General features: G+C 40.0%; 2 protein-coding genes across 8 annotated transcripts; one reads left to right on the top strand and one right to left on the bottom strand.

Annotated features, from left to right (window-relative positions):
• The first annotated feature begins 8800 nt into the window (after positions 1–8800).
• COQ8A (coenzyme Q8A) lies at positions 8801–44211 on the top strand. Of its 2 annotated transcripts, none has more exons than XM_016201430.2 (15): positions 8801–8882; positions 25467–25652; positions 28938–29345; positions 29602–29668; positions 34441–34515; positions 36995–37120; positions 39379–39464; positions 39582–39722; positions 40068–40149; positions 40233–40326; positions 40589–40730; positions 40932–41039; positions 41156–41221; positions 41483–41569; positions 42355–44211. In XM_016201430.2, exons 2-15 carry the CDS (start codon positions 25476–25478, stop codon positions 42637–42639), a joined length of 1944 nt encoding a protein of 647 aa, XP_016056916.1. In that variant the 5' UTR covers positions 8801–8882; positions 25467–25475; the 3' UTR covers positions 42640–44211. The 2 variants fall into 2 exon arrangements, with proteins under 2 accessions (XP_016056916.1, XP_016056915.1); XM_016201429.2 differs by having other exon boundaries at positions 28932–29345.
• A 2648-nt stretch (positions 44212–46859) lies between these two features.
• CDC42BPA (CDC42 binding protein kinase alpha) lies at positions 46860–192120 on the bottom strand. Of its 6 annotated transcripts, XM_016201428.2 has the most exons (40): positions 191144–192120; positions 169085–169176; positions 152022–152105; positions 149040–149135; positions 144409–144557; positions 136257–136350; positions 129375–129575; positions 127500–127748; positions 125132–125211; positions 122502–122668; positions 114247–114369; positions 110563–110696; positions 107734–107976; positions 107372–107482; positions 106096–106343; positions 103003–103108; positions 100348–100472; positions 98426–98531; positions 97870–98018; positions 96320–96411; positions 93999–94075; positions 92888–92935; positions 87281–87319; positions 79891–79995; positions 76150–76233; positions 74884–74989; positions 73423–73559; positions 72605–72744; positions 71296–71377; positions 69375–69591; positions 68504–68566; positions 66987–67580; positions 65368–65465; positions 63358–63442; positions 62082–62205; positions 61255–61372; positions 56179–56364; positions 53424–53541; positions 51520–51677; positions 46860–51153 (listed from the first exon to the last, which is right to left on the bottom strand). In XM_016201428.2, the coding sequence occupies exons 1-40, from the start codon at positions 191319–191321 to the stop codon at positions 51022–51024; spliced, it is 5538 nt and encodes a 1845-aa protein (XP_016056914.2). In that variant the 5' UTR covers positions 191322–192120; the 3' UTR covers positions 46860–51021. The 6 variants fall into 6 exon arrangements, with proteins under 6 accessions (XP_016056914.2, XP_087685016.1, XP_016056907.2 ...); XM_087828890.1 differs by lacking the exon at positions 87281–87319; XM_016201421.2 differs by lacking the exons at positions 56179–56364; positions 87281–87319.
• Positions 192121–260669: the final 68549 nt, after the last annotated feature.

The following is a 260669-nucleotide window of genomic DNA, read 5'->3' as shown; positions in this document are numbered from 1 at the left end:
TAAAAAACCTTAAAGCAACCTGGCATGTATAACTAGCTTGAACCCTTGTCAGTAGAAAGGGCATGAGATCTAAATTCGCAAGACAAGGCTTCAGGTCCCAAGTCTCCTGGATCCTGGTCTGTGCTCTTTCCCTCTTGTTGGTTCCCCCCCACAAATATTCATCATCATGTTAAGTCAGTCCGATCATACACAAAATATTAGCAGTCTATGCTAAAGTATGGCCTAGTAGTTAAGAGCAGGGCTTTGAAGGAGCAGGCAAGGTTACATTCCTGGTTCCGCCATGTGTTAGCTGTGTAACCTTGAGTAAGTTGCTTAATCTGTGTCTCAGTTTTCTCAACTGTAAAAAGGTGATGATGATAATGTCATAGGGTTGCTGTGAGAATCCTTTAACATTAGGTATTTAAAGTGCTCAGTTAAGTGCTAGCTTATGGTAAATGCTCAATAAACAGTAGCTGTAAACATCACCACATTTAAAATTCACAACTTTTTCAGATGTCAGAGTCAAGAAGAATCTCCGAAGTATTCAATGTTTTCTAAAACGTATTCCGAGTAGTCCCTTGCCTCAAGATAGATCCGGTCCTTCAATTATCCCAGCATTTTTCAAACAGATTTGATGGCAGAACCCTTTTCTCACATCACCTTTTAACTTCCAGGTTGCTAGTGTTGGCACAACACATCCTTTCTATAGTCCAGTGCAGAAATCTGATCTCTGGTTCCTGCCATAAATGATCATGCAGCCTCAGCTAGAACATCAGGTGATCACCGTGGACAATCGTCTCTAAGAGATAACATTGATGGAGAGTTTGCCATGTGCCAGGTGCTATGATAAGCACTCGGCATCATTATCGTATTTAATTCTTGTAAAAGCACTAAGAGTTGTTATCTCCTTTCACAGGTGTAGAAACAGCCTTAGAAGAACTAAGTAACTTGCTGCAGGTCACATGGCTAGAAAGCACCAGAATGCAAGCTCAGGTTGGCCTGCCTCTGGAATCCAGCCTTCCCCGCCACCCTGTGCTGCTTCCTGCAGCTACTATGTCACGTCTAACTACTGGAAAGCCCTTCCTGGTACTGAGCTGGAATCCGTTTCTAGTCACTCACCTTCCTCCCTGGTGCACACACATTAGTCATTAGTTTCCGTTCTAATGTCCTCTGCCATTGTTTCTAGCTAGAACTTGCTCCATTGGACTTCTTTTTCTCTTGACTTGCTCAAGTACTTCAGCATCCCCTTGGGCTGAAATACTCAAAGCTGAACACAATTTTGTCTACTCTGCTGTAGTACAGTAATTGTACATTATCAAAAACAACTTTTTTAAAAAGAGTTCTTTTCTAATATAAGAATTTTTTTTAGACGAGGTTAGGGAAAAGAAAGTTTTAGATGTGCAATAACAAAGTTATTTGTTTCTGCAGGAATTTTATAACAAAGCTGTTTTTCAAAGCTCTAGTAGTATTGCTATAACACCTTAAACATCACGCGCTTACCTCTGGCTTTTGCTCAAGGGTGATAGTCAATCTCTCTCTCCCCTCCCTCCCCCCTCCCTCCCTCTCTCTGACTCCTCCCTCCCTCTCCACAGGAGCACCATGTTAACACAATTTCTCACCAGTCTCACCACCTTTGTTACCCGTATGACTCATTGTTTAGTAGCTGGGCTGTTCATAACAGTTTTTCTTCCACACTCCGTGCTAGTTTCCAGTTGAGATAATCTCATAACCAATAGCAGTTGCTGGTGATAAAAATTGTTTTCTTTCTAGTTAATCAATTTCATTATAGTGAATTCTAGTTCTGAAAACACCGCAGAATTGAAATCACATGAACTGTCAGTGTGGTTTGACCAGTGTAGCTTGGAACTATCACTTTCTTGTTCTGAACTGTATACTTCATTAACCCAGCTCAGGATCTCTTTATTTTGGGCAGCTGCATTACCCTATAGACAAGCACAGGGAGCTTGTCTTCAAGCAAAATCAATTTCCCCCACAATTTTGCTCTACTTCTGCAGTTGTATTTTGGAGCCCCCGTGGAGGATATTATATACTTACCTCTGTTCAAGCTCATCTGGTTAGACCTGGCTCATCGTGTCAGTCCATAGGATCACCTGGGAGGCTGACGCTCCTTCAGCCTCTGAGAAACTGGTAAGCATGACCAGGCTTTTCCAACAGATCACTGTGGTGATAGAAATGCTCTGTGCTGTGCAACATGGTAGCTACTAGCCGTGTGTTTCTACTGAGCACTTAAAATGAGGCTAGTGCAACCAAGGAGCTGAATTTTAAATTGTATTGTTAAATGATGGTTATCATTTTAAATTGTATTTCATTTAATTCCTTTGGCTGTTGCTTGTCTGGAAACTTCTCTTTCTCCTTCAAATCTAAGGATGTAGGACCCAAACCAATAAGAAGGAACCAGCCCGACCGGTGTGGCTCAGTGATTGAGCGTTGACCTATGAACCAGGAGGTCACGGTTCGATTCCCGTGGGTTGTGGGTTCGATCCCCAGTAGGGGGCGTGCAGGAGGCAGCCGATCAGTGACTCTCTCATCATTGATGTTTCTCTCTCTCTCCCTCTTCCTCTCTCTGAAATCAATAAAAATTTAAAAATAAATAATAATAATAATAATAATAATAATGAATCAAAGGTGGGGAGACATTGGGGCCATCCAGGCAACCATGAAAGAAGAGAGTTTATCTGACTCACTGTTCTCCTTTTCTCCAGCTAAGGACGTGTGTGTTGACTGGTGAGGAGGGGAGAAGGTTTCCTGAGTGCAAAGTGCCAAGGCACAAGCCCTGAGATAAAAAGTCATAAATAGACCTAGGGCCTGACCCAGAGCCAGGCTCAGTGTCCTTGGGCTGGTAGAACTTGGAGGCCAGATCCCAGATTGGGGGGCTGGGGCTGAGCAGCTGCTGTGGAAATTTCCATGGGCTGTCTACCAGCTCTTGAGAAGTTCTGGGATTCCACATGGCATGAGGAGGGCACGGGTTATGAAAGAGGCACAAGATATGGTCCCAGCGCACAAGGAGCTAGGCCCCTAGAGAGGAGACTCAGGGACACTTGCCAAGAAAGCCAGTAAACAAGCAGGTTGGAAAAATGAAAACAAAGTTGTAAAGAAGGTCAAGGCATGGAACCAGCCAAGAAAAAATCGATATCACCTTCCATTTATTAAAACCCCATTTCACCTTCTAAGGAAAATGTTGGAAATACAAACCTCAGATTAAGGTAAAAGTTGGTTCTATTACTTGAGGTCCTATTAAAAGGGACACAAACAATATGTTAATTTTTAAATTAAATTTATTGGGATAACATTGGTTAATAACAAATTTTAGGTGTACAACTAACTGTATAATGCAACATCTGTATACTCTATTGTATGCTCACCACCTGAAGTCTAGTCTTATCTTAATTTCTTAAAAGGAAAACAAAATTATGATTTATTATAGTTGCTAGCGTGTGAGATATTCTTAAGAATTCAGGTTAAAATCGCAAAATCACTTTTAATACAGAAATCAATGAAAAATTACCAAAAGACATCAGTTCCATGTCTTGGCAATTGTTACAAAAAGCTTTAAAGTGTGTAATTTTTAAAATAGATGTTACAACCACCCCAGGAATTGGAGATGTGAGTGTATTTTCCCCTCTCCCTAGTAAGATTCAAGTCGTGTGTGTGTGTGCGTTGCACATACCTGCACATGTGTGAAGCCGTAATGCTCATCACAATGCCACATTCCCAATGCACTGGTTAGGATTCTTTGGGTTGCAAGGAAGAGAAACCATGAAGAGAATTTATTGGTTCACGTGGCTGAAAAGTTCAGTGTTAGGGCAGACTTCCAATATGGTTTAATCAGGGCTCCATCTCCATTCCTCTGATCCTCTCTGCCTGTCCTCACTTGTGGGCCAGATTCCTTTTTAGGCTGGATTCTTCAAGATGCCTGCCCGGCAACTCAGCTGGAACTGAACGACTCAGCCCGAACTTCTTGACAATGACAATTAGTCCGGGGAGAGAGGGGCTATTGCTTCTCATAACCATGGGAAGTATCAAGATACGCAGTTTACAACTTGTTAGATATAAAAAGGAAAGTTGATAAGTAGTTACAGTACACAATCAGGTGTAATGTGACAGAGAGGCATCCAAATGCAACAACAAAGTCCTATAAAAGTAAAAGAGACGGACTACTTCTGGTTGATCAGAAAGGTGATCAGAGAGGCGTCATGTAGCAGGCAAGCTGGAACTGGGTCTTAAAGAATGAGTGGGACTTGAATGATTACAGGTGGGAAGGGAGGACATTGGAGGCAACGGGGCAGTTAGAGCAAAGTCCCAGAGGCAGAAAGCCAAAGGGAGCTGGAGAGAGGTGGGAGCCCAGGTTAGCTGGAGCACACGTTCTAGAGGTCGTTGCTAAAGCAGGAAATGTTACCCCAGTGCAAAGATATCTTGGGGTTCAGATAACACCCTAGCAAGTAGGATGAACTGTTCCACAAAGTTAGGGTGCAAAGGTGATCCTGTCTTTTAAATTTTTCTCCCATGAAGAAAACGGACTTAATTCCCCATTGGCCTGAATAACAGGACGTTCAGTATCTCTGTCCTAGGGCTTTACTTGTCCCCAAACTCAGAGGCTTATACAGTCCAATGTAGGGGTGGCGTCGGTCTTTCACATGAAAACAGGAACCATTGGTCACTAGTCAGTCCAGTGGCTACACAAGTCCCCAGGTCTTTGTGGCTCTTCAGAAGGCACAAGCCCACTCAGGTCACTTTGAGCTTGGAGCAGTTCCTCACTGGTGGCCCAGGACCATGACCTCAGAGCTCTGCCCAGGGACTCTGGGTAAGAGGCAGTTTGGAGTATCCTTGGGAATGTAGACCTCGTGTTCTTTTTCCTTCCCTGGGGGCAACAGCACCAGGAGGCAGGGAGCTTTTCCTTCTGGGCTACACCTGCCCTATAATAATACAGCCATCTTCCCCCCCTCCTATGACTGCCTCCCTGAGCACCCTTTTCCTCACCACACACACACTCCTGGGGTCCTTGGGTGGGAAAATGACGTGAAGTATCTTACCATAACCAGAGTGACTTTCTGACACCTTTCTTGGCACAAAGAAAATAAAACCCAAAGTTCAGTCACCAGTGGGCCATTCTGCCCTTCCCAGACTTGTAGGTCTGCGCCTCTTAGTTTCTTCCAGAAATTGCTTATTTCACCCAAGGGAGCCAGGCCCTCCTGTACTCTTTTATTGAAAGTTCACATTGACTTTTAACTTCCTTGGTCACTGGCAAAATAGAGTCTTGTGTGTGCCCTTGGTCCATCCTTACCAATAAGTAAACTTCTTTTCCTTGCAGCTCTCCTACCTGCCTTGATGTCTGCAGAGGGCTCTTTTATTGGGCACGCAGCCCCTTGGTTTTCTCAAGTCCCCTTCACAACCTCATTCCCTTAACCCCGTTTCTGGATATCTCAGAAGGAATTGGTGTAAGAGATTGACATACAAATAGGCTCAACTCAGGGTTTCCAACTTCCAGTGTGTTTGTTGCTTCTCTCGTTTACAGGCTTGGGGCCCAAACCTGGAAATTACTCGTAAATGTAAGTGAATATTAAAAAAAAAAAGTTTTTAAAAAGTATACAGTGACTGTCTTAGGGAGAACAAAGTAAAATATGTATTCCGTAACTGGGATGACTTTCCACACACACTTGAGAATTTAAGGACAAGAGAATGAATTATGTACTAATATTCGACTTAGAGAGTGCTACTTCCCAATTTGTGTCATGTAATCAGTTATTCCTCCTTAACAAAATCAATTTAGAACCATTGCCTGGGGCAAGGTAGGGGGTGATTGGAAAGAGGGGCATGAAGGAACTTTTGGAGGGAAAGAATTGTTCTATATTTTAATTGGGGTGTTGGTTACATGATCTATTCATTTGTAAAAATGTATAGACTTAAGATCTATGCCTTTAACTGAATATAAATTAAATCTCAATAGAGAAATAGAAAAATTAAGCCAATGATTTGGCATAGTTGGCTAATTCTATTTGCTATAGTGTGTTGAAAAGAAATCAACCTAAAAACTAACACCCTATTGAGAAGGCAGACATATGCTGTAAGCATAGGCTAAGGAAAATGGAGAGCAAAGAAGCGGATATTGTTAATGGGCTGAGCAGGGATGTTTCCAGTGGTGGGGAGCTGAGCCTGTTTTGTATTGTGCTTAATCACTTCTAATTGTGCAGTCAGCTAATTACAGTAATTAGTCTTGCCTTAGTTGAACAGGCTTGGAAATTCCTTGAAGTCATTCTCTTAGCAGAACTGGGTTGGATTTTCCCTACATCTGGTGACCTCCTCAAATTGTGTCCTGCGATGGTGCATCCCTGGTGCTCTAGAAATGATCTGTTTTCCCCATTGGTTGGTGATGAGTATGTGATCAGTCTTGGAGCCAGTAAGGCCTCTGAGCACAATGAGGACAGTTGTGGGCTCTGCACTGCACTGTTCTTTCTGGGCACCAACCCAGCCTTGCCTAGGTCCAAATTAATCACATTTTGAAAACAAACAGGATTATTCACCATGACACTGTTTGAAATAGCCAAAGAATTGAGACAGCCCTCATGACCATCAATAGAAGACTGGCTGAATAAATTATGGTTTGTCCACATGATGTAACACTGAAAAAAATGAGGACTCTCTGTGCAAATTTGGAAAGGAGCTCCAAGCTGTGTCATTAAATGAAAAAACAGAACAGAGTATATGGAATGATCGTTTCTATAAAATATGAGCACGTGCTTGCATTTGCTTATATGTGTATAAAGAAACTTGGAAAAGAGACAAGAAACTTAACAGTGGTTACATTTGTGTGGGAGGGTGTGGGGGCACTGGGGTTGGGAAGTGGGTAAGAGAGAGATGATGTGGGGGAAGACTCACTGCAAACCTTTTAAAATTGTTTTTAATTTTTTTTTTTTATTGATTTCAAAGAGAGGGAGAGAGAGAAACATCAATGACGAGTCATTGATCGGCTGCCTCCTGCACGCCTCGTACAGGGGATCAAGTCCAAAACTCGGGCATGTGCCCTGACCAAGAATTGATCCATGACCCCCTGGATCATAGATTGATGCTCAACCACTGAGCCACGCCAGCCAGGCTAAAATTGTTTTGTTTTTTAAAAAACGTAAATATATTATCTAAAGAAAGATTAAAATCAATTAAAATGTTCAAACATTTTTAAAAATAGGAAAAAGTTTTATGGGGAGAGGGAACCCTAGTGATTACCTAATCCAGAATTTTGCACGCAGTGGTTTGTGAAGGTGTCATGGGAAACTCATGCACTTAAAGCGATACAGGCATACTCGTCTTTTACCCTCACCAACCTGTGGAGATATATAGATATAGATATGTGTGTGTGTGTGTGTGTGTGTGTGTATATATATATATTTAAATCCTCAGCCAAGGATGTTTTTTCCATTGCTTTTCAGAGAGTGTGGGAGAGACAGAAACATCCATGTGAAAGAGACACATCCATTGGTTGCCTCCCACTGGTGGGCGGCCCAGGGCTGGGGATGGAGCCTGCAATCAAGGCATGTGTCCTAATAATATTAAAATAGACGAATTTCCAAAAAGTTAAACGTTAATTCCAAAAAACAGCCTCAGAAGCAAGGACAATCCTTTGGCTTGAATCGTGTTATGATGAAAAACTCACTAAATTCTCCCCTTTCCACCCCCAAGCTCCACTAACCACCTTGGACAGAGCTGCGGGTGGACCAGCCTTTGGGAATCCCCCGAAGGGAAGCTGTCAGGCGGGTCTGGGCTCGGGTCTCAACTCTCTGGTTAAAGAGGGGAGCGGGGTGTGGAGGGACCGACACCGACAATAGTTCGGTGAAGGCCAGGGAGGCGGAGGAGGGGGTGGGTGGGAGGACACCTGCAATTATGTCAACATTAACATTTTTTTTACTGAAGAAGAAACGAGAGGACCGGTTTGGGGCCGATCTGCTGGCGGAGGGAGGCGGTTCCCGCAGGGCAGTTCTGCGATCAGCGGGCTTCTCCCTGCGGAGGCCGCCCCCGCGAGGCCCGGCCGGGGCTGAGTGGGCTGCGCGGGGTTCGGGTCCCCCCGGCCCCCCCCGCGAGAAGACTTAGCAGGCAAGGACGACGACTCGGTTCTCCGGATCTCCGAGTACGCTTTGTGGGCCACCTCCTCGGACCCCCGACCTGGGGGCACGGCCCGCAGGCTTCCTGATTTGGGGATGCCACCCGCAAAAAGCCAACGCGCTTAGCCTGAGGATAAAGGACAAGTAGGCGGGGCCGGGGGCGCCGAAGCGCTTTCTCCTTCCTCCAGCGCTCGGGGGAGGACTGGGAGGGGTCTGGTGACACTTCATGGCGGGCACGGGGCAGGCCGCGCGCGGTCCTCAAAGCCTCGCCTGCCGCAGTCCCATCCCCTCCTTCCACCGCCTCCCTTCCAGGCCCGCTCCGAGGCCGGCGAGCAGCCGCGAGGAGGTGACGGCAAAAGGCGGGCCACCGCAGCCTCGTCCGCTCTGCGCCATGATCTCGGGCGCACGAGCCCGGGCCCAGCAACCGCACAGCCGGGCCTTCCACCCGGGCTTTCCTAACTAGGGTAAAGGGCAGCGGAGAGAAGAAAGAGAGGGCCGCGCGTGCTGGGGGGGCCTCCCATTGGCTGCTCTCGTTCCGCCCTCGATTCTGATTGGCCACGGGTCCAGCGCACGGATCGAGCACGTTCCGCCGCACCGCGCGGCGTTCGGCCGGCGACGGTGGCGCAGCCAATGGGAGCAGCCCTCGGGGCGGAGCTGCCCGGGGCTGCCGGCGCTTGTCTCCCAGCGCGCGCGAGTTAGTAAACAGATCCCGGGCGCGCGTGAGGCGCTTGCAGTGCGACGACAAAGCGGAGGCTGCGCGAAGGTGACCGCGGCCCAGCTTCCAGCCCCGGGGTAAGGCTGCCGCCCGCCGCGTGCTCCAGCGCCGTGTGCCTGCGGCCAGAGCTGGGCCGTGACCCGCCTGGGCCGTTCTTGCATCTACCTCAAGTGACCGCGCGGCTTTTCCTTTAGCGGCTTTCACGGGCCGCGAGCTCCGGTTCGCGCCTCGGGATGCAGGGTAGGGGCCCTGTAGATGTCGCCTACCCCGCCGCCTGCCTCAGGGAGGGGACGAGAGCGGCGGCCGGAACCTTGGGCTCCTGGATCGCGCCGTGCAGTCTCCGTGACGGACTGTCGGACGCCGCGTCTCCTCGGCAGCTTTCCTGCCTCGCTTTTCTTGATAAAATTTCTCTTCGCTCCCGGGCCCAGACCCCTTTGTACTGTTCCAGCGGCTCTAACCGGCCCTGGTTGCAGATTTTTGTCAGAATTTTGACTCTCTTGACCCGAGCCAGCTGTTGGGTGTCACAGGTGGGGATTTTGGGGTGACTTTAGGAAAGTGGGCCCTTTGTGGTCCTTTCCTCCGTTCGCTTTTCTTTGGCCCTTCCTCCAGCTTCTCGAAACATTAAGGGTCTTGTGAGTGGTTTGGGTTTAATTGCCTAAACGCGTGCCTTTCCCTAGCCTTTCCGCCCCCTCCGCCATAGCCAGGCCAGTTCTCCCATCTGCTTTGGGAGACGGGCAATGCTGAGGGGCAGGACGGGGGGCAGGGTGAGAGAGGTCAGCTTCCAGAAGGGCGAGAGACGTATGCGCAGCCCCTTGGGAAACTTGTCCACCCTCCCTGCTCACTTGGGCCATGGGTGTGCGTGACAGAAGGCCGAAGAGCTGGGCGTGCCAGGCCTACCTTGTGCCAAAGGATTTGAGTATGCATTGATACCAGCCTGCCAGTTGTCATGCTGTTGGATGGGTGGGTCATGCTCGTAGGAGGGACCTTCTGAGAAGAGATGAAGTGGGGAGGGGGGCTGGTGGTTCAAGGGAGCAGCATCTTTAAGACTCTGGCGATGACTCTGGGCATTTTGTTCAGCCTTGCAAATAGTGCAGACGAGGCAGGGTTGTTATAATTTTTGGTGTGACCTCAGGCAACTCAGAGGAAAAGTGAACCAGGTGCTATGAGCACTTGCCTGTGTGTCACCTCCAGATTATCGACAGTTTGGACCAGATCATTCTTTGTTATGCGGAGGGTGAGCTGTGCATTGTAGGGTGTGTAGCAGCATCCCTGGCCGGTATCTATTAGATACTGGTAGTCCCCCCTCACACACACACTAGTTGTAACCAAAATATCTCCTGGAGGACAGAATTGCCCTTAGTTGAGAACCACTGAGGTAAGACTCTAAAAGAGTATCCCCAGGCGTTCCAGAGGCCTCCTGGGACCTGCCCATGAGTAGTTGAGAGGTTTAGAAACAGGGAAATGTTGTGCCCTCTGCCCTAAACTTATGTAGATTGGGTTTTAAAGAAGACCCCGCCTCTGCACCTGGGGGGATAGGTGAGAGTTGGGTGGTAGAAACCCATGGGCTTTTACTGTGCCTGCTGCATGCATGGCAGTGACTGGCTGGGTCAGGAGTGCAAAAGAAGTGGAAGACTGGTGGTTTTATCTTTCAGGATTTTGCAAGATTGTGGGGATATGCATATGAAATAACCAGGGGACAGTTTTTAAATATTGAACAAACAAATTTAAGCTGTCCAAATGCTGGCAGAAAGGCCAACTCAGTTTTCCACAGGTGGTTTTTCCAAGGTGATGCTTTACTCATCTTCACTTTTTAGGGAGACATTCCTTGTGTCTTGTGATATGGGAGGGGGTCAAGCCTGCATCTGCAGGGAAGAAGTGTCTGGCTGTATTTCAAACATACGTGTGAGTCTATTTACATGTACCATGTTCCTCTCCATGTGACAGGCCACACTGGAGGCAGTGGTGCAGTATGGACACGTATATAATTTATGCAGTTCTTTTGTAGTTGATTGAAGCATCAGTGTCAAAGACAGTGAGCCATTTGTTTTCATGCAGAGGAAGATGCTTTAATTCTGAGTCTAGATTTTGCCTTCAGTATAACCCAGAATTTATGCCCTAAACTGAGTCCTAAATGGATGGAATGCAGAAAAGGTGAAAAACAGTGATTATTGTACAGGGCAGGGAAAAACATCCTAAGTGCCTAACATGAATTTCCCTTTCTTCTTAATTGATCCTGTGGGGATGTATCAGGAGTTTCCCATAACATTCCTTGGTTAGTTAGGGGGTCTTTTGGGTGCCCTGGGTTGCTTGTAGAAAAGAATCTGGACAGGGAGGTCACATCTCCTTTCTCAAAAATAAGTTTAGAGAAGTCTATTATTGGGACGCTCCAAGCTCAGCGGGATAATTTTCCGTCAAGAGCCATGGACACTGAGTCATTATCTTTGTTAGTTGAAACAAGAGCTGTGTGCAAAATTAGACAGGACTATTTAGATAGAGAGTTGTCTTGATCTGACAGTGGCATCTGGAAATAGTTCCAGCATTCCTGCTAAATAGCAGCCAGGAAACTTGGGAGAGCCAATGGGAGTGGGGAGTTTGAGATCCTGCTCCTTCTAGAGTTGCACCTAGAGGAGGGGTGGGCTCTGCTGATGCTGAGTGAGATGTATCTGGGTGGGATCTCTCCACACTTTGCAAACCTGAGTGGGTATCCATTGGTCTGTCCTTGAGCATATCGTTTGTTGTGTGAGTACACGCTCCTGAGCCCTTGACCCTTAATTTTGAGGTCAGGATCTCATAGAGTATTGAAGGTTGGAAATGACACTGAAAATCTCTCTCTATTCTTCATACTTGGGTGTGACTTATTTTTAGTGTGTGCATGTGGTGTTTTCACTCAAATTACCATTTCAGGGTATTGTAGACTCTGTTGTAGTTGAATAGTGACTGAGTTCTTTTTGTCTTGAGAGCCATCGACTTGCTTTTTAAAAAAATTATTTATTTATACCCTCCTATTCCCACCTGGGCTGGAGGAGAGGGGCAATAGCTAGTCCAAACCTGAAAAATCCCTGTGTGCCCTCAGGGTTGGTGCTCCTCCACATGCTGTCTCTGAAGAAAAGCCCACTCTGAAATTGTGGGTGGATCTGGTTATTTACTCCTCATTGAACAAATATCGATTGATTATCTGCCTAAACATAGCAATGGAATATAAAAGTGAATAATACTTGGGTCCCTGACCTCAGGCAGTTGTAGTAAGTGGTATGCAGATACCACCTGACTGCTCGAAGTGTGGTTTGGACAAGGGACTCTGGGTCGGACCACTTCTAGCTGATGGAAACTGCGAATGCTTCTTGGAGGAGAAGGCTTTTTAGCGGGGCCCCTGAGAATGAACAGGATTTCAGCAGGAAGAGACAGGAGTTTGGGGGATGGGCCAATTTTCCGAGACTCTGTGGTGAAGGAGCAGGTTTTATTTTTCCCCCAATTTGTTGCAGACCAATGCTTTTGCAAGACAGGAAGAACTTCATGGCAATGCTAAATGGCTATAAAAGTTTCTAAGTGCTTGTTCCTGTTATCAAGGATGACAGTACCAGTCCAAGGAGCAATCTGAGTAGCACTGGTCCAGGCAGCAGGATCTTTGAACAGAGGCGGTGGGGTAGGTGAGTACAGTCTAGCTGGAGGGTAGGGAGTGTGAGGGGAGTAGTTGGGGGCTGGGCTAGGGAGCACATTGGGGTGAAGCAGCCTGTGCGATATGCCCTTAGGAGTTTAGGTCAGACTAAGCAGCATTGCTGCCAGCTGTGCTTCTGTGACATTTTATCTCAGCAGTGGGGTAGAGGGTCAGGAGGGCTTGGTGTAGCGCTCCTGGTAATTTGCAGCTGTCAGTTCAGTTCAGGCCAGAAAATGTTTCCTGAGCACCCACGACTCACTGGACTCACTTGATTCGCTCATCAGTCTAGCTGCAGGCTGAAGGGCCCTGGGAGAGAGAGGGAGTCAGCTCCCTGCCTTGGTATGTGCACTGTTGGCCTGGGAGACAGTGTGGTTGTAGGGCGGATTGCACAGGATCCTTTAGGTTCTCAGCTGTGGGAACCCAGGTGCAGTGAGTGCTGATTCTGATGGAAAAGGGCTGGGAAAGCAGCTTCCTGTACTGGGAGGCCTGGGAGCTGATGCCTGGAGGAAGAGAGAGGTTTCTGTTGGAGAGAAAAGCTCTAGCCGAGGCAAAAGCCTGGCCTGCCAGGTAGGCATTGCTGTGGGGAGGTCACTGGGGCCAGCAGGTGTGTGCAAAGGGTCGAGAGCAGGTCAGAGTGGACATGGAGGGAGCCCAGGGAGGTGCTTTGTGGGAAATGAGGTGCCCTGAGTCCCAGGTGGTGGGTGCAGGGGAGGTGGACCGCGAAGCACAGATCCAAGAGAATAAAATGTGTGCAGATAAAATTTCCAGACTGTGACTGGTTGGCCAGCCAACTGAGATTTCTAGTTGTGGGGAAGCGCTTTTTGATGTGTGTGTATGGGGAGACATGTAGGGGTTGAGGTGGCTGTGGGACTTTTCTCCATTTTTTTTACTAAGAGATAATTTCATACAGTAAATTCACCCTTTCTAGTGTGAGGTTGTGCAGTTTGACAAATGCTTATAGGCATCACTACAGTCAAGGTATAGAACATTCCCTAACCCCCCCCCCCCATATTCCCCTGGGCTCCTTCATGGGTGCCTGTGGGACTTCAAGGGGTGATATGGTGTGTGCATAAACTGGGTGTGTACCAGAATTAATTGGTTCAGTGGTCGAGATGGCCTGTTTGGCCTGAGAACAGGGATGCACAGACTTGGGGAAGTTGTCTGCCCACGGAGAGGCTGAAGCAGCCCAGGGAACAGTGTAGATAAGCAGGGAGAATGGGGACCAGGTTTGGGGACTCTGTTGTGCAGTAGGTGGGAGAAGAGAAGCTGATGAAGGAGCCCCGGATGAGGGAGAGTGAATCATAGGAACCAAAGAGAGGGTTTTAGGGGAATGTGTGGGGCCAGCAGGAAATGCTGAGGAGGGTAGTGTTTAGTGTTGGCTCAGGTATATTGAGCCATCAGGGGGCTGTTGTGTTACAGAGGGCTTGGGGTGGGGCCAGGCACCGTGTGCTGGGGGAGAAGGAAAGATGGGAAGTGCACTCTGTCCTTGGGAGATGTCAGCCAGCCAGAATGAGGCTGAAGGAGAAGCCTATTTGGTGTGTGAAAACAGAGTAGGTTTGTGGGCTTGACACAGAAGATGTTGTGGAAGGAGAGATTGGGGGCAAAAGAAAAAACAGGTGAGGGGGCAAGGTCCTGGTGGAGGAGGGAGAAGGGTATGGTAAGTGTGGGGCAGAGATAGGATAGGGGAGGGGAGGTTTGGGGTGGTCTGAGGTGTGGGCCAAGGGTTTGAAGATGCTCACATCTGATTGCCTCTGTTTTGGAGGGAAACAAAGAGGTCAACTTTAGAGTGAGTGAGAGGCCCTCTGATTGATGTGAGTGGGGCAGGATGGGCTGGTGGTAGTGCTTGAAGAGAAAGCCAGGCTGGTATCCTACCTTAGGTGCCCTAGAGGTTCTGCTCCTGCCAGCCTCTGAAGAGCTGATTGTTCCCAGTAGGTAAGTGAGTATGTGAGTGTGAGTGTGGAAGAGAAGGAGGGACATATTTCCTGGTTGTATGAGAAGGGACCAGCTCCTTCCTTGCTTACTACCTCTGTGCCATCCCACTGGATTTCCCCAGAGGTGTGTTTTCTGAGAGAGATGCTGTATGATTTCCACCTCTCCACCTAAGAGAAGCAGGGTCTGCCCTCCCCACTTGCTATTTTTATAGAATATCTAGAAGGGTCAGTACTTGAATTCTTTTGAACATTATTCTTTTTAGACCCCCTTTAAGTCCCAGTTTTCAGAACAGCCCTGTGCTATGCTCTTTGTCAACCTTCTGCACTTAAGGGGTAATCTCGGAACTGATGATCATCTAGGTCAGTCACCTCATTTCACACTTGAGGAAAGGAGGAAATGCAGGCCCAAAGAAGAGAACTGGTGTGCCCGAGGGCACACGTGGCTGTTGCCCAGCATCGGCTTGGAACCCAAGCTTTGCTGTCCATCCATCAGCCTTCGTCACACTACTCATGCTGTCTGGGAACTAGAGTGCTGGTGGCAACATTTCTGTCATCTGGTGGGCTGGATGAGAGGTCTTGTGGATTGTTCACACACAAAACTTTTAAGTTAAAGTCCAGAGTCTGAGGTCAAGCCTGGTGTTTGTTTTCTGCCTGGCACATTTTCTCTTTGGCGCCGATCCTGGCTCACAGGAGGGTGAGGTAAGAATAGATTGCCCTATGACCGTAGGTGGTTACTGTTTGACAGGTGCTGGAGCAAATATCTTATATCTTTGTGAGATTGACAAAAAAGTGTGTGGCTCTTGCTCTCTAACATGTTTACAACCAACATTTGGTAAAGCAAAGGGCTGGGCACCATTTTACCGTGGGCCAGATCTGCTGTGTTTCCTGTTCAAGCCTGCATGGAGTTCACTGTTAGCGTGCCAGGCCTGCTATCTTTTTCCCCTCTTTTCCCTCTCCGTTCTCTTATAAGCAGGGAGTGCAGAGAAATAGAGGAAGCAATGGAGGTGCCTCATCCTGTATGCCCCCCCTAACTCCTAGTGTCTGAGTGTATACCTCCAGCAGGCTCGAAACTGACCTGGCCCTGCTCCTGTGCAAGTTCCTCTTCCTCCATTCTCTGTTCTGCCTCCACCTCATAAAAACAGCTGGCTATTGCTGCTATCTATGGCTGTACATGGAGAGGCAGGGTGTCTCATGGTGGTTGTAGACAGAAAGAACATTTCCTTGATGCTTGGCACCCCTGGTTGTCTCTTTGGTTCTGGGTTCTAGATGAGAGAGCTTGATAAGCTAGGGAGCACCCTGGATGCATATGGGTATTAAACTCTTGGTGTGGACAAGGCACAGTGCCAGATACCATGGGGAATATAGAACTAGGTAAGAGAGTTCTGCTCTCTCTAGGAGCCCTGGTAGCCAAGGAGCTTTCTGGAACGGGGTGTTTGGCCAGATGGCCTTTGAGAACCCAGCCAGCTCCAGGACTTTTATGACTCATAATTTTCTGCAACCAGGTTTCAGGGCATAGACCTTGCTGTGCCTCAGGGAGAGTGACTGTTGATTTTGAAAAATATTATTGACCTGGGGGCAGGCTTCTTATCTCTTAGCTTCCTAGGCAGCAAGAGGAAAGGACTTGAGCCTGGCATTAGACAGGCAGGGATAGGCCAGCACCTGACAGCTTTGGGACTTACAGGAGATTTTTTTACCTGGCTGAGTTTTATCTCATCAGCAAATGGGGACAGTAATACCTAACAGGGTTGTTGTAGGATTAGGAGTAATATAAAGTAATAGACACACAGAGGGGAATAATACATGGTAACTGTTCTTGTTATTAATACTATTTCATTCAACTATTAAATCTAAATTGAACTTTCGAGGGAAAATGAAGTCGTTAGCCTAGAAGACAATTTGAGGCCCAGAAACGAATTTTTTTACTTACAAGGCAGGACTCTACTGGGTCATCCAAAAGCTACAGTGTCAGATCCATGTGAGGTCCATGTGTTTACCAGGGCAAACAGGCCAGCCTGGTGTGGTTCACCAGGAGGCATTCATGCCCCACAGTAGGGGGCCCTGTGTGGGTCTTATGGTGGAAGCAGCAACGTACATCCCTGTCTGCCTGTGTCTCTCCCTCTAACCCAAACTTCAGTTCCCTGTGCACACACCTGGTGCTTGCCTGGCAGGGGGGCTCTTGTTAGGGATGCAGTGAAAGTGCTAGAATGAAGGACTGGTTAGAAGAATGGTAGATGGTTTTATACCTACTCAAACTCAACCTATGGACTGACAGTGGGATTTGTCAGTTTAGGGTGAGGCAGGGGTATGGCTGTGATCCTCCTAAAACGGCAGAAGGAGGGAGTAGAGATGTAAAGGAAGTCTGCTTCTGACACCCGTTACACCCACCAGACCTGACTCCTTCATGAGCACCATTTAGGGGCTGCCCTGAACTGGGTGATCCAGTAAAAGGTAGGCACCACAGAGCCCCCCTCCGCTTGTCAGGCTGTAGCCCCAGGGCTCTCTGGGAGTGGGCAGCTCTGTGTCTGGTGAGGTGAGCCCATCTGGGGGAGGCAGTCAGGGATCTCAGCCTTGTTGGGCTGTTCTGATACAACTCTAAGTGACCTTTCCAGATTTCCCGGGACAGTTCTGGTTATATTTTTCTCTGTTGTGCAAGAATAGGGGTCAACAAAGTTTCTTCAAAGGGCCAAATAGTAATATTTTAGGCTGTGAGGATTTCTTAGCTCTCTCTTGTAACTACTCAACTCTGCTGTTATAACTAAAAAACAACAACAACAAAAACCAAACCAAAAATACACCAGAAACCCAAAATAGCCATAGACAATACATATGTAAATGAATGAGATGTAGACAATACATAAATGAATGAGCAGGTTTGTGTTCCAGTAAATACTGATTTACAATATTTCACTCAACTGAGGGTTGTGGTTTGCTGACCCTGACCTGGGAGAACACTAGTCATACTACATGTCTTAACTTTTGGTGCAGAAAAGTGTGGTCACTGACTTATTACATTATTCTAAATTAGGACCTTATTTTTTTGGCAGGGTGGGGGGAGTACCCTTTATTTCTGTCTTTTAACACAGGGGCTAGCATTAGACCTGCTGCCTGCCTGTGCCAGGTGATTTTCTCATCACTTTCTGAGAAGGGCAGTTGAGCCTCTTTCCCCAAAGTGGAATGGCCATGTTCCATCTTCCTGGCGGCCTGTTAGGAGCAGTTGTCTTCTGATGAAGTTCGGTGGCTAAACAAGGGTGTGGAGAGGCATTATTTATAGCATTCTGATCTGCTGTCTAACCCTCTCTCCATTTCTCCTGGGACCGATACTTAGGACACAGAACAGTTTCTTAAAATTACACATTTGTGTGTCTGCTTGTGTTTTTTATTTTAACAAATATTTAAGATTATTTTGTATATTTTCTATTATAAAAGTAGTGCGTGCTCACTGTAGAAAATTTTAGAAAATATAAATAAAGAAAATGAAGAAAGTAAAAAGGATCTATCATGACCACCACCCAGAGAAAAACACTGAGTGTTTTGCACGTGCTCTCTCCACCATCTATGTTCGTTCCTTCTTCCCTCCCTTTTTTCCTCCCTCCTTTACTTACTTTCTTTCTCCCTGTCCACTCCAAAAGGAAGGATAATACTGTTTTGTAATCTGCTTCTTTTTCATTTAGGAAATATAATAAACTTTCTTATTTGTTAGTAAACACCTTTCACAGTGTCATCTTAAATGGCTGCATAACATTCTATCCTATGGGTGTACCAGCATCATTCGAGGGCCATACAAAATTATCAACCTAAAAATTAGCTATGAAAATAGTTCCTAGATTTATTGAATTTTGAATGCTGCCTGTGGTTGCCTCGGCAGAGCCAGACCAAATGATTTCCAAGGGCAGGCCATAAGGCCCTCGGGCTGGATGTTCCCCACCCCTGATTTACATAATCTTAGTGTTGTGATTTACATTCTTATAGCTGAATTATCATGCATGCTTTTTTAAAGGAAATGCAGTTTGACAGATTTTGGTCAGGATTCTTGGATAATTATCAGGCAGAACAGCCTGGGGAGGAGAAGGGGAAAGAGGACTTTCTGTAGACAGTCAGGTTTGGGACATTCTGGAGGTGACTTGCAGTTGTGGGGAATGAATGACTCTGGTGGGCTGTCTCCCATTATGAAGGCTTGGCTCACCAGGCCTGGGCTGGGGCCAACTGATGGGAAGGACAGAGGATATTTCTTTCTCTCCTCCCCTGGGTTATTTGTCATGTCCCCAGTTGCCTTTGAAAATTGATAGCATATTAGGATATTTCTGAACTTGCTGACAGAGACCCTGAGGTCAGACCTCACTCACTAGGTAGAAGCCTGGAGTTGCCTGAGATATTTGAGTGATGGTCTCTGGTGTGTGATTTTAAAGGCCTAGGTGAAGAGCACATCTATAGAGATTTATAGATTTGTTCAGAAGTTTAAGTCTTTTCCTTAACACATACATTCTTGAGTCCTTGGAGGAAACTGTCAACTGGTGTTTCCTTTTTTCTTAGAGTTAAAGAAAAATTTCAACCATGTGAAGGAGCTTTTCAGTGCCCATGCAGGCTAGAAATTGATTGTTCGTGCCCAAAGTAAAAAAGATTGTTCTTGGCTGGGAGGGGGCAGAAGGCCACTTGGGAACCCCTACCCCAGGGCCACCTGAAGATCATTAAACAGTCCTTTCTGAAGAATGCTGACAGTGACAGTCTTTAGAGTCCCGTAGTGGCTGGCTGTGTGGGTCACTGTCTTTAAGCTCATTCGTTTTTGATGTCTGTTTTCAGTTTCTTGAAGGAAAAATGGGAAAGGAAGGAGCAGGTGGAAGGTTTGCACTAAAGGACAAAGCCAGACTTCCGGGGAGGGGGTAGCAGGGAGAAACTCTTCATAAAGGATTTCTGTTCAGATGTCCCGCCTGGTCTTGAGTGTGGGCCCCCTGTGCTCCTTTTCCCCCTCTTCCTCCAGAACAGGGTTCTCAAGGGAAGTTCCCAGACCATCAGCTGCAGCAGCACCTGGGAACTTGTTAGCAATGCAGATTTTCAAGCTCGGTCCCAGACCTACAGAATCAGAAACTGGGGGTGGGGCTCAGCAGTCTGTGCTTTAACAAGTCCTCTGGGTGATTCTGATGCCCACTAAAGCGTGAGAACCCTGCCTCAGACCAGACTTTTAATGAGGCTTTTGATTTCGTGTGTAGATTAAAAACTGCAAGCAGGTGGAGCCAGTCCCAGAAATGGCAGGCTTTCTTGTACCTTAGAGAGACCAGCTGAGTTCATTTCATTTAATAAGTATTTGTTACCTGCCTGCTCTGTGTCGAGCATAGTACTAGGTGCTGGAGATACAGAGTGGGGAAGACTGGTGTGGTCCTTGCTCTTCTTTGGTTGACAGCCCAGTCCGAGAGAAGGACAGTTAAACAGGCAGATTTTGAGCATGGTCAGTGCTAGGATGGGGTAGGAACAGGGTGCCATGAGGGGATGTGGATGAAGTTTAGGGATGGGACATGTTGGGGAGGGCTTCCCAGAAGAGGTTGATGTTTGAGTTGAGACTCGGTAAGGAGGAAAGCTAGTGTGTGTTCCTGTGCAGAGGCCTGCAGGAGAATTGGGTTGACCCAACTGGAGCACATTTAGTGGAGTGAACATGGCAAGATAAGGCTGGGGAGGCAGGGGTGGGCTAGTCATGAAGGTTTTTTCAGCCCCTTAGGAATCCCGGAGAGGTCAAGAAGCCTGGGGGTGGTTTGATAGTATTTTCCTTTTATAGTGATTGCTGTAGCAGTAGCATGGGGAGTGGATAGGAGGGGGCAGGGCTGGGGCAGAGAGACCACTTAAGGGCTGTTGCAGTTGCCCAGGTGAGAACATTCAGGTAGACTAGGGGAGGTGAGGAGGGTTGTAGAGAAGTGGGTGGTGGTCTCATTGCTCAGGGTTGGAAGCCTGGGGAGGGAGAGGGAGGGGTGGTGAGGTCAGCTTTGGACAGCTGAGCTTCATGCTCATGGGACATTGTGGTGACTTATATGCTGCAGACGGCTGGACAAAGCCTGCTTAGGAGAAAGCTTTTCAGTGAGCTTTACACATTCCCCAAGACAAAGGGCTTTCTGTGCAGCTTGCTTTTGGGTTCTTATACCAGCCACCCCAAGGAGCAGCTCAGAGTGGGAAGAGACCAGAGGAGGATGTACTGGCGTTAGAGGTACAAATGCCATGGCTTTGCTTGGATGGCAGTTGGTCTGCAATGCTACGCTTTATGGTCGCAGAGGAGATTGAACAATGGCTTAGTAAATTCACATACCATCATTCCTGGCTTGCTGTCACCTGTGAGGAGAGACAAGTGGCAGATGGTGAGTTCTGGCTGTGAAGGGGGGATTTGGGGTGTGTATGGGAATCCTCCCCCCAAAATAAATTTCCCTCATGTAAGTACTGAGTGGAAAAGTATACTCTGCCTTCCTCTGCTTTATGCTTGTCAGGATTGCCTGTTATATTTATTTTGTAAAAAGCACACAGCTCATTTCCCTATTGTTGCATGTTATTGTATCTGGCCAGGTAGACAGCACTTTGTGAGTCTGTTCTCCAACATGAATGAGGTAGTATCTGGGGAAGAAAGAGAAAGTTCAACAGGAAAATTTCCTCTGAGTTTGAGGAACTCCCCTGCCAGGGGATGCTGCTTGTTCGTCTTTCTCAGTCTCTGTCCCTGGGGAGTGGTGAGCTGTGTGTATTCTAGTTTGTTCTCTCTCTAGACAACATCTTTATTTACTTCCTTTATAGCACTTTAGCATGTTAGGACCAGAAACAGGGCCTGGCTAGCCAACCGAAGTGCTCTCCTACTGAAAGAGATAAAGAGACAAGTAACATGCTTAGTGTCAGCAGCGGTGGTGGAGCTGGGACCCTTGTCCTGGCTCCTGGGGCAGTCTTTTCCACTGGTCAGCCACCTTCTCATACTGGCACGGGAGCCTCAGTTGGCCTCTGGCCATCTCCCTGGTGTCTGTGCCCATTTTAAATGTGCCTGTATGCCACCACAGCTGTGAGCACCCCAGGGCCAAGGGCAGGTTCATCCTGGACCTGCACAGACTGGCCCAGAGCACCAGGAGGAGACGCTAGTGAACATGTGTTCAAGGAATGACTATATGACTGTATTTTGGTGCTGGTACCTTGTGGGCACTCCCAAATGTGAGTACCCATCCTCCACTCCCACCACTTTATTTGTTTGTGCTCACCTTGCACTTTGGGCTTTCCTCTCCTCAAGAAGAGCAGATGGGCACCAAGGCCTCTGGGGCACATGATGCTGCCAAGTAGGCAGAGCCTGCATACTCCATGCCTATGTTACTCCCAGGCCAGGTCCTGAAAACCCATTTAAGGACCAGCAGGATGAAGTCGGGTGGGGTGAGGGCCCTGATACTTGTAGATGAAATTGTGGTGAGGGTAAGATTTTTAATTCGTGTATTAAATGTATTTGGGGAGCTTTCAATTTTGTTTAAGATCATGATGAAAGGTCCTGGTGCAGCTGGGTGCCTGGTTCTTGTGCATTCCTGGATGGGGTTTCCACCCAAATTCTGGATAGCTGAATTCTGAGTCACATTGGGATTCTGGTGTGAGAGCTAGAATTTGTGAGACCCAATCTTTGAAAACCAGAAGGTGAGAAAAGTTATGGAAAGATATTTTCTTCTGGCAGTTGTTCCCCTTCCCTCTGCTTTTTTGAGGGTAGACACTCCTTTGCAAAAGAAAACCAAACCACCTGGTATTGATTAGAGTGAGAACGGTTCACTTTGAGCAGAACAGCACGTGGGAGGTTTGGGTACAGCCCCAGCACATTAGATAAATAATTTTGTCAAAGGGGTACGGGCACAGGCTGTGGTTTTGAAATATACATCCACATGTGAATCTCCTCACGAATGATAGGCTGTTTATTAGCAACATCTGTTGATTTGAGAAAAGCAGGGTTTGCATCACAATAAGCTGGAAGGTATATTTCTGTGATGTTATTTCTACCTGAGTGGGTCTTCCTTCCAGAGGAGATGGTCTAGTTATATTTCTCCAAATGGTGCCCACTGTCTAGGGTGAGACTTGTGCCCTCTGTGAGTTCATTGGGTGTGAGGACACAACCATTTAGGCAGGAAGAAAGGCATAACATTACTTTATAATGTGTACTTTTAAAAAGATAACTTATTTATTTGCCATTTTGAAAGTAGGATATATGAGCTAGAAAGTTAGGAAAATACAGTTAGGAAGAGACTGAAAGAGACCATTATTACTCATATTTCCCACATGCAGGACTTTAAAGAAGTTTTGGTCATTAACATTTTAATAGCATCAGTGTAAACTAGGTGCTATTCCGTCTGGCCTGTCATGGAGCTGTGCTTAGTGCTGACATACTTAAAAAACGAGAAGAGTGCAGGACCAGAAATGGATCTTTCAAATTGAACTGCCATTGGTACAGTGGGCCATTCAAGCTAGAGTAGGGGGAGTGGGCAAAAAAACCAACACACACACACACACACACACACACACACACACCCACACACACACCACCCCCACCTCCACCCCCCTTAGCACCTTTGCTCTAGTGAGATTTTAGTGTGTGGTTTTGATAAATAGGATGAGAAATTCAGGAAGAATTAGTTTTAAGCCTGAAAATAAACTCTGAATTAATAGGTCTTAGGAAGTTTTAGGGAAGATTTGACATGAGTTAGACATGGTAAGGTTTTGGAATTGTTGGGGTCTGTGGCCAATGGGAGACTTCTGCCTTATTTATCTGGATTGGATTCAGAGGTGAGCAAGGGAAGGCCTGTTTTGGGGTACCCCTGGGGCAGTGGGGTATGGTGTGTGGTCCTGGGGCTACTAGCAAGGGTCCTTCTGATATGTGGCTGGGGCCCTGCCACCGCCATTGCATGTCTCTGATATCTCTTTTGAAAACCTCCTTCCTCACGGGTCTATGGGCCTTGGTGGGTACTTTTTTCCCTGGACTTGACGGTGTGCCTTCATATCGGGATTGGGGCCAGGGGCTGGGGAGTTGTTGAGGGCTGGCACCAGCTGCATTTGATCTCTGATTATGTAATCTCTTGCTAGTCCTAGACGTTAGAGAATGTCTGTGGGGCTTGTTTATTTTAGTCATCAAGTACAGGAGCCCAGAGGAAGCCTGAAGTATGAAATGGCACCAGGTGATGGGCTGGGCTAGCCCTCCTACCTTACTCTCCTGTCTCTTTCAAGGGTATGGTCGGTCACCTTCTAAAAACCTCCTTGGTTTTAGTTAGGATGCAGGTGGTCCATTTGTTCCTGAGCAGTGCCCTCTTCCTGTGAGGGTGCCTCACAGTCATAGGCCAAGCATTTGGGGAAGCAGCATAGAGTGGTGGGCACAGAGCAGACAAGGGCCAGGATCAGGCCCCAAGGCCACCATTCAGAAGTTGAATGACCTCGACCAGTTAGTTAAGCTCTCTGGCTTTGGCTTTCTCTTTTTAAAATGGGGGAATAATATCCATGCCATTCAGTTGTTTATAAAGATTAAAAGGAGATGAAGTATGGAAAGCATCCAGCCCAGTACCTGGTAGCTAGCTATTCTCATATGAAGGTGAAGTGTTCCCAAGGGCAGGTTATGGTAGGTCAGCTCAGCTCTCCAAGACTCCTGTGCATTAGTGGGTTTCTCTGGCTCTCACTACAATTCTCCTTTTAAATAAAAACAACTGTGTACCCTGCTCAGGAGCAGAGATCCCTGCAGAAATCCTGGGCTGACTGGGGCTGCTCCCCTGTGAAGGGCAGGCAGGAGTGATCCTGCCTGCCATCTTCAGAAGTCCCTGGAGTTCTGGTTGAGGTCTTAGTGCTCTTACCCTATCTTCTAGTATGTGCTTCTATTAATTAGTGTAATAAGAGGGAATCCACAAGGTGTCTCTGTGACCATCCTCTCCCTCCTGCTGGCCCGTACCCTGCATCCAGGGAATATCTTGCCCTTCTCAGCCTCTACATGTTTGTTGATGCAGGTCCCCCGCCTGCAGGGCCTGCCGCCCAAACCCCTTTCCTCTCGTTTCTGCCCTATCTCTGAGACGTAGCAGATCCTAGGTCTTCCATGCCCTGTCTAGAGTGCACCTTCATTGGGGTGTCCTGCTGTTCCTTTCCTTTTTGTGGTTTTTCTTCAGCCCCAGTTTGTTAATAGGACCTTATCTTACCCCTCCTAGCGCACAGCACCCTAGCAGGCCTCAAGAAATGCTTGGGTGATTGACAGCACCCCCTCCCCCCATGAGGCACCACTGTGTACGGCGAATTTCAACCTCTTTGACTCTGACCTACATTAAGAAACACATTTTAGACTGTGAACTCAGTAGAGAAAAAAGAGACAGAAGCTCATGTGTACACACAAGGGAAACAAGCTTCACAAGACAATCCTACCTATAGTACCCCTGACACTTCCTTTTCACATCATGTCATTGCATTTTAATGCAGGTTAGGATTTTCCAAATGGATTCACTGTGGTCTGGACTGCGGTTTGAAAACACTGGCTTGGTGAATAGTTGAGTCTGAGGGAGGGGATGGGCTCTGGTTTTCCCTCGGTGTGTGGGTGTCTGTCAGAGGCTTCACTGGGCAGAGCGAGAGCAGCTGGGCAGGGACAGGCAGTCCCTGAGGAGTTTGGGATGGAGCCCCAGGCCTGCAGGGAACTGCTTTGGGAATAGGTGCTCCCTCCCCAGCCTACAGTTTGTTCCAGAGGAGAGAGCCCTGGACTAAGTCAGTACACCTGATTCAAGTCCTGGTTCTACCACTTGGTGGCTGGGAGACTTGAGGCAAATCACTTTACCTTTCTCTGTCTCATAGGGTGTTTCACAGGGTGTTTCATAGGGTAGCTGTGAGGCCTAGGTAAGGAAATGCCTGGAGCACAGCCCTGACCCCTTGGAACCTTGCATTCTGCTTAGTGCCCTGCAGTACAGGGAGCTGACCTTGAGCCCTGGGCCCTTCCCCTCTCTTTTCTCTGTCAGCCTGGATCAAAAGGGAGGTCAGGAGAAACCAGTCACCTGCCCAGAGTTTGGGGTAGAGTTCATCAGTGTGTGACCCTGTCTGAGGTGTGGTGCACCCCTGCCCTGACTTGGCCTGCTCTCTTCCAGCTCTGAAGGATGGCTGCCATGTTGGGGGACGCCATCATGGTGCTCAAAGGCCTTGCCAAGCTGACTGAGGCGGCTGTGGAAACCCACCTGCAGCACTTGGGCCTCGGAGGGGAGCTCATCATGGCGGCCAGGGCCCTACAATCCACAGCTGCAGAGCAGATTGGCATGTTCTTGGGGACGGTGCAGGTAAGGAGGCTGGTTCAGGATGGGTGCCAGTGGGAGGGGAGCTGGACTTGGAGCTCTTGGTGAGATCAGGACACAGCCAGGGTCTCTAGTCTCCTTGTGGCCAGGGCCAGAGAGCCCACTGGTTAGTGTAACCCGCTGTCCTTCTGGGTGGGGCAGGGTCCCTGTGTGAGACTGCTAGGTGACTCAAGTTTTAGTTAAAGGATGCTTCACAGAGCTGAGAAGAGGCCCAGCACACTTGTTAGATTAGTAATTCACTGGCACTCATTGACTGATGCAAGCATGGGATGCAGAGCTCAAGGGTGAGACCAGGCCCTTTTCTGCCAGGGGGATCTCAGGTAACTGGCCATGCTCCCTCTTCCTGGTCTATGTCCATTTTCTGGGCCTGTGTTGAGGTACTGAAGAGAGGTCTTTTTAATTTGGGAAATTTAAAAAATCACAGAAAAAAGTAATTCTTGCCTGTGTTCTGTGGGAGACAGCTGAAAGGAACCCTACATGCTTCCTTCGCTGAAGCAATTTTTTAATAAGACAAAGCACTTTCTTCCTGTTTATCTGATGTATATTAGTGTTTTTTGTTGGATTGATTTCTGTAAAGAAGTGATGGAAGCCATCCACTGTCTGGGCTCAGTGGGGTCATGGCCAGGTTGGGAAACATGTTTCATTGGATATCACACGTTAGAATGGAGCTGTCGCAGGAGCCTTTGTGTCAGTTGGGTCTCCTCAGGTTTCGAAGGCTTTTCCCGCTATGTCTGCTTCATTTTTCTGCGGGTCGCTGGGTCCTGCTTGTGAGGCTGTGCTCCTTTCCTGGGTGAAAGCTGAGGACAGCTTCACCTCCCGTCTTCCTCTTGTCTCTCATGCTCTTTTGTACCATGGTCCATAGAGCCTCTGTGTTTTACCATCCAAGAGGAAAGTTTTAAGTAAAAGTGAGTGCTGGAGAGGTGATTACAAACAGAGCTTGATATATGGTGTAACACTGCACAGTCCCCAATAACTGTTCCTGAAAGTCCAAGGGGATGGGAAGGCTATGTGCATGGGCACATGTGTATTGGGAGTTATACTGCAGAGGGTGCCCTGCCACCTCTCTCCTTCCATTTCTCTCTCTGGTTGGCTGACCCTTTGGACAGAGGATACTCGAGCTCCTCCAGGCTGAGGCGATCACAGACTTCAGGCTTCTGGTTAGTCTTAGTTTTTGGATTCCCAGCAGGGGAGGCCCTGCTGTTCTCTAAGGGTTCAATGGCAATATGTGACTTTTCTCTCACTCTACACAAATGCCTTTGACTTCTGGAAGTCTTCGTACCCGTGACCTCATCCGAGCCTCACTGCTGTCCTGGAAGAGGGGGCAGGCCTAGATGCCTACCGCATTCTCACATGGGAAACTGAGACTAAGAAGCTTTATGAGAGGCCTGTGATTATTAAGTGGCAGGATCAGAGTCGTGCACCCTCTTCCCAGTGTAAGACGCTCTGTTCTTGCCCTCCCTCTGTTGAGGTGGGGCTGTGACTCCGGCCATCTTACTTGGTGCCTTTTCTAGTGAGGAGCCATTGTCTTCCTGTTGGATGTTTTTGCCTGTGGAACACTCAGGAGGTATAGTTGCCCAGCTCACTTGGGCCTCCCAGGAGTGAGACAGAGTGGGGAGACCTGGGCAGATCTCCCTGAGAGGTGAGAGGGGCCCCCTGCCTAGTCTCCCACATGCTGTTTCCACAGACAGGCATGGCAATCTTGAGGTGAGTCACTTAGAGGAAGGAGGGAGAGACTGTCCCCCACCATGAAGACGACACTCAGTGGGGCGATGTTCTCCATTGTGTTCCCATTGTCTCCCTCAACACTCAGATTCCTGTGCCTCCCTTCTCTCTGAGGGGATGGAGGGTCAGCTAGATATTGCAGAAACCTCTCCCTCCAGCTCCTCCAGGGATTTGTTCACATCTTCATTCACTAGATACCAAGACTGGTCCCATTGAGACACTGAGTCCCCTTTGCTGCCCATGGGGCCTCACAGCCACCTAAACAGGTTATGGTAGTGCAGGGCCAGGTGGCCATCACAGGAGTCAGGGGGCAGAAGGAGGAGCCTCTGCTGTGGCTCTCAGGGACCCTGCCTTAGTCCTCTCACCCCAGTGCTTCCCGGCCATCTTGAGAGGTACACAGAGAACCCAATACAATTTATTTCTGCTCTGAGAAAAGAGCTATTGGTTGGCCAGCACGGCAGACCTTGGCTTGGGACCCCTGCTCTGTCACTGGCCTGCTGGCGGGCCTTTACCAGATTACTTCAGTTCTCTCAGCCTAAGTTTCCCATTTGTGCAATGAGAGCCATAGCCAAGTCTCTTACCTTGCAATGGAGGCAAGTGCAACATCTTATAAAGCTGAGAGTGAGAAGGCTGTGGATCTACTGCCGTGTCTGCAGAGCTGCAGGCGGCACGCTGTGCATTGAATCCACTTCAGTGGAACGGAATCCAGGCCACTGACCTCCCTTCAGGAGTCAGTGCTGTTCCAATTATAGCCTACTCGGCACTATTCCCCTGGTCATGTCTGTGGCCCCCATGTAACTTTGACTGTAGGGAGTCCTATTTTTAGATGAGGAAGTAGCAGAGAAAGGTCAGGAACTCATTCAAGGTCACTCAGCGTTCTAAAGTAGAAAGAACATGGGCCCAAAGGCCAGGTCTTGATAGTTGTTGAAAGAAAAACGTACCCCCAACTCCCAAGGACAGCCAGGCCAGAGCTGGTTATGGCAAGTCATCCCGTGAGAGCCTCTTAAAGGCATGCCATGGCTGACTGATGCAGCTGTGTTTGTGGTGAGGAACTCGCCTGGAGTGGTGGGGTGTCTACATCTGCATGTTGCCCTTGCCTGTCTGTGGTTAGGCTTTGACTTCTCAAAGGTCTCCTGTCTCTTGCCCTGGTTCACCCTCCCCAAAGCCTTGGAGGCCTGTCCTTAGCCCCGATTAATAGGTGAGGAACTTGCTAGGAGTGGTAGTAACTGGCCTGGTCCTGGCCGGACACCCAGCAGGTCTCAGTGACTGTGTGGCTTGTCTGGGATCATACAGTGGAGCCCTGGCAGAAGCAGGACTGGAATCCGGGGCTCCTGGCTCCAGGGCTGGGAAGGTACTGCTCACCTCCAGAACTGACCACAGGCCTCAGGAGTAATGTGGTATTACCCTCTGGAGGACTGGAGGGCAGGACAGTGGTGGCATGCTGTCTTGTGCAGAGAAGGATGTACAACGGGGGTGGTGGTGGTGGTGGTGGTGGTGGGGATTGCCTCTTGTTCCTCTCATACCGGCTTTTGTTCCCCGCAGGAGCAGGAGAAGCATGAAGAACCTTACATTTCTGAGAGTTTTGATGACCCAGAATCAGAGTTCCACTTCTCAGGGCCAGGGGCCGAGGGAGCCTCTCCAGACTTCTCTGCAGCCTCTTCCCAGGACCAGTCATCATCTCCACCCCAGGATCACGCTGGCAGAAAGGGTCCAGCTACTGCCTACGTTGACAGTGGACCCTTTAGGGAAGCTGGGCTCCCAGGCCAGGCTGCCTCTCCTCTGGGCAGGGCGAATGGGAGGCTCTTTGTAGACAGCAGAGCCCCCTTCTCTCCCACTGGCCTTCAGCAAAGGTTTTACCACCAGGACCAGTCCTCTGTGGGGGGCCTTACGGCCGAGGACATTGAGAAGGCCCGGCAGGCCAAGGCTCGCCCTGAGAGCAAGCCGCACAAGCAGATGGTGCGTCTGGGAGGGCCCCCCTGGAGTGGGCCCTGAGCGGTGGTTCCCACAGTGGTGCTGGTGTCAGGCCCCCTCCAAAGATGGTATGGTCTGGAGGTTTGGGGAACATGAAGGCCTCTTCTTGGTGGTGGAGTATGCTGTCAGGCAGAGCTGCTTTGGTGGAGGAGAGGGGGTGTGAGAGGCAGCATGAACCCCTGAAGGCTGGTCCTGTCCCCATTCGCTGATTTCCTGAGGTCTCTCTCTGTTCTCCCTCTAGCTCAGTGAGCGGGCTCGGGAGAGGAAGGTGCCAGTTACACGGATTGGGCGGCTGGCCAACTTTGGAGGTAAGGTGGCTGTGTGCCCCTGTGCCGCCTCATCTTGCCTGGCGTGCCAGTCATGGCTTAGTGGAGATGGGGCTACCGTGGGGCCAGCGTGGATGTAGAAGAGGGTGGGGCCCATGGGTGTCCTGGGGAGTGTGGTACTAGTTTCTGGGTATTTCCCACAGGTGGATGATCCAGTTATTGGATTCCACTGTGCCTTAGCTTACCCCTAGGGGTTGGTGTGGCTGATGCCACACTGTGAGTTGCAGCTTTGCTTCTCAGGCCACGCTTGGGGGGCAGTGTCTGCAGCATCAGCTTTCCTACTACTTCAGCCTCCCTTCACTCAACCCCTATGGAGAGTCTGCAGAGGCTCCCTTGGCCCCTGGCCCTGAGAAGTGGGACCCTGGGGTGGGGGGTATGAGCAGCCAGAAGGAGTCTGGGGAGGGGGAGGGGGAGCCTTGGCCTTGGTAGGTGCTTTGCACCATCAGTAGCCTCTTGAACCCTTGCTGACAGCTGCCTGATGCCTGGAGCCATCCTCTGGTGTCTGTGTGCTGGAGGTTTGCCCATAGCCATGATTCAGAGCTGCCCACATTGTTGCCTAAGCAGTTAGCTAATTTCAAGCTTGGAGGTGGCAAGGTGGGAGTAAAGAGGTGCCAGGTCCAGGAAGAATGTGCTATTCTGGCCCCAGAAGTGAGTTCTGGGCTTTCTACCTCTCCCAGAGGTTTTCAAACTGTGGGTTTAATGAGTGTGAAATTAATTTAGTGGGTCAGGACCAGCATTTAAAAAAAACCCTCAAACTAAGTAGAACGGAATTGAATAGAAAAAGATCAGAATTGATATCATAGATGCTTAGAAAGAATTGCAAAAATATTTTTGTTTCAGGGGTAGAAACATACTATTTATGTATGTTCTTCATTGTATTGTGAATATGTGACTTATTGGTGGGTCATTGCCTAAGCAGTTAGAGGTAACACTGCCGGACTTTGTTCTCCTAGGAAACACTTCTAGCCTTTCTTCCTCTCATGAGGGTAAGATGCTTTTGAGGTGTAGACCAACAGGCTTTAGGCTGGTCATTTTTTCAAATACTGCTTCTACCCTGTTCTCTCCCCTCCTCCTGTGACTCCAGTTACACGTGTTAGATCTTTTCCTTTTCCTCTGTGTCTCCTCTGCTCTTTTCTCTGTTTTCCATCCTTTTCTCTGTGCATCAGTCTTACCTCCTCTGCACTGTAAGGTGAGGGAAACTGGATGTTATGGAAGTGAGCCTTTAACAGATACAGTAGGCACTGTAGAAAACTTACCGAAGGCAGCTGAGCATACTTTGTGCATAGCACTGTGGCGGTTACTGCGACCTTCACCCAGGAATTTCCAGTCCAGAACATTAAGGCAGAAGGAAGGGGAATACTGAGTAAGGGGAATAGGAAGACAGAGCGGAAACAACAGGTGAAGACTAGGAAGACGTGAGGATATTTAGATTCTATTTAGAAAGAATTTTGAAATATAATACTTAAATCAGAGGCTAATGAGAAAACAGTGGGTCAGGAATGAAGAGTAGAGGGACTGGACTCTTGGGAATCTTACTATTTTTAAAAGATAAAAAGTTAAGAGATCCTCACTCCCCGAAAAATACTTTTTTTTTACAGAATAGTTTATGAGACTCCATAAGAGAGTCAGTAAATGAGAGACAGTAAAATGAGTAGTGTTTTTTGTTAGAAGACAGGCATTGGTTAGGTTGAAATGCAAAGCTGCTGGCTGTTGTTGCGTAATTTCCTGAAGATTCTGATACAACTGGGTGTGCTATTGATATATGAAGAACAGAGCTCTCTCTGGGATCATTATGCCCCTTCTCCTGTGCTTTTGTGTCTTCCCCATATCAGTGGTAAAATTAAAAACAAAGAAACATTGGGTGAATGGGCATAGTTTGGCTATTATTTAATTTTGCCAAGTAAGGACATTTAATACAAAACAAAACCCACCATCAATTATCATTTTATTAATCTTTCTAAAAGGATATTTTAGCAATGCAAAAGTACAAAGGATATGATCCCAAGATAAAGGTTAGTAAATTGAGTAACTGAGTTTTGTGATAGACTCAACTCCATCGTCTTTGTGTCTAGACACTGATAGAGACCCCACTGTGGCTTCCCGGGGGCCTTGCAGAGTCATCCTGCAGCGGTGATGCCATTGGACCCTTTGGCTGGGGCAGGGGTGTCAGGACAGTAGGGGTGAGAGTGTTTATACCTCCTGTAGCAGCAGTATATGCTTTGACCTCCTGGCCTGATGCCCTTTGTTGACTTGTCTAAAGTCAGGTTTCCCCCCTACCAACATTGACCAATAGGGCAGTTGATTTTTATTGAGGTTGTAAAGACTAGAGTTCCTGGGGTTGACAGGGACTGTGTCCAAGGCCTATTTTGCTCTGGCTTCCCCTCGGAGGGTGGCACATAGTCACACTAGTTTCAGTGCCTGACTTCTTGAGGGCACATGCTGTACATGCTTTTTTTCCAGTACCCAGAGTTCCTCCAGGTGCTCGCTCAGGCAGCCAGAAAGGTACCCTGTAGGGCCAAGAGAAGTTCCGTGCCCTTGGCAGGGGTGTGGGAGCAAGGTTTCTGCTTTATCAGGAGCAAACTTAAAAAGGGGGTTCTTTGTTTTTCTCTCTTAGAAGCTCTGAGGGCGATTAGGGCAGTTGTTATTTCCAGTTACAGATGAGGAAGCTGAGCCATAGTCACCAATTGCCCAGGTCCAAATGCTTATTTGTCACAGCACTGGGACTAGAGCCAGGAGGCCTCTCTCACAAATGGCAGTGTGAACCTACTGCCTGTAATTAGTCCCGTCCCCTGCAGCCAGCAGAGGGCCTGTGTTAGGTCTTCCCCTACCCCAGTGGCCCAGTTTTGGGCATGGAGGGCCAGCTCCAGAGAACCTGTGGGAACACACTACAGGGAGCTTCCCCCATCACTCCTTCCTGGTCCCTCGCCTCCTGTGCTGAGGAATGCAGCCCCCTCCCCAGGGCCTCTCTTCTCTAGTGTCTGGGAGTGGTGTGGAGGATGCAAGTGATGGCAGAGGACAGTATCCTTGCCCAGTGCCTTCTTGTCAGACTTCCTTGTGTGCGGACTTTCTCATCAGCTCAGGATTGTTAGATGTGCTAATAGAGAGAGGGCTTAGGTGTCTTGTGCACAGCGAATGCTGTGTGAGTGCCCTGGTGGTCGTCCCACCTGTAGCTGTTTATTTGCCCCCGGCTATCGCACAGAAACTCCCTGAGCTAACTTGCCTGGGGATCCGCAGGCACGCGTCCTTACTTATTCCTGCCGAGGCACCTTTCCCCACGCCTCCTCCCTGAAGGTGCTGTTTGTTAGAAGGTGTTTTATTTTTTCCTTTTCTTAATCCCTGGTGCCTATCTGGGCAGAAGCCCAGTGGCTGCTCCAGGAAGGGCCATATTTGGCTCTGATGACCTCCAGAGGGACTTCAGGGAGACAGGGTCCAGCCTAGGCTCCCAGATCACATGAGCAGCCCCCAGCCTGGGAAGCCGGCCCAGTGTGCTCCTGCCTGGGGGAGAGCCCTGTTCCCTCCCCTCCCCCCCACGGCTCCCCCTCTCCATTTCTTGACTGTAAAACCTCTGTTTGTGGGAAATGGGAGATGTCTGGAACTTTCTTGGAAGGTGCTGGCACCTTCTCACAGGCTAGGATGGAGGCCAGGCTGTGGGGGCCGCAGAGCAGGTTCCATGACTGGTTCTCCCCACTGACTGTAGCTAGGCTGGGCGTGAGTATGGATCAGAAAATGGAGAGGTGTGCCATTCTGAGGGCTTCAGGGTGCTGATGTGGGGCCGATGGGCCACAGGCTACAGAGCGAGCGAGTGAGCGTGGGCTCTGGGGTATGCTCACCAGGACCTGGTGAATCTGAGGCAGAGGCACGATCTTCCAATAATTGCCTTCAGGTGTCACCCAGTTCTGAGAGAAGAAAGAGTCCAGCTGGGTTCTGGCCTTCCCTCAACAAAGTTCTGGGAATTTCTTCAAGCTTGGCTGGGTCTAGGTCGGAGGAAGAGCGAGTTTTTTCTCAGTAGAAGCTCTTGAAGCCAAGGTCAGGGCTGCCCAGCTGGCTGGGCCTGCTTTCACTGCCTGAGCTGTCCTAGGAAGCCTGTCCGTTAACAGCACACACGCACCAGTGTCTTCCCAATGGTCAGGCTGGATAACCTCTTAACGCCATCTGTCTCTTTTGTAGGTTTTCTTTAGATTTGATCTAGGCAGAGAAAAATCTAGATGCAGACATTGGTGCAACTTGCTAGAGTTTGAAGGTTAATATTATTTATTTTCCTAAGTCAGATAGTGTGATGGGTGGGGTGGAGGTGGGCAGGAGAGTTAAAGTTTAATTGGAGATGTGGCTTCCAGATCTCTGAAAACAACAGGTGTATACCCCCTACTTTTTTGTCTTTTCAATATGTCTGGAGTGTCCTGGAGTGGCTCAGTTGGTTGAGCGTCATCCTGTGCACAGAAGGGTTGCTGGTTCGATTCCTGGTCAGGGCATACACCTAGGTTGCAGGCTTGGTCTCCAGTTGGGGTGCATACAGAAGGCAACTGATCGATATTTTCTCACATCGATGTTCCCGTTTCTCTCTCCCTCTCTGTCCCTACCCCACCCCCACCCCCCCTTCCTCTCTCTCAGCATGTCCTCAGGTGAGGATTAAAAAAAAATGTCTGGAATGTCCTCGAGGGTCCCTGGGAAGCTGAGGTTGGGGGGGGAGACGGCTCACGTAGGAGGCCAGTAGGCAGCAGCCCTGCTCCCATGCTAATGACTCTGCCGCCTCCTAGGTCTGGCTGTGGGTCTGGGCTTTGGAGCACTGGCTGAAGTTGCCAAGAAGACCCTCCGCCCTGAGGACACCTCAGGTGAGCTGGACCCTTGACCCTGGGAGGTGGGCCTTTCAGCCCCCATCTTCCACCTGTGTTCTGGGGCCACCTCATGTCCCACCTCTAGGGACACATTCACCTTGTGAGCTGAGATTTGGGCCCAGCCTCTGCCCATGCTCTCTGGAGCTGCTGGGACAGATCCCACATGGCTCTTCATCTCTGAGGCAAAGGTCATGATACCTCTGTCCCATCTCCCAGAGTCAGCCAGAGGTCAGGTCAGAACACTAGGTCCCCCCAGGAGATATGTCAGCTCATTCCAGTATCTGACACCTCTCCCTTCCATGAGGACTCCCCAGTGACACCCCACTGTCCTGTCCCTGTCGTCCTGGCGGCCAGTTCAGGGCCTGCCAGTCAATGGATGGCCCTTCTTCACCTGCAAGACTGTCTTGTGGGGTTGAGGAACCTCCCAGAGAGAAAGCAATAGCCTGTCCCCACAGGCCCCTGAGCACAGGGGACCCACTATGTGTGTCCTTGGAAGGGGCTAGAGGACAGAGGATTTAGTGAGGGTATTTTTAGTGTTGGTGTGGAGACACTTTGAAAATGAAACCTGGCTTTCTCTGGAATGAGAAGCCAGCCTTCCCTACCCCCCTCAACCCCCCCTGCTGTTCTCTGTGCCACCACATCCAAGCAGGGAAGAGTATAGGACTAGCTCCAGCCTTACAGCTTTGTCAGGGAAGTAGTGCCCCTAGTGGAGGTCAAGAGGCCCAGGAACCACAGGACCTGGGGCTCAGGCCAGGGTGGGATGGTCCTGGGCAGCCCCCAAACTCTTCTCCAGCTTTCAGAGCAGACTCTGGGATTCTGTGGCCTGGAGAACCCTGGAAGAGTCTCCTGAGTGGGGGGCATGTCCTTGGTTATTTTTAGAACCAGTCATGCCCAAGCTGGTGACTTAGCTGAGGGTGTGATCTGGGGACCCTTCTTGGCCCAGCCATCCTGGAGTGGCTCTGCCCATGGGCCAAAGCTCCCCTGACGCCCAAGCAGCTTGGTCTCTTCCTGTGGAGCTAGTATCTTTCACCCTCCCAGGATCCCCTGCTGTCTGGCATCCTGGGAATGAGCCTGACCCCTAAGTAAGCCTAACAGGGCTGCCCTGAGATGTTGGCTGATTCGCATGTTGTCTCTGGGGCTTCTCTTGTGCAAACTAAATGGCCCCAGGGCCTCACAGCCCCAGCCTGTGCACCCCACTCTGTCAGAGGCTGGCTGAAGACAGTCCCTGGGGCAGTGGGCAGTGGCCTGCAAGCCACCTCTCCTCCTCCCTCCTTGGGGACCTCCCTCAGTCTTCCAAGTGCTGGACCAGGCTGTTGGTGATGCAGGCTAAAGAAAGTGCCAGGCACCTAACTGGGCTCACAGGACAGTAGGCAGGAAAAGCACCGAATGTCACAGGCTAGAGGACAGTGAAGAGGTTGCTGCGGAGCTTGGGGAGGTCAGAGGGAGCACCAAGCAGGCCTCTCCCCACCTAGGACAAGGGAAGACTTAGTATTTAGGTAGGGCACTGAGCAGAGAGGGTGGTCCTGACCTCTGCCTGGGCCGCAGCACTGGTTGGCAGCAGGACTCAGCCAGCCTCCCTGCAACCCTGTGGAGTCATCACCACGACCCCTCCCACTCCAAGTGTACTGGACAAAGGTCATCTGCATCTCTGAGGTCACTGAGCACTGGTCCCAGGGCCAGTCGGCTGCAGGGAGCTACAGGGGCCTCTGGGCAGAGAGGAGAGGCAGGCACAGTAGGCAAGTGCTGTCCTTGACCCTGAGCTCCCCTCCGTGAGGACGATGCTCTCACTGCAGCCAGCTGGCCCTAGAGTGAATGTGTAGTGACTTCAGGGGTGCTGGTGACCTTTGTCCAGTACATTGGAGTGGGAGGTGGCAAGGGACAATGACTTGGCAGTCCTCCTCACCTGGGGCGCTGTGGATTGGGTTCCTCCAGGTCCCTCCCTCCTAGTGTCTGTCCCCCACCTCCAGCTGACTGACCTTCAGAGTGCCCTCTCCAGGCCCTAGAGACTGTGTGTATATGTGGTGGTGCGGTGCTGGGGTCAAGCCTGGGGAGACCTAGTTGTTCCTGAAGGGCCTCTGAGGCATCAGGGAGGTGGGTGTGGAACACAAAGTTAAAATAGCACTTTGGGTTTTATGGACTATCAGATTCCGTATTGGACTTTTTCGAATCACACTTAACCCCCCCCCCCCCCCCCCATTACTGTCCCCGTATTTACCAAGGAGGATCAGAGAGCATTATGGTTGGCCCAAGACAGCCAGTTGACTGTGAGCTGGGTTGTACTCAGGCTTCTTGACTCTCAGCAGGAAAGGAACTGGGTGCCCACAGGGGTCCTTAGGCCCTGTACCCACCCAACTGACCAGCCTTTCTGGGGCTGCTTGGGAGCCCTGCTGGCCTCTTCCTCCTGCCACTTGAGTGAGGCCACCAGGCACCCCAAGAAGGGGGGTGGGTGCCGTGGTGACCTGGCTTCTGTCTACAGGGGGGAAGAAGGCTGTGCTGGACTCTAGCCCCTTCCTGTCCGAGGCCAACGCAGAGCGCATTGTGAGCACCCTCTGCAAGGTGCGGGGGGCGGCGCTCAAGCTGGGCCAGATGCTGAGCATCCAGGGTGAGTGGGGCCCCTGCCTGGTTCCTGGGCCTGGGGGGGGGGGCAGCACAACTTGGGAGGGGCTGGGGGGGTTCTTTCTGCCCACTGGCTCCTCTTCCTTGAATCCTGGCTGGTGATCAGCCTGAGATGTTTAAGTGTCTTAAACAGGAGCCCACAGTCATTTTTCTTTTTTCTGGTTGTTTTGAGATACCTAGAGGTGGTCCTGGCATCTCAAAAGTTGATGAGTCTGGCTGCTGCCACCCACACACCCCTCCCTGTGTTGGTTGAAAGGCGCTAGAAGGGGGGCTCACAGTCCTGCCACAGTGTGATGTTGGGGGCAAGGGGCATGTGGCCGAACAGGAGGCTGGCTCTGTGACCCCAAGAGCAGAGCCAAGGTTGGGGGAGCCTCAGGGCTTCTAATGGTGCCCCCCCCACCAGCAGGAGTGCTCCAGAGGCTGGCACTCCAAGTGGGAGCATTTGAAAGCAAGGTCCTCTCACTAGCAGTTAGATGGACTCATTGAGTTGGCCAAGTGTAAGACAGAGGTAATGGGCAGGCAGGCCGGGGCGTAGGCACTGCCTGTGGTTGTGATACCCTGTGGCAGTTCCTATCTGAAGTCTTTTGATGCACAGACCCCAACTCCAGGAGTTCCACATCTCGTGACTTACCTTAAGGAAAGCCTTAGAGATGCGGTCAAGGCTCTGTGCAGGAGCTTCATCATGGGGTTCCTCGTGAGTGCAAATTCAGTTGTATACCTAACAGGGATATGTTCTGAGAAATGCATCGTCAGGTGATGTCATTGTGCAAACGTCAGAGTGTCTTAAACACACCTGGATGGTATAGCCCATTGCTTCTGGGCTCCAGGCCTGTTCAGCACATTACTGCACAAAACATGATATTAAGTCAGCACAAGAGAAAATGATGCAATCAGGAGATGCAAACACGAGATGTGTGAGGCTGCCGTAACGCTGCGTACTGTTCTAAGTTTTATGTATTGATTTCAGAGAGAGAGACATTGATTGTTGTTGCACTTATTTATGCATCATTGGTTGATTCTTATATGTGCCCTGACCAGGGATCAAACCCACAACCTTGGTGATCAGGACAGTGCTGAGCTACCCAGTGAGGGCCAGTGTTTTAGTAGATAGAGTATGCTCTAAAGTAGCATGGAAAGTACAGTAAATACATAAGCCAGTAACAGTCGTTTATTATGAAGTATGACATACCGTACATAACTGTACGAGCTGTGCTTCTATACAACTGGTTTGTTTACACCAGCATCGGCACAAACATGTGAATAACACATTGTGCTACCAGGTTATAGTGGCTATGATGTCATTAGGTGATGGGAATTTTTTAGCTCCATTATGATCTTATGGTGCCATGGGGTCATTGACTGAAACATTATTCGGGGCATGACTCTTAAACACCTTGCTGACCGGCCACAAGTACATGTGTTTCCATGTCCGAACATTGCTGACCGGTCATGAGATAAATTAATGTAAGTGCAGACACAAGTCATTTTAAACACCTTGCTGGCCGCACGGGCAAGTTCTGGCTCGAAATAGCTGGTCAGCAAGGTTACCAGAAGCTGAAGCAAGCAGTAGTGGGGCTAGCGGGCTGCATGACTGAACTTCTGTGGGGGATGTTAGACTCCCGCTGACAGTGCCACTGCAGAATATTTAAGACTGCTGCCCGAGGAAAGCAGGCTAGAACAGTATCCATGCAGTAGGACTACTATTAGGAAAAAACACGGAAAAAGGGGCAGAAAGAAAAATCGTAGTTCTCTGCAGGTGGTCAGATTATGGGTATTTTTAATGTTTTACTATACTTTTTGTTCTTTTAATGATAAAAAGCTATGCCTGTTATTTCTAAGAAGCCTACCTTCTCAGGTCATTGGGTGAGTTGAGAGAACCACGCTGCCTAACATCAGGGCCCGGGCTGCATAGGCTCACCTACTGCCCTGGTGGGAGAGGGTGCGATGGGCTGGGGTGCGGCTCTCTCCAGATATGGTGGCTGGCCTTGGTGCCCCAGGAGTGTGCACATCCTGGTCTGTGTCCTTTGTTCCTTTGAAGCTTTTGTCCACCTGTGCGCCAGGCGGGAAAATGCTGCCAGGGTGCGAGGGGGAATCTGAGGCTGGCTGTGCGCCTTGTCTCTGAACCTGGGGTTCCAGTGTGTGGGAGGGTAGAGCAGCCTCTCCCAGGTGACCACACTGTGGCAGAGATTGAGGTGGCTGCTCTATTCCTGGCCTCTGCTCTCTGATGTCTCTGGTGCCTTCCAGATGATGCTTTCATCAACCCCCATCTGGCCAAGATCTTTGAGCGGGTGAGGCAGAGCGCGGACTTCATGCCACTGAAACAGATGACGGTGAGGCAGGCGGTACACCAGAAGCACCTGGGTCCTCCCAGCACCTCCTCTCCCTGCAGGGGAGCTTTTCAAGGTGCTGGGCTGTACTTATGCCCCGTTTCTGGCCTCTCCCTCTAGAAAACTCTCAACAGTGACCTGGGCCCCAACTGGAGGGACAAGCTGGAGTACTTTGAGGAACGACCCTTTGCAGCCGCCTCCATCGGGCAGGTGCACCTGGCCCGAATGAAGGGCGGCCGTGAGGTGGCCATGAAGATCCAGGTAGGTGCCCAGTGTGTGCACTCATCCCTACAGGCTCTGTAGTGTGGGGGCCTCTTGCAGGGCGGAGCCCCTGTCGCCATTTCTTGTCCCAACACCGGATCAGCACTGGGTACTGAGAAGTATTTGCCGAGTGAGTGGCTGTGGGAGGTGGAACAGCCTCCCAGCAAGCTTGGTTTGGGTGGGGCGAGGACAGGAAAAGTTAATTGTCTGCTTTGGGCCTGAGCTAGAGGGCTGGGGCCGAGTGGGTGGCTGTTCTGGGGGTGGGAGATGTAGACAGCTGTGACTCGCCCAAGGTGTGGGGTCCTGCCCTGTCTACCTGGAACACCCCCTCCGCTCCCCCTGCAGTACCCTGGCGTGGCCCAGAGCATCAACAGTGACGTCAACAATCTCATGACTGTGCTGAACATGAGCAACGTGCTTCCAGAAGGTCTGAGTGCTGGGCTCTGGGCATCTGAGGGGGCCTCCCTGAGGAGCCCTCAGCGCATTCTGACACCCTCCTCCCTGGTCCAGGCCTGTTCCCTGAGCACCTGATCGACGTGCTGAGGCGGGAGCTGGCACTTGAGTGCGACTACAAGCGGGAGGCTGCCTGTGCCAAGAAGTTCAGGTGCAGCTCCTGGCTGGGCTTCGGGCCCCTTGCCTGTTGCTTCCCCCAGTGGGAGACCAGGGACCATCTTTAGGAAGTCCATGGGGGAGGCGAGGACGGGTGGATGGCTGTGGGCAGGGTCTGGAGCTGTAGCCACATCCTACCCATTACAAAGCAGGGCCCTCCACTTCGATCGGCTCAGTCCCTTGTTGCCCTTCATGTCAATCCCAGGGTGGGTGTGGGGAGGATCTGGGCCCTGGGTGTAACTTCCCACCTCTGCCAGGGAGCTACTGAAGGACCACCCCTTCTTCTACGTGCCCGAGATCGTGGATGAGCTCTGCAGCCCCCACGTGCTGACCACAGAGCTTGTGTCTGGCTTCCCCCTGGACCAGGCTGAGGGGCTGAGCCAGGAGATCCGGAATGAGGTGTGTCTTCAGCTGGCCCTAGAGCCTCCAGGTGATCTCTGTGTGGCTGAGGGGGACGGGGCTGGTATGTCCTCCCCCTCCCCCAGGTGGTACCCTTGGAATCAAATGTCAGCTGGAAGAAGGCAGGGCTGGGTGGGAGGTAGGAGTCAGGCTTCCCCAGCCCCAGACTCTTGGGTCACCAGGCCATCCCACCTACCCCAGATCTGCCATCACATCCTGGTCCTGTGCCTGAGGGAGCTGTTCGAGTTCCACTTCATGCAAACAGACCCCAACTGGTCCAACTTCTTTTACGATCCTGAGCAGCACAAGGTGAGCCCCTGAGTGGGGGTGGGGGACACACACAAGGGGCCTGAGAGGTCCGCTGGAGTGGGGGCTCTGAGATCTGAGCCTCCATTTGCAAACCTTCTGCTATCACCCATTCCCAGGTGGCTCTTCTGGACTTTGGGGCAACTCGGGAATATGACAAGTCCTTTACTGACCTCTACATCCAGGTAGGGGCAGGGCCTTGGCCCATGCTGTCCTGAGGCTGGGGCTGGATGTATCAGTATTGGGAGGGAGGGAGGCTGACCAGGCTCTTGTCTAGTTTGGTGACAGTGGGTGAGGTCATGTCATGGCCCTGTCAGGCTCACAGCACTGGCTGGGGCCTCCAAGGCAGGGGTCAGCATTTGGGGGAGAGGGGCAGGTGGTAGCTTCTGGCCCGCAGGAGCTCCTCTTTATGTGCTGCCCGTGGTGCTCTCCTGTGCCTCCACCAGATCATCAGGGCTGCTGCCGACAGGGACAGGGAGACTGTGCTGAAGAAATCCATAGAGATGAAGTTCCTCACCGGCTACGAGGTCAAGGTGAGCTCCATGGACTCTGGAGTCCCACAGGCCTGCTGCTCCAGGCACAGCTACCTCTTGTGGGGGGAGGGTGGGCAGTGAATTCCTTTTTCCTTTGAAATCATAAACAGAACCTCAATTTATAAATGGGCGGGATCAGAGGTGATAGTCACCCTCGAGGGGTCTCTACAGAGCCCTGGGCTACCTCAGCAATCCGAAAGCCGGGTCCTGCCCCAGCCTCTGTGCTTGAGGCTCTCAGAGTGGCGGGGCTTAGGGACTTGTCATGAAACTCGTTTTTCCTTCTAACTCTAGCAACTTAGAGATTTGCGTCATTTGGTCAGTCATGCTGGAAGTTTCAGGGCTTGGGTGAGGGGAGCGTTGGAAGAAATCTTAGCAGTCCCTTTAAGGGACTGCTGTCAGTGTTCCTGTCACCCAGAAGCCACTCAGAAAGCACATTCCTGGAGAGCAGGGAAGGGATGAAGGAGAGCCAGGTTGCCCTGCGTCTACCACCCATTCGGAGGCAACTGGAGCGCTTGAGACTATAAAACAGACCTTTCAGGCCAAAAACAAACTTTGAATCCGAGTGCTTCAGGTGAGGCTCACATCCTGCGTTCTGCTGTAGGCCCTGTTACTCCCTTTTGGAGTCCAGTTCACATTAATGTCGTTTTCCAGGCCCCTATAGGTTTATGCTCGTTACCACTGTTCAATCTAATTAAAAAATGAAACTCACCTCCCCACACTTCCCAACTTCAAAACCTAGTTTTGAGGGAGCGCTCAAGGCTGGCCCTGCCCCCCCCTTCCTCTAGGCCATGGAAGATGCCCACCTGGACGCCATCCTCATCCTGGGGGAGGCCTTTGCCTCGGAGGAGCCCTTTGACTTTGGCACCCAGAGCACCACCGAGAAGATCCACAGCCTGATTCCCATCATGCTGAAGCACCGGCTCATCCCGCCCCCTGAGGAGACCTACTCATTGCACAGGAAGATGGGGGGCTCCTTCCTCATCTGCTCCAAGCTCAAGGCCAAGATCCCCTGTAAGGCCATGTTCGAGGAGGCCTACAGCAACTACTGCAAGAGGCGGGCGGAGCAGTAGCCGCACAGTGGGAACTCAGCCCTGTGCAGCCGAAACTAGTAGGAAGCTGGTGGTGGTAATGCTCCGTTTAAACTCCTTTGCCCAAGGAGGGGTGGCAGGCTCCGGCGGGGAGGGGTGCTGCTTGGAGCCCCGGTGCCAGCGCTTATCCTGGTTTTTACTGCTAAGACGGTGCGGGGCGCGGGCGCAGGAATGAAAATGAAACAGCAGCTGTCAGAATCTGCCAGCTGTTTCTTCAGAGGCTGAATACTCTGGATAGAGATCCGGCAGTTTTCTTCCCTGTTCCTTTTAGTAACAGGGCTTTACCTAAAGTGAATGTTAACCCAAAGGCGTGAGACTCCTCCTGTCAAGTCCCTGCCACCAAGAAAAATAGAGAACCCTTTTTGGATGTTATTGGACACGTGCATAAGGTTTGTGTATGTGTTTCTAGAATGAGATTTGTGTTTCCTGCCCTTTTCCTCTCTGGCTTGTGATCTGCAGCTGGGAGAAGTCAGATCTGAGCAGTGCCAACAGGTACTGTTTAACCAAGTGAGGCTGCTTTCTGGTTGGTTGCTGTACTTTTTGAGAACTGGAAGTTTCCAGAGAATTGCTGCCTCCCATGGGTAGAAAAGTGACAGCTCGTCTTCTAGCACGTGCTAGAAGATGGTGTGTGTGTAGGGGAACCTCTTTTCCCCTCCAGGCCCAGAAGCCTTCGCGGAAGGATATGAATGTGCAGATGTTACCTGGTTAGACCTGAGGGGTCCTCACAGGCTCTGTTAATTTTTTTAAAATTCATATAATTGTCTGATTTACTTGTTTCAATAAAAGCAAAACATCCTACCACTGCGGCATTAATTCTTTCACTCCTAAAGAGCTCTGAGCCGGTGGGGAGGAGCCCAAGGTCAGTGTCACACCCCATCCTGCCTCCAGATGCTCCTGCAAGGTTTGTACATGTTCCCAGCATGAGGCTCTTGGTGCCTGAACCTGGCAGGCTTATTAGCCCACATTCATCATCAGAGGAAGGGGAAAGGGACACTCTGCATACCCCCAGGGCCCGTGCTCCTGAGCTTCAGTGAAACCACCGTAAGAGATCAGCTGCAATGGAGGAACACTTCCTGAAAAGTGGCTTTTCCAGGGTGGGCGAAATTTCTAGGTAACGGGGACATTTTGAACATTCAGGTGAAGGCTCTTCAAACCGACTGTGAACACCTTGAAAAGTTCATTGCGGGGTGAAATAACTTGGAGAGGCTGCACTGGTCCCAAACAGGCTCTCAGATTTCTATGTGCAGTCTTGGATTGATAAGTAACGGACAGGCTGGCGTGGTCTGGGAAGTCTCCGTGACAGCTGCTGCCCCTTGAGGGTTAGCCCTGGTACCCAGCACTACCTGCCAATCCCTTGTCAGAACAGTTCATCCAGATTTCTTCACTTGCACATGGAACATTCTCCAGAAAACACACACTAGGCCACAAAACAAGTTTCAACGAATTCAACAAGACAAACCACATCAAGCATCTTTTCCAACCACAGTGGCATGACACCAGCAATCAACTACAGGAAGAAAACTGGAAACAAACAAGCATGTGGAGATTAAACAACATGATCCTGAAGAACCAATGAGGATCAAGAGGAAGTCAAGAACTATCTTGAAACTAATGAAAATGAAAACATCACTTTTCACATGTATAGGTTGCAACAAAAGCAGTTCTACAAGGGCATTTCAGTTCTACAGGCCCACCTCAAGAAACAAGAAAAATCACAATCTAATTCTACATAAAGGAACTAGGGAGATAAAACCTCAGGTAAACAGAAGGAAGGCAATAGTTAAGATCAGGGCAAAAATAAAATAGAAATTTAAAAAACTAGAAAAAAAATCAATAAAACAAAATTGACAAACTTTTAGCCAAACATAAAAGAAGGCCCAAATAAAAACAAATTACAACTGATACCACAGAAGTACAAAAAATCATTAACAGTACTATGAACAATTATATGCCAACAAATTTGACAATCTAGAAGAAATGGATACATTTCTAGAAAATGTAGGCCTTACAACACTGAACCAGGAAATACAAAATCTAAACAGACAGATTACTAGCAGTCAAGCTGAAGCCGTAATCAACACTCCCGCCCTGGCCAGGTGGCTCGGTCCAAACATCATCCAATACACCAAAAGGCTGCAGGTTCGATCCCTGGTTGGGGTGCGTAAGGGAGGCAACCAGTCAATGTTTCTCTCCTCCTTCCTTTCTCTAAAATCAATTTACAAAACATATCCTTGGGGGAGGATTAAAAAAACCCCCCAAAACTCCCAATAAATGAATTCTACCAAAGAAGCACGGATACTGCTCCTTCCTAAACTATTTCAAAAAAATTGAAGAGGAAGGAATGCTTCCAAACTTACTTCATGAAGCAGCATTACCCTGATACCAAAACCAAAGACATTAAAGAAAATAAAATTACAAGCCAATATCCTTGATGAACATAGATACAAAAAAGTTCCGGAACCCTAAAGATTTCACTAAAAAACTGATAAAGGATTCAAAATTAATACAGAAATTGGTTGCAATTAACAATCAGAGAAATTAAGAAAATCCTATTTACAATTGTATCAAAAAGTATAAAAAATACTTAGGAAGAAATTTAACCAAAGTGTTGAAAGGTTTGTACTCTGAAAACTATCAGACACCGAAGGAAGAAACTGAAGGATACACAAATAAGTGGAAGGAGATACTGTGCTCATGGGCTGGAAGAATTAATATTGTTAAAATGTCCCTACTACCTAAAGCAATCTACAGATGGGGTGCAACCCTATTAAAATACCAATGGCATTCTCAGAACACTAAACCTAAAATTTATATGGAACCACAAAAGACTCTGAATAGTCCCAAAAAATTTGAGAAAAAACAAAATGGGAGCACCATGCTCCCTGAGATCAAACAATAATATAAAGCTACATTTTTCAAAACAGTATAAATAGTACTGGCATAAAAACAGATACAGTTCAATGGAACAGAATAGCACAGAAATAAATCCTTGCTTATAGGGTCAAGCTATGAAAAAGAAGGCAAGGATATACAGTGGGGAAGGGACAGTCTTCAATAAGTGGTGCTGGAAAATAGGACAGATCCATGCAAAAAATGAAATCGGACCGCTCAGCACATTGTTTGCGGGTAGTTTTTATCGCGCGCTCTACCACCAGTCAACGTAAAACGTATAAATACGTTTCCCGCATACAATGTGTTAACATCCAAACATAAACTGGAAATGGATTAAAGAGTGTGGTATTTAAGTCCTGAAACCATAAAACCACTAGAAGGAAACAGGCAGTGAACTCTCTGACATCACTCTTAGCAGTATCTTGAATGTTTCCTCAGACAAGGGAAACAGAAGAAAAAAACAAATGGTACTCCAGTACATCAAACTAAAAAGTTTTTGTACAGCAAAGGAAACCATTAACAAAATGAAAAGAAAACCTACTAACTGGGAAGGTATTCACCAATGATACATTTGATGGGTTAATATCCAAAATATATAAGGAACTCATACAAATTACCACCAAACAACCTGATTAAAAAAATGTGCCAAGGACCTGACAGACACTTCTCCAAAAAGGACATACAGGTGGCCAACAGACATGAAAAGATGCTCAACATTACTAATCATCAGGAAAATGCAAATTAAAACCACAATGCAGTATCAATGCACACCTGTCAGAATGTGTCTCATCAATAAATCAACAGTGTTGTGAGGGTGTGGAGAAAAGGGAAGCCTTGTAAACCGTTAGTGGGATTGTAAATTGGTGCAGCCACTATGGAAAACAGTACGAAGATTGCTCAAAAAATTAAAAATAGAGCTGCCATACTATCCAGCAGTCCCACTTCCAGGTATTCGAAGAAATCCAAAACACTAATTTGAAAAGGTGTCTACATCTCTATGGTCATTGCAGCTTTACTAGCAGAGCCAAGATGTGGAAGCAACCTGGCCGTGCAGACTGACAGGTCCTAGGAAGTCTGACCAGAAGCGAGGAGTTGAAAGCTTCAAGAGAACTGAACACAATTCTTACCTGAGCTATGGAAGGAACTAAGGAAGTCCTGGGTTAAACTAACCCCACGTCCTTCCGCAGTGTATGGAGGAAGCCTGGGCGAGGAGGGGGACTGGCAGGAAGTAGGACCCTATAAGACGGAAGAGTCAGTCGCCTTTCCTCCATTCCTCAGACTTTATAATCAGGGAAAAAAAGACAAAATCCTCAGTTCTAACAGTTCCCTGTTTTATTGCAATACATCAAAGTCTGGTTAATATTAAGTGATACCAACATAAAATATTGGCTAGGAGTCTTTTGTTACATTTTTTTACTATTCCACCTTAAATATTTCTGTGCAAATTGAATCCAAGCCGTTGTTTGGTAGCAGAGAATCTCTTATAAAGTTCCCTAAGACATTGAGGACATAAAACCAAACTAAATGAAATGAGGAGTGATAAAAGGCCAGAGCAATGTATTTTCCCCTTCCACACACATATTTGTCAGCTTTATACTCTAAACAAAAAAATGATTACACCTAGGCCATGCAAACCTGTACAATAATATTACAATGAGAAAAAAAAACCTAAAAATTTTTATAAAACAACTGTTATTACACTATCAAATAAAAAGGCAGATCATTTGTTTTCATGAAATCCAGGGCTGATTGGTTTTGTCAGTTTCCCCCCCAAAATGAAAAGGTCTCCTGTGTGCAATGGCTGTGCCTGGGAAGGACGAGAAGCCCGGCCTGCTGGCGGCTGCTGGGCTGGGAGGTGGAGCTCAGTGAAGGAAGGACTCGCAGAACGCTCTGGACTAGAGTAATAAAGTCGTAACAAGGAAAGAGGTTTAGCGAGAGGCTCAAGGAAGTGTCCTGAGGCTCATTGAATGCAGGGGCTGGGCCGGGGAGGGGGCAGCGATGTGCCCGTTATCTTCCACTGTGCCCAGCAGAGTTCGCCGAGTCTGACCTCTGCTGAGAGTGCCGCTCTATCCAGAAGGTGGGTGGGGAGCTGTCCGAGGCCCCACCCGCTGAGACCACAGTGTGTGGTCACTGTCAAAGGCCAGCAAAGGGCCCTGCTGTACGTGAGGGTTAAGGATGTCCACCTATCCCTGCTCTGGCTTTTCTCTAACGATACCTGAGAGTCCATGTAAATGCAACTGGTCTTGCACAGAAGTAGATGTGGCCGCTAGGTAACAAAATGACATGACTCTAACCATATGGAAGGCAGAGAAAGGCCGAGAGCCAGCCAAGGAATGACAGATTGTTGCTGTAAACATAATAGAAATTTCAGATTCTTCCCTGAAGGTTGGGTACAAGGACTGCTTGGAAAACTAGAGCTGGACCCTTTTTAACTGTATCTCAGCCTTAAAACTGTGCTCCCTGGGGAAGAACAAAAATCACTAACTGTAGGGGTGTGTGTGTGTGTGTACACACACATAATTAAAGAAGTGAAATCGACTTTAGTAATCATTTGATAAGAAGGCTTCTGTTTTTGGCAAAAAGAAATATATATGTATATATATAATTTCATACACCCAAAGCACATGACAAGATTAGTCAGAGTTCAAGGGTAGATAACAACATTGGCTGGACATAGATAGCACCAAATACCAACACGGAGACTATGCCAGAAACGCTTCATTTATTTTTCCTTTCTACTGAGAAGAGAACTGAGTTCCTGCTGCCATATATGTTTTTAAAATGTCCTCCACAAAAACAAGGGGTGACCCCAGACACCATGGAACACCTTACCGTGATCTGTTACTGATCACTGCTTTCCGTTTCCCTGGCTCTCCTGCCCCATCAAACCGTTCCTCTCAAAGCTTCTGCAGGTACCTGCTTCACATTGGGGATAAGACCAGGCGGATGGTCATTATCTTGGGAACTCCTCAGAACTATCACCCCTGGCAGAGTTTCTCCCCAAGTCCTGCTGTCAGAATCTAATCATATTTGGGACTGCTCTATTACGACTGATAAGACCACTTACAACTGCTATGGAAAAACCAAAAAGTGCCGTGTTATCTCCTGGGTTAACATTAACATGCTGCCCTGTGAGCCCAGCAGCCCGAACAAGCTCTCTCCTCCCCTGTTGGGAGGCCAAAGGGTATGACTCACTGTGGTGGAGTCCAGACTTCAGGTAGGGTTATATTTTCATCCTAAAAACATCCTTTAAAAAGTAAGCACCTACAGGCAACAAAAATTCACTTAGTCGTCAAAGAGATAAACTAATGGCTTAGAGTCGAGTCCCTGGGAAGAGGAGGGGGTGAGGGTAGGTGAAGGAATGAAGGGGAAAGGGAGGGTCAGGAGGAGGGGGGTTGCTGGCCACAGGCACTTAGCCACTGGCTGGCTGGCTGCTCCTCTCCTGGGAAATGCCAAGTTTAAGGAGCTGCCAGAGTCATATGGCAATAACCAAACTGAAGGTCCAACCCTTGATAACAGAGGTACACAGTATTTTTACATGACACTTCTTTTCCAAAAGCAGAAAGATGTAGGAGATTAGAACTATGCCCATCCGAAGTGAAACAGTCAAACCTGAGCAAGTACCCAGTCCAGAATGTCCAATGTCAAAGCTTAGCGTCATTTTTAACTTCTCTACTGTAACCTTTTGCAATCTAATCCCCAAACAGGATCCTCTCTTCTGTCACTGAACCTCAGTGACCTTCTCTAAAGAGGAGCATCAACTTGGAAATAGTCTCAGCTCCCTGTGGCCCTGGTGGGAAGGCAGGTGCGGCTGCTGCTAAGAGGGCGTGAACCCAGGGTGGCAGACAGGGCTCCAACCCTGAAGTTCAGACCAGCAGCTGCAGGAAAATGCTTCCACTTTAGCTAAGGTTCACAGAAGAGAAGAAAAGAATCCTGTTTCTTCTCAAGTTTAAGATAAGCAGAAAAAGAGATTTCTCTCTGCTTCCATGAGGGATGTTTATTTCTACCTTTCTCCACTCATGTGCTTAATTGGTGAAATGGCTGGAAAATAAAGTTCTTCTGGTTCTGCATCTCATTTCCTTGTGGTAATTAAAACAGCAGGAATCAAATGGAAATGTGGCTAACAACACACTGTAGCAAATGAGGGAGGAAAAGCTTGTGGAGGAGGCTCGCTGCCCTCCTGGGCGCACTTCCTGCCTGCCCACTGGGTGAGCGTTCATTTCCCACTGGGCATGGGAAAGAATATTTGGTTAAGGCTGTTCAAGTCCTTGCATCTGAGGTTTTTATATTATTTGGTAATTAAACCCCTTTCCCAGGCTTATCTGAGGAAGCTGGCACCACACTAAAAACAGGCCCCTCCTAGGAAGCCGGCTCAGCCAGGGGAGACACCGCACTGTAACTCTGGAGGGATGGGGTCAGCTCAGCAAAAAAAAAACTTCTCTGAGCCTCTGACAGCCCTTCAGAAGCCAGGGCATTCCTGTGTCAGATGCAGTCAGAAGGCGACAAAACTGCATTTCTACATTCATCTGCAAAGGTACCACGGTATCAAAAATGAGACGTGTGGCTCAAATTCTAGCAGAAAAGGAAATGTCTTGGATAGAAGAAAAGTTGGCTTTTGATGCTGCTGCTGCTGAAGAGGCTTCAAATGTTTCGTCTGGTGCCCGGGTCATACCCCAAACCATGAAACCAAAGTGACTGTTCTCCTAAAGCCCCCAGGGGACCGGGACCTGTACCAGTCTGAGGACGCGGCACTAAAGGGAACCCTCTCGCTCTCCCTCTGTAACGTCAGCCTGAGGCTTTCTACACCCTTTAAATTACTTAGCTGGAGAACAGACAAGAAACAACACACTTCTTTAAATTAAATGATCTCTCTCTTATATATGCATCCATCTTCCATTGAATACAAGATGCTTCTTTTTACTATATACATTCAGTATTTACCCTCTACATTTGTGTATTTATTTAAACTCTGTATTGTAGTAAAATATGCATTGTTTTAGTTAATAAGGATTTACTGGCAACGATCAGGTCGACATTCACTGGGTGCTGGAGGAGAGCTTGGCTGCGGCTCCAGGACCCACTGGGGAACCATGTGCTATCTCGGGACTACACTGAACTCTACTGTGAAATTGTCTGTCTAATCTTACTCTTAGCGCTTACATTTGTGTCATCTGTCTACTTAAGCTACCGTTTTGGGGGAGGGGTAAAATATTATGGAAAGCAATCTAAGTGTATGAAATGAAATCATATTAATCTAGGCTGTTCCATGAACATCTGCCTTTATGGTTGTTGCAGCCAATGGAGGGGCGAGGGTCTGGGAGTCATGTCGTCAGAATCCCTGGGTCCCCATCCTGCTGCCGCCAGGCCTACGTGTTCAGGCAGACGTGGAGGGAAGAGAGGGAAGTGAGAGAAGGGGGAGGAGAGCTAAGAGAGAGAGCAGCAGCTCTGGTCTGGCCTGAGGGCCGAAGCAGTTCATGGGTCCCAGGTCCCGCGGTCAGTGCTCTCTAGAGAGAGGCTCTTGGTCTTCCGTGGTGACACTGGGCTGGGAGGGCTGCTCAGGTTGGAACTGTTGGAAGCTGTGGAATGCCTCGGAGAATCAGAGTCCTGTAAGGCCCAAAGGAAGACATTAATGACAAGCCGAGGGGCAGGAGGGACTCAAGTGCCCACCAGTCCCTACAAAGCCACCCTAACCGCATGACCTGATGTGACTTTTCTGACAGGACAAAGCCCCCTTTCTGAGCTAAGAAGCACACAGTGTAACAAACACTCACAGTCCTTTCTGCAAGCCCTTAGAGACATAGGTCATGTTCACACAAAAGCTATGAGAAGTCTCAACACCTCCAGGAAACTTGAGTCTGCAACCCCAGTAATTGGCTTTGCCACCCCCCACTGACAGTGAACACACTAGTCCATGGACCACAGGAGTTCTCCTAACCATCTCCAGACAGTTGCCACACACACTCCACTCACCTCTCCATCAAAGTCCCTGACCGGGGCATCGCTTCCTTGGTCCATGCCTCCAGAGGACAGTGAGCCCTCTGATGGGGAGGGCAGGGGTTGCCGCTTTGCACTGTAGCTTCCTCCAGAGAGCTCTCTCTTTAATGCACTGCCATTCTGTGCCGATGACCCTACAGTAGTACATCATTCAGGTAAAACTTGACACATGCCCAAGGGGATGACAAGCCATCCTTCCCACTGCCCCAGGTCATCCTCCCGGCTGAGTCCTTCAATGATGGACAGTGAGTCCAGTTGCATGACCCTGGCTCCCAAGCTCACTCCAGAGCCCAGCTACCTCACATGGCTGCTCCTGCTCCAGGGCAGCCACTGGGGACGCCTGGTGAGTGGGCAGCACCCTTAAGGCTACCTGCCTCTGCACTCATTGGCCATGCCTGATTGCCCAGCTTGCTGGACACTTCCCACAGAATCAGTCCTCAGGTCTCCACTCTGACGCTACTGCCTCGGTGAGTCCTTCCCGCTGCCGGAGCTCCTACAGCATCTCGCCATCTCGTTCACAGCACCTATGCTGCTATGTTATAATTACGCGCCTGCCATTCTCCTAACGGTGCATGGTCTCTGCCCCACCAGGGCCAGCACAGGACCTAGCACAGAGCAGGTACTCAAACACATGCTGAATGACCAAGAGCAGGACATTTCCCCGAAATAATACCATCCTCCCTGATGCACAACTGTCACTGTACTCTTAGAGAATTCTCAGGAAACACTAAGGCACATAACCAATTTCATTATACAGGGCAAAGAGCCCAGGATAAAAAAATGAGGTGAGTGCCTTTAAAATCACTCTGTTTGGTCTTAGAGTTTGGATACATAAGAGGGAGACTAGAAGCATTCAGAGGAACAAAAGGGGGGGGGAACCTTTGGAAACATTGGGCCACTGTTAGTATTTAAAGCTCTTAGCATTCCCTATTTAAATTTTTGCTTAAGAAAAGTTTTAATCTTGCTGAGCTTCAATATTAAGATCATTGGTCAAAAAAGATTGTTGCAGTTTTTGTACAAAGATAGATGGTGATTTTTCAACTTTTCGCTGGTTGAACAAATCCCAACTTAGGTTTTTTTTACATTAAGAATTCAATAAAAATGTCCAAAGATGACAAAGAGCTGTTTCTAAGAATGCAAATTCCCTACTTACAACTCTTCAAAGGCTTTCCATTCAGTTTTTTGTTTTTTAAATAATAAAAGACTTACCACCCTGGTCGGGTGGCTCAGTTGGTTCTAGTGTCATCCTGTGCACCAAAATGTTGCAGGTTCAATTCCTGGTCAGGTCACATGCCTAGGTTGTGGGTTTGATCCCTGGTCGGGGCACCTATGGGAGGCAACTGATAGATGTTTCTCTCTCACATCGATGTTTCCCTCTTTCCCCCTTACCCTATTAAATTAATAAAAAAAAAAAAAAGTCTCACCTTGTTTCCAAATCCCTGCTTGATCTGACCCTTGCCTACCTCTTGCACTTGTATCCATTACTCCTGACCACCACCAGGGAGCCACACTGGCCTCCTGTCAATTAATCCAACATGACTCAAATGTGACCACACCCCTAGGAGGGCATGTGATTTTCCTAACTGTCCTCAGTACATTTCATCCCAGCAGCTGCCCCAGTTCCATTGCTGCACCATTTATTTCCTCCAGATCGTCCATTGTCACACTCTGGCATTACTTACTGATCTGTCTACAAGGTGACCTGTAGCTCTAAAAGGGCCCTAGGACTATCTGCTTAACACCTGCACTCTGCTTACTAAGCACACCCACAGGCCTGAGACCTGGAGCCTTGGTAATGCACGGGTCCTGCGCGTCAGCCCACGGGACAGGCCGGGCAGCTCGCGGGTGCGACCATGCCTTCCTGCAGCTGTGCCACTTACTTGCGGACAGGCCGCTGCTGGCGCTCATGGAGCGACCAGGTTCAGGGCGGGATTTGGTGATCGATGGAATACTGACTGAGCCACTGAACACTGTCCGACTTTCCTGAGGCCGAGGGTTCTAAAAACAAGAAAGAGAAAAATCCTTCAGTCAGAGAGCAACTGGTTTTCTGCACAGGTGTCTATTTTCACCATAACTTCGAGAACTAAAAGGATCTTGACTACAGCGACACAGAACAAGGAACAGGTAACATAATCCCTCCTGCCCACAAAAGTACTAAAGCCCTAATGAGCAGAAGTAGCCCTCAGCCCACATAAGTAGTACTTGTCCTTAGCTTACTGGAATACTTATCCACAAATAAGAAATTTCCTGTTGTGAGAACAGTAAGTTACATGGTTAGAAGGACAGTGAAGGGTAGAATTACATGGACACTTGCAGATAAGTGAAACAAAGCTTTTACCATGTATGAGATTCTTAGTTGCTTATGATAACTCAATAGCTGGATAAACCCATGGGGAGGAAAAGTCAATTAAGAGCACATTCTTTCAAGTAAAGGTTTCACTGGCATGATGCAAACATGCCATTCACATGTTCCTGTCCCCAGTCACCAGGCATCCTCAGCCCCGCGTCAACAGAGCAGCACTGAGTCATAAGCAGGACGTCTGCAACAATCACAGTCCACGTGAAGTGATTTAACTTGGCATTATTGGTATGAGAAGTTTTCCATCTAATTAGTGAATGACTTTGGTGTCTAGGGTAGAAAAATGGGCTAGAGTGATTGGTGAGTTACACGCACTAGGGAGGTGGCGTGCAGGACGAGTTGTCTGAACATGGCCGAGAACACAACCAGTGGCCTCCCTGGTGACTCCAACCTTTCAGACCAGAAGGGATGTCAGAGGTGACGCCTAGAGAAGTTTATCACAAAACAAGAAACGCAGGGCCAAAGCAGCCCTGCAAAGCATGCACTGCCGTCGCCTGAAAACTCCGACTCCTACACTTTGCAGAATCACACACACTGGCCCCAAATTCCACCACTGCCATTTTGGTTCCTATATCAAATTTGCAAAGTCCATGTAATTCTCAGTGTTATTTGTTTAAAGCAAATTTTTTACTTTTTTTCTCTAAGAAATTAAAGAATTTTGAATGGAAACAGTCAATGTTAACATTTCAACATTCGCACATCCAGGGGCAACCCTTTCAGATGCCAACGAGGTGCATGGGATGGGGCAAAGGAAGAGCAAAAGGGGTGGGACTATTGGCTTCACCCTTACATTCTATTGCTTTTCTATCAACCTCAGGCTACCTCAGTGTTGCCCTTTTCTATAAACAAACCTACCCTGGAATTAATGGCAAAAATTAAGCCTATAAAAATATATCAGTTCTTTAGTAACACTGAATGCTAAAGTAATAAAAGAATGACACACAGAAGATATGTTTTGTTTAAAAAAAACCCCAACCCAACGGTTTATAATTCATTCAGCTGAAGTTCAACTTCATTATAAAGTGATATGAAACCTAATCCGCTGGTCCTCATGTACAAATATGCTTAAGATCAGGACGAGAGTTCCACTGACAGTAATGTTTGTATTTACAAATGATTAACTTAAGCAACATTACCACCATCTTTTTATACGAAAAGCCTTGACTGATTTACACAACTTCTAGAATCCACGCCCTGCAATCTATTTCCACAGTGAGGTTTACTTTATGATAAGTAATCTTATTTTGTTAAATAAGATACTTAAGTGATAGTTTATGGTCAATTACAATGACATTTAAAACATTATAATTTAGAATAATTTTATACAAACGAAAGTATGAAAATGAACTTCTCAGCCTGTAGCTAGTTTTCTTCTTGGAAAATTAATTTACTGTATATACAAATAAAAAGTTGATGCTACCATTTTTCTAAGCCAGAGGGCACTATGGGAAATGGGTTTGCATTATACCATCCAAGTATTTTATCTGTAAAACTAACTTGAGAAAATGTTCCCTTGAAGTTATAAGTATAGGCATGTATTTCTTGATGGAAAATGGATATTCAGTGTTAATGCCACCCGCTCTCCACTGCGAAGCCACCAGTTACAAAGACTAGAGGCTGGACGGATGGATGGACTGATGGCAGGCGTCATGGCCGGGCCTCTGAATGCAGCACAGTTGACGTTTCTTCTTTGATTTGGTTATCTTGGATCCCGGTTGGAATTAAAGGCACATCAGCAACTCAAATATTAGTAAGACTACTTTCTTTTTGTAATTTTTCCTGTTATTCATGAATACTATTATATTTTTTATTTTGGAGCTTTTTAAGCTTTTCCAGAGGGGCTTATTGTAGAGAGGAGGCCTACGACAGGCCCTACCGCAGACTTTAATGTCACTAAATATCAAACAGTTCTCTGAATGAGCTATGAAAAATTCAGAAATTCTGGGACCTCCTCTTTGTTGCTAACAGAATAAAGACCACCTTGGGGACTATTTCTTACCATGGTATCTGTAATGGAAAATACCATGATGGGAAATATTTTATTAAACACACAAAAACCTCCAATAGTTTCAAAAATAAAACTGACATCCTCCCTGTCTTCATCTTTTCCTTCAAAAGAAGAACCAACATAGAACCTGAAGAGGAGGGGGAGGACCAGAAGGGAACGTTTGCAGAATGGACCACTTTGGGGGTTGCTCGAGGGTTACTTGGGGGGCCAGGCAGAGGACAGCCACGCAGCATTAGTCAAAGTTAACACCCGACTCAGTTGTTCATACCCTCAGAGTCATAAAGCTGGGTGTACCGGGGACAGAGCGCAGAGACGGGGAATGTTCAGGGTTTACGGAATCAGGAGAAAGAAATTTTTCAGCAGAATTGACAGTCATGTGATAGATGTGCTCAAAGTTGATCGGAGAGGAGATCAGACTGGAGTGATGATGAGGGGATGGGTAAGGGAAGCCTGGCTACGAAAACAACAGAGAAAACAGTGATGAGGCAATGAAAGGGACTCACTGGTCACATGTGACATTTCAGACAACATGCACAGAGCAAAATGAAGCAAGCACCTCACATCAGATACGAATCCCTAATGAAACACTTCTAGGCCTTAGAGAGTTCAATTTTGTAATCCTCTCACACCAGGTACTGACATAGCTGATTTGCAAGGAAACATTCACCTTATAAAATTATTTTCTTCTATTACTATGATCAAGCGAGTGGAAACTGGACTTTCAGAGTCACAAGGACACTGTCAGAGTTCACGTCAGTATTTTCTTAAGTGAGAGAATCAAAACATGGCAAAAATCTACCAAAAACATTAGGATAGGAAAAGCAAGAAATAAGAACAAGGGAACCGACAACCAGCCTCTCACCAGAAGTGTTATGAAACTGTGTCTTTCTTAAATTGAATTTATTGGGGGTGACAATGGTTTGCAAAACCATACAGGTTTCAAGTGTACAACTCAATAAAACAAACATCATTCCACAGTTACTATTTTATTATAGGAAAATAAGATCAATAAAAGCAAATTCATATCACAAACCTATAAAGACCAGGAAACATTTCTTTAGAAACCTAAAACCATTTCCTGGTCATTATAGATTTGTGGTATGAATTTGCTTTTACTGATCCTGTCCTATAATAAAAATGGTGACTATGGAATATATTAATTATTGGTTTACCTTTAAGCAGCCTAAGCTTATCTCTATTTAGACACCCAAAAGAATAGGTTTGTTTTTAACAAGGGAAAAACCTTCCCTTAAATGTTCGGGCATATTTTTTAAAAATACTGTAAAGCTAAAGCTAAAGCTACAGAAAAAAGCTTTTGAAGCCAAGGACTCTAGTTTTCAGATAAAAACTTCTGAATATTTGGGAAATGTCACTCAGTACCTAGTCACCTTCTCTACTGGGAGTTTTCAAGATTCAGTTCTTGAACAACTGTTTCCAGGAAACATCCTGATTCCTTACTTGAAGGCAGAGGGGTGAATGGTTTGCTGCAGAGAACACTGACTGAATTTATATTCTTATGAGTTGAGTTAAGCTTGCTTTGTTTAAAAAAAAAAGTGGTGAATTACATAGGCTTAAAAGAAAGGCTCCTATATAGGATATTGTTTTAAATTTAAAGTGAAATCAGTACTTTTGAAGGTTATTTCCAAAAAGAAAAAAAACTATTGATGTAAATGTAACTTTGATTTTAAGAGACAAAATTACTTCTTAAAGCTCTAAGAGGTCATTGAGCTAGAAATTGTATTAGAACTTTAGAAATGGATAAAAGGCTAAGAAAAAGAAATCTTCTAGAGGTAAAATATTCTTCTTGCATTCAATTGGAGACAAATTTGTCATCTGTTACCAGTATCCACTGATGAAAAAATGCAATGGACAAAAAGGATTCAAGAAACTAATACAGCACGTACTTCTTAGATACAATGCTACTTTATTTTAATTGCTTATATACTCTTGGCTCACTCAGACACATGTGAGAGCTCATCTGATAAAGGAGATTCCCTTGTTATCTCTTCACATCCATAAGGCAAACAACCCCATTTCAGAACCATTTTGGTACAAAACAAACAGAATTAAGCTTCCAAAGACATCCAATAAACTCTCCAAGCTTGTAAGTATTTCATAGGGAAGCGATACTGATGTAAGTATAACATAAAATGTCTGAGGTGCATGCTCTTTGCTCTGATGACAATGCATGGCTTTGGTATTTGAAAATTCTTTATATATGTTAATGTTAGCTTAATTTAATTCATCTTTATTTTTAGAATCCCATTTCAGTAGAAAGAACATCCTCAATTCTGAGAATCTATTAGAGTATACAAGCTTTTCAATAAATACAGGTACAGACATGCATCGTGTTATTTTTTCCAGACATGCACTGTTATTGTTTTGTTTACCAATCTCTACCCCAAGACAAGCATGGCTCTGTGTAGACAGTATACCAAGAAATATTTGCTAGGTGATTAAACGGATGCCTATGAAAAGCCCCAGTTTGTATGTCCTTTGCTAGTGAAAGGTGAAAAGAAATTAAGACATTACTGTGAAAAACAGGAATTCACACACAATCTTTGATGCAATACATGTATAGGTGAGGTTTCAAAAATTTACACTAACTTCTTTTCTTAGAAATACAACAGTGCTTACATGATAAGAAAACATGAAAAGAATGGGAGGAACATTAAAAACTGCCAGGGCAAAAAGTCACTCGTGTTTACAACAAAAGGAATCAACAAGGCGGTCACGGGTTATAAGCTCAGTGACCACAAATACTAGATATCAAGTGGTCCTGACGGGAATGAGGAGCCAGCACAGAAGGCCATGGCGTCAGGTGGGTGACAAACCTTTGGGAAATGCTACTTGAACTTGATTTGCTTAGTAATAAAGCCTGGAATTTACTTGGAACAAAAACACAAGAGACAGATTTCTTTTCAGTGGAAAAAGAGTAAGGAGTGATGCTCTGATATAAAAGTTCTTACAGTGCTTGAAATCTGACATTTAGCTTCTGCATATGAAGCTTATTCAGGTGTATGAAGATCACGTCTAACTGTGTATGAAGGTCCAGAGAATTCTGGAACATTAGCAAATTGATTTTTTACCTGATGGCAGAAAAATACCAAGCAGAGAAACATTTTATTAAACCCTAAAACTATTTCACCTTAAGGAAGATACTGTAATATATGTGATATAATAGAATTAATTTAAAATTCTTCTTCTTGCTATGTTGTTGGGATACATGAGATGAAAACTATATTCTTTTTTGTGCACCAAAATGAAGTAAATGAAAGAAATTTTAATTTTAAAAGGACAATACCCATTAAATAACTACTGAAATAATTCTGTATTTGCTGATGTGTTGCTTTGTGACACATGTTTGAAATGTGTATCCTTCAATCCCTCCATAATGCTAACTATGTCAGGTGTGGAAAAACTACTCACTAAATTTCAAAAAGTTTCATTAAAAGAGTACGTAATACTCCATCTATCACATAGAAGCTACAAATATATTCACATTTCAACTGTTTATCATAATTAGAAAAGTCTCTCTTAAGGTACTTTGTACGTGGCATGGTAACTTCCATAAGGCAAAGGGACAGAGGCTTTGTGCTGTGTGGCCGTTATGTTTCCTTCTGAGAAAAAGGGAAAACGGACTAAGGACTTTACGCACATGTTCAGGATGGGAAAAGAAAGGAGAGAAATCTGAAGTCTCAGCCCCAGGGAAAAGCTGAAAAAATAGTATAGCTTTTAATATAACAGTTTAATATTTAGACTCAGCCTTTACTTATGCCCAATATTTCAAGGCTGATATTTATTCTCAAGCTTAATTTTTTTAGTTTTAATCACTATATCAAGATTAGCTGTGCCCGGCCACGTGTGGCTCAGAGGTTGAGCATCGGCCTAGGATCCAGGTGATCGGGGTTCGATTCCTGGTCAGGGCACATGCCCGGGTTGTGGGCTTGATCAATGACTCTCTCATCATTGATGTTTCTATCTCTCTCCCTTTCCTTTCCTCTCTCTGAAATCAATAAAGATATATTTAAAAAAAAAAAATTAGCTGTACTCTTTTTGTACATTTACATTTACCCAGCACAGATAATAAAAATCCCATTCCAAAAGGATAAATGACTATTATGAATGATTTGAACTCAAAGGAAGGAACATTCCTTGAACCATATAACAATGTCTGAATGATAATTAAACAGTGACAGTAAGAATGTCACATTCACTCATAAGCAGGGCCAACTGGTTAGTTGGGATATTTACAATGAGGAACTTGGACTCAAATGCACCCACTTTTTTTTTTTCCTCCCATGAAATAAATGCTAAACTATCTGTAACGGCTTTAATTTTTTATTTAAAAAAAAACTTGACCACACATCAAACTATATTACCTATCATTTTTCCTGTCAGTGACGTTTACACCTTCTATGACCATAGAGTTAAGAATGTGGATAATTAACACAAGCTTCCTCAGAAAGAGCGTGGGTCAAAACTCACAAATCATCTCCCAAACTGCCACAATATATAAATTATGCTTACAATTCTGTGCAAAAACTAGATGTTATCGCCACTGAGCAACAGAGTCATGCCAAAGATTCAATAGCTTGCTGAGAACACTCTGATACTAAATGTTAAGCATAAACAGAGCCCACTAATATTCTTAATCTCAATATGGTAGGTCCAAGAATCCAATGTTTATGTTGTTAAAAACAATAGTTTTCCTACGTTCCAGTTTTTTATGTAAGACTGACCAGGCAAAGAAAAAAGATTTCACAGATGACAGGTGTGACCCATTGACAACCAAGCCAACGTGGTTCTCTGGGAAGGAGGGGTGCGCCAAATATCTGTACTGAATTGTTAAAACGTAGTGAAGTTTGAGTGGTTTGGTAACCAAGTTCTGAATCTTGGTATAAATCCTGTTCCAATCTGGAAGTTTATTTTACCAATAGTAAATCTAGGTATGGGACAAGTCCATAGGGTATACAACTAAACAAAAAGGATATGTTTGATGTCTAAATTTTCTTTTTCTCATCAAGTATGTCATCATACCTCTTACATACATTGTGATTCACTGAGACACACATTTCCTCACTATCCTAATATAGCCTTTTAAGTCATATATATATCGAGCACATATACAGGGGTGGGAAAAAGCAGGTTTACAGTTGTTTGTATGGAAAAAGACATGCAGGTTATGATTATCACAGTAGCTTTATTAACTCAAAATAATGTCACAATGCAACTGTAAACCTACTTTTGCCCACCCCGCATGCGCATGTGCACGTATTCCCGCCCCCGCCCCCTTTACTCTTAACCCCAATTCGTATCCACATTCACTCTTTATTTCTCTTACCATGGGTAGGTCTTTTAGGATCTGTATTCCATCACCTGGACCCATGTGTGCTATGTGGTTAAAATTAGTTGGGTTAGAAATCAATTTATTTCTCATTTCAGGATCTCGTAGCATCTCTCTGTAAGAGAAAACACCTGTTTAGACACTTTTTCTATGATCAATCTAGATAACTCTAGAAACAAATGAAGGATACTTTATTTTTTCATAAAAATAAATGTGAAATCATGTTCATATGGATAGAATTAAAATAATAGAATATATTCAATTAAAATTTTACTTAGATTTGTTTTACATTTTAAATAAAAGATTTTACAATTTTTGGTGGGAAGAGAGGGCTCTTTTAGTATAGAGACATCAAAGAAGCAGCTCTATTTCACAGGTAATTCTGATCATTATGTATGTCTTAAAATAGCTGATAACACTTAGAAATGTTTTTATATGTAATTGGAAATACTACAAGCCTACTTCTGTTTGCTCATAAAGAGAATAGTTAATCTGAAGTTCTTAAATATATGTAGGTTTACTATTATGCACAGATAGGTGCTATGTTTATATTATAACAAGGTTCATATTCTAAAAATTCTAAGTACTCCATGTACACAGAGAAAGGAATCAAAATATGGTACTTTAATCTAGTTCGTACACCTTGGAGACCGTTACTTACAATTACACTGAGAAGTACATTCATTATTGCAGTTTTTAACGCTACAGATGAATGACATTTTCAGAGACCAACCTTCCCTCTCAAATCAAATACAGTGTTATCAAAAAACAGCCCTTCCCATGCTACAAGCATGTGTGGATGATTCGAGAGAAGAATCATCTACCTCCTCTGTTGCATCCTTTCCTCTTCTGGGACTCGGAAGGAGTAACGCCGCTTGTTGTTAATATTTCTAACCATTTGTTTCCGACTATTATCTGTGGTTTCAGGAACTACCAGTTCATCCCCTTCTGTTTAAAAAATACAGAGAACAAGGGTGTTCTTTAAAGTACTAGAATGCTTTTTATCCATTCACCTCTAAGACAGTATAAACGTTAACCAACTGTGCAAAGTACATGCAATTCTGATTTTTAAAAGTTGTGTTGATCATCACAGTAAATAAGCAATAGTTTTCAAAAGAACATATATAAACAAATATATGCTGAAATTAAACAACTTTCAAAGAATATTTTCACTTTTATTTGATTATAAACATAAAATAAAAAAAGAAAAATGTAGGCGTCTGGTCACTCTGGCCACCCTACCCCCCAGTGACTCTACACTATCTTCTCTCTCCTTCTAGGTGTTGGTTTCAATGGCTCAGGGTGTTAAAAAGCTATTGCTAACCTGCACAGGAATAAATGGTAAATTATTCATGTAAATGAGAACAATTACAAATATTTTTACATATTAAAACATTCCCTTTGCAAGATCCCATCTGCGGGGTGTAGGGAAGGAAAAGGAATCGTGTTTTTACTAGCAACCTTTACTGAAGGCAAGAATGTGTCACCGTTTCTACTCTTCTGATTTTGGGGCATGCCAGTGCCCATCTCATTCTATTTCAACTTTAATACGCAGAAGTAAACAAAGCTGTCAGCCATGGGCTCCCCAAAACAGGCTAGGATATTTGAACATACTGTAAAGTAGACAACTGTATCCACACAACACAGCAGATGCCATTCTCTAAGTAAGGTAAGGAAAAAGAGAAATGCCCTGACCCGATGCATTGAACGGTAGATGTATCTGACAGCCCCGAATGGGAACTCTGGATGAATTTTCATAATTTTTGTGCTACAAATCTTAGTTAAGTTCTACAGTAGTAAAAGCACAGAAAATATATTCAGCCATACTGTATCTACTCACCTTGGTATTCTACAGAAAACCAACAAGGTTAAGTCAGAAACAGATGTTTTGCTTATACAGCTATGCAAGCTTAAACAGAATGGCCTTTTGTCCAGTAGTGTATCTCAAATCTATTGAGAGTATGACAGTGACTAAGATCACAGGCTTTGGAGTAAGATATAACTGAGTTTAAATCTGGGCTCTCCACTTATTATCTTTGGGCAGTCAGCTTAGAGAGAATATTTCCATTGAAGCTATCCTATTAATGTGCATTTTCTTACCTGCCATCTTATTTTTGAAATATATTAATCTAATTGTCTCCAAGCCTAAAAGATTTAATGATCCTTCACTGTTTAAGGGTCGAACCTAAAATAATAAAAAATAAAATTAGTATTTCAACAAAACCTTCAAAAATTAAATCATAAAATGTTTGACCTATTTATAAACCACACACATATTAAGACCTTTACTTTATACTTCCTCTCCAAAATATAGCTCTCTCAGAAAACCAACAAAAAAATAAACATTAATTCTGACTGGAAAGGTATAAAATTATCTAACTTAAAGTTATAACGATATTTTAAAGGAAGACTATTCTGGACCCCTCCCCCCCCCCCCAAAAAAGGGTAGAAATACATTTAAGCCTTAAATTTAACTTTTTAAAGTCATTAGTGACCAAATGATTATACTAAGATATCAACGAAGACACTTTATGACTCTTGTTTGAACTAAATGGACAAACAACGTAGCTAATTGGGGACATGCAAATTAATACTTCAATGAGATACCACTTTATAACCATTTATAATGGCTATAAAACTATGAATTCCAACAATGGCAAGTGTTAGAGAGGATGTGTCAGCAAAAACTCTTATATACTGCTGGTGGGAGTGTCAACTGGTACAATTACTTTGGAAAATAATTTGACACCAGCCTATAAGGCTGAACACTTGCATTCCCCATGTACCATCAATTCTGTTCCCAGGTACATGACTTAAAGAAACTCCTGCACACATGCACCCACCAGAAGACCAAGGCAGCAATGTTCATAAACAGCAAAAAGCTGAGAAATAAGTCAAATGTGCTAATCAGAGAACAGACAAGTTATGATCTATTCACTCAAAAGAATATTTTATCTAGTGAAAGCAAAGAACAATATGTAACAACATGGTGGTTGGTTCATAACAACATGGATGAATCTTAGAAACACAGTAAATGCATGAAGAAAGCACGGCAGAAGGTGACATACAACATAACATTTATAACCTCAAATGCAAGCAAAACTGAAAAATATATTGTTTAGAAATATGAAAACATACAAAAAATTCTGGATTTTATGAAAAGCAAGAAATGATAAATGGCATTCAGGATAGTGATTTCCCTGGAGAGAGACAGGAGTTTGGGATAAAAGTAAGGAGGTGGGCTCACAAGTGATCAGTTTATTATTAAGCTTCTTAAAGGTCATATATTCTTTCACATATATTGTAAATTTAAATAATAAAAATAAAATGGATAATTGTAACCAACCCAAATGTACAAACTAGTGGGCTGTATTTAGTAGCTATAGTGCAGCGGTATTTACAAAAGCTTTATTCACTGATGATGTGGTTTAAAATTGAGGAAGATCTTGAAATACGGCTTTGGCCACTGTCTTTTACCTGGTCTTCTAAACCCTGCCTGATAACTAATGATACATGCTACATATATCGATATCGATATGAAACTACCACTCTTCCCTTTTGCAAAATAACTGCTCTATGCTACTTACTTGTAAAAATTTCTCTTTATGTTATCACAGGGACATGTTAAAGGAAAATATTATGTTTTACTATGAACATGTTAAATCTTTATTTTTTAATTATGAGATGCTTAACCACAGTTTTGGTTCTAATTTTAATTACTTTTCAAGCCTGTAAATCTGTCCTCACAGGATTTCAAAATGCATACCGATGTGTGAAAAACAGTTATAATTAAGAATGTGCACCCTCAGAGTACCTCAAACTATAGTGGAAGGTAATGCTGACATTTTAGGTTGTAGGATATATTCTAGCTGTTCATTATAATAATCACAGTTTATACAGCAAAGCTAAATGTAATAAAAATAGTATGGAGTTGAGCTACTTATAAAATTAACCAGCTTGATTTTTATTTTTTTACTCTTAGCTAAATCCCAAATTACCAATTACATATGCCAGAAATTGCTGAATTAGTGAAAAATAATTAAATAGTCATGTTAGTGTTTCACTTACACTCATTAGTTCTCTTAAGTCGATATTTTAATGTTAAATTACCTTTTTGAGTGGGAGAGTCTGAATCCATTCCATGGAGTTCACATCAAAGATGTCAACCGCATTTTCACTATACACGGAGAGATAGGGTGCATTGTAACCTGGGAGAAGAAAGAGGTAACAGCTGGCTGGTTACTTTCAACTATTAAACCCAAAACATTTTGAAAGATCTATGCTAAGCAATTATATAGAGGAATCTCACCCAAATCCTACTGTTATCATATAACAATATCAAAACCTTTTTGAAGTAAACAGAATGTAAATCATAAATGAAGAGATTTTATAGTCATAACAATACAAAAGGAGTCTGTTAACACCAAGGGTATAACATTCCCTTGCCCAATACTAGTTCTATAAAGGAATTTGATTCCTGAAGTAGTTAAACTATTGATAGTGAAACAAACCTATAAAGTAAAGAAATCTTTAGGTAAGAGTCCTTTCTAGTCACAGTTATGAATGTTTGATAAAGCATCCGGGAGAGTCACATGAACAGGGTAGATGCTCAATATATACTTAATGAAGGAATGAATAAATGGCGACACAAGCAAAGAGAGATTAAATGATTTATCTACACTAAGGTCACAAATTAAATTTTTGGCAGAGCTATTCATAAAAGCCAGGTATTCCAATTCTTACTCTAAACTCTGAATTATTATCTGACTAGGTTATAAAACACCATCCATTCTAAACATGATGCCATAAATAAAAGTATATATTTCAGAAGAAACGAAACTAAGTATAGTTAAGTATGGGTTTGTAAGATTAGAAGTATTTTTCTCTTCTTTTTATCTAGATTTTCTAATTTTTCTGTACTAAGCATATATAGCTCTCCAAAACTTTCTACTGAACCCTTAAACCCTACTGTACTCATTCCATCATCCTGTCCTGCTATGGCAGAAGAGGCTTTACCCCTCCAGCCACGTCCTTCCCCCGTTCTCAATTCCAGCCCCTCTGGCCTCCTTGGGGATCTTGCTCCAGTTCCTGCAGAGCAAGAAAAGTTACTAGAGATCAGCTTTTCCTAGTTCCCTAGTGGCTACTTCCCTTCAGAATTTAAACATATTCATATACCTTCTACTAAAAAACATTTTGGGTTGGATACTCCTCCTACTTGTTATATCTTACACAGTGAAAATAGTGAGTATTCCAAAACTTATTAAGGTCTTAGTATTTCTTAAAAGAGTGAAATAAGCAATTTTAAACATCTAGATAAAAATATAAAACTGAATCTTACAAATGCTACACTATACCTTTACATAACTAACAATTCACTTAGTAACTACTCCAGAAGAAATCTTATCAGCTATTAATAATCACACTGTATTTTTGACCAGGAAGATAGCTACTTAGGGTTATTTCAAAATACAATAATATGGGTTAAAAAAAATCTATGTAAGTAAAATATTCCATAGAAAGATTAGCTTTAATTACTTGTATGTTAATGTTGACACTGTTGGCCTAGACTAACTACACATGGTTATTTTACATAAATAACATAATTAATACTTAGGAAAACCTTAAGAATGACTTAAAAATAACCTGTTATTAACAGTAAATATATCTAGGAGATGAAGGAAAAAGAAAGAGGCAGAAAGATACGACAGCCAAAAGAAAGAGACTCTTACAACAAGAGGAAGGGTTTGCTGGCCACATCAATTCCTGTTGTCTAGATCTTCGGCCCTGGCAGTCGGTATATATCCCAATGCTGTTAAAACACAGCAGGTATTCTTTGCTGGAGATCTCAACTGCGCAGATGGCATCCATTGGTTGATGGGCAATAAATGACAGTGTGTGGTCGTTTGAATGGAGCATACTGTACGAAGTTCCTTCTCCATTCAAGGGGTATCTTTGAAAACCCGACTGGAACCCCACACAGAGGTGTTCGCTGAAGATTGCCATCCACTGGACGTTATATGGGACTTGAATTTCCTTAAATTTTCTGTGACGGGTCTTGCTCTGAAAAAGTTCGTAACAGAGGACCTGCCTTTTCATAGCTACACACAGGCAGGTAAGGGCTCCATGACGCACTTTCCCAGAAGTTATGGTTTGACACCCTTTAGTTTCTGCCAGCTTGTAAAAATCAGTTTCTCGTCCGTCCAAAGCTGACATAGGAAAAAGTCGCACATGACGATTTCGTCCTGAGATCACAGCAACAAGCTGATCATTTGGAATGAGCTCAATCTGATGAATCTTCTTATTGTCACCAACTCTAATAATTTCTATGCAAAGAAATAATAATAAATCAGATGCAAAATAATATTTTATTAATCACATCCAATTATACTTAAAAAAATATAAGCCAACTTATAATCAAGACAGATCCATACTCAGAGAAGAATAAGAGCTCAGAAATCACGTAGGGAGAGGGAGACAATTACACCCGTTAGAAGATAATTTAGCTCACCTACAGTAAAGTATTAAATTTAGCACTGAGATTTCTGGCAGCCAAGGCAAAGAGCTGCTATGTGATAAGTCATGCCAGGTCTTCAAAAAAACAAAAACAAAAACAAAACAAAAATACAAACCCCGCCTTTTTACTGGTATTAAGTTCTAGGGAACTTTTTATTATGGGTTCATATTTTTTAAAAACTGTGTAACTCATATTTCACTAAAAGTATCTGTATGGGTAACAAACTTAGGAAGTTTAAATGCATTGTTTTCCCATGATCCTACTTGATATAAACATAAAACTTAGAGCTAAATTAAATTGGTTTCTTTTTATTTCACCTAGTATTTATGTTTAGAAAAAGATCTTTTGTAATAAACTATGGGGGAAAAACCCCAACAACAAATATATCTTAATGACTTACCTCTTCTAATACTATTAGAACAATGGAAAAATCAAGATGTATTTTCTTTCATGTACTTTCTTTAGAAATGCAACCCGAGTTTCTTCAGCAGAACCATTAAATCAAGTTACACAAGACAGACAATACATACATGGAAGTTTTAGAACTCATGATGATTACAGAAGTTAAAAAGTTATCTTTTGATTTATAAACACATCAAATTAGATGTGAGAAATTTCAATTATAGAATAAACAAAAGTAAATCCTGCCATTTTTAGAATTTAGAAACTAGAGTTTAGAATTTTCTAACATACGGTTTAAAGTTACCCCACAATAATTAAGTTTTCACTTACCATCTTTGGTGACATGCACAACAAATAAGCCTTCTTCATTTCCCAAAGCTATCCTTTCATGATCTATGTAAGATATAAATAAATATGAAACATTTTTATTAGGTAAAAACTATGTAAAACTAATAGCTAATAAAGATATTTGGTACAAAAATCTGAAATAAACAATTTTAAAATAGCAATAACAATTTTTACTATTAAATTTCCTTTCATGTCTTTTTTAATAGATCACTAGAAAATAACCTATATCAACATTTACAAAAATAAGTAAATGTTTATTCAATAAAAGATGAAAAAAATTAAAAACCTAGTTTGTTAGTGGCCTGAGTATAGTTCTATTTCTTGTTTTGGGGGGGAAAATTGTGAAAGGCATTTGAACCCTACTTGTTAAACTTTTTATTATTTAGTAGGAAGTAATAAAAGAGTTAGATGTGTACACAGGAATACGGTGAAAAATTAAACCCCCAGACACAAAAGCTGCCTTTTTTTAGGGCAACTTAGGTACAAGGGCACTCTGACATATTGCATCTCATTTAAACTTCCCAATAACCTTTGCAAGGTAATCAGCATCTACACTACACCGAACGTTATGCTTTAAGACACTAAACTACTTGTTCTCAGCCACACAAGCAGAGAACACATATGTCAAAAGTTAAACATTAGCACTGTTGTTTTTTAAGAAAACACATTTGAAAAGTGTACTTATTCTTGTTTCCTGAGTAACAAAGCTTAATATAGTCTTATTCATTCAATAAATACTGAGTACCTGCCTGTGATGTCACACTTACCAGGCTGGACGCTGGTGATTCCTGGATGAAAGCCAGGTAGATTAGTAAACAATTATGACAACATGATCAATGTTATAAATTCATACCTATGATTGCAGCGGCCTGGGTAGTTTTAATGAGGGGTAATGTGCTGTCATAAGCCTCTTTGGGAACATAGACTGAGCGGTCTCTGAATTTGTTTTTCTTCAAAATCTTCTGCAATTCACTCAGCACTCCCACCCACTTGCTCTTCTCATTCTCACTATCTGCCAGCATCAGGATTGAACATTTGTTATTCGGGGCTGAGAGCTGGGAAGTTGTGACCTAGAAAAATTGAATCAAAATTCATGATATGACAAAACACACCCTTTAAGTCAGTTTTATGCTTAGATGAGTTTGCTTAGCACTAGCCAACAAAATGAGCATTCATTAAGTGTTACCTGTAGCAGAGGTCAGCTATTCCTAATCAGAATACCTAGTTTCAGCGTTAGAATTCATGGCAAAGCAAAGGTAGCAGATACCATTCTAAATGTTAGTATCATTTTCTTTGCTATAACATACCAGAATACTATCACTAAAAAAATGCATTAAGCACATTCATATAACAGCAACTGATATTTTTGAGTAATTACTGAGCCCTGAGCACTGATCAAAGCACTTTACAAGTATTAAACTCACATAACCTCTCAACATCTTCTTAAGACAGGTATTATTACATCATGATTTCATACATGAAAAAACTGTGGTGCAGAGACATTTAATTTCCCCAAAAAACAAGAGTGGGATCTCATGTCCATGCTCGTAAGCACAATACCGTACTGATTTTCAACTTGCTTTAAGAAGTCAGAAATGCTCAGATATACTTATATTCTCTGTTATTTCATAACAATAACTCACATTATCTTAGAGAAGATCAGATCACTATAGTTACTATTTAAATGAAGCTTATCATTATGCAAACAGAATTTATAACTGAGCAGATTTAAATTATATATATATGGATCCTTTATTAAAAGTAATACAAGCAGAATGACAATAAAATCCCACGAAGTTTAACAGTTACAGATAAGGGGGCCTCTATAGGCTCTGTAGGAGGCTGGAGAAAGCATAGTTGTTGGTCTAGGAACTGAGACAAAGTACAGTCTTTGTCCAACCTTCCTCAGGATACAAGACTCATAAACAAATACTACAAATACTACAACATACAAGCATAAGGTTGGGGCAGTAGTTCTTTCTTTTTACCTCTATTATCTTAATTCACCAATTCAAGACTGCACTGTGGGCAGCCTCCAAAGAAGGCTACCAACAATTCTTCCCATGGAATTTCATTCTTCTTATCAAAAAGTGGAATCTATTCCCCTCCCATTAAATCCAGGCTGACCTCATGACTTGTTTTGACTAATAGACTACAAAAGGGTTATTATGCCTTTTTGGGGTCTAGTCTTTAGAAGGCCTGGCAGCTTCTTTTGCTCTTTTGGAAGCCATCCATGGAGAGCTCAGCCAGTCTACTGAACGATTAGAGACCACATGGATCAAGTTCACAGGGAGAACTGAGGCCACCCAGCCAACAACTAGCACCAAGACCCCAGATGTGAAGAGTAGGTTGTTTTGGATATTCCAGTCCCAAATGAGCTGAATGCAGGCCACATGAGGTACCCCAGTCAACACCAAAAGAACTATATGGCTGACCCACAGAATGCTGAAAAATAAATCACAGTTAGTTTAAGCCACTAACTTTTGGAATGGTTACTGCAAAGCACTAAAACTGAAAAATATGTTAATTTCTTAAATGAAATTAAAAACTTCCATTTTTAAAAAACTTGAGAAACCTCACAATCAATTTTCCATGTGACAGTATTTATTTGAAAATTCAATTGTGACTCAAAAATATTACCCAAGAGGAAACCTAATTAAAAATTAACTATTTACTTAGCACTAACTGTCTATTCATTCAAGTTTTGAAGAGGCAAAACAAATACTCATTAAAAACAAATAATTCAGTGATCAAATTACAGCACACATACTTACTCTAAATATACAAGGTATATCTTTTCGACTTGCATGAATAACATCAGAAGCCAAGACTGAACTCACAGAAAATTCTTCATCCCTGAAGGAAAAGTGAAACATTAAAAGTGAGTTTACGTGGGTAAGTGTGTGGTCTTGGGTGTGTATCCAAGTAATACATATGAAGCAATCCTTAAAAATGAATTGCACAAAACATCCAAATTGAATTCTTTAAAAAACTGGATTCTCCCCCCTCCCCCCCCCCACATTGTAACTGATAGTGCCCATAGTAATTTATCAATAGCTTTACAGTGGCACATTATACAAGACTAGAAGTAATTCCTGGCTCACCCAAAGTCCCAAGGCCAGTAGATACAAGTGTACTGGAATTTGAATGCTGGTAGGTCTCCAGAGTCTCCAGCAGACTGGACCCTCTTGCCTCCCATAATACACCTGAAGTACCCTGAACACAGCTCATCTGTCAGTTTACTGCTCCTTCAACACCTAAGAGAGATTTGCTCCACATAACTTAGTCCTTAATTTAGTTATTGGTATCATCCTCTTGGTCTTGGAGACTTAACACCTTAGTCTTACCTTGGATCTTTCTCCCTATTTTTCTGTATTTAGGCCCTTAGCAGACACTGTCAGATTTTCCTTGCTAATATGGCTTGTATTTATCCCTCCATATTCCATATTTACGGGAAAGATGATGTTAGAGATGCTGGTATGAAATGCTGGAACTCTGAGTTTTGAGTGACAGAGGAAGACTGTGTTTGGGAGTCATTCATCAATGCAGAGGAGATGGCTGAAGCTATGGGAGTTAATAAGGTGACTCCAGGAGAAATGGCTGGAGTTATGAGAAGAGGTAAAGGAGAGCACTGCAAGGGGCAAGGGAAGATCTGAAAAATGAAACTAGAAATATTCGAGATGTATTTACTTAAATGCTTACCAATGCATTATATATTCCAAGAACTTGTCTGACTTTGAGATTTTTTATTTCCTTTCCTCACATGGAAGTTATACTCTGTGCCTTTAGGTGATATAAATACTACATATTAGGCCTCCAATACTCCAGCAACCTTTAAACTGGTCCTTTGTATTCAGACATTAGCTTCTTTTCTCCAACCCTAGTCCCACACACACACACCAGCAGGTCCTATAACTACACCTTACTTCCTATTTTTAATTACGTTACTATAGCAATATTAGTAAATTAGAAAATTAACATGGAATGAGATTTAAATAAAAACATGGCAATATAATTAGAAGACAAATCACTTTTTATTCCCATGTTGCAAAGATACAAATACGTTCACCTTGGAAAGCTTACCTCATGTCAATCACCTGACTGACTACAACACTGGGCTGGGATGCTTTTCCTTCAGCAACATCGTACAGAAAAAGTTTGAAGTCACAAACTACAGCCAATGCTCTTTGCCATCCTTTCTTCACTCCAGCTGGTTTAGGGATCTTTGGCAGGCAAAGAAACAAACAAAAACAACTCAAACTAAAATGTCAACCAGAGCCCATTTAATTACATATGTACCTACATGGTGAAAACCTGAAGGTAATGTACATATGCTAGAAGTCGGCCACTTTGGTTGGTAAAGTAGCAGATGGAACACATATATCATTAATAAAATGTAAGAATAAATTTTTTAATCACTGAATGACTATTCTGAAAAAATTTTAAATGATACCATTTAACTTTCACTAGTAATTCATTAAAATAACATTCATGGATTTCTTTCTAAGTAGCATAAAAGTCAAATTTGGTAGTAAGACGACATGCAGCTTACACTTTAAATATCATTCAAGATTACAAGTAAGATTGTGTCTTGATAATATCTCATATTTCAGAAGCATATGCCACCTCTCCAGCAAGACCAAATGCTGAAGACTCTTCAAGGAGATTTCAACATTTGTTCATTATAAGATAGAGAGCACAGAAATTTTTGAAACATTTTAGAACTGATTTCCAAGCAAAGACTACATTTTTGTTTTCAAATCATTGCTTTGGGTGAAATAAATTAGGTAAATGTTACTCATCTAATTTTCTGTTAAGGACTTTGTTTGTAAGGTGACTGGACTATATGTTAATTCATTAATGAACCTTAAAAGATTAATCTAAACCCAAAAATTACTTACCCTGACATGACCTTCATATGCTGTTCCTATTCCTTTTTGAGGATCTATACCCAGGGGACCTTTTGTCTGTTCAGGAGGAACTGGGCATGCAGTGGGAGCTTTGTTTACGCAAGTTATATGACATGAGAATCCACACACTTTTGGAGGGACAAAAAAGAAAAAATGTTCAATAAAAATTCATTTTACAAAAAGAAAATCCACTGAGAATTCATTATATGCAAGGTACATGAATGCTTTTCTCAGATTTTATTTTTAAAAACTGTTTTGTTATTTGGGGAACTGATTCTTTGCTTAACAAAAAGAATTTCAATAATGTCAGTCATTATCCATCACTTCATTCACTCAAAACCGTCAAATTTCCACTTTCCAACCTGACCATTTTCTTTGGCTCTAAACCCATGTAAATAACAAACTAGTTAAGATAATGCAAATAGAGATTTGCAACTTAGGTTGGGAGAACTAATCAAACACAGAACGCATTGCCGTGGATGCTATTAATTTCCCCCTTATTCAAAGTATTCAGCTTCAGGCTAACTACAAGCGTACTCTACAAGCATCTGCGAGAGCCTGACTTCCTTCCCTTCAAGGTCCCTTCCAACCCCAACAGCAAGAAATAGAAACTAGTATCAGAATTTGAATCAGCAACTATTTCCTTATCTTTTTCACAAGATATAGTGGTAAATTATATATGAGGCACTGTTGTAGTTGCAAGTCTCATGTGATTTTAAAAAATCATATTTCTAAAATACACACAAATACTATGTCCAATTATAATTTAAATAATTTTCATTTCCAAAGTCAAAGGAAAAATAAAGTGATGCCAAAACAAACTGTTTTCTTTTCAAATGATCTCTGTTCTCTCATCTCTCAAAATGTGCGTTCCATGAGGGCAGGGTCTTTGCCCTCCATCCCCCTTCTACCACTGTATCCCCAGTGCCCAGAAGCACAGAATGGCTATTCCATAAACATGTGATGGATGAATCAATGAATGGTAGGGGGAACTTCTGCTATTAATACTAGGACCAAAATATCTTTTGAGACTTAGTGACAGACATTTAATATTTCTGAAAAGACAGTGCATTATCTACTTTCCAAATGACAATTTCTCTGGCAAATTAAACAAGATTAAAATTAAATAAATAGATTCAAGGATAACTTTCATGTCTTTTGCTACATACATTAATGGCTTTGCAAAACCACAAAATCATCTGAGTAATAAAGATGAATAAAACATTTAAATTTATCTCCCCTGAAAAAGGTTTCTGGGGACTGTCTAGTTTCTCTAATATTCAACAGACTTTAGCAAGGTGCTCATTTTATTGTCTCATTCCTGTTATCCAATGAAAAACAAATGATTAAAACAAACACATACCTTATAAAAAGAATAAAGTTATTTGATTATGATTTAGGTAGTAAATGTTAGGACTCTAAAGTCACATTTTCTTACCATTTTATTCTTACCTTCACAGGAACAGCCCTGTCTTATCAAACCCACCATCAAAGAGGTACACTGATGACATTTGGTAGGAGTAGTAAAAGATTTGACAAAAAACTGATGAGTCTTGCGCTGCAAAACAAATGGATAAAAACATACACATTGGTTAAAGGATTTTCATATTGTGAATCTCTGCCCCACACCAGCTACCAGAATGTTTCTCATAGGAGTAGAATGAATTCTTTTCTTTTCTCACCACATAGTTCTATAATCTATGCTTTTTAAATATTTTTATTAGGACTGTTGGTAAGTTTCAAAGTGGCACTGGGATTCGACTCCATTCTAAACAGAACAGGTTATCTTCATGCTAACTCTGTAATTGCTTTTATGCTGACCAAGTACCAACCAAGGTGTAGACATTGTGCCAATACTTAACATACATCATCTCATGTGATGGACACAATGCTTAGAAATACAGGTATTATTTCCTTATATAGATGAAGCAACTCAAACTCAGAGAGAGTAAATAAGTTTCTGTCTGACTCTGTCATCTCTTAAAGTTTCATAATATAAAACCAGGTAGAATATGATCCTAAAAGAACCAAGGACTACAGAAAGTTAGGTCAAGACTAGGGGCTTTCATGCCTGTGGATAAAATACAAGTACCTAATTTGTTAATATCATATAAAATTTTGCTCAACATTTCTCCTGCATACTAATTTTTACTCGTAATTTTCTGCTCTGTAAGGAGCCACCAAGAGTAAATTTTCTACTGCTAACATTTTCAATCATTTCAGTTTTCCAATTTCTAGAATTTCTTTGTAGGAGTTTGAGATAAGCAATTAAATCTTCATGTTCTACCACATACAATACTTCAGTCATAGTCAACGTTAAATAGAATGAAAAGATGAAAATTCGCCTGAATTTTTCACTAAGTATTTCTTTTTTGGTGGTTTATTAACCTCAATGTTAGAGTCTTCCACAAGTGGCCTCAACTTAATACCCTCCTTACAATGCATTCCCCAATACATCCTACTCCTCACTCTAACAGACTTCAAAATATTGAATTTAAGAACATGGAGGAAAAACAAAACAAAAAAACTTGGGACAACTCCTCCTACCTTTCTCAGTGGTGATTATTTCCACTCACACTGAATTTATTTTCTTTCTAAGCTTTCATGTTTGTAATTTTAAGGAAACCAAAAGCAAAAATCACAGGAAGTATATAAAGCAGAAGAAATCCATTCTCGTTTCTGTTTCAGAACATACCAGGCTACAACTAGATTGAGTACCTTAGGAGGAAAGCCAGTTGAACCAGGGCATGCCTTTTTCCTTAAGGTTGGTGTGTGAACTGGAAGTGGAGTACTGTCTACAGTCTGAATCCATGGGCAAAAAAAGAAATAAATGTTATGAAAAACTCCATCCATTTCTAACATCCTTAGAAATAAATCAAGGTAAATAAAGTCAAAGAAAACATCAATAAGGCAAAATATATCTTAATGAAGCTAAAATTCTCATAGTGTTGATACTTTAAATTTCTGTCTGCAAGTCTATAAGTGAAGTATTTGTTCAATTAGTAAAATTATTTCAGTCTGGAAATATAAAAATAAAAAATTGGAAAAGAGAATCCACAGAATACAAAAAATGTCATAGCATGTAACCTACATAAAAATGGATATTAATTTTCAAGTTCATGTGAAAATGCCACATTAATTCTAAAAGCATCTAATAGTTTTCAGCAAGATTTACAATAAAAATATTTAGAAGATTTTTTAACTCCTTTACTTCTATATACAGAATGCATTTTACATATATGTAACACAATTCTGTGGATTTTTGTGTATGTATATATACTGATTGATTAGTGGAACTTTTGTGCAGAAATTAACTTCCAAAGAAGTTAGATTTTATTATTATTGGGATTCTGAATTTACACACAAATTTAGTTATAAGCCATATCTTTATTTTATAGGGAATTATTGTAAGGTATTTCTTTGAATAGAAGGAACCAGTGATTTTACTGGATGTTACTATGGAAAAAAGAGATATCACTTGATTAGCAAAGTGTAAAAAAAGATGTGAAGAATGGCTTCCTATTAGGATGCTAAGCAGCAAATGAGAGGAAAAGCTAGCTTTGTATAAAGGTATAGAACATTCTAAAATATTAAAAGGAAAATGGGTGAGCTCTCTTTACTTTTGTTAATGTATAACCTCCCAAATCAGAATATTTGATATATAATATAGCCTTAAAACACAATACAGTTGAGTTTCTCAGAGTTTTCTACTTAATTGTAAATTTCATTCTAATTTAATTTAAATATCTTGAGAAAGTGTTGAATCCAATTTATAATTTAACATTTAAAAAGATAAATATGAAAAAGAACACCGAAAACCTTTATAGAAGTTAATTAAAAACAACTCACACTAAACAAAATTGTCATTAGAATTTACATAAAAAGTCCAAGAGGAGTTTTAGAATTAAAAGGAGTGAAGCAAGAGTGCTGGATACAAGATGAACAGAGTTCATAAAGACCAGCAATACCTAATCAAGAAAATATCTGTTACCAAAGACCCAATTCACCATAGCAACAAAGGCTCACTGATGGTACCTAAGAACAAACCTACCAAGCAATATGGTGTACACTCATGAAGAAAATAATATAACTTACTGAAGAAAAGAATATCTAAATATGTATACCATGTTCATAGATGGAAAGACCCAATATCACAAAGACGTCAATTCTCCTCAGATAAATCTATAAATTCAATTAAAGTTCCCACCTAGCATCTGACAAGCTGATCCTAAACGTCATACATAAAATTACAGGGTCAAAAAGAAAAGGAAGAAGACTAAGGTGGGTGAAAGTGGGTATGGCTGACCATACTAGGTATCAGGAATTATTTTAGGGCTATAGTAATTAAGACAATCTGATGCTGGTGCAGACCTAGACTAAGAGAACAATGGAAGAGAATAGAGAAACCCCAGACAGGCCCATTTATATAAAGCAGAGATAGCTTTACACATCAATGGGGGAAATATAGGACAGTTGGTTGCTCATATGAGAAAAATAGATTAGAAACTTATTTCCCATAATACATAACAATAAATTTCAGTTTGATTAAAGTCCTAAACATTTAAGATTTTTGTTTTAACTTTTAGAAGAAAATATAGAGGAAAATCTTTATAATCGCTGCAAAGGGAAGAAATGCTTAAAAAAGACACAAAAAGCAGAAGTCATAAAGAAAAAGATTGATAAATGGCTACTTTAAAATAAAAACTGTTGCAAGACAAAAAGATATCACAAATAACATTTAAAAATAAGCCACACACTAGAAGAAAATATCTGCCATGAATATAGCCAGCTAAAGACTAATGTCCAGACTATATAAGGAGCACTTATGAAATAGGAAAAATAGTTCAACAGAACAATGGACAAAAGACATGAACAAGCAAATCACCATAGGCCAATAAACATAAACAGATGCTCAGTAACATGTGAAATCAGAAAATGCAAATTAAAGCAAAAATGCCACTCCATACCCATCAAATTGGCAAAAGTAAATACAAGGGTTGGCAAGGATGTGGGAAAATGGGAAACTCACATACACTGCTTGTGGAAATGAAAACTGGTCCAACATTGTGGAAAATAATTTGGCAAGACCTAGTAAGTTGAAAATGCATATAGTACACAACCCAGTAATTTCACTTCCAGGTATATATGCTAAACAAACTGCACTTTTGCAAAAGCAGATACCTATGATGATGTTCACTTCAGCACTGACTGTAGTAATAAAAAATTGGGAAAAACCTACGTATCAAATAGGTGAATGAATAAGTAGTTGTGGTATATTCATACAATAAAATATTATGCAATAGTTATAATGAATGAACTAAATGGACATGTATCTGTCTGAATAAACCTCAAAAGCATGCTGAATGAAAAAAGTTACATGTAAAACCAAGGAAGAGAGGATGCAATTCAATTTCAGGGTATTTAGATATGTCTGGGAAAAGAGACGGGGGAATGGTATAGGGAAGGGTGTTTTAATTCAGTTGTCTGGACTATTTTCTTTTTTTGAATACAAGTTTGAAAAAAATAAGACAAAATGTTCATTTCTGTTAAATCAGAGGATGGTGGTTACATGGGTGTTTATTATTCTCTATGTGATGGAAATATTTCAACATTAAAATAAAAATATATAAACTATTAAAACAATAAAAATTAAAAAAAGCAGAGGGTCTCATCAACCAGTCTGAGATAGTCTATCATAGGGCTGGAGAAAAACCAAGTCAGAATCTGAGTACAACTCACGCTTTCCTTTAGGCATCTTTCTTTTGGACTGTTGGACACAGCTCTGGAGATAGAGCAGAAGCAAAGGAGCTGTGTCAGCACCGTGATGCCGAGTCTGAACCAGAACCGCATCTGGAGCAGGATGGCACTAACTGAGGCATAACACATCCTTCTAACTTGTTGAGAAATGATCTTGAGAAAACTGGTCACCTGGTCGTTTAAAACCACTGATTGACATGAGGCGCAAATACAACAGTTTTTGCACTATTAAAAAGCATGATTTAGTTAAATGACTATCACTAATTTAGCAGTTAGAATAAACTGTTCAGCTGCCAGGAGTGGCGATTTGAATTTTAAGCTCTGTTTATGAAGTAGCAGTTTTGTCATGCCTTATTAGAATAAAGCGTGATAATGGCCCCTGACACTGCTATGTGCCTGCAGTGGATGTCTAATAATTCCAAATTTACATAGTTCAGTTCTACATCATTCTCTGCTTAAAATAAAGACCACCTTCCTGATTAAACAAATGTTCTGGCTATTTTAAGTTGAATTTTGGGGGACAACTTTCTACTTTAGTTTCATACTATCTACATTATCAGTCCAATGTAATGATCTCCAATATATTGTGACTTATTACACAATATATTTGATTAACAGAAGAGAGATTTCACTTGTTTTTGCAATTCCCTCTTTTCTAACACAAGTGAAAAGTTGGGGAGCAATACTGCTCCAATGAGGCACCTTAACTGGCTCAGCTTCACTAGATGTGGAAGGAGATGTGGACCTTGACTGGATGTAAAACTTGACGTTCGGATTCCGTACATGTGTGTTCTCAACGGGATCAGTCTAGGAAAATAAGTCAGGAAAAACAAAAACCCAAGAAATCACTTTCAACAATGTGCAGCTCTTAGCATTTCTGTAAGGCACGATCACAACATTTCTTGAGAAAGGAGGACAACAAATTTTAGTTTGAAATATTCGCATTAGGGATGTGTTATTATACAAAGTATAACCACTAGGTTTAATGAAAACCAAGGTTAAGATAACAATAGTTAACAAAATGTTCCAATTTTCACTGTTGATCTCTTACTTTGAGCACTGATCTCTGCTGTATATTCTTGTATTCCACATGAAACTTGCATTTTACAAAATAAATCATGCATGTGAAATAAATACAAGGTAGTTAACAGAGATATGCAAACAGATCAGAGATAATTTTGTCCCTGATAAGCCTGAAATTTGGTCCTTTACCAAGCACTGAGTGAAAGTAAAAGAAACTGACCGATTAGCTGTGGGCTTGTCGCTAAAGTAAATCCCCTTTTTATTTTGCAGCAGTAGAAATACCATCACTTATATTCAGCTGCACACTTTCAACCAAGTAGTTTTAGAAACTGAAAATGCTTTGGGTTAAAGTTTAGCATAAGAGATCTTAAGCACAATGACTGGTGACATAGTCAGTTTGGCAATTTTCAAAGTTACTAGGACTGGGTTTTTAAAATGAAAGGCAAGGATGGTAATTTGAAAAGGTTAGGGAATTTGTTTCAAATATGTTGTACAGCAAGAACAATGCCTTAGATCAGAAGCTACAGATCAATGAAAAGAGCATCAGCTTAAGCATTTTAGATATGTACTTAAAATGACTTTTTCTTTCTTATGATCATGGTTACTATTTTAGGGACTGGCTAGAGGGCTGGCAAAAACTGTAGTAGCCCTTGGCTGGTGCCCATCTATGGCCTCCCAGGGTGTGGGCATGGGCAGGTATTCTGGCAACCAGCAAGGCAAGACTTTGGTGGGGCTGATTAACATGGCCACCAACCAGGCCATAAACTTGCAATTACTGGAGTTGGCAGAAGTGGGAAGAAAGAAGGGTCTCGGTGAGGACATCTAGGGGACATGGAGCAGCAGCTACTTACCAACAGCTAGGAAGTATTTTGGTATTTTAAAAACGAGACCTACCGAACTGCAGCATCCCAGCTGTGTACCAGCTCTACTTGTGCGATGTGGCTAATTTCATCAAACTTGTATGTCTTATGATGTGGGACAGCCAGGCCTGAACCCCACCTCTTGACTCCAAATGCAGTACCCTTCCTGTTGGACCAGAGGCATCTCCACAGGAAAGGTACTCAGAGCAACTCAGTGACCATGGAGGCCGAGTTGTATTATTTCCTTTCCTGATAATGAACTCTGACCAGGGAGAGGAGAGTAAAAGAAAGAACAAAATGGGACTTAAGACAGATTTTACCCAGTTCACAACTGTACACAGGGACGGTCATGGAGAAGCTCATCAGTTTAAATTATTCTTCTGAAATATGACCCTGATTTGGGAATAAGGCAGAAATATCTTTTATTTCTAAAAACCACCTTCCTTCTAGTTTCCATAGATTATATAAATTGTAAACTATGGGGAAGGAGGTTCAATCGAAATGGAATTGATAAGCAAAGCAGTACTGATACATTTTACACTAATAAGAAAAAAATGGATTTAACTGTCTCAAAGTTTTAAAGGAATATGCAAGCAGGAGATTTGTTATGTGCAAAAAACTGGGTCATCTTAAGAAAATTTAAGTTTCTGATTGGCTACACAAAAGCCTTTAGCCCACAGCTTGACTGAAAGACAAAAATCAGATGTTCCTATGTGAAGCAAAATGCTGTGAACAGAACTGAATAGCTCTGTATCTCTGGGTTCAATTACTTTAAAAATTTCAAAATGATAAAGGGAAGAGCTTACTGCTCCCAATAGTCCTGGCTGAAATTTTAAACCAGGTCTGTTCTCTGAGCCACTTAAGCACATGGTGACAGAAAGTGAGCATACCGTTCTACATACATTCTTGTGCTGAAATTAGAACACACTGCCTTAAGACACTTAGTTGGTATGTGCTCTAATGGAAGGTTTACATCACAAAAATCATCACCTAAAACCAGCCTGCCCCCCTACCCTGCCCCATAGTTGGTTGTTAAAATCAGCAGTTTCATGATCTATGAAAATGTGACATTATGAGAGTGGGTTACTGAGCAAAGGGAAAAAATACATGAACACAGTTTAATCTGTAATTACACAAATTAGTGACTCTTAAAGAATTCTTGAGGCTTTTAATACGTATCTCTTGGCCCCTCCGAAGAATTATTGTCATTTATGAAAGACTCTTTCTCCTAACAAGTTTTTACTTATCAATGAGAATAAAATAAAAATGAGAATAGATTTTAAATTCATTTCTTAGCTGAATGAAGTAAAATAAAAACTAGTTATTCAGAAATGAAAAAACATTTAAATTAAAAAAATAACATTGTAATAAAACAGAACAGCGATTTTAAACCAGTATGCCACAAGAATTTTTATAACATGTGGTACCTGAATCTTTAGTCAAGGGCACTGACTTCTTTTCCCAAAGATTGTCAAATTAAAAAAATGACAATAGTTGACACAATAATAGTCGACCAGTGTGATTAAATCAAAATTATATCTACTTTTTTTTGTCAGATTGGTAAAAAATATAATATCTATTTTTTGGTGTGCCGCAAAATTTAATGGTTATTTATGTGTGCCAGGAGATGCAAATAGCTAAAACAGAATAATGAAAGTTACCACACTAGCTCTATGGAGCTGTATGCTCTTAAAGTAAAAATAAATTCCAGATGTTCAACAAAATCAAGTTAGTTAGGTAAATAAAAATATTCAAAATAAGTAAAAACATTGCAATAATATTTTGAGATGGCATTAATTGAGCATATTAAAAAGTCAAACTATGTCATTTACAATGATACTCTGATTTTTAAAAACAAACATGAATACATAAGTGAAGTTAAGAAACTACCACTTTATTTTCCAAAAGTATGTTTCTTATAAGACAAGAAACAAAGTTTGGTAAATATGAATAAACTCATGGCAAAAAAGTTTTGAATATCAAACTTTAAAAGAAATTTCTTTTTAAAAGATTCTACTAGAAGCTAATAGCAAATCAGGTTAATAAATTATAATATTTCCTTTCCTTTCTGGATAACTATCATTATAAATAATATCTCAAAAGAGGTTTCACAGTAAGGATAAGAAAAATACAATACTATTTATGTATTTTCTTTTTCAACCCTGTTAATTATCACCAACAGGACTGTGATTTTCAAGACGCTGTTAATTTTGTCTATAATTAAATGTTTACCAGTGCATTTCTAATGACTGGTTCTACCTACTAAAAAGCACGTAATTTTACTAAACTTTCATAATACTCAATGTCTATATGACAGAATTTACAGATAGCCTAAAGTTAATTTTAATGATTAATTGGCAATGACTGAGATATAATATAGCAGCAAAGCAATTAATAGCACATAAGTTATTTTTACCTTCAAAACAAATATAATCATTAATATAGTTAAACCATGGAAGTTAAAAAAATGCTTTGTTATAAAAAATGTTAATGTAAGCAATTAAATTAATGTAAGCATTAAATGTAAGCAATGACTTGAATTAATACAGGAAAAGCTCATAAATATACATCAACAGCATAGATGTCTTAATTCAATAATTGAGTTTATAATTATACAAAGTATGATTAAAAAGGGGATAATACTAAAAAGCAATAAAATGCTAGTATTAGTTGAACAGTGTATTTTTATATTATCCAAAGATAGATCTTGAAAAAAAATCTTAACTGAATAGTATAAGCAACTCACTCAATATTTCTAAATTGTAATCTATTGAGAAAAATAAATGAGAAGTATCTTTACATAAATGATTTTTTTCTATTTTTTTGTTAACTAATTCTTTTTTCTTTTTTTAAATATATCTTTATTGATTTAGAGAGAGGAAGGAAGAGGGAGAGAGAGAGATAGAAACATCAATGATGAAGAGTCATTGATCGGCTGTCTCCTGCACGCCCCTGACTGGGGATCGAGCCCACAACCCGGGCATATGCCCTGACCGAGAATCGAACCACGATCGCCTGGATCCTAGGTCTATGCTCAACCGCTGAGGCATGCCCAGCCGGGCTAATTCTTTTTTCTAATTAAACATACTTTAAGTAGTTATTCTGATGAACTGGCATTAAAAACATCTACTATACTCCAATAATTTCTAATTAATGGCTGGTTCTGTTCACTAAAAAGCAAGTAATTTTACTAAACTTTCATAATACTCAGTATTTTTACTTACTGCTTTATGTTTGGGGTGGGGGGAGCAGAAAAACTGAGTATCAGCAGTACTGGCCATAATGCACAACACTGTCGTGTAAAAAGTCCAAATGTTTCCTGAATCTATTAGGATTTCTCTGAAGAATAATCTATAATATGTATTTTTAGAGTAGTGCAGTAAAATGGAAAAATTCCCCCCTCCCCCCTGGAACAGATCTGATTTTTAGATGACCCACTAAGCAAGAATTCCTCAAATGATGCAGTATGGTCTTCTTATAAATAATAAGAACTAAAACTACTCACCTTGACTATATACCAATGGGTCTTTTTTACTCTAAAAATAATTTTCGATTTGAACAAATACAAATAGCAAACCATTCTCACAAGAAAACTGGTTTTAAAGTAAGACATCAAGTTTGATATGGATCTGATATAAATTTAAAAATAGCTTAAATCTAACATTTGTTGTATTTTGGCTTATATTAGATATATTGTTTTATATTAAAACTAAAAGAAAAAAAAATCCAGTTGTATCAATTTTCTTTATCCTTTAGCTAGAAGTATTTTGAAAACAAAGTGGCAAGCAATCTTTTTTTTTTTTTGTATTCAGAAACACTATAACCTCGAAGTTTCAGTGATATAATTAAGCTTATATAAAAACAGTATTATAGAAATACTAACTATATCATTTGGGCATCAGTAAATATTTTATCATTCCAAAACAAATCATAAATTACTAAAGGTTATAGCTAAGTAAGTACAATCTTATTAATTACAAATAATGTATAACTTGTTTCTCTCTTTATGAAAGCTTCCCAAGTTATTTTCAATACATTGGTTTGAATATCTATCTACTCTAGAGAATTTACAAATGTTCTAAGAAAACATAAAAGAAGTTAAGCCACATGTTGGCGATTTATAATCTCGGCTTCAAACTCTAAAGGAATAATCTAAAATGAAGCACTCAGTAGTTCTATTAATGAAAACAATACGGACTGTTCCATAACCACTTGGACTCATACATTAATAATATTAATAACAAATCTTTCTGATACTATGCTTAAATAACACCACTTACAAAGAACATAAGGCCACTGTTATGTAATACACTGATGTTCTTCAGGACTACAAGGTTCCTCACTATTCTATTAAGATGTTTCTACTATTATCTACTGAGAAACTGATAATTCTTCAAACATCTTCCTCACGGATATTTCCACTTTTCAGTAGCTGACTTTTTATCTGTCAGATACTGAAGCACGGAAAAATTGGAGAAAGCCTGGAAAGAAAATTAGCAAGCCTATCACATCTGCATTTAAAAAAATCCCATGTAATTTTACGTCAATAGGTTCTGGTTAAGTGTGACTTATTATCACCCTACAGAATAAAGATAAAGGCTAAGTAGCAGGGACCTTAAACAGCTATTTCCCTCAAAATATTTTCCTTATTTCAACATTCACAGACATTTTTTGGGTGGTCAAGGCCCCTAAAAGCCTGAAAGGCAAGTAGACATAACTGATCTATAATAAATTTAACCAGAAAAACAAAACCTCTCTGAATTATGACCTTATTCAAAAATGAATAGTTAAATGTTTAACTGTTCACAGGCTGTGATCTGAACCTAATATAATTCAGCACACAACACTTTGGTATTCCCTTCTAGGGGTGATATGATATAATTAACATATAGTCAGATTAATTTGATAAATTCAAACACCCAAAGGTTTTAACTCTATAAGTGTCAAAATAATCAAGTCATCAATTGAACCAGCAATCTTTTCATAAACTTCATTAACTAATGAGCTATCAGTTGAACTGACAGCTCTGGCCATACCCCTGTACCAGACACCGATAAGCATTATCTGAACTGCTAACCCATTATTAAACAGTAGTTTAAAAAAAAAAAAAGTGCTATATTAGGGCCAATCATATTTATTTGACAATTAACTCTTCATCACAGCAGAAAGATAAGAGTACAGGAAGCAGTGGGCCACCCTACTACTTCCCTGATCTGAACTTTCTAAGTCCAGGAATTCCGCATTTAAGGTGTTAATCAATACCAGTGATCATGAAGCTGACAGGTAAAGGGAAAAACTTGTATTTATCACAGATGCTCCATTTTAAAGTTACTCTTTTATAAGGTATACGAAAATCAGAGCCAAAAACGTCAGCTAGCCCGCTGCTTGTCAACTGAGGAGTGTGTATATGTGTATACTGGCATTGGGGTGGGGGCAGGTTTAGAAAAATTTGAGACCTTTCTATAAATAGGTTCCCCACTCTGGGCATCAGAGATCTTGCAGGACAGAGGTAGTGGCTGGCCCATTTCAGATGGACAAACACCGAGCTAGCCTTAGCACAGGAAAACTTTTATCATTTGTTACCAATACATATATAAAGAATGTTTCAAATGTTTTTTATCTTAGAATATAAATGATTTATTAACATTGCTCCAAATCTATATATAAAATATTTAAGGATATTCCTCTGAAACACATAAAAATATCTATCAAAAATTCTCCAGAACTTATTTACATAAAATTATAGTAAATAAGATCTACAACTTGTCCCAAATCATTTTTGAAATTTGCATATTATCATTTTCTTTCCATATAATGAAAATCTCTAAGAAATGTATACATATTTGCTTTTATCAGATTCTTATTTAGGAACTCATTTAATCTGTATGTGATCAATTTAGAAAACATACTTTAGGATCACTTTCCCCCCCCGCAATCAAAATAAGATACCTTATAATTTTAGTAGTTTGGTTACAGAAATTTATATGAACATTCCTGAAGCTTTGCGGCCAAAGCCAAAAAAAAAAAAAAAAAAACCACGAAAGAAAGAAAATACAGAAAAGCAGGTAGCGACAGCAGGAGCAGCAGCACAAAGCATGCAATAAATGTATAATACATCACAAAAACGTAAGCACATTGTGCAACCACAGGCAAAGGGGTGAGAGGGTGGAGGGCACCGGGAGGGGACACAAAGGGCGGGAGTCTCTTACACGTCTGCCTTTGCTAGCTGGAGTACAGGATGGAGAGCGCTTCAACAAAGAAAGGAGAATACTACACGTTACACATATTTACACACGTGACTCTACGACTACCACTGTCTTAACAGACAAAGTATATAAACATACATATAAAGACATTTTTTGATAGTTGAAAGGATGTGTATTTTTCAGGAAAAACTGGAGGACAGGACAGTAAAGAAACAGCTGCTCAGACCAGGTCTAAGAGTGATACTAAGTTTTCACTGGACCTCGCACAAAGAGTGACTCACGAAATAACCCTTTATCAAGTGGCGGACAACTTCCCTTCTGGAAAGGTTGGTAGTAGCAACTTGAAACATTAGCACTGGTAAGCATTTAATAAAATATTTAATTAATCTTGCTTCAGACATTTACCTACCAAATTCTTACTCTTTTCAAAGACGATTCTTTTAAATAAAAGCTAAATAAGGCCTTCAGAATGATTAATAATGGATTAAAACAATAGCAGTTGCTTCAACATTATTGTCCATGCTGACTAGGTATTCGGCTTAGTCAAAAGAGGGACCTTCTAAGAATTAAGTAACAATAAGTATGTAACAATTATATAAAAATACTTTTAAAGGTTTTGAAACTGCAATATTGAGCTTCACAAATATGAACCATATCTACTCAGGCAATTTACTATATTCTCTTCAGCCTAACATGTTGCGGGTTTACAATATGTCAGGTATTTAGAAGAGAAGGCGTGGCGAGTGAGGCTGGTGGAAGACACAGGGCCATCGACAGATACTATGATAAACGCTGTTGTAACAGAGGTACGTACGAAGTCTGCAAGGGGACCTGGAGGAGGGATGTCCAGGTTTTTATGGGGACCCGAGGAAGGACTTTATAAACTGAGTTGACAGGAGTCACAGAGGAGTTCAGAGAAAACTACAAGGACCAGAAGCATAACTCAGGATGATCAGTTCTATTTGTGCAATAGCTCTGGCAGACTGGTGACTGGGAACTGGTATTTCTCCCTACAGGAAACTGGAAAGGAAGGTGACTTCCCTGTGTCCCAAAGAGTTAGAAGCAAACCAGAATTAGAAGGCCTGCAGGTTCTAAACAAGTGTTTTGTTTATTAGTCCAGTCAGTCTTAGGTCTAAAGTCTCAGATTTAAACCTGGTTTCATTCCCTCACTTACTGCTGGAGGTACCCGTCTCACCCTCCCTCCCCGAAGCAAACACTGAGCAGCTCAAGCCCCACCTCTCCCTCTAGCTAATATTTAATCTCTCCCCTCTCTTCCTTAATAATTCTAAGAGCTAATGTCTATCCTGTGTAATACATAGAGGTGCTTTACCAAGTATTTTACATATGTGAATTTAAAATTCTCACAGAATTAAGGTAGGTAATACAATCCCCATTTTAAACACAAAGAGAATAGAGTAACTTGTCAAGGTCACAAAACTGGTTGGTGGCGGGGCTGGGATTCAAGCTTTCTCAGACTTCTCAGAAATGGCACACGATCAATGTTCATCCACTTCTCAGTACGGTGTGGCTTCTGCTTTGCCCATTCTAATGAAATGCTGATAAGGTCAGCAGTAGCCATCTGTACCAAGGGGGTTGACCATTCCCTCCTTAAAACTCCGTACTCCCTTGGTTTTTGTGACATGCCACTTTCCTGCGTAAGCTCATCCCCTCTGACCACTGCTCCTTCTCTTCTGTGGAACCTGGTTCCTCTGCTCCTTTCTCGATGCCAGATATCCCAGGTTTCAGTTCTGGCTCACTACTGCTCTCACAGAACTTCTCTTCCTGGGAGATCATCTCCTTTCAACAATGCAGACCATTTCCAAACCTCTCCGATTCATGTAGAAAACTATCTGCTGGACATCTCTACCTGGATGTCCCTCAGGCACCTCAAGCCTGACTTGTCCAAAATGAAGCTGGTTAGCTTCACCTCTGTTAAACCTTGTAATAACTATTACATACGGAACTGATAAAATCTAAGTCCCATAATACGCAATGTCAAGTCATCCCGATTCTGGCCTGGCCTGTTTTCAACGCACTTACCAATCCCTGCTTCATCCCTTTTGCTTTCAGCAAACTGAACTGCAGTCTCCCTCTGGCCTCTCCCTCCCTCCCTCCCCTCCAACAAGCTCCACCTGCCTATAATGTACACCTCCTGTACAGCTTTCTCTTCCATTTTGCTCACCATAAACCTCTACGAAGGCCCAGCTCAGGCATTATTTCTTTTAGAAAGCTTTTCTGAACCCTCTTGGTTCAACTGGATCTCTCCTATGATATGCAGTCCATATCTTTTATCATTGTACTTCAGTCCCAATGGTTTTAAAATTATCTATTTAGATGTCTCTTTTCCACCAGACTCAGATCCTTCAGGGCAGGAAATATCGTACTACGTTTAGTAAAGCCTGTAAGTTAAAAAATTCTTAATAAATACTGAATAATATCTGAAATTCCACAGTACTTAAATGCTATTAAGAAATATTTATGTTATCCCTTTCTACATTGTACAGTAGGCAACTATGAGAACACTCTAACATAGAAAGAGTTGTCTAAACAGTGTAACTTTAAAAAAAAGGGCATCTTGCTCCAAAGGTCTGCTCATATTGCCCAAATCCTAGTGACCATTCGAATTTTGAATTAAAGGCAAAACATACTGAGGAAAAAGTAGAGGTGGGAGTGCGACTGTGTGTACTGTTTTAAGTAAAGGAATTATAATTTTAGTAGACTTGTGTGGGAGGGTTAAGGGAAAAATAGAGTGGATTTTGGAGGCACACCATGAAGCCCTGAAGAATCAGAGGATGGTATGAGGGCACGAGGCTCCTGGGGGCAGATGGAGAAAGTCAATGTGTGGCCACCAAAGAAAACTTGATTTCTGCAATCTTGCTTAATACTAGCCTCATTCCCTCCTATACCCACAATTCCAGCTGTAATTAAAATTTCAGGTCTCCAATGTCATTTTTTTTTTTTTTTTAAATATATCTTTATTGATTTCAGAGAGAGGAAAGGAGAGGGAGAGAGATAGAAAATCAAAGATGAGTCATTGATCGAGCCCACAATCCGGGCATGTGCCCTGACCGGGAATCGAACCCCGATCGCCTGGATCCTAGGTCAACACTCAACCGCTGAGCCACGCCTGGCCGGGCATTATTTTTTCCTTTTCTATAGCAAGGACATAAAAAACAAAAAAGAATGAACAGAGGATGTGTTCTATGGGTTAGTTAAGAGTTAGAGGCTACTTTCTTTAGAGGGCAGTCACACATTATTAGCATCACGCACAACCACCTAACTAGTTTGGGCACCAAGAACAATCAACATTCATTTTATTCCTTAAGAATTCAAACGCCTGAGAAAGGAAGCTACAGAATTGAATGTTATACTAAATATCTTGGAAGCTGAACCCAAGCATGCCAAAGACAGAATACCATTATTCAAAGCACCCCTGTACTATGACTTTGAGGACAAACTGGATAATTCTAGAAAGGGTGGTCACACTTCTAAACTATAAAGAGAAGCAAGAGGTTCATGCCATAAAATACAAATTAAGACTACACAGTATTTTTGTAAATGGGAGCTTACTGCTGGCCTCTGCCCTGACAGGTAAAAATCATTTTCCTGCAGTAATGTGATTTGACAATTCTGAAGGAAGGTTTATTGATTCATATTGGCTGGGGTGGAAGGCTGAGTTGTGAAGAGCTAAGAATGCACTGAAATGAAACAACTGATGGACAAGAAAGGAAGCTAAAGATAACACAGGAAGGTATGGGGAAGAGGCCTACGAAGAGTAGGAAATAACCAATATTGCGGAGCATATGACATACATTTTTAAAAAAAATTCTCAAAAACCCATGAGATTATTACTATTGTTATCCCTACTTGTCCAATGAGCAAAGGAACGTTACATAACTTGCTCCAAATTATATACCTAGAAAAAGTAGCAGAGACAGAATTTGAGTCTACTTATGTGCTTAATCAATAATAAATTGGGAGAAGAGAGCTTAGGGAGTAAATGAAGGAAAAACCATGTCTTTTAAGAGTTGGAGCCTGAATCATAAAGATTCAGCAGCCTTTGAAAACTCAACTCCTTTTTACTTTGTAATTGTTCCTCTGTACTGCTTTAAAATTTAGTTGTATGTTTGAATGAAATTTTTGCTGAGTAACAGTAGGTAAAGGATAAGAAAGAGTACTCCTGGAAGAAACACGGAAGCAGGAAACAGTGACTACAACTGGGTGGTGGTGGCAGCAGCACTGAGAGCAGAGACAAGAGGGGAGCCAGCTGAGGTGTGCACCCTACAGGCTCTTCTGCTGGGAAAAGCTCCCTATTTGCCAAAACACACAACTCCTGTGTTTTACATTAGAAAATGTTTGCAGAACAAAGGGAATGTAGAGAAGAGTTTGTCAAGAAAAATGAAAATAATTTTCTAGTGGAAAGAACAATTTAAATAATTTATTCAATCTTCCAATTCTTTTGAAGGTGAATGATATCTGTATGGAAATACCGTATTGAGTAGTTCATATAGTAAAATATATAACAGATTATAACATCAAATACTACTGTACATCAGGAAAGTTAGTTCTCTTTTTATCACACTGTAGAATTAAACAGAATAATTATTTGTTTAAGAATAAAAGAGTTTCCATTTAGAGTGCAAAGGTGCAAAAACTGATATAAATATTTCAAAGATAAAAAATCAATTTAAAAATAATTTTAAAAAATCTAGATCAAGAGTTTCCTTTAGTGGAAAATTATGCTTAATATTCTTCTGAATATAATAATTATATTTAGCAAAATGCAAAAATAAAACATTTAAAGACTTTCCCCTGGTTTAAAAACTAGTTCTATGTACAACTTTAAATTTGAACCAATTTTCTTTCCCAATTTCTAGAAAGAGTGAATGTTTAACATAATAATAAAATGGTTTATGACAGGATAACTGTGCCACTTAATGTTGAATAAAGAGAATACATATGTCAGGTATTTCTGTAAAGAGAATGAATGACATACATTAAGAACTTCTAAATTATTAAGTGTATAGAATTTAGGAGAGAAAATAATGCAATTTATAGTGCATATAGAACAAACTGAATTAAAATCATTTTCCACATTAGAAGAGAAATTCTGTCAGTATTAAAAATTGACTTGTACTCAATTATTGTGTTACTATAAAACCTACAGAAAGATTTAATCAAACTTGTCACTTTTTCTGATTATACCACCAGAGGTTTACTTTTAAGTATCAGAGAAATTAAATAAAGTGCTAAAAAGAGATGGGAAATGTAAAATAGAAATCACCATGAAAAACAAAAATGAGCAGCCGTTTATCTCTCTATATATTGTGACAATAATTAAATAAGCATTCCGTTTTTCAGAACTGATGCAAAGGATGAAAATATACAGATTCTTTGATGGCCAAAGAATTTTTCAAAGTACATTTTAATTTTATTACATTTAATAATGATAAACTCTTCATTACATTTAAGATAAGAAAGAGGCAAATTATGGCTCACAAATTATCAAGTGTGGTATTTCTAAAACTGACTGCACTAGGCAAATTCTTTACATCAATTCACTGATCTCTTTTACTGAAGGATTCATTGGTTTGAAAATCAAAGACTTACGTCATCCAAAAAATCAATCAGTGAAGATGAGGAAGAAGAAAAGGAATCCTATTTAACGAATACAGCAATAAAAAAATAGAAAATATGGATGAAGCAATTTAGTAAGAACAAATAATAAATCAAAAATTTTGTAAAACAATTGAAAGGCAAATGACATTAATTCAAATAAATAAATGAGAAAAGCAGTCACTGTCATTGTTTCCCAAGAAACTTAGAAATTCATTATTTACTTTTTAGAGAGTGGTTCGTTACCCCTTTCCCAAAGGAATGAAATATAGTTCATATACTGTGCCCAAAATGTAATAAAATGAAGCTCACGGCAAATCAATAATCAAATTCAGTGTAAACACTTTAGAAGGCAACAACTAAAGAAAACCAATTTCTGCCTCTAATTGTTCCCGGTAGAATGTAAACTCTTTGAGGGCGGACTTTTTCTAATTCGTCACTACTCTATCTCCAGCACCTAGAATGCTGACTTCCACAGAGACCTATGATTACTTGTTGAATAAAGATATAATCACTCACGTAAAATTTCTGGGGCAAAAAACACTTTATATAGTAAAGGGTTATTTTTTAGCAAAGAATTTAAGTACCAAAGAATGGTAAAGAGTCACAGAATCACTATTTCGTTAACATGGAATCTGCCTAATACACTCTACGTAATACCTTTTTAAAAAAGCATTCCTGGTATAAACTCCTAAAAACTGAAATAATTTGGAACTAGAAACAGCAATGCCCTATTGTGAACTCGGACGTTTTCAACTGCTTTTTACCATGGCTCTATGCTTTGGAGAAAAAAGAAGAGTCAAAATTACTTCAAAAATCAGGATTTGTTCTGCATTTACTGTTTCTCAGGGGAAGAGGTGAAATTGCTTTTAAATCTTATGACTCTCATATGTTGACCTTTCTTATATGTTTTCTTAAATACAAAAGTGATTGCAGTTTCCATAGAATGCAGAACATATTCCTTTCCTATTATGTTTTTAAATATGTAAGAGTGTAGGTCCTCTTATGTGGGATACAATGAAACAATTTTATTGCAAATGAATTTTAAATCACCAAGTGATTTTTAAACTGACCCCAAAGGATAGTTGAAAAGCTTAATACTTACTTCAAATTGATCCAGAGCATCGGTAGGCGTATTCAAAAATGCCAAGAAAGAATGCTGTGAGTCTTGGTGCTCTATACCTAGAAGACAGCAGCGACTTTTCTTAAAACTAGAACAATAAACTAATTTTCATGGATACCTTTTCCTGTCTGAATCTATTAAAAGCTGTTCCCAAACTACTGTATTTTAAAGCTGGTCGATATTAACTCTACATATTAAAAAACCAAATTACAGTTTCTTGGAATATCGCTTAATAGTTTAATTGTATTATTCTTCACAAAACACTTGTTTTCGTGACTTACTTGAGTTCTTAAATTTCTTTCTTTTCCTGTATAGTACATTATAAACAACACATTAAATCTTTTGGTAGACTATTTAAAAATAGAGGCCTGATTATGTCTAATTTTTCTAAGATAACTGATCACTACACAAGGTTTCTGTTTTGAAATATACTATCAAGCATACAGAATGCACTAACATAAATAATCTTTTATAAAAAAACAATGTAGTGATAAAACAAGTGTATTTAGTTATGAAAAAAACTTTTGTCAAAGCCTCAATCTGATTTCAGGTACGGTTTTATTGACAGAATGAATGCCTATCTCTTGACTATGCTATTAACTTTAAATACATAATTCCCAAAATAATTCTTAAAATATACATATAATGATAAATACTAGCGACAAAAATGCAGAAATAACCAAGTATACATTTTTTATTTCCATATCCTCAGGAAATGGCATCAACTGATTTGTGTGCTTTTCTTATTACTCTCTAATAACATATCACAGTTACCAGATAAGGCAGTATGTTCAGAAATTCACTCAGTCAATAAATATTTACTGAGAGCCTATTATGTGCTGTACGTCTAGATAATGGGAATAGTAAATAAAGCAGAAAAAAAAGAATCTTGCCCTCACTATGTGAATATTACATTATATTGTTTAAGCAGTATAGTACATTATGTTACAACATATAGTAAAATTTCATTATTCTACAACGTTCAAATCCAAATAAAAAGTTATAGGTTAATACGTTTTCAAAACAGAGCAATGTGATAAACTTTGAGATTTTTCTTTCACAAGTTTAGGTCTATTCTAAAAATGATGCAGTCAGTGTCATGTTAGAGTAAGTCATCCTCTGCACTGGTCTCTTTTCTACATAAATTGTCTTAGGGCCACAAGCTTCCACATCTTACATTCTTTTTCTTTTACTCTCTCTATAATACAGTTCCCTTCTATTTTCATGTATAACAAGCTCTGTTTGACTCTCACTTCAGCACTGCCATGTGCTCCTAATCTGAGTTCCTAATTCACTTTTTCTGGGTTGCTTCTTTTCTTGTCCACTAGGAAATTCAATCAACAAGCATTTATTGCATGTCTACTACATTCCATGTTAACTCCTTTATGTGATTACCTTCTTTCTTCCACAATTTTAAAGCAGATGCAGAGGCCCAACTGGTTTTACACCACTGTGTGTCACAGGGCTGGGAAATGGCAGGGAAGCACGCAAGCATAGCACAAAGCCCATTAACTAGGTCAGTTTTCAGTCAGGAATACTGACTTTGTCAAGAAAATTAATTTCTCACAACTGCATATAACAGATCCCTTCATTAAGAAAACATTCTGAATTTGTTTTTATTAAATTTTACCTTCTTAATGCCCATATTATGGAAAGAAAGTTTAAGAAGTTCATGTAATAGAGCTACCAAGTACTCTGAGATACTTTTCACAATAAAGGAAAAAATGCTTAAGTAATGTTTTCAAGAAGATGGGAATAAAACTTGGGAAATTCTACAGGGCAAGCAATTTAAGAACCAAACATGGAAAAAGACACTGAAATGCCAAAATAATTCTTTATCTTTGAATTTCTCTTTTAATACTGGATTAGATTAAGCTTTAGTTATTTCATACATTGTTTCTTCAACTACCCTGGGAGTGAATCCCCTATGTGAGAATAATATAAAGTATATTATAATTTTTTTCCAATCACAAAAATATTATTCATGAAATAGTCCATGGCACTGAAAAAACAGGTAAATTTATGACAAGGTGAGTTCTTCTATTACAATCAAATCTTTATAAACAACATTTATTAAGTAAAACAGAGGGACTCAAAGACCAGTCTACCACATATGTGTATCTCTCTCTCTCTCTCTCTCTCTCTCTCACACACACACACACACACACACACACACACAAATGGATGCCAGGACTGCTCAGGTGAAAAATTCTTCCACCTACACAGGAAGCTGATTTTTGTGTAATAAAATGTATTCGTAACAGAATATTAAGTCCTGATTGATGCAAAAAACATTCTCATACCCTTTTCAGATCTAAGCTCTTCGGTGTCCTTTATCAGTTGCTCGATTTCTGATAGTAGTTCCAAGTTCTTCTTCTCTGAATCTTTTAGTTTACTTAAATAAGGGAAAAAAGAAAAAATGTCATTATTTTTATTGCTGGTTAGCGAGCCATCATTTATTTGGTTGTCCTTATTTGGTTTAAATGTCAGTCATGCTAAATTAGGGAAATGCAAACTACCAGAGAACAAATCTAGGCTGTCATCTACTCCTGTGTAAATAAAGTTTTACTGGAACACAACCAGGCTTGTTCAGTTATATAGTCTATGGTTATATACTGTCTATGACAGCTCTGTCACGACAGCAGAGTTGAGTAGATGGCAACTATATGATCCCAAAATATTTACTATCAGAAGTTAATTTTAGAATTCTGTTAGACTTCTTTCATAGAGAACCATTAAAGTAAAGCAGATATATAATTTTCGGCTTGACTCATATCCCTGATTTACGAAAAAACTCATGTCCTAGGAACAAGAAGAAAATCAGTTATGCCAAATTACAACACAGAGAATGACACTCAGTAGCTTTTTTTTTTTTAACTGCTTAAATCTTTATCAGGGCTCAGTATAAATTTCATCTGAGAATGGGTGTGTGCATGCGTGCATCTCTTAGATACAGTCCTACTGGCCAAACTCAGCCTTCTCTCCTCACTTTTCTCAACCTAAGAGGCTAGCTCAGTCTATTATTTCCCAGGGAAGAAGGAATAGCTTTCCACACTGTTTATACATCACTACTGTGCTACTGGGTTTTTTCCTATTCTCTTTGCTTGCCTTTGTCTGAGTTTTGGGAGCTGTTTCTTTGGTTCTTTCTAATCTGTGTTTCCAGGCTTTTGTCCTCTCTTGGCAATATTCTCAAGGTGCACCCACAAGGCTGTTAGATTTCTCCCATAGTCTCTACCTTCCCAAGTGGCAGTGCCACTGTTCCCACTGGTGCAGGTTGTAAGTAGCACACACTGGAGCTGTAATGTGGTTCCCATTCAACAGTGATTGCTGATCTCATTGTATATTTTCTCTGTCAAAGCTCCCCGACCCACCCGGCCGGCCGTGGCTCAGCGGTTGAGCGTCGGCCTAGGATCCAGGAGACTGTGGTTCAAGTCCCGGTCACGGCACATGCCTAGGTTGCGGGCTTGATCCCCAGTCGGGGGCTTGCAGGAGGCAGCCCATCAATGACTCTCTCATCATTGATGTTTCTCTCTCTCTCTCTCCCTCTCCTTTCTTCTCTCTGAAATCAATAAAGATATATTAAAAAACAAAAACAAAAAAAGCTCCCTGAGCCAATACTAAAGGCTTCCAAGAATATTTTTGGATTTTCTTCATTTAAAAAGTGGGTTATTTACAGTTTACTGCAGGGAATTAAAGAGAATGTTTATTTAGGTAATGACCTTAGTGATTCATCCTAAATGTGGAAGGGGAAGATGTGTAAAAGATTTATGGAAACCAGTCATGTACCTTCTCTCCAAATACTTTTGGACGAACGTAGAAGTTATTCTAGTAGGACTATATAATTCAGTCTTACCATTCTGTTACGATGTTAGATGCTTTAACTTTATTCAGCTCTTCTTGGATGGCCTGTTTGGCTCTTATTTCTGCATCTAGAGCTGACTGTAACTCCAGTCTAGCTGACATATCCAGTTTTGCAAATCGACGCATTTTCCAGGGCATATCCTATGAAATAATATGACTGTTTTTAGCTCTATTTTTTACACTTAAATTTAGTAAGCCAAGTGAAGTTGGAAACTACTTAAAAGCAATATCTTTCCCTAATAACAAAACAGAATAAAAACACTGGTTGTGAAAAAATATTTTTCATTAAACTTAGAAAAAACTGTATACTCAAATGTAAGAGTTTATTTTTTTATAGTTATTATCAATAATGACTAGCCACACAAATTATAGTTAAGCAGCTATGTTATAATTTCCTAAACTGAAAAGATTTGGACTAACTGATTTCTCATGAAAACTTTACAGTAGACTAAAGCCTAGACAAACTGATGTACTCAGATTTACTATAGTGTTTCTGAGCCTTCCCCGCCCCCATTATGATGAGTCTCTGTGCAGAAATGGCAGCTTACTGTTGCTCGTGTACCCAAGCTGGAATTTCTCAATGCTTCTAACTCTTCAGTCATTTTAGAAGCTAAGGCCTGAAGATATCCTCGTGCATCCTTTTCATCGCTGACCCTAAAATATGTACATATAAAAACAGAGATAAAGCACAAAAGTATAACAAAAACTTCAGCGAGATATATATTATTTTAAAGCATTACAAAGAAATAAGTGAAAAGTTATAGAAATTTAAAGATGTCCTCAAATACCTTCTTTCAAAAGTTCTACTCATACATGATAAATCAGTAAAACTTCACCCAAGAACCACAGAAGTAATACTCTTTTAATCTAACATTAAACTCACCCCTCGTGATTTCCAAAAAATATTAAGATTTCTCATTAATTGGATTCTGTTTTGTTATAAAAACGTAACATGCCCTTCTTAAAATTGAAGTACACTATATTTAGAAAGTTTAGCTTAAAAAAGCATATTCTGCAAAAATCAAAGTTGTATTGTAACAAAGCTCTTCTGTTTTCTAAAATGGTAAATAAAATAATCAAAGAGAAAAGATTAAAGTTTACTGAAACTCAGTTCCTATTTACTGTTTTAAAGACTATCTTGCTGATGCAACTATTAAGATTTTAGGTAGAAATGTTTTCAAATTATATTTAATAAAACAAATTCCACATATTATAATTTCTCAAGAGAAAGTCTGCTTTTTGTTACATCCCCTCTAAACAAGGGAAGAACAGGGTCAGGGAGCGCTACCATATGAAAATCTACAAAAGGTACTATTCTTAAGAATGAAAATCATTTGTATACAGAAAGCTATAATTCCACAAAGAAAAAAGTTGAAATGTGCAACGCTCAGAAGTATATTCTAATACACTCTGGGGAAGACTACTTTGTGCAGGCTGGTTGTTTTCAAAAATAATATTTAGGCCACTGAATAGCTATGAGCAAAGTATAATATTTCAGGAAAATTAATATGTATCTGTGATGCATACAGCATACAAATTTAAATCTTGAGCCTTATTTTAGCATCTTTAGAATATAGACTTCTGAGTAGTCAAGGGATGGTTCATGTCCCGGACAGGATGGGGTGGGAAAGTGCAAGATTTCGTTATATTACTCAGAACAGTGCCTGATTTAAATCTTATGAATTGTTTATTTCTAGAATTTTCAATTTAATATTTTCAGACTGCAATTCACTAGAGGTAACTGAAATAATGGAAAGCAAAACTGCAGATAAGTGGAGACTACTGTGTATTTCAAGTTTCCAAACATTTGCTTTGGCATTACTTCATTTTTTAATATACCACACTAAACTGTAAATAGCCTGAGACTCTTGACCTTATAAGCTTGGATAGAATATCTGAGTTAATTTTGAAGTAGGTGAGAACTCTCAGAACAAGGAATATATCTTTTTCTTTTAGCCTATTAAGTATTTAATAACTTGTTATCTAATACAAGGCCATTTCTATAACAGCTTTTAAGCAAACGAATTCCTGATTTCTTTTGCATATTTCACTTGAATATGAAACATATAAAATGAGTATTTTGTGGAATTATATAAAAACTTTCATTCTCATCCTATCTACCAATCTTTTCCAGAGAGTTCACATTTAAAGCTTCCTTCCTTCATCAGGAAGGTAAATGACTTTCTTCTGTTCTTTAAGGACCAACTGTTTTAGGAGAGAAAGCAATACCAGATTTCAATAATGCTGTGTAAAAGCTGACATGGGGTATCCGTTGGAGCTGGGGAAGGTAATGGAAAACATAGAACACAGATTAGTAATAAATAATATCAGTAATAAAACTATGCTTTTAGAGTAACTTATTTTTTCATAGCAAAAAATAAGGTACTTTGTTAGTTGCCTCCTAGAATTCATACCAACTTGACCCTGTGTCCAGAATCATCCACAAAAACACATTTAAAAGACTACTCACCACTGGATTATTTCTGTGATTTGGGCTTCCCAATGTGCAACTGATTCTTTCTTGTCTGCTAGATCTTTTATTTCTTCTTCTAACTGCTGGTTGCGCACACTCAAGTTCTCGTACAGAGTGGTAAGCTGAAAGGCAGTTTCAAGACACATGTGACTTTTAGGAACAGGAACTCAAGGCGCTCAGATGCCTCTTGTTAAATCGTAAATTCACCATATTCCACTCAAAAATGCTTGTCTTGCTGATACCTTATTACCCTTCTGGTCACGGATTTGGAAACATCACTCTGAATTCTCCTGCCTTTGCTTTTTCCTTTTGCTCCCTACACTGAATCAGTCCCATTTGTGAACATTCTCCATTTGCCTAAAGAACTCTCCAATTCTGCCAGTAGTACTCTCTCACTTTTTGTCTGAAAATGCCTCTATGTCATCCTTTTTTAAAATATTTATGAAGAATTTCAAGCATATATAAAAATGGACATATAGTTTAAGTAACTTCCCACGAGCCTATCACCCAGCCTCAACAACTATGACCACAATGTCAATGTTAATTCATTTGTACTCGTTTTCTTACCAGTCCTCCTGTATTACTCTGAAGCAAATACCAGACATCATATAATTTCACCTATGTAAATTTATGTGTATAAGTATCTCTAGAAAACAGGATCTCTTTAAATACAACCACAATATTATCATACTTAAAACAAATTTAACAAGTTTCTTGATATCATCACATTCACATAGGTAGTAACTGTTCAAATTTCCAGTTCTCAAAATATCAAAAAACTTAAATCTGTTAAATTGAATCATAATACCAACAGTAAACATAGCTTAAATAGGTTGTTGCATCTTTCAAGTCTTTTATAGGTTCCTAGCTTAGTTCATTCAGGCTGCTATAACAGAATACCATAGCCCTGGCTGGTGTGGCTCAGTGGCTAGAGCTTCAGCCTGCACACAGAAGGGTCGTGGGTTCGATTCCCAGTCAAGGGCATGTACCTGGGTTTCGGGTTTGCTCCCTGCCCCCGCTGGGGAATGTCAGGAGGCAATTGGTTGATGTGTCTCTGTCATGTCAGTGTTTCTTTTTCTTTTTCTTTCTCTCTCCCTCTCTCTCCCTCCCTCCCTGAAGAGCAATGGAAAAAATACCCTCAGGTGAGGATTAATATACAAATAAAAGAGAATACCAGAGACTGGATTAAACATTTTTTTCATATAGGAATGCTTCCTACAGTACTCATCTGCAGAAAGGCACGGGGAGATGAGGAGGCAGCCAAGGCTCTACTGACCAAGATGCTATAGAGATTAGGGCAGAGATGAGCTCAACCCGTTAACATGGTATCTCTCTCCAATGGTTTGGACATTCCTTAATTTATCTCAGCAATGTTTTGTAGTTGTCATCCTCTGGTTAATTCCAAGAGCTCTGAAATGATTGTTTTTGATGTGTCCACTTAAAAACTTTTTTTTTTTTTGAGAGCCTTCAAAAAAAGGCTCTTAGCATAGCCAGAAATCTACCAGCTGTTTTTGAGAACGTTTTCTGCAGATGCAGTGTCTTCACCAATTCCTGCAACATATCCTTTTTTTTGATCATCACTGCTTTCGACAGTCCTTCCAACTAATCTGTGGTTGGGGTTTCAGCTGGAGATTTGCAAGAGAAGGAACTGCAAATTTTGCACTGCCATGTTACAATAATTACAAGTAGTTTTAAATAGATTTGTTCAGGAAAAAAAGTTAACCTTTTCATTATTACTGAATAAAAAATATGAACTCTACCTGTGTTCATAGCATATCCTGCCATTTCCTAGTCTGTGATTAGAAAACTAAATAATCCTGGGAAAAATACTGAGAAAAATGGAAATATATATGGAACACAATGGAAAAGAGATACAATGGTCTCCCTTTTATGATTAGTCATGGTCTTTCAGTCTATTATTGGAATTACTAATAATTGAACATAATACTTTCATTAGAGGAAAATCCTAAAAATCATTATAAAACACAATTATCCAAACCCTATTTAAATGTAAATAAAATCATCAAAACTTCCGGTTAATAGGATTTTTACAACTGTTTGTTAACAGCTGGCAAAAGAAATGCAGAATGATGACCACTTGTGAAACCTGATACACTAAAGTATTTGAAATTTTGTTCATTAATCCGGCTATTTACAAGTTTAATCTATGGTTCTGCTCTTTACTCAAGCTACACAGTGTAGGCAGAGTTGGTTTCTTTGGATTCTTACAGATCAATGCTATTATCAGGTCCCCAGCATGAATATGATATTCCAGTTGTCAAAACTTCTCTAGTTTGGCCTAATTGTTCCAGTTCCTGTCAAGCGCCAGCCTTAACTTAGCCATGACCGAATTAAGTGATGAATATGAGATAGAGAATAAAAAAGAGAATAGATGGGAAGTGAAATAAAGAACAAAGGCTCAAAAAAATAAATGGGACAAAGTATAAGAAGAGATAAGCGAAATCCCCTCTCCAAAACGCTCCTGTACGGATTGGTATGAGAAATTGCCTGTTCCAAAAAGCAATCCTGGTATACAAGGAGGAATATTAAACAAAAAATATACACCAAATATAAAGTATATCCATGGTTTCTATCACAATGCTGAACATCTAGCACATGCTCAACAAGTATAACTGAGATTTGATCACTCACCTTATCAAGTTCACTTGTCAGCTTTTTATTTTCTTCAGTTAGCAACACCTTTTCTCGTTCATACTGTTGTTTGAACTCATTTTCAAATTCTTCCCTTTCACTTTGACTAACACAATTCAAAACATAAAAGAAAAAAAAGAAATTGAATTAAAAGTAAAATTATGATGTCCCAGGTTTGGCTATTGTACCATATGCTTTATCCTGAAAAGTCACTGAGATCTTGACTACTCCAAATCCCAATCTTTTGCCTTAAAGTTAAAAATCACAACCATTTCCTTTTAAATAATAAATAGATTCCTCTGCTTAGTAACATCTTCTTTGTTTTTCAATTGAAAATCTGAGGAAGACATCTGTGATTTGTATACTTCCGGATCGTGTTCACTTCTTTGATTATATATATACACACGTACTAGGAAGTGTAGGAAAAACAGGCGGCTAGGGAAAGAGGGCACATGAACAACAATTGGAGTCCTTATACTCTGCTCTTGACAGCATAGAAAATTCACAATTAAATTTCCAACCATTCTCTCAACACTCTCAACCCTTCCTTTGCTACTTCTTTCCTTCCTACCTAAGTACCTACCTACATACCCATTTATACATACATACACAACAAATTTAATATTATAAAGTTTATTTAAAATGATAGTTCTGGGGGCAGAAATGATTTCCATTAGAGGTAAACACAGTTCTAACAGACTTTTAGAAAACCCCCTAAGGGAGAAAGGGAATCAGTTTTTACTGATTGATAGAGAAATGAAGATAAAGAGGCTTACATAGCAGTTTGATGGATGATGTTAGTTAGCAGCAAATGAAATTCAATGTAATTTTACACAATTCAACAAAGAACATAATTTTGATTTTAAAAATGTAATCTTAAAAATCCCTTGCACCACTAAATTGTTGAATATAAATTAAATAATAATTTAAATGATAAATTACAGGAAAATAAACCGTCCTGTGTCCAAGCGCAATATGCCACTTTCCTTAATTTACGTGGTCACAATGTGCACTTAGTTATGTTTAAGAATCTTTCTTGATTCAGCAACTCCAAACAGCAAATGACAAAAACATGAAAAATTACAAAAAAGTCTCTTCAGAAAAATATTCAAATAAATTGAGTACAATTACTATGTAAAAAAAAAATTTGTTTTTCCTATTAGCATGAAACAAAACTTAAGTCTCTTCCATATTAAAACAAAATAAACAAACTCTCCCCTAAGCCCTATATCGCATTTCATTTTCCACTTTCCTCATCTTCGCGTTCTCTGGTAACCATCCAGAAACCTTCAAAGGGTTGGCTGTATCCACTTTCTTGTCGCCTAACTGTTCCTCATCCACCAAAATTCGGATTCTGTCGCCACCACCTCAAAGAACTGCTCTCAAAACCCACCCATCTAATTGCCATTACATCCAACCTACTGGCTACCTTTGCCGGTACTGTCCATTCCCCTCCCCCTGAAATGTTCTCTTCTCTTGGCTTCAGTGATACCACAAGCTCCTGGCTTTCAGCTGCCTTTACCAACTTCCCTTGTATCCTTCCCATAGGTGCCAGTGCTCCTCAGTATTCTGTCTCGGGTGCTGGAATCCTCCCCTCCCCCACTTTCCCTGAGCTATCCTCTCTCATCTACTACACTACTGATTTCAATGACTATTATGCTCACAAACTCTGAATTTACATCTGAAGCTTTTCTGGGCTTCAAACTGCTGACTTGCTATCTCCACAAAGATGTCTCCCAGGCACCTGAAGTTCAACATGCCCAATTCAAGAGAGCTCAGCACATCACATGTTCCCACCACCCTCTCGGCCTTCCTCTGTGCCCATACACTCTACTTGCTCTTCCACGTTCCGAAGTTCACACCAGGGTTCACTACTGGCATCGTATATTCTTATGGTCTGAACAAATGTACAATGACATTTCCACTATGATGGCATCATGCAAAGTAGTTTCACTGCCCTAAAATTCCTCTGTACTCTGCCCATTCATCCCACCCTCCCCACACCCCTCTCATACGTCTGTAGATGCCCCCCGCACTGTCTTCAGTCCTCACTGAGAAAGCACGTTCTCAGTATCCTTTTCCCTGGGCATCCTACATATGTAATTATATCCTTCCCTGAAATGCTTCACAGCCCTGTCCTCTGCCTTACTTTTTGTTCTTGACATGTATCATTATCTATTATGTTTGGTATGTTACTTATTGTTTACAATCTTCCACCATAACTAAAGGAAAGCCCCATAAGAATAATTTTTTTTTTCTCTGTTCACTGCCATGTTCCCAGTGCCTCTGCACATAGTACGTACTAAAACTTTTGTTGAATCAATGTACCAAACTGAATAAACTTAGGTTTCTAATATAAGTTGCGAATATTACCATAGATTTAGTTGCCTAAAATCTAGAAATCCGAGTATCACTGATAATTTCTCCTGTTCCTCATTTCTCACATCTGGTCATTATGTCCCCCAAGTCCTGTCTACTTCTCTCAGTTTCATTATTATTACCTAAGGTCCAGCTACGTCCTCTTTCATAGCAAATTCCTATCTGCTGTCTGCTCCTTCCAATCCATTCTCCATCCAGTTGCAAAAGTGATATTTTAAGAATATAAATATAATCATGTCATTTTCCTGCAATGGCCTGTGAATAGTCAGAATTGCTTACTCTCCTCCATAAGCGTGCCTCTATTTTCCCTTTCAGCCTCATTCCTCACCTCTCTCGCCTTTCTGTTTGTTTTCACCACAATGAACAGCTTTCATTTTCTGAACATGCTATGCTCCCCTTATCCTCTAGATCCTGACACATTCCGCTGCCTCTGCCTGGATACTCTTCCAGTTATATATTTCTCTGGTCTTAACTTAGAAATCATTTTGTCCAAAAAACCCCGATGTACTGAAGTCACCTTTCATGCCTCTTCTATGGGTGCTCCTCTATACATCCCATATGCTTTCCTATAGTGCTGTATTCTAATTTTCTATTTACCAATCTTGACTTAGTCTTCTTGAGGATGGGAACATGTTTATTGCCTGTGTAGCTCTAGTCCCTGGCACATACCAGGCATTCAACAAATATCAGGGGAGTAAATAACTTGATTCTTACCTTTCTCTCCTGTTTTTCTCCAGTTTGTCTTTCAAAATCATAATTTCTTTGTTCAGAGCAAGTTGCTGGCCTTCTGAGTCATGTAGTTCTTTCTTCAAATTTTTAATTTCATTTGCATGTATGCCTTCTCTTTTGGATAATTCCTCTTCATAAAAGATACTTTTCTTCTCCAAATCTGTCTTTAGTTTACTTATCTCTTGCTGATGTTCTATGCTATATACTCCTGGTGAGTAACTAATTTGTTTTTGCTATAAAATAATAAAAGATTAGTTCATCGATAAGAATAAAAAATATTAAATAACTTCTTTCTATACTATAAAGGACTATTCATATAGCTAAATATAATTTCTGCATACTATCACATAAAAATAATTCTTTATTAAAGGCTATTAATCTTTTGTCTGCCACATGTTGCAATTTTTTCTCAGTGTACATTCCTTTATTATTGTGTATTTTACAATCCTCTTCACAAGATTATGTATTTGTATTTTCTGCTGATACTTACATAATTATTTGTTTTACACTTAAAATTTTAGGTTTATATACAATTACTGTTGGTGTATGGGATGAGGGGGGAAAATCTACCTGCATCTTTTTTCTGATATGGAACCGATAAAAGGTAATAAATACATTTGTTTTTAAAAGATTAAATTGGAGTAGGGGATGGTAGAGCTATAATATACAAAAATAAAAAAGATGGGGCTTCTGCAATATCCAGGAACAAGTGACAAAGGTCTAATCTAACATCTTCATATTCACTCTAGAAAAAAATGATAGGTCTCTTTGCATTTAGGTAGGGCATTAAGGAGAAGAAATTTGGTTGAAAGCCACCTTTTTAGAAATTAGATTGATATACTCTCAGTAATAAGAAGATGTGTTAGCCCATGCCCCTTATGATCTCATCTCACCTAACAGACATATCTACAAAGCTTCCTCTGAGCCTCAACTAAGTCATTTACAAGATAGAGGGTTGGATATCTAATCAAGCCTCCCATGTAAATTACCAGTAGAGCTTATCTAGGGATGCATCTCTGCATAAATATTTTAACTTTTTCCTGACAGATTATTTCTTCCCACTAAACAGTCTTCCCTTCCTTCCACCATGATTAGAAAGTTGATATCAGCTTCCTACTGGTAAAAATGAGAATTAAGAATACTAGGTTGGAAGGATAGCTAATTTTTACTCTACACCAAAGAAAGCACATAACTAATACTCCTTTGAAGCCTAAAGAGGAAAAAATTAATTGAGCTTCATAAATGTGAAATCAAATGATACCTTCAGTCCCTCCAATTCATTTTCCAGTTGCTTGGAATAGTGTTCACTCTGTTCACGCAGTTTCCTGTCTTTAGATGCTTCAGCAGCTACAGCTTCTGTATGAACTTCCAGCTTTAAAATAAAATGAAAACAGTAGATTCCTGATTATAACTGTATTTCCAAGAAAATGTTTTCCCCATGGGAATTTACCTTGTAACAGGAAGATAACGCAAATGTTGAAATTCATATTAAATCACATTACCAAACTAAAAAAATAACCTTTTTGAAAAGTTAAAGAACGAAATATTTTTTATTTCACTAGTCTGAAAAGGCAGCTTTAAGCACTACCACACGGACACTACAAACTTTGCCTGACTACTAACCTCTTTTTTGGCTCTTTCTGTTCTGCGCAGTTCTTGCCTTAAGCTTTCAACTTTTTGCATCACCAGGTCCACCTCTTCTTCCTTATCTCGGACATGGCGAGCAAGTTTCTGTTTTTGGGTGTGCAATTCTGTTAGCCGCTCATTGATCTCCATGAATTCCTGCATGGCCAGTTTCCTCTGACAGTGTGCGTCTTTCAGCTCTTTGGATTGGTTTTTTAATCGCTCACTAGCCTGGACTAGTTCCTACAGTTTTGTAAAAAGAATATAAGTTACCAATTCTGCAACCTAGGGACCAAATCTGGCCATCAAAGTTGCTATAATGAAGTCAAGAAGAGCCAAAATTATTCACCTTAGGATAAAATTAAAATAAATGAACTACTTTTGAACAGATATTAAGAGCATGGTACTCTGTTCAAATTCTCAGTTCCTTATGCTAACATGCTAACTGCAAAGGAACTGCAGGCTTAACCTTCTAGTACCTTGGTTTCTACAAATAAAAAGTGTAGGAATACAAGATGTAATGGTCAAAATAAAAACTTTGTGATATGTAATGGGTATCTGTGCATATAAAAAAAGACTTAAAAAGCTCAATTAACAAGCCTCACATATAGAAGCTGGCACCCAATCCTGGGAACACACATTCTTCTCAAGCATATATTGCACATTTAAAAATGGAACAGCCTAAGCCATAAAGCAAGTCTTAGTAGATTTCAAAGAACAGATATCATACAGATCAAGTTTTTAAAATAATATTATCATTAAAATAGAAATCACAAAGTAAAAGGCTAGCCCTGGCTGGGTGGCCCAGTTAGTTGGAGCACTGTCCCATACACCAAAAGGATGCAGATTTGACTGCAGGTCAGGGCGCACCGGAGGCAACCAACTGATGCTTCTCTCTCGCTCTCACTCTCTTCTCCGCTCTCTAAAATCAATAAGCATTTCCTTGGAAGAGGAAAACAAAAGGCGAAGTTCCACAAAAATTCATTAGTGAACAAGAAAAATCATAAAAATACTAAATTATTTAGAATTGAAAATGCAAAACACTAAAAATATTTAGTATATACTGAAACTTGAAGCAGTAAAAGCTGTATTTAGCAAAAAATTTATAGTCCTGAAATACTTACACTGAAACTTAAAAAAAAGGCTTGAAATGCAATGAAATTCCACATAAAAAGAAAACACATTAACCCCTGCCCCAAAATATGAGAAGATAAAGGGTATAAATTAGTGAAAAAGAAATGTGAGAATGAGGGTCGACAAAACCAAAAGCTGGTTGTTTGAAATAAGTAAATAAATAAAACAAGAAAACATCTGATGAAATCAAATAAGGGAATAAGAATGCACAAAAAAATAATATTAAGAGTTTGTAACTATAGATCTAGAAGAGTTAAAAAAAGGTAATAAAAGAAGTACTGAAAAACTGTACCAATACATTTGTTACCTTATGAAATGAACAAATGCCTACAAAATTACAATTTATCAACAGGTTTTAAGAAGAAATAAAATGCCTGAATAGTCCTATAACAATTAAAGTAACTAAACCAATAAACTTTCTCCCATCCCCCTAACAGGAGAGACTCTCCAAGTTCAGATGGTTTTACAGTTGATTCCTCCAGTGTTTCAAGGTACAAAATGTTCCTCTTACACAAACTTTTTTGGCAAATACAAAAAGAGGTAATGCTACTTAACTCATTCTATGAGATCAGTATAATCTTGATATCAAGAAAAGATCAGAAAGGTAAGGAAAAAAATTGCAAGATAATCTTACTGATGAAAACAAATTTTAAAAATCCTAAAAAAGGGAGGGGGCAGGTGCAGGGTGAAGGGGTCAATGGGGGAAATAAAGAGGACATGTGTAATACTTTCAACAATAAAGATAATTTTTTAAAAAATCCTAAAAAAAAAAGACATTAGCAAATCAGTTCTAGTGATATATAAAGTGAGAAGCATGAACTCTGGAATTACACTTCTTGTGTTGAAATTCCAGCTCTACCACTTTCTAGCTCTATCATGATCTTGAACAAATGTACTTAACTTTCATGTCTTTTTTATTAGCTTCATCAGCAAAAGGTTATTTGTTTAAAAGCAAGACTTACAAATCTTCCCCAGCAGGATTTCACTCTGTATTATCAATGTATTATACACTATATCATAGGATACGATTTTTACTATACCATAAGCCACTCGTTTCTTTTTTGCATTGGCTAGTATTAATTCCAACATTTAAAAAAATATGCCAATTAAGTACAGTATTTTTCTCTAGTGCTTCAATATCATTTACCTATTGGACTATATTACGGTGTCCTAGTATTAATATATTTTGCTGATGTCTATGACACTGTTTAAGTGTTACACAAAGTTCTTATGAAAATAACTTTAGTTTGTTCACCTATGCTTTGAAAGACAAACTGACATTTTTTAAAAAATCATTAAAGCATTAAAGAAATTTTCTATTATAATCTTTTAAGAATGTTGATATCAGCAAGTCACAATGAAAATGTGCCTATATTTTTAATTTTTCCACAGATGCTACACTGATTTTACTATTCTCTTATTTCTCCATATTTCTTTTTCAGTAACATTCACTTTTAAACAAGTCATTTTATTAGTAACTTTCCAAAACAAAAGGTTATGAACTTTTAAGCCTGAAGAATGTAAGTTTTTCATTACTAGCTATTAATCAAATGACATACACCAAAATAATTCTTAACTTTTTAAACCAACTTTTTACAGATAAAATACACTATGTATAATTCATTATGAACGCTTTCAAGATACAAATTAAACAAGAATTCAGAAAGCCTTTAACGAGCTATCTGTATTTCTTACCTTATTTAATTCTTCTCTTTCTTGTTGTAACGTTCTGATTTGTTTTTCATAAGCCTTGATTTGTCTAAAAGCATCATCTAGTTCTCGCCTCACTGAATTAGCTTCTTCAAGTTGTTGCTCCAAGTGACTCGATTCTAAAAGAGAAAATAGTGTTTCTTTTACTATTTGTATAAAAGCAAATTCTTGAAACCAAAGTTTAAAGCAATTAAATTTTTTTAAAAAGTATTTTGAATTTGGTATTAGGCTTACTGAGTCCACATACCCCTCTGGCTTATGACAACTACATGCTTATCACTGTAAAGATGGAGAAGAGTTAATGCCGGTGTGAAAATGTCCATAATGCCTTACATGTCTATTAAAATAAAAAGACTATACTTCTAGAAAACAGTACCTTTAGAACCAATCAAAAACTTACAAGGAACAAAAAAGAACAAAACCAGCCAAACAAACAAAACAGAAAAGTTTTCTTCCACTGGTGACTGGCATTTGTGTGGTAGTGGTAGTCATTGTAAGATGGTTTCGCTTCTAATATTGTGGTTTCAGATCACCCAGCCTGGTTTTACTAGTGATTACTGAAGAATAAACTCTGACTTCTAAAAGTATTTAAAAAAACCTCTGAGATCCATTCCTCTATTTTTCAGATAAAAAACCGAGACCCAAAGGAGTTGAATAACATGCCAAAGGGCACATTGCTAAATGAGTATCCAAGCTAAGACCTGAGCCCAGGAATTCTTGCATCAGTCTCTCCAATTTAGAAAGTAATGTTATTATAATGTTTAACATTACCACTTAAAAAAGATTTATTATGAAGCAAAATAAATTATATTTAGTATATGTTTAAAAAATTGATATAAAATGTTCCTGGCAATATTTAAAGAACCGAAGCCATTGAAAACAGAAAAATCAAAACACATTCATTGTTAATTCTGTTCAGGATATTTTCTATTCTTTACAACCTCGTTACTCTGAGTGATATCCTCAGACAAGTAGCATTAGCATCCTCTGGTGGCTTGTTAGAAATGCAGAGTCTCAGGCCCCACTCCAAACCTACTGAATCAGAATTACTGAATCAGAATCTGTATTTTAACAAGATTCTTGGCGATTCGTTTGCAAATTAAAAGTATGAGAACAAATGCACAAATAATTGTGCGTTGTTGAGTTTGGTGCTTTCAATAAATGAAGTAGTATTTATACTATGTTAGTCCAACTGAAGAGTAAATATTTCATTTATATAGATAAGTCCTATAGTCAAAAAGTCACATAAATGTATCAGTGTATCACATGCTAACTGGTTCAAGATTTCTTAAATTCAATAATTTACTAATATTTAGTACCCTAAAGTTATAGATTAAAATCTTATTCATCTTAGGTATTTTGAAAGCCTAAATACTTTTATGGATAGCATAGTTTTTTTAGAATTTTTGAAAATATTTGCAAAGTTGCATTTGATAAATTGCAAAGGGGCTAAGACTGGAGTCAGAAGGAGAGTGGAACAACAAGGAAAGCATCTCTCTCTGATCCACAGAGCATAATGTCATAGCTTTTCCATTATGCTCTTATTTCTAAAGTAATTCAGAACTCATGTGAGATGAGATTTTACCTCTAATCATGAGTACAACATCTATTATTGTCCCTATCCACTCACTATACTTTTCCTTTACTTACATAATTTAGAGGAGAGAGGTGGGGAGAGAGAGGGAGTGGGAAAGAGAGGGAGAGGAGGAGAGGGAGAGGAGGAGAGGGAGAGGAGGAGAGGAAAAGAGAGAGAAAGAGAGGGAGAGAGGGAGAGAGAGAGGGAGAGGGAAAGAGGGAAAGAAAGGGAGAGGGAAAGAGGGAAAGAAAGGGAGCGGGAAAGAGTTTAGGGTTGGAGAGAGACAGTTCATGGAGGCACAAACCACCAACCTCAAGGCAATAAAAGAGTGGGTGTTATAAAGCGCATTATGGGTTACAAAAATGTTTTATTTTTTTTAAAAATCCTCATTTTCTCATAAAAATATTAAATGAGTGTATGAATTTTATTTTGGTCTGCAGATGGTAAAAAAATATACATTAAGTGACTATTATATGGTAGGAAACTTTGTCCCACCTTCTTGAAGTCAGAGTGTAATGAGGAAAGCAGATACTAAAATGAAATTGTAAATAATTATAAATTTACTAAATTTTTCTAAGAGTTTTAAAATATTGGAAAACGTTACTATAGGGAAAGAAAAGATATAAAAACCTCAATAGTGGGTAATTTGTTTAAACAAAGATTTTGCTTAAGAAGCATCAAGAAGAACATTAGATCCTATGTCCAGCAAAAATATTCCCTAGGAATGAAGGGGAAATTTTAGACATTCTCAGATGAAACAAAACTAAGAATCTGTTGGTAGCAGGCCCATCTTTTAAAAAATGGCTAAAAGTAGTTCTCTAAACAGAAAGCAAGCAAGAAACTCAGCAATTTCAGGAAGGAAGGAAGAGCATGCTATATAAAAATATGGGTATATGCAATTGGATTTTTTTCTCCAGTTTTCTAAATTATATTTCATGACTGAAGGAAACATTATAGGCTTGCCTGATGTTCTTCTAAAATATATGGAGAGGAAATACTTAAAACAATTATATAATGAACAGGGAGAATAAATAGCTGTTATCAATATAAAATAGACTGCTCTCTCTTTAAACTTACTCAGATTGCAGGATGACTCTAAACCCTGAAAAAGGTTCACATTTCACTTCCAGAAAAAACCCAAAGCCCTGTAAACACTCAGTAAGACTACTGATCAGACAAAAGGGCTCTCCACCCCTCTAGCTCCCCAGCCTCATCTGCTTCCATTCTCCCTGCTTGCTCCTCCTACTCCAGCCATGCTGTCCTGTTTCATTTGAACTAAGAGGCCCCTTCTGACTCTGGGCCCTTGCACTTGCTGGTCCTTCTACTTGCAACATGAGTTCCCAATTCAACTGATGGCTAAGCCCCGTAACCGTCTTCAAGTTTTTGTTCAAATCACCTTTTCAATGAGGCTTATACCTGGACCACCTTACTTAAAATTATGAAACTCCGCATCACGCACTTGTGATCCTTTCCTCTTATCCTGCTCTATTTTGAAGTTCTTGTCCCTTCTAGCATCCCAAGAGCCTAAAACAACACCTGGTACACACAGTAGGTGCTCAATAAATATTTGTTGAATGAATGAACTAATGAATGCATATAATAGGTACATCAAGCGTTGTCAAAATTAATTATAATCTCAGCAATACACTGAAAATGAATTTCACATGCCATAATGCCTGCATACAGGTAATTCCCTTGTCAGTTCTTCCTCACTCCCAATACTCTTTCCCCTGCTCATAGGTATATTTTGCCAGATAAATTCCAATTAAATATCCCAAACTAATAGGTCTTCCAACAAAGTCATCTTTGCTAACTTAAATCTGGGTTAGGTGCGCCTCCTATGTACTCTCCATGTACCTATGTTCATTTTTTTGTAGCCTTCATGTATGTATTGCAAAAACTATTTGTTTATCTTTTTCCCAGGCCAAAACGTCAGCTCCTTGAGAGCAGGAACCATTCTCATTTGCTCCTTCACTAGCATACAGCCCAGACCACATGACACATGACAAGTACTCAATAAATGTTGTGTGTGTGGAATAAAACATTTTTAAAGATCTACTAAACTCCATTTATAGTGAATCACAGAAATTTACCTCTTACTTGTTTCCTTAGTTTTTCAATTTCTTCTTTTAAATTTTTTATTTCTAAATCTTTGCTTGCTGTTAGTGGACCATCAACAGTTGAATACTGCAGAGCTTGGACAGTCTGTGTGGACTCTTTAAAAAGAAGAATAAAAGAAAAAAAATAAGAAATCTATCCATACATTAAATTTTTAAAACTAATGGCAATATATATTTCTTTCTAGAGAAATCCTTATATAATTCCACTAGTCAACACATCTTATCCATTAAAAAAAAAAGCATGTAAACACATTAAAATTAAATCACAAAACTCCACTGTATGTCTTTAAAATTACAATATACAGGGTGGGACAAAAGTAGGTTTACACTTGTTAATATGGAAAATAATACAGTAATTAATAAATAATACACAAATAAATTCTGTGTTTTGAGTACTCAAAACTCTAAACCTACTTTTGCCCCACCCTGTATGAAGAAAAGTGTCATCATGTGACAAACGTTCTGTCAGATGATGTATGAAAAACTGACCTGGCTATGAAGGAAGGTTTGGGGGTTGTTAATATACAATATGTAGAAGCGCTGGCCTTCCAATTTTTATGCATGAAAGAGGAGGCCCACTCACAGATGACTTTGGCTCATCAGTTTAAAGAGATTATTTATCTTGTGGTTCTAATGAGAAGATGCAAGGTATTAAAGAAACATTAACTATTGAGGCTATTCCCAGATAGTATCAAAAGGTATGGAGAAAACTTTAAAACCATTTATGTCAGAAAGGACGCTACCCTTGTTCTAAAATAATAATTATGGAGGGTTCCTAAATAGTCTCTACCTCACCATACTTTTTGTTAGTACAAATCATTACTAATTGTTCTATATTAGTCGTGCACCACTTAACAACACTATTTTCTGAGAAATGCATTCTTAGGCAATTTGGTTGTACAAACGTCATAGAGTACACTTACACAAACCTAGACGGTATGTCCTACTAATGTTATGAACCTGAGGCAAGTCAATAGAAGATATTCAAATTAAACACAAAGAAAACTAAGAATGGGAGGAACAGGATCAGAAATGTGGGACACAGTCTAAGATACATACAACTAGAGTCCCAGAAGGAGAGGAGTGAAAGGGGGAAAAATCCACAGAGATTATAGTTTAGAATTTTCCAAAATTGATAAAAGATATCAATCAAGATTCCAGAAGCTCACTGCATCCACACAGGACTTTATATTAATACAAAGTAAACTACACGTAGGCAGGTAAAACTGCTTGAAACTCAAGTTAAGGAGAAAACCTTAAAAGCACGGAGAGGGAAAAGAGTGTACATTCAAGAGGCCAAGATTAATAGTTGGATTTTCAAATACAATGGATGTAGGAAAACAGTGGAATAATATTTGTACAGCAATGAAAGAAAAAAAAAGCCAAGCTAGATTTCCACCCCAGCCAAGTATCCTTCCCGGGGAGGGGATGGGAGTGGGGAGGAGGGAATCAATGGGAAGGGGGGGGGTAAAAAGGGACATCTAATACTTTCAACAATAAAGATAATTTTTTTAAAAAATGAAGGCAAACGCATCTAAGACAAAATCTGAGAGATTTTTGTCAGATATCAAAAGAAACACTTAAGGAAGTTCTTCAGATTAAAGAAAAATGATTCCAGATGGAAATATAAATCACTAGGGAGAAATAAAGAGCACTTAAAGGGTAACTATGTGGGTAAATAAAAATATATTTTTAAAATTAATGAGTAATAAATATTGAAGGTAACAATAAATGTGTTGAAAGGTTTACAACACTGAGGTAAAATATATAACAATCACACAAAGGACTGTTGCAAGGTTTTTATACTGTTTGTGAAATGGTAAAGTAACAGTTATTTTTCAAAAAAGGGCATATAAAGACCTAACTGAAAAAAATGGGCAAGAACCTTAAATTAGGGACTTCACAAGACTAAATATTTAAATGGATAGTAAATATATGAAAAGACACTCAACCTCATTACTTACTAGGGAAGCACAAATTAAAATTATAGCATAATGCCACCATAGAGACACTAGAATAGCTAAAAGCACACTATTCCATGACCCAGAAATCCTACGCCTAGATAGATGTCCAAGAGAAATAAGTACATATGAGAGAGAAGGGGGGGGGAGAGGGAGAGAGGGAGGAGGGAGAGGGGGGGGATATGTTCAGAGAAACTAGGGTTGCAATAGTCAATATCTGGAAATAACCAAAATGATCAACAGCAACGGATTGGGTGCTATGTTCTGAATGTTTGTGTCACTCAATTTAATATGCTGAAATTGTAACCACCTAAAGACGGTATCAGAAGATATGGCCTTTGAGAGGTGCTTAAGTTATGAGGGTGGAGTCTTCATGAATGAAATTAGGGCCTTATAAAAGAGAGTTGTTGAAGATCCCTAGCTCCTTCCACCAGGTGAGGACACAGCAAGAAGACACTGGTTATGAACTCTCACTTGACCATAATGGATGCTGATCTTGTACTTCCGGTCTCCAGAACTATGAGAAATAAATTTCTGTTGTTTTTAAGCCACCCAATCTGTTGTATTTAGTTATATGAGCCAAAACTTTGGATAAACAAAATTTTTGGAATAATGTACAATGTAATACTAAACAGCAATATAAAAAAAGAGCAAACTATTAATATATACATAACAGATGAATCTAAAAAACAACATGTTGAGTGAAAGAAGCTAGATACAAATGAGATCATACTATATGATACTATTTATATGAAATTCAAGAACAGGTAAAAATAATGAAAATAAAATAGATTTATTTCAGAGCTGTGGGAAGCAAACAGGCAAGGGGCATGATGGAACTTCATGCTGTGCTACAAATGTTCTACACATTGACTGGGGTAGAGGTTATATGAATGTACACATGTAAACATTTACGGGGCTTTCACTTAAAAACAGAGCACTTGCACGCTTTACTGCTTGTCTAGCACCATTTAAAAATGAAAACAGAGTGACATTAGAATCACAGTGACATAGGTCATTCTTTTTTTCTATCTCCTCCAATTTACAACTAATTGGACATCCATAACTAAACAAAGTGCCTCTGCACAGCACTCTAGTATATCCAAGAGATCCATCCAAATGTGTATCCAAAAGTGGGTGGATTTGACCTAGGAGGCGGCTACAGAGCCATGGGAGTTATAGCAGCAGGGGTGGCAGCAGAGACCTTTCTAGCAGAGGAGGTAGAAAGTGAAAGGGGTGAGTAAAAGTCAGCCTGATCAAAAGGGCTGCAGCTGGAGGGAACCCTATGCTCTTCAGAACACCTGGCTTACTGAGGAGACCCCTCAGTGATTGGGGGAGGGAAAGGAAAGGGAAGAAGGCAGACAAAGAGAACTAAATTTCCTGCTGTCTGCCCACAGACCTCTGGGGCTCCCCTCACCAGTCCATGAGCACACCCAAAGCCCCAGGTGCTAAGCACAGCTCCCCCTCCCTTGCCACCAGCCTTTTTAAGCCTATTCAAAACTTTAGAAGTGAGTCAGAGCCCTTAAGAGAAACAAGACACTTGTACTATATCGCCACCTTCTGGAAAACAAAAGAAAGGCTTCTGGTTGCCAAGTTGTTGAAGTGTTAGAATCAAAGGAAACCATGTTTTACCTAAGAAAGATATTTGCCTCTTCAAATGTGATGACAGAGGCACATTTCATGAAACACTAGAAGACTGCAGTAATACAGTATCACAAAAAGAAAATGACAATTCTCCAGCAACCAAATTCAAATACATGGTATACTGAAATCTGATAAAGAATTCAAAATACCCGTTATGAAGAAATTCAACAAACAAAGGAAACTCAGAAAGGCAATTCAGTGAACTCAGGAATAAAACTAATGAACAGAGTAAGTAATTTCCCCAAAAGGTTGAAATTATAAAAGAACCAAGCAAAAATTCTGGAGCTGAAGAACTCAGTAAAGGAGATAAAGAATGTATGAGAGCACTGGAAACAGAGCAGTCCATATGGGAGAGAGAATAGCAATCTGTATGACAGTTTTAGAAACTATTAAGGTGAAAGAAAAGAGAGAATTAATATTGTAAAAAGTGAAGGAAACTACAAGAGTTATCCAAAGTCCATTAGAGAAGCCAACATATGAATATTGGGTATGCCAGAAGGATTGGGGGAGGGGTGCAGAAAGTTTATTTAAAGGAATAATAGCTGAGAATTTCCCAAACCTGGTGAAAGAACTAGACATACAAGTCCACGAAGCTGATATAACACTTTACTATCTCAATACAAAAAGATCTGCTAATAAACTGATGAACAGAATAGATTCAATGACATGGAAGCATAGATCAGACTGACGAATGTCAGAGGGATGGAGGAGGGCAGGGAGGAGGAGGGGGACAGAGTAACCAAAGAATTTATATGCATACATGTACAACCCAAGGACACAAACAATGGTGGGGAGAGGGACTGGGGAGGGGGTGGAATGGGTCATTGGGGAGAAAAAGGAACATCTGTAATATTTTAAACAAAAATAAAATTTAAAAATAAAAAAGGCCTGCAACACCCATTAAATTAAAATGATCAAAAGTCAATTATCAAAGAACCAATTTTAAGGAAATCCAGAAAAAGAGAGAAGTAAACAACAAAGGAATCCCCATTAGACTATCAGCAGATTTCTCAGCGGAAACTACAGTCCAGGAGAGGGCAGAATCACAAACTCGAAGTACTGAGAAAGAAAAATTGCCAGCCAAGAATACTCGATCTAGCAAAGTTATCCTTCTGATATCGAGAAATAAAGGCTTTCCCAGATAAACAAAAGCTGAGGAGTTCACTACTAGACCTGCCTTATAAGAAATGTTGAAATTAACTCTTCCAGCTAAAATGAAAAGATTAAGGTGACAGAATTAGAAAACTGTAACTCTAATTTAGATTGGTGTTAAACAATTATAGCATAAGTGTTAAGGGAAAAAAGCATTGAAAATAATTATAGCTACTACAATTTGATAACAAATTCACACCAAAAAATGAGATAATTTGTGACATCAAAAATATAAAAGGGAAGGAGTAAAAGGATAGAATCTTTACAGGTGAATGAAGATAAAGGACTAGGAACAGAAAAAAGGGGCTATTTTATCTATGAGATCTTTTATATAAACCTCATGGTAACCACAAAGCAAAAATCTAGAGCATATAGACACAAAACAAAAGGCAAGGGGGAAATGAATATATAACCATGGAAAACTATAAACTTACAAAGGTAAACAGAAACAGAAGGAAAAAGAAAAAAATGGAAATTCAAAATAACAAGAAAGAAAAAGATAATAGTATTAAGTCCTTCCATATCAATAACTACCCCGAATGTAAATGAATTGAACTCACCAATCAACAGGCACAGAGTGGCTGGCTGGATTAGAAAATAAGACCCAACAGATGCTGCCTGCAGGGGATTCATTTCAACTTTAAGTACTCAAAGTGCAAGCACAGAAGATGAAGCATTCACAACAGCCAAGATGTAGAAACAACCTAAATTCGGCCAATGAGTACATGGATAAAGAGGTGGTACACACATGACGGAACGTTCTTCAGTCATGAGGAAGGACAAGATCCTGCCATTTGCAATAGCATGGACAGATCTTGGGACATTATGGTACATTGAGATAAGTCAGAATGAGAAAGAAAAGTACTGTATGATATCACTTACATGTGAAATTCAAAAAAGTCAAACTCATAAAAAATAGAGTAAAATAGCGGTTACTAGGGTGTGGGGATGTGGGTGATAAGATTGATGTTGTTTAATGATAGAAACGTAATGAGTAGTAAATAAACCATAGAGAGAACTAACGCACAATATAATGAATATAGACAAAATTATAAGTATGTAACGTGATAGAGGTGCTACTTTATCACTACAACAGCAATCATATTACAATATATAAGTGTTTCAAGTAAACACTATATACCTTAAATTTATACAATGTTATAGGTCAAATATATTTAATTTAAAAAATCAACTGTCCTAGCCATTTTGGCTCAGTAGACTGAAGGGTCCCGGGTTCGATTCCAAACAAGGGCACATACTTTGGTTGCAGGCTCAGCCCCGGTTGGGGCTGTGTAGGAGGCACCAGTCGATGTGTCTCTCTCACACATCGATGTTTCTCTATCTCTCTCCCTTCTACTCTCTATGAGAAGTAGGAAAAAATATCCTCGATGAGGATTAAAAAATAAAATAAAATAATCAAAAAATCAAAACTAACTTGCATGAAAATGAGGAATTAATTCACATGCAGAGATCTTAGCAACATATTGGGGGAAAAACACAGAAAACAGTCTGTTTTACTGATGTCTACAGAGCCTTTTTCTCTTCTGGACCTCTAAAGCATAATAGCAAAATTTTATTATTGTAACACTTTCCCTCTTAATAGTTACAAGTTTCTTGACTATTTATGTACACACTCATTCACAAAATGAATTAAGTAAAATACATTGCATGACACATCCTTTATTTTGAAGAAAATACAGCAGGAAAGGGGTAGAGTGAGTGCTGGGAATGAAGGAAGATTAAATTTTAAATAGAGTGGTCAGGAAAGAACTCACTGAAAGGTAACATTCAAGTAGAGACCTGAAGCAGGTAAAGGAATGAGTCACGTGTATTCATGTGAATTCCAAAGGAAGAACTTTTAAGGCAGGACTACAGCTATGGCAAAGGCCCTGAGGGTGGGGTGTGCCTAGTTTGTGGAAAGAACAGCCAAGGAGCCCAGGATGGCTAGAATAGAAAGAACAAAGGAGACAGTAGTAGGGCATGAAGCAAGAAAGGTAATAATCTGGATCATACATTAAATGAGTTTGGCTGTTAATGTGAGATGGAAAGCCATTAGGGCTGGGGATGAGCCAGTGAAATAAAATGATCTAACCTGTATTTTTAACAGGATTACTTGGCTCTTATGTTGAAGACAGATGTAGGAAAGGAGGGGAGGGGAGGTAAGGCAGGGAAATCAGTTCAGAAGCTATTGCAATAACACAGGTGAGCGGAAGATCATTTGAAACAGCGTGGTAGCACCCCAGTGAGTGATAATCAGATTCTGGGCCCACTGTGGTGGCAGAGCTGACCTGATTTGCTGACAGATCAGATGTGAGGTGTGAGAGAATGAGAGGGTTTAAAGATAACTCTAAGGTTTAGTTTTGAATAACTAAAATCATGGAGCATTCTAACATTTAGTTGTCAAAGAGTTAAGGAGTAATCAGCAAATGAGACTAAGAATAACTGGTTTGTGAGGAAAAAGAAAACCCGAAGATTAAAGTGCTCCAGAAGCCAAAAGCAGAAAGAGCTATTAGGAGGGGGAAGTGGTCAAGTGGATCAAAGGCTGATGGGTTAAAAGATAAGCACTGGGAAATGATCACTGGATTTTGCAACAGAGGGTAGGGAAATGGGCTAAGGAAAAGGTGGGACTGCCGGGCAGATTAAGACTCAATGTGATATTAGTTTTCATGAACTTGAAGTGGGATTCGTCAGCACGTTGTGTATTTTAAGTAAGCCACCTTCAGCTGCAGTTAGAGAAGCGATGTTGTATTTAAGCAGGGTTGGGGTTCTGCCAAAGGCATCAGACAAACAGAAAGAGGAGCACTATATGATTATCACTGACACAGCATGAGAACTGAGGGTAAAGAGGAACCGTGACAGAACTGTAGATGATGGTGGAATTAAAGGGATATTGGAGTTAAGGCACCAGAGAGTTAAACAGAAAATTACAAGCAAGAGATTATGTCAGGTTTTCTTAAAATAGAAATTAATAAAGAATTTTAGATACTGTAATCTCAAGGAAGATACTCTTACTGCCACGAGAAGGACTGGATGAGATACGGTGGAAGATAAGATCATCAAAGGTGAATGGCAGTTTGCTACGAGCTAGAACTTTTAAGGTCTGAGGAAATATAATAGGAAAAGTAATATAAAGTGTTTTACTAGGCTGAAAAGAGTTCCTTCTTCCTACTAGTCCCAGTTTCCTCTCCCCAGAGGTACTTATTCCTACATATTTTTATAGTGTGTGTGTATACACACACATATATATTTATACACATACACACATACACCTGTGGAAAACAAATACCATTTTGTTTACTGTTAGTTTTGTGACTTTACATAAATATTACACTGTATTCTGCATAGATTTCTACAGCTTGATTTTTTCCTACTTAAAAAAGTTTTTCAGATAGAACGACCACGTATAATAATCAGTTCCTAACACTGAGTTCAACTAAAAAAGGAAAAATATTATATTTAAAATATATATACCTTGAAGCTTTCTACTAAGTTCAAGCTTCTCCTGTTCAAGGCGTTTAATTCTTCTTTCATAAGCTTCAGTTGCTAAGTTGTTATCTAGAGTCCTCTGAACATTAACATCAAGATCCAGTGACGTGGGAGCTGCTGTAACTCTTAAACAGCTCCGATCAGAAAGAACACTGAAGAGAAGAGAAAAAAAGTGGTTTTACACGGAAACAAAGTTTTGAAGAACAATGATAACCCTTTGAAACTGTCCATTTAAAACATGGATTTGAACATCTAGTTACAGTTAGCCATCTAGAATGATTGTAAAACACTTTTGCAAGATTGGCATAAACGACATTTTTAGCAGCATTTTAAAAAATGAAAACTTAAATTGCCCAAATTACCCTGCATTTATTTTAATAACCAAAAATTATAAAATGAAATTTGCTGCAGGGTTACTGGTAGTTTAAAACAATGTAACCATCTAAGTGAATTAGTAGTCAAAAGCACCAACCATGATCCTCTTTACTGGAATTTGTAATTTGAAAGTGAAATGCTTGCTTTAATGCAATCCTCTAAATAAAAATATTTGAAGTACTGGACACTCAGCAGTGAGCAAAACAACTTACCCAAGGTGGAGTTTATATTCCAGTGACAGAGACAAAAATAAACAAGATAAATAAGTAAAATATTCAGTACATTAGATGTTAAATGCTAAGGAGAAAACAAAAGCAGGAAAGGGGAAATGAAGTACTAAGAAGCAGGAAATAAAAATTTAGATAAAGAGGTCAGGGAAAGTGATCACTCAGAAAGTAACTTGGAATGAAGTTCAGAGGGGGGAACTCTGGGAATATGGGGAGAAGCATTCCAGGCAGATGGAACAGAAGTGCAAAAGCCCTGAAACAAGAGTATGACTGGCATGTTCATGGGCCAGAAAGGACACCTGTGTGCTAGAGCAGAGTGAGCAACGGGAATAGTAGTAGTAGAAGCAAACAAAGCGAACCAGGCATGTAGGGCCTTATAAGAACTTTGGTTTAAAGTTAAGATACAAAGTAACCAGAGGTGGGGGCAGTGGGGCTTGGTCCTGAACAGGGAATGACATGTTCTGACTTATCTGTTAGCAGATCACTCAGACAGGTTCAGAGAAAGTAAGAGTGAAAGTTATGAACATCTGAAGTAGATGGTTAAGAGAGACTTTAAGTAGATGATCAGGGAGGTCTCCACTGGGATACACATTAGGAGTCCTCAGTAAGTATCTGAGGGAGCACCCAAGAGTATAAATGGAAAAGATCCAAAGACTAAGCCACGAGACAAGGGAGGTTAGAGGGCAGCAGATGTGGGACTGAGAAGGAATGGCCAGAAAGGTAAGGAGAAATCAGGCAAGTGCCCTGGAAGCTAAGAGAAGAGCCTGTTTTGATGGAAGGAATCATGACAAGATGAAACTGGGCAAATAAGTGAGACTAACCCAAGGAATGATCATTAAATTTAGCAACATGGGGTCAGTAGTGACACGGATAAAAGCAGTCTGTATGAAATGATGGGAGTACAGAGTGGAGTGGTGTCAGAAAGAATAGAATGAGCAAAAAATGACAAAATACAGACAATTGTTGGAAGTAATTTTGCTATAATGCGGAACAGAGAAATGGTTGGTAGCAGGTAAAGAAAGTAGGATTAAGAGAGATTTTATACTTTGCTTTAAGATGGGAGAAAAAACTACATGTCTGTGGGTTGACGTAAATGATCTTCTTATGCAAACGACACAGAAAAACTTATAACAGCAAGCAATGTACTGGAGCAGGCAAGAGGGGATGGAAAGGGCTCACGGTTCATAAAAGGATTATATGGGTCCAGAGGTATGTGGGTGGTAAATGTGGTAATGAGTTTTCTGCTGTTTGCTTCAACCTCACAGTGAAAAAGGAAGAGAGATTGTTAGGTGAGAATGAACATGACAGAGGTCTCAGAGGGAAGTATACAATATGAAATAGATGTCCAGGAGAGTGGAAGAGTGAATACACTGGGGTAATACGGCATATTTACCGGGCAGTAAAAGGGGCACCTGAGGTTGGTAATCATGGCCTTAAAGTGAGACCAGTAAGAATGGTAACAGATTTTTTTCTAGACACTGAACTGCACAGGTACAGGCAGAAAATGGAATTGTAATGATGTCAACTTAGCAAAACCAGTGCAACAAAATGAGATAGTCAAGGGATTGAGAGGGCACTTACAAGGAGTGATTATAATTATTATCATAGAAATTTAAACTAGGGAGGGAGTGAAGAGAAGATACGAATGGAGTAAGAGTCAGTGACGAGATGGTTAAAATTAATGGGTTGAAAATTCTGATTCCGAACACATAGCAAGGGAACTCTTCTAATGCTTGCCCCATTATTTATTCAATAGCAAGGGAACGCTAATTCTTGCCCCACTGTTAATAGTTAGATTCTGAGCTATTTGTCCTATTCTTTCTCCTCCAAAATGAGTTATAATTTTTTTATTTTTCTATTCATTTTGAAATGTCTAACTTATTCCAGTAGTAGCTCCAACCTATTTTAAAATTTTTGATTTACAAAGTTCTCTTATACCTTATATATTTTAAAATCACAATTCATTTTAATTTGCTTTAAAATGTCCAAATTATGTTACCTCTTCAAACTTACCAGCTACTAGTATAGGTAAAACCAACGAAAGGCAGATGGTGGCCAGAAAATGCAGTATGTGTTGGTGGGGGCATTGTTTCCTACAAGAGGTAAAAACATCTGGTAAGAAATAAATAACTATGACCTGTAGGTTGGGTAATAAATATTAACTGTCAATAGGAAATGTGTGACCGTTCAATTTATAAACACTGATAAGTTTGGCACAGATGTTTAGTAATATTTAGACCATAACCACTGTTATTGTAAACTTCTAATAAAATGAAGATAAAAGATGAAAAGTCTGACTGATACTGAGTACAGTCATTTTTCATGTAGTCCATATTTGCAAATTTGCCTGGTCACTAAAATTTATTTGTAACCCAAAATCAATATTCACAGCTCTTTAGCAGACATGTACAGAGCAAAGAAAAATCCAAGTTGCCCTACGTACACGTTTCCAGCTAGAATTGAACAAGGGGGCGCTCTGCCTTCTTGTTTCATTTCTCATGAAACAAGTGTTCTTTCAGAGTCTAAGTGCACCATGCTTTTCACATTTTCATGCTTTTTATGGGTGATTTTGCTGTTAAAGTGGCCTCCAAGTGCCATCTTTTGTTTCTAAGCAAGAAGGCTGTGATGTGTCTTACAAAAAAACTTGTCAGATAAGCTTCATTCAGGCATGAGTTACAGTGCTGTTGGCAGTGAGCTCCAATGTTAATCAATCAACAATATTTAAACAGAAACACACACAAAACAAAGTTAGGTATTGATGGGTTGATAAAAATGTCTTGACCATAGGCTCACAGGAACCTAACCCTACTTTGCCTTAAGGGGCAACCGTTCAACATTCACTAATACAGTGTTCACGGCAACTTTATTGAACATAACTACCATAAGTAATCAGAATTGACTGTACTATGTATTTAATTTGGAATGACTCACAATTTATGTTAGCAGTAAATATAATTCCTATAATAAAACACTGATGAGGAAAGTTTAATTAATTCTTTTTTGTGAGGTTCACAGAGGGAAATATAAGAGAGGTTTCTTTTTAAATTGAATTTATTGGAGTGACATTGGTTAATAAAATTATACAGGTTTCAGGTGTACAATCATATAATATATCACCTATATATTGTATTGTGTGTTCACTATCCCAAGTCAAATCTCCTTCCATCAACCACTGATCCCCCCTTTACCCTCTCCTACCTCCCCCACCCCCCTTTCCACCTCTGGCTAATCACCATACCATTGTCTGAGTTTGGGGTTTTTTTTTTTGCTTATTCCCTTCACCTTTTTCAGCCAGCCCCCCCAACCTCCTCCCTCCCTCCTTTTTGACAACTGTTAGTCTGTTCTCTTTATCTATGAGCCTGTTTCTATCTTGCTAGTTTATTTTGTTTATCAGATTCCATGTGTAAGTGAAATCATATGGTGCTTATCTTTCTCTTATCTACCTTGAATATGGCACTTACTAAACAATGAAAAGTGATATAAAATTAATATAAAAAGTCAGTGCAGAATTAAATCATAAGAAATAAAATAATTGATTTAAAATGACAAGTCAAATTAGGAAGACTAAAAGGCAAAAACCAAAAATTTTATGTTCTTATTTTTCTAAATTCCAATTTGACATAACCTAATGGTTTAGGGCAGAAGCTGACAAACTCTGCTGGCCTGTTTTAGTATTGCCTATGAGCCAAAAATGGTTGAACATTTGGCTAACCTGCTAGTCTGCCACTCACCTCAAACAGGGCTACAACTTCAGGCTAGTAAGCCTGCAGATTTTTTTTGCCCATTCATTTCCTACCAAGGTTGCTGTTTCTAGTGGCAATACCCGTGGGCATGGGTGTTTAGCTCTCCAAATCAAGGCAGCCCCTCTGGCTGCAAAGCTGCTGGGTTTATAAGCAGCTCCATGCTAGCAGTTCTACTGCCCCACCCAAACCTAAGGGAAATGGGAGGGAGCTGTTTTTAACCAAGTTCAGTGGTTTTTCATGAATAGATGCTTCTCAATTTATTTACCTTGGGTTAATTTGTCAAGCCTCAAAATGGTTGTTTCTAACAATTTTGTCTAGTTTCATGTGGTTTTTAAGGAGAGATGTGCCAGCCTCTTCACTCTGTCATCATGAAGTCCACTTTTTAAAGCACCTAATTTGTCCCTTTCTTAGGAAAACTAATGGCGTAACTAATCTAGGGAGTAATCCTTTGAATTTTAATTTTGCTCCCAGTCATGAGTAACTATGTTCACCTCAATCCTCTTAATTTCTTGAATTTGTGAGTCAATACTAGAAGCCACAACTGGCTGACTGATCACTGATAAGGTGGTCCAAAAAATTACTTTATAAGCATATTAAAAAGAAAAGGTGACAGAACTTCTTCACAATGTCATACTCACAGAATTCTTTAAACAATCATCATCCACATCAAAATTTGATGTATCTGTTGGGCTACTAACTTCTGGAATATAAGGTGCTTCACAGTTTCGAATATTATCCCAATCAATTCCACTGAAAAATGGGTGTTTCTTAAAGTCTTCTATTCCATTTTGACCAAGTCGATGTTCTCTGCTACAAATGAGCCTTCGAATAAGGTCCTTAGCATTTTCAGACACATCTGTCACTTGAGCTGGAAACTGAAACCTCTCCTAAACACAGAAAAAAAAAAATAAATCAGTCTTTAACTTAACAAGTAGATTGATTAACATTTATTTTCTTGAAGATACATTTTCCTTTAAATATACCTAATAAATGTATACTGATACAAAATACAGACACTGAAAGAAATACAGGAATGAGAAAAGAATGTCTTCCTAAAGAACTTTTAATTTCTTACGTGACTTAGTCATACATACACTGTAGTAAGAATTAAATGCTAAAGTAACTTAAACTGCTGTCAGAATCAAGAGAATTCATTAAAAATAGAATTTGCTTCTATATTTCAAGAGTAGATGGTTCATATATGCCACATACTAATAATTAAATAATAATAATAAACATTTTTAAAGAATGTAATATGTACTTGACACTACTGGAAGTGCTTTACTTATTTAATCCTCACAGCAATCATCTAAGGTAGGTACTACTATTATCCTAATTTTTCTAGAAGAGGAAACAAGGGCACAGAGCTCAAGCAATTCAGTCAAGGCCTCATACTAGTAAATGGTAGAGCTGGGACTTGGACTGAAGCTGTCCGATTCCAGCTTCTGTGCTCTTTAACAATCATGTTATAGTACAATGACTTCTCTCTGAAATGTTTTCATGCTTTCTACAACTTTGTAGCTATTTACTGTCTTTCAACTCTTCATCACTATTTACCAGATTATCTTTGCAATGAGGTAGAAGAACATAAATTCTATAAAAGTGATTTATATATGTGGGAAGGAAGTAATCATAAATGTGTCAGTAGAACAAATTAAAAAGAATAGATTGTCACTATGGGCTTCTAGTCACATTCCAGGTTTTTGCAATTGCTCACAATTTTCTGAGACTGATCAATCAAAACCTTTTCCTTTTCTCATTATGAACGAAACCTTCCTTTTCTTACTATGAACAATCTATTTCCATTTCACTTGGTACTGAGTGGATTAAAGTTTTATTAATTTGTTCCTGTTGTACATCTAGATAGTTCTTAATATTTTGTGATTGTAAACAATACTGGAACAGGTTTTCTGGTACATACATCTTTGTTCTACTGAAGATTTCCTTAGGGTAGATTCCTGCAGCTTAAGTTGCTCAATCAAAAGTTCCAACCATTTTTTAAGGACTCCAGATACATACTTATAATCTTCTTGACAGAAAGGTTACATCGATTTGTGTTCCTATCAGTAATGTCCATCTCACAGAATTATTTACAGTACCAAGAACTTTTTTTTTTTCATCTTTATCAATTTGACAGGAAAAAGTATCTCATTCTTTTTTTAATTTGAATCTCACTTATCACTACGAAGGCTGAGATTTTATAAGTTCATTCTAGTCATGATTATACTGTAATAGTAATGATTAAAAACTATCTGCTTATGACCTTTATTCTACCAGAAACCATATAATTTCCTACTTAATACCTTCTCCTCTAATAAAATATAGCCGGTTAGAAACAATAATTTTATTTATAATTAATGGACTTTTACTATTCATGTTTGTCATGTCCTCTATTAGCATAGAAATTAGATTGCATACTGTTTTTACAAAAAAATTTCTTTTCAAATATCACATTAAATTTATTATATGTATTATTTACCACATTAATTTGAAAAACAGTAAAGTATACTAACTTTGTGATTCATGATTTTTCCATAGGTCTCCACCAGAGATTCTGCATAAAATGGTGTTTCTCCATAAAGCATTTCATACATACAGACCCCCAAAGACCACCAGTCACACTCAGGTCCGTATCTGCCTTTTCCATCTTCCATGGCTTGAAGGATTTCAGGAGAGATATAATCCGGAGTTCCAACAGCCACTGAGGACTGGACCTGAGGAAGTTCAGAGTTTTAGTAATCTACTAAAATATACTAGAAACAAATAGTTTTAAATTTAAAATATTTACATGTACTTACACAATAGTATCTCCTAACTACAAATTTGTCATTATCTGAATTTAGCTTCCTTGTACATATAAATTAAATTTTACATAATCTCCACACTAACAGTTCTCCAGATATCGTAACACTATAGAACTTTTATTATAACTGTGACTTAATTGACACATTTAGGGTAACAATATGATTTAAATACCATGGCCAGAAAATCAAGTAGTTTCGAACATTCTTTTTTTTAACTGGTATTTTCTGCACTGAAAGTAATGCACAATTGATTCATATGTACCTATAGCTATCTGCCTTTGTTCCATCAGATACTGTTACAACCTTCTCATTGATAATCTGCCTAACATGTACGTATAAAAAACTCGAACTGTGAAAATTTTACAGTTATAGGGGGAAACCCCTGAAAGAACTTGGCAATCTGGAGATTATTTTTAAACACCTTAATGGAAACCTAATGAAATAAATGATAACAATGTCCTGAAAACTACTTATTAATTTAAAAAATTATAAAGGAGGAAAAATATATCCTTCAAAACATAAAGTCCCAATAGAGAAAAATAGTTGGTCATATAATTAGGGCAAGTTTGATGTAAATTAGAAAATGATAGCTAACAAAGATCCTGGAAACAAATTTTGTAAGACACTCTAAAGTAAAAGAAAATTGGTTCCTTATATGATTTAAATGAACATATCAAAAAATTAACATTCTCAAGGTAGAATAATAGTTATTTTGAATTTTCTGGACTAAATTACTATTCTTTTTTTTTTTTTTATTGTTCAAAATATTACAGATGTCCCTTTTTCTCCCCATTGACCCCTTCCACCCTGCCCCACCCTCCTCCCTAGTCTGTCTCCACACCACTGCCTGTGTCCTTGGGTTGTGCATATATGCACATAAATTCGTTGGTTAATCTCTCCCCACCAACCCCCTCCTTCCCTCTGAGATCCGTCAGTCTGATCCATGCTAAATTACTATTCTTAATCATCATTAGAGCATACTTCCTCTTTGGCAATACTGAGATTAAGTAATTTGAAAACTCATCCATTCCAAACTCTGAAAAATACTAGATAAAATACAACCATTTTTTATAAACATATAAATGAGCTTTTGAAAAAAAGCCACAACTCTCTGGGGCCAGTAATTAAGAAATGAATGAGAACCTGGGGTGGTAAGCATTAAAGCAGGGGTGAGGTTGGGGAATTTTTAGTTTTCATTTTCTAGGTACTTGGATTTTAACAGGAGGACAAAGGAAAGGCCTTGAGCTCACATGAGGTTTGAAGTGAGAGGCTGCCCCATATAACCTTTACCGTAGGGTCCACCGTAAACAAAAAGCTGAATTTCAAAAAATCTGCCATTCAGCAGAGAAAGCTGATATGTGAAGAAAACATCCTCCTCTAGAAATCCATAACTTTAGGTCACATAGTCCCACCATTTGGGATTTTAATTCACAGTGCTTATGTGGTCCAAAAGTTCTCAAGCCAAGAAACTGGCAAAAATATTGGCACCAGGTTAGGTGCCTCAGAAAGCCTGGCATAACAAATTCAAAACTATTCTGGAGGGCAGAAGTCAGGAAAAAAGTATTCTTTTCAACAAACATGTAACACATATAAAAATTGAGCTAACAGAAGAGCAAATCTTGACAAACGCCAGAAAACTGGTATCAAATAGACACATTTTCCATTAAAATAAAACTAGAAATAAGCAAATAAATAAGCAAATACAATATTTTGTATATTAAAAGGCATACATCTAAATAATTAATGGTCCACAGAAAAGTTCTAACTAAAATTGGAAAATACAAAAAAAAATAGTAAAATGCTCTATTATCAAAGCTTACGAAGGAAAAGCACAAGCATCAGGAATGAAACAGCATTAGGAACAAAAAAGGACAAAACTACACAAATAACAGATTTTAAAACTAGGAAGAGCGCAACCTAAACAACTTTATACCAATAAAACTGACAACTCACTGACATCAGACCATGTTGACAGAAAAAAAAATATAACTTACCAAAACTGACTCAGGAAGAAATAGAAAACCAAAGAGACCTATAACCCTTAAAAAATTTGAATCAATAGTATAAAATAAAAAAAATTAAAAAAAAAAAAAGTATAAAATCTACCTGGAAAACAAACAGAAGAAAACAAAACTTCACCAAGGCAAGGATGATTTAAATGTGAACTGTACCAATTATATAAGAAACAGATAAGCCCTGTATTATATAAACTATTCTAGAGTCAAAACAGGTAAGGGGAGGAGATATGGCTCTCCTGGTTCATTTGATAAGGCTCGAATAACCTAAAAATAAAAATCAGACAAAAAATAAACTTGAGAAGGAAAATTATACTGCAATATCAAATATTATGAATCTCAGGTATGAATCTCAGGTACCAATCTAATATAAAGTTTTAGCAGAGTTGATCTGAATAGATTCAGCAATTTGTTCAGATATATCAATACAACTTCAAGATAAAATTCTGTTGATCCAAAGAATGAATGATTTAATCTGGACAATCTATGTCATTCATCAGATTAACAGATTAAAGAAAAAACATCCTAATATCATGTCAGTGGATGTAGAAAACTCATTTGATTACAATAACAACCCTAACAACAAACAGTATTCAGAAATAGAAATTTCCTTGATCCAATACAGAATATATTCCAAAAGCTTTCAGCAAACATTATACTTAATTTGAAACTACAGAAAAAAAACCATTAAAATCAGGGATAAGGCAGAGAAGCTCCCTATTACCACTCCTATTTAATATTGTACTGAAGATCACTGACTGCATGGTAAGAGAAAAAAAATAGCATAAAGTTTGGAAAGAACAAAAACCAAAGCTGGTCATTATTTGTGGGTTATATAGTTGTCTATGTAGAAAATCTAGAAAAATCTACAAATTATTTAGAACTAATTAAAATATTTAGCAATCTTGATAGTTTCAAGATACATATACAAAAATCAGCTGTGGTCCTAAAGAACAGCAATAAGCTACCAAACTGCATTTTGAAAAGTTGTTTATAATAACCCCCTCCAAAAAAAATCCACAAGGTGCCTAAGAATAAATCTAATGTTATTTAAAGGTAACGAATTTATAGTGAATATTATTTTAAAACATCACTAACAGACATAAGAAGAAAATCTAAAGCAATGGAGACGCCATATTCATGGATGGCAAAATTCCATATTATAGACATAAATTTCCAGAAAATATCTGGAAATTTAAATCTCTAAATTCAGTGCAAGTCTACAAGCTTGTGTCTGTGAAAGTGTATTTGTATATGTGTATATGTATGTATACAAACCAATAATATAATCCTAACAATCATATGAAAAAACAAATGGCCAAGAATAGCCAAGACAATTTTAAAGGAAGAAAAAAAATTATAGAATCCCCGCCCCACCCCTGTCCCCGAAACTGACTTCTTACAAACATATAGTGATTAAGATGGTACAGTTTTAACTCAGATGTGAAAGCCAAAATGCAAGCTAAAACTTGATTTGGAAAGTCACAAAATTTGGAAAAGGTTAAAATGTGGTTGCTGTCCTGGTAATAATGACCCATACAAAGCCCTATAATCATAACATTTCAGAACTCTGAGGATAATGAGAACATCCTAAAAGCTTCCAGAGTAGGGGGGCGAAGGTTTTAACAGAAGGATCGGATATTAGAATAGCATCAGATATCTCAACAGTAAATCAGAAGACAATGCAATGCTTTCCAAATTCTACGAAAAAAAATAATTTCAAACCTATAATATCAGGTCCTGACAAATTATCAACCAAATATGAGGGTAGAAATGAAGCCATTTTCAGACATGTAAAATTATGAAATATTTACTTCCAATGGAACCTTTCTCAGGCAGCTACCACCTAATGAGGAGACGCGGGATCCAGGAAAGAGAATCCAGTATTAGAGAGCAACATGGTGAATTCCATGATGATGAGGAAAGTCCTAAGATAATATAGTTCTGCAGTCAGCCTGCAGAACACTCTAGATTAGAATGGGAGAATGCAAGACTCCAGTATGGATATTTCCAATGGATGAAAGGAACAACTAAGTTATTTCATGTGTCTGAGAGAGAGGAATTGCTGAATTACTTAATGTGTGATGGAGAGTTCTGGGATATACAGGTGGGAGTCAGAAAACTAAGCAAAATAAAGTAGTTACTACAAGGAGAATAAAAAGTTTTCAAGAAAAAAAGTGTAATTAAAATAAACTGCATGGCACAGCTATGAATAATATTTGTTTTATAAAAAACTGATGAGGATATAATGAAAGATTGTACGATAACTGCACCGGGACAACAGAGAGAAGTGAACGGGTTGGGTGAGATGGGGGTAAGAGACCTGAATCCTCACCTTCCATGGTAGAAACAGATAATATCTAAAACTAAATAACAAGAACTATGTAAGTAAATGAAACAACAGAAGAGCCAAAGGATTTTAAGTGTCTGCCTTTAGAAAAAGAGATTTGGAAGTAGGAAGAACTAGAACAAAGGAACACTGTCTTTTTGTGATGTCTTCCTAACATATGTATAGATCACTTTTGAAAAGAAAATGGAAATAAAACAAGTATAAATGTTTCTTCATTATAATTTCTAAACGGAAGACCAATATGCTATTATGCCCAGGAAACCTATTTTGAGATCAATGAAAAATGAATGACTAGGAAGACACACCAGGATTTCAGGCATAAATATGACCAGGGGAAACCCATGTAGACAGAAATAGTACTAACTGCATTGTGGAATGCACGGGGATTTGGAAGACTGGATATTAGACTCTAGGAGAGGAGCCTAGCTTTGAGTCCAAGGGGGTTATAACACGCAGGACTGGGGAAATACTAGCTTTTCCCCCTGGAGTTCATTTACAGTGTTATCTTCCTCTAAAGAATATTAATTCTTATTTAAGCAGATAAATAAAAATACTTATCTTCTTGAACATGAGTTGGATTACGGTTATACTCTGAGGGCGGATATACAAAAAGTCTATGATTTAAGGCCATTTTTTTGGAGGACCACTTTCAAACTCTTATAATGACTTGGATTTAGGCTGTTAAGACAGGTTTAGGGTAAATCTCACACGTTATGAGAAGTGTTAACTAGCTCTCCTGGGCCAAAATTCCAGTGTCTCCTTAGCACTTTTTCTCCCCTAGCACTGCTTGATTTCCAGTAATCAGTTCAATTTTCAAATGGATAGTATCTATTATTTGGTAAGTCTCATACGGTCTTATACTACATATGCAAAGCTCAACCTTCATGAGGTAACCTCCTATGGATACTTCAGGCCCTTTCTCTATTCAACTCCTTTCTCTCCAATGTAAAGTCCTACAGAATCCAAGCACCCTAGCTAAACTTAATTCTGACCTATTTCCCCTTAGCTCTGTAGGACTACTATACTCTGCTCTAACTCTAGCTTTCTGCATCAGAAATAACAAACTGTCCCAATCCTGGGAAACTGTGGCACACATCACAAATTAATTTCTCTCAGAAGTAACAGTCATGCTATCTGCTGTCCACTGCCTAAAACAGCTGTCTCCAATATTGTGTCCAGTTTTACTGCTGTTTATAAGTGAGAGGACAATTTGGTACCAATTACTCCCTTCCTCATGGCCAGAGGCAGAAATCATATAATCTTTTTTTAAAAGTTACCTCCTGCCTTTGCCAGGTGGCTCAGTTAGTTGGAGTGTCATCCTGTGCACCAAAAGGTTATGGGTTTGATTCCCAGTCAGGGCACATACCTAGGTTGCAGGTTCAATTCCTGGTCAGGGCCCACACAGGAGGCAATCTATCAATGTTTCTCTCTCTCTCTCTAATCATAAACATATCATTGGGTGAGAATTTTTTTAAAAAGTCACCTTCTTAGGATAAATTTTCAGAAGTCAAATTACTAGTCCAAAATAATACGACATTTTCATGGTCTTTAGAATCTATTTTACTAAACTGCTCTCTAAAAACGTTTCTGCCAATTAAAATGATATGTATTTGGACCTCTGCTATATAGTCAGGAAACTGAAGTAAAAACCAAAACCAAAACAAACCAGAGAATAAAATTGGGGCATATAAACTTTTAAGTAAGCGAAAGAAAACAATTGAGGGGCCCAGAGTTAGCAGAACTAAAGCAAACGGTAATATGAAACTAAATCAACCTAGAGGACTTCCTGATAAAAGCATTCATTTTTTAACATAGTCCCTTAGGAAAATCAACTAGAAAAGAAAGATAAAAAATAAATAAAAGCAAAGAAGCTGCATTTTCTTTTTCCATGTAGGATTTATTTTCTTTACCAATCTGGAAATATAAAAATATCTCGAGTACAATAATAAACAGTTCAGCTAAAAAAGGAAAAAAGAAGGGTCTCATAAAAGGCATACTGTAACCACCTTCAGGTCATTAATATAAATACTTAAAATAGCATATGATTTTATAAACAAGCTGTATTATGAATAAGTATGCCTAAATGCCTCTGTGGAAGAAGGTAAAGCATAGAAAGACGAATGGATGAATGGATGGATAATAAAGATGGTTTCTAAACAGATAAAGAAGACCAGTAGCAAGAAAAATGACTGTGGGTAAAATAATTTAAAATTTATCTTTACTTACTGTTCCATCTTCCATCAGTTTCAGACAAGAACCAAAATCTGCTAACCGAATATGTCCATTCATATCCATCAATATATTGTCAGGTTTGATGTCTCTGAAAAAAAAAAACACACAACATTCCGTTTTTAGTTTAGAAGGATAAACATAATCAGATACTTGGTAAGAACCTTTTTGTCTAAAATCTTAAATTATTTTAAAATTAATACTCTAAGAACATCTATTTGACTATTTTATGGGTTCAAATCCTGGCTCCGGTTCATATTAGAACTTTCTTTAACACAGGTCATTTCAGTGTTCTGGAGATAAAAAGTACTATGGTAATTTTCATTGGGGTTAAATAAATAAAAGATCTTATGATCCTACCTTTAAATTTGCACATATTCTAACATGACTGTGGTAGTCCTACTTTCTGCACACAGAGAAGACCATACTTATTTGATACCTACCAATAATACTAACTTCTAGGCCATGAAATTAAACAGGGAAAAATATACTTCCTAGACCCTGAATGTAAATGCAGATAAATTCTCAATTACTTTAGGTCATGACAAAACAAAGAAATTGCTGCATAAAACTGATTTTGGAAAATGACATGAAACAACTGCTTAATGGTGATCTATATTATATAAGCTATCTATTGATGTCAAGTCAGTAGCTTGTAAGACATCCAAATCTAACTAATAACAAAATAAATCATACCAGTTTTTGTATTTGTTTTTCCATTTGAACAATAAAACATATTACAAACCTTGGGAAAATCATACATAAAATGATTGTGTAAAGAAGACCCAGTAATGCAGTTTCTAAACATACTCTCAATATTTTAATTGTGAAAACCATGAGATTAGACCCTCACAGTTCACTCTGCTTTTATAGAAAGAAAAAGAACATTAAGTATTATATATGTAAAAAAATGCTATTGCCATGTGATTAATGGGAGTATGGTAAGGTTATTTTAATTAACCTAAATGATTCCACTTAAGGTCTCTAGACCTCAATTTTCCCACCTGTAATAGGGGGATAATATTAGTACCACTTTAACTATTCAAGTAATTTCTGTGAGTATGTCATAGATCACAGGTTGTCAAATTATGACCCATGGGCCAAATCCAGACCACTGTCCATTCATACATTTTATTATTAGTATATACAGATGCAACCATAAGACTGTATTTTTCTGAATGTCTTTAAGCTTTGTGACTGATACCAAACTGTGTGTAGTGTTTTGCAACTTGGTTTTATTCTACTATGTTTAAAATTTATTTATGTTGATACATTTTGCTCTAGTTCATTAATTTTAATTTTTATATGGAATACTTTCATACCCAAATTGCCTTTTACTGTAGCTGAACTAATTTACAGTCCCATGAGCATCATGTCTGAGTGCTCGGTACCCTTAAAGCTTCATATTAGAGTAGTTTGTCAAGTATTTTGACTTTGTGTCAATCTTATAAGTGAAAAATAGTAGTAAAAATATTTGATTTTTCTGTATTATCAGTGAGACCACCTTTTCATATATTTAGTAGCTTTTACATTAGTTTCTGTGGAATGCCCTTTGCCCATTTTTCTATTACACTGCGATATTTTTCCTGTAGAGTTTCAGGAATACTTTCTATATTAGGAAGACTGTCCCTCTGCCCATTATATGAGTTGCAAATCTTTTTATTCCAGTGAACATTTGGTTTTTTAGTTTGTTTATAGACTTTTCCTCCCATGCACTCTTTTGTGTGTGTACTGAATTTATCAATGTCTTCTTTTATGCTTTTGTGAATTTTAACTCAATTAGAAATACTATGTCCTCATTGAAATTGCAAAGGAATTCTCCCATGTTTCATTTCATGGGAACACTTTAAGTTTAATTTTTTTATGTATCAATGTTTAATACATCTGAAATTCTTCCTGGGATACCATGAAAGGTATGATCTAATTTTATTTTTCCCTCACACCATTTATTTAACCTGACTTGAGATATAACCTTAATCACATGTTAGTACTTACTTATAGGTATTTGGGTCTATTAAAAGACTTTCAATTCTGTTCCATTAGTTTATCTTTTCAGACAGTAGAAATAATTATTAAACACATATTTTAATATCTAATAGGGACAGTCTTCCTCACTGTATAGTTAGTTATACATTTCTTAATAAATATATCCCTAAGTAGTCCGTATTTTTAACATATTATGGAATCTTTTCTTCTGTATCTTTTTATAATTATTGATTGTTGCTAGATTAGAAACTACTTCAGAAAAACAGGATTTTTTGCCAGTTTTTTTCACTACTGGACTCTCAGCACCTGGAAAAGAGCCTGAGCCACAACCAGATGCAGTAAATATTTACTCCATGAATTAGACTACAAAAGCTATTGATATCCTTTTTGAACTATTTTACCATTTGTAGCTTTTAGGTTAATTCTCTTTGATTTTCCATGTATAATATTTCATCTATAAATGTGATAATTTTACTATTTTTATACTTCTAATGTGTGTTTTTTTGCCTGTTTGGCTAGTATCTTCAGTACAATGTAAAATATTATTGGTGACAATGGACATCTTTGTTGTGTCCTGACTTTAGTAATGTTACCAATTAAATAAGCATGTTTGACTTCTAAGGGATGAGATACACATACAGCATGTTAAGGAAGCACACATCTATTCCTGTTTTATTGAAAAACTATTTACTAAATTTGGCCTGGCCGGGCGTGGCTCAGCGGTTGAGCATTGACCTAGGATCCAGGAGATCCGGGTTCAGTTCCTGGTCAGGGCACATGCCTGGGTTGCGGGCTGCAGCCGATCAATGACTCTCTCATCACTGATGTTTCTGTCTGTCTGTCTCTCCCTCTCCTTTCCTCTCTCTGAAATCAATAAAGATATATTTTTTTAAAAAAAGAAAAACTATTTACTAAATTTAACAACTCTTCTTAATAAAAAATAATCAATTTTAAAATGCAAACATTATATGTCTAAAATTTATAGCAAGAAATATCAGCATTAAATATCAGGATATTAAAGATATTGGGCTAAATAACAGGAAAAAATAGCTTAAAGGAGATGTGCCTGCCTTTGGAAAGCAGGCATTAAGAGGTATGGAGGGGGACTATTTTTCAATATAATCTTTATACTAATTGAGTTTTAATTATATGCAGTATTGCTTGATTAAAATTAATTAAAAACCAAAAATACATGTGTATAATGTCTGAGTCATTTAATCCAAGAATATGAAAATATTTTGACTAAGCCACTATGATCATCTGCAGTAATATTTTTCAGTCAAAACAGTTAATTAATGGATATCAAGATCACAGATAAACACAACAATGTTATAATGATAACACTAATTGGTCTCTGCTTGTCCAACAGGAAATACAATTATACATTTCATACACGTAATATGTTGCCTTCTGACTCACTGCACATCTCACGCAGCCTATTCCATGGCTGAAAAAGAAGTCTCTCTGTTCCTAAAATGGTTAAGAGCAGATGAAAACTCTCCTGCTCTTCTGAATTAATAAGACCTCAGGAGGATATGAGTTAGCCCTCTAGTCACCTGTTGGGTCTGAAAATATTTTATTTCTGTTTTGGGAACAAAGTATAACACTGATATGAGGTAGAACTTAAAGTACTCATAGGGAGGAGGAAATGATGACTTTCCATCTAGCTGATGCTAAATATGACCTGAATTACTAGGCAAACGTAGGCCTAAAATTTATATAAGTCCATGCACTTTATCACCTCAAACAAAGAAAACACATCCCTTCCTTCTTTTCCAACCAAAGACTACAGCTTGACCTTTTGTAGCTTCCTTTTTCCTTCCAGATTATTATTTTCATCTAAATCTAATTCCATAGTGGCCAAAAGAAAAATGTCTGGGAGAAAGGATACAAAATATGACTTGAACTGGACCTAACCTATACAGAGATAGCTCTGGTTCTCTTTGCACTCCAGGTTTCTGAAGTGTGGGCAAAGTGAAACAGAGACTCCAGATTCAAATCCCCACAAATGTCAGGGGAGGTGTGGATGCTGACCAACATCCATCATCTGAGTAAAGAATGCTCTTCATTATAAGAATGTTCTCACTGTAGTACAGGATGGAAAGAGATCCCAAATATACACTAGGTAGAAAGATGTTTACACTTACATATTGTCAGTACACTTGCTCATGGAACCTAGTCAGCACTTTAAGAAACTCAAACAGCCCTGGAGAGGCCCATGTGAAAAGAACAAAGGCCCTAGGCCTATATCCCTGGCTGAACTCAAAGCTGATGAGCCATACTACCCATGTGAGTGAGTCATCTTGACAGTCCATCTTCCAACCTCAGGTGTCACTACAACACATGCCAAATAGCAGAGACACACCAGTCCCTGCCTATCCCTGCCCAAACTGCAGGCTCATGAGTAAAAAGTGACTGTTGTTTTATATTAGTCACTATATTTCAGGGTCTACAGAGATGTGCTGTCTTCTCCTTCAATGGAGGGCATTGCTCCCATTGTCAGCAGACAGCTCCCAACTGTCAGCTCATTCAAAGTTGCAAAGAGCCTCTTCACCAGAAGGCCTGCCTTTCTTGGGCAGCCCATATCGATTAAATGACATACAGAAATACAAAGACTTGGCCATTTTGACGAACTGACCTGATGGGCCACAAACTCTCCAGAACACCTAGTAGGGCTGGCTAAGGTTTGGCCTGCGGTGCAATCTGACTTCTCCCTCTGCCTAATCCTGCTTCTGCCAACACCCTTCCACAGGTATTAACGCATCTTGCATTACACAGTCTGTCTCTGTGCCTGCTTCTGGAAAACACGTTCCACAGCAATGGATAAACAGAACAACAGGCCAGCAGAACTGCACTTCCTGATATAAGAAGCAAAATAACATCTGGCATTCAGAACCACTCTGGGTCTCTGGGTCAGTGACATCTTGCAAATAAGGTAGCAGCCAGCCAACCAGATACCAAGTATTGTCAATAAAAGGAGTGGAAGGGAAATTCAGGCAAAACATTAATTCTAACCTTGACAATCAATGAAAACAGAGAAAGAAATGTTTAGAAGAGATAAAATCTCTACACTATCAATGTAAAAACATTATTCAAGTTTTTTCCTAACTTGAATATGAATCATACCAATTATCATTAAAGTTCCTAAAGTCAATAATTTTCCTTGTCCCCAAGCAAAAGTGAATTACATTTGGCTTAAGAGGAACAGTATTATTTTAAAACTCTCAGTCAAAATTAAAATTTATAATGATACATTTTTTATTTATAACATTAGGAATAAAAAAGCATTCCAAAACAATGAGCGTATTGAAAAGGGCAATATTCTGTGGGCCATTTTTACTTTAATACTGACTTCACCACACCATCAGTACCAAAGTATGATTATTATAAATATTATGCCTGGAATAGAAAATGTGGATATAACAAACTGGATTCTTCTGGAGTTTCTTCAAATAATTCTCAAATATATTTGAGAATTACTGTAGCAATATAAAATTACTTTAAAATGTATTCATGTACTGTTATGTCATCTAGGCATTCCTTCCTGTCTTCATTGAAATCAACTTGTTTCAAAAATTTATACTTATTCACTTGACTCTTCTCTGATAAATCCAATTTCATATTCCAAAAAGTTAACACAACTCTTCAAACACATAGTTCAAGCTGCCTCATCCAAGTAACAGGCATGTTTACACTGATATTATTGCTGTGTCCATCATATAAATTGCTATACTAAATGTAGATTGCCCAGACAATGTGATTTTGCTGTAAGAAAGCCCTGACTAAAGGCCAGTGGGTGGTCTTTATAGTGAAGAACCAATGTTACCCAAAGACAGGGTCTGGCCTTTATCCTCAGCTACAGTGAGGTGATCCCTAGGCTCCTGGAATATCATGCCTGATGGGAGTGTCTTTGTTTGCCTGGGGGCTTAGTCACCAAGCAGTCTAACAATGTGATTTATGAGGGATGTAATTTATATGAGACATGTGGTATCAGTTTTACTTCTGAAAGGGACTGGAAACTAAAGGTATCATCCCAACCTCTGGGAAGGGCTAGAGACTAATGGTCAGTCATGCAGGCAATATGCTGAGACTCTCCCCCAAAACTCTGGAAACCAAAAGCTCAAGCGTGTTTCCTCGGCTGACAATACACCATGCTACTGCTACACATGAATGCATCTTCACCCAATGCATTTCGTACTTCTCTTGAACTCTGCCCTATGTGCTTCTTCTCTTGGCTGATTTTCATCTGTACCCTTTCCGTGTAATTAACTGTAACTCTAAGAACAGCTTTCAGTGAGTTCTGTGAGACCTTGTAAGTTAAAGAAACTGAGGGAGTTTTGGGGAAACACCCGAACCTACAATTGGTGTCAGATGTAAGGGGGGGTCTTTTGGGACTGTTCCAACTCTGAAGTTGGCCCAAAATCCTCACAGTTACTGAAATACCAAATGAACTATAATATAATGGTTGTTTTTATGTAAAATAATTTCAGTAATGATACACACCCTGAATTCACCTATAGCTAAAAAATTTTAACTATAACGTTATCTACTTTAGTAATTTCAGATTATACAAATACCTCCTCTATTAGCAATATGAAAAATTCCAGTTTTGAAATGTGACTCCAGGCTGGGAAAGACTGAAGGCAGTTTTTTATTAGCTTCATGCCACAAAGTATTTCTATCTCACTATAAAAGTGTAATGATTTTACATATACCAAGGGGGAAACTGCCAAATCATACCACGAATCCAAGCTGAAAGAGATGAAATCAGCCCAACGCCCTGGTGGAGGCCCAGCACATACCTATCCTTCATAAAATTCTTATGGGATAAGGGATGAAAAACTCTTTAGGACTGAATTCCATGGTATTTCTCCCAACAAATTCTATCAAAATAGGTTTGATCCATTTCCTATAATGTCTCAGTACATTTTACACTAGAGTTAACCATATTATATAAAATGTTATTAACATTAAGTAGATGAGGTTAATAAAAACTGTAAGTACAAACCTTGAACAGGAACAAATCCCACTGGGGAAAAATAGGAGTTATGAAGAAATCCATGAATAAGTGAATTATTTTAAGTTTTGGTTTTGTTGTATTTTTGAACTAGGGTAAGAAGAGATTACTTCAAAAAAACACATTCCACCCTAAGAATTTGTTCAAGCCAGTACTTAACTTTAAAACAAACACAGGAAAGCACACGTATGCCATTAAGTTCCATGAAACCAGCTTAGTTTGCCTTCAGAGAGAGATTCCATTCAACAAAAAGCTAGTGTGCCTGAGCCCTTAGGATCTTGGTCTGATCTGAAATTTGAACATTTTCACATGAATTAACTATGCCAGAAAAGAAGTAAAAATATGCATGAAAAATATGAAAACATAACTTGAGAACGTCTGCTCATTAGCTTTTTTATCCTGGTTTAGGTTCTTTTAAATGTAATTTCAACCTCAGGACTCTTTAGTCCCTCACCTGTTTTGCCATTTTGTTGCACACGATTTTTAAGTTATCCAAATCTATTACAGAATGTGGCGTGAAGGAAAGAAATGACTAAAGAACTTGACTATGAGAAAATAAAAGCCAGTGGACACTATACAACAGTGACTGACGTAACCATTTTTGAAATTTAAGTATAATTTGGTTTAAATATCAGATACAACAGAGTAACTGTTCCTAAAATATGATTTGACAATGAGAGTGCTATATTGCAGCGACCTATTAACCCACACCAATTAAAACCTTGAAACAACCACAAGGCTCCACTAGGTGAAGCAAACCGCCAGAGAGAAATAATAAAATACATCCATTGAGCACAACAGGAAAATATCACTCTATGCCTCTAGAAGCTTAAAATCTAATGGGGAAAATAAGGCAAACATAAAAATCAATAACATGATAAGCAACAGTAGCTTACACTTTAGCACAGCACATATAAATTATCAGTGATCATTTATTACATGAATTGTTTACATCAGTTCATCTCATTACTGTGTACCAATTTCAGGGATGTGATGTGCCTTGTAGAAGCAAGACAATTAAAACCATTTCAGAATAAATATTTTGGTTGGTGAGAAATGTATTTAAGACCATAATTAACAACTCTGGTATAAATAGACCTCTGCTTCTAGATATTACATGAGGCAATGAAACAACATCTTACTCACCTGTGTACATAATGCAGCTGATGAACTGAATCAATTGCTATCACCATCTCAGCCAAGTAAAATCGAGCCATATCTTCAGGCAATCTATCTTCAAATTTGCTGAGCAAAGTAAGCAAATCCCCACCAACATAATAATCCATAACCAGATACTGGAGAAAAAACAATAAAATGTACTCAATAAATTTAAAAGGGTGAAAAATAGTATATTTAATGTAACCCAAGGTCAAATAGCACTAGGTAAAAGACTTGTCAACTGACAAAAAGCTACATACATTTATCATCAGCAGTCATTATAAAACTTGTAAATTTCATAAAGCAGTAAAATAAATTTTTAAAAATTGGGTCAGGAACCACATAGGATTACTATTGTTTTGTTGTTGTATTTTGCAAAGTAACATCATCATCACCACCTACAACAACAGACCACAGTTTTACCAACATTTCACAAAAGAATGAACATTTTAATTCTCCAAAGTGGATTTTAAAAAATTCAGAATATAAGATAGTTCTTTACATTGAATAAATTCATCATCATCACTACATTTTCCTTATTTCATCTTGGACCAGTAACAACTTTATTATAACCAGCACTTGGATAAGCATTTGAAAACCATTATAATATAGAATACAGTAATTCTCACAATATATATGTTTCTCTTCCTATTTCTGATAGTGTACAAATATCAGAATGGACTTTTCTAAGGTACATGTAAACAGAAGCCAACTAATTTTAGATATGGAATGAGTTTGTGTCTGATATTGTGATTTATAAGAAGTGTGTGTGTGTATAGGCACAAAGCTCCTGAAAACCCTTAGAATTTCTTAACTGACAAGATAAAGGTGTCTGCCTTTTGTTACTGATAACAAGCAACTTTTAACCACACCAGAGTTGACGTCAATGAGGCAACTTTTTGGAAAGCTCCTAGGTAACCTAAGGATGGGAGCTGGCTGCCAGGGGAACCAACCAAGATTAAAGAGTTGGAACTTCAGTCCCACCCTCTCCCCACCCCAAGAAAGGAACTGGAGGTTGAAATCAATCATGATTGGCCCAGGATTTAAACAAACATACTTATGTAATGAAGCCTTCATAAAACTCCAAAAGGATGCGGTTTGGAGAGCTTCCAGGTTGGCCAACAAATGAAGGTGCTGAGAGAGTGGTGTGATCTCAGAGAGGGCATGGAAGCTCTGTGTCCCTTTCCTCATGCCTTGCCCTATGCATCTCTTTCACCTGAGTTCTGTGAGCTGTGCTAGCAAATTAATTGAACCCACAGAGGGAATCTAAGCATGTCATTGCATTGCAAATGAATCACTTGGGATTTTTAACTATGGACATTTCCTTTTCATTTGCACCAAGTCCCAAAAATTAATGCTAGAACTACAGTTTGAGCTCAAAAGATCCATCTGCTGCAAATCTGTGTGGGAAAGGAGATCTCACTTCTTTTTCTTTTGACAGCATGGGAAGTAGATAAAGCAACTTGACATTACATGTGATTCAAACAATGTTAGTTGTCAAAATGAATTCACCGTAATACAAGTTTTGCATGTAAGTGCTGCTTTGCCTTGTAATTTGGGTTATAATTATTTTTAAAATATATCAAGTCTACAGGAAAAGCTACTTTCCAAAGCAATTCAGTATTTCACAATAATGGTTGAGGATGGGGTTTTTTGTTCAAAAATATTTCAGTCTTGGACCTTTGTTCAAAATATTGCAATAGTATGTTACCACTACAAAACGACTGAACAGCTGTATTGTATAGCAAGTCAGGATATGCAGCTTTGATTTCTGACAAAAATTCGTGAAACTGGTAACACTTGTTTCCATGAGACTGAATGAAGTTCAACGTTGACGCTACTGGTTCAATAACACATGATAGGTTCAAATATTTGCTGCAAAATACCTGCTGATTAATAACAAGACAATGAATATCCATAGACTTCAGCACCTAATATTTAATGATTTGTGTATGTGTCCTACTAAGCCTCTTTCTGCTTCACACATATTTTCATCACTCAACTGTAATACATCTTAGCAGGTTCCAGTTAGGTTGTTCCAGATTAGTGTTTTCTGAACTTCTTTGAAAATACTATTGACTATAATTGTACCACACAAACTATTCATACAGGCTAATTCCTATTATTTTAAACTCAGCACTGACTCTTCAAATAATAAAAAATGAACAGAATCAGTAACATCCTTCAACTCAAGAGCCAAAGAAAACCACTAAAAATCACTTCCCTGGTTTTATAATCAACCATTGATGTTGCTCCTCAATTCTTTGAGCAACTATTCTCACCAAAAGGCTAATAGTCTTAGACACGTTAATTTTCTGTGGACACACTTCTTTGGCTGCTGCAATCATCAGACATGATTTAATTATCTCAACATGGGTGAACTGTTTTCCTTGCCTGGCTAACAAATGAGGCATTCGAGGAACTTCTTACAGTTGAAAGTTGAAAGACTCATTTCATTTTTTACTTTTGTGAAGAAATTCTGCTGTGGTAAGATATTATGTTTTAAATTTTCTAACTTTACTGACTGCTGCTTTCCTGTGAGTTAGGAATGTTGTGATGATTGCTAACTGTGGCAATGTAAACATTTATTATACAGTCACAATGTAGCTGCATGATAAACACCATGCTGTCATTTGTTAACAAAATAATTCACACTCTACAGTGCTTTAAATGCATGATATCTGAAGTCTACTTTTTTCTTCTCTCCTTAATTTGCCATGATGAGTGTGCACTATTAACAAAAACAATAAAATGTCATAGTATAGCACTATATAGAGCACTTTCAAAGCTATCAAGTTGTAACTGTCACTGCAGTTTGTAATCTGCTGAGCACATACAGTGTGTTTCCCTGTCACAGTGCCAGTCTCTGTCTCAACTAGTCGACTCAGCCATTGTAGCACAAAAGCAGCTGCAGACAATACATAAATCAATGGGCATGGCTGTGTTCCAATAAAACTTTATGGCCACTAAAATTTGAATTTTGTATAATATTCATGTCACAAAATATTTTTCTTTTGATTTTTTCCTCAACTATTTAAAAATATAAAAACAATTCTTAGCTTGCAAGCTGTACAAAAATGAGTGGTGGGTCAAATTTGAGCTGCAGGCCATAGCTTGCCAAAACCTGATCCATAAGAACTCCCAGATTTGTAGTGCTAATCACCCTCAGAAGCACCAGACTTATCTATCTACCCCACTAAATGGATCACGTGACAATCCAAAGCTCACACATACAAAATTAAACTAACCATCTTCTCCTCTACTCTAAATGTTCTCTTCCTATTTCTCTAACTCAATTCACCAAGTACTAACCACTGAATCCCACAAGTCAGACCTGGAAAACTGGGAATCATTCTGACTCCTCTCCTCCATTGACTTCCACTCAAACGCGAAGTTCTAATTATTTTATGTCCTAAATAGTACCTGAAATCATCTCCTCCCCTTCATCCCTACTAGGAGATTATCACTCTTATTCAAGCCCTTGTTGCCTGTCACCCAAATATTGTACAAGTCCCCTAACTAGTCTTTTCCTCTAGTTTTGTTCCTGAAATCCATTCTCCACACTACTGCCAAGATGTTCTATGTAAAGTATAAAACTTTACCACACTCTCCTTAAAACCCACTTTGAGCCTGGCCGGGCGTGGCTCAGGGGTTGAGTTTCGACCTAGGATCCAGGCTATTTGGGTTCGATTCCCGATCAGGGCACATGCCCGGGTTGCGGGCTTGATCAATGACTCTCTCATCATTGATGTTTCTGTCTCTCTCTCTCCCTCTCCTCTCCTCTCTCTGAAATCAATAAAGATATATTTAAAAAACAAACAAAAAAACCCCATTTTGAAATTAGTATAAAATCTCATTCCTCAGCACGATCCACACTCTGGAAGCCTCGTTTCCCCCCTCTCTCTCCCCTTTGTTGCTATATTCTAATCACACTAGCCTTCCTCTCATCTTTCAAACAACCCTACTCCTTTCAGACACCAAACTCACAGAAAAAGAGATCAGACTTGTGATTAGCAGACATGGGAAACCAGGAAGAGAGGATTGAAGGAAAGTGGTCAAAGGTACAAACTTCCACCTGGCTGGTGTGGCCCAGTGGTTGAGCGTCGACCTATGAACCAGGAGGTCACGGTTCAACTCCCAGTCAGGGCACATGCCCAGGATGAGGGCTCGATTCACAGCAGGGGGTGTGCAGGAGGCAGCTGATCAATGGCTCTCTCTCAACATTGGTGTTTCTAACTCACTCTTTTTCTCCCTTCCTCTTTCTGATATCAATAAAAACATATTTTAAAAAAATAAAAAGGTACAAACTTCCAGTTATAAGATAAATAAGTACTAAGGATGTAATGCACAACATGACGACTATTGCTAACACTGCTCTATGATACATAGGAAAGTTGTTAAGAGAGTAAGTCCTGAGATTTGTCAACACAAGGAGAATTTTCCCCCTTTTTCTTCTATTTTCTTTTTACCGTATCTACATGAGAAGATAGGTGTTAGCTGAACCTATTGTGGTAATCATTTCACAATATAGGTAACTCAAACCATCATGCTGTAGGTCTTAAACTTATTCAGTGATATGTCAATTATTTCTCAATAAAACTGGAAAAAATGGTTCTTACTAAGTTATTGTCATCCTGGAAAGCATAATGCAAAGTTGTAATCCATTTATTGTCTCCATTCACTAACACATCCCTTTCTTCACGAAAACATGCTGTCTGAAAAGGAAAAAAAGTATTTTTAGATAGACGGCACTTTATGTAAAACTAGGAAATATGTTATGCTAATAACTGCTTAATATATTTATTACACTTCCTGTTCTGGAAAAAAGAGTACATTCAATAGTATACGAGTTTTCAGCAAGTCAAGTTTTAAAGCACCCTCAGAAATTAGACAACTGAAGTAGTGCACTTAAAATACCATTAAGAGTTCAAAATAATCAGGAAATACACAGAATCATTTAACAATCATGGTCCAACCTACCATCTAGATCAGGGATGTGGAACATCTGGCCCCCAGGCCGTATTCAGCCTGTGAAGTCATTTGGTCTGGCCCTGCCAAGGCAACCATAGGCAGGACTTGAAATTCAATAAATCTAGGAGCTATTTTCATAGCTAATTTTTAAGTTGATAATTTTGTATGGCCCTTGAATGATGTTATAAATATCCAAATGGCCCTTGGCAGAAAAAACATTCCCCACTCCTGATCTAGATAATATAAAAAACATTTTGCCACATTTACTTCTGATCTTTTTATTTTTAAGGAAATAAGATACAAGTTGTAGCCTTCCTACTACTATCACATTCTCCCCCCTTCCTCCCGATAGAATAAAGTTAGTACATATTCTTCCCATCATATGCTTTGATCACACATCTGTGACTAAAAGTAACAGAATTGTACCTTAGAAATGTGTGGTTAAAAATAAAAAATACTTTTATATGATACAATATAATTCTATCATATATCATCTTTAAATTATTAATTTAAAAAACCACTATGCCAGAAAGTTCAAAAACAATTGAAAGGTAAAGGAGAAACTGAAGTCTCCTGAGTCATGCCCCCTCACTTTCATTATCCACTTGTGTCCAGAGGTTACCACATAAACTCTGAGTATCTTCTCATAAAATTTCTGTGTATATATAAGTATACACAGGCCACACACAATTTGCCACATCCTCTATCTTTTCTTTACATAAATAAAAAAATTTATAAAATAAACTATTTATAAAACTTTAAACATACACAAGAGAATAAAATAGCCTCCTCCTCCCATGTACCTACCCATCAACCAACTTCAACAATTTTACTGCTCAATCTTGTTTCGTCTAACCCTCCCTCCATGCACATATGTGCATGCCCATGTGTGTGCACTCACACACACAAATTTTTAAGCAAATCCAGACCTCATATAACTTTATCCATAAACATTCAGGATTAAACTATTTCTATTAATGCCTCAGATACTGACTTTAGATGTGAAGTGCAATCTCTTTTTTTGCTTCAATATGTCACACTGTCCTCAGTTGGTTGTCACAACCGGGGGGAAGGGCTTTAATGCTACTGGCATCCTGTGGGAAGAGGCCAGGGGTGCTGCCATACATCCTACAATGCACAGGACAGCCCCACAAGGAGTTACTTGATGCCAAATATCACAAGTGCCAATGCTGAGAAAACTTGTCATAGATCAGTATTAACCAGACCATGATGCATGTATACCGTGGGGTTCATAAAGTTGTCCCAAGGATTTAGCATGGTTAAAGGCTATCACAATCTCTACTGGATTTTTAAAAAATACCCCCCTTTAAAAACAGAACATTTAAGTCTCTAAAAATGCAATAACTTCTTCAGATTCTATCACTCAGTTTCTACTCAACCAAATTTTCTGCTTGCCACAGTGATGGTTTTAACTATTTTGCAGTTTTATATTTTTAATATTCAGCTATATATTGTTTAAACTTTATCCTTAATGGGCTATTGGTTAAAGAGAAAGAGCAAGAGGAATACCTATGCTAAAATAGAAGTTAATATAGACGAAATATAAATAATAATTCTGTAAAATTGTCACAATTCTCTTCCCTAGATCCATAGGTATGCATTCATCAGAGCAACATTCTTATACATTCCTATAGAGCACAAAATTTCCTGAATACTTGGAAATCATGTGTTAAAACAAGAAAATCCACTCATGATTGTATGTACTTTGCCTTCTCATTTATTAATAGTAAAGACATCTATCACCTATAAAATACTATCACAGAGAAATTCTTTCAAATAATAACTCAATTATTCTCTCTAATATTTGAGGGGGGACATGCCAAATTTTTCCATTTTTAAAAAGTAGATAAACAAGTGGAATTTTAAATTGCGAAATGCAAGAATTCCAATATCAGATCTTATACATCAAGATGTCAATTTACTTTTAAATCTCCAATATATATATTTGATGACTGAACCAAACATGAGATGTCATTTCTTAACTTATTTGTCAGCAAAAATTTTTTCACATAATTCAAGAAAGAGAAATTATCTGATAACAACCACAACTGACAAATGAGTGAGACAACAAACACCTTTACATACTATGAGTGCAAAGATATACTGATCCAATGTTTTAGAAGACAATTTGGCAATCGTTACCAAAGTTTAATGTATACCTGCCCACCCAAACCCAAGAGTTCCACTACTGCGGAGTTTAAACTAGGGAGTGGATAAATTCTAGAGCTGGCACAACATGAAAATCCCTTAGTGTAAAAATTATTTTAAAATCACTTCAACCTCAGTATACACAAACTGGAGTACCCCAGGGTAGCCAATGGCAACACCTCTGATTAACATCATTTCGCAGTCCCTCTTATTTTTATTTTACATTGCATATACTTCTGAGGTGGCATGATCAGTTCTGATGTACTACTAATATTAAATTAGCACCATAAATTATAACTTTTTTGTGAATTAGTGAATTTGTCTCTTAGGCCTTAAAATATGTCATCATAGATAAAATGTTATTAAATGATATTTAAAGATCTATTGACTCTATAATTTTACATCTCCTCTAAAAATATTTCTAAAATTTTATTTAAATATTCCAATAATTAGAATCTTACCTCTGCTCTTTTCAGCATTTCCCATTTATTCAGTATTTTCATGGCAAATACCTTATCTGCATTTTTTAGTTTCACTACAGCAACCTAGAAAAAGAAATACAACTTTTAAAATAAAACAAATAATACTCTTTTCAGCCATCCATTTTCCTCTTTCCTCTCTGTAAAAAAAATAAATACCAAAATTATCAATGATTTCCATGTAGTTCAAATTTTAAGATCCTAAATCAAATAATACTGTCAGGTGAAAAAGTTACATTAATGAACAAGTGCCAAACAAATAACTATTTTTGTGAACACTGTATCAGTTAGTGATTATTTATTACATTCTCCTTTTCAAGTTTTGTGCCCTGGAATTTAAACTCAACATCTACTATCACTAAGAAATGAACCAAAATGTACAAGATGAAGTACCAGAGCTTATTAAATATTGCATGCCAAATTCCAACACAATGCTTGAATGCCTGCTGTCAAAACAATCTGTTTTGTGGGATCAAGCAACATAAAATAAACTGAAAATTATATTAATTTTCACACCACATATTCTTACATACTATTACAAAACCCCAACTTACACATACATACACACAATAATTATGTGAGGGGAAGGAGGTGTTAGCTTTATTGCGGAAACCATTTCACAGTATGTACATGTATCTAATCATCATTTTGTACACCTTAATATTATACAATATTATATGTCAATTATTTCTCAATAAAGATGGAAAAAATAAAGAAAGGGGGCTGTAATAAAGAGCAAGGAAAACTTGAAACACTGTTTCACCAAGATCTCTGAAAGGCTGAAAATACAAGTTTGGCTACTCAGGAGACTCAAATTACATGTTGCACAATTGGGAGTGCAAATGGTCAGAAGGACAGGAGCAATGAGCTTGACATGCCCACGCTTAGGACAGGGAAGAGACACGGATGACAATCACTTAAGCCCTCTCTTATTCTGATTTAGGGTATCCTGACATCGCATTGTGAGAAAAGTATGCCTGGCTATATGATTCACCAATTTCCTGCGTGTATGAGTATGTAAGTATCTGATGGTAACTACTATTAGGAGCAGTCTTCACCAACACATATGGAATGTGTTCTAAATGCCAGGTACCCTTACCTGCAACACTAAAAGTCAAAAGGTTTCCACAACCCATTTGGCAGTATGTATTGCCATCAGGCTATTATAGTATTTTTTTCTCTGACTTTTAATCTCACTTACTGAAAAGACAAACATGATTCATTGTAGAAACACTAATGCATTTGCTTATGAGGTGCTACTCCAAACCCCAATAGAATCTGCAGTCAGACCTCTTGGGTTTGCATCCTGGCTCTGTTATGAGCTATATAACTCTGGGTAAATAACCTTTCAAAACAAGTGTTCTCAACAATTTAGCAGTTACTAATAGTACTTACCTTACATAGTTGTGGTAAAGACTGAAATAATATAAGTATAAAGTGCTCACAACAGGGTCTGGCACTTAGTAAGTGTTCAATAAGTGTTAGCTATTATTATGTGTCAGGCCTTGCACTAAGCACATTTTGCCCAATCTCTTAACTGTCATTTGCTCTACACCACTAATAGATGGCAGACATTATACATCCCCCATTACTTCAATTTCTTAACTATGAAGTGAGAAACTTTGATCTCTTCAACTTCTAACTTTCCATAATTTCATGACACATCCATATACATAGATATATAACGAGAAATATCCTAAATTGAAAATATATACAAATAAAAATTAAGCCACAATATTTACCATAGTATAGCTTTTCAATAGTAAAATAATGGAAATAAATATTCTGAAAGATGGAGCTGACTAAATATATCACAAAATTATAGAAAGTTATTCTTGAAAATACTGTTAAAAACTATTATTTAATAGGGAAAAGTTCACAATATCTGTTTAAAATAAGTTCAGTAAAGTTCATATACTAGATTACTTTTTGTATATATACCTATAAATTTGTATGCCATATGTATAACTGGGAAAGACACCAAAATATTACAAAATCAGGTATTTCTAGGTGATGTGATTTCTATTCATATTTCTACATTTTCTGTACGAATCATGCAAAATTTGAAGCATTGAATGGAATAGTGTGTAATACCACACCTCACCTTGGTCATGAAATTAGCACTAATTATTGAGCTATTGTAGTGTGGCTGATAAGGGCCAAATGAGACCCATTCTACACATCTATGTGGTAATCAGGAATCCCAGGCTGCTTTAAGGATGAAAAACATTCTCAAAGCCATCTTGTGACATATTCATGAGTTGCCTAAAAACTTTTCTGGAAAGACATAGGGTGTGATGAAATAAAAATGTCAGTTCAGGAAATATCCTTGAATTATCAAGCTGATAACCTGATGAGACAAGAATAAGAAGCTGATAAAGTAACAAAATAAAAACGGATCTTGCTTTTCTCCTTTGAACCTACAAGTCATTTTTATATTCATTTCAGTAGAAGAAGAAAAAAAAAAAAAAAAAAGGACTTCCTTAGAATTCTAACTTCAGGTCCTAGATTTCAAGAACCACTGCTAACTGAGACATAGAGGATAGTATGTAAAAATGTCCTTTCCTATTTAATTTGACCAAAATGAAAAGTATACTTACTATGAACGGCAAGATTATAAATTTAACACAGAACAAAGATTTTTTTTAAAACAAATATAAAGATGTCTTTAAAGACTTCATATTAAAAGCACTATGATGTTAGAAAAATTGCAACACTATAGAAAAAAATCAGTAGATGACATGTAAAGGAATGAGTTCTTAAACAAAATTTAAGTATCATCACATAGCTACAATATCTAATTTAGGAATGATTACCCTATATTAAATAGAATTTCAATATCCAAGAAACAGTTGCCATGCAGTTCTGCAAATCTAGTGTACATTTACTATATCCAGAATTCACCATCTCTCCTCTGGTCCATCCAAGTACAAGCTACCATCATATTTTGCCTGTATTGTCCTACCTGGCCTCTCTACTTCTGCCCTAACCCCTCACAATCTATTCTCAACATGGCAGCCCCAATGATCCTCTATAAACATAGCTCAGATCAAGACACTCTGCTCTAAAACTTCCAACAGTTGCCGATCTCGCTCCAAGTGAAAATCAAAATTCTTTCTATAACTTACAAGGCCAGTATCTTCTGGCCCTCCAACCTCTGAGATCTCATACCACTCTTCTTCTACCTCACTCTGCTCCAGACTCATTGGTGACCTGGTTCAATCCCAACTCAGGGCCTTTGCATTTATCACTATTCTCTAGGTCTTGAATAGTCTTCCCCCACATGGTTTGCTCTCTCACTTCCTCACTGAAATGTACTTCTGCCCTTTCACACTTTCTATCCCATTTCTTTGCTTCCTTCTCCCCTTAGCTCCTTCCTATTATTTAACAAACTATATATTCTACTTTTGTATTTTGCTTGTTTGCCTCACTCACTAAAATACAAGCTCTATGAGGACAGGAATAATTTATTCTCATTTTTCCCTAGTATATGCCCACTGCTTGACAATCAACAGATACTCAATAAATATTTGTTGAATGAATGATTTGTAATTTATCTGGGTGTCAATCAATAGGTATTCGACAAATATTTGTTGAATAAATAGTGGATGGTTTATAATCCATACAGGTAGATATAAACAGAAAGTTGTATGACATCAATACTCAGCTTCAAGTATACTACTAAAATGATACTGAAACTCAAATTAAAAAGGCATTATGATAAAAGAGATACAAGTGTATATTTTAAGATTTATTAACTGTACAACAGATCATTCCAGCTCATGATGCTCTCTAAACAATACACATGGCTTTTAAAGTCTTGACTTTACAATTTAGCCTTTATTATCTTTTGTCCGTTGTGACTGTTCACTATTTATTGCCTCGTGTCTTTGTCTTTTATCTCCCCTACCATCATTTATTATTAATGCTAATAAAATAATAAACAACTCTCTTTTACAGAAAGCTTACTCTGTGCCTGGCACTGGGCTAGGCACCTTACATATCACCTTATTTAATTCTAACACCACTCTAAAGTAGGTTTACAAAGAATTTATATGCATATATGCACAACCCAAGGATATGAACAATGGTGGGGAGAGGGACTGGGGAGGGAGAAGGGACAGGGTGGAACGGGTCATTGGGGAGAAAAAAGGACATCTGTAATATTTTAAACAATAAATAAATAAATAAATAAATAAATAAATAAATAAATAAATAAATAAATAAAGTAGGTTTGACAGTCCTCCCTAGTTGATGACAGACCTAGTGTTCTTTAAGTACTGAATAGTTCTCTCGGTCCTGAAGACACCTTCCCATTCATCATGCCTAGAATCTTGACACCTATTGACATGTTAACGGTGATCACTGTTAATATGTATGGAAATCACTGTATTTGTTTTTTTATAAACTTCTCTGTTGGTGATCAGTTTGTGTTTAAAACAGTTAATGAAAAAATACTAAGTCCCTTTAACAAGCAAACTAAAAATACAACAGTTTACTAAACAGCTAAAGGTAGCCTCTCTATGGAGACACAATGTATATATACAATAGCTATAGTCAAAATACTTAATCGGTACAGCATGGGCATCAACCAGTCAGAACAGACACTGGCTATAAAAATACAGTATGCCCACACCAGCGTGCCCTGTGGACTGAAGACTAGCCCGAGTATGTGGAGGCTATCAAAGGTGAATCATGCACTATTAACTTCAAATTTCTTTTACTCTCCCTTGATCCGAGGAGAGCCAAGGTACAAGAGTTTTAAGGAAGAATGAATGGCTAAAAAGAATTCTCCTTTCAGACCCTAGGACTAGGTTATGCAGACACATAGGGCCTAGTTATAGTAATTAGAGGAAGCAAGCTAATTAAAAGCTTTTGACACCTGAAGCAGGGGTAGCAGGCCAAAGCAGCAAGCTTTCACAACAAGCTCTGAAGCCCAGAAGCCTGGAAGCTGCCGGAGCAAGGCTGGAGCAGGCAGAAGCGGTGAGCCACCAGGAAACTGTGGACAGGCAACACCCAGGGCGTAAGTTAAAGGTTTTCCTGAAAGCAAAAAGGAAAACCCAGCGTTAAGTTAAGCAGTAACTGACAACTGAGTCGTAGAGAGAAGGTTCTTAATTCGTAGAGCTGTTGATTTTCAATTATATCTTGCTCCTTTATTATTTTCCCATGAATTATGCATGTCTTGTAGGAGCTACATTATGCTTTTATTTTCATAGTTTTTGTGTGTTTAAGAAAAAGCATAATTGATAGAAATGCTGCTGTTATCAGATATCCGTACCAGAGGTGAGCCTATCCATTGGGTCTATGTACCTATTTACAAATTCCTGGTAAAAGACAAAATACCTTGCAGGAAATAATTATCTTTTAGGGTTGTCTTTCCATTTCAAAACCTATTAGTTGATAAATACTACAGGATATGTAAGGCCACCAGACATATTTTAATCAGGAATGAAGAACTAACTAAGCAGCAAGAGCTCACCATCCAATGCTACTTTTCTATACAAAAGTTCACTCTATCCTAAAGTAACAGAATAGATTATCTGCAATCTGTTTGTTGCTTTTATTTTACATAATTTTAATCAACATAAATATAGAGCAAGAATATACCAAAAAAGGGGGGAAAAAGACACCTTCTCACACTGAATCTCAAATATTATCAGTCATGCTTTAGATGCTCTGAGCTGAATCCAGAGGTCTAAATTGGAACGGCCTGTGACCAGGGAGGACTTACTTCTAGTCAAATGATGGCCAGAGTGCTGTCTCCTGCAGCCTACTCCCAAGCCCTGCACCCCAATCTTCAATTTTTCCTGGCATTAGGTCTATAGAACAAATACCACTGTCTTTAACTATCTGCCTCACAATCCTAATGAGTAACTATAAGTAATACTCCAGTGCCTATTCTTTTTCTAGTCCCTTTTATGGGGGGGAAAAAGTATCCTTTAAGTATTATTATTATTGTTTCCTTTATTTCCATAGCTCAACCTGAACCGAGCCCTAAAATCTACCTGCAGTACCACCACTAACTCTCTGTCCTTTACCAATCTTCTAAAATACCCCGTGTCGCACTGCCACCACTGCCTACCCCACCCCTCTCCTATCCACTCCTGACCTGCAATTCATGACCTGGTCTCCTGCTTCATAAAAAACAGACCCTTCACATTCCCTCGTGCCATCTTTAAACATTTCTACATTTCTACTCATCCTTCTTTTCCATTAGGACCAAGGAAGAAGTGTTCCCACCACTCTTCAAGGCTAACGGTATCTTCTGAGTTATCAGTATCTGGATCCTAGACCCTCCCCCTCCTTTCCTTGTTGCCATGGTCCCATTAAGATTTGTTTCTGGACTTCAAACCCCCCCCCCCGCTTTCTGGCTCCTGAATATCAACTGACAAGCTTTTCCAAAACCAAAAATAAAACAAGAATTTTACCACCATCCTACCTTCCCCTAAAGCAACTGGTATCACATCCCATGTTTTCCATAAGGCCTCATTTCTCTGTCAAGCCCATTTTTAATAGCACACGCTTGCTTCTTCCACCTGCTCGACATTTATTTCCTTCTCTACCCCTTTCAATCACATCAATCTAGTTTCATTTCACTCTACTGGACTGAAATTATTCTCTCAAAGATCAATAATGACCTTCTAATTTCCAAGTAAAACATACTGCTCTCAATTCCCATCTGCTTCAACCTCCTATTATTAGACATTGCTGACAATCAATATACCCTTTTCTTTTTTCTGTAACCTGTTAAATGGTGTCCCCCAAGGGTCCCTACTCCCTTTCATGTATCTTCTCTCCTTCCTGATGTGTGTTATCTGCTCCAAATGCCCCAGTTAATACCTACATGCTGGTGACCCCTAAGCCCTCGTCTCCTAATACCTAGGCCCAGAGATTGAGACGCCTACTAGTCATCTCCAGCATGTTCGACAAATATCTCAGATTTAACAAGTCAAAAACCTGTATACAAAACGCATCTACTCAAGTTGCATACTTCAATCATCTATGACTTTCTACCCTGAACTCATCACTGACATCCAAAGTGACTTCTTTCCAATCTGTCCCTCCCACCCACCCTTCTTTCTCACTGCTGCTGGCCTAGTTCAGGCCCTCATTATTCCATCTGAAAAAAATAACAGGCTCACTTTTCACTACCTTACTATACATCTATGCTACTACTGAGGATACAAAGATAAATAAGAGTCCTTGACTCTCAAATCTCTCGGTCCTCTGTGGGAAACATACCTAAAGAGATAATTACAGTACAACACGGGGGAAAAAAAAAAAAAAAAAGGTAAAAACAAGGTCCTATAAAAAGCAAAGAAGAAAGATCCCTGATTCAAAAGGCAAGAGTTGGGGAGGGAGGGAGGTGTGCAGTATGTGAATATATGTCAAAGTTTCTTGGAATAGGTGACTGACACCTTAGTGAGCCCCAGAAAAGGGGGACCAAGTGAGTTTGGTTGCAGAGTGGGAAGTGCGGGCAGCATGAACAAGGCGCAGACGCCAAGAAATACCCGTGTGGGAGAGATGGGTTCAGATGTTCAGGGACGGGAAGCAGTTTTCTTTCCTAGGAAAGGTTTTCCTCCTGGCAGGGAGTAGTATGAAATGAGGCTGAAGGGTCCAAACAATGGAGGAGCTTGCAGACCATGTTAATCAACCAGAACTTTAAAATGTAGGTAACAGGGAACTATTCTTCATAGTTGGATTTGGCTAGATCAGGTCTCTGGAGAATGGTTCTGAGGCAGGGAAAGAAATTAGAGGACTGCAGTGGTAGCTGAGGTTTAACGTACTGAGGACCTACCAAGGGAAGAGAGGAGGAAATTCAAGGAATGCTTAGGATATTTAGGATATGAAAGATGACTGATTTGATGTGGGGGCCTGAGAGTGGGAAATCCAGGGTCTTCCTGCCTTTGGTCTCCTCCTGCCTGCTCCTCCCTCTACACTGTCAGCAGCACTGCCTTGCTAAAAGAATTCTGATTGTATCACTCCTCTGCTTATTACCAGACATCTGAGTGGACTCCGTCCGGAGCTCCCCAGCCCTGCACGCCAAGCCATGCAACTGCCCAGCCCACGTGACCTTCCAGTCCTCAGCTTTCTCCAGCAGCAACACCCTCTATTCCAGTCAAGAGACCACTAACTGTTCCCTGCATAAAAAGAAGAGCACTTAAAATAAAAAACCTTTTGGTTCTTGTAGGATATATTATATAAAACTTATAAAATGAAAGTATAAAAATAGAGAGCCACAGTTCACATTATTTCACAGAGAAAACTAATCAAAATCTTTTAACTTCGTCCATATCCTTCCAACCACCAAGGTCTTCTAGAAATTTATTCTAGAAAAAACGATTTAGAAAATCATTTGAAATGCAATGAAAGTATTATGTACAAAAAGGATTTGCAGAGCATTATTTATACATTTATAATACAGAACAAGTAAAACTACCTAAATATTTCCTTCCTTTATTTTGCATGTATGTATTGAGCGCCTACTATATATGAGATACTAATGCAGGTGCTGGGGAACTGCACAGGGAAAAAATCCTTATATACAGAGCATACATTCTCCCTTAACATTATTGTTAAGTAAATTACAGAAACATCCACATAATGAGCTTTTATGAAGTCATTAGAAATCAGGTTTACAAAGAAATATTTCAACACATGGGGAAACGATAAAATATTTGGTAAAAAGCTAGTTAGATATTAAGGTTTACAAAAGTATTCCAATTTTATTACCTATGAATAGAAATACAATTGGAAAGAAATGCCTCAAAATTATAGATCACAATGCCTTGTCCCTTTTCCACTTGCTGATAAGACTGTGACCCTACACAAGGGCACAGAACATGTTTGAATTATAGTATATGATTAGTAAGTATGACTTTCATTAGTAAAGAGAGAAAAGCATGAATGAAAAAAAGAACTTCATTTTTGTTTTTAAACCTCTGATTAGGAAGTTTATTATATTTACAAGCACTGTGCTGAGTACTGAGTATAATGAATAAAAAAGTTCGACATTTGCCTTCATCTTACAGCTTTCTCTCCTTGGCTGGAGGCAGCCATCTTCACCCATCTTCACTTCATTTCTCCCATCCACACTTGCATTCAAATTTTCCCTTCTTATAAGGACAGCAATTATATTATATTATTATATTATATTAGGAGCCACCCGAATTATTTCCTTTTCACTTAGTTACCTCTGTAAAGAACCTATTTCCAAACAGGATCACCTTCTGAGGTACTGGAGGTTAGGAAGTCAATAATTTTTTTGAGGGAGTTAGAAAGGAGACACAATTGAGCCCACAGCAGTTACCAAAGTTTCTTGTTTCCTGGTAAATGTATTATAAGCTATAAATCTCTCTTTAACTATCTCACAAATTTCAAAACGTAGAGTTTACATTCATATCTAATTATGTAATTTTCCTTATAATCTATGCCTTTAAGTGTGCAAACATATGGGTCATTTTTAGCTAACTTATATTAACTTCTAATTACATTTTATTAAGGTCAGAGATCATGGTCTGCGTCATACTGATTCTTTTGGAAGTTATTCAGGCATGCTTTTTGGCCTGGAACATAATAAATTTTAAGAATGATCTATGTGTACTAGGAATAGAATATGTCTTCTCTGCTGGATGTAGAATTCCACATTTATCTCTTAGGTTCAGAATAATCATGTGATTAAAATATTTTATATGTTGTCCCAGTAGCAACAACGGTGAATGTGGTTCTAGGAACCAGGTGTTAGGACTGGACATGGCAACTGCAGACTCAGGTTTCCATGGCTTCAGTAAACCCAGGATTCAAATCCTGAAGTGTTATGGGTCCTAGCAGTCCTTTTCTGCCTGATGGTGCTGCCTATTACGCCACGAGATCTTATTTCACACCCGTTTAGATGAACTATTCAGCATCCATAATAAGGACATGAGCTGAATGGGCCGTTTGAGACTTGCCTGGATAGACCCAAGCTGCCTCAGAGAATATAGTCTGCTAAGAAAATGGATCTGCCTAAAAAAACTTTGGTATCCAGGAATAGTGGCCAAACTGTCTCAACATTAAAAAGACATTATCGGCAGGGTTCCTATGTTTCTTCTTGGATGTTTGGAGCCATGAAAACCATTTCTGACCAGATCTGCATTCACACCATGGGAATGACAATGTGGAGATGCCTGCTGAAAACCTGCTCATCTCCTGTGTACTGCAGAGATGACTGTATGGGGGCTTCCCCCTGGAACCTACAATTTCTGGACCAAGAAAGGCCTGGTCTCTGGTGGTCTCTATGACTCCCATGTAGGCAGTAGAACCTATTCTACCCCAGCCACATGTGAGCACCACTTCAATGACTCTCAGCCACGAGGTGAGGTGCAGAGACTCTCCCAAGTACAAGATCTGTTAGCCTGCTATATCCCCCCTACAAAAATAACAAGCATGACAGTTACAGTTTCTACTGTGTCCCTTCCAAGTGCGATGATCACAACTGATGAATGGCCCAGCAGAGGTAGACCTCCTTGTGTATGTCCACTTCTTGAGATCCAAGCCTGAAGTCCAACACTCACCAATGAAATAAAGGGAGCCACACTATCTGCATCCTGGACAGAAGAGTAAAAAATGCCATCCACTACTAGATGTCTATCAACTATCTCAGAAAAGGGTTATTGCGAATCAAAGAGATGGCGGCTGGAATCTCATGTACTGATCAACACTAGAAAAAAATTTTAGCCCATCCAGCTGTAATCTATCCAGCCAGCCCTGAGTAAGTTTTTGGTGTGTTTTTTTTTAATATGGAAAGTTTGCTTAAGCTTGGGATAGGGGTGAAAATTCCTTGTATTTTTTTAATTCAGATAAAGTTGATGAGTTTAGAAAATGGCTACTGTGCTTTTAGGACGTGAAAGACTAGACTAGGCCAAACCTGTGCATACTATTTGAGTTTATCTTTTCTGGGTTAAACAGAGCTCTCTTACACGAGAAATAATTCCAAGCCCTGGTTACACTCAGCCTCCTCAGAGAATTGATTCTCAATGCTCACAAGGCAGTGAGCCCTTTAAATCTCCTAATAAGGACTTGCACATAGACTAGTTCTACACAGCGCCTGCTGCTCCAAATCCTGCTACAACCAACCTCCAAACCCTCCCCCACCAGAACATCTCCAGAGAGCAAAACTGAGTGAGACCCTGAAGGGTTTGACCAGGTTTCCAAAGGAATGAAAATAATTCCTAACAAGGATTTACATTCTCACATATATTCAGTACCTCTTACCAAGTAGTCATTTTCTAGATTTGGAATAGAAGGAGAGATAATAGACAGTCCTTTAAGTGAAGAAAGTCACTTTGTCCTGACACTGCTAAACCTGTTGAACTTTCCAGTGTTGCATACCTTCTCTGTTCTGTAGCACAATTTTTTTTTTAACAGAAACTTTATTTGCAATGAACCTGGACTGATCATATAAATAAACAATTCCAACACTGGCTAGAATTGCTATGCTAGTTGCAGAGTATAAATCCCAATAGAATAGTTTAAAACAAAACTAGGTGGGCCCTACTAGGTAAAGATGAGTGATCTCTAATCCCCTGGTAAAACTAGTTTGGGAGAAATCAGTGTTTTCTATTTTTAAAAATCACTGCTTTACTCTACCAATTGTTTTAATTGGACCCACAAAAGGACTTTTCCAATTTGCTATTCAGTTGTCTCAAGACCATTTATTAAAAATTCTCTCTTTTGCACTAACTGAGATGCTGCCTTTGGCAAATACTAAATTCGTATGTGTGTTAGACCATTTCTCAACTTCTTATTCATGTGCTATCTGTTGAGACTTTATAACATGTTTTAAAATATAGTGGAATAAAAATTAAAGTAAAATATAGTGGGTCTGTCATTGTTCCAGTTTTTTAAAGTTTTTCTGATGATTCTTAATTATTTTCACAAATAAACTTTAAAACTCATTTGTCTAATAATCAGTATATGTATTGGACGAAATGATAAGAAGGACAGACATATGACTATATTTGAAGACTTTAATACTCCCCTCTCAAAAGACTACAAACAACAAATATAGAATAAAAATTATTTTCAAATGCACATGGAGTGTTCATATAAATAGGCTATCTCAGGACCATAAAACAAATTTTAATAAATCTCAAAAGCATTGAAAAATTAGAATATGCTGTCTCATAAGTTACATTTTAATCAATTCTAGCTTATCAATTATACAAAAGACACATCTAATAAAGGACCTTTATCCAAAATAAACAAAGAACTCTTGAAACTCAACAATCACAAAACAAACCCCTTTAAAAAAATAAGCCAAAGATCTTAACAGACACCTCATCAAAGAAGATATATACAGATGGCAAATAAGCTACTGAAAAGATGCTCAATATCACCTATCATTAGAAAATTACAAGTTAAAACATCCATGAAATATCACTACACACCTGTTAGAATGGCCAAAATGTAAAATACAACTCCTAATTCTGTTGAGGATATGAAGCAACAGAACTCTCATTCATTGCTGGTGGGAATACAAAATGGTACAGCCACTTTGGAAGACATTTTGGCAGTCTTATAAAACTTAACACTCATATGATCCAGCAATCACGCCCCTTGGTATTTACCCAAATGAAAAGAAAATTTATGTCCACACAATATCCCACAGGATGTTTACAGCAACTTTATTCACAATTGCCAAAACTTGGAAGCAATCGAGATGCCCTTCAGTAGGTGAACGGATACATAAACAGCGGCACATTCAGACACTGGAATATTCTTCAGTGCCAAAAAGAAATGGCCTATCAAGCCATGAAAAGAAGGAAACTTAAGTGCATGAAAGAAGCCAATCTGAAAAGGCTGCATACTGTATGACTGCAACTGTATGACATTCTGGAAAAGCCAAAACTGTGGAGAAGGTAGGGGAGGGAGGAATGAATAGGCAGAGCACAGAGGATTATTAAAGCAGTGAAAGTATTATGTATGATACTATCTACAATGGTACATATGTCATTATACATTTGTCCTAACCAATACAATGTACAACACAAAGAGTGAATCCCAATGTAAACTGCAGACTTCGGGTGATGATGCGTCAATGTAGACTCATATATTGCAACAAATGTTATCACTCTGGTGGGTATGCTGATAGTGAGAGAGGCTTCCCATACGTAGGGACAGGGACTATATGGGAACTCTCTGTACTTTCTGATCAATTTTGCTATGAACTTAAAACTGCTTTAAAAAATGCAATAGTGTGGTGAAGGCCTGGGGCGGGGAGTGGGTGAAGAGTAGAAGGGGTTAATGGGGAAAAAAGGGGACATCTGTAATATTTTTGACAATAAAGATAAAAATAAATAAATAGGCTATTTTAAAAAGTCAATCAAGGTAACCTACCACATTAACAGAATAAAAAAGCAAATCTAAATGATTATGTCAAGAGATGCAGAAAAAGCATACGACAAAAATTAAGCACCTATTAGTAATTAATTTTTTTAAATTCTCTGCGAACTAGTAATAGAAGACAATTTCTTGAGTCAAATAAAGGACACTTACAGAAACATGTACCATTAACAGCACAACAGTGAACGCTGAATCCTTTCTTCCTAAGTTCAAGAGTAAGGTAAGGATATCTACCCTCATGACACCTATTCAACACTGTACTAGAGGTCCAAACTAGTGCAGTAAGTCAAGATAAAGAAATAAAAGGTATAAAATCTGGAAAGTGAAAAGGAAACTAAGCTGTCTCTATTCTCAAACAATGATTGCTTACTTAGAAAAAGCAGCAACCAAAATCAACAAAAAACTAAAGTAAATTTAGAAAATAAAGTCAGACACAAAAATCAGTGATGTTATCTACATATTAGCAGAATACTATTTGAATATAAAATTGTTTTAAATATCACTTACCATAGCATAAAATATAAAGTACTTAGAACTAAATTTAAGAAAATGTGAACAAGACCTGTATACTACAGTAACAAAACATTCTTAAGAAAAATTAGAACAGACCTTAAAAAATAAAGACAAATACCTTATTCATGGACTAACAAGTAGATTCAACATTAAGATGTCAAACCGCCCAAAACTGACCTATAAACTGAATGCAAACTCAATTTCAATACCAGTAGACTTTGATGGAAACTGACACACTGATCCTAAAATTTATACAATAATGCAAAAGTCCTAGAACAGCTAAAACAATTTGAAAAAGAACAAAGTAGGAGGACGTACACTCACACTTCATTACATACTCTCAACTTTATAATATAAAGCTACACAAATCAAGATAATGCGGTATGGCATTAGGACAGACAAAGAGATCAATGAACCAGAACAGAAAGAGCAGAAATAGACCAACATTTACACAGTCAACTGATTTTTTGGACAAAGATGCTCAAGTAATTTAGTAGAGGGAAACAGACTTTTCAACAAATGCTGCTGAAACAACTGGATACCCACATTTTAAAAAATGAGAACATATACTTCATAAAGGAAGATATAAGAATGGTGAGTATACAATATAAATTCAAATAATGCAATTTAAGACTATGATGTTCTATTATTACACACCCACTAGAATGGCTAAAATTACAACGACAAACAACAAAAAATATTGCTGGAACTAGTAAGAATGTAAAATGGTACAACCCCACTGGAGAAGGTTTGCCAGTTTTTTTTTAAATTTAAACATGACCTACAATTCAACACAGCAGTTCCAACCCTAGGTATTTAGCCAAGGAGAATGAAAACATATTTCAAAAAAACGCATATAAGCTTTATTCCTAATAGCCAAAAAAACAGAAACAACCCAAATATTCATCAACAAAATGGATTGTGATATATTAATAAAACAGTATACTACTCAGCAATAAAAAGGAAGTAGTAACATATTTGACCACAAGGATGGATCTCGCAAACATTATTCTGAGAGAAAGAAGCTGGACACAAGAGTATATGATATAATTCCATCTATATGAAATTTTCAAACAGGCAAAACTAACCCACAATTAGAATTTAGAACAGTGGTTGCCACTTGATGGAAATTATGTGGAACTGACTGAGAAGGGAGCCTCCTGGGAATGTAAATGTTCTACATCTTGATAAAGGTGAATTCATTTGTCAAAACTCATGAAATTATACATACACATGTAGTGTATTTCAACATATATAAGATTTACCTCAAAAGATGTAAACAACTAACCAAAAAAAAAAAAAGCCTTCCTAGTGTAGATGACTTCACTAGTGAATTCTTTCAGGCAGTTAAAGAAAGAAATAATATCAATCTTACACAAATTCTTACAGAAAATTGAGAAAGCAGCAACAATTCCCAAATTGTCTTATAAGCTAATAAGCATATTGTGCAAAAAAATAAGGAAATTATAAGAGGTCAGTTAAAGGTCCATCTTGCTCACACACATAAACAAAACAATCGTAACGAAACAACAAATCAAATTCAACCATATATTTAAAGGATGCACATGAACAATTAGACTTGTGTAATAATGCAATATTGGTATATTTAAAAATTAATGTAATTCCCACACTAACCAAATATAGATGTTAAAGCATATCATCAGAACAGAAAAAATTAGATATAGAAAAAGCTTTTGATAAAGTTACCTCCTAAGCATGATAAGCTCTCAACAGACTACGAGTAGAAGGAAAACTTTCTTAACCTAAAAAAGAGTAACACATATTCTACTTAACAGTAAACACACCACGAGGTTATGGAAAGCTGAAACTAAGAGGATGGAATAAGATGTTTAATGCAAATACTAATTTAAAAAAGAGCTAGAATCACTTTATTAATATCAGAATAAAAAAAATTTCACTCAAAAACATTACTCAGAGATAACAAGGATCATTTAATTATTATAAAAGAGTTAATCACCAGGAAGATATAACAATTGTATTTCTTATCAGTGAAAACTAAAAAAATAATAAATAATAAATCCTTTCTCAGGAAATGACATATCAAGCAGAGAAAAGAAAAGGTAAGAATGTGGAAGATTTAGACAAAATTAATGAATTTGACCTAATATTTATAGAACACCACACAGCAAATTTCAAAGGATTGAAACCACAGTTTATGTTCTCTGACTGCTTTGAAATTACATTATAACTCAGTAATAGAAATAACTAGAAAACCCTCCAAATATTTAGAAATTGAGCAATAAACTTCTAAAGATAAAAAAAAATCCCATTTAAAATGTAAAATAGTTTTGAGCAAAACAATAAAAATATGGCATTTCAAGCATTTCTGCTATTCTAATAAAATAACAAAGAATATCACATACCTAGAAATAAATCTGCTGAAAGATGTAGAAGTCCTCTCTATAAAATTAAAACTATAAAACATCACTGAGATAAATTTACAAAGCCCTAAATAAATGGAGGAATATACCATGATCAAAGATTGGCTGACTCAATATTGTTAAGATTTCAATTATGTACAAAATGACTCTAGTTTCAGTGCAATCCTAATAAAAATTCCAACGGATGTGTGGGTGTGAGCGTGGGTTTTCAAGAGTAAGTAGACCCCTGGTTGGTGTGTGGTTGAGCATCATTCTCTGCACCGATGTTTCTCTCTTTCTCCCTCTCCCTTTCTCTCTCTAAAATCAATTAAAAAAAAAATATATATATATATATATTTTAAAAAGTAAGTAGAAACTGAAACACTGATTCTAAAATTATAAAAATATAAAGGGCCAAGAAATGAGGAGGAAAGGAAGAAGTCAGAGTACACACACTACCAGGTACATACACTATCAAGACAATGTAGAGTAATTTAAGATGGTGTCCTATTGGCACAAAGACAGACAAAAAGACCAGTGGAACAGGTAGTCCAGAAACATACTCAAACTTACAATGACATATGAAGAATAGAAATATCTTGGGGGGAGAAATTCCATGTAGAAGTATTTCATTCAAAACTTTAATATATTTTCTGATCAATCATATCAATTGCAACAGGGTAAATAATATTTCAGTTAAAATTTTTCAGACAGTATAAAATAGCTTCCAAAACAATTGGCAGACCTTCTATAAATTCTTTCCCTTACCTCTCCAAAAGCTCCTCGACCAATCACCTTTAGTATCTCAAAGTCTTCTCTATGTAATCGCATCTGTTTCACTTTAGAAGTAAATGGTTTAGCTGAAACAAAAAGCAACAATTACTTTCTTAATGAAATGTGATGCAAATTAACATAAATAATGGTATTTCTTAAATAAAAATTCAAGTTATGATTAAGAATTAAGCAAAAGTATTTAATAATTTCATCAGACTATATTGAGAATAGATTTCATTTCCATAAGGAAACAATATATTTCCTTTATTTCTTATATATGAATTATATTTTGAAGAAAAAAATCTATAAACACCAAATAGCATATGAAATAATGCAAAATAACAAATGAGACCAGTTTGTTCTCATGTTAAATATTCTGTGTATTCTAACTTTCAACGCTAGATATATATTTTAACACAAAGGTCCAAAAGTAAAGGTCCAAAATTTCATGGCACCAGAGAGAGTGTCAGCTATTCCTACCAAATAAATTAATAATTCTTTCACATTAATTTATTTATCCTTTTAACATACCTTTAGCAAGAGTTCACGCTATACAAAGCCATGATGGAAATCACTGGAGTTTAAAACAAGTATGGTATCTTCCTTCAAGAAGTTCTGTCTTCAGGAAAGACAGACAGTATACACACTGCATAGTAACAATGTGATTAAGTTTCTAATAGAGGTAAACATAAAGTGCTTTCGAATCAGTGAAAATAGAACACTATCTTATATGAACCCTAACACTTAACAGAAGAAGTAACATAGGAATTGGAACTTGAGTACTAAGTAAATTTTGCAACTTTGTCTAGTTTGCAGGGTAGACATTATCCTATTAACTATAAGGGATAAACTGACATTCTTTAAAATTATAAAATCAATTCTATGTTCTGCTTCCTCGAAGAGAAATTTAGACCTATTTCCTGTCCTCCCCTCATGTTCCTCACCTTCTAAAATCTTTAGTAATATGCCATATTAAGAGAATGAAAGAGAAAAACCAAGTCTTCTTCACAGAGACTGTAATCAAATAAGAGGGAAATCTTATTACATATCTCCTAATAGAATTCTCAAACATCAAGTGAACCTCTACAAATTTTGATAACATACCAAGACATAAAACTACCTCCAACAAAATTCAAAGTACTGGGAACATAAAAACCAAACTATATGAATACAGTGCAATTAATGCAATTGTAAATCAATAACAGAATTATCACCAGAAAACCCATAAGCTATGAAATCCAAACACAATTTCAAAGAAGAAATTAGTAAGATAATTATAAAATGTTCATAAATTAGTAAGATAGCTATCAAATATTCAAAATAATAAAACTACTAACACAACTTCTAGGATAGAGCCTACACCAGTATTTACCAAAACAAGAAAAAGAGCCTTCTATATTTATATTGAGAAAGAAGGAAGGCTGAAAATTAAGGTGTTAAACACAGCATAAAATATTAAACCAAAAGAATAAACTCAAAGTATAAGGAAGAAAATACAAATATAAGAAACAAATAAAATTAATTTGAACATAAGCATTTATACAAAGGTTCCACAGGCCCCAAGGATGGTTCATTGAAAAGACTAATAAAAGAAAAAGGAAGATTATTTTTAAAAAAAATCAATACTGGGAATATGAAATTGTACAAAACTACAGATGGTGCTGAGGTTAAAAAGAAAATATAAAAAACAACTTATGCAAGTAAATCTGAAAATGTAGAAGTGAACAAATTCCTGAAAAGTGATTTTTTTTTAAATTGAAAAAATGAGCTGTCTAATAAATAAGTTGAATCAGTAGTCAAAATCTTCCACACACAAAACTACACTAATCCTGAACAGCTTTACAAGCAAGTTCAACCAAACACATAAGAGGTAACGCCCACACTAAACCAAACTTTCCAAATAATAAACAGAGGAAAAGCTCTTTTCATCCTAACCTCATACCAAAAATAGTCTTGCTCATGAATGTATAGATGTAAAAAGTCTCATCAAAATATTATCTAACTAATCAAGTAATTTATAAATAAAATAATATAATCGAGTTGGGTTTATCCCAAGAATGCAAGGTTATTTTAATTAGAAAACTGATTAACCTAAATCACCACATAAACAGATTGAAGAAAAATATCTCAAAAATATATTTACTATAAGCACCGTTCAGTAAAATTAAACAACCATCCATGCTATTTTTAAAAACCATACATTTAACAAATGAGAAATACAAGAAAATTTCCAGGGCCTGATAAATGATAGCTATAACCGCAGCAGCAGCCAAAGAGCAAGCATAACACTTAAAGGTAAAATGTTAAAAAATTCTCTTTAAGGTCAGGAAACAAACAAGGATGACTTCTATTAAAATAATTATCACTTTTACTTAACATTATAATGATGGATCCAAGCAAGTACAGTAACTAAAGATATAAAAAACACAGGAAGAAAAGAAAGAAAACTGGAATGGTATTTTACACCATATATAGTCATTCCAGGTTGTTTAAAAAACAATATATAGGACATTACTTTACGTTAGAGAAATTTTTTTAATCAAGATAAAGTATAAGAATAATAAATTTGACTATGTAAAATTAAGGATTTTTTTCATCAAAAAGCACCATAAAGGCAAGACACTAATTAGGAGCATTTAATTGTGACATAACTGAACATGGATTAGTATCCAGAATATATGTTGATCTCCTACTAAATCAATTTAAAAGAAAAAAAGCAAGGCAATAGAAAAATGGAGCATGAAAGGCATTTCATAGAGAAGAAAATACAAATGGCCCATAAACATATCAAAAGATACCCAACCTCACTAGCAATCAAAGAAATGCACCAAAAACCACAATGACATACAATTTCACACTCATCTAATTGGCAAAATTTTAAAGTCAATAATACCAAATGTTGGCAAGAATATCTTGTCGATTGCTAGTGGGAATGTAAATTAACACAACCACTTTATTTAAGTTCGCCATTTACCTATTTCAACTGAATGTGTGCATATCCTACAACCCAGAGATTCCACCTTAGATAACAGCATCTAGAGAAACTCTTGCATATGGGAACCGGAAGACATGTGTTATTCAGCATTATCCCCATAATCATGAAAACCTGAAAACAAATGTCCATCTAATGAAGATGAATAAGTAAACTGTGATTCAGTAATACCATCACGTAATATATGGACGTGAAAATAAATGAACTATTATTACTTTAATCAACATGGATAAATCCCAAAAAGTACTTGTAAAAGCAGTCACAGAAAATACAGTGTGACTTATTTACACCTAGTTTAAAAATAAGCAAAAGTACACAATATATTCTATAGGAATACTTATAAAAATGATAACACTATAAAGAAAAGCAAGCCAATTTCATGGTGGTAATTTATTCTTGAGGAAAAAGGGACAGAAACACAGGGGTTTCTGAGATCCTGTTAATTCTTAAACTGGATCAAATGGTACAGGGATGTTAATTTTATTATCGTTCTTTGAACTGTACAAAAAAGTTTTAGGCATTCTTTTATACACATAAATTCACATGGAACATTTTTAATGAAAATTTTAAAACCTGTATAATCAGAATGGATCTATACTCAATTTAATGAAAATGGTTAGCTCAAAATTTTACTTATTTGGCCAGAACTTTTTCACAATATTCTTTCAAATCTGAGAAACTATGGGTGTTCTTACTAAACATGACAATATAACTTTAATTTCAGAGATCAAGTTAGATGAAAACAATTGATCATGAAAAAATTAACTGTGAACAACTTTAGAAATATGAGAAACCATTACTAATATTATTATTCACCAAAAAAAAAGTTCTTTGAAGACATATTCCTGAGAAGAATAAATAATAAATGACTGGTTGATTATAGCTCCTTCAACCCACTACATGAAACAAGCAACTTGATCCCTCAAGTGAGATGATAATCTTACTGATAATTACATAGTTTAAAACCATTTCTACTCACACTTCTAAGCAGCTCTGCTCAAAAGTTTCTCACTATTCTACTTGTCCTTATGACCCTACCTTGGCTACAAGAGGGGACATACCTGGTGGCCTCTCACTCTTACTTCTGATTGCAACTAATCTAACTGACATTGCTATAAACTCGGAGGTATCCACCTCTAACAAAGAATCTAAAACAGGCCAAAGGATGTAACTGAAGCAGATCTCATTAAATGTCTCTATCAACTTAACTCGATCTTTGCCTCCCTTATCTTCACGACAACCACAAAATGTGTCCGATTCCTTGGATTAGTTACTCACTATCTGCTCAAAGATTACTGAGATACTGGAGTTAGCGGAAGTGAGCAGGCAAAGATCTTAAAACAACAATTACAGATGTGCTCAGGGAAAGAGAATCAATCAATAGTCTATATTTATTTTTTTAAAGGAACTGAATGGAAGTTCTAGAATTGGATGTGCTTCAAAGCAAAATGTAAATGAGGAAAGAACCCATGAACTTGAAAATATACCCATAGAAATAAACAATCTAAAGAAAAAAACACTTAAGAATGGAGTCTCAGACACTGTGAGGCAACATCAAAGTTACCGGTAACCAAAATCTTAGAAGATGACAGAGAAAATGGGGCAGAAAATATTTGAAGAAATAGTGACCAAAAGTATCCAAATTTGGTAAAAGACAAATACAGATTCAAGAAAGTCATGGAATCTCAAGCAGGAAAAAACACTAAGAAAATCTCACATACACAGTATATCAGGGAATTAGGAGCTGTCTTCTCAGTCTGAAAAACCTGAGTTCCAAACCTAACTATAATTGAATGGCTATGTAATGTAGGATATGTTTCTTAACCTATTACATATGTTTATAATATGACAAAAGTGAAAAAGTAGTTTGGTCACTTCATCTATTACTTAACCACTTCTGCTCAATTAGACTTTGGGGAGGAAAAGAAAATTTAACAAAATGATTCTAAGGTCATCCATAAGAATGTAGAGAATAGCCAAGAAACACTTAAAAAGAAATACAAAGGATCTTACCTTACAAGCTATTAAAACATGCTTTAAAAGAATCAGTTCAAACATAGGTAGATTTAAAAAACAAACTATGTATACCATAAGTGTAATAGAATACAATAATTTTATGTTCTTGGGATAAGGAAACACTTTTCTATCAGGAGGCCAAAAGCAAAAGCCTGAAAGAAAAAGACAGAAAGATTTAACAAAGTTTGAAAGTTATATATTTTTTGAATACTGTATTAAAGTTTAAAATTAAAATAAACTACAAACAGGGAGAATATTTGTAAGCTATGATGGTCAAAAGGTTGCTATCCCTAAAATTCAAAGAGTTCTTACAATGTAGTAAGAAAAAAGAGCACTATAATAGAAAATGGAGCAAATGTGTAATAATTTTTAAATATAAATTGATTTAAAAGACATTTAAAAGCTTTAAATGAAGTATATCAGGGAATTAAGAGCTGTCTTCTCAGTCTGAAAAACCTGAGTTTCAAACCTAACTATTATTGAATAGCTGTGTAATGTAGGATAAGTTTCTTAATCTATCTAATTCTTAGTTTTTTATGGAGACAAAACTATTTAACTCAAAGGTACTGGTAAGAAAAACACTTTATAAGGAGATGAGATGAAAACTTCAAACAGGCAAGACCTCGCTATAAGGTGATCGAGGAAAATGAGTTCAACTTAAAATTGAAAGGATGATAAACACTGGAGACGTCAGAAGAATGTCTTAGCCTGCTAAAACGTTTGGGGTGGGAGACAGGTGGTGCACATACATCTGTCCGTGGTCCTGAACCCCCATTAACTGTTAGGGCATAGCTCATTAATTGTGGAACATTGAAAACACATTCAGAGCCCCCTAGGAATTCTCCAGAAGGTAAGTAAGCACAATGGAGAACAAGGGAAAAGGCATAAATGACCAAAGCTTTTGAAACAGCGTAGTCACAGAGAGAGGACCAGTTGGGGTGGGGGAACTTGCTTTTACAGATTTCAAATACACACATATGTAAAAAGAGGGGAAGGGGAGGAGGGGGAGGAAGGGAACAAGGAGGTGGAGGGGAAGAAGAAAAGAAGGAAGAGATTTCCCCCACTGTGATTTTGTGACAAAAAGTGTTATAGAAAGTTTATAAAATTAGATACGCTTGGGTTTGTAGCAATTCTGTTTTTCTGATAAAAAGGCATTAATATATGGTGGTAAAAGTCAATAATATATGGTGCAGAAGGGGTGTAAGAAGAAAGAGAGGGGAACCCAATGGCCAATTATCTACTAAAATTCTCCCCCTCTCCCACACCTTACAATAGCTATGACCCAGAAGGAGATATTTGATTCAAGCTATCCCAATCAGATCTCTCCCTCCCAATTAAAAGAAAATGAGATTATGAGTCACAAAAGAAGATCCTTGGGAGAAGCATAAAAGACAACGCTTTGATAACTTACATGTGGAAGTTTCAATTGGATAACCTCCAAAAAAAAGGGGAGAAAAGAAAGAGTGTGTGTCATCCAAACAAGAACAGGGAAGTTAGTTCAGAAAAATATACTGAATTAATCTAAAAGATAGTGAAAACATATGAAAAAATAAATACAGTAAGAGTTTAAAAAAGGGGTGGAGCCCAGCTGGGCGTGGCTCAGCGGTTGAGCGTCGACCTAGGATCTAGGCAATCAGGGTTCGATTCCCGGTCAGGGCACATGCCCGGGTTGCGGGCTTGATCAATGACTCTCTCATCATTGATATTTCTATCTCTCTCTCCCCCTCTCCTTTCCTCTCTCTGAAATCAATAAAGATATATTAAATAAATAAATAAATAAATAAATAAATAAATAAATAAATAAATAAATAAAGGGGTGGATGGCTGCCCGGCTGGCCGTGGCTCAGCGGTTGAGCGTCGACCTAGGATCCAGACGATTGGGGTTCAATTCCCCGTCAGGGCACATGCCTGGGTTGCAGGCTTGATCAATGACTCTCTCATCATTGATGTTTCTCTCTCTCTCTCCCCCTCTCCTTTCCTCTCTCTGAAATCAATAAAGATATATTTAAAAAAAAAAAAAAGGGGGGGTGGATGGGAGAAGTAAGTCCAAACAAATCTCTACTTGCAATAAATGTAAATGGCCTGCATACTACAGTTAAAATACAAAGACTTCACACTGAGGGAGAAAACTCCAGTTATATGCTTTTAAAAAAACAAAAAACACAATACAGAAAGAACAAAAAATAAAAAATAAAAAAGATAAACTAGACAAATAACCAAAAATAAAGCTACACTTTTTTATATCAATAAGAGAAAAAGGAGGGAACTCTAAGGCAAAATCCTCACTAGAGATGATGATTGTGATTACATAAAAGGAACAATTCATCAGGAAAATACAGTAACTCTACACCGTATGTACTTAATTAATCTAGCCTCAAAGTATATAACATGCAAAAACTGACACTGTTATATGGAAAAATTGGCAAATACCCCATCAAGATAGGTAACTTAAATACACATTCTGAGTAATTGATAGGTGAAGCAGATAAAAATCTGAACAATCTAAATAACAAGTTGGGTCTAGTGGACACAGATACAACAACTGCAGAAGAAACATTAGAAATTAAAACATACCTCTAAATAACTCACAGTTCAAAAATAAAATAGAAATAGGAAATTAGAAAGTATTTAAAACAGAATAGTAAAATAAAAATAGAAAAAAATCAACATTACAAAATATTGGTTCACAAGATTGACACATCTCTAAAAAGATCAAGAAAAGAGAAGACATAAATGTACACAATTACTGATGCTGAGATTCAACAGAAATTTATTATTTTAACAAATTTATGCCAATAAATTTTAAAATTAAGTGAGCAAATTCCTGTAAAAACTCAGCTTGTCAAATGAAACAAAGAATAATAGAAAACTTAATCTTGTATTTCATAAGAAATTGAACCCCTATTTAATAGTTTTATGGAAAATAAATCTCAGAGAAAATAAATACAGATACTATATAATTTATTTCCAGAAAGAAAACTCCAGGATAAGACAGATTTGTCACTGAATTCTTCCAAACTTTCAAATATCTAAGGTAGAAATGATACCAGCATTATATGAGAGAATACTTTCCAACTTGTTTTATGAGGCCAGCATATTCTTGTTACCAAATCCTTCTACAGACAACGTAAAAAAACTATCTTGTGTACACAATGCAAACGATCATTATCAAAACACTAGTAAATCAAGTTCAGTAGTATATGTCCCATTACAATTAAATTGGGTTTAATCCAGGAATGCAAGATGTACTCAATATCCAAACTTCGATGTTAATCACTACATTTATGGAACAAAGATGAAAAGTCGTATGATTATCTCAACAAATGCAAATAAATGATAAAAGTCAATCTTTACTTGTAATAAAGTAACAAAAAACTTAAAACCTCTTAGAAAACTCAGAATAGATATACTAGATAACACTGTTGAGTGTTTTTTAAAGTAACTTCTAAAGTCAATATTGTCAGGGACAAGATTCAAAGCTGGGCCACTCAGATTGAGTCTATAACCCAGCCTTTTTCTACAAACACTATAGAAGTGGTCATGACATATTTTTGTTCACATACTGTCTCTACAAAGATTTTGGAAAAATGTACTCCCTTGAACAGTTTTAAATTATAGTTCAAATATTTAATTATAGGTTTAATGGTTGTAAATGATGTAATTTCCAACATATTGCATATGTGCTTTAAATAGAATTCCATCCCCAAAACCTGGAATTTATAAAAATTTATGGGAAGTGTCTACCATATAATCTAATGGCAAAGTCTGTTCCCACTGTCAAATGAGTCAGCAAAAATAAGACTTTTTTCTGTTAGAAAAAATCTGACCTTAATTTTTAATTCAAATGAATGTGTTATTACATAGCCCAGTATCGACCGTTTTGCTTCAGAGTTTTCAGAAAGATAGATGATAGAGCTTTGCCACTAGTTTGTAAGCTAGTGAAATAGAACACCTGCTTCGATACTTTTTATAGAAGCTCTTTTTGTTTTGCCCTCCCCTGGGGAGATACGCATTTTCAAACAGTCCCTTTTGTTTTGCACTCAGGAGATTTTCACAACCCACAGCAATGCACCACAGCAAGATTTGAGACAGGTAAGAAATATGCCTTTATTTGATAAAGTTGGAGGTGGGCAACTGTGAAATGGGAGTGGAAAAAGAAAGTTAACAAGCTTCAGAGTGTCCTCAGTTGGTTTTCAGAAGAGAATTCTTAGTGAAGTTGAGAACCTGGAATTTGATTCCCATAAAACTACATGTGCGTCGTGTCCCTGGGAAGTCGTTTGTGTTTTTATCCCCACCAAAGGATATTTCTTCACTGATTTTCAGGGACAGAGGAAGGGAGGAGAGAGAAAGGAACATCAGTGTAAGAGACACATGGATTGACTCCCAAATGTGCCCCAACCAGGGCCAGGGATCGAAATGCAGCGATGTACGTGCCCTTGACCGGGAATGTAACCCAAGACCCTTCACTCCACAGGCTGACACTCTAACCACTGAGCAACAGGCCAGGGCTTGGTAAGTCTTCATGCATGGTACAGATAGCTCGATTTGAAGACTACTACACTAGATTATCATAATCCTGAGCTTTAGTAGGCATTTTTAAAAAGTAAAATTGACAATTTATATTTTAACAAAAATTTTTAATCTGATTTTAGTTCATTGACTCTGGGGTGTAAATGAATGATGATACCTTAAAAATGAACTCCATCCTGCCCGGGCCAGTATGGCTCAGTTGGTTGGGGATCATCCCATGAACCAAAAAAGGTTGGTGGTTCCATTCCTGGTCAGGGAACAAGCCTACCCCACCCACACCCCAGGTAGGGGGTATGCAGGAGGCAGCTGTAAATGTTTCTCTTTCTCCCTCTCTCTTCCTCTCTCTCTAAAAATCAATAAAAATGTCTATTTTTAAAATGGACTCCATCCTGGAGGCTGTTTTCAAACAGAGATTGTCTGCAGTATGTGAGGAGGATTGTCTTAGCTGGGGATCATTTTCTTGGCCCTCCCTCACTTCTCACTCTAAGATACACTTGCTGGCAATGGATCTCGGCACAGCAATTCAGGATGTCCGAACTGTCCCTCAGGACCAGAACTGCCTCTGAGGTTCTCTGGGACAGACTTGCTGCTACTAGTGGCCAGTGTTCCATTAGTAGCTGTCCAGTGCCTAGTCCATAGACCTGATACAGTGCCAGGCCTACTGCCTGCCCCCTCACCACATTCTCCCAAATTCCAGTCCTCCATACCCCAAAACAATATGGCACGTGTGAGCATGGAGAACCCAGGCCAAACCAAACTGGGAAAGTCAGTCTGGTGCCCTATCAAAATTCCTTTAATGCTGCAGTCAAAAAAAAAATTTTTTTTTTTCCCCAGAAATCCTTTTAACCATTAGAACTCTTTTTCCTTAATTGCTGCTCTGGTTTTTGCCCAGAACCAGGTGGAGGTTGGCAGGTAGGTTCAGAGCCCTAGTCCCTCAGACTCCCTTTTTATCCCTACTTCCCATCCCAGACATGCTGGGGGAACTCCAGGGCTTCTTAGAACACAGCTCTCAAAGGTCTCACTAGGACAAGTAGTTCCTCAACCTTGGGACAGAAGCGGCCAGCCAGCCACGGGTCACCAGCCTCGTACCAGCCCTTGTGATTCTGGAGGACCTTGGGCTCCTGTTCTGAATCCCAAGGTCCAGTAGGCATGAAGCCCTCAAAATCTGCCATCCCAGGACCCCCAGAAGCAGCCCAGAGCTCACAGGCCTGCCCACCTCCAGCTGGTGAGTCTCCTGTAGCAGATACTAAGCCAGGGTGAGTGAGACATTCAGGCCCTGCCCTGAGCACCCTCTACCCAGAGTTAGAGCTTTAACAAGTGTTCCAAGTCTGACAACTGAGAGTTTGAGAACAAAGCCTGGGCAGATAAAAGGAGTAGGATAGAGCACTGTCCAGAGACTCAGGAGACCTGAACTTCTGCTCTCGCCCAGACAGGAATTCACAAATAACCCAGGGCTAGACACACCCTTAATAAAAAAAAGCGAGGGAGAACGTACTGGTTTTGGTAAAACCAGAGCAATCAGTCAGAAAAAGAGTTCTGCTGATAAAGAGTAAATAAGTAAATACTGCTTAGGAATGCAATATTAGTATTCTTAAGGGGAGAACAGCAATTTTCTGAATTTTTTTTTTAAAATGTATTTTTAGTGATTTCAGAGAGAGGAAGGGAGAGGGAGAGACAGAAACATCAGTGAGAGAGAGTCATTGATCAGCTGCCTCCTGCATGCCCGCCACTGGGGATCGGGCCCGCAACACAGGCATGTGCTCTGACTGGGAATCGAACCTCTATCTCCTGGATCCTAGGTCGATGCTCAACTGCTGAGCCACACCGGCCAGGCTGCAAATTATCATTTTTAATAATAGGTTCAGAGCTCTAGCCCCCCAGCCTCCTAGTGAAGCACCTAAACTGGGAGTGGTCTTGGGGACCCTGACACACACATCTCTCATTAAATTTCCAATAATCCCAATACCTACCAGTACTCTCAGCAGATTACTTTGTTTTTAAACATTATTGAAATAGAAGCAATTAGAAGTGAACTGCTTTATCTTCCCACCACAAAATCTGCCAGCTTACCTGTATCTATAACCTTGTCCTCTGCCTATTAAAAAAAAAAAAAGCAAGTGCCCTGCTCCCATCAAAGCCCAACCCTTGTATTTATGTTCCCTAAATGTCTTTCTCCTGTTGGATCATTTGCATCAACCATAATGTTCCCTCATACTTAAAACCCCATGTTCTCCTCTAACTACCACCAAATTTCTTTATTCCCATCACACTGGACCCTCTTTAAAGAGCGATCTATGTGGCTTCTGCTCGCTTCCATTTGCTCCTCAACTGACTCCATCTGGACTCCTGCCTGCATGTAGCTACATTCACAACATGTGACATTCCTTTCTTCTGAAACATATTTTGCTTCCTGACAATCTTCTAGTTTTCTTCTACGTCACTGGCCACGCTCCATTTCTGCCTCCACTCTTCAAGCTCTAAATTCTGGAGGCCTCAAGAGTCAATTCTTAGCCCTTCTCTCTTCCAACTGGCACATTTTCTTTAAGAAATCTCATCTAGTCCCATGGCTTTACCTATAAGCTGATGAATCTGCAATTTATATCTTCAGTCCTACCCTACCCAATAACTAATATATGTTCAGGTTTGTACATCAACCGCCTACTATCTCAAACTTAACATGTCCAAAAAAGAATTCTTAATTCTCACTCCACCCACAGTCCTCCCCATCATAAAATGCTATCTCAGTGGTGGCAGTACAGCTGAGTAATTGCAGCTAAGAGTGTGTGCTCTAACATCAAATGATTTGGATCTTGACACCACCACTTATTAGCTATGAGAATGCAGACCTGTGCTTCAGCTTCGTCATCTGTGAAACAGGAATATTGCTACCTTCTTTAGATGATGACTCAATGAGGCAGTCCATGAAAACTGCACAGTGCCTGACACACAGTAAATAATAAATATTAGCTGTTGTCATTCATCTGGCTCCTCAGGCCAAAAACATGGACTTCATCCTGTGACCAACCAATCTAAATTACCACCCAAAACACTGTCATGTCACATGCTTATTTTCTTTATAATTGTTACCAATATCTGAAATAATCCTATTTATTTACATGGTGATTTCGTGACTCTCCCAAATCATGATGCAAGCTTCACAATAACAGACACCCTGCCTGTCTTGTTCATTATTGTATCTCCAGAAACTGGCACCTACCACAAAGAAGGCGTATAAAGTAAATATTTGTTAAAATGAATTAATGCATATACTAACAAAACATTCTATCATAACAGAAGACTACAAATCTTAAGGCTAGTTACGCTTTGATAGAAAGCAATTTCCAAGTCTCCTTACTTTAAAAACAAATACATATTCAGTGGCTTCCCAATGGCTACAGAATCAAATTCAAATTATGTAATAAGCCAGCTGAAATGAAATGCCCCAATTAATCATTCCAACCATATTTCCCACTATTCCCTCACTCTGCTCCAAGCACATGCCTTTGAGCTTTGCTGCCTCCACACTCTGCCTTCCACTGTTTCCTTCCATCCAGAATGCCCTCTCCTATCTCTCACAAAACATTATCATTTTAGGATTAGGTCAAATGTCTCCTCCATGACCGATTCTTGCCCACTCCCCCCTCTCCTTATCAATAGTAACCTCTCTCCTGTGCCTCTTTTAATACACTTACATTCTGCTTAACTCCTTGAGGACAGGAACCACATGTTGTTAGTCTTTATTGTTCCCACACTCCATTATATACATAATAATTTCCACACCTCCATTAGACTTATATTTATTGTGAACACTAAATATTAATTAAATTGACTTTAAACAGACCTTCTCCTAACCACACCTCTGCAGATATCACTAACAATAAAGATATACTGGAATTTGTGTTAGATATACAATGAGAGATGATCCTTGGTGTAACATATAAAAAGACAATTAATAATCCAAGAAAAGTCAATTGGTTGTCAAATGAACACCATAAACAAATTTTATAGGCATTCAGAGAGGGGTAAGCCAACAAAAGATGGCATGGATGAGAAAAGTATCATTTTAATTACCATTTGCAATTTTAAAATTAAAATTTAATTAGAGGTATCTATAATGCATCCACTGCTCTCTTCTACACAATAACACTGGCTCAGAATACTTAAATCAAAACCACATGAGAAGGCATTACTTAAAGGTGGTTAGGGAAAAGAACACCATAAAACTTTACCGTAGCACTAATAATTCCTAAAGAAAGTGCTATAAATAAATTGTAAACCACAATATCAACTGGAGTGGAGACCATTTGTAGTTTGCCTAGAATTCATTCCCTCTTCTTAAAATCCTAATATTAAGTTTTATCTACTCTTCCTTTACACAGCTCAGGTACCGAGGCAATGACTGGTTCAGGAACAGACATGAGACCTAACATTAAGACTGGAGAAGAGCTCTAGGCGGTTTTGCTCAGTGGTTAGAGTGTCAGCCTGCAGAATGAAGGGTCCCAGATTCGATTCCAGCCAAGTGTACATATCTCAGTTGTAGGCTCGATCCCCAGCCCCAGTCGGAGCCCGTGCGGGAGGCAACCAATCAATGTGAGCATCTCTCTCACATCAATTTTTTTTTCTCTCTCTCCCTCTTCCACTCTCTGTACTTAAGACCTGCTGTACTTAATTGGGATTACCACAGGAACACCGGCAAAACAAGTATGATCACTTAGTCACAACCTCAAGTAATGTAACACAGCAATGGACTCCTGGAGAACACTGTCAGCTTAGCATGCAACAGTCTGAGATGGTGTGACACATTACAGAGGCATGCAGCAAAAAGGCAGAAACAGAAATCCCACTACACTTGCAAATATTATTGTGGTTTTAACTATAAACTCGAGGAAAATCTTTATAAGTATGGAACAGGGAAGAGCTTTATGATAATTATATCTATATTTCAGCTTCACCACATACCCGAGCTTTTAGTCTGGTTTTAAATGTTTCTTAGTTATGATTTTTGGTCAGGGCAAGGCCATAGCTGGCAATACAATCTCAAAATGGGGCGTTAGCCATTGTGGGCTTTTCATAATCTTTTCAAACAAGTATTTTTTAAATCTTAGGACAGAACACTTCTAAATAAATGCCTGATGGCTTTTAATAATATTTGAATCAACTTGAGGCATGCCACTCCCAGTAAACCAGATATTTAAGGATGGAATTCTTATTGTAGGACAACTACACTGCTTTTACAAAGCCCTCAGAAAAAATGGAATGGGGGGAAAAGCTGACAAAATACAACTATAAATCACCAGAAAAGGAAAAATACTAAATCAACTTTCAACCTTTTGGCAAAATAAACTACTACTATAATGTCCATTTTTTACTAATGATGTGAGAGGTTAAATAACTTGCTTAAATTACCCAGCTAATAACCAGAGTCAGTCTGATTCCAAAGGCCCTGATCTTTATCAGTACTGTTGGCTTAGAAAAGGAATATTTCAGGTTGAAGTATTCCACTTATGTAAATTTAATTAAGTTTTATCAAACTGAATAGAGTAAACTGAATAGGTGTTTTTTTCCTCATTGATTAAGCCTACAATGATGTGTAAGCAATTGGAAATAAAACCAGAAGTTATATGATTACACATAAATGAACTCACATGTATTTTTAAAAGATTGTTTTCATCCATAAGCAGTGCAGTTAGAATGGGGGTAAGAGAAATGGTGGTAATGGGGAAGAATTAAAGAGAAAAATAAATATATATCAGGAGAGAAAAAACTAATTTATCCCCCTATAAGTTATTAGTCTTTTAACAAACAAGTTGAATTACCTCTATTATTACTATCTGCCACCCAAATACTAGAAGTTTATAGTAGTCACAGAGTTCTAACTCTTCACACAGTGCTAAAGCAGCACCAATTATATACAGTTTATCTCTTCAATACAAGTATTGTATCTTCTGGTTTCCTGTATACAACAAATAATAAGTGCTGGCACTTAAAACCCATAGCTTCACAGATACAATGTTATAAATAATAGCCATAGCTTCACAGATACAATGTTATAAATAATAGTAAAGTTCCCACACTAGACCAAAAGTCTGAAAGCAACAAATTAGCTACAAACTGTAACCTCAGACAAAATAATACTGAACATTATAATGGATTCTAAAGTTGCCTAAGTCTATGATCTTCTTCACTTAAATATAACAAAGTAATGAATAAAATTGTTTCAGATAAACAATAGTTTTGCAACATGTTACAATTATAGTAACTAAAGCTATGAAGCGAGAATTTCTGTACTTATGAATGCCTATACTAGAAAAGCAAGTTTAATTAGAGCAAGAAAAGGACATAAACAGAAACTTCTCAGTAATTCCAAGGATTTTATAGGTCAACAGCACTGGTTCATTATTATATCTAAGTTCAGTCTGCTTTATAGGGTGCTTTTCCTAAATGTAATTTTCACCAGCATCACTCTTGTGCTACTATGATTAAGTTTATTTTTCAGTTCCTATGACTATCACACAGAAGACAATTAAAAATCCACAACCACTAAGTAAAATATAACTTATTCAGATTTGGATTCTCTAAACCACACAGTATCCCAGTTTCCCTCAAGATTCTCTCTTAGAACCCTGATACAAAGAACAGCAAGACTTCATACTGAAAGAGCATTTCTCAAAGGGTGTTCCATGGAACACTTGCCATCCATCTTCCAGATACTATGCAAAAAAAAAGGTTCCATATGCATATAAACTTTATAATTCTAGGATAACCTACAGTATTTTTAATGTTTAATTTTATTTAAAATAATTCCCCAAATTTATTTAGCTATGTAAACCTTCCCCTCTCCACCCCCACCCCCAAAGCACTTACTAATATCCCATGGATTTCCAGAACACATTTTGAAACCAAGGAGGGGCCTAGAGTGAAGAAGCCCTGATTCCAAAATAGAAGCAAACAGTTCATAGGAAGAACAATTAAGGAAGAAATATTGAGATTGAAAAGTGGGGAGCCAGGTCTTCTGCCTTCTGTTATCATGAAAGCCAAAATGGTGCTCTATTAAAGCAGCAGATAAAGCAGCACTAGAATGGGGGAGGGGTGTTAGACAACAGAGGGCTAGCCATTCCCCACCTATTAATTGGAAAAAAAAAAAAGTGGACACTGTAGAGAAGTATGGAGCATCTAGCTGGGAACAGCAATCCTAGAGCTCAGATCAGCATCAAAGGGGAAGAAAAGGAAATCCCCTAGATCTGGAAAACAGTGACAACAAAAGACAGCCATTCATGTCTGGGATGACCTATACTAATAGAGGGGTCATTCAAAAACCATTATGGAAAGAACTTCTTGACTCATTAAGATATAGTAAAAGCAGCTGAGCAATTCTTAGTCTTAGCTATCGAACTCAAAGTTCCTCTCACTAGCAGTTTCATCAACAACAAGGGATAAGAAAAATCTATGAACTAGCAAATACTTCTCACCTACATCTACTCTAAGAGTTCATGTGGAGTAACTAGAAGATATAACCAAAAAACTATTAGTATGCCTATAGGTCATATGGTTATTCCTCATATTCAAGCTTACACAGTTCTGACAATCAATGGAAGTCAACGTCCAAGAGCCCAAAGCCAGAAAAGGAAAAAGGAAATGAACCATCCAACACAAAGGAGTGAAGTTAATTTCTCTGTCCATTAAGTTCTTCTGAATTAAAATACCCAATCGCCCGGCCGGACATGGCTCAGCGGTTGAGGGTCCACCTAGGATCCAGGCGATTGGGGTTCGACTCCCGGTCAGGGCACATGCCCAGGCTGTGGGCTCGATCCCCAGCAGGGGGCTGCAGGAGGCAGCCGATCAATGACTCTCTCATCACTGATGTTTCTCTCTCTCTTCCTCTCCTTTCCTCTCTCTGAAATCAATAAAGATATATTAAAAAAAAAAAAAAAATACCCAATCCTGTGCAGGTCACACCGAAGTAGCAACTCAGGAAAACAGTATATTTATGCTCATGTTATTCTTCCTCTCCCTCATACCCCCCGCCAAGTATCTTGTCCCTACCTAATCTCCTTCTCTTCCCGTCATTAAATCCATCAGACTGTGCTTTTTGAAAAAAGGACCTATATCTATAACCTTTTCGCTGTTAAACAGTCAACATATTTTACCTTCATCTAGACTAAAACGTTTCAAACTCTTTCGATCCCAATCTACGGTAAGAAATACAAGAAAACACAAGAGTTGTGCCTAATACTACTCTTTCTACGCAGGATGTACTTGATATTTTCTACTCTAGTCTATTTAATTTTTTAAATGTTGGTTGGACTTTCAAACTAACCAAAACCAAGGGGATGAAAAACAATGAGCTGTGCATACAATGTACGGTCAGTAAGTGTGCCAAAGAAAAAAGGTTTGGGAAGAAATTTTTTGACTGCCATAGAATAGCACGATAAAATATTAATTTGTACCAAGTTCAGTTATTTTACCATTAAATAACCTGGGCTTACTATGTAATGTTAATCAAGTCCTAGGAATTATGGGACATTTCATAAAATTTGCAACATATTATGCTATTTGTTTTTGTTTTTACACTGCTATGCTAATGTATGCCTTATATTTCCACATGAAATAAATCCCTAAAATTCTCAAAGTGCTAATTCTGACATCCCTATTCTCACTCATAGAGCAATAGATTCTTAAAAACAGAAAAGAAATGGAAAATAGCCACCACTTACTGAGCATGCTTCTACCAAGTGCCAGTGCTGTTAAATCAAATCACTGTATGTACTTACTATTCTTCTTACAACAGAATATTAGGTGGCTAGTGTAAAGGAAGTAACTGCCAGACTTATATTTCTGATGACATAAAGATCCTTATTGAAGATTTAAATAAAAATAATTTTAATCATCTACATTAAATGAACATGTTGACAATTAGGTATGATTAGTAAACTCTACTCAGGAAAAGCTAATAATGAGGAACAGCAGAAATGAACAAAATAGCCTAGAAAAGATTCAGATCCTTCTCATCAAGCCATCATCACCTCACTTAATTGACCCACACATGAAAAAAATGTGAATAATCTTTAAAACTATGCTAATGAAAGGAAAAGTTTAAACCACAGTACCTGCTGATGTACTCTAGTAACAAGTTTATTAATCAGTCAGACTAGCATGTGTTTGTGTATACACTGAATAAGCTATAAAATTACTCTTACTTAAGGTTAATTTAAATGAAATGTTACAAAGTCCAAGATCCAGAAAGTATCAAGAACCAGTTATCCACATACAGATACCTACAATGTTTCTTTTGTATTGAGTAATACTATCTTACATCTATTTTTTAAGTAAGTTGGTAAAGAATTACCTAAAATTCCAATTTCCCATTTCAAAGTAGAGGGAAACCAAGTCAATGAATAATGAATTTCATTATTCCTAGCAAGTTAGTTTATAACATAAAAGTTATTTTTACTTTTACAGCTCTATAGTAACTTATTCTAGAGTCATACTACTCACATCTAAACTCTGATATAATGAACATACAAACCATTATCATTTCAACAACTTAAAAAAAAAAGGAAACAAAACATAGTCTTTCGAGTCTTATTGGATATAACTGGAAAATATATATTAAATTTAAAAGTGACCTATGGCCTTAAGGAAATCTGATCCCCTTGCTCTACTGCTTATGGGTTTAATCCCCTCTTCCTTTCTGGAGCTCTACTTATCTTCTCCCTCAAGTCATCAGCACCAAGAGCAAGGAGTGCTGTCAAATATATATATCATTTTGAATTGCCAGTTTTCTTAATGTCATGATGCTATAATGAACAAAACATTAACTGTACCAATATAAAAGTGAAATGGACCATAATTAGAAATAAAATGAAAATGATAGAAATAAACTAAGGCAGACAGAATCGTGGCTGACTCCGTTTTCAAAAATAACCTATTATCAGCATAAAAATAAGGAATATCTAGATGACACTTTCGTTAATATAAAGAGCCAAACACAAACACACAGCATATATTACAGAGTATTTAACTACTGCTCTCCTGTTGCAAATATTGAATATTGTAAAACTCAAACTAAAAACTATCACTTTAAGGCAAAACCTAAATTATCAAATTTAACCCCAACAAACAATCACTGTAATTTTCCATTACAACCCCCCCCCCCAAAAAAAAAGGTTAAAAAATTAAATTGAGGTCCAGTCACTATCTGGAAACTTCTTTAATCTAATTGTTTTTATATAATTCTAGACACTGAGAAAAAAATTGGACTTTTCTCCAAAGTGTAGTAATCAATTCATACATGAAGAGCAGCTGACCTATTTTAATACTTAAATTAATTGAAGAGACTGGCATTCTTAAATAACCTAAATTCTCAAATAACTTAAAGATAGTAAATACTATTATTTATGACACATCTCTTGACAGCTTCTCCATTCTTACATTTCTTTTCTTACTCTTTACCCAAACTTCTGTGGTCAATAACTCCCACTTTCGAGACTTCATACTTAAAAATGCCTGAGACTTAACTGACACTGCCTAGCCCCAAAGGTGCAAAATAATGCCTTAAAAATTCTGGTCTGGTTCACTGAAAAACACAATAGAAGTTGACTTGAAAGGCTGTACATTTTTGTCATGTTGTTTGTCTCAAACTTCTAAAAGGACAACACATGAAGCACACTACTAAAACTTAATTTGTTTTACATTGTGAAAAGTCCCTGGTTTGAATTTAAAATACAGTAATAAAGTGTATTTGGCCAAAAACCTACTTGACTTTTTGCTTGTTTGGTTTAAATTAAATATGTACAACAAGAGTTTTTTAAATACATATATAAAAAACAGAGTCCAAGGAAATATATTTGGTGGAAAACATACATCAATTATTCCGATAATACTGCACAGCAAAATCTCTCAGAACATAAAACTACTATGTAAACTCTTAATACCAAAAGGTAATTGAGCATATGGTTTTCTCTTCTGTCATAATTTTAAAATTATATTTACTACTGGTACGTAAAAAGAGTTCTCCCATCATTTTGCAGATGCAAAAGAATAGAGGTTAAATGACAATCATAATCATAGACTAGAGTGAGTTCTTGAACCATAATTCAAGAACTGAAATTCTAACTCTAAAAGTACCAAAAACTTTTCTTTAAATCTCAAAAAAAAACAAAGCACTAAAATATTTCTAAACTTATAAAACATGGGATGTAAAACTATGTTATAAAACATTTTACTTTACACACAAAAATAAGAGACATACAAAACCAGTACCAAAGTCAAAACTGTCTCACTTTTAAGTTAGAAGTCACTTGAAAGATGGTTTAGAATTCTTACATTCCCAGTACAAGTCTGGTATTGTTTCAAATAACCATTCTATTCACATTTATATATATAAATGTAAGCAACCTTGAATGAGTGATTTACCTGGCAAACTAACTTTCAGTAAATTTCAAATATAAAACAAAACAATCACCAATTGACTTTTACTTCAGGAAAATAAAGCCTACTTGGGAACAAAGACATTTTAGTATCAAAACTTTCCAACAAACTAAAATTATTAGCATTACAAAGGTACAAAATACAGTACTACTGAGGCTGCTATCCTTCAAAAGCCAATGTACCAATACAGGTGTGGGTGATGATGTACATGCTTCCAACAGAAAACAGCTGGGCGTTTGAATGGACTTGTAGGTAACATTGGATACAGCTTGAAGGTCACATGGGAGCGCCTGCTCTCATCACTGATCCACATTACAGCTGGTCTTCTAAATCATATCTATATTTATATATACTTAGGAGACAAGACAAAACTCTAACCATTTCAGATATGAATTAAGTGTAGAGAAAAATCAAACTTTCGGGCAGGAGCTGCTCCCAAACATTCTCTCCCAACTACTATCACAAAATTTTTAAACATTTATGTCGTGTCATCTTGCAAACCTGACGATTTATGCAAAGTCCATGCTTAGTAGTTCCTTTGCTTGCACTAAATGGAGATGAAATAAAACCCACTGATAAACTACCTTCAGGTTCCTGTTGACGTAAGATATCTGAATATCTCCTCCCATTGCCAGAGTGATTCCCGAAGTCTGGGAAGGAATGCTGCCAACTAATAAATACCTCTCCACCGAATGTCTGTTACACCACCAGTAATCATCCATTTTTGCCCATTACAGAATTACTCAAAAGCTCTTACTGCTAACCTGAAAACAGAAGTTCTTTCTCGTAAATTCCACATTAATTCGTGACGACTGACTGAGCAGCCTGGTTTGTATTCCAAGGGAAAATATTCACCGAAAACCAGAAAAAAAATGATTGAATGATTGGTGTCTACTCTTTTATTGTATATATATTTAAATATACCATATGTCATGGTAACATATATAATATATTGCATACTATATACCGTATATTACACGTTTATATACTCATTAGAGTTTACTCATGACAACTCTCTGTAACAATTAAATCATAATGCCGAGCTAGAGAGGGTTTTTTTGTTTTTTTTTTAAATACAAACTTACCCCATTCTAGGTATTCAAGAATGTTCTTCTCTCTTCTCAGCGGAGAGTTATTGCATTCGTCGTAGAGGCAGATGAGTATATCCAGCAGCGTTTCCACACTGAAGCACTGCCCATTGGTCTGAGCCGGCCCATCCAAAATAAACTGCTCCAACTGCCTCAAGCGCACTTCTCCAGACATGGTGGCTTCGATTTCTGCTGGTTTTCCTTTCAATTATTATCAACGACTTCTACTATGATCCTTTGAACCTAAATTTTAAAAGGTGTGGTTTTAAAAACAAACCACTTGTTATTCAAACAACCGTCACGCAATGCCGGTGCTGAATTAAACATCCAACGCGCCGGTTCCCCTCGCTTAGCTGAAGCGTCTTCAATTCCGCACATATACATATATTTTGAAGGACAGTTACCATAAAATATACATTTGATACATTTTTAAAGAATACAATTAGGTCGTAGATTTAAATAAAATAATAATTAGAAGTACAACGAACCGGAGAGTCAACACTTCTTTGAAGGGGGGGGGGGGAACAAACGAAAAAAAACACACAGCTCTTCTCCTTCATTCAAAATTCAACTCGTGCAACATAATCCTGAAACGAATCCGGCTGCGTCGTTAATGAATTAAGTCCGATTGGCATCAGCAATTCACTTCCCAGGAAGAAGGAAAACAGAAAGGGGAGGAAAGAGCCAGAATGTATGTAAGGGGGAGGGAAAACCAAAAATTCGGCTGCAAATCCTCCCAACCACCGCTTGGATGATGCATCAGCGGCAATTTCTCCAGCGGGAAGGGAGGGGGCGAGTCCCTGAAGCAGCCCCTCGGCCCGGAGCACGCCAAGTCTTGCCCGGAGGAGGCTTTTTCCTTTCTCCTCCCGAGCTCCTGCTTTTTTAAGGCTTTGCAGTCAGTCCCATTTGCAACGGATTCGATGGGAAACTCTTCATTTTTCTCCCGTCTTCTCCCAGGGGCCTGGCTGGCGGCGCGGCCGGGGCTGCAAACGCGGGCTGCGGGCGGCACCGGGCGCCGGGCTCCGGGAGCAGCGGCTACTTGGCCGCCCGAGCCCGCTCCATGTCGGTGGTCGCTGGTCGGCCGGCTGGGCCGCGCCGGGCAGAGCGCCCGGTCTCCTCACGCCCGCACCGCGGCCGCCCGCCGAGGCTCCCGACGCCCTGGAGAGGGGGTGCTTTTCGGGATTCAAAGGACACGGACGGCAGCAGCTGCGGCGGCGGCGGCGGCGCGAGAGGTTCCAGCAGCTACTTCTCCGCCTTGTTCACACCCCTGGGTTAAGGGCATCTTTCCGCGGCGCGGAGGGAGGCGGCCGAGGCGCCGGAGGAGGGACTGGTGCGGCGGCTGAGGAGAGCGGAGGCTGCCGCAGCCCGGCTCGCAGCCACTCCCTTCCTCTCCCTCCCACCCCTCCCCCGCCTTCCCGGTCTCTCGCGCCCGCGCCCTGGGCTCCGCGAGGCTCCCCCGTCCCCGCCGCACGCACGCAGGCGGAGGCTCGCGCCGAAGTCCGGATCCAATATGGCTGCCCGCGCGCTCACGCCCGCCCTCGCCCCGCCCCCGTCCCGCCCCGCCCCCGCCCGAGCCTGCGGGCCGAGCCGGGTCGGTCTGCGGCCGAGCCAAACGGAGCCGAGGCCCTGGAAGGGGCGCGGGCGGCCGCGCCACCCTGAAGGGAGGGTGGGGACGGCCTCGGCCCGCGAGGCTGCGGCTGCGGCTGCCGCAACGTGGAATGCAGGGATACGGGCGGACTGGGGAGGCCGCGGCGGCGGCGGCAGGACAGGCCGGCGGAGGACCGGGCGCCGGCTGGGAACTGCGCCACCGCCTCGCCGCCCTCCCCGATCGCCGAGGCATCTGGTGTGGCTCGCAAAAGCGGGGCTGCTCCCCGGTCCTCGGGGACACCACCTGCCTGGCACATTTATTAAGGAGGCCCCCCCCGGGGCCGACGGCATTAGGCTCCCGACGGATCTGTAAACGACGGTGCCTCTCGCCGCGCCTTACCTGCTCGCCCCCGCCCCCCAAATTCAGTTCTCAGGCACTCCAGGGCAGTCATTTCCTGGGTGTCTGATTACACCGTTCCCTGTGTCATTTCCCAGGACAAATGCAACGACAGACTGGTGCGCGCTACCATGCCCCGTCCTGAGCGTGTGAGCGCGACGGCTACAGTTCCCCGTCTCTGTTCCCAAAAGTTTCCCCGCGCGGAGCGCGGCGTGTTCTCCTCCGGAACCAGTCTAGCGGCTGCCTGTTCGCCCCCGGCCAGGGTTACGAGCTACAGGGGACTCGGGCGGTGGGAGCCGAGGCCGCTCACGGCTCTGCGCGGACCCGCCCCCCCCCCCCCCCGGTTGCGCGCGCACGCGCGTCTCAGCGGCGCCGCGCGGACCCCGGGCGGGTCGTGAGCAGCGGCGCCCCCGGTGCGCTCGGGGCCTCCAGGCTCGTGCAGTCTCGGTCCTGGACGGGCTCGCGGAAGGTCCCGCGTTTCAGTGCGTTTCTGCCCCTTCCTTTCAAAATTGTCACCGCCTTTATACTCCTTTTTCCAAAGTGCAATTATTTCCCAGCTGCGTGGGGCAGGTGGGTGTCCTGCGTTCGTGCCCCAATTGCATCTTTTCCCATCTTAATCCCGCGGGCGCTGAGGAAGAGCCAGCCTCGAAGGCCGAGAAAGGGAGCCTGAAAACGAAGGCTAACCAATGATTCAAGTTGCTGTGATTCACAAAACACTGAATTTTTTTATTTTTTTTTGGGCGAAATCTACGCTTGCCAAGTGGACACTTGCCTGGCTTAAATAAGGACAGCATTATTTCCAATGTGTTCCTGACACGGGTTGATGCTCAGACACAAGAGCAATCCTTTCTAACCGTGACATCTTTATATGCGTGTTCCCTAATTATAAAAGTAATAGAGAAGCAAAAAAGAAAGGTAATCCTAGCATAGATAATCATTAATATTTTGGTGGTCGTCATTCAAGTCTTTTTTTATGCATTTTAACCAAATGATACATAATAAAAGACAGTTTTATAGCCTCCTGTTTTCACTTAGCAATATATTGTGAACATCTTCTCAAGTCAACAAATATTCAATAACATGGTTTTTAATAGTGAAGCCAAGACATTTTAACACTTCCATTTGGCCATGAGTTAGGGTAGCAAAGAAAGAAGCAATTTCTTCTGCTTTCACACCACAGAACTGGCTACAAGCTACCTACTTACCCAACTTGTAAGTAACTTAAAAAAAAAGTTTAAAAGAGAAAACCTAAAACACATTAGGTCTCCATAAATGGAAGTACAGTATGAGATACCAATATATTTCTTCTTAATAAAAGAATCAAGCTGCCAGTCCTTTCTCTACCTATTCTGTTAGCACATGGGTACCACCCACAGTCCAGGCTATTTATATTTGCATAATAACATTTATCACATTGTTCAGAGAGTACAAGGGAGAACTTACTTTTATTTTTTTAAAAAAACAACACATACACACACAAAGAGAAGGAAGAAGGTTGAACCCAATCAATTTTGCTTGAATAATCCAAGCTCAGAGACTTAATAATTAACTAGACACTAAACACATTGTGCGGGTGTTATTCTAAATGTTCCGGCTGAAGTGCGAACATGCTTGTTAATGAAACCGGTCTTCAGCCAAAGAAAGGCGCGGCCCAGTAGCCCCACAGCGCTGCGTGGCAGGGCGCTCTTGGGAAAAGAGCCTGGAGGAGGTCGTCTTTGTGAAATTCTGCTCGGGAACCTGGAGAGCAGATGTATACCGCTGCGAACACAATTCTTTTGAAGCAATCACAGGAAGTTTTATGAAGGTGCTGGGAATTATTCTGACCTTCTGGAGCAGAAAGCGGACAGGAGAGGACATAAAGATAGGAGAGTAAGAAGAATCAGACTGACAGAAGTCAAGGTTGAGTCGCCAAGGCAAGCTCTCTTCATGTAATCCTCTGCTTCTGGCCTGACAGCCAAAGGATCTCGATCCGTCAATTAATATTTATAACAACCAGCTCCCTTCTTACCTTGCTGTGTCTTACTCCCAAATAGCTATAGGTTCAAGGATAGAGAACAGGGCCAGAAGCAAGGTGAGTGCCACGGCAGGGCTCCACGTGCAGTAACATGAGAATATTTTACTACATCTCCTTTCAGCCCGGCTAGCAGGCCCAATGCTGCAAGTGAATGAGAGGGTTTGGTACCCTCTGCGGATAAAACTGCAGCAAATGCTTGTCCTCACTTTAAGTCTGGCATCTGACATGGGGAATAGCAACTGCAAAGGCTTATGTATAGAAAAAGGAAACTTTGTAATCAAGAATTGCTTTCTTCACAGAACATTTGCAGTGTGGACATCCTGAGTACTGTGAACACAGTGTTCTACTCCATCATCATCATATGAAGTAGAAAAATCATCACCTCCTTATTACAGATGAGGAGACTGAGGCTTAGAAGGCTTAGAGAACTTGGAAACGACCACATAACTAGCAAGTGACAATACCAAGCTTGTCTCAAACCAGGGTCAAAGGTTCTAACCACCAGATCTATGAAAGTCCATAAACCCAACCTCTCCCTCCTGTTATAACCAGGAAGCAGTAGGGTGTAGCTGTTAATTCGCGTATTTGGGCTTTAGAAATTGATATCGGGGCAGAAGAGAAAAGCCCATTTTGTGTCAGGGTCCAACCAGAAAAACCAGAAATTGCCTGTGTATTTAAACCAGAGGAACCTTAATTCTGGAAAATGGCTACACAGGTGATGGAAAAGCAGAGAAAACAAACAAGGGAGGGTGAAATAATCAGCAACAGCTGCTACCTCCAGCCCCTGACCCAGGCTGGTGGGAGCTGGAGCCACAGAGAAGGTGCAAGGGCTACTAGGAAGCTGCCCCAGGCCAGAGAGGGGAGGCAAATCCCCTTACCTCGACTCTCCCCCCATTTGTCTCTAACACAGAGCTTGTGAGAGCCTGCATGCATTTTCTCCCAGCTGAGCAGACAATGGGCGAGGAGTGGCTGGCAAGGCAAACAGGCCAAGGATCCGCATACATATGGTCAACCCAGTTTCGGTTTTACGCAAATAAAAATAAAAATCAATGAAACAAATGTTTTACCTCTGAACAACCTTTTAGTGGATTTTGAAGGGCCATGGTTTTAACATAGGTTTTCACTCCTCCCTCTTCATATTTATTTTGCACTTTTTTTTTTAACCCTTTAAGAAGGTTAAAGAAACATTCCAAACAAACTCTTCTCATCTAGGGCACATTTACTTAGCTAAACAGACTTAGGTTCACATACTCATATTTGTCCTCTTGCTTATCCATGGATTTTGCCCAACTTGTCCCATCTTTAAACCTCTCATTTTAATCTCTCATTAAAACTCTGCATATCCAAGCTCTACTATATATGGAATTTTCAAAAACATGTTTAGGGTCAAACATTATAAGAGAAATATTGCCCTCTACTAGAGCTAGTTAGTAAATTTGAACAATAAAAAGAAAGGTGGCATTGTCTTATCAATTCCACCAGCATTGAAACATTTGGCAAAAGGCTTCACGGCCACGTGTGGTGACAAACACCAGGCCGGTTAAGCCAGTGTGTTCCTCTCAGTCCCGATGTAGGGCTGGAGGTGACACAGCCAAGACCCAGGGGCTGGCAGCCAAACTGAGAGGTAAAGAATCCAGTTATCACACACTCTGGAAATCTCTCCCGCCAAGGTTACCAGAGACTTCCACATTACCAAAGCCAACCGCCAGCCCTCAGCCCACGTCTCATTTGACCTTTTAGCAGCATTTGATAGCACTGATCAAACGTCTTAATTGAAACACTTTTCTTCACTTGGCTTCTGTACTCTCCTGATTTTCTACTACCTCACGGGCCACTCCTTCTCAGTCTTCTTCACTAGGTCCTCCTTGTCTTCAGATCTCTAAAAACTGGAGTACCCCGGGGTTCAGTGTTTGAACCCTTTCTCTTTTCTAGCTACACCCATTTCTTAGGTGATTTCAATTAGTCTTAAGGATTCAAATACTAGATATGATGATTTGGAAAACATGTGACAGGTTGTTTACCACTTCTCTCATTGAGAAGCTGGGTTTTTATTCTCTCACCTGGAATGTAAGCCAATCTTAGTGACTCACTGGTAACAGATAAAATGCAGCAAAAATGACCGTTTAAGTTCCCAGGCTGGGCCATTAAAGGCCATGCAACCTCACTTTGCTGGAAAACTATCACTAGAACCCTGCACTGCCATGGAAGAAGTTCAACTGTTATCAAAAGTTCAGTGATCTTAAGGCTGCCGTGCTGGGAGGGAGCCCCAGGCATGTAAAGGAACCACGTGTGGACACTCAGTCAGCTTCTCCAGGCAGCATCAACTGCCAGACAGAAGATTCCAGCCCCCAGGTGTCAAGTCACCCCAGCCAAGACTCAAAAGACTTCCCAGCTGAGGCCCCAGTCGCATGGAGCAGAGACAAACTCTCATCACAATATCTTTTCCAAATTTCTGGTGCGCGGCATCCACAAACCTAATAAAATGATTGTGTTAAGCTGCTAGATTGTGAGGTACTTTGTTATGCAGAAGTAGTAGCCAGAATAATATATAAAAGTTAATAACTTCCAAATTTATGGTATTGGCCTGAACCTTTTCCCCAAACTCCAGACTTATCCTTCTAACTGACACTTGTTTAAAGGCAATGGGTTCAAAATAGAAGTCTTCCACCTGACCCTCCCAAAACAAAAGAATCCATGAACCTTCTCCAGAATTCTCCATCTCAGTCAATGGCACCTTCACTTACCCAGCTCCTTGGCATTAACCCAAACTCTTCGCTTTCTCTAACCCAGCATGACCCATCTATTAGCAAACTGCCTTCTCCTTCTTAAAAGCAGGAGTAAAATTCAAAATATTTAATAATGAGAATGGCGTGGGTTCCAACCAATCAAAACCGGTGCTGGTCTGAACATCGAAACAGATGTGACCACTTCTTACCGCCTCACTGCTGCCTCCCCACCCCAGCTCAGAACCCTCCCATCGTTTCCCATTATACTTGGAATAAAGACCAAAATCCTGCCAGAGCCTAAGAGGCCCTCCATGAACTGCTCCCTGACTCTCTGATTTCATCTCTTACCACTAGCCATTCCCCAACTCACTGTGTTCCAACCACACTCTCCCCTGTGTCCTTCCTCAAACACTACACACGCCTGCCTCAGAGTCTTTGCAACTTGTCATTCCTTCTGCCCAGAACATTCTTCCACCATATATCTATCCAGAGAGCACATCCCCCCACTCCATTCAAGTCTCGGTTCAAACATCACTTCATCAGAGAGGCATTTCCTGGGCAGGCTATAATAAACGGCAGCCCTCCATCCTGCCATTCTCTGTCCATTTATCCTGCTTTTTCGTGACATCTATCTACATGGCATTATGGGTTTCTGTTGTTTCCTAGAATGTTTGTTTATTGTCTGAATCTCTCCACTAAAGTGTAAGCTCCATGAAAGTAGAGATGCTGTAGCGTTCACCCAGCCCTTAGTAAAAGAGGCCAGGCCCTATTTGCTCCTGGCATTTGTCTATATAATGTAAATTGCCTCAGAGAACTGGGAGCAGACACTGCCTCCTCCTAACCAAGAGGGAAACAAGAGGCTTTTTCCTAAGAAAAAGGCCCCTTGTTGAGCTGCCTAATAATTTTTTTTTTTTCCCTAAGATAGTAATGCAACCGCTTCTCCAGGGGCTCATTGATGACAGTTACATGAAGTGCCCCCAAGAAGGTGGTCTCTAGAATCCTATCATCCTAACACAACAACCTCACAAATGCCTAAAGCATAAACTAACAAAGACATTTTTCTCAAAGAAAGGTGGATGGTTTATCTGCAAAATTTAAACATTAGAAAAAAACTATAAATACATTATTAAGTTTGAGAAAATGGGGTGTGATAGCAACGCCCTTTGTTGCGCAAACAACAGCTAATGTTAATTGAGCACCTTCTATGTCAAAGCACCAAACTAAGGGTTAAGAGAATTTACCGAATCTTCTTAACAACCCTATAACACAGAAACTGTTATTTCCTGTCTTCATCGATTAAGCTGCTGCAGCAAATTAGCATAAACTTAGAGGCTTACACAACAAATATTTATTTCTCACAGTTATGACGGTTGGGGAGGTCTCGCTGAGGTGCTGGCTGACCTGGTTCCTGGTCAGGACACCCTTGCTGGTTTGCAGACGGCCTTTCTTCTCGAAGCATCTTCTCCTGGCAGAAAGCAGAGGGGAGAGGAAGCAGCTCTCTTATATCTTCTTACAAGGGCGCTAATCCCACTGCTGAGGGCTCCACCCTCATGACCTAATCACCTCCCAAAAGGTTCCACTTCCTAATACCATCTCATTGGGGGTTAGAATTTCACCATACAAATTTTGTGGGGATACAGACATTCAGTTTGTAACATTTGCATGTAGAAAAACAGGATTAGGGAGGTCTAGTGACTTTGCCAAGGTTATGAAGCTAATAGGTAATAAGGGCAGGTGAGACTCATTCTAAAGACTGCTGAATTGCTTTGCTAGCTTACCTCATAGCAAACTAAGAGAAACTAATATCAGTTAACCAATTAATAATTAGACTAAGCCCAATTGTCTAACTAAAATGAGGTCATTATCACTTTGTAGCACACAAGACAGGAGTTTTGGTCAATTGTTTTCCATATAAAGAGCAAAACCAGAGGACAACAGTTTTACTAAAATGGGATTTATTTCATGGAGACAAAAAGAGAAACTCTTAATTATCAGGTTGGTAAATCTTAAAATCCAACCCAAAGAGGTATTGCGAAGTTGTGATCTCTTTCGATCTTAAAAATGATCATTTCAATTCAATGTCAACAGCCATCTCTCCTGAATAGTTTGGAATCCACCTGCCAGACGGGAAGGGGACCAGAACAGATGCACTCTCCAGGCTCCATTCAGCAATAAGATTCAGTGCTTCCACGCCAGGGTGGGGGACTAATTAAACCCACAGTCATATGGTGGAGCCAGCAATTATATTTTAGAACAGACTGTGACCTCTCTGTGACCCAGAGGATGAGCAGCGTCAGCATTTACCGGCCAAGTGAAATAAGGCACTGTCAGCAGTGTTCCTTACCATAAAAAAATATGTAACAGTAATAATGATAATAAAAACTATCAAGACATAAATCCACAAGTAGGATGGTATTTAGAGCACCCCAGGCATTCATGAGAATAAGGGAAATGAAAATTCAAGAAAATTAAATCTGAGCTATCAAGAGGGGCTTTCCTCAAATAAGAAAGGCCTCAACATTATAAAATACCAGCCAACATTCATGCAAGGAGATAAGAAACAATAGAAAAACTGTAAGTACTAAAACTTGGGACTCATTCCAACCACTTCTTTGAATACTAGCATGGTACAGGTCAGGATAAAAAGCCAGAGAATAATATTAGGGAATGATGTTAGAAGAGACAAATTAAGTATTTTTTTCTTTACTGTAACATTAGATTTTTCTGTTCTTTGAAACTTTGCTTCTTATAATGGTAACATGTTATCCTATAGAGACAGTTGGTTATTTTTACAGCAATGGGGCTGAGTTTTCTGAGAAGCATCCGTATCCTTTTGCTCACCCTACTTTATGAGAAGAGCGTGATATATTTAATGACAAACCACAGTGCAAGGCACCGGGTATGGCTGTGGAAAAACACCTCTACTTAAAAATAAATTGCCTAACCTGGCCGGGCATGGCTCAGCGGTTGAGCATAGACCTAGGGTCCAGGAGATCGGGGTTCGATTCCCGGTCAGGGCACATGCCCGGGTTGCGGGCTAGGCAGCCGATCAATGACTCTCTCATCATTGACGTTTCTATCTCTCTCCCTCTCCCTTCCTCTCTCTGAAATCAATAAAGATATTGATTTCAAAAAATAAAAATAAATTGCCCTAGGCAGTGATAAAACTACTACTTTGTCTTTATTAATACTTTATACGGAAAATGGGATTAACTATCTCACAAAAGTATAAGCTAATCATCCACAAGTACTAGCAACCAGCCCTAATTTTTAAACCATTAAGTTATTTTCATTCATTTGTTCATTCACTCATTCACTCATCAGTAATCATTTACCAAGCCTGCGGTCTGTGTCAGGAACAGAGTAAAAGGCATGAGTGGATGGTGTTCAGCTTTCCTTGGACTAGTCCCCAGTTGCTGACAGGTAGAAGGGTGAAGGAAAGGCCTATGCGTGGGACACTTCATAAGGGGCAGTGACAATGGAAAGATCAAAGTGGGGAGTCCGTCCTGAATGTTTTTCTCACATCAGCCTCTGATCCTCACAACACTCCTGTGACTTAGGCAGTATTATTGTCCCCAGATGAGGAAATAGGTGTAGAAAAATAAATGACAGAGCTGCAACTGGGACCCAGTCTGTCGGATACCAAAGTCCATGGTGACAGAACAAACCAGTTTAATAGCTGTGTCTGCTAGAACAAAGCCAAGCTGTACAAGGGAAACCCCTGACAGTAAGATATTCCGAGGCCTCCTGGTCCCACTGGACTACTGTCCTTCAGCTTCATACTTGTGGTCCCTAGCAGCGTGCTGGCACCGACTTGGGGCTGAATAAGTAATTATGGAACGCATGAACAGGACTCAAAGCAGCAAGCAGTGAAATTTCTGAACTGGAAAAATCATTATCTTACCCAATTCAGGAGTCAGGCAGCCTCTGCGTAAACATTCCCAGGGACAACCCTCCTACAAAATAAGAGTCTCAATCTGGCCACATTTTGACACAGTTGAAGGCCCTGCCCTCCCATGTACTCATTCAGGGGCTTTAAAATATTTTCCTGATGCTCCCACTTTTATAAAATTTCATCTGTCATTAATTCTTTAGAAATCGCCAGAATGTAACGTGAGTAGGCTTAATACTACCCAACTGTGCACTTCAAAATGGTCAAGAGGGTCGATTTTATTTTGTGTTTTTCATAATAAAACATTTTTTAAATATCAGAAGATGAATATTTATGTACATGAAGTACACAGACATCATGAAATAGACATCATGAAATTTGGTGGCATGAAGAAATTATTTTATTTCAGAAAAAAGTTAATATCTAATGGGTGACTAAGCAAGTCTATCTGTCTGGGAACTTGCCTCTTAGCTGTTAGCGATGCTGGATACCCTGTTAGTGCCCCCCTCTTATATCTATTCTTTAATAAGTTTCAATAACTCATATTTCTCTTCAGGCTTCGGTGTAAACATTAGTTTACATTTTTTACTATAGTTAATATCTTACCATTAATTCAGTGTGATCATTTGTGTTCTCACCTGATTATTTCTTCAATGATGCTTTTATTTGGGGATATTTATGCCTTAGGTGATATATTTACTAAGCTGTTCTGCTTAAAAATTTTATTTTCCCCATGTGATAGTGCTTTGTATGTATCTTTATTTTGAGTTCCAAGTATTTGTTTTTTTTTTTAATGCTCACCTGAGGATATTCTTTCCATTGCTTTTCAGAGGGAGTGGAAAAGAGAGAGAAAGAGAGAGACATCAATGTGAGAGAAACTCATTGATTGGTTGCCTCCCTCACAGGCCCCAACTGGGGCCAGGGCTCGGGCCTGTAGCTAAGGTACATGCCCTTGGCTGGAGTTGAGCCTGGGACCTTTCAGTCCACAGGCCAATGCTCTAGCCATTGAGCCAAACCAGCCAGGGCAAGTTCCCAGTTCTTTACGAGGGATTTGTGATTAGCTTATACCAAGTCTCTAATGGACAAGGAATATTGAGCCTATTTTGCTAATTATGAAACTAAAAGTCAGAAGCGTGAGGAATTTACCTGAGATCTAGCAACAAGAGTGGGACAATATAAAGCCATGACCATGACTTAGAAGGTGATGCTCGTGTTTCAGAACCTATCGCTTCTATTACACTCTCATTACGTGACCAGTTGGTTTTTTTGAGTCTACACTCAACACATACCTGATTAAATTGGGATATTTTAATGCTAATGTACAAAAGTTTTATGTATGGGTAAAGAACAACATGTCTTTAAATGTGTTTATCTGCATTTAGAATGGTACAGGAATAAAACTGTCATAATGCAGAATTTGGGAATGGTGGAATTGAAAATTCTCCCCAGGATCATTTCACAGGCCCAGTATGGGAATCACAAGGCCTCTGCTTAGAGATCCCAGTGACAGGGATCTTAATCCTTTCCACCGTATCTTTATTGCTTGATAAGTCTACTTTTATTGTGAATAATAAATAATATATTGTACTTATTAGCAGTTGCTGTTGTTGCACAACAAACCACTTCAAAATTACGTGGCTTAACACAACCATTTCTATAGCTCATGACACTCGAGCCAGCAGTTTAGGCTCTGCTTTGCAGTTCTGCCAGGTGCCTTCCTGCATCTGTGGCCAGCTACAGATCACTTTTGTCAATCCTGGGTGGGCTTTCCCACGTGTCTAGAGCCTCACCTGGGACAGCCAAACTGACTCAGCTCCGGTCCACATAGTGTCACATTCTGCAGCAAGCTAGCCTGGACTCGCCCACATGGCAAAGGCAGGATGCCGGTAGAGTAAATGGAAATACACCAGGCCTCTAAAAGCTTAGGGTTGGAATTGGCACGCCATCATTTCTGCTATATTACACTGGCCAAAGTTCAGCCTAGATTCAGGGAGTGGGAAAGTGGACTTCACCTCTGCAGGGAAGAGGACACATTATAAAGGGAGTAGAACAGGGAAAGATGAATAACTGTGATCATTTTTGCCACCTATCACATATATCATAAAAATCATGTTCAGGAGGCATTGGATATGGTATTTAGGATATAGGAGAGGATATTCAAAATATCAAAAGAACAACCAGTATGGCATAGACACTAACCGTCTAGAATGGGTGACAGCTGTAAATATTAAATAGGTCACATTAATGTGTACTGACTGACTTGCAGGATGTAATATTAGCAATGACATTTGGCTAGAAAGGCAGGAATAACCAAATTTTATACTCGTTTGTGAGGTTCCCAAGATAAATATATGCTCAAAAGAAAAAGCAGATACCTTATCACTGGTTGGAGCTATGGTCCCAACTTCTAGCAAAGAACCCAAGTTACATCTGAATAGCCCCAAACCTAAGTGGAGGCTTGAACTTGAGTCTCAGATGTTTTCACTCCTCTGCATGAGCAGGTCACATTCACCAGATGTGAGGCTAGAGAGCCAAGGGGCCAGACAGCAAGAGATGGTGGCGAGAAAGAGGAGGCAGTGAGTGTTCATCCGCACCGGCTGCCTCGCCCTTTGGTGAGAGATGAGCGAGCCCTGGGTGAATCTCTGCTCTGAGGAAGGGGCTCCAGGCTGTATCTCACTCTTTAGCTTTCTAGAGGGAAGGTCCAAAAGGGAACCCATCCTTGTATACCAAACACTTCAGCTCAGCACACTGATTCTATCCACTGCAGTAGATAGTGCCCAAAAAGTCGTGCTTAAACCTGTTTGTCTACACCAAAGCCTGGCCTTTGCTGCAAAGAGTGGGGCGAAGAACACCTGAGACAAGACTAGAAGCCCATGCTATGTACCGATGAACATTTAACAAAATGCCTTCACACACAAACTCTCTTAACACATCCTGAACTTTCAGGAATCCCTGTGAATCTGCTTGAACAGTTAAGTTTGTATCAAGTCTGTCTCCAGAGACTGAATTTATGAGTATGGGTTTGTAGTTGCAACTGCAGAGGCCAACTCTAATTCGAGGTCGCAGCATCGCTAAAGGTATAAGTGAAGATACGCGGCGACGATAAGGTGGACTGAGGATTGTAAAGGCCTGGGGAGTGTGGTTTGTTTGTCAAAGGTATGCTGGCAGGCAAGTTACTTGTTTTCTCTAGGAATTAGTTAGCCCTGGGAGGGCCAGTTCCCCAAGTCTGTAAGGCACCCGATGCCAGAGCCTCAAGGTCCATGCAGCCCAGCTGCCTCACTTTTTCTACTTCTGTGGCTTTCTAAATAAACTTTCGCCTGTAAATAATAATAATAATAATACAGAAAATAAGAAAACATAGTTAATATAACTATATTCTTTGGGCAGACATAGAGATAATAGATTTAAGTGCTCTCAGGTGTGGGAAGAAGCCTACAGAGCTGCTTTCCACCACGTCCCATTTTACTGACCATCCAAGGTGCTACAGGCAGTCTGTTGAAGCTCCTTCCATCTGTCCAGTCCCCTTTCCTTTCCTCTAGCCTTGTTTTTCATGCTCAGGCTCTAGGGTTTATAGTTGCTATCGCCACAATTATTGTATCAATCTGTTTCTAAACGTGCCAGTATGGTGTATCCAAGCACATCTTAATAATCTATTTTAAGATATAAAAGACTCTTGGATATAGTATAGATTTATGGATGTATGATCTTCCAAATGAATGCCAACATATAGTTAATTCCTAGCCATTTAAAATGTTTACTATGCGAAACTACTCTGCTTTTTTCTTTCTTTCTACTTTGATGTTCCTGTCTTCCCATTTGTTTCAATTTCTCTACTACAGTCATATTCTTATTTATTTTCTCTCTGTGCATTCTTGGGATGCCTCTGCTCAGTAGAAATGCAATATCAAGCTTTACTGTTTTATTAAATATATCAAACAGCAGACTCTCTGGATGGTGAGCCAAAAGTTGCCAAAGGATGTGTTTCTTTTGTCTGCTGTGAATTATGCCAGCAGGCTCAACAGAGTGATAGACTGTGTGTTTTATATTATGAACTGAATATGTGAGAACTGATCCTTGCAAGGACCTGATTGTCCTGTAGCCTTATGCCATCACCAAGGGAAATTTAAGCATTTTCTATTTTATCCACAGATAAAGTGTATGTTTTCTTTGGCTTTTCTTCTATTGAGTTTGGTTAATCCCTTTCAAACCAGGAAATTCTGACTTAATATATAGACTCCCCTTTGCACAAAATCTTTAATATCTTCTGTTTACTGACACATGGTCCATCCCTCATTTTAATTGTACTCACACAGATTGTGCTGATTTATACTGAACCATACCAAATTTCATTTGTGATTCTCAGTTTGTTTTTTGATTTTCAATGGCAGTTGAAAGTAGAGTTGGCATAGTACTTTGGATGGTTTCTTTTGTAAATAGTGATTATATAGATGTTCCCCAACACTTATTACCATTAAAGTTATTTAGTTTTCATGTTTATAGAAAGGGAAATGGCTAATAGTCACTCTTTACACTTTAATTCTACAGTAGGTTCATATGATTATAAGTCTCCCCCCCCTAAATTTCAAGTTTTAAAATCTGATTTCAACCTGAAAAAATTACTTTCTCCCTTGATTTCCATTTACCCGCATGTCAAAGAGTTCATTAATGTAGCTACCACAGAACATAGTGTGGAATTCACTGAGAAATCACAGTGATCTGCTGCTTTGGGGGAGGAGAGACGGTCATGAGTAATGGGTTGTCTCAGTCTTCCCTCTCAGACTTCTCTCACTTGCCCTCAATTCTGATACACAGATTTTTGCCTAGTTCTAGAGCTTCAAGTCTCCTCCTTTTCTGAAATAACTTTCCCTGTGAAGTTTAGTCATATACTGCTCATTTTTCTCAGTGTTTCTAGTTCCTAAATAAAGGCATGGAAATGATTCAACTCCTGAATCCTAGGAACTTCCAATAAACTGAGATGTGTTTAGGGAAAATTGTAAATGAGTCACTGTGCTCTCCCACAACCATAAGGCTCTAGAATGTTATCTCTGAAAGGAATGCAGAGAACATCCAGTCCAATCTCTGCATTTTATAGACGAGAAACCCGAGCTTTGGGGAGCCTGAAGAATCCTGAGATGTTCCCAAAGTGATGAATCTAGCAAGTGGTAAATCCATATAGTATGTATTCATTTGTATAATTCCCAAAGCATGCAATAATGATATTTATTTCATTGTCATTAGTTTCTTTTTAAAAAGCATCTTAAGACTAATAGAGCATGGCTACATTTTCAAAGTCTCAAAACTCAACTAAAATAACCTGTATTGTCTCATTTCTTTATCAAAGAATTAGTACTAATGCCTTTAAGAATGGTTTCTCAAAAATGGTTACTGAGAGGTGATATTTAACATATAATAACAGTACATCAAAGGCATTGTAACAATTGGTGTGTCTGTCCTGTTTAACCAGCTGCATGTGAGCGTGGGTGTGTTACTCAAAAATAGACAATGCCCTGCGCTACAAATAAAGAAATAATCCTGGGAGGTGGTTGCCACACCACGAAAATACAACAATACCTAATAAAGCTATAATATTTTCACTACATTTATTCAACACAATTTGTTCTTTTTCAAAAATTAAAAGAGAAAACAAAGGATTTTTTTTCACACATGCTATTTCTAGTGGACTAACCACTAGATTTAGCTATTGGCAATAGCATCAAACCTGAAATTCTAGAGTTGCTAAAATTGATTGCCTCCTCAAGTTAAAATTTTCAGTACATTATAAAATAAACTGTGGCTATAGTTATATATGTATATAATTTGTAGAGTTGTTTCATTGTGTTTAGGGAGTGAGACATAATAAAATGCTTTATTAGCAACCTTGAATAGGGGCTTAATTAGTGTTTACAGATTTACTACAGAACTTCATAAACAATGGTAATGGATTTTTCTCGGTCAATATGGAAATGCACTGTGGTGCTTGCTTTACTGAGCAGGTCTGAGTTTGTGACAGGGACACATACAGTTTCCTCTGCTTATCCACTATTTGGAAGAACCAGATGGAATGTTCCTTTGTTCTCTTGCTCCCACCTAGAAGAAATTTAAAGGAATCACAAAAGGTTACTATTAGAAGAGAACCTAGAGGTTTAATGTAACTTTCCACACAATGCAAAATCTCTTCTGCAGCATCCCTGAAAATCTTCACCCAGCTGCTTCTTGAATCTTTCCATTGCTCGATGAGGCAGGCTGTTCCTCATACAAGAGCTCTGGTTGTATCCTTTCCATCAGTGTTTCTGACAGTGTGGTCCCTGGAGTATTAGCATCTCTCGGGAACTTGTTAGAAATGCAAATTCTCAGGCCTCCACTCAAGGGCAAGGCTGTTTTTCCCCAGGCTCCAAATCAAGACATCCCACCCTAGCTGGTGTGGCTCAGTTGGTTGAGTGTGGTCCCCTGAACCAAGAGGTCGCTGGTTCCATTCCTGGTCAGGGCACATGGGTCCCCAGTAGGGGGCGTGCAGGAGGCAGCCAATCGAAGTTTCTCTCATGGATGGTTTTTTCTCTCTCCCTCTCCCTTCCTCTCTCTCTAAAAATCAATAAAAACATGAAAGAAAGAAAGAAAGAAAGAAAGAAAGAAAGAAAGAAAGAAAGAAAGAAAGAAAGAAAGAAAGAAAGAAAGAAAGAAAGAAAGAAAGAAAGAAAGAAAGAAAGAAAGTCCCAGGGAAGAACTCCTAGGGCAGAAAATGTTAACCAAAGAAAGGCATTGGGAAACATTGCTTGGCAGACAAATGAGTTACTGTAGTCTGCTTCATAAACTATTGTCAATTTTACTTTGAGGAAAGGAAGACCAGTCACCTTGACCAAATGATTCAAGTGAAAATTGAAACCAAAAAAAGTAATTGTATTTAACTAATTATATTCAAAGTAATATTGAAGGCTATACTATAGTCACTCATTTACTGAAGACCTTCCTAGAAACATTTACTTTGGGTTTTAAGTCAACATATTTGTACTGAACTTTTCCCCCACATGAAAAAAAATATAGGTTTATAAAAATAGCTTCGTGAGCCTGCAGTGAAACAATGGTGAAAGAAATATAATTTTTCCTATTGCAGACAGACAGTTGAGATTTTTTTGCATTTATGTCATTCAAAAAATGATTGTTAGAAACTTCCAACTTGGCAGGAATGTACTCCCAGTGGAGGAAGGGGAAAATCAAGCCAATCTAAAGTCATGAAGATTTAAAGAATGTATTTAAGAAGAAGCACAAAATAGGACATTTTATGGGTTGTTGCAAGAACTTTGACTTAAGGCTTCCTGATTCAAAAAAACGTAATTTAGGGATTGACTTTAGCAAAATGGTTACGTTTTCTTTTCATATACCTTCTACCTATAAAAGATATATAGTGATGAAGTATATGCATTAGGAACATATATGATCAAAGCATAAGGAATTCCAAAGATTTTCCTAGCAATATTCATTAGATCTTTTCAGCCATGAGTTGGTTCTTCCCATTTTCCCTTTAAATGTTTTACAATATCATAACACATTATGGTTTGTATTTTTAGGACCTATAATAAACATATTAAATGTGCTATATAGCTGAATCAACATAAGAACCTTAACTCTGGAATTTCCTGGTTCTTGAATGTCTAAATTCATAACACTGCTGTGTTACACCATTTATGGACAGTTTTACAAAAACAAGCACCATTCTAGGTTTTGTCTTTTCAACTCTATGTTCCTTCCACCGACTGGGCCATTTGTGACTCTCCAAGACAGCCTGGGATACAGGTTTTTATCAGCCAAAGCTGAGTTAAGCTGATGTGGCACTAAGTGAATTCTGAGATTGAGGCTCTTATTAATATTTGAAGGTCCTATATGAAGTACTGCTATTTAATTCTTCAAATCATTATTGCCTCTTCCCACAAATTCCTGTCAAACAATGAAGCAGGACAGAAGGCTGTTGCAAAAACAACGAAACATTAGTGGCTCTTACGTAAAGGTCAAGTCTTGGTGAAACATGAGCTCTTGGTTTTCCCATGACCTTTCACAATAAATATTAAATCTGAAGCTTTGTAGAACAGAGAGATTAGACTTGGTTTACCCTTACTACAATGCCTTTGTAGTAGATAATTGGTAAAAAATAAAATTAGAAGAGCCTCATTCTGTTCTTTTTAGAACACTAAATAGGCCCACCAATACCCTTTTGCCGTAAGTAGAAATGGTAAATTCCAGGTCTCCATATGGATATCCCCAAAGCCATCTGGTTCTGCTCTCACACGTCACTGTCAACTGGAACTCAGACTACCAGCATCCTGGAAACAGTTCTTGTTTTCACAGGAACATACACAAGCCTCTGACTGGGGTCAGGATCTTGCTTTAGGTTGGGTTTTCCTTATGATCCCATGTATGCCGGTTCTGTTTATTAACTTCTCTATTTTGGAGTTCTGAGCAGGGAGGATTAGCATATGTGATGACCATTTTGATGATGAATATGAAAATAACGATGAAGATGACTCCCCAGCCACTTAAGGAGTGTTTGCCATGAGCCAGCCACCATACCCCGTACAACCTGTTCTGCTCCAGTGTCTATGTATATAATGCAAATTAGTTCATACACTGATGGTAAATAGGGGAATATCAATATAATCGAGATCACTTTGATTCTTGTGATTTTCCCCAGCATGTCAGCATTTTGCAGCTCAATGCACGCTTAATATTTTACAGTTCAATGCAAACCAAGCTTAAAAAACACCACAGGAAGTCGTGAAGTAATCCAGCACTTAACACGTTGCCCATTCACCCCCTTCCTTCCCCTTGGAAGTGCTCACTGGGAAGTTTCCCTGGATCTTGGAGCATTTGGCCCTCGCCTCCATCACCGGGCAGCTCCCACCCTTACCCATTCCTTCTTCCACCAAGCAGCCATCACCTTTTCTTAAAGGCAAGTGTTATAATGACTTACTATTTCTTTTTATAGAGCTGTTTCACTGTGATGGTATTTCATTACGATGGGTATTGTTAATGCCAGTGCTTTGGTTACACAGTCGCATCCGCTTTGAGCAAGCTCCCCCAGCCCTGTTTTCACCACAAACGCTCTAACTTTTAGTGTGCAAGTTTGCAGAATTGAGTCGTTTCTGCACATGTTACAGAAATGCCTATCCTTTACCCAGTTAGCCTTTTTCGGCCTTGCCACTATTTTCTGGCATAGGTATTATTCCCATTAGCCACTGAAAGGAAACCAGGGCTCAGAGAATGTAACTTGCCCCAAATCTCCTGGTTAATGAGAAGGCAAGATGACTTTGAGTCACTACATACGCCCATTTATTACCGGGCCTCATAAACTTCTACTCAACTACTCTTTCCAGGCTTAAAGGGGACCATAGCTGAAGACAGACTCCCTGCGACAGTGTCATCCTGAGGCTGGGCCAGTGGTCTGCCCTCCTGTTCAAGATTGAGAGAGCATCTTTTCTCGTGGAACATATCCCAGAACACTTTTCTTTTTTTTTTTATTGTTCCAGAAAAAGGTTCCATAAAAATAAATTAAATATGTGGGTCAGCTGTAGCAAGCTACTGATAACATCGCATGAGGGAGGCTGTGGAGTTCTGCAGAGGGAAATATAAGCCAGGCTGAGCCTGACCTGGCCCCGGCTTCATACGGTGATAGAGCACATTCCAGAAGAAGAAAATAGTATGTGGAGGATTCAAATTAAAAATAATAATCCCAGAAGAGATTTTCTATCGTTCACCGCGTTCCTTTTAGAAACTGAATGTGACTGAGGTAAGCGCGAGTGCTCGTCTCAGAGATGAAAAGAATGCGTTTTTAAAAGAAATTGTCTTACTCAGCTTGATCCAATTTTTATTAAAATACAATACATGCTCACAAAACCTCTGGACCGTAAACATCATAATAGTAACGGTATTAAGCTCTGGGTGGTAGAATTATGGATGTATTGGGGTTTTTTTTTACTAATTTATTTTTATATTTTACAAGATGTCTAAATTTTCTAAAAAGAAGTTATAAAAGTTACTCTCAACAACAATATTTAGGAGAACTTCGTGATTTTCTTTCCTAAGCGCAATTGGTTTTGTATCAGGAAAAGGCATTCAAAAAAGGCATACTTTTTTGAATTAGATCAGTCTTTTGTATCACTTAGCATTGTCCTTCCTATAAATGTCAAATATTCATTGATTCATTGATTTCCCCCCCTACTATTCTCTCATTTCAGCTTTTCGGGGCTCCGCTGCCCCCTCTTTCCCATGCCTGTCATCTCATCCGCACTCGCTGGCTCCTGGTCCACCTGCACTGCTGTACTTTGTGCTGTTTCCCCCCCTTCCCCCCCTTCCCCCCCTTTCCCCCCCTTCAGGCATCGCTGCTTCCCTGGGATCCCCGCCTCCCCTGTGCTGGCTCCAGCATTCTGCTCCCTCTCCTGACGCCAGTGTTCACACCTGATTACACTCCTATTATTGTTTTATGCATCTTTTGTTTTGTTTTGTTTTGTTTTGTTTTGTTTTGTTTTGTTTTGTTTTGTTTTGTTTTGTTTGGCTTGTTTCTCCCCACAATGGCAGTGGCTATTTGTCTACTTCTAAGGAACCCATGTCGTTTGGATTTCCTGACAGTGCCAACAGAAAGACAGATTCCTCCTAGAAAATTATGCACAAAACAGCAACGACAAGTCTCACTTGTAAGGTTCTTCTGTCGCCTCCCACTCTCGTTCCCTAGTTGCAGCAGCAATGTGGTCGGACCTGAACACCAGGAGGCACCTCAGTGAACACACAAAAGATTATTATAGCCTGCTCTCCCAGGACCTTTTGCTTTTCATTTTAATATCTGTTATGAGTGAATGACAATAATATCAGGACCTAACCTCTGTGCAAGATTGCTGTAAACTGTCAGAGCTTGCAGCCACGTCTGCTTGCATCGTGAATCCTTGGGTATTTATCTCCCATCCCTTGACACTAGGGCATCCAAAGTTCCCGTCGACTCCTGCTCTCCCAATCAAAATGATCATGATGTCATGATTTCAATAGATCGGCCTGATGTTCTACTTCCACGGATGATCAAAATGGTCAAGGTCCCTGAGGGCTATGTTGTCACAGAAAGAAGAGTGAACACAGCCTTGTGGCAACACAGGGACTGTATGTATCTTGCTGCCTTCGGAAAGCAAACGGGTTTGTTATTGTCTTCACTGGTGGCAATAAGAAAGATCACATTGCCCACATCGAAAGCTGCACTCCAGGTACCAGAGACGATGTTAATATATTCCAGGAAAGATGCAGCATCTGGTCCAACAGCTGCACCTGGGCAGCCCCGGCCACCGCCTGCCTTGCTCCATCTGGTTGTCACAAGGGCCATACAGGTGAATGGGTTGTGATGGAGGTTGATCCCCTTGCACCCTGTTGCTTATCTCCACAGCGCTTCTGGAGTTACATTATTGCTTCTGATTTACTGTCTTGGCCTGAGGAGGGGAGTTTTAAGGACCTCCACTGGGCTCTTCCTACCATAATAGCTCTTACCCCATAGATCAGGTGTCCAGTGTAAGGATTCTGCTTGCAGTTAAGTATATTCATCCCAGTTATGCACTTGAGGACTGAGACAAGAATTACAGGTGGGTCTAAGGACTCACTGGGCCCACATCAGATGTACTTGGGCAGGAATCCATTTATCACCCGGCTTTCATCAGTTTCTGCTACAACTGGGGGATGGTGGTGGTGGTGTTTTGAGTCCCCTATAACCAGTAGCCCTCAAAAGGCCTGCTCATTCCCCTTTTTCCTCTATCTGCTTGCTCTGGTACATGACCACAGGTCCCCTTAGAAAAAGGAATGGGGGAAATAATAACCGTATATTCTTATAATGGCACCATAGGGTCCTTTCTCAAGTGGACCTTGCCTATCCTTCAATCAGTGGCCTCTGGAGATGACAACTGGCTCAGACACGGAAACTAGGTGAGGGGTCATGATATTTCACTTCTGCAGTTGATGTTAGTCTTCTGCTCACCAATCTCGAGTTTTTCTGGTTACATAAGTGAAGTAACATTTGCATTAGCTGCCCATCTATCTTGCCTCCCTAGGGTCACTATGGTCTACTTATTTGCCATTGTCACAAGATTTTGTAAAAGAAGGCATCTTATTTGAGCTTCTGACCTCACTGCCTGTTCCTGTTACATCCACGTTTGCCCTTGTCTATTAAGTGTTGCCACCTGGGTCTGCTATTCCAGAATTCTACCACCACCACCCCAAAACCACTAATACTAGAGAGCCCAGCTCCATGGAAGAATCTCCTAGGATACCTACGCTCCATAGAAGATAACCAACATTGGGCTTCTCAATGATGCTGGTGTCCCACTCCTTAGCAGGTGCTTACTGCTTCAATGCAGGCACTGCTCCTTGGACCACAAGGTCAGGAATGGCTTCTCTGTATCACATAATAAGCCCATTCTTATAGTATCATCTCCTTCAGCCTCCTAACCTCCTCCTCAATACTCTGCAAGACAGTTCCAGCTTCCCTACCTCATTTATTGCAGGTCATCGTCATATTCAGTTTTTATGGAACAATCCCAGCGCATGTTAGGACTGATCTGGATATCTTTGTCAGGACATGGAACTCTTATTTATGGAACATTCTCATACCAATGAATTCTCACCCAGCCAGCCTTAGATCCTGCCCTCCTGAGCCCAACTCCCTCAAGATCCACCCTTAGAAAAAGCCTTCCCACTTCTTGCCAGTATGAGTTAGCCAATATGAAGGAAATGAAATAAAATAAAATAAATAAAAATGTATTTTTAAAAAAGATTCTCTAGCTCATCCACCCCAATGTCTCCTCTCCATGTCCCAGGGTCGCACTCATTTCTATCCGGGCTCTAACTGTAGCATAGGTGACTGGTCAAGGATATGCATTCGCTACCTCTTCTAGCTCTGTATCCTTATAATTAAACCCTGGCCCTGAGGTACAGAAGATAAAAGACCTTTTAAAATGCCACCATGGAGGTTTTCTGACTTGCACAGCACATCTTCAATTGATGTGAGTCTGTCATTTTCTTTTTCATGACTCCTCATGCTGTTAACAAGACTCAGCCAACTCCACAGCCATATAATACGCATTGTTCCCATACCATTCAGCTGCCGTTACTATGGCATAAGACACCGTTCCAGGGTTTACATGCATCTCAACCCACTCCATCGATAATAGGTTCTCGATGATTAGAATGCTGCTGTGAGCCAGTGGTTTCTATCACCTCACTTAACACCAGTCAGAGGTCCTGAACTTTAGACCATTCCTGGAACCGACCTTCTTAGCTCGAGTTTCCTAAGAAGCAGACTCTTTGATGGGGATTGGCACACAGTAAATTTATGGGGGGAAGGATGTCATCAGATCCACATAAATAAAAGATGCAGGAAGAAGGACTGAGCCGAGGGAGGAGATGAATGCTTTGCAATCACAACAGAGGCCTCCTGTGATCCCACCGGGAGTTCTGGGGCCAAGATGTGGGCCACTCCCAGCTTGAGAGTGTGACTTGGGCATGGTGGCTCTCTTTAGCTAATAGCAATTCACAGAAAATAATTCAAGTGAGAGCAGTGAGCCATCAACACTCCTGGCAGTTGGGTGAATGGATGCTTCAGTCTTGAAGGGGCCCTTTGTCACCGCGGCATAGCATCCTCTATCTACTACAAGAAGCAAAGTCTTCTTTCTCAGATAAAAGAACTAATAAGCAAATAACTTTTTCCATTATAGGGGAGGAGTCTTAACCCAGATAAATTAGACCTAAAAATATCAGCAGTATTAATAACATGGTAACAGCGAATGACTTCATATAATCCCAATGTCAAAATGGCAAAACTATATCTTCTCCCACCCAGAGGATGTTCTTTGCATATTTTGCATATCCTTCCCTGTAATAACGATGAAGACAGAGAAACAAAGATCTTCCAAACTTCCTATACACTTTTACTATCGCCCATCTAGAAAGATGAGACTTAAAGTCTGCCCAAGTTTTGAAACTGGCCCTTGTAAAATCCATTTTCCAACAAAGTGATTCTGGCGGAGTTGGGGATTGGCTAGACTTTCTAAATTACTCTTCTCTGGGTGAGTGATGCTGTTTTCACTCTTGTGTGCCTTTGCAAGTTCACTCTTTCGGTCAGATGTCTTATCTTACTCACCCTTTGTCTTCTGGAATTCTTCAACTCCCTCATCGAGTACTCATTCATTCATGGGATTGCCAGATTTAGTAAATAAACATCCAAGATACACAGTTAAATTTGAATTTCAGATAAACAATACATAATTTTTTAGTGTAAGCCTGTCCAAATATTTCACAGGATATACTTATCCTAAAAAATTCCTTGTTTATTTGAAATTTAATTGAACTGGGCATTCTGTATTTTATCCAGCAAACCTAATTATTCTTCAAATATTTATTGAACATCTACTACATGCCAGGAACTATTCTAAGCATTGGGAATATAGCAGTGAACAAAATAACCCAAATTCCTGCTGTCGTGGAGTTTACATTCCAGTAGAAGGAGTCAGGCCATAAACAAACACACAAATACAGTTGACATTTGAACAATGTGGGGGTTAGGGGCACCTACCCCCACACAATAGAAAATCTGCATATAACTTCAGTTCAGTTGTCCCTCGGTATCCCCAGGGGATTAGTTCCAGGACCCCCATGGATACCAAGATCCGTAGATACTAGAGTTCCTTATAAAAAATGGTTAAAACAATGCATACAGTTGGCCTTCTGCATCTGCAGCTTCCCAACTGTGGATCAAAACCAGTGTTTTCAATCCACAGTTGGTTGAATCCATGGATGCAAAACCTGGGGATGAAGAGAGCCAACTGTGTATTTATCGAAAAAAATCTGTGTATAAATGGACTCACTCAGTTCAAACCCTTGTTGTTCAAGAGTCAACTATAAATACACAATAATATTGTTAGAGCATAAATAAATGCCATCAAGAAGAATTAAGCGAGGAGTAAGGGGAAGGGAGTACTGGGGCTGGAGGTAAGGCAGTGCTGTTTTATAAAGTTCTTGCTGATTAGGTGAAATTTGAGCAGAGACCTGAAAAAAGTGAGAAAGCAAGCCGTAAGATTTAGGGCGGGTGTGTACACTCCAGGCAGAGTGAACCCCAAGTACAAAGTCCTGGAGGTGGAGGCATGCTTGGCCTCTTTGAGGGGTAGCAAGGAGGCCAGTGTGGCTCGAGCATAGTGCACAAGAGGAGTTTGCTAGGAAATGAGGGCAAAGGAGTGGGGGTGGGGAAGACCATTTTCAGCCTTTGGGTCATTGTGAGAGCTTTGGCATTTCTCTGGAGAGATGGAACAGACACTTGACAGGAGCTCACATTTCAGACAGAGCAAATGTTCAATTAATAAATATTTGTTAAAGAAATGGCTTCTATGTTGAGAAGTGACTTTTCTTGCTGGGACATGGAGGCGGGACATGAAGGAATGGAAGGCCAGAAAGTAGACACAGCAAAAATAGACAACACTTTCAAGGAGCTTTGCTGTAACATGGGGATGAGCCAAAAACCCAGAGGAGAAGTCATGACCTTGTAGATGAGGGAAACAATCTCAGGAGCAGTGTTCCTGAGCAGGGGAGAGAGAATGTGAACTAGAACATAGATGGAGAAGCTGGCTTGAGACAGGAACCCAGACAGTTCATCCAGAATCACCCAAGGGAAGTGAAAGGACATGTGTGGGTGGAAATGCAGGAAGGTGGGGGGAAGGGGAAGAGGCACATATGAGAGTCCTTCTTGAAACCAGGAGCAAGGTGGGAATGAAGGAAGGGGGTCTGCTGTTAGTCTGGGAGAGAGGGAAAGGTGTGAGTACAGGACTGGACTATGGGCCAGAAGTAGACTAGCCCGGCAGCTCTAGGGCTACTTGAGGTTAGTGGTTATGAGTTTAAATGAAGACCAACAGCATGGTTGTGTATTTTCCTTCAGTCACACTCAGCTGTCCAAAGTGCAGGCAAGGAGTAGGCAGAAAATTGGATATAAACAGGGGTTTGATTTTGGCAAGCAGATATGTCAGAGTGAGCGAGAGGCAAGGGAGGCCAGCGTGTGGACAAGGGAATGTTTACAACGGTTGTCCAAGAAATCTAAACTGAGTTAGGAGGGAAACAAGGACATCAGGGGGTGAGGCACGGTGAACAGGTGGTAGATTAAATGGATTGGAGGTTCAGCGGGGTCAAAGGGTTACTGGAATTCGGGTACTAGAGGAAGCACTGGGAAAAGAGGAGGTGGTGGTCAGAGTGAGATTCTCGAAAGTGAAAGTTACAGAGGGCTTGCAGTTATTAGTAATAGTAAAGCTAGGCTATGACCAAGAGAGTGGGTGGCTGAAGTGGGACAGAGATCACTGAAAGAAAGAACATCAAGGAAGTGAGAGGACTGAGACCGGGCTGAGTGCTCTACAAGTATATTGCAATCACCAAGAATTCCCTGTTGGAGAGCATGACAGTGAACCGGTGCGTTTTTTCCTGTTGTTGCTATAACCAATTCTACCAACTTAGTGGCTTAAAACAGTGCAAATGTATTGCCTTACAGTTACGGAGGTCAGAAATCTAAAATCAGCCTCATTAGGCTATAGTCAAGGTGTCAGCAGGGCCGGTTGTTGCTGGAGGCCTCAGGGCAGGACCAGAACCTCTGCCTTTTTATCCATCCCCTGGAGGTAGCCTGCATCCCTTGGCTGTGGCTCCTTCCTCACAGCATCCCTCCAACCTCTGCTTCTCTCAGGTCTCTTTCTGATTCTGATCTTCCTGCCTCCCTCTCATAAGGACCCCATGGTAATCTCCCCATCTCAAGATCTTTAACTTAATTCCACGGCCAAGGTCCCTTTGGGCACTTACATAATTCACATATTCTGAGGATGATAACCTGGCCATCTCGGAGAGGGGCAGGGGCATTATTCATCAGCATCCCACACCAGCAATATATTTTTTTCCTCTCTGAAGACTCTCCTAATTCTGGCCTTTCCACCCCACCCCAGGCTGCGTTGATAAATATTCCTTTTGGGCCACCATTGTACCCTCTAAGAGCATCCCTGTATTAGAGGATATGCCTTCTTCATTTGAGTATTTACTCTGTTAGGTTCTGGGTTAATCACTGCTAACAAAAATAAGATACAATGTCTTAAAAGTTCTCACCCCAATTGCTAAGGTTTGCCAATATGTCTGTCTCTCAGGTGGACTGCAGATCACACCAGGACAAGAACTACTCACAGTCATTTCTGTGTCCTTGGTCCCTTCCAGGGCATCTGACATATCATATGTACTCAGTGGACCTTTTAAAATTAGTAAATGAACTCTGGGTGCATTTAGTAACAGACACACCTTTTCCTTGTGATCATACACACAAAAAGAAACTATTTTCATGATCCTAATCCAGCTTCCCGACAGCACTGAATTAATATGCCCTTAATGTACTCACATATCGTTTTACTAATCTGCACACTAATCCCTCAGATGTCTGGAACCAACTGCTGGTCTTCTGAATATTATGTATTTTTAAATATCCACCAGCTATAAGATCTTAATTTAGGGGCACTTGCACATCAAAGTGTGCAGTGGTTCTGCCAAGGCTGCAGGTTTTTTTAGAAATTACTTAGAGAATTTAGATTGGGTCATATCTCCAGGGAAACTGCCTGAATTTAAAAGGAAGCTACCATCCATCTTTTGTTCAATCACAATTAGAGCCTGATAAAAACACACCAGCAATAAAAAAAAACACACCCACAAATCTCTCAAAAGCAGCCTGGCAAAGTAACAAATAATATCATATACACAAATCAACTGTAGACACATTAAATTGATATATTTTAAAAAATTTTTACCTCAAAGAATCAGACGATAACAGATGCCAATGAAGATTTTAATACCTACAGTTACAGATCATGGTGAAATTAGACGCTGGGACACTGAGTCCATTGCAAATCTTTTGTCAATAGAATTATGAAAGCATGAATCATGTTTTTTGGGTGTGTGTTTTTTTTAAATGTCTTTATTGATTTCAGAGAGAGGAAGGGAGAGAGAGAGAAACATCAATGATGAGAGAGTCATTGATGGGCTGCCTCCTGCACGCCCCCTACTGGGGATCGAGCCCTCAACCCAGGCCTGTGCCCTGACCAGGAATCAAACTGTGATCTCCTAGATCATAGGTCGATTCTCAACTGCTGAGCTCTGCCGGCCGGGCATGAATTATGTTTTAACCAGACAAGATGCTTCTTTAGCTGTGCAATCCTGCAGCTGAGGGTACATCTTTGTAGACTGCAGAGACCTGCACCATAACTATCCTAATAGCTGATCAGCTACCCAACTGGAAAAATGCCCAGAAGAGTTCACTCATGAAAATTATTTAGACTCTATCTTGATTTATGAATCCCAGTCCTTGCCATATTATTAACCCTAATTAACAGGAGGGGCATTTCCCCTCAGAATGTAGACAGAGGTTTGTCCATCCCATTTTTGGAAAATACTCTCCCCTTTACAAAGTAGTATACTGGAGATTTCTTCAAAACTCCAAGCCCGTTTCTTTTCAACAAATGATAGGGTAGGGTCCTAGTTTCTAAATTTCGATTTTATGTAAGGAACGAACATACTTTAGGCCTGGGATGGGTACTGATCACAGTTTTTCTGTTTTAGCTCAACAAGACAACAATGCACAACAACCTAAGGCTATTAGCAGCATTTATCAATCATTCATCAGTCTTTGATTTCTTAGACATAAGCCAGCCAAAGAGCAAACTGTGCCATCCTAATATAGACACAAAGCACTCGTGTTTCTATGGGGACCATTCTGTCATTAAAATCAGAATGAAGCTAGGTATCCACCTAGAGAAACACAGGCACACGTGAACAAAGGGGTGCGTACAAGTGTGTTCATTGGAGTATTGTAGGTAACAGCTAAAGTGAAAGAGGTCAGGTTCCTTTTGGGAAAAAGTAGTGACAGGATGGGCACTAGGAGCACCTGGGGCGCTTGGCATTGTTCTCCATTTTTTAATCTGGGGGCTGATTACACAGTGTGTTCACTTTTTGGAAATGTATTGGACTGTGATGATTTGTTCACATTTCTGAATGTATGCCACACTTTAGTAGAAATTTTAAAAATATATATCAAAGGACCTTTCTCCAGCTATTGGAGTTGATAGCTCATTCCACATTGACTTCTCCCAGGAGCATTCCAGAAACATGCTCTCAGCCCCCACCTCAAACCTACTGGACCAGAATTTGGATTTTAACAAGATTCCCAGGCGACTTGAATGCACATTGAAGTTTGAGAGTCCCTGACCTAACGCATAAACTTACACATAGAAAAGCACAATTTGAAAGTGCCATAGAGAGTGTGGTGGAGGGAAGCCCGGGGCACTGTGGAAGCCAAAAGAGGCTTCCCCTCTGAGTCCAAACTCAGTGATCCTGGGAGTACATCTAATTGTCAGAAATATTGGCTGAGAACCTCAGCTTGGTGACCTACCTTATTTATAGTTTGGCATTTTAGTAAAGAGCCGTAATTGGCTAGAATCACGACAAAAGAAGCCTGAATTTCAGGCCAAGAAAGTGCTGATGAGATTCGGCAGTTGTTTAAAAAGATAAATGGTCTCTACAGCTCGGGACAAAGAAAACTAGGGCAGGCACGAGGAGGACCTGATAGAGGAGAGCTTCGCAAATAATTAGTGGCTAATTTTAGCCCGTCAGCTTACCTATTTTTTTCATTATTCAGTAAAACTGAGTTCCAAAGTTGTAGAATTTGGCCCTGCAGACGAGACCCCAAAATAGCATTGAAGATCCCATGATGCTATCCCATGTAATCGACACAGAGCAGAGCCTGAGCAGCATCTCAAATGCAAAGAGATAGTCCTTCCCTCTTCTGTTTGTCTTTCCTGTCATCACCATTATTGCCCTTCTCTAGAATATTTGCTCTTTTAAAGGTGGGATCATAAAAAATGAACTCCATGTGCTAATAATGCAACATACCACAGAGAGATGATCCCCTGCCTCTGTGTGGCAGGCTCCCTTTAATTGATCCTTGAGTCACAATAAACTGCTTTAATTATAAGACTCCATCGCTAGCTCGTTTACTTCGTGGTCGGCTCTGACATGGAAGGACTTTCTCCTGTGTTTGTGACTCTTTGGTCTTAGGCCGCCTCGAGTCTATATTTCTGACTCCTAAGATTTTTTATTTTTTTTTTTAATATATCTCCATCGATTTCAGAGAGAGGAAAGGAGAGGGAGAGAGAGAGAGAAACATCAGTGATGAGAGAGTCATTGATCAAGCCTGCAAAACCGGGCATGTGCCCCGATGGGGAATCGAACCCCGATCGCCTGGATCCTAGGTCGACGCTCAACCGCTGAGCCACGCCCGGCCGGGCCTGACTCCTAAGATTTTAACGTGCATTTGCTTCTGCTGAGATTGAAAGCCAATTTTGTTTTTCATAGAGAAATTTTCGGATTTTTCAAAGTCATGTCACATTCTATTCCTAATATTCAAGTTGATAATATCCCCTCCCTGAAAATGGGGGCCTCTTCCAATTGAATGATCACCTCAGTATCTTCATCTAAATCACTGATAACGAACTAACCCCTGAGGTTGTCCTTGAGTTGATAAGGGATCGCTGATAATCTCTGTTTAATGGGTTAATAGTATTACCAGTATCTGAGCTTCTGGCTTCAAATATCACATGGCATAGAATCAACTGCTCTATTCACATAGGCGGCTTCCCTCTACCCCACCCTCCACCCTCCACCCAGCACGATATATCCTGCTGCTTTAGCACAGAAGGAAATAACATTGGTCTGGCATAATCCTCTTTTACCAACCCATGCCCTGGCATTAAAAATGTAAGGAAATAAGACCGTTTTCTCTGCGTCAGAGCCAAGGCACTCTGCAGCACACTCAGTGTGGTTACCGAGCAGCGCTCAGTAAGTGAAGCAGAGAACAGGCTGGATGCCCAATGCCCCGAAATGCGCACAGGGTCGGATGTTTATCAGTAAAAGTGGCAAGATCTGAGATCACCAGGGTCTGAGAACAACCGATCAGGAGGACAGACAGCCACCCTGGATAAAATCCGACCTCTGTCCACATGCCACTCAGCAGCCTGCTGCCCCTGAGCAGGCTACAGCCGCAGGGAAACTCTCATTTTTTTTTTTTTTAATCTGAAGCAGAATTGCAGACAAGTATTAAGCAAAGACAACGAGATACTCCGTAACAAGAAAACAGGCAGTTGGTCTGTGTTAAATTATACTTTAACCATGCGCAGGCAGCCCCGTAGAGGCTCGATAATTGTTCTAGACTGCTTTAACTTGTCCTGATAATTTACTTTTCGGATAAAAATCCCTGCCATTTTCATAGGAACTCCCTGCAGAATTAGCTTCACTCACTGAAATCTCCTCCTTTTCAAGACGTAAACCTCCTTCTCCGGTTTGGACTTGACCATAACATACGCAGAGTTTGTTCAGGGTCAAATATTTGCTCTTTGCCTATTGGGTTCCTTTTTAGTATCAGAATCATAGTTTCAACTGTAAACAGCTAGAGTCAGAGACCGTGTGTGTGTGTGTGTGTGTGTGTGTGTGTGTGTGTGTTAGAGTCTTTTCTTAATACAAGGATTCCTTATCCATGGCAAAAGGAAACAGTCTGCCAGATTTCAGGATTAGAAAATAAATAAAGCATGCAATTAAATTCCTAATAACTGCCTGAAGACTCTCAATTTCAGGTTTAGAAATTCCTTTTTCCCAAAGTTCAGTGGATTGAAATTGCTGTGTTCAAAGTGGCAGGTGACAGCAGGAATGTGTCTTCCACCAGGCTGGAAGGGCTACAGAGGGGCAGCATCTCTGCACCACCTGGCTTCAGCCGTGACAGTCCCCATGGTCACCAGTGCATGTGCTTCTAGACTAGTTCCAGAGGTCCCAACCCTTAATCACTTATTTATTTTCCAATGACCTAACAAACGCCTGGGAATCAAAAGTTTCTAATCCAGAAGGCTCCCCAACTCCCCAACCCCTTCCCTCTCCCTTATCCCCCCATATTGCTTCTTGAAGCCTCAGACCCACTCTCTCAAACCCAGGTTTTAACCCCACTGGGTCAAAGGCCCAGTGGGTTCCCTGCCCTGCCAGACCCTATTTCACTGTGTTCTAACCTCTCTTCCCTTCACTCTAACTTTTCCAGAACTCATCTCCCCAAAATAGGATTTGTGACACAGAATCTCACTTCATAACCAACTTAGCTGGTATGTCTGTTTTTCAAATTGAGCACCACATGCAATATGGGATTTAAATCACTTTTAACACCCACAGCTAATAATTGGTTGCCCCTAGAGTGGGAGTTTTTGGGGGTTTTTTTTAGCACCACAACAGAACCACTAAATTCCACTGTGCCTGATGATGTATTTATCCTTGCACGATTCATTCATTCATTCATGTATCCATGTATTTAATAACGTATTTAAAAAGCACTTGTTAAACATCTGCCGTGTGCCTTCAAGCAAGGAAGAGATAAACAATATAATATTGATCTTCCAGAAGCTCGCACACTAGTAGTGGAGTCAGAGGAATAAAGATAATTATGGTTATACAAAGATAAGGAAAGAGCAGTAATAGTGAAATGCAAAGGGTATTATGGGAGCTCTGAGAAGAAATATCTTACTCAGCTTGGAGGGGTTAGGGAAGACTTTGGACAAGCTGGGGTAAGACCCAACTTATTGCTTGCTGTGAAGCTAATCCATAATTAAGGCAGCAAGTGAAACCAAATTACATTTCAGAAAATCAAATTATAGGCCCATAAAGGTTCAGCCAACATATGGAAAAAATTTATATTATGTCCTTGACCAAATACATCCAATCTTCAGTAGGCAGCTTCTTGCCATGAGCACAATTAGATGGTATAAAGATGTTGGTTTGTGGTAGTTGCTACGTTTTGGGGGAATGCTTGGAGGATTCCAGGTCTGCTCTCTCCGCCCCTGGCTCATTCGCTATTTTCATAACAGATCTTCAGAGGAACCGACATGCGGGAGACTCCGCTGTCACTAAAAGATGACCTCTGAAGTCAGGAAAGTTGAACACAGGCAAGGGGCAGGTTTGCATTTGACTCCACTGACAGAACTGCATCCGGAATCTTTCGTATCTAAACATGCCCTAAAAAGAAACAGCAGCTACCCATATGTACACAAGCCACGGGGCTGATCTACTTAGGCCTGCTGCTTCCCACAAATAGAAAAAGGAAAAATACAGCTTCTAGTCAAAATGAGATCAACTCATCTGACCCACAAAAAAATTCCAATTAATTTACAATAGGACAATTATGGCAATTCCCATGGAATCATCTAACTTGGGCTTTTAACCGATCCTGGGTAAAACTTGGAGGCCAAGTTAATTTTAAATAGCAATATAAACATTTGCACGCTTATTTGGAATTTGCTTCTTTCAAATTTATAAGAAAGGGCCCCAATATTTTCTTAATGAAAAGTTCTTCTTGCACTTTCCCAATTTTTTTCATTGCCCAGCCCCCCCAGAGGCAGGAAGGTGTCTTTTTTTTTTTTTTTTTTTGTATCCCCTGTGTGTTACGCCTAGAAAAAAAGATTAAATTTAATAAGTGCTTATGAATACACTTAAAATCCCAAATTTGAAGACAGGGTGACTAGGTGGGAAGGAAATAATCCGATCTCTGTTGGCACAGGGTAGTGAATCCTGTACCCCTGGTCTGGCTCCAACCCTCTTAACCCAGAACGTAAGAACAAGTGCTAATCCCTGTTCATAATGTCGATATTTCAAATTATGTTCATTTGCTGGGCAGGACCTCCGTGTATGTTCCTCGGGGTCTTGTGCAGCTCTGTTTGTCTGCTCTTTGACATGTTTGTCCCCCCTGATGGAAAGCTTAGACAGAGTGGAAAGGGCTCCTGCTTTAATGGCACTCAAGTGGGTACTTAAAGACGCTATTCTGAATGGAGCCTTCGGGAGACCCTCATAAGTGACACCATTCTCAATGAGCTGAAACGCCAAAAGAGCAGCCTCTCTCTCTGGAAGAAGAGCACTGAATGACATCACTGTGTTTTCAAAGCACAACACCATCATTTAGAATACACCCCTCGCTACTTTGGAAGCCTCTCCCTCCAGGCCGCAGTGCCCACTTCCCCAAAGGGGGCACATCTGAGGTTAGCAGAGGAAGCGGAGATGGCAATGGAGGGGCCACTGTTTTGTTTCTAGGCCCAGGTGCCCTACATGCATATAAATGGCCAGCATTTAAATGGCACCTTCATCCGTATTTCTACCCACTGCCTCCAACAAACCTCTCAGCGGTGACACTCGGGTGGGGCTGAAGGGGAATCTCCAATTCACTCAGGCTTCCGCCCTGATGTAAACCAACATCATGGAGAGATGGAATCACAGAGCTGGGAGGGACTTTAGAAAGCAATTGTTAAACACACAGCTTCCCGGGCTCTTCTCCCAGAGACTCTGATCCAGTGGGTCTGGGGTGGGGCCTGCGATTTATATAGTTAACAAGAACCCCAGGAGATGCTTGTCGTCAGGAAAGCTCCAGAAACACTGATTCTTATCCAAACACTGAATTTTATAGATAATGAGATTGGCCCTAGAAAGTTACAATGACTTGGCCAAGGTCATGCAGCAAATTTGTGTTTAAGTCTAAGCTAAGCCACAAAGTGCCACTTCTTCCCAAATGATGCTATATTAATCCTGTAATTAATTAGTCTCCTGGAAATGAAGCTTTTTCATAAGCAAGTTGGTCACGCTGATCTTCAGGAAGCGCACGAGCAGTGTTGCCACATGTCATCTGGCGCGGCTTAGCCCATATGTGTGGCTGCATAAGACAAAATACCTCCATGGGTATCATCTGCTTCCAGGCTGTGCATAATTAAAGGTAATAAAAGCCAGTCCCACAAGTGCGGAGGGATTTGCAGGAAGCAAAGGACAGCAGAAAAGGGAGTAAAGAAACAATTAGATGAATGTTAACAACAACAGAAAGGATACTTTAATGCATTTCAATGTCTATGTTAAAATTCTTATTCCAAATGAACTTTTTTTTTAAGTGGGAGAGGTTCTGTAAACTTCCAAAAGCATTTTATTTCTACAGCATCCTTAAACACTTCTTTAAAAAATTTTTTTTAGATTTCTTAATTGATTTTTAGAGAGAAGAAGGAAGACAGAGAGAGAGACACACACAAAAAACACACACCGATCGGCTTCCTACCGGGGATGGAGCCCACAACCCAGTCGTGTGCCCTAACCCAGAGTCAAACCAGCAAACCCTTGCGCACAGGATGGCGCCCAACCAACTGAGCCACACCGGCCAGGGCTTAAACGCTTTTAAAAAGATGACTGCTTATTTATTATTGAAGATTCTTATAACAAAAAAAATTTCAAAACCTGACTTTAAGACTAGCACTAGGCAAAGTTATAGACACAGCAGATGTGCTCTGACTTCCCCGGCCTCTTTCACCCTTTGTCACCACAGTGGCTGTGGCTCAGCCCCACTATGGCCAGTGCCCTCCTGCTCCCAGTCCCCGCATCCTGATTGACTCAATGCCCATTTTTATGTATGTTTTCAGCCTCCTGACTCTTACATTTTCCCTGTGTTTTCTCCTTAGGGATGGCTCCAAACCCTACTTCATCACCCTTCCCTCCTGTCTCAGATGGTTCCCCCTCAGTCTCTTTCACCAGCTCTTCTTACCCACCTGCACCTTAAATGGGTCCCACACACAGGCCCCTCTTGCGTTGACTTTATATATATATTTTTTCCCTGGATGACTCATCTCCTTCAAGGCTTCAGTTTTCACCTATAGCCTTCAGACTTCCAAATCTGTGTCAGGCCCAGATATCTCTCTGAGGTCCAGACACAGATTTCCAACCACCTGGACACTCCACCTGGATGTCCTGCAGGCCCCTGAAGCATAGCACGTTCAAAATCAGACATCTTCTATCCTCTGGCCAAACCTGCTCTCCCACCTCCATGTATCCATTGTAGTGAATTGTGTCTCCAGGCATTGTGCCTCTAGGGTTTAAACTCCAGGGTCATCGCAGACTCCTCCCTCTTTCTTGTCTGAAAAAATTCATTCCACACATTCTGTTAATCTAGCTCAGAAGTAGTTGGTTCTGAGCACAACTAAGCCACCACTCCTTGTCGTGTCAGAGGCAAGAGCCTCTGAACTACTTTCCCTCCCTCCCCGCCTCTGCTTGCTCAGCTCTATCCTGCACTGTGTGAAGAGTCACCTTCCCTTTGAGAAGCTGGTTGTTGTTTTTTCTTGGCTCCCCTTTGCCTGTAAGGTGTAGCTGGGATTTCTTAAAATGGCATACAAAGTTTCTACAGCCTAGCTTTGCTATCATTTTGGCTAATCTCTCACCACTCCCAATCAACGCACCCTCTTGCCAAATGATTTGTTATTCCTCCAACACTTCAGGCTCTCCTGTGATTTTTGTGCCTTGAGCCTGGAATCCTTATCTCCCCCATTCCTCTTTCATTGTCTAGGAAACTTCTACTTGTCCATCAGATCTCAGTTCAAACATCGCCTCCTCTGAAAAGTCTTCTCCAAGACCTTGGGCACGGTAGGCCATTCTGCTTTCCTGTAGCACTTCGTTTGAATTCCAGCTTCTTGGGGTCTGTGTTGGGCTTCTTTACTTAACTGTGAGTTAAGATGCTCAAGGGCAGCATTAGATTTTATCTATCTTGGCATCTGCAGCACATATCACACAGGGGTTGATCAGCAAAGGGTGGAGAAATGTGATACTAAAAGCAGGTGTTTCTAATTAAAAACATTTTTAACAGCTTTACTGAGATATACTTCACATACCATACAATTCACCCATGGAAAGTATATAATTCAATGGCTTTTAGTAAGTTCTTGGGGCTGTGCAATCATTGCCACAATCTAATATTAGTCATTTTTTGTCACCTCAGAAATAGACCCCATACACTTTAGTCATCACCTCCCCAACTACCCCCTTCCTTTTACCCCCCACCCAGCCCTAGGCAACTACTAATCTACTTTCCATATAAATTTGCCTATTCTGGACATTTCATATAAATGGAATGATACATGGTCTTTTGTGACTGTCTTTATTCACTTAGCGCAATGTTTTCAAGACTCATCTATGTGTGTATCAATATTTCACTCCTTTGTTATGGCTGAATAATATTCCATTGTATGGATGTACCACATTTGTTTATTCATGCATCAGTTGATGGCCATATGAGTTGTTTTCACACTATGGCTATTATGAAAAATGCTACTTTAAGTATTCACATTTTTTGTGTGAACCTGTGTTTTAATTTCTCTTAGGTACATACCAGGGGTGGAATTGCTGGGTCATATGGCAACTCTATGTTTGAGCCTTTAAGGAACTGCCGAAGTGTTTTCCGAAGTATGTGCACTATTTTACATTCCCACCAGCAACGTATGAGGGTTCGAATTCCTCCACATACTCATTGACATTTGTTATTGTCCTTTCAGATTACAGCCATGTTGGTGGGTGTGAGATGATAGCTCATTGTGGTTTGGATTTGCATTTCCCTAATAACTAATGATTTTTTAACATCTTTTCCTGTGCTTGTTGGCCTTTGTATATCTTTTCTGGGACAAACGTCTATTCAAATTCCTTGCCCATTTTCAAACTGCATTATTTCTCTTTTTGTTGTTGGGTTGTAAGAGTTCTTTCTGTATTCTGAATATGTTTCTTATCGCATGTATAACTTACAAAAAATTTCTCCCACTCTATGGGTTTTCTTTTCACTTTCTTGATGGTGTTCTTTGAAGCACAAGGGTTTTTAATTTGATGAAGTTCGATTTGTATACATTTTTCTTTTGTCACTGTGCTTTGGTGTCATATTAAAAAACCCAAAGTCATAAAGATTCACTTGTATATTTTCTTCTAAAAGTTGTATATTGTTAGATCTTACATTTAATTCTATGATCCATTTTAAGTTCATTTTTGGGAATGGTTTGAGGTAGGGTCCAACTTCAATCTTTTGCATGTGAATATCCAGTTGTCCCAGCACCGTTTGTTAAAAGAACTGTTCTTTCCCCATTAAACTTGCAAAACCAACTGACCATAAAAGTAAGAGCTTATTTGTGGTCTCCCAATTTTATCTATTGAGTTATATGTCTATTCTTATGCCAACACTATTTTTAAACTTTGTCTCTTACTTATGGATTGAAAGATGTGGTTCCTGTCAGTAAGTTAAATTGGGTGCAATAAAATTTGAAGCTCAGAAGGGCCCCTAAAATGACACTAAGCCCAAGGTCCTGAGAGAAATCTTGCCCTGGAAGAAGGCAATGGGCTTCACTGCTGAAGATCTACTTCTGGACTTTTATTAGGTGATGGAATCACGCAGGGGTCACTGTTCTTTGGAACTGGCTGCATCCTTGCTCAGCAGGCTGCCTCTCTCCAAACAGTCCCACTGAAACGCTCCCTTCTTCTGTTTCAAAACAAGCCCCACCCTGTCCCAATCTTCTCTCTCCCTTATCCTAACATTCCTATTGTGCGTTTCTCAGTACGTTAGATGTAGTTTTTAGTAATATGTAATTAATTTTTTCAACATATATTTACTGAGCATATGCTCTGTGCCAAATACTGTTTTTGACTTGGGCAATACAGTAGTAAACAAATCAGAAAACCCTTTGCTTTCTAAGAACTTACATTTTAAGGTGCAAATAAGGGGGGGAGGGAGTGATCAAATAAATACATAAAATAATTCCAGATAGTGATAAATGTTCAAAAGAAAATGGAGAGAGCTCTTGCGGGTGTGGCTCAGTTGGTTGGGTATAGTCCCATGCACCAAAGGGTGGCAGGTTTGATTCCTGGTCAGGGAATATGCTGGGTTGTAGGCTTGATCCCCAGCAAGGGGCACGCAGGAGGCAGCCCATAAATGTTTCTCTCTCCCTCTCCCTTCCTCTCTCTCTAAAATCAATTTTTTAAAAAATCATATTAAAAAAAAGAGAGAGAGAGATAACAGGATCACAAGTGCATGAGGGGGCCATATTTTAGATAGCCTGATCCAATCGAGCCTCCCCAAGGAGGTAATATTTGAGCAGACTTCTAAGGGTTGAGAAGTGAGTCATGACCTCTAAGGGGGGCATAATCCAGGCAGAGGTGACAGCAAGTACAAGGCCTCCAAGGAGGGTAAATGGAACAGCAAGAAAGTAAATGTGGCCAGAGCAGACTGAGTGAGGGAGAAAGGGGCAGGAGGTTGAGATCAAAGAAGGAGCAGAAGGTGAGATCATGCAGGGCTTTGTAGACCAGGATTAGGAGTTTAGATTTTTATCGAAATGTGAGGGAAAACCCTTGGAGAGTTTTAAGCAAGAGAGTGATATAAAAAGATCACTCTGTTAGAAGAAAACAGATGAGATCTTTGTGACCTTGAGTTAGGCATAGATTTCTTAGATAAATATACAAAAGCTTGATGCATACGAGAAGATATTGAAAAATTGGACTTCATAAAAATTAAGAATGTCTGCTTTCTGAGAAACACTGTTTAGAGGATTAAAAGACAATTCTTCAGGGGAGGTGCGTGGAAGTCGCCAGTCCATCCTAACAACAAGTAGAAAGCCGAACAACCTGGAAAATCAACCCTTCTTCTTAGATCCATAAAAAAAGTGAGGTCACAGGGCAAACTGCTGCCCACAGAATTGGAGAGACAGGCAGGTGAGTGCTGAGAAGCACCATTTCCTGGAGCAGAAACCCACAAGCCAAAGCCTCCATGGGAACCAGTGCAGGGTGGAGCAACCTGGACTATAATTGTCAAATTACTGGAGGCTCATTGTGAACAAGTCTGAGAGATAAAAACTCCGGAGAGACCCAATCATAGGGAGGCCCCCACATTTTTGTGAGTTTTGCCTCCAGGAGCTCAACCAGGTGCTCACATTGAATATCAGAGAAAAATCCCCCCTGTGCTTTCGGCAGGGGGAGGGAAAAAGAAACCATTTTGAAATAACACAGAGCAATCTGTTCTTCTTAACAAGGTCTGACTCAGGATCCTCAGGAGAAGCTGTAGAACTAGAGCCTAACTGACCTTGGAGAAGGGCAATACCCAGCTCCATCCACCCCCTCCTGGCTATCTTGTCCCTCCTAAGGGGGGAGAGAGAAAAACTGACAGGCACTTGTGAAGTTCACAGTCAAGAGGTATATATACAACCTGCCCTGGACTGTTTAGCTCCATGGTTAAGCATCGGCCCTCAGATTGAAGGGTCCCGGGTTCGATTCCAGCCGAGGGCATGGACCTCGGTTGCAGGCTCCATCCCCAGCCCCAGCTAGAGCAGGAGGCAACCAATCGATGTGTGTCTCTCTCTCACATCAATGTTTCTATCTCTCTTTCTTTCTCTCCCTTCCACTCTCTCTGAAAAGCAATGGACAAAATATCCTCAAGTGAGGGTTCAAAAGAAAACAAAACACAATAGAGGTCTTTACATGTCTACTACACCAGCTAAAACTTAAAAATGTCAATACAAATGCTGGTGAGATTAGGGAGAAACTGATCTTTCACGCATCCCTGGTGAGAATGTAAAATAGTATAACCGCTCTGGAAAACAGTTTGGCAGATTCTTATAAAGTTAAACATATACTTTCCATACAACTTAGCAGTGTCCCTCCTGAGTATTTGCCCAAAGAGAAATGAAAATTTGAATGTTTATAGCAGCTCTGTTTATGGTCACCCCAAACTGGAAGCAGCCTAAATGTCCTTCAGTGGGTGAATGGAGGCACAAACTGGGGTACATCCACCCAGACCATGGAATACTACTGAGTAATAAGAGGAATGAACTACTGAAACCCACTGCAACACGAATGAATCTCAAATACACTGCGATAAGTGAAACGACCAGAAAGACTACATACGGTGAGACTCTGTTTATATAACATGCAAGAAAAGGCCAAACTATAGGGACAGAAAATAGACCAGTGATTGCCAGGGGCTGAAGGTAGGAGGAAGGACTGACTACAAAGTAGTACAAGGGTATGTTTTAGGGTAATGGAACTTTTCTATATCTTAATTGTGCTGGTGCTTACAAGACTGTATACACTTGTCAAAACTCGCAGAAGGACCGACCAGGTGAATGATGATATTGTTAATAGAAATGGGAATGACTGGGGTAAGAACAAGTTTCAGGGGTCTGGAGTCAAGAGTTAAGTTTGAAAAGACTATTAGACACTCAAGTAGAAATGATATGGACGACCTTGGAGTTCAGAAGAGAAGTCAGACAAGGAAGTTGAATTTGAGATTCATCGGCACTTTGATGGTATTTTTATATCATAATCACACCACCAACGATCACCAGATCAATGTCATCTTTGTTGTTTCTACACTGGACAGTGTACAGATGACCAAGTGTATTTTTTAGTCCTGATATAAATGACCATGAGACACAAGTTGGTTTTTCCATGTTCCTCAGACTAAATCTCGAAATATCTGGTCAAAGGCCTGTAAACAGAATCTTTCCCTTCAACCCACCTATTTTGTGAGCATCAAGTTGCAGCTCAAAGCTGGGCTAAGGCCTTGAAAATTTGAACCCCACTGCGAGCTACGAAAGAATGCCAGATTTGATTGGTCCCATAAAAGTGATTTACTGTATATATGCATGCGTGCATATGATTCATAAGTATTTTCCGCAAATTGAAAACATATTTTAAACATATGGAAATTAGCAGAAATAAAAACGAACAATAGATAGTGAGGGGAATAACATACTAGACTTTGTGGCTTGATGGAAGTGAAAAAATATTGCTTAAACAAATCCATCCTATGTAAATAAGAAGTTAAAAGGAAAAGTCAGATCTAATTTACTCTATGTTTGCACTTCGGGAATCAGAAGCATTTTATTTTTTGTTTTGTCTTGGAATTGGGTCCCTTATATAACACATGTCAAAATAGCTGGAAAAGATGTGATTAACTATTGCCAGCTGAAATTCTTGTTCCACAAGGACAACTCCCTCTGGCTCCTTATTTTCTTTTCATAATTTGGGCACTGTGAGCTAGTGGTTGGAGCCCAGGCAGGCAGGCAGTGTGGCCCAGCAGGAGAGAGCATTCCAGGGTTGGGCCTTTAAACTTCACAACGATCATTAATTTACTAAGTCCTCTTGCCAGAGCCCCTTAAAGACTCACTGTGGTCTCACACAGGGTGTGGTCAGCAGGAATTTTGCCATAAGCTAGATTCAAGCAGGAGCCCAATCTTGCTCAAGTGTAGTTTGGGTGCTTTAGGAACAGGAAAAGGTGAACCAAGGTTTTTTCATAGACTTGGACTCAGTACCGAGGCCTTTGCCTTGATTTCCTTACCTACCAAAGAAGAACTGCATCACCCACGTTCAAGGGCCTGCCTTCTAGGAGCAGTTTGGAACAAACATACAGCCAAATTCTAATCTTGGTTCCGCCAAATGGGCTGTTTTGGGCGTCTCTCAGTTTCCCAGTAAATTCTCTACAATGAAGCTCATAAATGTCATTAGAATGTTCCTTCGATAGAAGACTCTATAGGAAAGAACACATTCAAAATGGATGACATAGTTTTTGCCACATAGGTACTCAGAAAAAGGTTTTGAATTGAGTTTCCTAGATGACTGGAAAATATTACTAAGGGGCTTTTGCAAAAGCAATTATGAGAAATAATTTCTAAATGTCCTTTAGTTTTTAGGGTGCTAAGTAAATCTTAAAATATCAACATGCTCCCTCCCCTGTGTCTCAGATTCTGTCCTTTCTTGTTCATACTAGATTCCTTTTCTCTACCATCAATCAATCAATCAATTGGTGGATATTTATGGAACATTACAATATAATTGGCACCGTAGTAGGCCACAGAAGATATGGATGCATGGTCCTTGCACTCTAGTTTATAATCTATTGAGGAAATATTAAGATTCAAAACAGCGGCAAAAAACATCACTTACCACCTAAGTATTGTAACTTATACTTCACAGTCAGAATCTGAGGCAGGGAGGTCAGTGAAGACGGGGGTGCTTGGAAAAAGCTTCATGAGTTTCATCTTTTTCTTGGGGGAAAAGTGGGGAAGGAGAAAGGTCAAGTGTGGAAGCTAGAAGCTTGGAGCCTGGGGGACAGCAATGCCATTTCTCACTGAGCAGGCAGTTATATGACCAAGTTCAAAGGGACAAGTAGATTTATAAAAATGGGGTAACAAGATCATGTAGAACTGTGCTATTCACTATGGTAGCTACTAGTTACACTTGGCTATATAAATTAAATTAAATTAAAATTTTAGTTCTTCAATCTCACCACATTCAAATGCTCAATGGCCATATGTGGCCAGTGGGACCATACTGGGCAGTGCAGCTATGAAACATTTCCATCATTACAGAAAGTTTTCCTGGACAGTGCAGGTCTAGAACCATGGAAGTGTAAAGAGAGAGGCAGGAGAGCCAAGCATGAAAGAATTCCCAAGTCCATTGGTTTCTACATTCTTTCTGTGGCCACAAGGTGTCCAAAATCCAAAAGGGCTTTAATTAATTCAACAGATGTACATCGAGCACCTACTAATCCAAGGCTAGGTGATACGAAAGACACAAAAGTGAATGAAGCAGATTCCGGTCCTCAGGGAGCTTAAGACCTAGAGGGGGGGCAGAAATGTGTACACAAGTAACAATAATATAAAATTTAAAAAGTGATGTGCATTTTTCAAGCATGTAGAAGTTCAAATAAGGGACAGATGATTTCTATTTGAAGATTTCAAGAATGCTTCTGAAATAAGGCATTATTTGAGCAAACCTTTCAAAGGCAGTGCGAGTATACACAAATATGACAGTGCACAACAGTTTCCTTTTCTCCACATTTTTGCCAACGCTAGTTATCACTTGTTTTTCTGGGGATAGCCAGTCTAACGGGTGTGAGGTGGTATCTCATTGTGGTTTTGATTTGCATGTCCCTGATGATTAGTGATGTCAAACAACTTTTCATGCACCTATTGGTCATCTGTAGGTCTTCCTTGGGACAACGTCTATTCAGTTCCCCTGCCCATTTTTAAATAGGATTTTTTATTTTTATGTTTTGCTGTTAAGTTGTATGAGTTCTTTATAAATTTTGGATATTAAGCCCTTATCAGATATAATTTGCAAATATTTCCTCCCATTCCATGTTACCTTTTAATTTTGTTGCTTGTTTCTTTTACTGTGCAGAAGCCTTTTCGTTTGATGTATTCCCACTTATTAATTTTTGCTTTTTTTGCTTGTGCTTTTAGTGTCATACTAAAAAAATCATTGCCAAGACCAATATTAAGGAGATTTTCGCCTATGCTTTCTTCTGGGAGTTTTATGGTTTTAGGTCTTATGTTTAAGCCTTTAATCCACTGTCAGTTAATTTTTGTCAGTGGTGTAAGATAGGGGTTCAGTTTCATTCTTTTGCATGTGGTTATCCAATTTTCCAGCACCATTTATTGAAGTGACTCTTCTTTCCCCATTGAGTATCCTTGGCTCCCTTGTCAAATATTAATTGACCATATATGCGAGGATTCATTTCTGGGCTCTCAATTGTGTCCCATTGGTCTATGTACTGTTTCTTTGCCAATACCATATTGTTTTGATTACTATAGCTTTGTAGTATAGTTTGAAACCAGGAAGCATGATGCCCCCCAGCTTTGTTCTTTCTCAGGATTGCTTTGGCTAATCAGTCTTTTGTGGTTTCATTTGGTAATATCTTGATAGTTTAGATCAAATATGAGAAACAAAGTAGAAAGAATGGAAGCAATTATATTTGTATTTAAATATAGTATTTCAGTAGGACTGGAGAATGACTCTGCTAATTTGGTCCCCTTTGGAGAGAGTCTATCATTTGTGGAAAATATGAATGAGAGCCACACTTTGAGAAACAATAAATAAAATTACAGGACATTGCTGAGAGGGAAGAAAAGCAAATCAGCATCTTAAGTTGAGAAATCACTATTGAACAGGCTGTTAAAGGGTAAAGCTGACAAGAAAAGAGCAAAGCCAAGAACATGGCAGTTAAAATAAAATGTAGATCATATGTGGAATGTGGAGTCTCTTGTTAAGAAGCAGAGAGAAAATAGTGCATAAGGGAAATACCAGCTCAGCAGGTTTGTAGATCTCTATCTCTAGAGTGAATATGAATGTATAGAGAGAAATATTTCCGTTCTGCAGCTGTACCAAAGCATCTGTCAGTAGTTCCATTATCATTTTCATATATATGTGTATATATATATATATCTTGATGTTATTAATTTTTGCTTGTGCTTTTAGTGCTTTTACAGATTAACGTATATACATATATACATACCTATATATATGAAAATGATAATGGATATATATATATATATACACAGAAAAGTTAGTTAAAAATGTATGCTCTGTGTATATAAATATATGAAAATATTTATTTAATGGTTAAAATTAAAAGTTCCTAGAAATTGTTTTTCTAATGCCATGGCTCCCTACTAAGGACACATTTCTCAGTCCACTACTCTTCATCTAAAAACCTGAAAATAGGGTCCCGTATAATTCAAAGGAAAAGACATAGCTATTAGAAATAGAGATATTATGTGATCATTTATCCCATCCAAGGTTTTAAAATAGATTGAAGTGCTACTCTCTCCAAGATTTATAGAACTTACTTTAAAAATAAATGTGAAAAAATAAATGTGAAATAATAAATACATGGCTAAAACCCATGCCCATATTTGTGCAAGAGGCCTTCAATCCAGACTGATGTCACTTTTTCTATGCTGATCTATGGCCATAGATGACTGTCACTAGTATATGAAATTAACCAGCTAAGGTTAATTGTTAGGTACCAAAACTGAGTGAGTGGAACTAGCTCTTGTTTGAAAAAAAATCCATGATTCAATTGCATGTTCTTTTCATCTTTTGTTTTATTTTCTTTTATTTCTAAAACATGAACTCCAGAAGATAGAGTTTAACATCTAGTCAAGATCAATTCCAAGTGAAAGACTGCTGTAAGAACTCACATATCATGTGGGGCCTTCAACTTTTGCATTACATTACTAACACATATTTTAAATAAAATTATCCATATAATCTAAATTTTCAAATTGGTTGGCCTAAAGTTATTCATAATACTCCTTTTCATAGAGCAATGATGGTGATTTTGTAAATCTGCTCTGTATTGTGGAGGTGTCCTGTTTATTATTCCAGATATTGTTTATTTATGCCTTTTTGTTTTTTTAATTGGGAAACCAATGTAACAAACCTAGGCTTATATACTTTCTTTTCCTCTTCTGCTGGCTTTGACATAGTACTTTTATATACATATAGCCTCAGGTGGGGATGCAACCGAGGTACATGCCCTCGGCTGGAATCAAACCCGGGACCCTTCAGTCCACAGGCTGACGTTCTAACCACTGAGCCAAACCGGCCAGGGCTGACACAGAATTTTATATATGGTAGTAGTTAGCCTTAAATTTTTAACATAACACTTAACTATTCCATTTTTCTAAGAACATCTAAAGTTATTCAGTATATTTACCCTTTTTCCTGACATGAAACTGATTTTAGCATACATTAACTTCCTATTGAATAATCCTCCCCTTTCCCATCCTTGACCCCCAGTAGCTCTTTTACTATTGTCTAGAGTTTTGTCTATAGTTCATCCTTTTAACAAATGCAAAAATGGTGAGTTTTGTAAAAACAAAATTTTAAATTTACTAGTTTATCAATATCTGTGTCACCATTCTCAACCTCTGTATACTTTTGTTTTTGCTGAAATACATTCCCGCTAGTTATTTTCATGAGCGCCTTAATCACTGTATTTTTGAAAATGCCTTTAACTGGCTGTCACTATTTTCCCTCTGCACTCTACAGACATTTTATTGTCTTCTGGCATCAGTTTCTGCCCATGAGAAGTCAGCTTTCAAGTCAAAGCCTCAGTCCTGTGATGGTGGTGTCTTCCCTCTAGTAACTTTTAAGTTTTGTATTTATCGCTGATGTTATAGTTTCAGCAAGGTGTGTGCATTTGTGTTAATCCTGCTTGGAGCTTCGTATGACCCTTCAACCTCAGGTCTCAGATCTTTCTTTAACTGTAGAAAATTCTTAGCCATTACCTCTTCCAAATTGCTTCTCTACCATTCCTTTCATTTTCATCTTCTGGAACTCCCTGTACATGTATTGAAGCCTGGCAACTGATCCTCTCTGACTCTTAAGTGCTCACTCATGGTTTTTGATTGTTTGCTTGCTTGTTTTAATCTCTTATCTCTCTGTCCTGTTTCCTCAGTGAAATCCTCAGTATCCTCTTCAATTCACTAATTTTCTCTTCGGCTATCTCCAGTCTAGAGCTTATCTCAGCGATTGGATTTTTATTTTAATCATTCATTCTTCATTTCCAAGAGTTCTACTTATTCTTTTCAGTACCCAGACATTCTGATTTTATTTATGCTGGCATGTTTCCCTCATAATGTCTTGCTCTTTTTTTTTCTTTCATGAAAGTTATTCCTTCCTTTATCTCTTTAAGTATTCTAAACATAGCAGATATTTTCTTTTTCTTTTTTATTATCAACACTATTACAGATGTCCCCCATTTTCCTGGTCCTTTTACCCACCTCCACCAAACTCCAGCCCCACCCCCACCGCGGGCCCTGACCACACTGTCGGCTGTGTCCATGGACTATGCATATATGTCCTTTGGCTAATCTCTTCACCTTCTTTCATCCAGTCTCCCCTCCCCCTCCCCTCTGACCTCTGTCAGTCTGTTCCATAAACATAGTAGACCTTTTTTAAGATGGTTCCATAAAATTCATTTCAACAGGAATAAACTTATGTCCTTATTTTTGCTTTGTTCTGTTGGCTGTCTTTCCAGCCTTGGATTCTGGTTGAGGAGCTCATTTTGAGACTAGGCTTTCATTCCCTCTGTCTCCCTGTCTCTTTCTCTTCTTCCTGCTACTCCCAATGTGCTTTCCCCTCCCTGTTTAGTGGTTTTGCGATTGCTTTCATTCTGCACTTGGCTCCCTGGACCCCAGAGAGCTTCAGAGATCCAGCCCACAGCGGTAACGAGGACAACACAGATCCAGGCACCAACCCAGGCAATGGACGGCTCCCTTTCCTAGTCCCAAGTTTACATCTGTGTCCTTCATCTCCCCTAAGTCTTCAGTTTGCTAAAAGATGTAGCTCCAGACAGGAATAGCATCTATTTCAGCCTCCCTTCAGGAGCAGGAGGAGCTTGCCTCTGACTCTGGCTTCAAGCAGGGAGCCTGGCTTCAGTCTCCCATCTCGGCATGGAACTCTTTTATTTTAATTTACCCTGGAAAAGCCAAACTCTAGCTAATATTGCCTGGTTCCAGACCTAGAGCCCAGTAAGCCTGTGGCTTCCGCTTAGCTCATAGCTTTGTATTTCTGTCCCAATTCTGGGCCATAGAAGTGTTTATTTAGTTTTTAAGCTTGATAAGTTTCATTTATTACTGCTGTGTGTTTGGAGTAAAGATGTGTCAAAGAACAAACTTTCAGAGCTGTCTGAACTAGGTTTGTATGCCAACTTCTTTAGTAAATTGAAGACTGCAATGCATTCAGTTCAATCTTTAGATCACTTTTAGACAAAACAGGATTTGGTCTGTGAACATATGCCTCAACTAAAATAATGTCAAAAGCATAGTTCTTTAAATGATTTTATCTTAACACGTGATTATCTAATAATCAGCTTGATTACCAAATGATCTGATTCAGTTGTCGTGAGGTTGAAAATTTCAAACTTTCCACTTTCTTATCTACATTTTCATAAGATAGCCAGCATTTTTTTTTTTTTTTAATGAAAAGGCAAAATGGGGGAAATGTCATTTCTTAGTCCTTGAATTCTGGAATCTTCTAATGATTTTTTTTTTTTTTACCAAGTAAATAAACCCAGAAGTAAATGAAATGTGGTTTACTGCTTATGCTTCTTGGAATTTCTTGCAGCCAACTCAGAATTATAGCATCTCAGAGTTGGAAGAAATTATTCATATGACCACACTGAATATTTTTCCTGTTGGTCTGCATTAAATTGGGGAGGGTTAGTGACTAAAAGGCTAAGACTTTCTAGAGTCCTGTGGCAAAGGTAGAAGCCCACTTCAAAGGAAGTTCAGACACTCAGCTGGTTTCTTTGAAGAGAATTCATTTTCATGAAAAATGTTCTAAAGACTTTCTAATGGGACCAGAGAGAGCAAAGAAAGCTGTTTCCCCCTTCATTTTATTACAAATGGAGTCACATTGCCAATGACATGCTGGTATATATTTAACATCCAGCTCTCCAAGAAAAGAAAAACCAATTTGTAGTGTTTGCCAACTTCCATGGTGTAAATACTCCCACTGTGGCTGATTTCACACTATTAATGTGTCAATCACTAAACACAGAATTGGGAGGAGATGCCCATAATAGGTTTTTTGGGTGGTTAAGAGTAAGCTTCAGCACACTGCTATGATAATGCCAAATCCAATAGATACTTTCCAGACCTCAACTTGGCCTTCAGCGGCATTCAGCACAGTTGCTTGCACCATTATTGAAATACTCTCCCTTCGGCCTTTCCAGTCAGCCATCCTATCCTCTCTTCTCTCCTCTGCTCAGGCTGATGTAAGTCTCACTGCCAGCTCTCCCTCCTCTATTATTAGGTACTCTCAGCCCTCTTTCTGGAGCCTGTTGCTCTTTTCTCTTTACGTTTCCCCCCTGGGTGATCTCATCCAGTCCCATAGCTTTCAATATCACAAAATGCTGTTAACTCCCATATTTTTATCTCCAGCACAGACCTTTTTGCTGAGCTCCAGCCTTGTATATCCAACTGTCTACTCAGATATCTCAGAGGCAACTCAAACTTAACTTGTCCAGAGCTGAACTCCTGACCCTCCTCTCATCTTCTTTATCTAAATAAATGGAACTACCATCTGTTCATTTGCTAGAGCCACAAACCCAGGAGCAATCTTTGCAAAACCGCCCCCTTTCTCATAAGAGCCAACCTATTACCAAGTACTACTGATACCACTTTTAAAATATTTCTCAAATCTATCCATCTCTCATCATCTCCAAGGCCCCATCTGCTCTCAGATGGGCTATTGCAGCTGAATCCTAAGCACCATCCTACCCTCTTCTCTTGTGCTCCCCACAGTGGACCGAGAGATCTTTTAAACACACTTTAAAACTTTCTTTGGCTTCCCATTACATTTAATAGAAAACAAAACATCCTTACATGGCCTGCAAGGGTCTGCGTGGTCAGATTTCAGTTTAATTCTCCCATCTTATTTTTTACCACTTTCCCCCTCATTTACTGCACCATGGCCACACAAGTTGTCCTTAACATGCAAATGTTTTCTTGTCTCAGATCCTTGTAATCTTAAGTATCAATCTGCTTGCTTACTTCATGTCTATCTTCCCCCATTAGACTGTAAGCAGCATGAGTACAAGGACCAAGTCTATTATGCTCATTAAATACCCAAGGCCTAGCCCATACGAAGTGGTCAATGAATATTTGTTGGAAGAAGTAATAAATAAATGAATGAACGAAACATCAGGTTTTCAGATAAACCTTTTTAGGTTATGCATTTTGGATGTGTATAAAGGAAAGGTAGGAGTGGCTGTTGACATTAAAGCTTTTAGAATGCTGTGGCTAAATAAAAATGTTCACATTTCTTTCTTTTTATAAAATATGTTTTTATTGATTTCAGAGAGAAAGGGAGAGGGAGATAGAGATAGAACACCAATGATGAGAGAGTCATTGATCGGCTGCCTCCTGCACACCCTCTACTAGGGATCGAGCCCACAACCCGGGCATGTTCCTTGACCTGGAATCGAACCAGCAACCTCTTGGTTCCTGGGTCGCTGCTCAACCAACTGAGCAACACCCGCAGGGCCACATTTCTTTTGATGACAACACTCTTATAGCAACATAAAGTTGGGGTAATTTATCCTGAAAAAAGAAGCCTAGAAAACCAAGGAAAGGATGGATTTCCATTCTATTAAGTTGATTAATATTAAGTTATTAAGTATAATTAAAATTCCTCCCCTCTAAAGGACATCCTACTAAAGGACATCTTGGTTGCTTCCAAGTTTTAACAATTATGCGTAAAGGGGTTACAAACATCCGTGTACAGGTTTTTGTGTGCACATAAGTTTTCAGTCCCTTTGGGTAAATACCAAGGAGCATGATTGCTGGATCCTGTGGTAAACGTATGCTTAGTTTTGGAGGAAGCTGTCAAACTGTCTTCCAGAGTGGCTGGACCATTTCGTATTCTCTCCAGCAATGAATGAGAGTTGCCAGAGTTCTGGTTTTTGGCCATTCTAATAGGCGTGTAGTACTATGTCATTGATGTTTTAGTTTGCATTTCCCTGATGACATAGGATGTGGAGCATCTTTTCATGTGCTTGTTTTCCATTTGCATATCTTCTTTGGTGAGATGTCGGTTAAGATAATTGGCCCATTTTTAAATCTAGTTGTTGTGCCCCTGGTTCTTTGTCATCTACTGATCCTTTTCTGTGTCCCACATTCCATGTCCTCCCTATCAATAAATCTTCCTGGAATCAGGAGCATTTTGCTCTAATTTCTGAGAATTCTCAGCCTCTCAGTTCACCATTGCTCCTGTAAGACTCTTTAGCTTGTTCTTTGGTTCTGGCGATGCACATTCCTAATTTCCTCCTGAATGGTTCTACATGCCACTGACATATAAGGAGATCTGCTTACCTCCAAAATCCAGTAAAAATGACTTCTGCATGTGCCCTTTTCCAGGGATCAACCTTTACATTTGTAGCAGCTGCCGTGTAATATGGTGAGCCACACAGGCTACTTATGTCTCTACTACAAGACTACTACTATGTGTCATTTATAAATCATATGTCACATACTTAAGAACAAGGCACAGGAAATAACAGAATCGATGATTTTTGTATAGTAGTATTCCCATGATGCAATAATCATTGATCCTGTTTTTTCCTGTGTCTTGTTCTTAAATATATGACATATGATATATGACATGAGACATAGTCCTTATAATACATTTTATATTTGTTGTTTGTTTAGCAAAACTTTTCATAGATGGGATTAGGTTGAGTATTACCCTTGTTCTATCTGAATTAATATGTTATACATTAGAATAATTCATTGCAAAACTATTTTAAATTATAATTCTGCCCCAGCAGGTGATGATTATTTTATTAAAGTATTCCATATGTTGTTACTCTGCATAGTGCTGACTCCCAGGTTGAAGTCTCACCTTATGCCTGTGGATCAGCATCATCTGTGGGCATCAATGTCTTACAAGAACTTAGCTTAGTGGACCAGGTTTACAGACATGGGGGGACATGGAAATTCCAAGTTCCGATCCAGGATCTTCTTCCAGCTTGTTGTGTGGCCTTTCACGAGTCATTTCATACTCACTCAGTCATTTCTTCATTTCAACAGGAAACAGTACCTATTAGCTTCTCGAGAAAGGGGAAAATGGTGGTCAGAAAGAAAACGAACTGATAATATCAAGATCCACTCAATAGTTCTGACCTGCAGCAAGAAAAGAAACAAGGCAGGACTGGAAAACACAGCACATATGTAGCCAAAACCAAAGACTTGTTGTTATAGAGAAAAGGGGACAATGTCTGATTTTAACATTCACACATTCCAAACCACAGTCTTCCAACCCTTTCTCCTGCGGCCAACCCTGTTGGTGGGAGCCAGGTCTAGAGGAAAGTTTCCAGAAAGCAGATTTTGGCAAAGGTCGCCTTTAAACCTGCAGAGAATACAGTTCAGGTTTTTTGTGTGTTTTTTAAAAAAAAAAAAAAAAAGAACATTTCATTCCTTTTTGCCACAGAATTTCAAGAACTATGTTTATTTTTCCTTTTCAGGTTATAGTATGTGGATTTTTCATAGTCAGATATGAGGAACAAACACACGTCTTTCCTTTCTTCCTTTCCTTACAAAATTCTTTCAACTTGTAGATAGAGAGCCAAAGTCTAAGATTGTATTTTAGAAAACTGATTTTCTTATATTATCACTAAATTGCTTCAGAGAAAGAATGGGGTGCTAAAGTCTGCTTTCTGACTGCTTTGAGAAGAGGCCAACACGTGCCGAGTAAAAGAAAGGATTGCTGATTTCAATTACAGTCCTTGGACAAATGGCTTATGTGGCCCCAGAGTCCTGGCACCCAGAGAGCGCAGTGGGCCCTGGGTCTGTTTCGGATAGTTTTGTAAACCAAAACCGACCACTGCAAGTGCACTGGTTTTAGAGGGATACCCAAGAAAATTGCCCTCCTCCTCACAACGTGTCATTACAGAAAAATAGAAGCCCATGCGTTCCAATCTGATTTTCATTGAACTCTGCAAGCTTGTAAATTTTGCCATGAGGTAGGGGGCTGATTCAGAGCCCTAGAATCCTCTTGATGCCACAGACACTATTTAAAATGGATATTCCTTTGGGTTTCTCAGTATTCCTCTGCTAGGGTCATGGAATAAATGGGGCTCTGTCTGATGAGAACTCCCTGTCCTAGTAAACAAGAACTGGGATGCCTTGTGGCCAAAGTAGCAGTCTTGTATTTTAAAGGTTAGGAGTTCAAATCTTGTGGGTTTGCACTTGGGTTAAAGTATGTACGTATCTTGGTTTTAGAAGCAATAACATTGCATGATGGAATCTGGCTACCCACAGCTAAGTTCTGGCTATAATTAATTAAACAAATACTTCTTATGGAGTTCTTTACCGCGTAGATCTTGAACAAAACGTCCACATTCCAGAAGGCATAGGAAAGCTTTCTTTTCCAAGCTTCCTGCCCCCTACAGTGTATATATACTTGAATTCCACCACGTAGACTAAAGTTCATACTTGACGCATTCTTTGGATTTTGATATACCTATAGCCCCAGGCCTTCTTTCCTGTGTTCATTTTCTTTTCTCCTGATTTTTCAGGGAGACTATATTTTACAGATTTAAAGCGTGATCCTTACAGTGATGACCCATCGCAAACAGATCTCACTGGAAGAAAATATAACCTATATTAGGGCCTATAATTTTAGAGCTCCAACCTTCATAATATCTTGTTTTTCTATAGCATTTTACTCTTTATAAAGTACTTTACATATATGATCTCCTTTGAACCTCACAGCTATGGGACAAGGTAAATATTATGCAAAATTTGAAGACAAATGAGAGAGAGAGAGAGACCCAGAGATGTTAAGAGACTTGCTCAAAAATCACTCAGCAAGTTAGTGTCAGAACCAGTACTCCAGCTCAGACCTTTACAGCTCTAAATGTCTTCATCACTGTAATAGAATTATCTCCAATAGCAAACAATTGCTATGGAATCACATTGGTGTTTCAGATTTTGTTGCTGGCCCTACTTTATTGAGCTATGTTTGGTAATCCCACTGCCATCATGGAAAGAACATATATATGAAACTCCCTGGAGATGCTGAACACTTAAAAGCACCAACAGTTGAATTGATCTGCTTAAAGTATCTGCTATCCTAGTCCCTCCTATATACCCACAAATAGAGGGAAGTAGCCCTGTATGCTCCCGTGCTCCAAGAATGTCAGAAATTAGAAATATCCCAGTATTGTGACCTGAAGTTGCCTCAACAGGAAGTTCTGTTTTGTAAATTACGACTCCAGTCACTCTCTTTCCAGTTACTCTTATTGCCAATGGGGTTTTGGGTAAAGAATTCTCAGAAAAATTGCCTACATATATGCTAGATGAAAAGAGTAACAATACCCTCTCCCTATCTACCTGACAAAGGGTTGAGATAAACAACCAAACAATCTTTATCATGAGCTTTGAATGCCTAGAGAGAAAGATAAGGTTTACTTGAAAGGGTGTAATTATATTGAGTCAGCAGTGATATCATCGTCTATATTTTATATGTGTAGCTGTTGCCTAAGACACCGCTGACTATAATTTGGCTCTCATGTTTGATGTTTTAAGGACATGGTGATTTTACAATAAATTAGCAGAAGAGCCTAAGTTGGGAAGGTAAGGCATCTTCTTCTTTGAAAAATTCCTGTGGGACAGAAATTGATTTTAGGCTGTCTTCTCCAGCTGGTCCTGCAATTTGGACTGGCCCCAAGGTTCACAAAGCACTTCTATTTCTGTGTCAATCCAGTGATTCCTTCTCTAGAATGGGTCTGTCTAGAGACACCATCTTTTAACACAACTGAGAAGCAAGAGGTTCACTCTGTGTCTTGACTCGTTTCCTGGGCCAGAGGTAGACGTGTTTTGCAGACCATGAGCCCTGGCGCTGCCTCCAGCCTCCCTGGTCTACATCAGTTTTGCTATATCAAGCTCTTCCTTGAGATCTTATGTTCACTGTTCATTGTCAAGTTACCCAAGGACATATCCGACGGTGAAATTACACTGTCCCTACATTGGATACTAGAAATTCCAGTCCACTCTACCTACCACCTGTTCCCAACAGCCTGTAGAATGAAAAGTAGAATATCCCCTCCACTCTAATCCCTCAGTCTGCCCTTTTGTAACATTTTCCCTTCAAATATTTCCTTGAAAAATGCTGGGGTTATAGAATGGGCACCATGTGACTTATCTCAGTGTTCCTAGGAAGGGATGGGCCTCTAATGTCAAGAGATCCCTTGAATTCTTAATCATGTCTTTAGTTTTCATGGCCCATGAGATGTTCTTGCATACTGACCAGTAAATCGTAAGTATGTCAGTGAAATTCAGTTCTAGGTTGGGATTCAGTCCAGGTGACTGACTACCTGCACATAGCTACACTGGCTAAGGTATAGCACTTTCTCACATTCCTAGAGATCTGATCTTCTCCTAAGATGCCTTCCTAGGAATATTAAAATATTCAAGCGTGCAAGAATGAAGTCTACCCAAAGAAATGAACAGACTTGGTTTGTTTTCCTGTTTGCATTTCTGAGGTATATTTCTGGTCCCCATCCAAATGGCAAGTCTGATTATCTAAACTTGGAAACTCCTTCCCTGTGAATATATTGACAATCTTCAAAAGTCCTAGTTAACAATGGAAGCTGCTCAAGTGTCCTGACAATTTAGAAGCATACGAGGAGCAACTCACTGTAAAAAAAATTATAATAATATAGATATTACATAAGGTCAACTCCCTGGGGTTCTCAAATTATATCTCACTTGTCCTGGCCAGTTTGGCTCAGTGGTTAGAGAATCAGCCCCTGAACTGAAGGGTCCCGGGTTTGATTCCAGTGAAGGGCACATACCCTAGATTGCAGGCTAGATCCGGGGCCCTGATCGGGGCATGTGGAGGAGGCAACCAATCGATGTTTCTCTCACACATCGATGTTTCTCTCTCTCTCCCTCTCCCCACCTTCCACTCTCTCTCTGTTCCCTTTCCACTCTCTGTGAAAAGCAATGAAAAAGATATCCTTTGGTGAGGGATAAAAAAATAATTAAAAATTATATTTCACTTACTCTGAGGTTAGCATATCCATATTAGTTCCAAAACAAAGGAACTTTTCTAATTTTTTTTAATCACTAATTTCTAGTTTCACTGTTAAGACTCCATACCCTGCGTGGTCAACCTCACCAGTTTTCTCCTACACAGTCCAGTTTTGGGTCTATGTCTGGCATCTTAAGACTCTGACAGCAGCAGCCACAGCAGCCCTGACTCTCTCCTTGGACCTTGTCTTTTGGTCTCTAGACTCAACCCCAACATTTGGACATTTGCGAGCAGAAAGCTGTGTTCCCGAACAAGGAAGTCAATAAAAGATCCGTGTTTACACTTTCCACTCCTTTCCCATTCCCTGTACTTAAGGGCCTTTCTCTGAGGTTATAACAATCTATTTAATAAGCTTCCCTAAACTGTGAGTTCTTCAGAGAGAAAAAAAAAAAATCCTTCTAATACTTTGTTATTCCTTCATTTTTCTGGGTCAGTGCCCTACAGACAATCCATGGGACTGACAGACAGACTAAGCAATAAAGTCTAGCCTGGCAGTCAGATGGGAATTCTACAGTTGCCTCCTAGTTCCTCTGAAAAAATGGTAATTCTTATTTTATTATTTAGTGTGGTTTTCGTTAGGAGAGGTCAGTTAGTCTGAGGGGAAGATTTTCTACCGACTGATCAAGAAATCTAGGGGAAATTTTCTCATCATAAGAACCCAGGTTGAGAGAAAATCACCCTTTATGCAGCTCAGAGAGGGTGAGTTCCCTCCTGAACATGGCTGGCCCCAGTATGCCCCTCCCTCTCCCAGATCCTAGAGGCCCTCTGACAGAGCACCGCATGTCGTGCATATTTGTTGTTCTGACCACCCAGCCCTAAAACATCCTTCCCACTTGGGTGGAACCCAAGAGTAGAGGCAAGAAGGGACTTCGCTTCCTACTTAAGAAGCCAAAGAGGGCAGAGAGCTCCTATCATTGCCCAGCAGCTAGGAAACTAGCACTTCATCTAGGCTCAGTCTATCAGAGGTCCCATGTGGGACACAAGGTCTCTGGTAAGGCAGAAGTCATTTGCAGAGGCTGTGATGGATTTGAGTGTCTAACAGGATGGCAATGAATGTTCAGGGGTGGCAGAGTCCAGCAGCCTTATGACCAGCGTCCACCAGTGATAGCACCAGCAGCATCCTGAGCAGACCATCCCTGTGGCAAGATCTTGGCTGTTCTTTGCCTCCTTTAATTTTTATTCATTTCCATCGCCTGAGCCTCTAGTCTTCCCACTGATTCTGTGAGCTTCCAATAAATTCTTCTTCCATTTAAGTCAACTAGAAGAGATTTTCTTTGGTTGCAACCAAGAATTCCGACTGGTATGCCAACCTTTCCTTTATGAACATGTGACCCAGTAACAACTAGGCAGGTTTGATTGGACCATTTCACTTCCCTTAGGTTGACCCTCCCACCATGTGGGAATTACTTTACTTTCTCTTAAATCTGAAGGAGCTGTACACACTCCAAGGCCAAACACAGAGGACTATAGAAGACAAGTGCCATAGAACCCCAAGCCAACAGGATAAATGACTAGAAGTGGGAGGATGCCTCTGACGTCTTTTCTGCAGGGAGGTGGATATGTTCACTTAAGAACACATGAAAAGAACCTTGCATATTGATTCATTTTTTAAAACAAAGTTTATTTTTCTTTTTCACCCCAAATGTAGAAATAATTCCTGTTCATTGTGGAAGATATGGAGGAAAACATAAGAAAAAGAAAAAAAATTACCTCTCATTCTACCAGCCTCCAATAGCCACAACTGAAATTTTGGTGTGTCTTTCTAATATTTTTTCTATGAAAATATTTTCATAGTTATGATCATCCTAGTCTATTGCTTATTAAAATTCTGAAAAGAGCAGAAATATTTCCATTACACTAGATTGATGTATAGATATAGATATAGATGATATATAGATATAGATATAAATATAGATATAGATATAAAATCCCCAGTTGCTAAACAGGATGGAGAATTCCTCTTCTTTTTTGGCTGAAAGGAGCATTTCTCAAAATACTTACCCTTTCATTGATTAACAGCTGCTATAGATATAATATAAAAAGAGATTTTTCTTGGTCAGATAAGATTGGGAAATGCTGAGTTCAAGTTAAACATGTGTTTTTTTGTATTGCATATACATTTTCAGAGCTTTTAACATATTAGAGCGCAATGTAACTCTCCAAGAGAGCAGCATTTTCCAAACTTATCTGACTACAGAACTCCCCTTTGAACACACATTTCCCAGGCCCGGCGTGCTAAGGGCCACTGACCCAGAAAGTTTAGAACCTCGTATTGCTTTACGGTCACACTCCATTCCTGAAGAATCGCTTCAGGATCAGGAGGGGGAAAAAGAGAATGTATTTCAGATATACAGAAGCAAAATTTGGAAAAGAAAAAGCAGAATGGGACCTTGGATGTCATTTTTTCCTTTTTCCTTTGCTTAGTTTACCAGCAAGAAGATGTTCGAGGGAGTGAAATTTATAGACAAACATCACAACTCATACCTGAGAGAGTCGAGAACGGAGCAAAGCTAGATTCTAAGGGAGCAATCTGGTCTTGAGAAAATGTTGCTGCATAAACAGTTTTATCTACATTCAAGTAGAAAATCCAATTAACCTACTAGGACATTGCATTGCCAGACTAAGGAGATTAACTTCATGTTACTCAACGTCACTTTAGTATCCCTCCCCACCCCCACCCCCTGAAAAGGACAGTTCCATATGACAATTTTTAAAAATAATGCCAAGGAGAACAAAGGAGGAAACAAAAGAACACAGGAAGTACAGTTGAAGACAGTGAGAATGTCCTCAGTGAAACAAAGTATGATTGACACAAGAAATCCTGTTCTTGCCCCATCATTTCCCCAGCTAACCTGGTATCTGGTTACACTCCAAGTGGAATCTGCCGCAGAACCTGTGGGTCCAGCCACAGAATAAGTATTGTCATGCTTATGATTCCTTGCATTCAACCAACAAATCTGAGTGTCCATTTGACACGTGCAGAAATTGAGGCAAAAAGGAATCCTGACATGGGTCACGTCTCCTAGCACACGCTCTGTCACCTTGGGGCTGGCTCTGTGAACTCACTTTGTGCCAAAACGCAGCCACGAGACTCCCGCAACACTCCTGAGCCTGGTGTCTGTCCTTTATAGAATAAACGAAGTGTTTAGGAAAGTCTGGGAATTACCAGATTTCAAAAGTACCTTCTTTCTGTGAGGGAGCCTGAAAGATATTCTAGGGCAACTTCCTGATTTTTGGCCTGAAATTTTCATCCTGGGACAGTTTGCTGGGTTGCTCCGTGGCCCCCCGCTACTGAGCCGGACAGCTCGGGCTCCTGGGGAACCTTCAGAGGGAAACGGAATCTGAGAATGTCAAAGCTTTGGGGCCTTAGTGATCATCTCCTCTAACCCAACCCCCTCTATTTACAGACCCAAAACCATGACGCCTGAAACCCACCCAGAATCCTGAGACTGAATGCGCTCTCCTCTCGTCTTCTATTTTTGTGCAACTTTCCCATGGCATCTGGCCAGAGCATCTACATCAGTAATGTCTAGAGGATTTATGAGGCCAAGCGAGCCTTTGGGTTTCTACACAGACCTAAACAGGAAACCCACACAAGGAAATGCCCTTTCTGTTTGCAGGCCGAATTCCCAGGATGCTTTCACCAGAGTGCCCCGGCTAGAGCAAAACAAAGGCCTGCCTGGCACAACAAATGCCCTTAGATCCGGAGGCAGAGGTGCCCGCCCCACCCCTCGCCACCCACTTCCCAGTCCTGTGCTAATTTAGTAAGAGCAAGACTTGCTTCTCTCAGACCCACTTCAGGTTGCTCCATTGGCCTAGAGCAGGAGTGGGTAACGTCTGACCCCCAGGGACCGTATAAGGCCGTGGAAATCATTAGGTCTGGCCCTGCCAAGGCAGCTGCTGGCAGGACTAGAAATTCAAAAAATCTAGGAGCTTTTTCCACAGTTAATTTTTAAGTTGATAATTTTGTGTGGCCCTCAGTTGGTGTTATAAATATCCAAATGGCCCTCGGCAGAAAAAAGGTTCCCCACCCCTAGTCTAGAGGCTAAATAGGAGCCAATCCAGAGACACCACCCCTTAGACCTCGGATTCAGTTCAAGGCTTTGCTTCTTCTCAACTGTGTGAAATCGATTATCCTGGGAAAGCCAGGCACCCCAGTCACCCCTCTCCTATCCTTTCTGTATTTTGCTTCCTTAGGGCTGAAAAAAAAAAAAAATCCATGCATTTCCCAGCCAAGGAGCAGCCAGATGTTGCTGAGTCCCTCTGAGCCACCATTGCACATTGTGACAGCCACTGAAGCGACATAGCTCTCCTCTCCTTTGCTACTAATTCAACACCCCGAGGCCTGCCAAATCTCCTCTCCCCATGTCATCAGTCCATCTGCCCTAGTGTCAAGCCATTCCGGCCCGTGATGGCATCTCAAAATCTTTTCAGCTCTCTGGAAGATCTGAAACTTAAGAAAGAGACTGTTGCTCAGGGCTGGACAGGAAGGAAGCTGAGTTCTCGGCTCCCAGAGCAGAACAGCTTGCTGGTGACCCTTCTCCCCCTCCTTAAGGCGTCCCCTTGGGCTGACACCAAAAATAGACTCTGTCTTCCTTGGTTCGCCCCCGCCTCCCTCGGGAAAGAAGACACATGCTTCTAGAAAGACAACAGGATTATCAGGGCCGGGCTCTTTTAGGAATTACCAGATGTTGGGAGAGGATAGCGTGTCATTTCCTTTAGCAAATAGTCTGGACATCTGGGCATTTCCTCCGGAGCCAGCTCTTTAGGAGAATGTGATGTGGTGACAGTGAAGGACAAATTACTCTGGCTTCCACTCTCAGGAGTCCTGGGGGCCTCCTTAGACACTTGGATTCCAACCCTTCATTAAGAAAATGTTTCTGTCCTCTGTAGTGACACCGCAAGGAGACATCACAAGTTAAAAGCAAGGTTTTGGAGACATGATAAGCGCCTTAAGGGTAAAGGACTGTTGGGTGAGGGCTTAGAGTCATCAGATGGTTCAGCCCTTCGTTCCCTCACTTAGTGGCTCAGTCGTGAACCAACACAGGGCCCATAACCTGGGAACTCACCTCGCCACCCTGCCATCCCTACTGAATCTGAAACCCTGGGTGGGGATGGAGCTCAGCCCCCTCTTTTGAGCCTTCCAGGTGCTTCTGATGTGCCCTCGAGCTTAAGAACCCCTGACCCAGATAAATGTACATTCTCAGAAGGCAAAAGAAGAAGAGCCGGTGTGGGATGGTTACCTGAGAAACTGCTTTAAAGACCTTGCAGAAGGGGAGGAGGGGATGGGACCTATGAATGAGGTTATCTTGGCAAGAGAAAGCTCCTAGAAATAGAAGTGACAGCACATAAAATACAGACATAGCCATAGCTCTTAGCTCATACTGCTCTAATTTGTAGCAACGTCTAGAATATGATTTAATGACATGAGTATATTCACAGAATATTCTTCTGTGAAATCAAATGTACAACGTGGGCTCAGTTATGTAAAATGTATGCGCATATCAGCTGATATATAAAAACATGTTGCAAAACTATACATCAAAATGTTAATAGTGGTCATTCCTAGATTATGGATAATTTTTATTTTTTCTTTGTAATTTTCTGGTCCCCACCCCCTAATTTTTCCATGAAAAAATAGGTATATTTATAACCAAAAAAAATTTTTTTTTCCAATTAAGTGACAAGCTTGTTGGGTCAAAATGATCATTTAAACAAATTTGTATGGCACTCTCCAAGAATTTATGTCACACAGTAATTAGCACCACCTGTTACACTCGTGCTAAAACGGGGCACGGAGAACGTTGGGTTCAAAATGTTTTAAAGAGCTTGTTAAACTCATTAGCTCCAGTTCAAACCAGCCCAGCAGGGAGAGCTGCAGAAAAATGAGCCAGAGCCCACCCTGCGGCACCCTGGCCTCCTCCCCTGCACTCTGGGCACCTCCCCAGCAAGAATCTGGGGTGCTGGTTGTTCTCAGCAGCCAGTGGGGATGGCTGTCCCTCTGGACGGCTTTGTTCAGAAGCCCCAGCGCCTCTTGTTTTTTACACCCCTGTTTCCTAACAGGGAGAGGCCCAAATGCAAAACAAAACAAAACAAAAGCAATGGAAGAGCCCTTAAAAGCCTAAAAAGGAAGAAAGGACAATGGAGTGTGATGTAAGGGCCACTGAACAGCCAGTGACTCAGCGCTTCTGCGCCAACAACACCAGCTGCAGCCCGTGGTGGCAGCTCACAGAACAGCCACACACACAGGCACACGGACATGCACACATGCGCGTGCACGGTGCAAATGTCGCACGGCCTGGAGAGTGGCAAAAACTCTGGCTCTTGGACTGTGTCGCAGACGAGACACAGGATCAAAGATCTCTGCAGCTGTGAACCCGGCAGAACGTGTAAGGATGTCGCCTATTAATTCAGCTTTCCGTTAACATCTTTTATCAAGACTCTTTCCCTAAGGAGCTGGCCGTGTGTCCCTGGGGTCAAATTTTCCAAACTGCATCCAGGATCTGCCTGTAGGCACAGCGATATCTCACTCTAAGGCTCTGAAATATCACACGATGAAATGTTCGTGTTGACTTCTCAGGGAGATTCGGATGGGGGTGAGGGTGCAACCTTCACCCTTTGTGAGTCATGGAAGAAGCTGGGAAAATTTCACACAGGCTACAAACGGGAGTGGAATCTGTCCCATGGAATTTTAACTCAGGCATAACTCTGTCTGCAAATGTATTATCCTATTAAGAGATGCATTTTTAAATTCAGTCTTAACCACAATTCAGAGTCCTTGAAGTAACCCCACCCCTGAGAACCCTGCAGATCAGGCCAGTCCCAGAGGCTCAGCATTAACCACCCAATCCACACATTAAACCAGCTCCACTCGTGAGATGTTCTCCAGAAAAAATCGAATTTTTGTTGCCCACAGCTCCTTCAAAACTTACTCCGCAAGGAAAGCTCTTTTCCTGACATTGGATGACACCTCGTAGACTGCAGAATTTTTCTGCTCATTCTGAAGTCATAGATCATTCTGTGGACAGAAGTTTAGATCACAAAACAGTCTTGTTTCAAAAATTAGGTGTCTGGACCAAGTATCCAGAATATTAACATTGTCATAGTCATTCCCAGGGGAGCATCACAGCAGTTCCCACACCAGCCTGTAGGTAGAAGCAGAGGCCGGGGCATAATATGGTTCTTCTCAGGCTCTCCAAGGCCCTGGCAGATGGTTCAAGGGCCTCTCTTTCGTGGGTCTGTTATTTTTTGTTTTAGTCTCATTTAGGCACCCTGACGCCATCGTCCTCGGCTGCTCCCCCCCCAGATCTTCCCTCTGTGATCCCCTCACCCCCACACCTTCTCAGGCAACCCTTGAATTAGACTTAGAGTATCTCCGGGCCTGCTCTCTCTGCCACAGGCCCACACTGGCTGGTCCCTGCTCTCCTTAGGGGGCAGTTCTTTCCTAAATGAAGCCCCGTTTCCTCTTTCACCACCTAGTCCCACTGCCAAGGCTGCTGTAGCTTCCTCAGGAGTTCCCCCAAATGAAAGCTCTTCTCTGGCAAGACTTGATCCAAAAGAGGAACACCCCCCAGCCCCACCTCTCTTAGGGAGGGCAGTCCAGTGACAACTTTCCTCACAAATTCCCCTCTATCTATTTTCTTGATGCTCCTATATCCCTTCATGGATGAGGGCTTTTAAGGTTGTGAAAACAACTTCCAGATATTTCCTTTGAAATTCTACACATGGGCTGTGTTACAACACACAAGCCTCAAATGAATATACAGTGAGCCCTCTCTTAACGTTGCTAGGTTCTGTGACTTTAAGCGAAACAACATATGAGGAAAATAATTTTACCCTAGGCTAATTGATATAAACAAGAGTTAAGTTCGTAAGGCGTCTCATTGACCTTATAATGAAAGGACGTTAAACGAACCAACTGTTGAGTCAAAGACATTATCGGAGGACCTGACCGGTGTGTCGCGCATTAGATTTGTCATCTGCAAAATAAAAATAACAACGTCTGCCTTCCTCGCCTCAGAAGTAGTGGTGGGATTTGAACAGGATCGGTTCATGTCTGCTTGGGAAAGCTGTTTGTGAGCATCTTTTCCTAATGCCCCGGTTCCGTGGCATCACACTGGTAGCTTGAAATCAGCCACAGTGAGAGTATTTACACCGTGGAAACGAACAAATGCCACAAGCTGGAGCCTTCTCTCCCTTCCCCACCCAGAGCTGGTTATTAAACATTTACTGGTATACCAACCACCGCATGCAATTATAAATGCAATAAATCTCACTGTTATATATTTTCCCTATCTGGTGCCTTCACTTCGCGTAGGAATATTCCTGGGAGTGGCCAGATAAAGATGTGTTGAAGGGAAGGACAACAGACTTAGTTCTTAGGGCCTGAGGAAGCACCTGTTTTCTAGAAAAAGTAGCTTACCAACAGATGGGGGAGAAGAGTGATCTGTATTCCTCAGAGTAGAGACACAGCTAGGAGACCTAGAGTGGCCCCTCCAAGGCAGGGTTTCCCCATTTTCAGGCCTAGGGGAGTCTCAGCTCTTGCAGGTGCCCAGAAGCAAGCAACAAGCACTCCAGCCCCACAAGCAGTGTGGGGCCCCATAGCTGTGCTCAACCCTCTGGCCTTTGAAGGCAGCAGAATCTAGGACAGTGACGGCCACTACACAAGGAGAAATCAGAGGGGGCTTCCATAGCCATCAGGGAAAGTGGAAGCCTTTGGGGGATCTGGCAAGACCTGGATGACCTTTGTCGCCTGCTCCCAGTAGGCATGCAGTCTAGGTTTTTGTTCATCTGGCTTGACATCCCAGTGTAAGGATGGGCCAGGCTCAGAGGACCATGCTGTGAAGGGCCAGTTCCTGACCGACAATTACAATATTCCCTGGAGAGGGTAGGAGAACAGAGGAAAGCCTGTAATTAGTGCTGGGGGTGAGGAAACAGAGTGTCCCCCCACCCCAGGAGAATTGCTTCAGCAAATCTATGACCCCCGTGGCCCATTTGAGAATCTATCACTTTGATTCCTAAGGTAGGAAAACTTTTACAAATCATTCCCACTCTGTTTTCTCTATTTCCCCAGGTTTGGTTTTGGTTTTTTTGTGGACTCATTATCTTTACTGAAACTAGGTCTAATTGGATTTTTTCTTTTTCTACCAGCCATGTATAGCCCCATTAACTTTCTAATACTGTTAGAGAGTCTTTCAATTATGTTAGAAATTAAGCCAGACTTGCAATTCTTAAAAATGTTTAAATTTCCATGCGAGTCCCCTTGACCTGGTTTTCTTTTGTCCTCTTGGAGCACAGAATCCCTGATAATGACACCTCATGACTCACTGCAGGAGACAGGACACCAGTGTCAAAGGCCAGTGGACTCTTGAAACTGAGGAGGGACCGAACCTGAGAAGAGCCATTTCTCCCTTTCCCAGGCCACAGATTATGTGGGAGAGAAGTTGCCAAACACTAGCCTTGCTTGTTTTTTAAAATATCAACTTAGGGGAGTAGAGACATGAGGAAGGGGGGAAATTAAATTCTCATTTAAAGAAATGTATTTGATTTGAATGTTGGGTAAACAGCCATTCTATTAGAGAGTAGTGATAAATTATATAGTTCAACATCCAAATTTAGAAAGTGAATTTAGTGAAGCCAGAAGCTGTGCTAAGAAGTCTCAGAACAGTACCTCCAACCCCAGCCAAGCATTCAGAGGCTTAAATGAGAATGTTGACCCCAGGAAGGAATATACCTGTCAACGAGGACTCCCTGTGGTTAACTGGGCCCATATTCATAATCAGGGCCCAGGAGCTGTTGTTTACATGGGACTTGTCATGCACAGTGCATTTCAGGAAAAAGCCACAGCCTGGGCTGCCAAGCCACCTGCACCGGGCTCCTGCCTGTTGACTCAACCCTTGCAAGAGAGCTCCTAGGATGGAAATCCCATGAGTAGGGCTGAGACTTTTCCCATCCAATCAGAGCTGCACAGCTATATCCTCATTTGCATTTTGACTGACCAATCACAGAGTCTCTATTCTGACTATTCGGGACAGTGCTATTTGGACCAATCAAACTGTGAGGATTTGGAGTTCTCATTTGCATGGAAATGAACCAATCAGGAACTGGGGGCAGGCACTCTTCTCTATATAAGCCAGCTTCACCTCGGCTTCTAAAGTGCATCCTTTTGATTTTCTCCATAGGCGGTGTTTCCTCGATTTGCAAAATTTTCACCTGGCTAAAGTCTCTCCTTTCGCTGCACCCCCCCAGATTGAGGACTCCTGTTGGCATGGGATTGGTGGTAGCCACCTTTTGTGGACAATAATGATTCCAGATCTGGAGGTAACATGGTTTCCTGCAACCAAAAGTAAGTTCTGTTTACAGCATCGACCCCAAGGCTGACTTTCTATGGAATCTCACAACAGAGGTTCCAGGCCCAAAACTACCCTGTTGGGGCTGACGAGAACCTGATGTTTCTATTAGACCAACTTAAACCTTTCTTTCTGAGCATAAGTGGGTGAAGAAAGAGACTGCCTCTGCCCCCAAATTGTTATGTCTATTACTATACTACCATCTAATGGCAAGGTGCATTAAAACACAAATTCAACCTAATCCAGGAACCACTTACTACTCTTAACTTTTTTTTCATGCCAAATAGTTATAATGTCTCTGTCTCTCCAGATAAGTCACCAAGTGGTCCTTGTAGTCAATAAAAAATGGCCCCAGATCTAAGATCCCTGGTAGAGAGAAAGTAATAAAGTGTCTAATTGGACTATCTGAAAAAAGATCATATTAGCATCAGGAAGGAAAGAAAGATTTCCAAAATAGCCCCAGAAGTGTGCAAGCTAAGAGAAAAATACTAAGATAGATTTTTAAACTTTCCTACAAATGAGAATTTAGTAACAACAGAAAGATTTGTAGAATATGGTGGGTGTGTAATGAATTATTGTCTTATGGAGAAGAGCCAAAAAAAAATTAAACCATAACCTTATGCAGATACTATCCACTGTTCTAAAAATGAAGTCCCATAGGAAAAAAAAGTAAGTTTTTTGCTATAGAAGAATACGATAGCATAGTACCAATTCTTTGACCTCTGCTCCTGCTGGTCAAGATTTTAGATTATTAAAAATCTACTTGGGGATTTTCCTCCCTGTGTTAAATGTTGGAAGTGAAGATTGTTTTGGGAAATTTACTCAGCAATGAAAACAAACACTGCCCCTCCCCATGCCCCATGCTCTCCCCTTTCCCCAAACACACAGGACACACATATCAGGGATTTTTCCACTTCCTGAGCAGTTCTGTCAGTGTCACCAATAATTCAACTCTAATCACATCAGAAGACAGCTAGAACCCCAAGAATTCTGGGGACACAGCTAGCTGGTCCACAGTGCATTGAGGTTTGCTGCAGAACCCCCAGAGAGGGGTCCCCCATGGGGCTGGGTGGCTGGCATGGACAGATCACAACCAGATAGCCAACCAGCTTGTGGGGAACAAAACACCATGGGAGGAGCAAGCAAGATGAATAGGTAGATTAGGATTCCCTGAAACATGGCTTTGAACACCAGTTATGCTGTGAAAATTTGAGAAACATCATTAGTAAGCTTACAACAACCCAGAAATGCCTCTTGCAAGTTGACTTCCAATTGGGGAAGTGGCAGGAGTCATCATAAGATCAGAGTCAACGCCTCCTGGGTTGAAACCCACATGGATGTGTTCCTTCCCAAACAGCCCCCCTTCCCAACTTTTGGAGCACAGAGGAGCCCAAAAGATGTACAATGAAAACAGATGTGCTGCTAAGTTAGAACCACACCTCGAAGCACAGAACTGTACATCTCTTCTCCCCTGACCTTTATTTCGCCTAGCATAAGATAAGAGAAAAACCACTGGTCATATCTTCTAAATTAGTGGTTCTCGAAGTGCTGTCAACAAGTACCCTCAGGGGAAGTTGGAAAAAACTCAGTAACATCAGCACCACCTAGGGACTTGTTAGAAATGCAAATTCTTAGGCCTCACCCCAATCCTACTGAATCAGAAATTCTGGGGGGCAGGGACAGAAATCTGTGTTTTAACAAATTCTCCGGTGATTCTGATGCACGCGTAAGCCTGAGAACCACTGTTCTAAGTGAAGACACTGAAGAACCACGAGGGATGCAGTTTGTGAGTTAACAGATGGCAAAGGAGGGTGTGACCAAGTTCAGTGAAACTTGAAGCTCTGGAATCAACACTTTTGTGGTCCTAAGTGAGTGTCAAGCAATGTCATCTTAGTCCAGACCACCTGGGCAGCTTTAGCAGCTCTGTTTGCCTCCTGGGCCTGGGTATTTTCCCTGGGAACTGGAGCAAAGCTGGTCATCCACAGTAGAGTTCAGTAGAGCAGTCCCCGGGGACACTATATCTCCCTATTTTGTTTTTTAATCTTTAGGATCAGTGGTTCACTTCCAGGTCCAGCAAGAATGGTTGGCAAGCGGTGGTTGTTAGGTGGGAGAAACACTGGCCTGGAACACTGAGATCTCGTTGTGCTCAAAGGAAACAGTGCCGTCCTGCTAACAGCTCGGGAACTGAGATAGCAACCGAACCACCAACACAACCACGGGACAGAGCACAGCGAGCAATCTATTTTAGGGGCT

The sequence above is a fragment of the Miniopterus natalensis genome, chromosome 21 (genome assembly GCF_054644295.1).
Source record: "Miniopterus natalensis isolate mMinNat1 chromosome 21, mMinNat1.hap1, whole genome shotgun sequence".
Taxonomy (NCBI): domain Eukaryota; kingdom Metazoa; phylum Chordata; class Mammalia; order Chiroptera; family Miniopteridae; genus Miniopterus; species Miniopterus natalensis.
The sequence above is the reverse complement of the archived record's forward strand: the minus strand, read 5'-3'. Positions and strand labels throughout refer to the sequence as shown.

Bases quoted from the DNA above. Each gene is read 5' to 3' on its own strand.
- COQ8A (XM_016201429.2), top strand. From the start codon at position 25,476: ATGGCTGCCATGTTGGGGGACGCCATCATGGTGCTCAAAGGCCTTGCC. The intron at 34,516-36,994 runs GTGAGCTGGACC...TTCTGTCTACAG, and splicing joins CCGCCCTGAGGACACCTCAG to GGGGGAAGAAGGCTGTGCTG. The intron at 41,570-42,354 runs GTGAGCTCCATG...CCCTTCCTCTAG, and splicing joins TCACCGGCTACGAGGTCAAG to GCCATGGAAGATGCCCACCT.
- CDC42BPA (XM_016201428.2), bottom strand. From the start codon at position 191,321: ATGTCTGGAGAAGTGCGCTTGAGGCAGTTGGAGCAGTTTATTTTGGAT. The intron at 114,370-122,501 runs GTATATATATTT...TTCTTTTTAAAG, and splicing joins ACTTAGTAGAAAGCTTCAAG to AGTCCACACAGACTGTCCAA. The intron at 72,745-73,422 runs GTAAGTAATTTT...TGCCTGCCAAAG, and splicing joins CATATGAAGGTCATGTCAGG to ATCCCTAAACCAGCTGGAGT.